The sequence below is a fragment of the Schistocerca cancellata genome, chromosome 2, assembly GCF_023864275.1.
Source record: "Schistocerca cancellata isolate TAMUIC-IGC-003103 chromosome 2, iqSchCanc2.1, whole genome shotgun sequence".
Taxonomy (NCBI): domain Eukaryota; kingdom Metazoa; phylum Arthropoda; class Insecta; order Orthoptera; family Acrididae; genus Schistocerca; species Schistocerca cancellata.
The window spans coordinates 1,031,662,815-1,031,951,172 of record NC_064627.1 but is presented as its reverse complement, the minus strand read 5'-3'; the positions used below and the strand labels follow the sequence as shown (position 1 = coordinate 1,031,951,172).

Here is a 288,358-nt window from a genome sequence, read left to right as displayed (position 1 = left end):
TGCCGATACAATAGCTCCGTACTCAGCAATCATACACAACAGCTCGCTCGTCTAAAGATACGCAAAAAAATGGCTCTGAGCACTATGGGTCTTAACATCTGTGGTCATCAGTCCCCTAGAAGTTAGAACTATTTAAACCTAACTAACCTAAGGACATCACACACATCCATGCCCGAGGCAGGATTCGAACCTGCGACCGTAGCGGTCACGCGGTTCCGGACTGAAGCGCCTAGAACCCCACGGCCACACCGGCCGGCAAAGATACGCACGTAAGACTGGAAAGTTGCTCAAGTCACACCAATAACCGAAAAAGGAAATAGGAGTAAACCACTCACAAGGGGAGGCCACGACGTTTGGAACGCGGATTCACTGCAAACTTCTGAGTACTCCACGAGGACAACAAAATGTGTAAGCAGTAGCGCGTACTTCTCAAGTGTTATTGAGAAAATCGCAAGATAATTTCGGTCGTCGAATATATATGTGTCTGTGTATGTTTGCGTGGCCAATTTAACCATGAAGGGGCTGCAGCCGAGTACTGCCGGCACGGTAGCTCAGCGTGTTCGGTCAGAGGGTTAGCTACCACCCTCTGTAATAAAAAAAACTGAGCTAATGGATCAATAATGAACTTCAACGGGCGTCAGGGGACACGTCCGCCCCGAACAATTGCAACGACCAATAACGAACAAATTGAGACTACAAAAAAAAAAATGCGTGTTCGGTCAGTGCACTAGCTACCCTTTATAATATAAAAAACTGAGCGAACGGATCTTCGACAAACTGAATGGGTGTCATTGGACGTCCACCATGAACAAATTCAATGAACAACAAGAAAAACAATATTTTTTTCTTTTTTAAAAAAAGTGTTTGGCGTTCAAGCTGCTGGATCGCTGGATCGAGTTGTGTTCTTTTTTTTTTCTACACAGTCATTTTCTTTATTATTTATATTAAAACTGATATAATGGGGAAAGTACGTGTGATCGGATGAAATTTTATTAAATTTACAATGCTATTTGGCAGTCTACTAATTTTTATTGTCACCAATAATGTAATATTCATAACTATCGACTGGTGAACGACCAAATGCAAAAAGTCATACTGAATATGTATGCTTGTCCGTGATTTGAGAAATCCCTTATACCTGGAAGCAGCCCGAAACGACTTTTTACCTTCAAGTTTTGACCGGCACCGACGGCTTTCGAAAGATGCACAATTAATCGTCGCTTTCGACATTACGAGTACAAGTTGCAGGATGGTATTTTTCGTAAAAACATGGAAAACATCCGTAAGGTCTTTTGACGTTTTCTGTGGTAAAACAAACCATGTTAACATTTTCACAAACCTCTCTTTGAGATGATAGTTTGGAAGCAAACCATGCATAACGCAGTATTTCCTTAAAAATGGGCGCTGATAATTGGTTATGCAGCATCGAATGTATTTTAATAGCGTCTTAGAAAAAACAAACCATTTTGTTCTATATTGTTCGCTGAATTTGTTCAGGGCGGACTGCAGTCGCTTCATGGTAAAAATGGCCACGCACAGTTATATACACTCCTGGAAATGGAAAAAAGAACACATTGACACCGGTGTCAGACCCACCATACTTGCTCCGGACACTGCGAGAGGGCTGTACAAGCAATGATCACACGCACGGCACAGCGGACACAGCAGGAACCGCGGTGTTGGCCGTCGAATGGCGCTAGCTGCGCAGCATTTGTGCACCGCCGCCGTCAGTGTCAGCCAGTTTGCCGTGGCATACGGAGCTCCATCACAGTCTTTAGCACTGGTAGCATGCCGCGACAGCGTGGACGTGAACCGTATGTGCAGTTGACGGACTTTGAGCGAGGGCGTATAGTGGGCATGCGGGAGGCCGGGTGGACGTACCGCCGAATTGCTCAACACGTGGGGCGTGAGGTCTCCACAGAACATCGATGTTGTCGCCAGTGGTCGGCGGAAGGTGCACGTGCCCGTCGACCTCGGACCGGACCGCAGCGACGCACGGATGCACGCCAAGACCGTAGGATCCTACGCAGTGCCGTAGGGGACCGCACCGCCACTTCCCAGCAAATTAGGGACACTGTTGCTCCTGGGGTATCGGCGAGGACCATTCGCAACCGTCTCCATGAAGCTGGGCTACGGTCCCGCACACCGTTAGGCCGTCTTCCGCTCACGCCCCAACATCGTGCAGCCCGCCTCCAGTGGTGTCGCGACAGGCGTGAATGGACGGACGAATGGAGACGTGTCGTCTTCAGCGATGAGAGTCGCTTCTGCCTTGGTGCCAATGATGGTCGTATGCGTGTTTGGCGCCGTGCAGGTGACCGCCACAATCAGGACTGCATACGACCGAGGCACACAGGGCCAACACCCGGCATCATGGTGTGGGGAGCGATCTCCTACACTGGCCGTACACCACTGGTGATCGTCGAGGGGACACTGAATAGTGCACGGTACATCCAAACCGTCATCGAACCCATCGTTCTACCATTCCTAGACCGGCAAGGGAACTTGCTGTTCCAACAGGACAATGCACGTCCGCATGTATCCCGTGCCACCCAACGTGGTCTAGAAGGTGTAAGTCAACTACCCTGGCCAGCAAGATCTCCGGATCTGTCCCCCATTGAGCATGTCTGGGACTGGATGAAGCGTCGTCTCACGCGGTCTGCACGTCCAGCACGAACGCTGGTCCAACTGAGGCGCCAGGTAGAAATGGCATGGCAAGCCGTTCCACAGGACTACATCCAGCATCTCTACGATCGTCTCCATGGGAGAATAGCAGCCTGCATTGCTGCGAAAGTTGGATATACACTGTACTAGTGCCGACATTGTGCATGCTCTGTTGCCTGTGTCTAGGTGCCTGTGGTTCTGTCAGTGTGATCATGTGATGTATCTGACCCCAGGAATGTGTCAATAAAGTTTCCCCTTCCTGGGACAATGAATTCACGGTGTTCTTATTTCAATTTCCAGGAGTGTATTTGACGACCGAAATTATCTTGCGATTTTCTCAGTAACGCTTGAGAAGTACGCGCTACTGCTTACACATTTTGTTGTCCTCATGGAGTACTACGAGTGTACGAAGTTTGCAGTGAATCTGCGTTCCAAACGTCGTGGCCTCCCCTTGTCTGTCACAGACCCACGTCACTAACGTCGATTTGCAATAGGATGTTGGAAATTGTATTGTGTTCGATCTTTATGAATTAGCTGAAAGAAAACGATTTATTGACAAATAGCCAAAACGGATTCGGAAAATACCGTTCCTGTGAACCACAACTAGCTGTCTATTTTCACGAAGTAATGAGTGCTATCGACAGGGGATGTCAGATTCATTCCATATTCTTAGATTTCCAGAAGGCTTTTGACACCGTTCCTCGCTAGCAACTTCTAACCAAATTGCGTGTTATGCAGTACCGTCTCAGTTGTGCGACTGGATGCGTGATTTCCTGACAGAAAGGTCTCAGTTTGTTGTAGCCGACGGCAAGTGTTGAATTAAAGAGGAGCAACATCTTTTTTTTCTCCGAAGGGAATGTTATATACACTCTGCTGTTCCTGATCTACAAAAACGATTTAGGACACAATCTGAGTAGCCCTTCTAGATTGTTTGCAAATGATGCCGTCAAATACCGTCTTATAAAGTCATCAAATGACGAAAACAACTCGTAAAACGATTTAGACAATATATATGCATGGTGCGAAAAGTGGCAATTGACTTTAGTGTGAAGTCATCCACATGAGTACCGTTAGGATTCCTCTAAATTTAGGGTACACGATATACCACAAAAATGTAAAGGTCGTGAATTCATATAAATATTTAGGCATTACAACTACGAATAACTTAAACTGGACAAGTAAACACAAGACCCATACCTGAGTCACGTGTTTGCTTACATCTGGCATAAGGGGGTAGACGTTTGTAGAACCTCTGCTCCTGATACCGGGAAAGTGGTTTGCAGTGCTGTTGTCTTAATACTATTTGATCAAGTCTCATTCATGTTACAACGTTGATCTTCTGTTAGGAGCGTCTTTCAAATGGCACAGAAAAAAGTACCGGGTGGTTATAATTAAAATTTCCCTATTTACACTTTATAACATGGAAACTAATGAAGAGTAACCAAACTTCCTAACATTAATGTCCAGATTATGGGGGCCTGATTTCCATGTGACACAGCGCCACCGTCAATTTCCAACTATGGCCACTAGGTGGCGTGATCAGTCATCGTGATTCATAGTCTCACACACCTGACCAATCGTAGCGCAACTTGCTGACGTGTCAACATGAGCTTGGACAAAAGGAGCAGGGAAGTATTGGCGAAAGGCGTCACCCTCGACCGTCGCCTCTCCTTGACTCCCCATCTCCAGACAATTCAAGCCAAGGCACGTTCCTGACTCCGTCTCCTCAAGCTCCTTTCCGGCCGCACATGGGGTCTGGACCCTTCCACAATCCTCCACACCTATCAATCCCTCATCCGCCCTATCCTTTGTTACGCCCATCCAGCCTGGATCTCCGCCCCCCCTCCCTTTTATAAATCCCTCCAAATCCTTGAACGCCATGCTCTCCGCCTTGCCTATCGCATCCGTCTCCCCTCCCCCACGCGGATCCTGTATGATCTCATCCCCTTCCCCCACCTCCTCCTTTTCCTTGAAAGGATATGGATCCTGTACACCTCCCGTAAACTTGATCCTCCTCACCCGCTCGTATCCCCGATCCTCTCCAAACCCCGCCCGCTGCCGCACCTGTATTCCCACGTCCCACCCGGTCTCCGTCTCTCCACCCTCCTTACCCTCTCCCAAGGTGGCTTCCACCAGCTCCCCCTCCCTGATGATGTCCTCGTCCCCTCCATCTACCCCTCCTATCAACTTTGACCCTGCCCCACCCCCCACTTCCGGTGTCCTTTCCTTTCGGCACCCTCCCTCCCTTCTCTTCTCTTCCCTTCTCTTTCCTTTTCCCCCATCCCCTCCCTCCACCCCTCTTCCCCCGGGCTTCCCCTCCCCCTTCCTCCCTCCCCCTATCTCCCCTGCCCGTGGCATCCCTGCTCTCCCCTCTCGCTCTCCCACTCCCCTTCCTCCTCCTCCTCTCTTGGCAGGTCCCCGGACTCGCACACGCATAGTGAACATTCGCGCGCCGGAGATCATCGCCTTCTGTGTCTCGTGTGTGTGACATCGTTTAGTGTTTTTGGTGTCCGCCGTCCCGTTACTACGTTCACTTGTGCCGTCGGATTCATCAGTGTTCTGTGCGCCGTGTCAACGTGTTTTCAGTGTTGTTATCGTCACGTGTGAACGACTCCGTGTTTTTTGTGTCTCTGTGACCTCTCTCTTTTGCCCGGCACTATGTTAATTATCATTCTCCGTTCTTATACTATTGTAACCACTATGGCTGAAGATCGGCGTAGTGTGCCGCTGCCAGCCTACCTGATTTGTACAGGTATTAAAATAACAATAAAGTAAAAAAAACACCAATAGAGCTGCAGCTGCACTTGGAGAATATCGCCGGCTGACAGGATTACGAAAGAGTTCGCTCTCTCCATCTGCTGTGTGGAGCATGATGAACGAATCAAGTGGAGAACTGGGCGTCGCTCCGGGAAGAGGCCGACGAGCGGTTGCACCACAGGTGGTTGATGAAATCGCTGTTGCTATGACAGACAACACTGCGCGCAATTCCCGATCGTCATGCAGCGTGCTTGCTAGGACACGACTGTTGAACATCCCGTGGTCCACAGTACGGAAGATGCTTCGAACCATTCTTAAATGACATCCGTACAAGGTCTATATCGTACAGCAGCTTGCACCGCTAGACACACAACGACATGTTGACTTCGCTCTCAACTTTCTCGCAAGGATTGAAGGGCGGGCCTGGACATTATATGGAGAGACGAAGCTCTCCATATATTGAGATTCTTGAGATCTTCACCTCCAGTCACTACTCATGAGGTTCCTCTGTATGGGGAACGTATCACCGTATGGTGTGGCTTCACAGAATTGCCTAGTGTGGGGAACTTCACCTTCAGTCACTGCACACGAAGTTCCTCTGTATGGTGGACGTATCACCGTATGGTGTGACTTCACGGCTACGTTCATCATTGGCCCATTATTTTTTTTTTTTAATGTTGGCGCTCAAGGACCAAAAACGTGCAGCGTGACTGGCCAGCTTTACTGCGGTATGCTCCCTCAGCGTGTCATGCCCGCCCTACAAGAGAGAGACGCATTGAGCTCAACAGTTTTCATGCAAGATGGGGCCCCACCGCACATCGCTCGTCAAGTTCACCTGCTACTCTGAAACACATTTGGAAATGATCGAATTATCAGCCGATCGTTTCCAAATGTTTGGCCGGCGCAATCACCTGACCTCACTACCTGCGATTTCTGGTTATGGGGCTACCTGAAGGACACGGTTTACCAGTGGAATATTCACACATGTGCTGATCTGAAGCGCAACATATCAAGAGAGGTAGCTAGCGTACTTCGTTTTGCTGTGCAGAATGCAATTCTGTGCTTTCAGACTCTTCTGGACAATGATGGGCGCCCCTTTCGTAGCAGTAATGGTACCGGTATGTAATGGTATGATGTACCGTAGCAGCAAATTACCAGTGTTTGAGTTGAATTTATTCTGCATTATTTCTCTTCCCCATGTCCTTGACATTAATGCTACCATGTTTGGCACTCGTACGGCAATTAGTTTCCGTGTTATAACGTGTTAAATAGGGAAAGTTTAATTATAAACACCCGGGATATATACTTATGCTCATAAATTAACGATAATGCTGATAGATGGTGAAACAACGCTCTGGTGGGCGGTTTGCGGGTTTAAATCACCTCGGGGTATGACCATGCATTGCATTTGACCTGCGGTCGTCGCACGGTGGCGCTGGCAGCAGTCCACATACGCAGAGCTGTGTTGGTGCATGTCAGAGAACAGTGCAGCGTGTAAGTGTGCAGACGTTTTCAGACGTGCTAATGGTGACTGTGTGTTGAAAATGGCTCAGAGAATACATTTTGATCACTTTATGAGGGGTAGAATGCTAGGGTGACTGGAGACTGGTCAAACACAGTAGGTCATAGCATGGGCTCTCTGTCTGCCACAAAGTGTGATTTCAAGACTATGGCAACAATTTCAGCTCACAGGAAACGTGTCCAGGCGCTACAGTACGGGACGTCCACAGTGTACGATACCACAAGAAGACCGATATCTCTCCATCAGTGCCCGCAGGCGTCCACGGAGTACTGCAGGTAGTCTTGCTCGGGACTATACCGCAGCCACTGGAACAGTTGTCTACAGACACACAGTCTACAGACGACTGAAGACCTGCAAGATGCATTCCACTAACCCCTGGTCACAGGAGGGTCCGTAAAGCCTGGTGTCAAGAACACAGTACATGCTCATTGGAACAGTGGTCCCGGGTTATGTTCACGGACGAGTCCAGTTATACTCTGAACAATGATTTTTGCCGGGTTTTCATCTGGCGTGAACCAGGAACCAGATACCAACCTCTTAATGTTCCTGAAAGGGACCTGTATGGAGGTCGTGGTTGACGGTGTGGGGTGGGATTATGATTGGTGCATGTAAACCCCTGCATGTCTTTGACAGAGGAACTGTAACAGGTCAGGTGTATCGGGATGTCATTTTGCACCAGTATCCGCCTTTTCAGGGGTGCAGTGGGTCCCACCTTCCTCCTGATGGATGATAACGCACGGCTCCACCGAGCTGCCATCGTGGAGGAGTACCTTGAAACAGAAGATATCAGGCGAATGGAGTGGGCTGCCTGTTCTCCAGACCTAAACCCGATCGAGCACGTCTGGGATGCTCTCGGTCGACGTATCGCTGCACGTCTTCAAACCCCTACGACACTTCGGGAGCTCCGACAGGCACTGGTGCAAGAGTGGGAGGCTATACCCCAGCAGCTGCTCGACCACCTGATCTAGAGTATGCCAACCCGTTGTGTGGCCTGTGTACGTTTGCATGGTAATCATATCCCATATTGATGTCGGGGTACATGTGCAGGAAACAGTGGCGTTTTGTAGCACATTTGTTTCAGGGCGGTTTTCTCAACTTATCACCAATACCGTGGAGTTACAGGTCTGTGTCGTGTGTGTTCCCTATGTGCCTATGCTATTAGCGCCAGTTTTGTGTAGTGCCACGTTGTGTGGCACCACATTCTGCAATTATCCTTAATTTATGAGCATGAGTGTAGTTCCATTAAAGGAAAAAAGAAGGTGGAATTCGGCGACTACAAACGATACACGTCACTTACGAACTTGATGAAATCAGCCACATTGTCCGCTTTAACTTGATGAAATCGCACCTCGTTATATTTATTCATTATGGAATATTTGGGGTGACCTGTCTTACCTGCCTCGCCCTGCATATGTTATCGAATACGCTGTTTTACTGTCCAAGCAGCAAACCTCATTTACTCCTTTTAGTACCTCATTTTCTAGTCTAATTCTCTCAGCGCCAGCTCATTCACTTCGACTTCTACTCCACTATCGTAGTAGTTTCGTCACCCTGAACTTTAATTCCCCTTTCCAAATTAATTTAATTTAATTTGATTTAAAAGCAATATTAGTAAACTTTTTATGGCATCTTCAATGGAGAGCTGTAGGAAAAATTAAAAAATAAATAGAAACAAGGACAGTAGACATGAGTCATGACGAGACCGTTTTCGGTCGCTTACTGTTCATGTTTCACGACGACCCATCCCAACCTGAGTACAGCGTGACCATAAATGTTTATTTATTTAATTATTTTTTCCACGTTTCAGATAAAGGGTTTCATAAAACTTAAAACTTAAATCAGTGTTTTAAGTTCGTAGGCTTCTAAAGCCGGTGTAATTTTGAATAAAATAATTTTGGCTACCCGGCCGCGTCTTTGTAACTACTTAATTGCCGACGTTTCGACCGACTTGTTGCGGTCCTGCCGTGAAGAAGACGGGATCAGCCCTGGAAAGCAACACAGGAATTTGGTCTGAACGTCGGCAATTTAAATATTTTAGTACTTACAACGACCTGGCCCAATAGCCAAAATTATTTTATGTGAAATCAGTATGCAATAAAATAGGTTCAAGTCTACGTAAGTTTAACCTTTATGAAAATTGTGCTTATGATTAATTTATGAATAAATGTTTCTAAAATTGTATTAATTATTGCTATATACATCCATTAATAACAGGCATTCAGTTTCAACATGAACCTCAGTTCACTGAAATCCAAATATAAGGGTCACAGCAGAAAAATTGTCGCGTTCGAAAAATAACGCAAACTTTACCGAACTTTAACTCGAAAACTAGTATACATTTAAGAGATAATTTTATGGAATTTGTTTTCTTTTTCAATAATTGACACATGTAAGAATTATTAACGATTTCAAAGAAAGATCCTGTCAGTTTTCTCATTTTTCGTCCGATTTGAAATGGAATAGCCCATACTTGAAAGAGTGCTTCAGAATGGGCTGTGACCTAGAAAAGTCACAAAAAATCACAAAATATCAAGCGAAGCTGTTGGTCTTCTAGTCACAAAACAAAGGACTTGTGAAATTGTAATTGGTTTCATGACGCATCATTTCCAGTAGACCAAATGGACGCGAAAGCGACGCGCTTCATACAAGCTAGAACAAAAGATTATTTGTATGCATAGCCACCTGGCGATCGGCACGGGAACCAGTTGAAGTATATCGGCATCTCTTTACGCCTGCGACCGGATGCAATATTCCCATAAATTTCAGGAATTGAAATACTGCGACGCGCTCGCGTATTGTACAAGAGCTAAGCGCCAACTCACCCGAATACCCTCCTGAACATCCGGTAAATGAAAGGGGCGCTCCGTGTTATACACGAGACTGCAATAAAGTGGAGCACGGAACATTTCATACTCGCATCCTCTCCCACGCCCTGCCGTAAAATGAGCCAAGGCATATTGCTCCCTGGCGAGGAGTTACAACGCGCCGTTACCGAATAACGAATAGCACGCGGGGAAAAAATTCTGGACGTAGCCAAGAGCGCACTGGAGCGCACACACTCGACAGCCATTTCGCCGAACACATGTCTGTCTTCTAGCGGGCAGCCGTCCCGGGACGTCAATTATTGTCCGTCAACGTCAGTCATGCCAAACAGTCCAGCAGGTGATGGATGTTCGCACTGGTGAGACGGGTATTCACGGTTGTTCGATAGGACTGCCAAATAAGGGAGGCTACAGTCGTTAGTACCGCCGGGCGCCATTGTGAGGCGCTGCAGTCGTGTCAGGGGCCGTGGCTAGCGTTCTGCTGAATGTATTCCGAATCCCGCTTCTGCGGGCATACATCTTTATGTTGTGAAGATGTTAGTATTCGCATAACGGGGCCACTTGAGTCGAGCAGTTGTTTCTCCGAAACTTTTCGGCCTCGGTCAAAAGCTTTTATTCCTTTACTCACGCCGCAGCATCAGTGCTTCTTGAGTTCGACGACCGTACTTTTTGCGTCTTGGTCCAGTACTTTTCCGCACCTCCCGGTCGCTGTGTTATTACACAATCGTGCAACGTTTTGAAACGTCAGAAATTTAAAAAAATACTTGCCAAACAGGTTCGCGTTATATAGGGTGATTCAAAAAGAATACTACAACTTTAGGAATTTAAAACTCTGCAACGACAAAAGGCAGAGCTAAGCACTATCTGTCGGCGAATTAAGGGAGCTATAAAGTTTCATTTAGTTGTACATTTGTTCGCTTGAGGCGCTGTTGACTAGGCGTCAGCGTCAGTTGATGCTAAGATGGCGACCGCTCAACAGAAAGCTTTTAGTGTTATTGAGTACGGCAGAAGTGAATCGACGACAGTTGTTCAGCGTGCATTTCGAACGAAGTATGGTGTTAAACCTCCTGATAGGTGGTGTATTAAACGTTGGTATAAACAGTTAACAGAGAATGGGTGTTTGTGCAAAGGGAAAAGTTCCGGACGGCCGAGAACAAGTGATGAAAATGTAGCACGCATCCAGCAAGCATTTGTTCGCAGCCCAGGAAAATCGACTCGCAGAGCTAGCAGAGAGCTGCAAATTCCACAATCAACTGTATGGAGAGTCCTACGAAAAAGGTTAGTTATGAAACCTTATCGTCTGAAATTGGTTCAAGCACTGTCTGCAGCTGATAAAATTAAAAGAATCGATTTCTGTGATTTTATCCTTGCTCAAATGGAAGCAGATGAATCTTTCGTTTGAAAGATTGTGTTTAGTGATGAAGCAACTTTCCACACTAATGGGAAATCAACCGTCACAATGTCTGTATATGAGGCACTGAGAATCCGCGGGAAACAACTCAGTATGAATGTGACTCGCCTAAGGTGAACGTTTTCTGTGCCATTTCAGCCAATAAAGTTTTTGGTCCCTTTTTCTTCGAAGGTGCTACTGTAACTGGACTACAGTATCTGGAGATGTTAGAGAATTGGCTGTTCCCTCAGCTCAAACAAGAAGCACAACAATTCATATTTCAGCAGGATGGAGCGCCACCACATTGGCACTTATCTGTCCGTAACTACATGAACGTCAACTACCCGAGGCGATGGATCGGCCGCCAGGCAGCCCGTGACAGAGCACTTCATCACTGGCCTCCAAGAAGCCCTGATCTTACCCCCTGCGATTTTTTCTTATGGGGGTATGTTAAGGATATGGTGTTTCGGCCACCTCTCCCAGCCACCATTGATGATTTGAAACGAGAAATAACAGCAGCTATCCAAACTGTTACGCCTGATATGCTACAGAGAGTGTGGAACAAGTTGGAGTATCGGGTTGATATTGCTCGAGTGTCTGGAGGGGGCCATATTGAACATCTCTGAACTTGTTTTTGAGTGAAAAAAACCTTTTTAAATACTCTTTGTAATGATGTATAACAGAAGGTTATATTATGTTTCTTTCTTTAAATACAAATTTTTAAAGTTGTGGTACCCTTTCTTAATCACCCTGTATAATCACAAAACCTGTTGCCTAATGTCGAGCTAAAATCGAAATTAAATATGTTTTGAAATACAGAATGGTGTCATGTGAAGTTTATGCTGCTTTTTAGATAACTAGCTGCACCCGGCAGTGCTTTGCTGTGACTGTTTTTAAATGGAAGAGAAAGAAAGGAGAATACATATGGGAATTGGATACAATTCTTAATCTTCTTCTCTGCCCTGTCTCTGTCCATCTTCCGCATGCTTTGACCATCTCCCTCATTCCATCATCATTCATGAAATTGGCTACATTGGACTGTGTCTAGCTTGGGAATGTGTACGTGCACTGATGACCGTGCAGCTGAGTCCCCGAAAAAACCAAACACCATCATCATCATCATCATCATCATCATTGACCATCTACTCCTCCTCCTTCCACCTCTCTCTGTCACCTCCTCCACCTCCCTCCTTCCCTCACCTCTCCCTCCATCTCCTCCTGCCCCACCTCTGTTCCCCTCTCTCAGTCCATCACCTCTTCCCCCATTCCTCTGTCCATCTTCTTCTCCCCCTTCTTTCTCCATCTCCTCCTGCCCCCTCCCTCTTGTCTATTTCCTGTTGTCTATGTCCATTTCCTCCCTTCACTGTCCATCCCCTCTCCCCCCCTCTCTGATCTTGAGCCTTGTTTATTATTATTGCGCCGGCCGGTGTGGCCGTGCGGTTCTAAGCGCTTCAGTTTGGAACCACGTAACCGCTACGGTCGCAGGTTCGAATCCTGCCTCGGGCATGAATGTGTGTGCTGTCCTTAGGTTAGTTGGGTTTAAATAGTTCTAAGTTCTAGGGGACTGATGACCTCAGTAGTTAAGTCCCATAGTGCTCAGAGCCATTTGAACCATTATTATTGCAAATTCAGATTCTGCAGTAGTATTCGAATCACAAATAATAAACTTTCATGTTTACTAAAAAAGTTTCGCTATTGTTTTATTATAAGTATACTTATATATTGAAAAGTCTATAGTCTATATGTGTCTAAAGGATTACAATAACGTGTAAAAATTTGAAGTAAATCGAGATCATACAGTTTGAGATTTTTGGTAACAATGTTTTCCCTTTATAAAGCGTGCGTCAAAAAAATGTATACACACTTTGAAGCGTCATAGAAAATTTATTTCCCGTTCTACAATGTTAAATTTCTGGAAATGGAAAGCTTAAAGTCCAATTGGAAAAATAAATGTACTTTGCAAATGTGATTAATGTTCAAACTGGTGGCCTTCAGCATCAATACATTTCTGAGTACGAGTCACCACTGATTCCATACATGGTACCAAAGTGTCCAATGACATTACTGCGCACACCGCCTGAATCTCATTCCAAAGTGTGTCCAGGTTAGGTGGTTTACTTTTGTACACCTCATCTTTTACTGTTCCCCATAAGAAGAAATCCAGCGGCGTGAGGTCTGGAGAGCGTGCAGGAAACTCGATTGGTCCCCTGCGTCCTATTCACTGGCCTGGCACATTGTGATCCAGGTATGCTCGTACGTCCCTATGATAGTGCGGCGAGGCGCCATCTTGTTGGAAATAAAACTCATCATTACCGTATAATGCACGAATGGCAGGGAATATGGAGTCAGCAAGCATTGTTAGGTACGTTTCTCCAGTAACAGTACCTTCAAAGCGGAAATGTCCAATGAGTCCCCTTGCAGACAAACCACACCACACATTTACACGAGGCAAATTCACAGCCTTTTCAACTGTAATGTGAGGATTATCTTCCGCCCAGTACGCACAATTTTGCCTATTGATAGTTCCATTGAGTTTGAATTGGACTTCATCCGACCAAATTATGCTACCCATAAATCCCGGTTCACATCTCACCATCTCCTTAACCCATTCACAAAATTCTAACCATCGATCTGGATCGTCGTCACTTAGCTGTTGCACCAGCCTTGGAATGTACACACGAAACTTGCCTTTCTTCAGAATTCGTAGCACACTACTAGCACTTACATTACTCTCACGTGCCGCTTGCCTTGAGGATTTTTGAGGCGAACGCTGAAACAGATCCAAGACCGCAGTTGTGGAATCATCAATTGTAGCTGTACGAGGTCGCCCTGATCGACCTTTATGCACATCACACACTGTTCCATGAATTTCGAATTTGTCTCGTAGACGTGTAATTGTTAACCTGGAAGGTGGTTCTGTACCATATTCTCCATTGTATTCGAACCGCAGCTACATTCTCAAACTTCCAGTACTACTTAATTATTTGCTTCAAAGCTCAAACGCACGTCCGCCATGTTGCAGTTACTTCCTTGCCACTGCTGCCACCTGTTGAAGAAACATAACATTACTTTCCAACAGATATTTAACTTTGTAAAACGGGAAATAAATTGTCTATGACAGTTCAAAGTGTGTATACATTTTTTGACACACCCTGTATATTACATAAATATATTTATATCTTATATTTACAACAAATATACACATTATATTAAAGAATTAATTACCTAAAACACGTCCGTATTAGAATTCAAAATTGTGTCAAAATTTCAAAACAGTCGGTAAGAACTTTCGGATATTAACAATTTTGAACAAACGTTTACATTTTTACAACGCTTCCCGTTGTACTACACATATACCAGGTGGCATACCAGTACGTATATAAAAACACGTGACTACTGGAATGCAATGTTTTGTCAAATTTCAAAGCAATCTGTCAAGAACTTCCGGACATTTGAGATTTTGAAGAAATGAACGTCCATTTTTGTACATATGAGGACACTGTAAATGTTCCTAATCACAAATCTCCGAAAGTTTTTGACCGAATGTTTGAAATTTTGACGCAACGCTCCTGTGGAACGCAATCCAAGAACAGTTCTTCGTGGAATGTATTCCACAAACCCGTGGTAGATTTGCGGAGTTATGTGGCACCAGATGTCTGCGCATGGATCACGAAATTCCTATAAATTACGGACCGGTGTTTAGTGGACGTGGATCTGTCGCCCAGTAGCGTCTCGGGCGTGTTCCATCTGGTTCAGAACTGATGAATTTGGTTCCCAAGACATCTACATGAGCTCACTATCAATCTTCTCAAAACAGTGTAGTTCGGTTCCGACCTTGTGGCGTGGATAGTTATCCTGGTGGAGGATGCCATAGCCGTCAGATAAGACATCAAGCATGAAGTTTTAAAGGAATTTAGCACAGATTTCACAGCGAGACGCTTTTAATAGTTCCTACAATGAATCTGTCTCGAAATCTGGAAGAAAATCCAAAGACATTCTGGTCGTGTGTAAAGTACATCGGTAGCAAGATACAACCAGTCATGCACGACGGTGATGGGAACGTTACAGATGACAGCGCCACTAACGCGCAGTTACTAAATACTATTTTCCGAAATTCCTTTACTAAAGAAGACGAAGGAAATATTCCAGAACTCGAATCGAGGAATGTAAGACATGACTAACTTAGAAGTAGATATCCTCTGCTGTAGCGAACTAACTCAAATCACTTACTAAAAGCACGTCTTCCAGCTCAGGCTGAGTTTCAGTTAGGTGGCTTTAAGAGTATGCTGGTGTAATAGCTCCATACTTATCAATTATATACAACCGCCAGCTAGGCGAAATGTCCATATGTAAAGATTGGAAAGTGGCACAGATCACACTAATGCTCAATAACGGAAATAGGAGTAAATAGCTGAACTAGAGGCACATATCACTGACGACGATTTGTAACAGGATTTTGGAACGTATAGGCCTCGTGTGTTCGACCGTTATCAATTAGCTCGAAGACAACGAGGTGTTAACAGATAGCGCAGTACAACTAGCTCTTTATTCTCATGAAATAATGGGTTCTATCGACAGTGGATCTCAAATTGAGTCCATGTTTCTAGATTTCCAGAAGGCTTTTGATACCGTTCCTTCCTATCAAATTGCGTGTCTATAGAGAATTGTCCCAGTTACGTTACTTGATTCGCAATTTACTGTCATGAAGGTGATACTTCGTTGTAACTGACTGAGAGTCATCGAGATAAACAGAATTTACTTCTTACGTTCCACAAGGACGTGTTATAAAGCCTTTATTGTTGGTAATATATAAAAATTTGGGAGGCAATCTGAGAAGCTATCTTAGATTGTTTGCAGATGATGCTGTCCTTTGCCGTGTAGTAAAGTCATGAGAGGATCAAAACAAATTACAAAATAATTTGGGAAAGGTATCTGCATGGTCCTAAAATTGGCAATTGAGGCTGCATAACGAAAAGTGTAAGGGCATCCACATGTGTACCAAAATGAATCCGTCAGATTTCGCTTACATGATAAATAACACAATCCTAAAGGTTGTCAATTTAACTGAATACCTGGGGATGACAATAATTGCGCAGTGGCTAGCACACAGGACTCGCATTCGGGAGGACGACGGTTCAATCTCGCGTCCGGCCATCCTGAATTAGGTCTTCCATGATTTCCCTAAATCGCTTCAGGCAAATGCCGGGATGGTTCCTTTGGAAGGGCACGGCAGACTTCCCTCCCCGTCCTTCCCTAATCCGATGACCGATGACCTCGTTGTCTGGTCTCCTCCCCCAAACAACCCAACCCAACCCATAACAATAACGAACAATTTAAACTGGAACGATCACATATATAAGCTTCTGGGAAGTCGAACCAAAGACTGCGTTTCACTCCAGAATATGCCACAAAACCACGCTTGTCCGTTCTCTGCTAGAGTACGCCCATTCCTGTGCGGTATGGAATTCATACCACATAGGACTGACGGATGACATCGAAAAATTTCAGAGAAGGGCAGTTTGTTTTGTCATATGGAGAAATAGGGCAGAGAATGTCACGGATATGATAATGCTAGATCGGGTGGCAATAATTAAAACAAAGTCGAACTTCGTTGCGTGAAGGCGTTTTCTCCAGCTGTCAGTTTCCCACATTCTCACCCGAAAGCGAAAATATGTTGTTGCTATTCACCTGCGCAGGGAGAACTGATCACAGTAATAAGAGAAATCAGAACTCACACGAGTGCTGTTCGAAAGTGGAAGGGTAGAGAAATACTGTGAAAGTGGTTGCTCGAATCCTCTGTCAGGCACTTAAACTGCAGAGTAGTGACGGGAAAGCATCATCCACACAATTCCGAAGACGGCAAGAGCTGACAAGTGCGAGAATTATCGCACAATCAGCTTAACAGCTCATGCATCGAAGCTGCTTACAAGAATAATATACAGAAGAATGGAAAAGAAAATTGAGAATGCGCTAGGTGACGAACAGTTTGGCTTTAGGAAAAGTAAAGGGACGAGAGAGGCAATTCTGACGTTACGGCTAATAATGGAAGCAAGGCTAAAGAAAAATCAAGACACTTTCATAGGATTTGTCGACCTGGAAAAAGCGTTCGACAATATAAAATGGTGCAAGCTGTTCGAGATTCTGAAAAAAGTAGGGGTAAGCTATAGGCAGAGACGGGTCATATACAATATGTACAACAACCAAGAGGGAATAATAAGAGTGGACGATCAAGAACGACGTGCTCGCACTAAGAAGGGTGTAAGACAAGGCTGTAGCCTTTCGCCCCTACTCTTCAATCTGTACATCGAGGAAACAATGATGGAAATAAAAGAAAGGTTCAGGAGTGGAATCAAAATACAAGGTGAAAGGATATCAATGATACGTTTCGCTGATGACATCGCTATCCTGAGTGAAAGTGAAGAAGAATTAAATGATCCGCTGCACGGAATGAACAGTCTAATGAGTACACAGTATGGTTTGAGAGTAAATCGGAGAAAGACGAAGGTAATGAGAAGTAGTAGAAATGAGAACAGCGAGAAACGTAACATCAGGATTGATGGTCACGAAGTCAATGAAGTTAAGGAATTCTGCTACCTAGGCAGTAAAATAACCAATGACGGACGGAGCAAGGAGGACATCAAAAGCAGACTCGCTATGGCAAAAAAGGCATTTCTGGCCAAGAGAAGTCTACTAATATCAAATACCGGCCTTAATTTGAGGAAGAAATTTCTGAGGATGTACGTCTGGAGTACAGCATTGTATGGTAGTGAAACATGGACTGTGGGAAAACCGGAACAGAAGAGAATCGAAGCATTTGAGATGTGGTGCTATAGACGAATGTTGAAAATTAGGTGGACTGATAAGGTAAGGAATGAGGAGGTTCTACGCAGAATCGGAGAGAAAGAAATATGTGGAAAACACTGATAAAGAGAAGGGACAGGATGATAGGACATCTGTTAAGACATGAGGGAATGACTTCCATGGTAGTAGAGGGAGCTGTAGAGGGCAAAAACTGTAGAGGAAGACAGAGATTGGAATACGTCAAGCAAATAATTGAGGACGTAGGTTGCAAGTGCTACTGTGAGATGAAGAGGTTAGCACAGGAAAGGAATTCGTGGCGGGCCACATCAAACCAGTCAGTAGACTGATAACCAAAAAAAAGTGACGTAGATGTAGAAGGGTTGCAACAATCACATAGTCCACAGCCGTCATGATGCCTTCCATTACTAAAAGTCCCATGAAAGACAAGGTGAATGTCGCTCGCAGCATAACACAGCCTTCACCGACCTTCGCCCGCGTCGCGGTTCGTGTTTCGAGCAAACCGTTCGCCTGGATAAAGGGCTTATCCGGGCACAACTGTCAATCTGGTGTAACAAGAAACGTAATTTACCCGATCTGGTGTCAAGGTGCTACCGATGCACGGCCAAATCTCGATGGTAGTCCTTACTGCAATCGTAATTGACGATATCGTATGGCGACAGGTATGCTCCATGCTCAACAATGTGCAGTCAGTGGTGTGCTCCGAAACACTTGTTCTATGTCGCCAGGTTTTATAAAGCGGGCGAGCCTCCGACGTCCACGTTCTGTAATGAGGAGTAGACGACCTACGTCTTGTTTCTCATTCGTGGTTTCACAGCCTTTCAGATATTTTTCATAGATGCTCGCGACAGTAGCTCCTCAACAGCCAACTGGCTTCGCGGTTTCCGAGAAGCTAGTTTCCAAGCACCACACATAACAGTCTGCTGTACGTCAAAGTCGCTTATGTAAGGACATTTGCAGCGTATATCGACGGTATAATGATTCTCTATTCGTCTCTGCTCCATTATACACATTCCTTAACGCGCCACATTCCCAGAGAACTACCATTGTAGCGGTAGGCGCTGGTCATAATACTCTAATTTTTGGCTCATCGACGTACACTCCAAGGCAAAAGACGCAACACGACGAAATTATCCGATTAGGGGGAAATCGGTAGATCAGACGTACATGTAAAGACAAACAAATGACTACAATTTCAAAAAAACTGATGATTCATTCATGAGAAAGAGAAGTCAGTAAAGCGTTGGTCCACCTCTGTCCCTTATGCAAGCAGTTATTCGGCTTGGCATTGATTCGTAGAGTTGTTGGATATCCCCCTATAGAGCCAAATTCTGTCGAATTTCCGCGCTGGATCGCCAAAAGCCCGAGCTGGATGGAGCATCCTCCCCATAAAGTTCCAAATGCTCTCAATTGGAGAGAGATCTGGTGACCTTGCTTGCCAAGAGAGGGATTAGCAAGGACGAAATAAGCAGCAGAAACACTCCTCGTGTGTGGGCGGGCAGTATCTTGCTGAAATGTCCACCCAGGATGTCTTGCTATGATGGGCAACAAAACAGGGCGTAGAATATCGACGATGTACCGCTGTGCTGTAAGGGTGCCGCTGACGACAACAAAAGGGGTCTTGCTATGAAAAGAAATGGCAACTGAGACCATCACTCCTGGATGTCAGGCCATATGGCAGGCGTCAGTCAGGGTGACACCCCACGGTTATCCGGGGCGTCTCGAGACACGTCTTCGGCCTGGAATCTCAATGTCTTCAGTGAAGAGTCCCGATTAACTGAAGGCATGTCTGGAGACACCCCGGGCACCGATGGGTCGTCAACCAGACTTTCGCCTGCCATATGGCCCGACATTCAGGAGTGATGGTCTCGGTTACCATTTCTTTTCATATCAAGACCACTTTTGTTGTCATCAGCGGCACTCTTACAGCACAGAGGTATGGCAATGATCTCTTCGCACTGTTTTGTTACTCTCTAGATCAAGCCATCTTGGGCTTACATTTCAGCAAGACAATGCCCACCTACCTGGCGAGTGTTTCTACTGTGGGGCTTCGTACTAGCCAAACCTTACCTTGGTCAACAAGGTCGGCATATCTCCAGTGGCGGATTTAAAATTTTTGAGCCGTGTGTGTGGCCCGCGTTGGTGCCGTTGGAAGGTTGGCATTGTGTAAACGGATAGCAGCATCTCGTTTTCTTCTTCCGTTTACTGCCGCCACTACGTTTGCTAGCGTTGTCTGTCTGTAAGTGGTAGCAGCAGCGTTTATCGGTATCTAGTACCCTTACTATCTTTGGAAGGACGTGAAGTGTTTTCTGGGTCTGGTGTGTTGGTAGTTCAGTTGGGGGAGAGCAGCAGAGAGGTCCGGCAGCGCGGGAACACGCAGGGACCGCTGGCAGCACGCAGGCATTGCCAGATCGAGGGGCTGCAGTTTAGAGATGGGGAATCCGCTCTTGAACTGATTCATAGAGTTGAATCTTTCAAAGGAGTGAACAATCAGTGATTCAGAAAAAAAGAACGGTAGCTCCAAACGTTTCCCACGGCAGAGAGAGAGAGAGAGAGAGAGAGAGAGACGGAGCATATCAGCAGCGCCTCTGCTGGTCACAGCACAGTGCACGCCACACAACACAGCCAGCGCCGGCCTCTGCCCTGCTTCTACCTTGGCTGCCTGCATTGTGCAGTGCCTCATTGGATTTTGTGTTTCACATATGGCATGCCGTCTCTGTGCGTCGTCTGCCGTGTGCAGTGTCTGGCGCAGCTTAACTTCGCATCGCACTCTGTTGGCGATCGTTTCAGTCGCACGTCCTGCCCTCTGGGCAGTTGATGCGAGCAACAGGACAGAGAGCCACCTAGCGGATAACATAGGAACTACTTGCAACAACCTGCTCGCAAGGGAACAGACGATTTGTCTCGGAGCGGGTGAGTGGTGGCCGTTCACCGCTCCCCCCACCCTCGGAACTCGCCCGCTCAACGCTCACCCCACCGTTCTCGACTCTAGCCAGAGCGTTGAGCAAAGCAACTCAGGTGTCACTCTGGTCTCTGCGGTCTTAGCTCACGCAGTAATACAGCTCGCCACTCGACCTGCTCGACTCAGTGCTTCTGCATCGGAGTTCGTCTCTACTGGATATTGTTCTTCGTAGTAATACCGCTATGTATATTACATTATTATGTTATGTATACATCATTTGTTTTTATTTTATTTTTATTTGTTTAAACTGATCAGATTAGGTTCCTGACGACTCCTCTTACTATAGGATTTTTATTATGGACACTCGAATTTACGCTTTAATTATGAGCGAACCGATAAACGTATCGCAAAATGTGATACACCAATATTTTCCTTGTTTTATTCTGCGTAAAGCTATATGCAGCACTTTCGTTTTACAGTCAAATTTATATTTTTTTTTTTTGTTATTCTGGTACGGATTTTGCGGTTTTAGGCGTCTTCGGAAGGAAACGTTCACTTTAAAAATATATGGCTTGCGATGTATTTGTATGAGGTTAATGAAATTTTAATACATTATAGCCAAATATATTGTTAATGTAAATCTCAAGTTACAACATTTTCCGATCACCCAAAAAACCACGATAGTGCAAAATAAATCAATAATCAAAAACTTTGTCATATCGTGGAAATTTCAATAAACAATACAAAATTCTTACTCATTATCTGTGTTACTTCAAAATAGGATCAAATAAGATCAAAATACAGGTATAGTACTGGAATAAATCAAGTTTAAAGGGCAATGTGCCTTCCATTTATTTTCTATTGTAAATGAGTGGTGAGTCATGAAAAAGAGCTAATTCATTTCAGGGAGTGAACAGTTCTGATCCGATCTCTGAAAAGAACAGTTTTGCCCATCTCTACAGCAGTTGCGAGGGCCACAACCTCGTTGTCCACTGGACCCAGCATGTTGAGTTGAGTGAACATTAATCCAGTAGTGAAACCTCCACTATTTTGTGATCACGCCATTTCTTCAAGCGTTGCGGCTTGCAGGGTCGCTGTGAGACAGACAGCACCAAGTGGAGCGTGTCGAGTTGGCAGAATATATTAGCTGTCTTCTAAGGTCTGTTATTAGTTTTTGAATTTTGTGTCATTAGTTGCTGAAGTGCAACCAGCAGTTACCGCCTAGTGGCTGCTAACGCCCCAGTTACCTGCCCTGGAGGTTAGCGTATTTTTGCGGCAGTGTACTTTTCCTCATCTTGCCGATGCTGCCTGGCATTACGTGTAGTTCGACAGCCTCCTTGATTGCGGTGTGCATTGTGGTTTCTTTTGTCTACCTTGGTTGTAGTGGTTCCTTCTGCCTTTCGATGTTTTAAACACCGGGTTCTGAAGATGCAGTGCTGTATGTCACTTAGCCCTCGCTTGACGTATTCCATCATTGTGCTGGTTATCACACGTTAGGTGGAGTTGATAAGAGGATTGATCGGCGTTTAAACTGTCCCTAGCTTGAGTTGCCATCCTGTTAGGTGAGCATAACTCTTGGCTGCCTGTCTCACTACTTACGCAGATGTAGGGACTTTTCTCAGGTCGATCCTTGGAGCACTGTCTGTGGATCACTCCCTTTTTTATTTGGTCTGATGGTGTCAATTGCTTAAAAATAATATTTTGTTAGAATTATTCCTATTGCTTGTGGCCTTCAGCTGACAAATAATTTGAACTCTTCTTAATAAGGCCTTCAGCCGTCACTGTAGCTTGTGTCATAGACAATTTTTTTTAAAATGATTGTTTTAAAAAATGATTTTACTATTTTCAACTTGTAATTGTCTTCCTCATTTGTAATTTAGGCCTTCAGCCGCTAATTGTTCTGAAGTATTGCTTGTGGCCTTCAGCCGACAAATAATTTTGAATTCTTTCGTAATGAGGCCTTCAGCCGTCAATGTAGCTTGTCTTACAGTCAATTTTTTTTAAATGATTGTTTTAAAAAAATCATTTCCTTAAATAAAGTGTACGTGTTTACTGTGCAACCAATGATAACTGATTAGGCCCCGTCGACACCTTTTCCTGCCTCCCCTAAGTCCCACATCTCAAAAAACATATTTTAAACAATAACTACTACCCGATAACTTCAGAATTGCCGTTTTGGGTGGGAGCGCTATGAGCTGTTTGCGTACTCTGCTATTCGTTGTGCTGAAGGACGCGTCAGCCGTCTAGTCGCGCTCAATCAAAATGTAATATGGTTGCTGAACTGTACTTGGTGTATGGCAGTGGATAAAACTGCATTTTGTTAACACAATCTTCTGTCGAAAGACAACAGAAACGGAAACAAGGAAAATAACTTTTCTTTTATGGCCTAAAAATTCAGCAGAGCGTGTAGGAGACAACGGATTTTTGTTATACATTCACTTCTAATATTTTCTTTTACACGAAACCAATGAAACAGAAAATAAAAAGTTGTGTCACGGTCTAAAAATTGAAGCGAACGTGTCATACATTTGAAATTAATACGTACTTTTACAGAGATGCGTTCAGAATTAAAATTAAACTGTCGTTTTACGATCTAATAACTTGAATGTGTAGCAGATAAAAAACACGTTCGGTGTTAATACGTGAATGTATAGGAAAGTGTAAGAAATGAAGATGAAATAGAGATTTTGGTGCATGAACTAATAACTAAATATCGAAGAACAAACACAGAACTGGATTTACTGTCACATAATTTTACAGAGTAGTGTGGAAAAATCTAATTTGTTTTACAATCTAATAGTTAACCTGTAAAGCATTAGGGTCCGTGTAGCTAGATGCTGCATAATAAGTGTACACGATACCTCTAATCGATATAAGGGCTGAACAGTTTTGTGCTGCAGCTACTTCTCTCACCATAGCTCTTTCTAACGGTCTTAGCAAAGCTTTTACGTATTAACTGACAGAACTGAACTACGTTATTTATTAACGCTTTTTCATCTGAGCGTACTCTCCAACAACGTGTATTTCCGCGATAACTACATGTGGTGTCACCGCCAGACACCACACTTGCTAGATGGTAGGCTTTAAATCGGCCGCGGTCCGTTAGTATACGTCGGACCCGCGTGTCGCCACTATCAGTGATTGCAGACCGAGCGCCGCCACACGGCAGGTCTAGAGAGACTTCCTAGCACTCGCCGAGTGGTACAACCGACTTTGCTAGCGATGGTTCACTGACAAAATACGCTCTCATTTGCCGAGACGATAGTTAGCATAGCCTTCAGCTACGTCATTTGCTACGACCTAGCAAGGCGTCATTACCAGTTACTATTGATGCTGTAAAAATTGTACCATCAAGAGCGATGTTCACCATTTATGGATTAAAGTTAAGTATTCCAGTAGCAACGTACGTTTTTTGCTAAAGTCTAATTTCCTTGACCTGTTCCAGACCTCACGCCAGTCTGCGTGAGCTAAAGCGCGTGCCTTTCGGCTTCCTCTAATATACCGGGTTGGCTCTCTTGCCAACCCACAACACTACACATTTCAGCAGACGCCAAGAATACGCATCAGTTGTAGTACGAGTATACTACAGTATGTGTATGACTTGACTGTACAGAGCCTTCGGTCACGTCTGCACGTAGACTAGGTTCAGTACCGCGTCCTGCCATAGCAATTGTAAAATAAACGTCCGCAGCTCGTGGTCGTGCGGTAGCCTTCTCGCTTCCTGCGCCCGGGTTCTCGGGTTCGATTCCCGGCGGGGTCAGGGATTTTCTCTGCCTCGTGATGACTGGGTGTTGTGTGATGTCCCTAGGTTAGTAAGGTTTAAGTAGTTCTAAGTTCTAGGGGACTTATGACCATAGATGTTAAGTCCCATAGTGCTCAGAGCCATTTGAACCTTTTTTTTTTTGTAAAATATACAGGTAATACGTAGTTTGTAAATCCAATGCATGTGCTCTAAGTTATAATAAAATCACATTATAATCTTAAATTTCTAAAACTAATATGAATAAATAAACTCACCAGTCAGCAAAGTTTGCGTCTGGCTCTGACAGCTGAAAACTCGTTGTTCATATCTTCATAGTTCAGACGGTTATCAGTTAGGAGAGCGGCTCCGATGTGAAGAATGGACAAGGCGTTCAATCTCTCCTCAGACAACGTAGGTACGATTTCAGTCAAAGAGCCGAAAATAAGCATTCTGCTAAACTTTTTGTAAGTACCATACATAAAAATATTCTAAGACCAATGTCAACATTCGGAAACACGGGCTGTAACCTCTCTTTTTGAAAAAGGCACTCCTATTTTTCGTATAGACTTATATACGCTTCCTTTCTTGCTGACCAACGTGTTTCTGATAAACTTATTACAGGTTTTGTTCCCCGATTTCATAAAAGAAAGAAGTTTATCCCAAAGCTGTGTAGAAGAAGAGAAAAAATTATAATGGTTTTGCACTACACAGAAAAATGAACGTGCTTCCCGACAAAAGCTTGCAGCACTAGTGCCGACTACATTCAAAGAATGAGCTGCACAAGGCACATAATGTGCTTTCGGATGTCGTTCTTTAATGCGTGTCTGCAAACCGGGCTAGGTTACTGACATATTGCTTGCTTTGTCGTATGACTGGCCTCTACAGTTAGTAATATCAGTGGAATTTGTAGACATGACTTTTAGTACGGCATCAGCTAAGTTTTCGAACGGGTTTGGTAAAAACAGAGGGAAACGTTCAATAGGTTCCTCATTCTCATTCACATATATTAATACACTACTGGCCATTAAAATTGCTACACCACGAAGATGACGTGCTACAGACACGAAATTTAACCGACAGGATATGCAAATGATTAGCTTTTCACAGCATTCACACAAGGTTGGCGCCGGCGGCGACACCTACAAGGTGCTGATATGAGGAAAGTTTCCAACCAGATGTTCAAATGTGTATGAAATCTTATGGGACTTAACTACTGAGCCCATCAGTCCCTAGGCTTACAAACTACTTAACCTAAATTATCCTAAGGACAAACACACACACACCCATGCCCGAGGGAGGACTCGAACCTCCGCCGGGACCAGCCGCACAGCCCATGACTTCAGCGCCATAGACCGCTTGGCTAATCCCGCGCAGCAGAGTTTCCAACCGATTTCTCATTCAGAAACAACAGTTGACCGGCGTTGCCTGATTTAACGTTGTTGTGATGCCTCGTGTAAGGAGGAGAAATGCGTACCATCACGTTTCCGACTTTGATAAAGGTCGGATTGTAGCCTATCGCCGGCCGCGGTGGCCGTGCGGTTCTGGCGCTGCAGTCCGGAACCGCGGGACTGCTACGGTCGCAGGTTCGAATCCTGCCTCGGGCATGGGTGTGTGTGATGTCCTTAGGTTAGTTAGATTTAAGTAGTTCTAAGTTCTAGGGGACTTATGACCTAAGATGTTGAGTCCCATAGTGCTCAGAGCCATTTGAACCATTTGTAGCCTATCGCGATTGCGGATTATCGTATCGCGACATTACTGCTCGCGTTGGTCGAGATCCAATGACTGTTAGCAGAATTTGGAATCGGTGGGTTCAAGAGGGTAATACGGAACGCCGTGCTGGATCCCAACGGCCTCGTATCACTAGCAGTCGCGATGACAGTCATCTTATCCGCATGGCTGTAACGGATCGTGCAGCCATGTCTCGATCCCTGAGTCAACAGATAGGGATGTTTGCAACACAACAACCATCTGCATGAACAGTTCGACGACGTTTGCAGCAGCATCGTCTATCAGCTGCTGTTACCCTTGACACTGCATCACAGACACGAGGGCCTGTGATGGGGTCACTCAACGACGAACCTGGGTGCACGAATAACAAAACGTCCTTTTTTCGATGAATCCAGGTTCTGTTTACAGCATTATGATGGTCGTATCCGTGTTTGGCGACATCGCGGTGAACGCACTTTGGAAGCGTGTATTCGTCATCGCCATACTGGCGTACCACCCGGCATGATGGCATGGGGTGCCATTGGTTACGCGTCTCGGTCAGATCTTGTTCGCATTGACGGCACTTTGAACAGTGGTCGTTACAGTTCCCATTTCCTACGACCCTTGGCTCTACCCTTCATTCGATCTCTGCGAAACCCTACATTTCAGCAGGATAATGCATGTTGCAGGTTCTGTACGGGCCTTTCTGGATACACAAAATGTTCGACTGCTGCCCTGGCCGGCACATTCTCCAAATCTCTCACCAATTGAAAACGTCTGGTCAATGGTGTCCGAGCAACTGGCTCGTCACAATACGCCAGTCACTACTCTTGATGAACTGTGGTACAGCGTTGAAGCTGCATGGGCAGCTGTACCTGTACACGCCATCCAACCTCTGTTTGACTCAATGCCCAGGCGTATCAAGGTCGTTATTACGGCCAGAGGTGGTTGTTCTGGGTACTGATTTCTCAGGATCTATGCACCCAAATTGCGTGAAAATGTAATCACATGTCAGTTCTAGTAAAATATATTTGTCAATGAATTTCCGTTTATCATCTGCATGTCTTCTTGGTTTAGCAATTTTAATGGCCAGTAGTGTATGAAATATATGGTCAGTTTTATTTCACTTATGCTAATTCTTTTTATTCGTTCAGAAAGAAGCTCTATTATTTCATCGTAGATTGTTGAAGAAAGATAACTCGTATGTCCCTGCCCTGGATTTCCATATCGTTCAATGTTCTCTGCGAGAAAAGGATCAAACTCGGCCAGAAGTTTAAGAGACATCATAAATTGACCATTATGTAATGAATGGAATCTTTCAACGTGTCCACGTGGGGGAAGTCCACGACTTTTTAGCTTCTTTACTGCAAACACCCTTTTCAACACTCTGCGCCAGTACATTTTTTCTGTCTCAACTTATGACTCGAAATGGTTATCTATTGTACCAAGTGATATTTTTCTTGTTAAGAGTGATAAGTCAGAATTTTTGTGTTCAAGTGAATTTTCGTGATGAGATGAACTATTTTTCCAATCTGCAGTACCATTAATAGCAATCGCGGCCTTACCTTCGAACAATTTACATGGTGCACAAAAAACAACATCGGTGCTACAGGATTATACTAGAAAATCAGGCTGTATTTCTTCACTTTATCCGATTTAGCTTTTGACAATGTTGACTGGAATACACTCTTCCAAATTCTGAAGGTGGCAGGGATAAAATACAGGGAACGAAGGGCTATTTACAATTTGTGCAGAAAGCAGATGGCAGTTATAAGAGTCGAGGAGCACGAAAGGGAAGCAGTGGTTGGGAAGGGAGTGAGACAGGGTTGTAGCCTCTCCCCGATGTTATTCAATCTGTATATTGAGCAAGCAGTAAAGAAAAAAAAATTCGGAGTAGGTATTAAAATCCATGGAGAAGAAATAAAAACTTTGAGGTTCGCCGATGACATTGGAATTCTATCAGAGACAGCAAAGGACTTGGAAGAGCAGTTGAACGGAATGGATAGTGTCTTGAAGGGAGGATATAAAATGAACATCAACAAAAGCAAAACGAGGATAATGGAATGTAGTCGAATAAAGTCGGGTGATGCTGAGGGAATTAGATTAGGAAATGAGACACTTAAAGTAGTAAAGGAGTTTTGCTATTTGGGGAGCAAAATAACTGATGACGGTCGAAGTAGAGAGGATATCAAATGTAGACTGGCAATGGCAAGGAAAGTGTTTCTGAAGAAGAGAAATTTGTTAACATCGAGTATAGATTTAAGTGACAGGAAGTCGTTTCTGAAAGTATTTGTATGGAGTGTAGCCATGTATGGAAGTGAAACATGGACGATAAATAGTTTGGACAAGAATAGAATAGAAGCTTTCGAAATGTGGTGCTACAGAAGAATGCTGAAGATTAGATGGGTAGATCACATAACTAATGAGGAAGTATTGAATAGGATTGGGGAGAAGAGAAGTTTGTGGCACAACTTGACCAGAAGAAGGGATCGGTTGGTAGGACATGTTCTGAGGCATCAAGGGATCACCAATTTAGTATTGGAGGGCAGCGTGGAGGGTAAAAATCGTAGGGGGAGACCAAGAGATGAATACACTAAGCAGCTTTAGAAGGATGTAGGTTGCAGTAGGTACTGGGAGATGAAGAAGCTTGCACAGGATAGAGTAGCTTGGAGAGCTGCATCAAACCAGTCTCAGGACTGAAGACCACAACTACTTAGCTTTGTACACATGCGGCATTTTCATGCTGACAACTCTCACGATCTCAACTGTGTGATGCAACAAACAGAACTGTGAACTACGCCATAAATTAATAAGTTAACATACAGACATCTTAGGATTGTGTTTCATAGAAATTTTAAATGGGAACATAAGCATTAACAAGACTAGTCTACTGTATAAAATTCAGAAAGGGTCGCTGATAAACAACATTCGTGGTACAAAACAAGGTTGTCAGCTGGTTTCCATTGCTAAAGAAGAAGAGTGTGTGTTTCGTCGGAATTTCACTAGGCAAAATTGTGTTCACATTTCTTATGCATAAACTTCCTTTTTACTCTGAAATTAATATTAAAATTTAACTATTATGAAAGATTGATTTTTCAATTATTGGTAAAGTTTTAGAAGAATTAAGTGACCTTGGAATCATATCCACAACAGATAATCGATCGATTATATTGACCAAAACAGATTTTCTAAAAATTTTACGATCTGTTAGAGCAAAAGGAAATACATACAAAAAATTTTATTGCTGCAGCTCAGTATCCACACTCTAGAGAAAAACCAATGCATTACTTTTATTGGTTTCAGAAATATTTAACTTTAAAGTGCAACATCGGTCGATTTCACCAATCTTTGGAGTCTGAGAATACTTCGTCTGCCGCATATGTGTTTCACATCAGGTGGAATAATTTTGATGTTGTTGGGTCTCCCTTGAATCCTAACATTTCTGATGGAACTTCGTCTACTGCAGAGTCCGTTTTACCACTTAGGTCATTCAGTGTTGTTTGAGATTCGTGTCGCTATATCATATCTCGCATCTACATTTAATTCCGCTTCTGTTTCTATAATATTGTTGTCAGCTTTGCTTCCCTTATGCAGACCCTCTATATTTCCTTCGCACCTTCCAACTTTTCCTTCTGTTGAATTAGTGGGTAAGTTCGTAGCGTTTTTCCATAAGTTTGAAAAACACAACAGATACATGTAAAAGAGACTTTAGTAGTCAATAATATACTCTTCTTCACTATTTACGACGGACTGCCAACACTGGGGTAGCTTTAGATTCCGCGAATATAGAAATCACGTGGTTTTAAGGCGAAGAACTAAAAATGGTTCGAATGGCTCTGAGCACTATGGGACTTAACTGTTGAGGTCATCAGTCCCCTAGAACTTAGAACTACTTAAACCTAACTAACCTAAAGACATCACACAAATCCATGCCCGAGGCAGAATTCGAACCTGCGACCGCAGAGGTCGCGTGGTTACAGGCTGTAGCGCCTAGAACCGCTCGGCCACGTCGGGCCGGCGCGAAGAACTCCTCGAGCCACGTTCGGAGCGCATTTTCATCCGAAAAGGAAGTTCCTTGTTGTCCGATAGAGAGCGGAAAAAGTGAGAATGCGAGTGCGCAAGATCAGGCGAATTAGGTGGGTGCGGAATGACTTCCCAACCCAGATAGTGTATAGTGGTTTTACTCAGTCTAGGAGAAAGCGGGCGGGCGTTATCGTGTAGTATATAAATTCATACCGGGTTCGATTCCCGGCGGGGTCAGGGATTTTCTCTGCCTCGTGATGACTGGGTTTTGTGTGATGTCCTTATGTTAGTTAGGTTTAAGTAGTTCTAAGTTCTAGGGGACTGATAACCATAGATGTTAAGTCACATAGTGCTCAAAGCCATTTGAACCATTTGTTTTTCAAGGTCGTTGTTGTTGACTTACATAAGCGAGACGTGTAAGTTGTTGACAGTAAACGTCAGCAGTGATGGTTACACCTCGGAGAAGCAATTCTTAGCATACTAGAGCGTCGCTGTTTCATTAGATGCATATCATTATGTTTTAAGGATGCACACAGATCTTTATACGGGGAGTTACTGCTTTGTTTGCGCTCAACCATTTGTTTCTTTTCCGTATGTTAGCATTTCTCGCCACCACTAACGATAAAGGATAGAAACTTTCGATGTTGTTCATAAGCCAATTGAAGGCAAGCACATACGTCCTCCCGCAAATTTTTTTTTATTTTGGTGTAGACTCGTAGAACTTGCGGTTCCTGTACCTCCGGTTTTTGAATCTTCCCCACTGCATACAAATGTCGCACGATGGTGGAATGATCACAGCTAATAACTTTTGCCAGTTCTCGAGTACACTGACGTACATCACGGTGCATTAGTGCGTTTAAATGATCTTCATCAAACCCAGAACGCCGGCTGGTGTGGCCGAGCGGTTCTAGGCGCTACACAAAAATGGTTCAAATGGCTCTGAGCACTATGGGACTTAACATCTGAGGTCATTAGTCCCCTAGAACTTAGAACTACTTAAACCTAACTAACCTAAGGTGTGGCCGGCTCTAGGCGCTACAGTCTGGAACCGAGCGAGCGCTACGGTCGCAGGTTCGAATCTGCCTCGGGCATGGATGTGTGTGATGTCTTTAGGTTAGTTAGGTTTAAGTAGTTCTAAGTTCTACGGGACTGATTACCTTAGAAGTTAAGTCCCATAGTGCTCAGAGCCATTTGAGCCAAACCCCGAACGTCCTTCTGAGCGTGGAGAGTCAGTAATGTCAAAACAGTGCTCCTCAAAACGAGAAAAACATTTTCTTGCCGTGTTATGTCATGTGGTATTATCTTCATACACCGCGTAAATTTTTATGGCTGCCTCCGTTGTCTGCTGAACTCAAACAGAAGAATATGAGGGAAATGTTCTAATTTTTTTCTATTTGGCACTATTTTCTAGCTCCACTCACTATCCCCAAATGACAAAATGACTGTATGTAAATTCAGATAGCAACAGTGCTTTACAAATAAAAAATGATAATCGCTAAGTAAACCATAGCAGTCGGAATACCAATATGCAAAACAAAAACGGTAGGACTTTGCACCAGTCTAATAAAATGAGATAATTGTGCCTGTCGCTGAAAACAAACTGTGAAAATGTGATGAACTTGAGGTAGGCGAGGAGCAGACTGCTTGGTCGGGTCCCACGCCGCCGTACCGCGACAGCTGGCAGACGGCAGGGTAAGCGCCTTTGGCAGCCCTGCTCGGCTGGGTCAGAGCGGGGATTACGCACCCCGTGCCAGCCAACTGTCGCAATCTGCTGCTGGGTCGGGGCCCGTCTTGTGGATGGGAAAAACCGACCGGTTAGAAGCGATGCCTGTATTTTAGTTCTGATGACCGGTATAGCCAGCCGATGTGGCCGAGCGGTTCTAGGCGCTTCATTCAGGAACCGCGCTCCTGCTACGGTCGCAGGTCCGAATCCTGCCTCGGGCATGGATGTGTGTGATGTCCTTACGTTATAATAAAATATAAAATAATAAGAACCAAAATCAACCAATAAAGGAAAATATAAAGTATTAGAAAAATCATAAACCCTAAATAAAACTAATAATAAAGGTAAGGTACGTTGTCCAAGACGCGACGCACACTAGCGACTGCGACGGGTCGCTACGTGACGTCAGAAGTTGCTTGCTGGCGCATGTGCAGTTCGAGTTTGGGATGCGACGCGCGACTGTTGCGGCAGCTGCCGCAGCACTGCACCAGTGAGAAGTATTGCGACGGAAGTTGCACGACACAAAGACGTACGGCTGCCAGAAAGATGTCGAGCCAGTCAAGGAAAACTGAAATGAGCCACTCATAGGATGTGATTCTCTGTGAGCTGGTCTCGCAACATCCTTGCCTTTACGATTTGGAGAACCCTAAATATAGAGACACTATGTTCAGAGACAGAATTTGGGAAGAAATTGGCGCACAGTTGAAACTGGCAGGTGAGTGAAATATATAATATTTTCCCATTTATGCAAATTTTTCAGGCCTGTTATGAAAATCAGTATAATCCATGCAGATGTAGAATTAGAATGATGAAAATGAACTTGAAGGTCAATTTTCGCATTACCCTTTTTTGTGACGATAAAAATTGAAAACGCAAGTACATTATAAAATGAACAATCTAAAGTACAACGAGAAAGTTACATTTTACAATACCTTCACTTTGAAAGTAAACGGTAGATTGGTGTCTTGATGATACCTTCTAGTTGTGAAAAACCACCACCAGATTGTTGTACAGCTTACTGTAATCAATAGATGCTCGTTTTTGAGGAAGGCGTTTCTCAACAGATTGCGCAAACAGTATGCTGCAATAAGTAGTTTGTCACATTCACTTCAATTCATTGGTGGAAGATGGTGCTCAAAAAACTTGTGCCAAAAGTGCACTACTGTTTTACAAGGCCCTTCTGGTCTGACACAGTTCAGAATTGAAATTCGTCTTTTGTAAATCCTGGAGTCATCTTTTGAGTGCAGCTTGGCAAGATTAAATGTTCATGTCATCCATAACGATGTATGCTGTCAGAATATAAGAATATGGAAGTTCATTTGGATGGAAATAAAGACTCAGTCGGCTATGAAAGTTGCCTTAGCTTGTTCCAAAAGTTTCTGCATGGGAGAAACTGACAAGTATAATTTGGGGAAATTTTGTGAACAAGCACGGACATTATTTCTTCCACATTTCTGCCAGTGTATACTGTAGACGTTCAGAACGAAAATTCTAGAGATGTTTAAGGTGTAACCCTATCTTGTTGTCAAGAACTTGAAACAATGCAATGACGCAAGCGTGCGCTTATTGTTAATAAACTTATCTTTCATTGGAATTTTAGGTGAAATGTGCAAAAACAGATGGAGGAATATTCCGGACTCGTATCAGAGAAATAAACGAGAAAGAAAGCTTGGAACAGGTTCAGATGCCTCAGCAAAACCACGAAAATGGGTTCTGCTTGATCACCTGGGTTTAAGAAACCTACATTTCGTGGCATTTTAAATGAAATTGTCAACAGCATATGGAGAAATATTAGTAACTCATACCGGAGAAATATGACATAAAATGGTTTCATTAGGTCCAAATGTGTCAGCGAAACAAAACAAATGCATTCTCTATCATGTGATGACCACACGATTCTCGTTGCGCGTCGACAGAACTGGCGGCTAGTCGCGACGCTCCCGGAGATATATGAGCCCAAGTCTCGGTAACGGAGTTCGATATCATTCTGATCTCAACTTTAAAAATAATTTCGATACGTTAGCTTCTTTTCATCGGCAACGATGTATGACCTAACGTAAACCATACGTAAAGTAGCCACCGACCACATTTTTCACTGTACACAATTCAAATTTTATGCAGTAGGTTACTTGTAAATTAAGTATCGGGATAACTGTGACGAATATCGGAAAAATAGACACCTGATTATCAAGCTGTGATGTGAAACTGTAAGATACACAAACATCAATTTTTTATGCCTTTTACTTTCCTCACAATTGATAGAGAAGTAATATACAGCGAAAAAAACACGCAAAACCGGAAGAGATACTTTTCAATTTTTTAAAGTAAAAGCAGAATCTGTATCGAAAAACTAACTCTGGGAGCCGATGTAACTTTGTTGCATTAACATACAGTATTTTTTACAGCAAGAAAATCGGAATTCATATTTTTCTTATGTGTTTGAATCCGCCGCCGCCGACCGGAGCTTGAGAAACGGCGACGACTCCAGTCGTATTGCGGCCGTGTCGCCGTCTGCCAGGGTGGGAAAAGAGGAGGGGGCAGCGTCGCAGTCGCAGCCAACTGTCGCGTCTTGCACAACGTTTAACTTTAAGTAGTTCTAAGTCTAGGGGACTGATGACCTCAGATGTTAAGTTCAAAAATGGTTCAAATGGCTCTGAGCACTGTGGGACTTAAAACCTGAGGTCATCAGTCCCCTAGAACTTAGAACTACTGAAACCTAACTAACCTAAGGACGTCACACACATGCTAGCCCGAGGCAGGATTCGAGCCTGCGACTGTAGCAGTCACGCGGTTCCTGGCTGTAGCGCCTAGAACCGCTCGGCCTCCCCGGCCGGCTCAGATGTTAAGTCCCATAGTGCTTAGATCCATTTGAACCATTTGACCGGTATTATTCGGTGGCTTTTTGGTCTCGGTTATAACACGTGTTTTTATTTTAGCTAATAACCTGCTAAAAGAACGAAACATAAATTAGCCATAGCAGCAGTACTAACATTGTTTTTAAAGAACGAACAAATTTCATTTGCTAGATTAGCATTGCTTTGAAATATTGCGTTATTATAGAAAATGGGGAAAAGCGATCAGTGCTATTTTATCAACAATGCCGACAGAAACGAGTAAGAAACACATGGCTTAAGAACTGGTACAGCATTGCTGAGACAATAATGTGCCTCTTGAAACTTATTCTTTGATTATTTTTATCATTTAAATACTGACTTTTCCTTGACGAAGACAACTCAAGCTTCACCTGTTCATTTATTACCCACAATGTACAAGCCCAACGCAATCTGAGTGGTATACAGTGACAACATGACTTCCAATAGTTAACTCAAAAGAATGGTCCTGAATTCCAAGAAATTCTAACAATAATAAAAATTCAAAAAATATGAAATTAAAGAAATATGAAGCTACCTCTAACTCTGTTAATTCCCAAAATCAGTTCAATCACGAACCCCATTTTCTTTTTATAAGTCACTTGCCTCACAGAAAATCTTCATAACACCAACTACACCAATTACAGCAAGCATCAACTACAGCCAGCTAAATAAAAAGATTCTAACTGCTGTAGACTCTAACTAGTAGGAGGCATATGGCTAGCAAAAGCAAGATCTTGTTGAAGTGCAAACAATGTATTCAGAAAATTTTACCCTATTCGTGTGAAATCCAGTTCTAAAAATTATATAGTTGTCAATAATTTCACAACACAAACATTACCAACAACACCCATCCTCATTTTACATTTCCTTGCGTCTCACTTTACAATGTCCTACCAACACAGAGTCTCCACTAAGAAAAAAACATGTCTATAGACTTTTCCATCCACTCCCTAACTGCTAGTCCGTCCAACCACAGAGTCTATTGCGAGGGCGCAGGGCGCTGTCAGCGATATTAACTCAGTCTATAGCCCTGCCAACATACCAACAGGCTTCTTACACTATTGCCATGAGGCACGACGTGTTAGATGGCAGGCTTGTACTTGCAGCGTGCAATACTTGCCCCATACGACCTACGTAGTAATTCGTCACTGTCGTCATCTGACGTAAGTTGTATTACAGTGCATTATAGAGATGGGTCGAACTCGTTCATTCCCGTGAACTACTTCATTCATTTCACTCTTTGCCGTGAAGCGTTCAAATGAAGTAGTTCATTCATGAAGTACGGAAGCCTGGCAAAGTTGCCCAATTCGCCGCTCAGTCGCTGCTACGCTCGCTTCGCCTCGCTCGTACAATAAAGCTTCGTAATACTTCATAATTTTACCAACAGATGGCCGAACTATACAGTAACGTGCACGCAACGTTTTACGCTCTTACAGCGTATGAGTTAAATAGAGCATGGTCGAAGGGGACAAAGGAAAGATAAACAGAGAAGCCTGTCACATATAAAGAAGGTATTACATTTAATCTGGCTCGACATTTTCTCATGAAGCGCCCAAAAAAGTCTTTATCTGCCAAATGAAACATTATTTGTTGTATTCATGGACTGAAAACTAAGGCTACCAACGAAATGCAGTCCAATTTTATGTTCCTTTTAAAATTTAATCCAAAATAGAATGAGTATGTTTACCACTGTCACGAAGCCTATATACCTACCGGTCCGTTAAGTAATTATTCAGAAGTTTTTCTGTAGATTTTATTTTTGTTCAGAATAATAACCCTCCTTCAAAACGTAAACTGTCACCTGTAGTCATTGGTACGATTTCAGGTAAAATCCCTCTTTCAGTGTTATTAACAAACCTTTTATTTTCATGTTGGCTGTGCATGCTCACACAGCCAGCCTCTTCGTTTGTATCTTTAATATTGATTTGGCTGCAAGCGCTCCCAACGGTAGGTTACCCGTAAACGCAAAGTTTAACTCCACAAATAGTCACGGGTAATGATGTCAGCACTGCAGGAAGCAACTGACGCTGCTTTCCCCTCGCCCCTCACCTCCCAAACCATCGTAAACCTATCGTTCCCCACAAACACCGCGCGATTCGTCGACAGGCAGTAGAGGGAGGACTGAAGCGAATGGAGAATGAGCGACGTAGCGCCGATGTAGTGGGAGAGGGAGAGGGGAAGAGAGTGAGTGAACTAGAAAAAAGAGTGGAGTGTGCTATCTGCGAAGAGTTTGAAGTACCAGTTCATTGAAATTGAGTGGTTAGTTCACACTTCACTGGAGTGAAGCGTTCATTTGAACGACTCATTCACGAGCTCCCCATCACTAGTGCATTACAGACCGGCACCATTCCTAGTCTGTACGTCTTTTACGAAGTGCGGTATCAATGAAATACAATGCTCCATTTGCTATAAAAAAAATTAGGAACGGGAGGAGCCATAACAAACTTCGGACATAATATAACAGTTCACAGTTTACAATAAATAGAAAGCTCCCTGTCTCCACACAACATCCCTTCATCTGCTTGTAGCCCCTGAAACCCGGGAAAATTAACACGAAAAATAGTTATTCAGCCTCAGCGTTCACCCTTCAGCACTGACTGTTCGTAATGTCCAAATAGCGGTATGATCCCAGTTATAGTACGATTTTTGAGCAGAAATACTGGTGATTTTTTTGTAGTAGACAACCACTTTTCACTTTTGGAGGATCCAGTGAATGGTGGACAGACAAAATTTTCTTTTATTTGCCTATTTAATATTTTGATTCTGTGTAGCTTGAAACTGAGGGAATCAAAATATTTCAGCGTTTGTTCGACTTCTGCTTTATTACAGAAAATAATAGCAATAAAAAACAGCAAATCTGTTACTTAAGTGACCGGGTAATTTGAGCAGTTTTAACAGTCCAGTTAAACTGACACTGAAACAAAAAAGACGCGATATAACCGAAAACCTGTTGTTTCAGAGATAGCCACCATCCATAGTCCGTTCGCACCCTCTTGTGTGCCGAAGCGTGCTTAACAATGAGCCACACGCAGGAGTGTGCAGTGTTAGTTCAAATTTTAGAGCACTGTTTATTGCAGTATGTTATCTGCAGTGCTTCCCAATAGTGAAAACAATCTATCACTATCAATAACGCGTTAAAAGTAACTGCAACGAGAAGCGTTTCCCAATGCTGCCTCACGCGACATCATTGGCGCTGCACTCATTTGTACAGTGTACGTAGCAGACAACTGGATACCCAAGATATGTACAGCAGTTAGCAGTGGGATAAGGCAGTTCAGGGACGCAATTTTGTTGAATACCACCGACGGGTAATTTACTCGGTTAAACATGACTGTTATTAATTATTGTATAAATCTCTATCAGAATCCTAGTGTGTGCTGCACTTGATCTGTCGGCTACGTTATTTGGGAGAACATGGGAAGTGCGGGGGATAGGAAAAGAGTGACGACTAGGGTATGTTGCAGAAGCAGTGAAATGCGAGACCAGAAATTACAAAATTAAATGCTAAATCAAATGAGATCTTTTCAGAAATTGAGCTCGTAAGAATGAGTATGAATGTTCAACAGTTATCCTACCCCCAGATTCAAACTATCAGTTGTAGAATTTTGTAACACGTATTATGTTCGAGTATAATGACTTTTCTGGAGACTAGAAATCTACTCTGTAGGAATCAGCATCGGTTTCGAAAAAGACGATCGTGTGAAACCCAGCTCGCGATATTCGTCCACGAGACTCAGAGGACCATAGACACGGGTTCCCAGGTAGATGCCGTGTTTCTTGACTTCCGCAAGGCGTTCGATACAGTTCCCCACAGTCGTTTAATGAACAAAGTAAGAGCATAGGGACTATCAGACCAATTGTGTGATTGAATTGAAGAGTTCCTAGATAACAGAACGCAGCATGTCATTCTCAATGGAGAGAAGTCTTCCGAAGTAAGAGTGATTTCAGGTGTACCTCAGGGGAGTGTCGTAGGTTCGTTGCTATTCACAATATACATAAATGACCTTGTCGATGACATCGGAAGTTCACTGAGGCTTCTTGCGGATGATTCTGTAGCATATCGAGAGGTTGTAACAATGGAAAGTTGTACTGAAATGCAGGAGGATCTGCAGCGAATTGACGCATGGTGCAGGGAATGGCAATTGAATCTCAATGTAGACAAGTGTAATGTGCTGCGAATACATAGAAAGAAAGATCCCTTATCATTTAGCTACAATATAGCAGGTCAGCAACTGGAAGCAGTTAATTCCATAAATTATCTGGGAGTACGCATTAGGAGTGATTTAAAATGGAATGATCATATAAAGTTGATCATCGGTAAAACAGATGCTAGACAAAGATTCATTGGCAGAATCCTAAGGAAATGCAATCCGAAAACAAAGGAAGTAGGTTACAGTACACTTGTTCGCCCACTGCTTGAATACTGCTCAGCAGTGTGGGATCCGTACCAGATAGGGTTGATAGAAGAGATAGAGAAGATGCAACGGAGAGCAGCGCGCTTCGTTACAGGATCATTTAGTAATCGCGAAAGCGTTACGGAGATGATAGACAAACTCCAGTGGAAGACTCTGCAGGAGAGACGCTCAGTAGCTCGGTATGGGCTTCTGTTGAAGTTTCGAGAACATACCTTCACCGAGGAGTCAAGCAGTATTCTGCTCCCTCCTACGTATATCTCGCGAAGAGACCATGAGGATAAAATCAGAGAGATTAGAGCCCACACAGAGGCATACCGACAGTCCTTTCCACGAACAATGCGAGGCTGGAATAGAAGGGAGAACCGATAGAGGTACTCAAGGTACCCTCTGCCGCACACCGTCAGGTGGCTTGCGGAGAATGGATGTAGATGTAGATGTAGAAACTGAAAACTACATTCCTGTACTGAAGTCTCTGGAACTCTGACTCAACAATGCATAACTACAAATTGCCGCAATAAAGCACTAAATGTGAAATCAATTACCTTAAATTAAATCCTCTTCTACTACTCGTCAGAATAATCATAATAAAATATTCTTCTCAAAATGCTTGTCTCTTTTCTCATCTGAAATAATCATTAAATCGAAATTCTCCAGCCGCACGGGATAAGCCGAGTGGTCTGAGGCGCTGCAGTCATGGACTGTGCGGCTGGTTCCGGCGGAGGTTCGAGTCCTCCCTCGGGCATGGGTGTGTGTGTTTGTCCTTAGGATAATTTCGGTTAAGTAGTGTGTAAGCTTAGGGACTGATGGCCTTAGCAGTTAAGTCCCATAAGAACACTTGAAATGCTCCACTTCCTCAGAATGTAACTACAAACATACCACTCGGCCTATGCCGTACTAGTACTCATGACACACCATTTAACGACAAACAATGCGCAGTTTTCAAGGCAGAGATCGTCCAAGCAAGCATCCAGGTGGCATAGCATCTCTGAAGACACTGCGCGCTTGTAATTTCAAACAGTACAAAGGCGCTAATGCGTTCATGACTTCCAAATACTGGAGAAAAACCGGTGAAATTATCTACAGCCCCCTATCGCCGTCCCATGGATAGGCTGGCGCCAACAGCACAACGCAGGCGGCTGCATTTCATCTACACTCCTGGAAATTGAAATAAGAACACCGTGAATTCATTGTCCCAGGAAGGGGAAACTTTATTGACACATTCCTGGGGTCAGATACATCACATGATCACACTGACAGAACCACAGGCACATAGACACAGGCAACAGAGCATGCACAATGTCGGCACTAGTACAGTGTATATCCACCTTTCGCAGCAATGCAGGCTGCTATTCTCCCATGGAGACGATCGTAGAGATGCTGGATGTAGTCCTGTGGAACGGCTTGCCATGGCATTTCCACCTGGCGCCTCAGTTGGACCAGCGTTCGTGCTGGACGTGCAGACCGCGTGAGACGACGCTTCATCCAGTCCCAAACATGCTCAATGGGGGACAGATCCGGAGATCTTGCTGGCCAGGGTAGTTGACTTACACCTTCTAGAGCACGTTGGGTGGCACGGGATACATGCGGACGTGCATTGTCCTGTTGGAACAGCAAGTTCCCTTGCCGGTCTAGGAATGGTAGAACGATGGGTTCGATGACGGTTTGGATGTACCGTGCACTATTCAGTGTCCCCTCGACGATCACCAGTGGTGTACGGCCAGTGTAGGAGATCGCTCCCCACACCATGATGCCGGGTGTTGGCCCTGTGTGCCTCGGTCGTATGCAGTCCTGATTGTGGCGCTCACCTGCACGGCGCCAAACACGCATACGACCATCATTGGCACCAAGGCAGAAGCGACTCTCATCGCTGAAGACGACACGTCTCCATTCGTCCCTCCATTCACGCCTGTCGCGACACCACTGGAGGCGGACTGCACGGTGTTGGGGCGTGAGCGGAAGACGGCCTAACGGTGTGCAGGACCGTAGCCCAGCTTCATGGAGACGGTTGCGAATGGTCCTCGCCGATACCCCAGGAGCAACAGTGTCCCTAATTTGCTGGGAAGTGGCGGTGCGGTCCCCTACGGCACTGCGTAGGATCCTACGGTCTTGGCGTGGATCCGTGCGTCACTGCGGTCCGGTCCCAGGTCGACGGGCACGTGCACCTTCCGCCGACCACTGGCGACAACATCGATGTACTGTGGAGACCTCACGCCCCACGTGTTGAGCAATTCGGCGGTACGTCCACCCGGTCTCCCGCATGCCCACTATACGCCCTCGCTCAAAGTCCGTCAACTGCACATACGGTTCACGTCCACGCTGTCGCGGCATGCTACCAGTGTTAAAGACTGCGATGGAGCTCCGTATGCCACGGCAAACTGGCTGACACTGACGGCGGCGGTGCACAAATGCTGCGCAGCTAGCGCCATTCGACGGCCAACACCGCGGTTCCTGGTGTGTCCGCTGTGCCGTGCGTGTGATCATTGCTTGTACAGCCCTCTCGCAGTGTCCGGAGCAAGTATGGTGGGTCTGACACACCGGTGTCAATGTGTTCTTTTTTCCATTTCCAGGTGTGTACATCTACATCATACTCCGCAAGCCTCCTAATGGTACGTGGCGGAGGGTACTTTCGGTACCATTATCTGATACCTCCAACTCGCGAATAGTGCGTGGGAAGAATAATTGTCGGTAAGCCTCTGTACTGGCTACAGTTTCTCGAATTTTCTTCGCGAGGTCAATACGCGAGACGTATGTGGTGGTGGGGGGAAGTAATACGTTGTCTGGCTCCTCCTGAAAAGTGCTGTCCCGAAATTTCAGTGGTAAATCTCTCCGTGATGCACAACGTCTCTCTTGCAATGTCTGCCAGTTGAGTTCGTTTAGCATCTCCGTAACCCTCTCTCGCCAGCTAAACAATCCCGCGACGAAACGCGCCGCTCTTCATTGGATCTTCTCTATCTCCTCTATCAGTCTTACCTGATAGGGTTCCCAGACAGATGAACAATACTCAAGAATCGGACGAGCAAGCGCCTTACAAGCGGTGGTGCCATGGTCGAGAAGTGTGAACTGCCCCAGGTGACCATTGTTGGCGAGTAAGATGGTGACCAGGGGAGAAGGCCCATTCTTCCAGTGTTTTGGACAGGCAAAGAGGGGCTATCCCTGACTTCATGGTGTGGGCGGATATGACTTCAGATCATGGCTGGTAGTGGTTGGGGGGAGATTGGTGGCGCAGTGCTACGTCACGGACAGTCTGCCTCCTCATGTATTACCTAACGTGTGACGGTATTGTGGTGCCATTTTCATCCCGACAATGCTCGTCCACGCATGGTACGTATATCTATGAGCTCTCTGCGTGATGTTGAGGTACTCCCGTGAACAGCAAGATCCCCAGACCTACCCAGGTAGGTGTATGACTAACTCGGAAATGGACATGTCAGTATCCAGTATATCAAGGACCAGTTACAACCCTTCTGGTCCAGCTTCCGCAGGAGACGATTCAATAGATTTATGACACCCTTCTTAATCGAATGCAGACCAGAGTGGGTGCAACACCATACTGATAAGTGATCCCATATTGTCAGGTTTCTTGTAACCTGCACTCTTTTCTGGAATCACTCAAATAAAACACATGCAATCTCAAAACGTGAAGTTTCATTTCATTTACTGCTCCTGTTCTGGTTACTTCACTGTTTTTTTGTTAGGGAGTGCATTATCAACTTTAACGTCATTTCGTGTATGATTCCTAGAATTACGGAACTTTCCAATGCCTTTACCGAACTTCAAACTTCTTTTTATCATCTTCGAGCATCAAACGATTAACGAGCACAAAGCGAGGCCCTAGCATGAATGTCTGTAAAAACCATCTGACGATACATACTAAAAATTTCGAAACCCACAATGATTAAATGCAAATAAATTTTTATACTATAGTTGGTTACTGTTTCCAGGTTATAATTCTTATACAGAAACAATTATGTCTTATTTCATTCTAGCCCACTGAATTTTCCTAGTACGGGTACGTGAAACATATTTGGGTAGAAACGACAGTAAAAATTCACTTGCAGAAGACGAGTAACGGTTATTCGTACACACAAATTAAAAACCACGAAAGTCTGTTTAGCGTTAAGCTTTGGTCATGAGTAGGGAACAGATCTTTATATAAATAAATATTCTTTAGCTTACAGATAAAAATTGTAACTAGGACTGAAATTCCTGAAACAGCACACTCCACCACTCTTTGGTCGTGTATTAAATTCAATTTCACAAAAAAGTACGAATTTTTGTAATATTTTAAATAATTTTGCTAAAAACACATAATTTGTCACTTACATTTGTTATAACTTTTTAAATTTAACAAAAATCTAGTGAATTATCATATCACGAGAGCGCAATTTGAATGAATTTCCTTTGTGAATGCATTGCGTAGTGAGAGACCTCCACCACACGTGCTGCTTCGCTATCTGAAAGGGGAATCCTTCGCTTATGACGCGGACGGCTGACGCAATGTACACAACAGTCTTCATTCATTGCCGTCGTCTTCTTTAAAGCAGAGAATTTATACAGTATGGTATCTTAAGCGAAGTGATTGGCGATATAATGGTGAAAGGAAAGCGTTCGCTCCAGTTTGCAACAATTGTTTGCTGAATTTATTGGCATCTGTACAAGTGATGGAAGAATTATATTCTGTGAAAAATGCGGGAAATCAATAAAAGCAGACCAGCAATATCAAGCCTTGCAGCATTTAGCTGGTAATAAAAGCAGAATGGCCGTGTCTCGTAAAATTTCTGGGCAAGTTCTTTTAGATGAAAGTGTTTCACCTTCACGTACCATAGTTTCAAAAAATTCCGATTATTATGCAGATTTATGCAACACTTTTCTTTCGTGTGATATTCCTTTGTATAACTTGAGAACTCAATCGCTCAGAAATCTTTTTACGAAATACCAAATTTAGAAACACCAGAAGAATCAACAGAAAGAAAACAGTATGCGCCGACATGTTACAAAGAAATGTTAAGAGAAATCAGGCAGAATGCGGAAATCAAAAACATTGCGTAAACACTGAGAAATCACTGGACTCTAGCGGTAGGAAAGTGGGAAATGTAGTGGTAAGTGTGTTAGAAAACGATGAAACAGTTTCTATTAGCATGTAAAGAAATGCCGACATCGAATCATGTAATAATGGTTCGTTTATTCAGTGATTGTCTGGAGTTTTATGGCCGAATTGGGTGAAATTTTATAGTGTTTTACTTTTACTTACGGATGCTGCTCCACATATAAGGAAGGCAGGCAAGACATTTCCGTAAGCTTCCCATAAATGATACACATAACTTATACAGTAAGTGGTATATAAGGAGAATGGGAGCAGATACGTACATTGTATCCTAAAATGAACAAACTTATCTCAAATGAGAAAACGATGTTTGTGAAAGCGTCAACAAGAATTAATTTATTCAGAGTCAAAGATCCAGATCTTGCACTTCCACGCAGATACTCGTTGTGATAAATTGTTGCGAGTATATTACGCAAACAATTTTAAGAATTTAAATCGGCGACTGATGAAGTAAATAAGGATGCCGGTTCTTCAATTGAAATTCTTTAGAACTTACTCAACTACAATACACTAAAAAATGAACAGTCATACATATCAGCCAATTTGAGTTTTCTGTTTCATTCTATCAAAAAATTAGAAACATGACTCTTAACTGAGGTAGTTAAGGAAATCCATGACACTGAGAAAAAATTTTTTTCCTCAAAGGAGCAAAACTGAAAGCTATTAAACAGAAATTTAAAAGTGTATTTGAAAAAATGATGGGTAACATACTATGTGTAAAATTGCCAGGGTTTTGAAAAGGAAAATACACTGGTTAAACTGAAAATGTTTGTGCCATTAACATTCCAAATGTTGAAATGTGTGTGAAATCTTATGGGACTTAACTTCTAAGGTCATCAGTCCCTAAGCTTACACATTACTTAACCTAAATTATCCTAAGGACAAACACACGCACCCATGCCCGAGGGAGGACTCGAACCTCCGCCGGGACCAGTCGTACAGTCCATGACTGCAGCGCCTGAGACCGCTCGGCTAATCCCGAGCGGCATTAACATTCCTTTGGTGAAATATGCAAGACTATCATCATGTGATGTTGAAGGTTCTTCTCCCGGTATGGAGCACTGTTTAGAGGCAACTAACAGCGGTCTGTGACGGAAAACTTCGAGAATGTTTTCGTGGTTCACTGCAACAGCGAGTTGTTTCAGTTCGCAGTTGTGTCAGCATGGTTGTTGAGTGATGATATAAGTTTTTACAGTTTTATAACAGTGAAGCAAAATATTTTTTCGTTTGATGTATGTCCTACATAAAAAGTAAAATACTTTAAAGTTTTTTGGAACATAATCCTTTCCCTAATGATAAGCAATGGTCTATGCCTTGTCCCCATTTTATCTGCAGGTTCCTCCAAATATGTTCATTTCTGGGGGGAGAAACACATACGTTGGTGTTTCTGATGTTGGCCTCAGATATATGAGATACTTGAGAGAAATACTTGGTTCGATTTCAGGCCTTGGTACAAATTTTTACTCGCCGCTTCAGTTTATATACATAAAATCATAGCTGTATGAAAGAAGTATAGTCTCTGAAACTGTGTCATTTTATTTTTATATGTACCTGCACCTGGGTTTCAGGCTGGATCCCCCATTTACGTTCAATGCTGAGGTGCTATTCCAGAACATGTAGAGTCTCTGCAATTTTGTTCGTGTGTAAGAGGGATTTAAAGTAGACTGGGACGGCAGTGAGAATTTTGATGAAGGAGGAACGTGTGCCAAGATAATCGGAGCGGATGTCTGAACCACTGTGGCGAGGTGGCCTAGTGGTTAACCACCTTCCAGGTAAGCAGGAGACCCAGGTTTGATTCCCGGCCTTGGTACAAATTTGCACTTGCCACTTCAGTCTATATACATAAAAACACATTTGCTTGAGACCAGTCACTGAAATGTGTCATTTCATTACATTGAAAGTTCTTACACGGAACTAGTCAACTTCTAGCCCACATTTCGAATTTGCAGCTCTGTGTAACCACTCTGTCGTATCACTATATGTGAACTGGTTCACTTCCGGATGAACAGATTGGTCCTATATGGACGTAGTCTCAAAGAAAACACCCTATCCCCTTTTTGCGATTGTACGAGGGCAGTTCAATAAGTAATGCAACACATTTTTTTTCTCGGCCAATTTTGGTTGAAAAAACCGGAAATTTCTTGTGGAATATTTTCAAACATTCCCGCTTCGTCTCATATAGTTTCATTGACTTCCGACAGGTGGCAGCGCTGTACGCAGCTGTTAAAATGGCGTCTGTAACGGATGTGCGTTGCAAACAACGGGCAGTGATCGAGTTTCTTTTGGCGGAAAACCAGGGCATCTCAGATATTCATAGGCGCTTGCAGAATGTCTACGGTGATCTGGCAGTGGACAAAAGCACGGTGAGTCGTTGGGCAAAGCGTGTGTCATCATCGCCGCAAGGTCAAGCAAGACTGTCTGATCTCCCGCGTGCGGGCCGGCCGTGCACAGCTGTGACTCCTGCAATGGCGGAGCGTGCGAACACACTCGTTCGATGTCCTTCCCCATGGTCAAACGATCAACTCTGAAGTGTATTGTGCTACTCTTCAGAAATTGAAGAAACGACTTCAGCGTGTTCGTAGGCACAAAAATCTGAACGAACTTCTCCTTCTTCATGACAACGCAAGACCTCACACAAGTCTTCGCACCCGAGAGGAGCTCACAAAACTTCAGTGGACTGTTCTTCCTCATGCACCCTACAGCCCCGATCTCGCACCGTCGGATTTCCATATGTTTGGCCCAATGAAGGACGTAATCCGTGGGAGGCACTACGCGGATGATGAAGAAGTTATTGATGCAGTACGGCGTTGGCTCCGACATCGACCAGTGGAATGGTACCGTGCAGGCATACAGGCCCTCATTTCAAGGTGGCGTAAGGCCGTAGCATTGAATGGAGATTACGTTGAAAAATAGTGTTGTGTAGCTAAAAGATTGGGGAATAACCTGGTGTATTTCAATGCTGAATAAAACAACCCCTGTTTCAGAAAAAAAATGTGTTGCATTACTTATTGAACTGCCCTCGTATATACTAAAATACACAGACTTGAAATAAATCGTAACACCAAAAATAATTAATGTAGGGTAATGAAATTTTGGGAATATATTTGCCTAGGTAACATACTTACGTGATTAACTATGCAAAGTCACAAGCGCGAGATAAGCCATTGAAAATGTGAAAAGCTGGTACATTTGCAACCGGTGTAACCGCCAGAATGTTGAATGCAAGCGTGAAAACATGGGTGCATGTGTTGTGCAGGTGCCTGACGGCAGTCTGTGGGATTGAGTTCCATGCATGTTGCACTTGCTCGGTCAATACAGGGTCGGTTAATGCTGGTTGTGGATGCTGCTGGAGTTCTCATCCGATGATGTCCCATATGTGCTCGATTGGAGACGGATCTGGTGATTGAGCAGGGCAAGGTAACATGTCGACATCCTGTAAAGTATGTTGGGTTACAATAGCGGTATTTAGGCGAGCGTTATCCTGTTGGAAAACACCCACAGGGATACTGTTCATCAATGGCAGCACAACAGGTCAAATCACCAGTCTGAAGTACAAATCTGCAGTCATGGACTTGGAATAAACACGAGAGTGCTCCTTCTGGCATACTAAATTGCAGCCCAGATCATAACTCTGGGTGCAGGTCCAGTGTGTCTAGTATGCAGACAGGCTGGCTGCAGTCGCTCTACTGGTCTCCGTCTAACCAACACACGACCATCACTGGCACTGTGGTGCAACCAGCTTTCATAAGAAAATCCTATGGACCTCCACCCTGCCCTCCAATGAGTTCTCGCTTGAAACCAATGAAATCCCAAAAAAATGGTTCAAATGGCTCTGAGCACTATGGGACTTAACATCTATGGTCATCAGTCCCCTAGAACTTAGAACTACTTAAACCTAACTAACCTAAGGACATCACAAACATCCGTGCCCGAGGCAGAATTCGAACCTGCGACCGTAGCGGTCACGCGGTTCCAGACTGAAGCGCCCAGAACCGCACGGCCACACCGGCCGGCCCGAAATCCCAAATGGCGGTGGTTTGGGGTCAGTGGAATGCACGCTATAGGGGCATCTGGATCGGAACTGTCCTTGAAGTAATCGATTTGTAACAGTTCATTGTGTGTGATGACTACTGCTGCTCAGATTGCTGCTGCAGTGCCACGTGGCCGTCCAGAGCCCTGTTACCTTGCGACCGTACATTCCCGTGACCACCGCTGTCAGCAATTACGCACAGTGGCTACATCCTTGCCAAGTCCTCCTGCAATATCCCAGAAAGAACATTCAGCTTCCCGTAGCTCTATTACACGACCTCTTTCAAACTCCGTGAGCTGTTGATAATGGCATCTTCGTCATTTTGAATGCATTCTTTACTATCAACAACTCACTACGCCCAATCTCAAAAGTAACCTGCCGTCACGACCGTTACAGTGGGTATTTAAAGCAAACTTGTCTTGCATCCTCTTAGTGGCGCAACTAGTGCCACCCACCACTCCGCTGCAATAAAATTTATTTCTCATAAGGGCTACACACAAGAAGGCCAAGAACACTAATTTGTGCCAGCCCATTGTTGTGTGTCTCCTAAGGTCTGTTCTTGTTTTGGAGTGAATCATACAAGAGTCGCTCCTACAATATGCATTCAGTAAATTTCATGAAACTGAATTTCTCAGTTGTTTGATATACACTCCTGGAAATGGAAAAAAGAACACATTGACACCAGTGTGTCAGACCCACCATACTTGCTCCGGACACTGCGAGAGGGCTTACAAGCAATGATCACACGCACGGCACAGCGGACACACCAGGAACCGCGGTGTCGGCCGTCGAATGGCGCTAGCTGCGCAGCATTTGTGCACCGCCGCCGTCAGTGTCAGCCAGTTTGCCGTGGCATACGGAGCTCCATCGCAGTCTTTAACACTGGTAGCATGCCGCGACAGCGTGGACGGGAACCGTATGTGCAGTTGACGGACTTTGAGCGAGGGCGTATAGTGGGCATGCGGGAGGCCGGGTGGACGTACCGCCGAATTGCTCAACACGTGGGGCGTGAGGTCTCCACAGTACATCGATGTTGTCGCCAGTGGTCGGCGGAAGGTGCACGTGCCCGTCGACCTGGGACCGGACCGCAGCGACGCACGGATGCACGCCAAGACCGTAGGATCCTACGCAGTGCCGTAGGGGACCGCACCGCCACTTCCCATCAAATTAGGGACACTGTTGCTCCTGGGGTATCGGCGAGGACCATTCGCAACCGTCTCCATGAAGCTGGGCTACGGTCCGGCACACCGTTAGGCCGTCTTCCGCTCACGCCCCAACATCGTGCAGCCCGCCTCCAGTGGTGTCGCGACAGGCGTGAATGGAGGGACGAATGGAGACGTGTCGTCTTCAGCGATGAGAGTCGCTTCTGCCTTGGTGCCAATGATGGTCGTATGCGTGTTTGGCGCCGTGCAGGTGAGCGCCACAATGAGGACTGCATACGACCGAGGCACACAGGGCCAACACCCGGCATCATGGTGTGGGGAGCGATCTCCTACACTGGCCGTACACCACTGGTGATCGTCGAGGGGACACTGAATAGTGCACGGTACATCCAAACCGTCATCGAACCCATCGTTCTACCATTCCTAGACCGGCAAGGGAACTTGCTGTTCCAACAGGACAATGCACGTCCGCATGTATCCCGTGCCACCCAACGTGCTCTAGAAGGTGTAAGTCAACTACCCTGGCCAGCAAGAACTCCGGATCTGTCCCGCATTGAGCATGTTTGGGACTGGATGAAGCGTCGTCTCACGCGGTCTGCACGTCCAGCACGAACGCTGGTCCAACTGAGGCGCCAGGTGGAAATGGCATGGCAAGCCGTTCCACAGGACTACATCCAGCATCTCTACGATCGTCTCCATGGGAGAATAGCAGCCTGCATTGCTGCGAAAGGTGGATATACACTGTACTAGTGCCGACATTGTGCATGCTCTGTTGCCTGTGTCTATGTGCCTGTGGTTCTGTCAGTGTGATCATGTGATGTATCTGACCCCAGGAATGTGTCAATAAAGTTTCCCCTTCCTGGGACAATGAATTCACGGTGTTCTTATTTCAATTTCCAGGAGTGTATATAAGTCATTTACAGTTTATTTATTACAAGCGACACTGAAGTCAAAGACGAAAATGGCATTCACTTATACAAGTTGGTATCCATGATGTATATGTTGTGTGAGAGTAAAGGCTTGCCCGTAACATAAACCATCTGGTCACAGTCCAGATTTTTGGGCTGTCAGAACTAGCGATGCCGTTGTGTACCATTTATTCAAGCAACCCGAGGAGACTCCACAAAAGGGAGACAGGTTGGATATTCTTGGCTTCGTTGGGCTCTTTGCCATACTACAGCAGACAAACGCATGAGCTATCCTCCGTCGCTTAGGAATTTGCGAGCTAGTGATTGCATTTTTGGTTGATTTCCTCCGAGATTAGAATAATCATGACAGTCTTTTATTATTATAAATCTAATGGAAGATGGCAGTGTTCAAATACTGTTCTTAAAATCAAGCACGATGCTGCAGTGGTTAAGAGATTGGCCACATATTCGGGCTTCACATCCCTGGCCAGCTATCCACATTTAACTCTTCCCTGATTTTACTAAATAACTTCAGGTGAATCCAGACATGAATCCTTCAACCATGTAATGTCTGTTTACATTACTGCATCCTATTCCAGTCTGAACTTGTGCTCCTTGATATCCAATAGATGTAATACTTAAATATTCCTCTGTAAGATACTGAATGTGTCATTCTTGTGTATAAATGTTGTTTGTCCAAGTTTCCTGTTGGCTCTTCTATTGTATGAGGACAGAATATTACTGCGCGGGATTACCCGAGCAGTCTGAGGCGCTGCAGTCATGGACTGTGCGGCTGGTCCCGGCGGAGGTTCGAGTCCTCCCTCGGGCATGGGTGTGTGTGTTTGTCCTTAGGATAATTTAGGTTAAGTAGTGTGTAAGCTTAGGGACTGATGACCTTAGCAGTTAAGTCCCATAGATTTCACACACACACAGAATATTACTCCTATTAACACAGGGCATATGAAACTGAAAGCACTGTGTACCGTTGAAACTAATATTGTCCTTGGTACAAACGCTGATTTTATATTCATTTTGCTTGGTCCGAACGCTGACATTGTGCAATGATTTAAGTTCAACTCTAAACTGTGGCTTTTTCATGTCTCAACAGGAAAAAAAGACTGCATTGTTCACCATACCGAAATTAATTCGTTAAAGAAGAGAACAGGGGGAGACTACAGACCAGTAACAGACAGCTAAAATAAAAGCAGATATATTCTCATGAATACATTGAAATGAGAGGCAGTCTCAGTACAAATAGGTTGCTGTGGATCAAGCCACAATTACATGGGAACATCCAAAATACGAACGAAGATAACGATAACTACGCCGATCCCTAAAGAGAATTTTGTTGCAGCTTAACAAAGGCGAACTCCAGGATTCGCATCACAATTTATTGTAAAGAGCCATGAGTGGAAACATGTTGCGACCACATGGACAGGGTCAGCACGGCGAAGACTAATGAAGTTACAGTGATAAAACCAGTAGGCTGATCTCTCGCAGTCCAAACCAACTATTTACTCTTTAAATAAGGTCAGCTTCACTATGTGCATTATGACCCCTAGCTATGTCAGGCAAGCCACCCCCCCCTGCACCATCACCATTCGACGACCCACCTGATTGCCCCCACCCCCCCCCCAATTGATCCCCCTCACTGTGAGGCAGCAAACGCCTTGGCTGTACCCGACCACCACCCATCAGCACCAACGAGAACACCCGCTCCCCCCAACACCGCCCCGCCACCGTGGCGAGACCCCCGGGCACCCCAACCCAGTTGGAAAGCCCCAAGCCCCCCAGCCATCACACTAGATGCCCCTCTGTATGGCGAGACCCCTGGGCACCCTGACCCAGTTGGAAAGCCCCAAGCCACCTGGCCATCACATCAGATGCCCCTCTGCCCATCCGGGCTGCGGTGACTGGACATCCCGCTCCGATACCCCACTCCCGGGGGACGCCGCACCAGATGGTCCTGTGGATGAGGAAATGGCTTCTTCTCAAGAGATCTCATGAAGCCCTCTGAAGAAAGAGAAGCTACCCCCATTGGAGGCATATATCACTAATTATACAAAACTGAACACTGAGCTCCAGGGGCTCATTTTCGGCGAATTGCGAGCTGTTTACCGAAAAGATCATGTGACATACCTGCTGGACAGTAGAGACAACTATCTTACCATTCTCGACTTTGTCAAATCAAAGGTGATGCCATACTTTACCCACCAGATGTCAGGTAATAGATGAACCAAAATCGTCATCAAGGACTTTCCAACAGAGGTTATGGAAGAGGAAGTCAAGGAGGAACTGATTCGGCTCCATTTCGAAGACCCTTTCGTCCACCAGATTAGCAAGAGGGGTCCTGAGACCTGGGCGTTGATCCCCCACCCTACCCACATCGTCTCCCTTTCCCAGAGGGAGGACTTGGAGTGAAGTTACCAAAATCCGGTACCTTCTGTACATGAGGGTCCGGATTGAATGATACAAGGGCCACAACGGACCAGTCATCTGTCACAAATGCCAACATCTACGACATACTGGGAATTACTGCTCCCTGTCATTGCAGTGCATTAATTGTGCCGGCCCACATTCAGTGGATAACTGCATGCTCCCTGCTTCAGAGAAACCTACCTGCACCACGTGCTTGGGCATGACCCATGATCCCCACCACATGGCCGGCCGGGGTGGCCGAGCGGTTCTAGGCATTGCAGTCTGGAACCACGCGACCTCTACAGTCGCAGGTTCAAATCCTGCCTCGGGCGTGGGTGTGTGTCATGTCCTTAGGTTAGTTAGGTTTAAGTAGTTCTAAGTTCTAGGGGACTGATGACCAGAGGGCACTGAAGTCTTCCCAAACTCCCAAAAAGAAACCAACCAAATTTCCTGTTTTGTGGGGCCAGCCTGGTGCACCACCCTCAGCAGCTGCTCTGGTACCAGCCACTCAGGCACCAGACAGTCCTGTGGCTCCTGTGCACCCTTATGCCCAGTCTCCCATGACATCCTTTGCTGCTGCAGTCCGGTCTCCTCCTCATTGTCCATCTTCCATGATGGCTTCCACTGCTCACCAACTACAGGAGCCAGCTGCAGCCTCCTCCAGTCCATCTGTGGCCAGATCCTGGCCCTCTTTCTCTACCCTCACTCTGCCTACTACTACACCCGCCCCTGCTCACTGCAGGGGCAAGGAGCCCACCTCAGACCCTCCCCCAGTGGTAGAGACTGATGCATCCTTTCAGGAGGACATATGCGAAATCCTCCAGGTCATCTCCTTCTTCATGAAACCCCACATCTGGGCTGTTCTTCATGACACTTTACACAAAATCCATCAGTCGGAGGATGGGCTCCCTAAGATCATGGCTCTAGTGGAAAGGCTTAGCCAAATCTTGTTGTAAAGGCGAATCGACCACCACACCACCACCAGTCCCCTTGGGATCTTGTCAACTGCATTTTTAATGCTAATGGCATAAAACGGATGTAGACAGAGTTCAATGCCTTCCTCCATGACCATCGTGCAGATCTTTTACTGGTCACAGAAACACACGTCAAACTAGCAGACGATTTCCGCCTTTGCAGCATGGTGTGTTACTGCTCTGACATCCTCAACCGCCATGGTGGAAGCACAGCAGTGTTCCTCAGCAAAGCTCTTGTCCATACCCAAGAGACTCTCCATCCAATGGAACACATAGAGGCCACAGCTGTTACTGTCTCCACAAGCCTTGGTGCCATTACCTTAGCAGCAGCATATTTGAGCCCAAACAAGCCACTGCTGAAAGTGGGCCACTGCACATTGACATCCCTCAACAGGTTCCCTATTGGGGCAGATCTCAATGCCAAGTACCCTGCTTGGCATTCTCAGGTCTCTAACCCCAAAGACCAGCTCGTCCTTCACCTGGAGGATACTTTAGCGTCATTGGTCTATGGTCCCCACAAATCAACTTATATCCCTGTCCACAGCCAGACATTCTGGATGTAGCCATCTTCAAAAACATTACTGCTCAGTTTTCACTGGTCTTTCTCCATGTACTGGCCTCCGTCCATGACCCAATACTCCTAGACCTCACTGATTCTGCCCTTTCATTTGATATTCGTTCCACTGTGATCCTCAGCAATTGGGACGAGTTTGCTAGGGTACTTAATAACACCACTCGACACTACCTCGACTTGACAACATCAGGCAATATAGTCCGTGCCATGGATTACCTTCCCACCAAAATACAGAAAGCAGTGAAACTCTCCATCTCCACTGTCCCTCAGGCTTTAGCCCCCATGGTGGATTTGCCTCCCCTGTTACGGGAGCTGAAAGTGCAAAAGAACTGCTACTACTGGTGGTGGAAGCAGGTTCGTGATCCTCAGGACAAACGCCAAATGAGACGCCCCCCAGCGCGAATTCTGCCACCGGCTCACCAAATGGAGGTCTGAACAATGGGAGAACAGGATGTCTGCTGTCCTACTCCATCACAAGTATGGCTGGGCTGTCATTTGCGCCCTGTGGTGTTCTATGCTGGCGACTGCCCATCCTATTCTCATGCCAGTGGGCTTGTCATATGATACCCTCCAAATTGTGGAAATGCTGGCAGATGCATTTGAGGCCCAAAACCGCGCCCTTGTTCATGACCTGTCTCCGGACGAACTACAGGACGAATACGAAGTTCTGACAGCTGTTGCCGCTTTTTGCAACCACCCAGCCCAGTCTGTCCCCCCTCCTTACGTCCATGGCTGAAATTCAGTTTATCCTAAGACGAAAACATGGCCGGTCGGCCCCTGGATTGGACGGAATTTTAAATGAACATCTTTGTCACCTTCCCCGCACGCCCCTCATCTTGTTCACCAAGATTTTAAGCTGTTGTCTCACGTCTGGACTTTTCCCCCCTCAGTGGAAACAAGCCAAGCTGATTGCGATCTCCAAGGAACCTCCGGTCACCACCATCAACAAGCCTATCAGCCTCCTAAATGCTATGGCCAAGGTACCTGAATCTGTGATCCTCCACCGACTTTCCCAACCTCTCGCGGCGGCTGGGACGATCCGACCTGAAGATTTTGGATTCACTTCGCACCTCTCCGCCGAACTTCAGGTCCTACGGATCGCTGAACACGTCAGCAAAGGCTCCAACACCGCCAAGTGGACAGCTGCCGTTTTTCTGGACTTCAGAATGCCTACGACAAGATCTGGCAAAAGAACCTAGCACACAAGATGCTGAGGCAGATCCCTATACCGAATGTTTATGCCAAGATCACGGATGACTTCCTCCGCAGTGGGACTTTCCTAGTGGCTCAACGAGGAATGCATTCTGGCATTCACCAATTTTCCGCGGGCACTCCACAAGGATAGGTGTTGTCTCCCATTCTTTTTAATAACTATGTGAATAATATGCCAGTCATCATCGAGTTCCACCTGGCACAGCATTATATACCGCTGCCCATATTACTAACTCCGTCGTCGCCCGCCTCCAGCGGCAGGTGGACGCTACCATCACCTGGTGCCAGACAAAATAGCTCTCAATGCTGCCAAAACTACGGCAGTCTATTTCACCAAACGGCGCCCAGTCCTCCGCCGCAATATTTCGATTGCAGGCATGCAGGTACCCTGGTCCCTGACAACCACCTATCTCGGGGTCCGGATGGACCACAAGTTGCTCTTGCACTGTCATCCGAAGTATGTCGCCAACAAGGGACAAAAGCTGACGAGGGCTTTGTACCCCTCTTCCGCAGTAGGGAACTTAACCTGCATACCAAGCTCTGCATCTACGGAACAGTTGTCCTGCCTGCCCTGAAGCATGGCTCCTCTGCATGGGCCACGATTAGTGTCACCAGGATGCGGACGTTGCAGCGCCTGCAGAATAAGGTTCTCAGGTGGAGCCTGCACGTCCCGCCACTCAACGAGAATTGTGACTCTCCACGAGGAAGCGGATATCGTCTCCCTCAAGACGACCATATGCAACAACACACGGCGTGTCTATGAGAAAGTGGATGCCTTGTGGGACACTGTCCATGGGTTACGCCACATTGGGATCACATTTCCACGCCGCTGGCATCGATGTCCGGTTCCTCTAACCATCCTAGAGGAATCGGATTCCGACCATGGCCAACGATAGGGCTGGCACACCCACCACAGGTGCATTCTTTGGCGGGACAAGCCTCCAATTCTATGTCCACTACTTTCTCACCCTACCTGCCCATGTCGGGCTAAGTTTTTCTGCCTGGCTGATGTAGTACTGTCACCGTTGGAGGGTGGTACGAGACTCCAAGTCCTACCGCCACACCTTCAAAGTGTATTGAAATGACGCAGCGTCACTGCCCTGTGGATTAATTTACTGCCTCACCAACACAGCTATACTGCAAAAGACCGACGATGCTGTATGGTAACAAAAGTGCATTGTACCACGAATGCCGGCCGGAGTGGCCGAGCGGTTAAAGGCGCTACAGTCTGGAACCGCACGACCGCTACGGTCGCAGGTTCGAATCCTGCCTCGGGCATGGATGTGTGTGATGTCCTTAGGTTAGTTAGGTTTAAGTAGTTCTAAGTTCTAGGGGACTTATGACCACAGCAGTTGAGTCCCATAGTGCTCAGAGCCATTTGAACCATTTGAACCACGAATGACTTCATAACTACGAAGCCTAATGTTACGTGGTTGCTTCCATGGCGGTAGAAATAGACACATGCAGCGCATACTGCAGCGCGGTTCGAGGTCGCGGAACAAAAACCTGCAATGCACTGTCATGACTCAGAGCGAGAGGATAACTCTCGGCTCTGTGAAGGATGATTTGGGACTTAGGAAACCCGGGGTGTATAAAATCCCATGTCAATGTGGGAAAGCTTACGTTGGCCGTTCTATTCGCACAGTGAATGACAGGTGTGTGGAACATCGCCGTCACACGAGGCTACAACAGCCGGAAAAATCGGCCGTAGCAGAACACTGCCTAAATGAGGGACACAAAATGAAATTTGAGGAAACTGTTGTAATTGCCAACATTTCCGGTTTTTGGAATAGTGTGTATAAAGAGGCGATTGAAATTAGGTTAGCTGATAATTTAATCAACGGGGACAATGGGTTTCCTCTTAGCAAAACGTGGAATCCTGTATTATCTCGCATCAAAACTGAACGTTCTTCGATGCGGCCTTGATTGCGATATATCGTTGCCAGCAGTGTTTCACTAAGGGCGGCGCCACCTCCCTGTTTTGGAAGCCAGAAACCGTGATGGGCGGCGCATGCGCCGTGTACTGAACGGTGGCGTATATAGGACGTCGAATTGCAATCTTGCGTCAGTTCTCAGCGGGACTCATCAGCAGAAGCAGCATTTCCTGAAGATGGCGAACAGTTGGATCGCCGAAATATCGAGTCAAGTTGATTTTAGGATCCGGCAGCAAACCCGAAGAGACTTTCAAAACTCTCACCAGCCCTACCTCCTCCGACAGCAAAAGATCACTGGCGCCAACATGAGCGAGGGCGGAAATGCCGACGGTCTCTCAGACCTTCGGCTGAGGGGAAGCTCGGCCCTCCCACACACAGGCTGGCGTCACTGGGGAGGCTCCGGGCGTACGGCCCATGTCCCTCCGCGCAACCATCTCCCTCGCGTGGATTTTTGAAGCCAACGGGCCCTGCATCCTATGTATCTCCATGCTATTTTGAAGAATTTATGAAGTAACTGATTGGTGAACTCAGACATTTCACGATCCGCACCACTTGATAGTCCTGTACTCAAGCAAACTATCTGTGGTTACAGATTGCATGAGAAAATTACTTATATCCAGAAATAAGCGAATTAAATTCACCATATTTTTAATAATGGGGCGTGCAGCCCCATATCTACTACCATTCAATTCATAATTGTGTAAGCAACCCGAATCTGAGTTTGGAACAGCAATTTTAATTTCATTTTACCCCTCACTTTCCACAAGTAGTAGACTGGATCGCTATGGAGACTTCCACACGTGCTCCAAACGTCTCTTTAAAGTCTCTGTGTTACAATGTGTCTCTACATTATTACTGGGTCCTCAAGGCAAGGCAAACATGCATGAATGTCACAATCGAATACTAAGTTCTCAGTGCACGACATTTACTTAGGTAGCATATCATTTAGAGCACTTCAAAACAGAGTGAAATTCTTCCAGTCCATCTGTGGCATGACTCAGCAAATCAGTGTTTAATAGTATTAGTTGGAAACAGTCTTGGTTGCAATTTTAGTTTTTTTTATTTATCAACTACGCGTTTCACGTTATTTAGCCATCTTCAGGCAGATCTTAATTTTCTATTTCTTAGGACGATCCATTAGACAGTGCAGCTAAAGGGCATCGTCGAGTACATCAGGCCAACATCGCCTTCGTTAGGCTCAGTAAATACTTTCTAGATGGACGTGACTGATTCCAAGACCTGCATGACGCGTTCACGTTCACAGGAGCCAAATTAAGGTCAGCGTGAACATGCCTAAATAAGGTGAAGCGCGTAGTTGATAAATAAAAAAAAACTAAAATTGCAACAAAGACTGTTTTCAACTAATACTGTCAAAAAGGGCGATAACTCTGAACCTAAAAGACAACGGATTGAAAGGATAGTATTCGTCAGCGCAATCGTCTCCTATCTAATCAAGATTGAGCAACCTACAAGTTTGCATTTCACCCTGCGTTAAGAATACTCCCACCAGCCTTACCGCGGAGTAATCTCGGGTACACTGCGCAGTAATTTAGCAAATGCTTCCAAGATAACGCAACCCTTCGCCTAGGGTTCAACACGACAAGAAACTGAAAGAATCTCACTTTCTTCACATCAGATCGACACCAGACAAACACAGTGTTCCTTCCAGAATCGAGCACCACTGGAGCAACAGCAGAGTAGAACAGAACGGAATGGCAGAAGCCGGTTCAGTTAAGGAGACCTCGAGGTTCCTCAACCGCCAATGCTTGCCATGAGCTAAAAGAAAACCGGCTTTCCAAAGATGCGAAAGTGTCTCAGTGGACATGCAAAGAGGTTACTCAAAAATTGCATTAACACCAATCGATCAATCTAAGCTCAGTAGAGACACGAAAAGTATTGAAAAGATAACTGCCTTGACTTGCTAAAAGCAAAAAGCACTGCTCAAAAAGCTTGGAATACTATCGTAAAATGTAGTCTACGATACTAAGCGTGTCATTGACCTAGGCACTTCATGCGTTGTCCAGTTAGAGCCCATATACTATCGTAAAATGTAGTCTACGATACTAAGCGTGTCATTGACCTAGGCACTTCATGCGTTGTCCAGTTAGAGTCCATATACTGGACAGTGTTCACTATTGGCATACTATGTGGCCGTTCCCCAGTCATGTAAGCACACGGCGAGCAGTCCATATCAACAACAGCTTTATTCAGATTGTGTTCAGCATTGCAGTGACATACAACACTTCGATAGAGTCAGGATAGTGGCTTTACTTTCAACGGGTCATACGCAGCTAGATGCTGCTGATCGGTTACATATCACTCTAACTGATGTGTCTGAGGTGCGGAGAAAGAACAGAGAGATGGGAAATGTGAATGACATAACCCTCAGTGGTTGTCCCCATATGACGACACCAATGGAGGGTCGTTCCCTCCAACTGTAGGCTCGCGGGCGCCCAACATCAACTGTCAGAAATATTGGAAATGTCTTCTCCCAGGCAACAGGAATTTGTATCTCAGACCAGATAGGACGTAGAAGATTGCGTCAGGGTGGTCTCCATTCTAGAAGACCAGTGGGATGTTTTGCATTGAACCGACGAAACCCACGCAATCGAAGGACCTGGTCTCTTGCACATCAGCATTGAACCATTGCAGAATGGAGTGGGTCTGAGCACTATGGGACTTAACTTCTAAGGTCATCAGTCCCCTAGAACTTAGAACTACTTAAACCTAACTAACCTAAGGACACCACACACATCCATGCCCGAGGCAGGATTCGAACCTGCGACCGTAGCGGCCGCGCGGTTCCAGACTGTAGCGCCTTTAACCGCATGGCCACCGCGGCCGGCGCAGAATGGAGTAATTTCGTGTTTGCTGACGAGACCAGGATTGGTTTGCTACAGGACACTGTAAGTATCGCGGGCTGGAGAAGCGCTAGACGACACCAGGAACGCCGATAGCTTCAGAAAGTCCTTCCGTTCGCTGTTGGAAGTGTAATGTTGCGGGCGGCAGTAATGATGGGACGGCGAACCCGTGAAATTCCCATATACGGCAGTTTGACTGGTCCCCGATACCTCCAAGAGGTCCCACAAACGATTGTAAGACCCTAAATACGTGAAGTCGGTGACAACTTTATCCTAGTCAATGATAATGCAAGACGGCACTGTACTCTGGCAGTGCCTCGGTACCTCCAAAAATACAACACCACCCGAATTCATTGGCCAGCACAATCCCCAGACATGAATGCAACTGAGCATGCATGGGACCTTTTAAAGGTGGTTATTTCTCAGCGTCTGAATCCACCTGACGATCTACAGGATCTCACTGAAGCTGAAGCTGAGGAGTAGTTTCTCATACCCGAAGATAAACTTGATGGTTTCATCCAGAGAATGCCTCACAGGGTGGAAGAACTCACCCGTGTGCGGGGAGGACATACGACTACAGACTGATAATGAGATAAAGATTTTCGGTGTATTGGTTTTTAAGATGTACACTTAGGAGAGAGACAGTTTTGTTTTGTAATGATTTTTTTCTAGCTAACCAAAATCGTTCATGTTTTCAGAGGGAATTTTGTTAAATTGTTAAGGTATTGTACAAACCTCAATGGCTGTACCATATGAAGTCATTGTAGTAAACTCTGTGATAGTCCAAATTTTTGTTAAAGTGTGTATAATGGCATACGGTATATAAATAAATAAAATGGGTAATAACGAAACTGGTGAAGGAACAGGCACCTGTTGTGAAGCCTATCAAGTAAGCATCAACAGAAAAAACAGAATATGTCATTCTTGTTAATGTTACTGATTGGTTCTGTGCAAATGGGGTAGGTTATAACTTTGAGAAGACACTGATCACTTAGGCAAGGAAACAGCCACTGCACAAAAGAAACTAACTTGTGGGGCTCAAACACATACTTCTTGTGCAGATGGAAATATTATGCTCCGCTTCATAGTAAATCTTACTCATTTAAAAATTTGTACCAAGATATATCTGAGTTTCAGAGTAGCAAAGATATTCACAATTACAGTACTAGAAGCACAAATGATTTGCATTATCCTTTAATGAGTCTAACTTTGGTACAGAAAGGGGAGAAATACGCCTCTACAGATCTCTTCGACACTTTACTACTGGAAATAAAATGTCTGAAACACAGCAGAAGAGTTTTCAAATGCAGACTAAATATGCTTCTCCCTAACAATTTCTTTTACACGACAGAGGAATTCTTGAATAGAAATATTTCACATTTTTTACACAAAATACCTGTAAATGGCCAGGATGTAGCCATATACATATTTTTTGTCTTATATTATTTCTGCTGACACGTTTTATTATGACGTTTAACGTCAATATGATCTATGGAACGAGTAACTAACTGGTTTAATACATAGTCTATGAAATAGCAGATGGCTTGCTTAGTGGAAAGAGTCTTCTGGATCATTTATTGTAACTGCGTCAGATTCTCATATTTGCCGATATGCTCAACCATACTTAATGTACATTACACTTGAGAAGAAAGGTCGGTACATAAAAATACCTGTCCCAATACTGCGCGCCGGCCGGAGTGGCCGTGCGGTTATAGGCGCTACAGTCTGGAACCGCGTGACCGCTACGGTCGCAGGTTCGAATCCTGCCTCGGACATGGATGTGTGTGATGTCCTTAGGTTAGTTAGGTTTAAGTAGTTCCAAGTTCTAGGGGACTGATGACCACAGTAGTTAAGTCCCATAATGCTCAGAGCCATTTGACCCCAATACTGCGCTGAAAAGGAGTCCATCAATGACATACTTACAGGGTGACAATTATTGAACTGTATGAAATAAAATCGTCGTAACTTCCGAACGGTTTGCGTTAGGACATTCAAACTGCACGGCTGACCGCAGAGCATGATGTGAATTAGTACGCGCATTATGGTTTGGTTTAGCGACGAAGCCAACTTACATTTGGATGGCGCATTTGGGGGACTCAGAGACCGCATTTCACGATCGAGAAGTCTCTTCGCCCTCAACTGGTGACTGTGTGGTGTGCAATGTCCAGTTCAGAAATAATCGATACTATATTCCTTGATGACTACCGAACGGTAAGTGAAGGTTTTGGAAGGTGATTTCATCCCCATTATCCAAAATTACCTTGATTTCGACAAGACGTTTGTAACTAATTTAAGTCTTTTTTTCATATAGTTCAATAATTGTCACCCTATTTTCGTAAACGATGCACTGTGAAAATTTGCCATTATATATTGGCGCTTAAGTGTAATTCTTAAATCAGAACGTTTGTATAAACGTACATGAGGGGAAAATGGGCCCTATACGTACCCTATGTGGGACGCCATGATCAGATACGAAAACGAAACCATCACGAGGTTAGCAGAGCACTCTGGGACACTGTATTGTCTTGGATGAAGAACTGCAAGTTGGTTCACCTTCCTAAAGATAAAGAAGAAACCTCCGAGCCATTAACAACAAGGGCAAAAGTCAGTCTTGGATGCTCTTTGTGTGTATTCTTTCTGCTTCGCATCCGGAATAAGCCGACAACGAAATTCGTGGCCGCAGAGAATGGGGCCATCATCCGAGGCCATCTGATGCATCAGTAAAGGAAGCTAGTTCACCGCACGTCCGCCAGGTGGCAGCGACATCGCCTTGACGACGATAAGCGCCACGGTGATAAACATTCGGACATTTGTCTGCACGCACAGCGGAGGGCAACGAAACCACTCGGGATCTTATCCGGTAGGCAGATACAAACACCTGGAGCGCCGGACAGACAACACAGTATAAAGCCGTAGGGCGGAAGATGGCTGGTGGTGACGGCACGATACCAAATTTGCGTATCACACTCAGCCGACTGACATTCATTTCATACGCCTTGTAAGTTGACTGCTCTGTTTAGCAACTGAACTACATGTAGGAACATTGAGCCTTGATTTAGTGAAACTAAAATTCACGACCCAACTAAATACCTTTTGTAATGCTACCTGACTTCGTTACTGAAAAAGAAAATTGAATGAGTAGCTCACACTTACGTAAATTGCGTAGCTTAATGAAATACACGCATAGTAGGAGTAGTTGAGTAACAGTGAATATGAAGACTGCTCGTAAGATTCTACTAAGTGCAACAGTGACCAACTTATTGTCGATCATTGTGCAGCGGGGATCGATTCCTCTCTCCGTAACTGCAATAGCCAAATATGAAAAGTGATTAACTGTTGGAAGTACGTCTCAGAATCGTTAGAATAATATGCAGTTCGATAGATTTGAAAATGCATGACCTATAAAATAATAATGGACGCATCGACGCAACATTGCCTGTAATTCAGTTTCTGGATCAAGAACACACACTCTTTACAGCCACATCTGTTCTTCATTCAGAGATAGTTAAGAGCTGCCTTCACAGCTGGAATTACACGCAAAGAACGGGGTATTTATCAAAAAAAAAAAATACGGGAAAACCATTGAGAACTGAACAACTTCGTGAGCTTTGTGAAGTTCAACGTGTAGGCAGACAAAGGTTCAAATGGCTCTGAGCACTGTGGGACTTAACATCTGAGGTCATCAGTCCCCTACAACTTAGAACTACTTAAACCTAACTAACCTAAGGACATAACACACATCCATGCCCGAGGCTGGATTCGAACCTGTGACCGTAGCGGGACCGCGGTTCCAGACTGAAGAGCCTAGAACCGCTCGGTCACAACGGCCGGCCGACAAAGGTTGCAACACCCATGAACACGAAATGATAGCAGACAAAGCGCACCTCAAAACTATGAGTAAATATTTAGTAAATGAGTTAGGAAAATGGAAATGGGGAACAGAATAAGCAATTACGTCGTATAATTGTTTCCAAAATCGAGTTAGCATCCGACACAAGCCCCTTGGCCTTTGAAATACACATGAAAATGAAATGAGAGAACGGTCAATTACAGAAACTCAAATATGTATGAGCACCTCCCAGTAAAACGTAATATAAGCTGAAGTAACGGGGAGAATGTGACGTGAGTTTTCTGCAGAACGTTTCCGACTGACTCTCCTGCGAACAGCTGCAAGCTCAACGAATTCATAGAGACACGGAAATATTCTGACATTTTGCGGATGAATACACGGTCGTCTTTGCAATTCATAGCAAGTTTACCACACGAAATGAGAGAAAATTATCTAGAATAAAGAAAGTAGAGATACACAATGAGGGAGAGGGAAGGAGTAAGTTCTTTTTTACTTTGGGGTTGGGAAGCGGTATAACTGAAGGAAAGCGAAGAAATGCTGGGCAATGAGCGACAAAGCATGGATGGATGTAGTGTACGGGAGAGAACAGAGTAACCGTATAAAGGCAACTTAACGTCTTTAAACGTGCAGTAACAAAATCGGCTGTGTTTTCATATCTGTATTGGTACTAAATAATTACACGTTTCTTCTGAAAAATCTGCTGTAATTACTGTACAAAGATTAAGAAGCCACATTCCATACCACAAAGTGTAGTACCGCATTCCATATCGCTCAGAATAATATAAGGAAATAAAAAATAGACCTAGAAGCAAACGCTTGTATTTGTTTTCTTCTAATGTAAACTATTCCCACTGCGCTAACCTTTTATTTTAGAGATCTGCCTCCCGTTCAGCCCTTCTCTGTGCTCACAAATATTCGGCCCTTCTCAGCCTGACTTCTTCTCCTGAATAGTAAACTAAAAGGTTAAGTTCTTCGTACCTACAATTTAAAATAAAAAAACTACTTTCTTTATTAAATGATCTAAAATCTTTCAGACAAACAAGATTGTGCTCTTCTGGGAAATTTTTAACTTCTGTCGAAATTAGAATTTTCTTGAGACACCAAAATATTTAGAAAAACAGAACTTTTCTTAACAAATTAATTAAAAGAAATTTCCATTTCTTGGCAACTCTCTTAACTAAAAAACACAAGCTAAAAGTTCTCACTTCCTTATGTTTACTTGAAGTAAAGAAGCTTTGAACCAACGTTTTGTATTTTGGGTTATTTTGAAGATTATGGTATTCTTCCATTACGCTGTTTTTTTTCCACCGTGTACAAACCGTAGGGATTGATCCACGAGAGGATACAGAAGAAAAAAAGGTCTAATGAACTTTTGTCCGGAAATCCATATTTTCCATTCCAGAGACAATTTACTCAATCATACTTTGTTAAAGAGACTGCGGTCTAATACGCTCTGTGCAGTGCAGCCACAGTTACAGTATGCGTGGTCTCCTCCTAAAGAGTAGCACTGTTCCTCATACGTCAAGCCCTAGCGCCCTCTCCTACCATAGCAACTGGTAATATTGTGTTCGATTCACTTCTCGTGCTGACTCAGTTTGTAGAGGATGTGATACAGCGTTTTACTGAATGGTTCCGTATTCGAATCGAGAGCTTGCCGACATGGCATTTATTTATGTAAAGGCAAATGGCAACGGGTAGCGGGCAGCACGATTGTATCAGGAGACCCATCCCCGCCGGCAACAACCACAGTATTCAATGTGATTACGTAGGCTTTCCCGGCGTAATAAGTCTTGAAAGTCTCTTCGGGTTTGCTGCCGGATCCTAAAATCGACTTGACTCGATATTTCGGCGATCCAACTGTTCGCCATCTTCAGGAAATGCTGCTTCTGCTGATGAGTCCCGCTGAGAACTGACGCAAGATTGCTATTCGACGTCCTATATAGGCCACCGTTCAGTACACGGCGCATGCGCCGCCCATCACGGTTTCTGCCTTACAAAACAGGGAGGTGGCGCCGCCCTTAGTGAAACACTGCTGGCAGCGATATATCGTAGTGGCGTCCTTAGGACTTTGGTACGGAGAGCATATGCCATTTCCGACGCAGACAGCTTAACCCAAGAACTTGAGCATTTGATGACTGTTTTTAAGGAAAATGGATACACCGAGAAACAGATTCGTCGGGCTATGGAATTTGGACCATCTCCGGAGGCGTACGAAGAGGAACATAGGTCTGTGGCCTTTCTTCCTTATGCTGGAGGCTTATCGTTTAAGATTGGACGAATTTTAAGGAATTTTAACATTAAGAGTGTCTTCCGTCCACCTTCTAAGATTAGGGTTCTTCTCGGCTTTGTGAAGGATGATTTGGGACTTAGGAAACCCGGAGTGTACAAAATCCCGTGTCAATGTGGGAAAGCTTACGTTGGCCGTTCTATTCGCACAGTGCATGACAGGTGTGTGGAACATCGCCGTCACACGAGGCTACAACAGCCGGAAAAATCGGCCGTAGCAGAACACTGCCTAAATGAGGGGCACAAAATGGAATTTGAGGAAACTGTTGTGATTGCCAACATTTCCGGTTTTTGGAATAGTGTCTATAAAGAGGCGATTGAAATTAGGTTGACTGATAATTTAATCAACAGAGACAATGGGTTTCCTCTTAGCAAAACGTGGAATCCCGTATTATCTCGCATCAAAACTGAACGTTCTTCGGTGCGGCATGGATTGCGATATATCGCTGCCAGCAGTGTTTCACTAAGGGCGGCGCCACCTCCCTGTTTTGTAAGGCAGAAACCGTGATGGGCGGCGCATGCGCCGTGTACTGAACGGTGGCCTATATAGGACGTCGAATAGCAATCTTGCGTCAGTTCTCAGCGGGACTCATCAGCAGAAGCAGCATTTCCTGAAGATGGCGAACAGTTGGATCGCCGAAATATCGAGTCAAGTTGATTTTAGGATCCGGCAGCAAACCCGAAGAGACTTTCAACACAGTATTCAATGTTTGCTACAGTGTTTCGCCGTTTGTCTGAGACAGGGTCGTTTCAGAAAGCAGGAAATCATGAAAGGCGTATCCGAAATGTTCGGACACCAGACTTGCAGGAACATGTGATTAACACTGCGGAAGGCGACCGTCGTGTCAGTACCAGGCAGTTGGTCTGCCTGTACAGGATAAACCAGACGACCGTGTGGAACATTCTCCAGGACAATTGTTACTCCCCTTATCACTTACAGCGTGTGCAGGGCTTACTAGCGACAGAATTTCCACATCGGGAGCAGTTTCTTCACTGGTTTCTTCAACAGGCAACCGCGATTCCGGGATTTGTGTCATCCGTCCTATTCACAGATGAGGCCACCTTTACGTGGAGTGGTATCTTCTTCAGCTTTCATAACAGTCATCTGTGGGATAGTACGCATAACCCCCATGGCATGGTGACAGGGAATCGTCAGCATCGGTGCAGCTGAAACGTGTGGGCGACCGTATTTTGTGACCAGTCTTCCTTCCACGTCGCCTAACAGGCCGGAATTATCGGCGTTTCTTGCGAGTGACTTAGCCTCACCTGCTGGAAGAAGTGCCATAGATGATTTGAAGGGTTATGTGGCTGCTACATGATGCTGCTGCAGTCCACTTCGCCGTTAACGTCCGGATGCATCTCAATCGCGTCTTCCCTGGTCGATGAATCAGACTAGGGAGTCCAGCTGCATGGCCTGTTCGTTCACCGGATCTCAACCAGTGCGATTTCTGGCTGAGAGGCCATCTCAGAAGTATCGTGTATGCACAGCCCATTCTAGAAGCGGAGAGGGTGGAGTCGCGTATTCAGGCTGCCTTTGACACTGTTCAGTTGCAGCCTGGCTGATGTGAACGTGTGACACAGAACATGCCACGGGGCGTAGACGCATGCTTCGAGGCACAAGGATGCCATTTTCAACACATACTGAAACTGTGGCTGCATGGTACAGCACGTATTAGACTGCTGTCTCTGTATGATTGAATAAAGGTTTCTAGCACGGAAACCATGCGTTTCCGGACCTAAGTGCATTAGACCTTATTTGTTGCATATCCTCTCATATAGGGTGATTTTTTTTCCATCGTGTACAAACTCTAGGGACTGATTGATGAGAGGATACGGAACAAAAAGCGTCTAATGAACATATGTATATCCCTCGACTTTGTAGACAGTGGAAAAAAATCACCATATATATATATATATATATATATATATATATATATACTCCTGGAAATGGAAAAAAGAACACATTGACACCGGTGTGTCAGACCCACCATACTTGCTCCGGACACTGCGAGAGGGCTGTACAAGCAATGATCACACGCACGGCACAGCGGACACACCAGGAACCGCGGTGTTGGCCGTCGAATGGCGCTAGCTGCGCAGCATTTGTGCACCGCCGCCGTCAGTGTCAGCCAGTTTGCCGTGGCATACGGAGCTCCATCGCAGTCTTTAACACTGGTAGCATGCCGCGACAGCGTGGACGTGAACCGTATGTGCAGTTGACGGACTTTGAGCGAGGGCGTATAGTGGGCATGCGGGAGGCCGGGTGGACGTACCGCCGAATTGCTCAACACGTGGGGCGTGAGGTCTCCACAGTACATCGATGTTGTCGCCAGTGGTCGGCGGAAGGTGCACGTGCCCGTCGACCTGGGACCGGACCGCAGCGACGCACGGATGCACGCCAAGACCGTAGGATCCTACGCAGTACCGTAGGGGACCGCACCGCCACTTCCCAGCAAATTAGGGACACTGTTGCTCCTGGGGTATCGGCGAGGACCATTCGCAACCGTCTCCATGAAGCTGGGCTACGGTCCCGCACACCGTTAGGCCGTCTTCCGCTCACGCCCCAACATCGTGCAGCCCGCCTCCAGTGGTGTCGCGACTGGCGTGAATGAAGGGATGAATGGAGACGTGTCGTCTTCAGCGATGAGAGTCGCTTCTGCCTTAGTGCCAATGATGGTCGTATGCGTGTTTGGCGCCGTGCAGGTGAGCGCCACAATCAGGAGTGCATACGACCGAGGCACACAGGGCCAACACCCGGCATCATGGTGTGGGGAGCGATCTCCTACACTGGCCGTACACCACTGGTGATCGTCGAGGGGACACTGAATAGTGCATGGTACATCCAAACCGTCATCGAACCCATCGTTCTACCATTCCTAGACCGGCAAGGGAACTTGCTGTTCCAACAGGACAATGCACGTCCGCATGTATCCCGTGCCACCCAACGTGCTCTAGAAGGTGTAAGTCAACTACCCTGGCCAGCAAGATCTCCGGATCTGTCCCCCATTGAGCATGTTTGGGACTGGATGAAGCGTCGCCTCACGCGGTCTGCACGTCCAGCACGAACGTTGGTCCAACTGAGGCGCCAGGTGGAAATGGCATGGCAAGCCGTTCCACAGGACTACATCCAGCATCTCTACGATCGTCTCCATGGGAGAATAGCAGCCTGCATTGCTGCGAAAGGTGGATATACACTGTACTAGTGCCGACATTGTGCATGCTCTGTTGCCTGTGTCTATGTGCCTGTGGTTCTGTCAGTGTGATCATGTGATGTATCTGACCCCAGGAATGTGTCAATAAAGTTTCCCCTTCCTGGGACAATGAATTCACGGTGTTCTTATTTCAATTTCCAGGAGTGTATATATGGTGACTTAATATATATATATATATATATATATATATATATATATATATATATATATATATATATATATAGGGTGAGTCACCTAATATTACCGCTGGATATATTTCGTAAACCACATCAAATACTGACGAATCGATTCCACAGACCGAACGTGAGGAGAGGGGCTAGTGTAATTGGTTAATACAAACCATAAAAAAATGCACGGAAGTATGTTTTTTAACACAAACCTACGTTTTTTTAAATGGAACCCCTTTAGTTTTGTAAGCACATCTGAACATATAAACAAATACGTAATCAGTGCCGTTTGTTGCATTGTAAAATGTTAATTCACGCTTGAGTACCACTCCTCCGCTGTTCGATCGTGTGTATCGGTGAGCACCGAATTACGTAGGGATCCAAAGGGAGCGGTGATGGACCTTAGGTACAGAAGAGACTGGAACAGCACATTACGTCCACATGCTAACACCTTTTTATTGGTCTTTTTCACTGACGCACATGTACATTACCATGAGGGGTGAGGTACACGTACACACGTGGTTTCCGTTTTCAGTTACGGAGTGGAATAGAGTGTGTCCTGACATGTCAGGCCAATAGATGCTCAATGTGGTGGCCACCATTTGCTGCACACAATTGTAATCTATGGCGTAATGAATGTCGTACACGCCGCAGTACATCTGGTGTAATGTCGCCGCACGCTGCCACAATACGTTGTTTCATATCCCCTGGGGTTGTAGGCACATCACGGTACACATTCTCCTTCAACGTACCCCATAGAAAGAAGTCCAGAGGTGTAAGATCAGGAGAACGGGCTGGCCAATTTATGCGTCCTCCACGTCCTATGAAACGCCCGTCGAACATCCTGTCAAGGGTCAGCCTAGTGTTATTTGCGGAATGTGCAGGTGCACCATCATGCTGATACCACATACGTCGACGCGTTTCCAGTGGGACATTTTCGAGCAACGTTGGCAGATCATTCTGTAGAAACGCGATGTATGTTGCAGCTGTTTGGGTCCCTGCAATGAAGTGAGGACCAATGAGGTGGTCGCCAATGATTCCGCACCATACATTTACAGTCCACGGTCGCTGTCGCTCTACCTGTCTGAGCCAGCGAGGATTGTCCACGGACCAGTAATGTATATTCCGTAGATTCACTGTCCCGTGGTTTGTGAAACCCGTTTCATGGGTAAACAGGTAGAACTGCAACGCATTCTCTGTTAATGCCCATTGACAGAATTGCACTCGATGATTAAAGTCATCACCATGTAATTGCTGATGTAGCGACACATGAAACGGGTGAAAGCGGTGACGATGCAGTATGCGCATGACACTACTTTGACTCAGTCCACCGGCACTCGCAACTGAACGTCGGAGGTTTCAAGCGTCAACTTTAGGTTACAATATCTCCGGATGTAATTAACATTTTACAATGCAACAAACGGCACTGATTACGTATTTGTTTATATGTTCAGATGTGCTAAGAAAACTAACGTGGTTCCATTTGAAAAAACGTAGGTTAGTGTTAAAAAACATACACTCCTGGAAATGGAAAAAAGAACACATTGACACCGGTGTGTCAGACTCACCATACTTGCTCCGGACACTGCGAGAGGGCTGTACAAGCAATGATCACACGCACGGCACAGCGGACACACCAGGAACCGCGGTGTTGGCCGTCGAATGGCGCTAGCTGCGCAGCATTTGTGCACCGCCGCCGTCAGTGTCAGCCAGTTTGCCGTGGCATACGGAGCTCCATCGCAGTCTTTAACACTGGTAGCATGCCGCGACAGTGTGGACGTGAACCGTATGTGCAGTTGACGGACTTTGAGCGAGGGCGTATAGTGGGCATGCGGGAGGCCGGGTGGACGTACCGCCGAATTGCTCAACACGTGGGGCGTGAGGTCTCCACAGTACATCGATGTTGTCGCCAGTGGTCGGCGGAAGGTGCACGTGCCCGTCGACCTGGGACCGGACCGCAGCGACGCACGGATGCACGCCAAGACCGTAGGATCCTACACAGTGCCGTAGGGGACCGCACCGCCACTTCCCAGCAAATTAGGGACACTGTTGCTCCTGGGGTATCGGCGAGGACCATTCGCAACCGTCTCCATGAAGCTGGGCTACGGTCCCGCACACCGTTAGGCAGTCTTCCGCTCACGCCCCAACATCGTGCAGCCCGCCTCCAGTGGTGTCGCGACAGGCGTGAATGGAGGGACGAATGGAGACGTGTCGTCTTCAGCGATGAGAGTCGCTTCTGCCTTGGTGCCAATGATGGTCGTATGCGTGTTTGGCGCCGTGCAGGTGAGCGTCACAATCAGGACTGCATACGACCGAGGAACACAGGGCCAACACCCGGCATCATGGTGTGGGGAGCGATCTCCTACACTGGCCGTACACCACTGGTGATCGTCGAGGGGACACTGAATAGTGCACGGTACATCCAAACCGTCATCGAACCCATCGTTCTACCATTCCTAGACCGGCAAGGGAACTTGCTGTTCCAACAGGACAATGCACGTCCGCATGTATCCCGTGCCACCCAACGTGCTCTAGAAGGTGTAAGTCAACTACCCTGGCCAGCAAGATCTCCGGATCTGTCCCCCATTGAGCATGTTTGGGACTGGATGAAGCGTCGTCTCACGCGGTCTGCACGTCCAGCACGAACGTTGGTCCAACTGAGGCGCCAGGTGGAAATGGCATGGCAAGCCGTTCCACAGGACTACATCCAGCATCTCTACGATCGTCTCCATGGGAGAATAGCAGCCTGCATTGCTGCGAAAGGTGGATATACATTGCACTAGTGCCGACATTGTGCATGCTCTGTTGCCTGTGTCTATGTGCCTGTGGTTCTGTCAGTGTGATCATGTGATGTATCTGACCCCAGGAACGTGTCAATAAAGTTTCCCCTTCCTGGGACAATGAATTCACGGTGTTCTTATTTCAATTTCCAGGAGTGTACTTCCGTGCATTTTTGTATGGTTTGTATTAAACAATTACACTAGCCCCTCTCCTCACGTTCGGTCTGTGGAATCGGTTCGTCAGTATTTGATGTGGTTTACGAAATATATCCAGCGGTCACCCTATATATATATATATATATATATATATATATATATATATATATATATATATATATATGTGTGTGTGTGTGTGTGTGTGTGTGTGTGTGTGTGTGTATCGTCATTACAATGTATACGAACTCACTGAAAATCAAAGCACAGCGACTGTTCTTTGTTTTAGGAAAATAATTACAGTCTGGATGAAGTAGACTACATTGAGGTACACTACATCTTTAAATGCTATAGCAGTCTCCGTTCCCGTAGTAATCTTGAGATTTTTTCTCTAGTCCATTTCGATATTTGGATTTGGTCACTGCGGATTAGAGTGTGTGCCAGAGTGTCAACAATAAGACAATGATTGCAGTACAGATTCTGCTTCAGTTTCATCTTGTGCAGTTCTTCACACATGAAGACCTCTTTTACAATGCCATACCATGAGGCCACTATTTTTAACGGCGCGGCCGATATCGACTGGAGCCGTCCCGCTCGTGGTGGCTAAACTGATGAACAAATGTTTCTGTGATTGTCTTTTGTGTTGACAACAGTATTTTACAAGTAGGGTGTATGTAGGATGTTCCATCTAACTTTGCGGCCTCATATATTATCTAAATGAAACAAAATCAGAAAAATGAGATTGGCAGGTGATGCACCTGTATCAGAGGCCGTCACAGTGGCCATAAATGCACACTCGTTACAAGTAAACAAACATTACTTACAACACAACGTTCCTTTTTTTTAAATGACACATGTATGATTTTTCTACAGAAATGAAAGCTGTAGGTACAATTAGTGATGGCAGACTCGGTTTCACTGCTCTAAACCCTATACCTTCTGGAATAATGAGACTTCAAATAAAGGAAACAGTGCCACAGGTTCTGGCGTAATGCTGCAATGCCGTAGTGTGGGTTGCCTCCATTGAACTAAAGCCTGTTGTAGACAACCCTACGTCGACGAATTACGATAGAAAGTGTAGCGCCGTTGCCATTCTTTGAACTCCACGTGTTTCTGAAGGTATGAGGTTTAGAACAGTGAAAAAAAGTCTACCGTCACTAATTGTGCCTCTAGTTCTCATTTCTGCAGAATAAACATACATGAACCAGTGGGAAAACGTAACTTCTTGTTGAAAGTGGTGTCTTTTGCATTCAGGGATTCTACTTCTCCGTCCATTGTGTGAGCCCCTGACACGGGTGCATACCTGACCAGTTGCCATTTTCACATTTGTTTCGTTTCGGATTATGATGTGGTAGAGTTTGTTTCCCACCGTGTGTATCGTAGTACGTTGTTGGTGGGCTCTTCAGTCCGGAACCGCGCTGCTGCTACGGTCGCAGGTTCGAATCCTGCCTCGGACATGGACATGTGTGATGTCCTTAGGATAGTTAGGTTTAACTAGTTCTAAGTTTTAGTGTACTGGTGATAGATGTTAAGTCCCATAGTGCTCAAAACCGTTTTGAACACCTGCCTAAGCTCGTGTAGGACCCCCGCGAGCACACAGAAGTGCCGCAGCCACAACACGACATGATGCCATGGACTCAACTGTCTGAAGTAATGCTGGAGGGAACTGACACCACGAATCCTGCAGGGCTGTCCATAAATCCGTAAGAGTAGGAGGGGGGAGATGTCTTCTGAACAGCACTTTCCAAGGCATCTCAGAAATGCTCAATAATGTTCATGTCTAGGGAGTCTGGTGACCAGCGGAACAAGAGTGTTCCTGGAGCCACTCTGTAGCAAATCTGGACGTGTGGTGCGTCGCATTGTCCTGCTGGAATTGCTGAAGTCCGTCGGAATGCACAATGGACGTGAATGGATGCAGGTGATTACACAGGATGCTTACGTACGTGTCACTTGTCAGATTCGTACGTAGACGTATCAGGGGTCACACACCACTCCAATTGCACACGCCCCACACCACTACAGAGCCTCCACCAGCTTGAACAGTTCCCTGCTGACATGCGGGGTCCACGGATTTGTGAGGTTGTCGCCATACCCGTACACGTCCATCCGCTTGATACAATGTGAACGGGACTCGTCCGACCAGGGAATATGTTTCGAGTCATCAACAGTCCACTGTCGGTGTTGACGGGCCCTGGCGAGGCGTAAAGCTTTGTGCCGTGCAGTCTTTAAAGAGTATACGAGTGGGCCTTCGGCTCCGAAAGCCCATGTTGATGATGCTTCGTTGAATGATTCGGACGCCGACACTTGTTGATGACCCAGCATTGAGATCTGCAGCAGTTTTCGGAAGGGTTACATTTCTGCATGTTGAACGATTCTCTTCAGTCGTTATTGGTCCCGTTCTTGATGATGATGATGTTTGGTTGGTGGGGCGCTCAACTGCGTGGTTATCAGCGCCCGTACAATTTCCCAACCTTTGCTCAGTCCAATTTCGCCACTTTCCTGGATGATGATGAAATGATGAGGACAACACACACACCCAGTCATCTCGAGGCAGGTGAAAATCCCTGACCCCGCCGGGAATCGAACCCGAGACCCCGTGCTCGGGAAGCGAGAACGCTACCGCGAGACCACGAGCGGCGGACAGGTCCCGTTCTTGCAAGACCTTTTTCCGGCCTCAGCCTTATCGGAGATTTGATATTTTACCGGATTCCTGATACTCGTGGTAGACTCGTGAAATGGTTGTACGGGAAAATCCTCACTTCATCACTACCTCGGAGATGCTGTGTCACATCGTTCGTGCGCCAACTACAATACCACATTCAAACTCACTTAAATCTTCATAACCTGCCATTGTAGCAGCAGTAAGCGATCTAACAACTGCGCCAGACACTTGTAGTCTTATATAGACGTTGCCGACCGCAGCGCCGTATTCTGCCTGTTTACATATCTCTCTATTTGAATACGCACGCTTTATATATTTACTGAAACTTCTTTATTTAAATGAGTGTGGCTGTACGTAAATTGCTGAATGACTGAGACCCACAATATCCTAGCGCACCGCAATCTGACTGCTCAAAAAAAGGATAACCTGACTTCAAATAATTATTTCAAAATAATGGCCCTAACTAAAAAGAAATCTAACAATAACCTACACATTTCATTGAGCTATTACCTCACAAAAATCTTCATTACGCGAACTACTGCAATACAGCGAGCGTAACTACTGCCAGCTAAATAAAAGATTCTAACTACTAATAGGCATGTGGTTAGCAAAGGAAAGACTTTGTTGCGAACCAAATAATGTATTTTTTACCTTAATAATGTGACATCCAGTTCAAACACGAATATAAATCGTCATTGACATCTAGTACAAAGGTGTGTATAATCATGAATAATATTCAGTCTTCAAGTCGAACATGTACAGATCTTTAGCCTACGCTAACACTTCAGACCTCTAGCCTCCATCAATGCTAACTTCTCACATCTAACATCCATCGCTGCTGGCTGTTCACCTCCAACTGCCCAACACTACCTCCATCACTGCTGGCGACTAACTTCCAACTGCCCAACAGTACTGGCGATTAACTTCCAACAACGAGTCCGACCAGCCACAGAGTCTCTTACAAAGAAAGCGCAGTCAGAGATCCAATGCAAAGCGCTACACTGCGTTGCCAACACAGAAGCAGCCCACTTACAATACATACAGGGTGGTCCTTTGATCGTGACCGGGCCAAATATCTCACGAAATAAGCGTCAAACGAAAAAACTACAAAGAACGAAACTTCTCTAGTTTGAAGGGGGAAACCAGATGGCGCTGTGGTTAGCCCGCTAGATGGCGCTGCCATAGGCCAAACGAATGTCAAGTGCCTTTTTTTAAAATAGGAACCCTCATTTTTATTACATGTTAGTGTAGTACGTAAAGAAATATGAATGTTATAGTTGGACCACTTTTTTCCCTTTGTGATAGATGGCGCTGTAATAGTCACAGGCATATGGCCCACAATTTTAGACGAACAGTTGGTAACAGGTAGGTTTTTTAAATTAATATACAGAACGTAGGTAGGTTTGAACATTTTATTTCAGTTGTTCCAATGTGATACATGTACCTTTGTGAACTTATTTCTGAGAACGCATGCTGTTACAGCGTGATTACCTATAAATACCACATTAATTCAATAAATGCTCAAAATGATGTCCGTCAACCTCAATGCATTTGGCAGTACGTGTAACGACATTCCTCTCAACAGCGAGTAGTTCGCCTTCCGTAATGTTCGCACATGCATTGACAATCCGCTTACGCATGTTGTCAGGCGTTGTCGGTGGATCACGATAGCGAATATCTTTCAACTTTCCCCACAAAAAGAAATACGGGGACGTCAGATCCGGTGAACGTGCGGGCCATGGTATGGTGCTTCGACGACCAATTCACCTGTCATGAAATATGCTATTCAATACCGCTTCAACCGCACGCGAGCTATGTGCCGGACATCCATCATGTTGGAAGTACAGCGTCATTCTGTCATGAGCGAAACATCTTGTAGTAACATCGGTAGAACATTATGTAGGAAATCAGCACACATTGCACTATTTAGGTTGCCATCGATAAAATGTGGGCCAATTATCCTTCCTCCCATAATTCCGCACCATACATCAACCCTCCAAGGTCGCTGATGTTCCACTTGTTGCAGCCATCGTGGATTTTCCGTTGCCCAATAGTGCATATTATGCCGGTATACGTTACCGCTGTTGGTGAATGACGCTTCGTCGCTAAATAGAACCCGTGCAAAAAATCTGTCATCGTCCCGTAATTTGTATTGCGCCCAGTGGCAGAACTGTACACGACGTTCAAAGTCGTCGCCATGCAATTCCTGGTGCATAGCAATATGGTACGGGTGCAATCGATGTTGATGTAGCATTCTCAACACAGTTGTTTTCAAGATTCCCGATTCTCACGGAATTTGTCTGCTACTGATGTGCGGATTAGCCGCGACAGCAGACAGCAGCTAAAACACCTACTTGGGCATCATCATTTGTTGCAGGTCGTGGTTGACGTTTCACATGTGGCTGAACACTTCCTGTTTCCTTAAATAACTGAACTATCCGGCGAACGGTCCGGACACTTGGATGATGTCGTCCAGGATACTGAGCAGCATACATAGCACACGCCCGTTGGGCATGTTGATCACAATAGCCATATATCAACACGATATCGACCTTTTCCGCAATTGGTAAACGGTCTATTTTAACACTAATCAAATACCGTCCGCACTTGCGGAATATTACGTGATACCACGTACTTATACGTTTCTGACTATTACAGCACCATCTATCACAAAGCGAAAAAACTGGTCCAACTAAAACATGGAGGTTCCTATTTTAAAAAACGCCGTTGATATCCGTTTGACCTATGGCAGCGCCATCTAGCGGGCCAACCATAGCGTCATCTGGTTTCCCCCTTCAAGCTAGACGAGTTTCGTTCTTTGTAGTTTTTTCGTTTTATGCTTATTTCGTGAGATATTTGGCCCGGTCACTATCAATGGACCACCCTGTATATATTCTTTGAAGTCATCGTGTCAGCTATAGTAGCGGAGGTTTGGACCCTACAGACGTCCACCATCAACGTACTACGATAATACAGGGTGGGAACCAATACGCTACAACGAAAATCTTGTTCCCTGTATCCTTGGGGACTGGTAGCACATACTGAAAGTTGCATATCAAATTGCACTTTCATTTTTACCGGCAGCTTTTGATTTTCTTAATACCACAAAATAGTCTTTGCAAATATTCAGCAAATAAATCTAGCGATCAGCTTTCATTAGACCAGAAAATTATTCGGGTTGTCTCTTTCTGGCACTGCGGAAGCGAGTTTTCATCTTCGGCATGCTGCTAGGCCTTCACCTAATCAGGACACTGACGGTTGGCTGCACCTAGAGTTCATCTGTATTTCAATACAGTACACTGTGTTCCAGAAATGGAAGCGAAGCAGGCTGGAGACGGTGACTGCTCTGTTGGGGTTTTGGTGTGCTTCATTGTAGTTTTCTTGTCGTAGGTGCTGTTCAGATAAATTCAGCCATGTAACACAAATATTTGCATAGTCATCTAGTAATCATTCTGCGTCAGAACTTGTACTGAACCGTAACATAATTGGTATGTGCGTAGTATCAAATACTTAGATATCTCTCATTATTCATGAGCTGGAAGCTGGTTACGGAATCGAGATGTATTTATTCCACCTCACGAGATTTACGTCATCCAGAAACTTTTGGTCCCTAGAGACACAGTAATATACTATGGAAAATTCACCAACCATGTAGCAGCCGTAGAGGAACTGCTCCATCAGTTGTTACAAACGATGTAAAATGAAATTGGGCTGCCTCATGTGTCAAACCCTTCAGGGATCCAAAACAAGCTTTTCTTCAGACAACATGCGTTATGGCATGTCCCTTCCAAGATATTAATTGTAGCAGCTGATGCATCAGTGTACAGCTTGAGCATGGTACTGTCTCACAAAGTTAATGGCATGATGTGTCCTACTGCATTGATTTCCAAAACTTTAACAGCAGCCCAACACAACTACAGCCACATAAAGAAACAGACTGTAGCCATTGTGTTTGGTCTAATAAAATTTCAAGTCTACATGTAGGACGAAAATCCTTCTGTTGCCTAATGATAAACCTCTCTTACTACTTTTGTTCAGAGCTGAAGCAAACGTTCCGACCATGATGGCACGTCGCCTTCAGTGGTGGGCATTATTTTAGTCTTGCTGCTCCTTCGGCATCAGGTACCATTTCACATCTCGACTCACCAGTGCTGACATGCTCTCCTGACTGCCGCTGGGACAGGACTCAGAATTTGATCAGGATCGGAGGTCTATTTCTGCATTACTACAGAGGAGCCATTCACGTGTGGACCCAGTCAATCGAAGTGTAACGTCTCTTGAACCAAGGTTGGCCAGTGCAAACACCTGAACCACCCTGAAAACCAAGCATTTTGGTGCAGGGGCAAAGGGTTATTCACCCTTAAAGGCGTCGTCTACTGCACAGCGACAATGGCAGCACCTGCTCTGTGGCCCAACACGTCCTTCAACATGGCATATTGTCACTCCTTCACAACAGATATCGGGGTACCGTCCTGCCAAATTGGTTTTCTTGAAACATGTAGGGATGACAACGACATTGACAACGTCGTGGCATCCGGCCACTTTTTATGCTTTTCCCAGGTTATGGTTGTTGACACAGGCTCTGGATACCCCTGTGCCTAAAGTTTATCTTCGACATTATCAGCTTTGCCGATTCAGGCCCTGGCATGCTTTTTTTCTGTGGAAGGGTTCCTGGAAACCATAGTCACCGACAATGGACCACAGGTGACGTGTTCTGAATTTCCACTTTTTGTTCCTCCTATGGTATCACCTTAGTGAAAACAGCACCTTTCCATCCAGCGTCCTACGGACTAGCAGAGAGATTTGTCAGCATTGTCAGGTCACAATTGGAAAAACTCCACTACCACGATTTAGTCGAAGCCTTACCCTTTTTCTTTCATCATATTTGCTTTGTACGAAGAGCTGCACACCTGGTTACCATCATGGTTCTGTAGACAACCACAACATTTTTCCATGAAGACACTAACCATCTTCTCACAAAGTGGAATAGATGTATTAGCACTTATGACGATTACTTTTGAGATAATAAACGGTTTACTTAAGTTTTCTTCTTCTGTAAGATTTTTTTATTGTCCATTATAGAACTAAAAGTGCACAGACTCTCTTTAACCTTGTCAAAATATCAAGAAAAACAAATTAATCGTATTTTCTGAAATTCCATATTACAAGCACTGCACCTCATGAACTCTGTTCCGTAGTCCAGCTGCTGCTTGTCTCAGACACGTGCTATGGGAAATCGCAGAATGTTGCATGTAGTTCATTACATGTTGTAGGATGGGCGGCACAGATGTGACGGGGTTACAATGTGTTTCGTTCACAACACGGCGATCCTCCTTCGTGGTGGTCAGACTTAACCAGTCAGAGCTTTGACGATAAGTATGGTTGCCTTCACTTTCCCATGCGGTCCAACATTGGACCACCGTCACATCTGAACGTCCCACAGATCTGTATGTTGAACGATTCGACCAGCCAGCCAACTGGAGACCCAAAATGAGGCCCCTTTCAAACACTGTCGAGTGCTGATGATGCTGTCTCAAATGTGTACGCGGCATCTCAGTGTGTCTCACAGCCGCACTCAACACCAGAAGCTGTTCACCCTCCTCATGTACGTTACCAGGCCTGACAAGCGACAAAACTAAACACGAATAACATTCATGACTCAGGTAGCCGTTGAAGCTCTCGCAGGCAATTCCAGCACTATATACATAGGGGGCAGTGATGCGCACATGTACAAAGCTACATTCACATCCCACTTTCCACTTCGTCACATGGGTGCTTCACTCTATCAGGCAGTGTATTTAAACCCAAAATTATCTACGTCATCACTTATCAAGCAAAGGCGTTTAAATAATATCATTGTAGGCTGGAGACCACATTCAAAAATAATATATTAAAATTTTTGATGCTTCCCCAAGCGCAGTTTTATTTATTTGTGTATAAAATTACTGTTTACAGTTATCTGATTGAATTTTTGCTTGAAAGAGGAAGTACGTATTTCGTTAAAATTTAAACTATCGAAGTAATTTTGTGATTTAGTTCCATTATTCTTTAAACGTATTGCCTTGTATTGCTCAACTACAGTTCAGTGTGGCCTACGTGCCGACTACGAACGTTGCCTTAGTAGATGGTGTTTGTTACCCTAAACTGATTACAGTCTGTCCCCTAAGCACTCACTGCCTGTGGTCCATAAAGATAGTGGAAGATGGCGGCTGACTATCAACGAACACAATTGGTCCAGGCCACAAGCTCTCTCTCTTGCACTGGTAAACGACTAGTTAGAACCTTTATTCTTCCTAGCTCCTTTCTGGATTTGGTCTAAAAGGGTAATCTGACATTTTAAAAGTGATCCTCCTTTGGTCCTGCTATCACTGCATGGTGCAATTGTAAAGCATCCAGGTGTGGTGTTTATGCCACACTTTAACTTACTTTTTACCATTTTTTATCATACAGTATGTAAAGGCTCACGTGGCTGCAATCCAAAAAGCAATTAAAATCTGTACCCTCCAGATACCACAAAGCAACACATGATCATGGAGCGTGAAAACGATGGTTGAGTAGGAGCCTCGTGCGGCGGTACGAAAGGTAAGGAGAAGAGGTAATATAGGTGTAAGAAATGAGTTTAGACATGAAAGGGGGCTGTTATGGACCTCCTATGAAAAAAAAAAAATTAACTGAGCCGGGTACTGGATATGACAGTCTGTGTTCCAATCAGCACCCCTTCCCCACAACCCCACATTACATCTACCTTCGATTACCCTCTCCCCTCGTTACAACGGAGAACATTTAACTGTCTCCATTTGCACTGAAATTACAGGACATGCCAATGGACTAGTCGTGTCCTGCCGCTTCGAAATAGAACACTGAAATTCTGTTACACTTCACTAACCTGATATCTTGTGTAGATGTTGTCCCAGCGCTGCTGTAGTGCTCAGGTTGCAATTTCGTCGTTCTTGAAGTGAGGCTGTAGAATAACTGCTGAGGTGGCTAAATCTCTCGATTCTATTAAATGATCTAATACGTTCCAAATGGGGGATGCCAGTTGCTGTTGTATAGACAACACGCGAAGCAGATAAAGCCATAAATTGCTAATATGGCGTTTTTCATGTGTTCTATTACAAAATAACGCGTTTCACAGTTCATTTTAATAATAATCACAATGCTATTAGATTAAGTCCTCTAGAAGACATGTTTACAAAATTTATACACTGTTACTCTTTTCTCTTCTGCTTTGCACGCAGAGTCGCGTTATTTGAATACAATATTAAGTGGCGCGCATCCCAGATCTTATTTGTGCGGCCTGTAACGCGAACGGTACCGTTCAAGGCCTCGCTCCAGACTAACATACAGCCCCAATCACTCTGCTTCGTAGCGCAATTTTGGCTTGAGCCGAAGGTGCATGAAGCGCTTCGTTTGAATGTCGTTATTGTAATTTTAATGAAAACTGTTATGAAAATATCTGATTTAGTGAATTAAAGCTTGGTATTAAGAGCGTACTCAGCATGACAGACAATAAAATCTGAACTATATTATACCAAATATAAATAAATCTGTGTGACTAATTTGGAGCTCTGGCCCCTGTGTTGGTAGCCAATCAGATTATCCTCCTACTAGACCGGCCCCACTTCTGACGGAATAGGTACTCACTGTACCGTCTGTTATCTTCCTCTCACCCCATCTCTTATGTCAAGTCTCATCTCCTGTAATCACAGCCAAACTACACTCCTGGAAATTGAAATAAGAACACCGTGAATTCATTGTCCCAGGAAGGGGAAACTTTGTTGACACATTCCTGGGGTCAGATACACCACATGATCACACTGACAGAACCACAGGCACATAGACACAGGCAACAGAGCATGCACAATGTCGGCACTAGTACAGTGTATATCCACCTTTCGCAGCAATGCAGGCTGCTATTCTCCCATGGAGACGATCGTAGAGATGCTGGATGTAGTCCTGTGGAACGGCTTGCCATGCCATTTCCACCTGGCGCCTCAGTTGGACCAGCGTTCGTGCTGGACGTGCAGACCGCGTGAGACGACGCTTCATCCAGTCTCAAACATGCTCAATGGGGGACAGATCCGAAGATCTTGCTGGCCAGGGTAGTTGACTTACACCTTCTAGAGCACGTTGGGTGGCACGGGATACATGCGGACGTGCATTGTCCTGTTGGAACAGCAAGTTCCCTTGCCGGTCTAGGAATGGTAGAACGATGGTTTCGATGACGGTTTGGATGTACCGTGCACTATTCAGTGTCCCCTCGACGATCACCAGTGGTGTACGGCCAGTGTAGGAGATCGCTCCCCACACCATGATGCCGGGTGTTGGCCCTGTGTGCCTCGGTCGTATGCAGTCCTGATTGTGGCGCTCACCTGCACGGCGCCAAACACGCATACGACCATCATTGGCAGAAGCGACTCTCATCGCTGAAGACGACACGTCTCCATTCGTCCCTCCATTCACGCCTGTCGCGACACCACTGGAGGCGGGCTGCACGATGTTGGGGCGTGAGCGGAAGACGGCCTAACGGTGTGCGGGACCGTAGCCCAGCTTCATGGAGACGGTTGCGAATGGTCCTCGCCGATACCCCAGGAGCAACAGTGTCCATAATTTGCTGGGAAGTGGCGGTGCGGTCCCCTACGGCACTGCGTAGGATCCTACGGTCTTGGCGTGCATCCGTGCGTCGCTGCGGTCCGGTCCCAGGTCGACGGGCACGTGCACCTTCCGCCGACCACTGGCGACAACATCGATGTACTGTGGAGACCTCACGCCCCACGTGTTGAGCAATTCGGCGGTACGTCCACCCGGCCTCCCGCATGCCCACTATACACCCTCGCTCAAAGTCCGTCAACTGCACATACGGTTCACGTCCACGCTGTCGTGGCATGCTACCAGTGTTAAAGACTGCGATGGAGCTCCGTATGCCACGGCAAACTGGCTGACACTGACGGCGGCGGTGCACAAATGCTGCGCAGCTAGCGCCATTCGACGGCCAACACCGCGGTTCCTGGTGTGTCCGCTGTGCCGTGCGTGTGATCATTGCTTGTACAGCCCTCTCGCAGTGTCCGGAGCAAGTATGGTGGGTCTGACACACCGGTGTCAATGTGTTCTTTTTTCCATTTCCAGGAGTGTATGAAATGAATCCTGCGAAAGAATCTTATGGCTCCAAAGCCAGGAATACCGCACTTGTCGTACTGGGCCGTGTAGGGAAAGCGGTAATTGACACGCAACACTAGCCGGCAGGCACCTAACTCTGGTAATTAATGTCTTCTACTTAAATTTTTTTACCTGCGTCCAACTATACTGACGACTGTATCAGTATACAGACAGACGCCTTTCTAACTATAATTTCAATAACTCTAAATTCACGCTCAGAGGTTAATTAAAGATTTCATATAATGTTATTGTAATGTTATTTATCATAGGTTGACTGAACCAACCAATCACGAATGCGCCCTTAGCGGGAAGGCGTGAACCAGTCAGAAAAGCTCATAAGGCAATTGGTAACCAGCTTTCATGCAGACAGTGTGTGTGCTTAGCAAGTGTAGTGTCATGTACTCAAACGTGAACTAAGGATTGAGAAAGTATCATGATGATCTCTACATTGGCAAAAGATTCCGGGTTAGTCCCCCATTCGGATCTCAGGAAGGGGAGATGACCATGAGAAAAAGACTGAGCAACCAACGGAAGGATAACGTTCTACGAATGGGGGTGTGGAATGTCAGAAGTTTGAACGTGTTAGGGAAGCTAAAAAATCTGATAAAGGAAGCGCTAAGGTTCAGACTAGAGATAGTGGGGGCCAGTGATGTGAAATGGAACGAAGACAAGGATTTCTGGTTGAACGAGTATAAGGTAGTTTCAAAAGCTGCGGAAAATGGTGTAACGGGAGTAGAATTAGCTGTTGGAAGGTAGGGCATAGAATGAGTTATTGTGAACAGTTCAGCGATAGGGCTGTTTTCATCAGACTCCACAGCAGACCACCACCGAAAACAATAGCTGGAAGTTGATGGTTGGATAAACAACATCGTTGTGAAAGATAGTCTGTAAAAGCCAGTTCACAGATATTCGCCGCTGGTGAATCGTGTATGCGATTGGAGTTAACCCCCTCATCGTCAGGTAAGGTCTGACGATGGCGCGCTGGAGTACCGAAACTGCTACCATGTAATAAATAACATCGTAAGCACGGATGTAGCTGTTCCATTTTAGCACAATAGTCCAGGAATCCATGCTGACGTAGCAAGCTGAGGATGAAGAGATAGAGAAAGTATATGAAGATACTGAACGAGTAATCCAGTACGTAAAGGGAGATGAAAATCTAATGGTCATGGATTGGAATGTGGTTGTAGGGGAGGGACTAGAAGGAGTGGTTACGGGACGATATGGGCTTAGTGTTAGGGACGAGACAGAAGAAAGATTAATTGAGTTCTGCAATAAATTTTTCCTAGTAAGAGCGAATACTCTACTGTAGCAGCACAAGAGAAAGACGTATACTTAGAAACGGCTGGTATATACGGGAAGATTTCATTTACATTACATCATGGTCTGGGAGAGGTTTCGAAAGCAGATACTGGGCTCTAAGGCGTACCCAGCAGCAGATATAGACCCAGATCACAATTCACCAATGACGAAGAACAGGCAGAAGTTAAAGAGACTAATCAGAAAGAATCAGTGCTCAAACAAGTCGGATACAGATGCACTAAGGAATGAAGAGGTACGCCTCGAAGTTCTCTCAGGCTAAAGACACTGCGATAATGAATTGCTCAGTTGGCAGTACAGTTGAACAGGTATTGACGTATTTAAAGTGTTGGAAAGAAAACCGTAGGTGCAAGGAAGGCAACTGCGTAGAAACCACAGATAACAGATGAAATACTGCAACTGATCGACAAAAGAAGGAAGTACAAAAATGTTCAGGGAAATTCAGAAATACAAGTCGCTGAGGAATGAAATAAATAGGAAGTGCAGGGAAGCTAAGAAGAAATGTCTGCATGAAAAATGTGAAGAAATCGAATTCAGCATGTAGATAAGTCAAAACAACCTTCGGTGATATTACAAGCAAGGGCGATAAAATTAAGATTTCACTGGTTATTCCACTGATAAATGCAGAGAAGAGAGAGTGTAGCTGGAAAAAGTACACCGAAGCATCTACGAGGGGAAAGACTTGTCTTATATGATAGAAGAAGAAACAGGAGTCGACAGGGAAGAGCCGACCGGGGTGGCCGAGCGGTTCTAGGCGCTACTTTCTGGAACCGCGTGGCCGCTACGGTCGCAGGTTCGAATCCTGCCTCGGGCATGGATGTGTGTGCTGTCCTTGGGTTAGTTAGGTTTAAGTAGTTCTAAGTTCTAGGGGACTGATGACCTCAGAAGTTAAGTCCCATAGTGCTCAGAGCCATTTGAACCGTTTGAATCGACAGGGAAGAGACAGGGGATCCACTACGGGAATCAGAATTGAATAGAGCTTTGGAAGATTTAATATCATATAAGGCAGAAAGGATAGATAACATTCCATCAGAATTTTCCAAATCATTGGGGGAAGTGGCAACAAAACAACTATTCACATAGGCTTGTAGAATGTATGAGTCTGGCGATATACCATCGGACATCTCCACACAGTTCCGAAGACTGCAAGAGCTGACAAGTGCGAGAATTATCGCACAATCAGCTTAACCGCCCATGCATCAAGGATGCTATAAGAATAATATATAGAAGACTGGAAAAGAAAACTGAGGCTGTGTTAGTTGATGATCAGTTTGGGTTTAGGAAAGGTAAGGGCATCAGAGAGGCAGCTCAGACGTTGTGGATGATAATGGAAGTAAGACTAAAGAAAAATCAAGACATATATATAGAATTGATTGAAATGGAAAAAGCGTTCGACAGTGTAAGGTGGTGCAATATGTTCGAAATCCTGAGAAAAATAGAGATAAGCTATAGGTAAAGGCGTGTAATACACAACGTGTACAAGAACCAAGACGGAACAATAAGAGTGGAAGACCAAGAACGAATTTCTCGGATTAAAAGGGTGTGAGACATGGTTGTAGTCTTTCGTCCCTGCTGTTCAGTCTACACTCCTGGAAATGGAAAAAAGAACACATTGACACCGGTGTGTCAGACCCACCATACTTGCTCCGGACACTGCGAGAGGGCTGTACAAGCAATGATCACACGCACGGCACAGCGGACACACCAGGAACCGCGGGGTTGGCCGTCGAATGGCGCTAGCTGCGCAGCATTTGCGCACCGCCGCCGTCAGTGTCAGCCAGTTTGCCGTGGCATACGGAGCTCCATCGCAGTTTTTAACACTGGTAGCATGCCGCGACAGCGTGGACGTGAACCGTATGTGCAGTTGACGGACTTTGAGCGAGGGCGTATAGTGGGCATGCGGGAGGCCGGGTGGACGTACGGCCGAATTGCTCAACACGTGGGGCGTGAGGTCTCCACAGTACATCGATGTTGTCGCCAGTGGTCGGCGGAAGGTGCACGTGCCCGTCGACCTGGGACCGGACCGCAGCGACGCACGGATGCACGCCAAGACCGTAGGATTCTACGCAGTGCCGTAGGGGACCGCACCGCCACTTCCCAGCAAATTAGGGACACTGTTGCTCCTGGGGTATCGGCGAGGACCATTCGCAACCGTCTCCATGAAGCTGGGCTACGGTCCCGCACACCGTTAGGCCGTCTTCCGCTCACGCCCCAACATCGTGCAGCCCGCCTCCAGTGGTGTCGCGACAGGCGTGAATGGAGGGACGAATGGAGACGTGTCGTCTTCAGCGATAAGAGTCGCTTCTGCCTTGGTGCCAATGATGGTCGTATGCGTGTTTGGCGCCGTGCAGGTGAGCGCCACAATCAGGACTGCATACGACCGAGGCACACAGGGCCAACACCCGGCATCATGGTGTGGGGAGCGATCTCCTACACTGGCCGTACACCACTGGTGATCGTCGAGGGGACACTGAATAGTGCACGGTACATCCAAACCGTCATCGAACCCATCGTTCTACCATTCCTAGACCGGCAAGGGAACTTGCTGTTCCAACAGGACAATGCACGTCCGCATGTATCCCGTGCCACCCAACGTGCTCTAGAAGGTGTAAGTCAACTACCCTGGCCAGCAAGATCTCCGGATCTGTCCCCCATTGAGCATGTTTGGGACTGGATGAAGCGTCGTCTCACGCGGTCTGCACGTCCAGCACGAACGCTGGTCCAACTGAGGCGCCAGGTGGAAATGGCATGGCAAGCCGTTCCACAGGACTACATCCAGCATCTCTACGATCGTCTCCATGGGAGAATAGCAGCCTGCATTGCTGCGAAAGGTGGATATGCACTGTACTAGTGCCGACATTGTGCATGCTCTGTTGCCTGTGTCTATGTGCCTGTGGTTCTGTCAGTGTGATCATGTGATGTATCTGACCCCAGGAATGTGTCAATAAAGTTTCCCCTTCCTGGGACAATGAATTCACGGTGTTCTTATTTCAATTTCCAGGAGTGTATATAGAATTTATTGACCTGGAAAAAGCGTTCGACAGTGTAAGGTGGTGCAATATGTTCGAAATCCTGAGAAAAATAGAGATAAGCTATAGGTAAAGGCGTGTAATACACAACGTGTACAAGAACCAAGACGGAACAATAAGAGTGGAAGACCAAGAACGAATTTCTCGGACTAAAAGGGTGTGAGACATGGTTGTAGTCTTTCGTCCCTGCTGTTCAGTCTATATACCGAAGTAATAATGATGGAAATAAAAGAAAGTTTCAAGAGTGGGATTAAAATTCAGGGTGACAGCATGTCAGTGATAAGATTGCTGGCGGTATTGCTATCCTCTTTGAAAGTGAAGGAGAGTTACAGGATGTGTTGAATGGAATGAACAATCTGAGTACAGAATATGAACTGAGAGTAAATTGAAGAAAGACAAGAGTAATGAAGAAGTAGAAGAAGTGAAAACAGCGAGAAGCTTTACTTCAAAATTGGGGATCACAAAGTAGACGAAGTTAAGGACTCCTGATACCTAGGCTGAAGAATATCCTGTGACGGATGGAGCAAGAAGCACATAAAAAGCAGACCAGCACTGACGAAAATTGGATTCCTGGCCAAGAGAAGTCTACTAGTTTCAAACATACCGTAGCTCTTCACTTGAGGAAGAAATTTCTAAGAATATTGTGAGATGTGTTGCTACAGAAGAATGTTGAAAATTAGGTGGATGGATAAGGTAAAGAATGAGGAGGTTCTCCACAAAATCGACGATGAAAAGAATATGTGGAAAACACTGACAAGGAGAAGGGACAGGATGACAAGACATCCATGGTACTAGAGGAGGCTGTGGAGGAAGACAGAGATTGGAATACATCCAGCAAATAATTGAGAACATGGGGTGCATTTGCTACTCTGGGACGAGAAGACTGGCACAGAAGAGGAATTTGTGACGGGCCGTATCAAACCAGAAGATCCACATGTAACAATTCGCAAAGAGCAACTTGCACTGTTGGCGCACCCGACTTCGTAATATTTCACGGCACGTTCATTCCATATCTCATCCTATTATCCTCTACCTGGTTAAAGGTAAGGAGGTACGTGGTAAAAACGCCACACTGGATGCACAAACTGGAACCTGCGCTAGAAATAAACATCCTTATCGTCCATGAAAAGTTTATTTTGTCATTTTAACGCACTGTAAAGATATATTCTCACAGCTTATCGGTTCTGGCCAGGCGCAGTACGCACGTGCACATAGCTACCTGAGGATGAGCTAATAATTTCCAGTGAGAGGGGCCAAAAGAAACAATATTTATGTTTCATGTTGTACATTTGGCGGTTCTCCTTCCACTGACGGTCTTCATTCTGTTTCACTGCTGTATCTTCGGTCAGCAATAAATATTGTAACCATTTTTATTCAATATATGAAGCATACAGGCAACCGACTGCATAATTTTGTTGTAAAAACCTTGACCAAATGAAACTTCCTAAAAGATTAAAACTGTGTGCCGGACCGAGACTCGAACTTGGGACCTTCGCCTTTCGCGGGCAAGTGCTCTACCGACTGAGCTACCCAAGCACGACTCACGCCCCGTTCTCACAGCTTTACTTCTGCCAGTACCTCGTCTCCTACCTTCCAAACTTTACAGAAGCTCTCCTGCGAACCTTGCAGAACAAGCACTCCTGCAAGAAAAGATATTGCGGAGACATGGCTTAGCCACAGCCTGGGGGATGTTTCTAGAATGAAATTTCCACTCTACAGCGGAGTATGCATTGATATGAAACTTCCTGGCAGATTAAAACTGTGTGCTGGACCGAGACTCGAACTCGGGACCTTTGCCTTGACCAGATTTCAGTACCACTGAAGAGTATCTTCTCCAGAAGGAAAGTCACGTAAATTACATGACGTTAAAATTGTAAACATATGTGGTATCTAAGAAGTGCAAGTCATATACTATAAAAAACTGAATAAAGTCCTCCACAGATCCAGTGAAAATTGTTACACACGTTCAGCTCTTTTAAAAAGTTTTTTTTTTTCAACAAACTTATGCAATCGGTTGGCTGTATACTTTATATACTGAAAATTTATTTAAGGTTGCTGCTGTCTGCCATGTTTAAAATTGTATTATTACCATACTAATTAAATGGTTACAGATGTGTAATCTAAAAAGCGAGAGGAACCGATGCTCTTTCATCCAGAGAGTACAAAAGAGTGGAATACATTATTTTACAATTTTGTTTATGCAGCACACAGACTGTAAAATTCCGGATGTGGACTACAGTTCAAAGTAGCAATTACTCGGTCTATGTGGTGAAACCACAAAATATATAAAGGAAATTTACAATACCACGTATATTTTGCCTTTTTATTCCTCGTAATACCGCTTAGAGCTATTTAACGATAAAAATATCCAAACTACCGGAATACAGTTGTCACCAGATGTATTGCTGCTGCTGCTGCTGCTGCTGTTGTCCTCAGTCCAAAGATTACCTTCTGCAGTTCTCCACAGAAGTCAGTCGAGTGCTGTTGGCCCCCCTCTACAATTTTTACACCCCACACTTCCCTTCCTTATCAAATTAATTATCCTTTGTACCTTACATTGTGCCATATCAAGAGATAATTTCTTTTTTCTGTACTCCTTGCTCAACGTACATACTGAATAACAGCGGGGATAGGTTCCAACCCTGTCTCAGTCCTCCTCAATTACTGGCTTCGACTCTCCTAACTGTAGTTTGGTTCCCATTGCTGTTTCACTCGTTCCTACATTTCTCCGAAACCCAAATGAATCTTTCTCCAAGTCGGCTTCTACCAGATTCTATTCCGAAGATAATTCGTGTTAGTAACTCGCATTCTGAAACAGATTAAAATATTCATATCATCCACCGCTAGTCTTGTTTGTAAATGCTATTATCACTTTCCTCTTGAACTCCGAGGGTGTTTAGCCCGTCTCATGTAACTTACTTTTGTAGACTTAGATCCACCAATGGAAGGTATCATTTCGGGACACTGGGCAATAAGTTTCCTCCAGCGAACTCGGTCACCTGCAGCTCCCTCCCTGTTCATGTCCGTGCGCTGAAGATCCTCTGCAAAAGTTCATTTCCAGTAGTTCTTCCTCTCCTTCTGTGCCCATCCATTAGTTTCCAGAAGAGTGTTGAATTGGGGATTCTTCACATTTCATATATATAACATATCCTCCAAGCTTCAGACTTCTTTCAGTAACGATTTTGTGCAGGCTGCGTAGAAGACTTCTTTCCAGCACTCAACACTTGCAAAGTGTTCCCCGTAGCTGATCTTGACAATGCGCCTCAAGCACCTCTCGCGGAAAATGATAAGGTTTCGTTCTAATTTTACTGAATTTTCCAGGTCTCACACTCGTATATGGCCATCTTTAGCATGATAGAAGAGTAAAGCCGAAGCTGTATGGACATACTTACAGAGTCTAATTGCCATATGACTGATGCAAATTAAGTAAGAGTAATGGTTAGTTCTCACAAGGATCGTAGTACTCCACGTTACGTACCTTGTTTCGATTTGGGCCTTCAGTGTGCTGTCAGATTCTGTTTGCAGCATCACACGTCCCATCTTATTTATTTACCTCCTCTTATCTTTCCTGCCTTCCATCTTTTAGCATTCCTTCGTTGCTTTATATTAGCTTCCGACCTGATCTCTTTATATTCATACAGTTGCTTTCTTGTAGCCAAACATTTCTTTAATTTTTCCACTGGTCCTTTCTGCTTCGCCATTTTGTGCTTACTGTCGCTCATTTCTAGACGTTTTTGACCACTTTTGCATGCTTCCTTTGCTGTAGTTTGGTATTTCCTTCTTTCATAAACTAAAGGGTCTTGACTTATTGAATACATCATTTTCGTATTTTCTTCTTTCTTCATCAATTAAATTCAATGCCTCAAATGCTATTCAAGGACTCCTCATGGGCTCTGTCTTTTGTCCTAGTTGTTACTCTCCTGCCTTCACTGTATCGTCTCTGAAACCTAGCGCTTCATCTTTTATTGTATTTCTCTCAGTTTCTTCATTCAGTCGTTGTCTATAGTTCTCCTTGGAACCCGCGGCAACATCTGGCTGTTTCGATTCATATAGGTCGCATCTTTTTAAAATCCCTACAATTATGCAATTTCTGTACTCTTAATTTGCATTTCATAATTAATAAGTTACGGTCAGAGTCGCTGTTTGCTTCCGGAAATGTTTTGCAGTTAGATATCGTCAGATACACAAATACATTTAGATTTAACTAAACAAACACTGTTTTTTGCCTTGATTCAAAAATTTTATTACTGTTGATGTACAACCTAGGTTTCGAGTTATAAGCCCATTTTCAAGTACGTTACTGATTTCCAAAGATGATAATGCACAGATAAACATGATGATAACTGAAAGATAGACATCTCAACTTCTTAATGCATCGATCCATGGTTTAATGTTACTTATAAGTAACATTTTGAAGGCGAAGAGTTTCTATGCTTGTTTAATGCAAAAGACAAACCATCAGCCATCACAAAAAGTGTGGTTTATAAACCCACATGCCGAGAGTGTCAGTCTTGCTACATTGGACTGATGGGGAGGTCAATCTGCACCAGGCTTAAAGAACATCATAGAAGTTGGAGATTGAAGAAACCTGTTTCAGCCTTTGCACAACGTTGTCTTAACAAAAGCCGCAAATACATTGTAGATATGTAAGTCTTAGCTGTTCGGTTTGAGGCGCCACGTCACGGATTGCGGGGCCCCTCCTGCCGGAGGTCCGAGTCCTCCCTCGGGCGTGGGTGTGTGTGTTGTTCTTAGCATAAGTTAGTTTAAGTAGTGTGTAAGTCTAGGGACTGATGACTAGAGATGGGCAAAGCCGTTCATCCTTGGAAACTAATTCACTGGTGATCGTTCTATTTTGGGAACCGTTCATTTTCACTCGTTCGCCGTTCATTATGCTTGGTATATGGTTCTTATGAAAAACTGAAAATTGGTAGACTAGGTGACTGCAGATGGAAGGCGCCAAGAGGGGGCACTTGCCTCTCTCCTGGAGTACAGAGGTTTTATTCATAACAGAATTCTCACACACTTGTGATTTTCGTTATTCTACAAAACATCTCGTTTAGCCAACTGCAGCGTTATGTGTCTGATCGCAGAGAAATAATATAAGGAGGCGCACGAAAAATCAGCCCGCGTACAGACTGCTCGCCAGTTACGCACGATTTGTTGACCGCTACGAGCAGAATAGATAAACATGTAACAATTAGGCAGTGAAGAAATAGCAAATAAGCTAACGCAAACATCTTCGAAACAATAGATGACGCTTGGCAAGCGACAATGAGCAGTCTAGTACTCGGGGCCGATTTTTCGTGCGCCACCCTGTACCACGGAAATAATATTGTAGGAGTTATCATATTCTCTTTACAAAATGTGACACCATACTCTCGATTACGAAGCGCGGGCTTCATTCGGTTGTAAGTCGGTATTTTACCTTGGATCAAAAAAGGGCGGAAAATGGCCACTCGTGTGTGCAGTGCCGACGTCCTTTGCATGTGTAATAACAAAAAATCTTGCCTTTTTACAAGTAGTTCTCCTGCTGTTTATCGAAATAGTGAAGTAAGCTGATATGCCTTTTTGTTTCCTGAAAAGATGTATGTATATGTAATTTACGTTATTATAAAATAAATTTTAATTACCGGTCGTGGACACTCAATAGAATTCGAAAAGAACCAGAAGCTCTGAGTTCAAAAAAGGCTTGAAACAGATGCAGAATGGGTGTGCGAAGCGAAAGAAACGAACATCAACTCGATACTGAACTATGTGCAGTCGGCAATGGAACTGCGAAGAGCGGCCACGCGAAGAAGAACGATTACGGCCGAGCGAGTCCGAGACCGAGACAGATGGGAACGGGACCGAGGCTGGAACGAGACCGGCTGACGTGCCGCTGCGGGAACGAGACCGACCGCATCCCGTTCCCGGGATCCATAAGTAGAAAGCCGCGACCCAAGTGAACTATTAAAGACCGTTCCTTAGAATTCATTCCTCGCTCGTTCCGTTCATCTTGGTGAACCGTTCCTTTGGACCCGTTAGTTCGCGAACGACCCATCTCTACTAATGACCTCAGCAGTTTGGTCCCTTAGGAATTGACACACATTTTTGCAAGTCTTATCCACAGAGGAAAGGGGACTAAACAAGATATAAATTTTAAAAATTAAAAAAACACGTGTTTACATCCCCACACCTATAATTAAACGAGCAAACCCAACTCAATTATTCACCTCTTTTAGATGATATCACAACTCCAGCATAGAAGTACAACTTCGGGCCTCAGTCCATTAGTAGATGAAAAGTTCTTGGCTGATGCACATCTTTACTCCCAGGTATGTTTAGTCATGTTAGTGTAACTGCTGAATTGTGTAATTCCATACGTAGTATGTTAAAAAATGGTCATTGAAGTAAGTTTACATTAAGTCGTGGATCGATACATTACGAAGTTGAGATGACAATCTTTGCCTTATCATCATGTTTATGTCTGAGTTATCATCTTTGGGAATCATTAATGTTCTTGAAAATGGGCTTATAACGCGAAACCTAGGTTTTACAGTAACAATAGTAAAATTTGTGAAACTAAGCAAAAAACAGTGTTTGTTTTGTTAATTTGCGATTTTTCACCAAGAACCCACAGCTGATTCAATTAAAATGATATCTAGATTTCATGGAGGATAAAGTTCCATCTGCTATAGCAGCAACAGTGCCAGACATACGATTTATTTTGTTTTTGGGAAAGATATCGTCGTTAATTACAAAGCACAGAACAGTCATAAGTAGACAACAGTTAGGTAAACATCACAGTCGGGGAAGGCGCTGGCCTCAGGCCTCCAGAGGTCACCGCGGCGTCACGACAGCACGACGGTGCGCCCGTCCAGGCCTTGCACAATGGGGCTGAACCTCGCCATGTAGTCCAGCATCACGTCCACGTCGACGCGGCCTGTGGGCATCAACACACACGCGTCAGGGTTCCGTCCAAGATCTGTTACTTTTCAAGACTGACGTGCAGTTAAAAACAGCAGGTGATTAAAAAAGAATCCATTAGCAGATGACTAAAGTATCTACGTGAAAGACGTGAAATACAGGACGATACTGAATTCACTGAACTCTGAAACTTATGTTTCGATTTGTTTTTGAGAGTGAACGTAAAAGCTAATCCGAAAGTGAACCTGAATCAGTAGATACAGTTGCTTAACACTAACTGTTTGAGACAAAAATTCAAGTGCGAGAACGAATAGATAAATTTAACTGCACGAATCTTCAGAAAATCATAACCTGTCTGAACCTTATTGTAATCACAAAATCTGACTATGAACTTTGATAAAAGAAAACTGTATAATGATATAATAAGTAACAAGTTGCATATAAGAAATTTAATTTCTTGACCATTTTCGGGCACTTTGAGCCTTTCTTCAGAAGGCTGTACAGGAAAATACACCACAATAAGCAGGAGTCAGATAAGAATATTAAAATTAAGGGCAAAGAGTTTAAAAATATTTTTAAAAATTAAAGACAGAAAATAGTAGACTTACCCCTATCGCTTCATTTGCGAGTATCAATAATAAAGTGCGTACAGCACAATGAGCACTGAAAGATCTGAGTCGAAACAAGGCCCTGGGAGTAGACAACATTCCATTAGAACTACTGACGGCCTTGGGAGAGCCAGTCCTGACAAAACTCTACCATCTGTTGAGCAACATGTATGAGACAGGCGAAATACCCTCAGAGTTCAAGAAGAATATAATAATTCCAATCCCAAAGAAAGCAGGTGTTGACAGATGTGAAAATTACCGAACTGTCAGTTTAATAAGTGACGGCTGCAAAATACTGACACGAATTCTTTACACACCAATGGAAAAACTAGTAGAAGCCGACCTAGGGGAAGATCAGTTTGGATTCCGTAGAAATATTGGAACACGTGAGGCAATACTGACCCTACGACTTATCTTAGAAGCTAGATTAAGGAAAGGCAAACCTACGTTTCTAGCATTTGTAGACTTAGAGAAAGCTATTGATAATGTTGACTGGAATACTCTCTTTCAAATTCTGAAGGTGGCAGGGTTAAAATACAGGGAGCGAAAGGCTATTTACAATTTGTATAGAAACCAAATGGCAGTTTTAAGAGTTGAGGGGCATGAAAGGGAAGCAGTGGTTGGGAAAGGAGTGAGACAGGATTGTAGCCTCTCCCCGATGTTATTCAATCTGTATATTGAGCAAGCAGTGAAGAAAATAAAAGAAAAATTCGGAGTAGGTATTAAAATCCATGGAGAAGAAATAAAAACTTTGAGGTTCGCCGATGACATTGTAATTCTGTCAGAGACAGCAAAGGACTTGGAAGTTCAGCTGAACGGAGTGGATAGTGTCTTGAAAGGAGGATATAAGATGAACATCAACAAAAGCAAAACGAGGATAATGGAATGTAGTCGAATTAAGTCGGGTGATGCTGAGGGAATTAGATTAGGAAATGAGACACTTAAAGTAGTAAAGGAGTTTTGCTATTTGGGGAGCAAAATAACTGAGGATGGTCGAAGTAGAGAGGATATAAAATGTAGACTGTCAATGGGAAGGAAAGCGTTTCTGAAGAGGAGAAATGTGTTAACATCGAGTATAGGAAGTCATTTCTGAAAGTATTTGTATGGAGTGTAGCCATGTATGGAAGTGAAACATAGACGGTAAATAGTTTGGACAAGAAGAGAATAGAAGCTTTCGAAATGTGGTGCTACAGAAGAATGCTGAAGATTAGATGGGTAGATCACATAACTAATGAGGAAGTACTGAATAGGATTGGGAAGAAGAGAAGTTTGTGGCACAACTTGACCAGAAGAAGGGATCGGTTGGTAGGACATGTTCTGAGGCATCAAGGGATCACCAATTTAGTATTGGAGGGCAGCGTGGAGGCTAAAAATCGTAGAGGGAGACCAAGAGATGAATACACCAAGCAGATTCAGAAGGATGTAGGTTGTAGTAGGTACTGGGAGATGAAGAAGCTTGCACAGGATAGAGTAGCATGGAGAGCTGCATCAAACCAGTCTCAGGACTGATGACCACAACAACAACAACAACAGCACAATGCCAATGTCCCAAAAATAAATACGCAGGAGTAATAAGTAATACAACATCGAGTCAGTTAATACAATAAGAGCTCTTAGATGTCTACTTGTAGTTCAATGTCTTCATAAAACTAATACAAAGAAGAGAAACAAGAAGTGGAGACATCACCCCAGAACATGAGCCAATCAACCAGTGGCATGCATATCTTGAAGTTGGTTTCAGAGTGCGGGTGAAAGTATATAAAACAACAAAACAGAAAACCTGATGATAAATCAGATAAGTTAATATCGACGACAAGTGGCGCTATGGATGGGAATTATGGGAACTAATTTCCGTACGGCTGTAGTGAGGTCAGTAGCATACTTTTACGGAACCGGTCAACGAAAACAAAGTGCTAAGCGCATCATGGGACTGGAACAGGTGACTGGAGCAAGTGGAGAGACCATTCACAATTTTAAGTACCGGAAAGTGATGTACAGAGAACGAAGCGTGGGCACAAATATATGATAATGAAATAACTAGCACAGAAATATATGAAGATGGCAAATACGTTTCATGAAAGGATTGTACCTAGCGGCTTTAATATGAGTTGTGTGGTATTGTACGTTTTAGAATACGTCCGCGAATTGGTGTAGTGATCTCAATAGCGTGGCAGCAGGAAATACGCGAACTGGATAAAGGAGCGAAAAGCAATCATTGGAGTACATGGAAAAGCAATTCCCAGTCAGTACCTAAACGAAGACTCAAAATTAACTATAGGAGAAAGCAGACGTAGGCACAGTTGTATACTTTCGATACAGTGAATAACTAGCTCAGAAACGTGTACAAAGTCCTAAAAACGTCCACCTGCAACGGCGAGAGTTTCTACTGCTTGTCTCCGTGTTTTCCAAACTATACCTTGACCGGCAAAGTCGCCAGATCTCTATGCAGTTGAGAGCATTTGGAGCACTATGGGCAGGGCTTCCCAAACAGCTCCAGATTTTGACGACCTGACGCGCCAGTTGGACAGAATTTGGCATGATATCCCTCAGGACAATATCCAGCAACTTTGTCAATGAATCCAGGTCGAATAACTTCTTGCTTAAGGGCCAGAGGTGGACCAAAGCGTCACTGACTTGCTTACTTTGTGAAGATCATTCACTTGAATAAATCACACAATTTTGTTGAAATTGTAATCATTTGATTGCCTGTACATGTACGTCATATCTGCTGATTTATGCCTCATTCGGGTAATTCCTTCGTGTTGTGTCGTTTTTTGTCTAAAAGTGTATTAAAAACTGATTTGCATTTAAATAAACTTTTTACATGATTTAGTAGAACAATTAAAATACAATCATTAATGGTGACATTAATGATGTTACGGTGTAATGGCGATGCTGGAAGTACAGGGTAGCGCAGGGGAACGGGAAATTTTTACGTTACATTTGGCAGCACTGTAGCACCGGCAGATGTTCGAAACTTTGCACAATTGATGTGAACGCATTGCCATTTAGTAATCATGGAGAACTGGACTGGTGCGGAACGTGCAGTAGCTGTGAGAGCGTTTTACAAAAATGGTGATGGTGCGACTGCCGCGCAGAGAACATTTCGACAGCATTACCAGCTTGGACGTCATGGACGTGTCCCATCTGCGCATGCGATTACAACGTGGGTGCGTAATTTTGAAGAAACAGGATCTGCCTTGAAAAAGAAACCTCCAGGTGGTATTCCAACGGTACGTACCCCAGAGAACATTGCAGCTGCTAGAGCTGCAATCGAGAGAAGTCCTCGCCGCTCCGTTCGACAGCATGCATCTTCGCTAGGGATTAAGCGACGAAGCTTACAAAGAATACTGCACGAATTAGACTCCCATCCCCATAAGTTGCAGATTGTGCAACACTTACATGAACGAGAGCTAGCGTCACGTATGGAGTTTAGTAGCCAGATATTGGCTAAAATCAACGAGGACGCGAATTTCCTTGGTAACTTATGGATTTCAGACGAAGCCCATTTCCACCTGAACGGATCCGTGAATAAACAGAATTTTCGTTATTGGGCACAGGACAATCCTTGTGAGTTTCACCAGCGACCACTACATTGCGCCAAGGTCACGATATGGTGTGCTGTATCATGTCATGGTGTTATCGGCCCTTATTTTTTTCAGCGTGAGGATGGTAGTGCAGTGACAGTAACATCTGCTCGATATGTTGAAATGCTTCAAACATTCTTTACACCGAGACTGTACGAGCTTAATCTTAACGTCGAAAACATGTGGTTTCAGCAGGACGGAGCCACGTCACACACTGCTCAACAATCGATGGCAGCAGTTCGTCAATTGTTTGGAAGACGCATTATTTCACGTAACGGTGACATTGCATGGCCTGCGAGATCCCCTGATCTTAGTGTGTGCGACTTCTTCGTGTGGGGATATCTTAAAGGCAAGGTGTGCCGTACACGTCCTGCAACAATCCATGAACTGAAGGAGAACATTGAAAACGAAATCACTGCCATTCCCCAAGATTTGCTACACCGCGCATTCCAGAGTTTTCATAACAGGCTGTTAGGGTGTGAACGCCGAATGGGAGCACATCTTTCCGATGTCATCTTTAAAAAGTAAAGAGACACTTTAGGACATTTTGATTGTAAAGACTTACTGAATAATGGCATACTGAATACATTCACTTTCATTAACAAATTACTAGTTTTATGAATTTATTCATGGAAATGACGTTATTTCGAAATTTCCCGTTTCCCTGCGCCACCCTGTACATGAAAATTATCATGGTCGTGAAGTAGGTCCAATCATATGTATGGCTGTGGTGGTCTGTGGAACGGTAGGTAACGACTAAAAGTTGATGAGGCGAAGGAGGAGGGGTGGAGGAAAGTGGGAGGTGTGAGGTGGAACGTTGTGACTAAGGTTCGAAGGATGGGTATACCTCGGGAAAGATTTCATCACTGGGAGTTGCCTTTAATTCAGACGGGAGAGGAAGGATTAAGAATGAAGGTGCATGGAACGTGGATGTAGTGGCGCATCAGGGAACCAGGTTTCGTGATTAGGCTGTGGGATACTGCATACCGGGACTGGGTTTTGTGATTAACGTATTTGAATTTAAGATGCTCGACGAAGAGAAGAAGATGCGGGAAGCGGATGAGTTAGTATAACATGCAAACGGGAGAAGGTAGCTAAATTTGGCACGCGAGGTGGGGTGCATGTCTTCCCAAGGGTCCAAGGGATTTTTAGAATTTAAGGGACGCAGAGATCCAGGCAACGTTGGCATAAAATCGTGTGTGGCGGATGAGGGATTTATAGGTGAGAAATATGTGGAATACGGATGTATTGGCGCATCAGGGTACCTGGTTTGATGACTGAGCTGTGGGATATTGTATACCAGCTCTGAGTTTTGTGATTAATGTATTTTATCCGAAGGTGCTCGAAGAAGAGAAGAAAAAGTGGCTCTGAGCACTATGGGACTTAACTTCTAAGGTCATCAGTCCCCTAGAACTTAGAACTACTTAAACCTAACTAACCTAAAGACATCACACACATCCATGCCCAAGGCAGGATTCTAACCTGCGACCGTAGCGGTCCCGCGGTTCCAGACTGTAGCGCCTAGAACCCCTCGGCCACTCCGGCCGGCGAAGAAGAGAAGAAGATGAGAGAAGTGGATGAGTTAGTGTGGTGTCACCGCCAGACACCATACTTGCTAAGTGGTAGCCTTTAAATCGGCCGCAGTCCGTTAGTATACGTCGGACCCGCGTGTCACCACTATCAGTGACTGCAGACCGAGCGCCGCCACACGGCAGGTCTAGAGAGACTTCCTAGCACTCGCCCCAGTTGTACAACCGACTTTTCTAGCGATGGTTCACTGTCTACATACGCTCTCATTTGCAGAGACGACAGTTTAGCACAGCCTCCAGCTACGTCATTTTCTACGACCTAGCAAGGCGCCATATTCAGTTACTATAATTACTATCTTCGAAAATGTATTCTGAACAGATAATACTGTGAGTCATGTACCGTCAAGAGCGACGTTCATCGTTAATGGATTAAAGTTAAGTATCAAACTAATTACGTCCGCTTTCTGAATTCTCATTCCTTGTCATGTTCCAGACCTCACGTCAGTATAGTTCTTCCCACCTCACGCCAGCCTGCGTGGGCTAAAACGCGTGCATTTCGGCCTCCTGCTAACACAATAAGCGAGTTGGAGAGGGTAGGCAGATGGGGAGGGCGAGGCAGAGTACATGTCTTTCCGAGAGTCCAAGGGATTTTGTAGAATTTAGGAGAGGTGGAGATGCAGGCAATGTGGCCAGAAATTAAGGAGGGGTGGACGAGTGATTTATGGGTGAGGATAATAACAGAAGGATGTAGAAAACATGTGTGTCCTAAAAGTAGTTTTATGCTGTTTCAGGTTTTGTGCTGGATGGGAAAGCGGTGTGCATTCCAAGTCAGTTTCCTGTAGAGAGTCAGTTTAAGTGAGGGATGGATTGCTTGTAGCTGGAGAGATGGAAGTCTGGACAACAGATGTAATCACAACTTTTGATTGAAATAGAGGATGGGCAGCTCAAACCATCTACTTGAACTTTCCGCATTTAATGTCCAGCTGGTTAATATGAAGCTGGGAAACACAGTTGGGACCTATCGGATGTAGCGTAGAGGATTAGTTCAGTGTTTGCCACCAGCACAGATATTTGAGGGCGCCTACGGAGAACAGAGCGCAGTACAGTGAGAGAGATGGCAGAGAATGACCTGTGGTGCGGCTGCGCGCCTCGTCCCGGAGCATGTAGAAGGCGTCGCCGCCCTCGGCCAGGAAGGAGTTGACGGCCACGGGGTACCAGGCGTCGTCCTTCAGCGGTTCGTAGCGCGGGACGTTGCAGGCAGCGCACAACACAGACACTCTCGTCACGCGCTGCCCCACCGGCTGCCGAACGTCGATCTCCACGCGCATACCTGCCGGCAGTGGAAACCCCATACGGCGTCAGTGCAGCGGACGTCCCGTACGCCTGCGACATCGGCATCCCGCATGCCAGAACAGAGATGCGGGATGCCTTCATCACAGCGAGTGAAGATGTTTACGGTACGACCGAGGCTGGTGTCTGTAATGGTACTTGAATTACGTAACCATTACGGCACCTCATCTCAACCTCTCCATACCAGCAATATTCTACTGTGTTTCCGTGAAGTAGTTAACATATTTCTGAGACAACTTTCAGATTTGATTTCATTAATGTAGAGGTACTTTGATACATCGATATGTGTATATTGCAATGATATTATTCTTATGTGAATCCTCTCTTTTTGTCACTATGATCTTTGACGTATTTGTAACTCTGATTTTTGGGCGCGCAAGCGGTTATTAGAGAGTCAAGTCTTGGTCGTCATGTTGCAAAGACACAAATTGTAGTCAGTTTATAAAATGTGAACTTTAACAGTGAGGAAGATATTTTCAAGTATGTTTTATAATGTGATGTTTGGTGTGTTACATGATACTGCAACAAAAGTAATAAAAAAGAATTGTAACTTAAATTCGGAGTGCTGATTACTTTTTTACATCACCATTGTGCTAACTTTCAAAGGTTTAATCTTCAAGAATGGTTTGTGAAACACATCTATAAAACTTTTGAATATCGCAGAATAACACCTAGGCCTCTTTGCATCCGAGCTTGGAATCATCACTACCTAGATTTTCGACGATATAGCCATGAATTCACAACGAGACTAGCGTGGGAAACACGAAAAGATGAGTGCCTAGTTTATGCATTATTTCATGAAATGCCTTTATTAACTGTGCTCTAATGACACCTGCCACATAATATAACTTTGTTGTTGCCCGAAAATGCAGTATTTAGCAGCGTGAGCAACACCACAATCATAATTAATTTTTGACCTTTGTTGTGGTAGGGTTGTAAGATGCCGGAGACAAAAACACAGCCGCCAGGACCCGCTACCCGAGCGCGCCGGATGGACAGCAGCGGAATATTTTCCTACGCCACTCACGTGATCGAAAATCGGCAAGATGCATCTGCCAACCGGCCTCATAAGCCGACGCTCCACCGGCCAGGAGACAATTCGACACGCCGCCCAGACATGTAGAGATCTGCCATCCTCGCCGCAACATCCACGCGTCGCCTCCGCTGGCAGTCCCGAAGCGCCAGGAGTCGTAGCTTCAGACCGTGACTCAAGAGTGTATTGTAGCGGTGGTCTAACCTCCCTGGACAGCTTTGTGTTAATGCTATGCCGACTGCTCTCTGGTAGTTTAGTTTCCGTCTTTGACTTTTGAGGAAAACTTATGTTGTTATTTTTCTGTTACAAGATCCGAAGTGGAAACCATACTCTGTTTCTTGCCTAAATTGTGTTTAGCTTCACCTACTTCGTCGACATCAGCAATGTTCTTGTTTATTGGTTTTCCCCAATAAAACAGATTGAGGAATATCGTTCGCATTTTGTCCCTGCTACCGCAGATACAGCAGTCAGTCACTTTCCTGATAAATACCTGGAAGTAGTGCGACGTATTACAGAATCTATACTAATAATATACACTGACAGGAAAGAAAATTATAATGCCAAAAAGTAATTAATGTAGGGTAATGAAATTTCTGGAATACATTTGTCTAGGTAAGAAATTTAAGTGATTAACCCCGCAAGATCACAGATTAATATAAGAGCGAGATAAGACACTGCAAATATGAAATGCTGGTACATTACTAAGCAGTGCAACCACCAGAATGTTGAATGAAAGTACGAAAACGTGGATGCATGGCATTGTACAGGTGTCTCATGTCAGTTTGTTGGATGGAGTTCCATGCACTTGGTCGGTCAATACAGGGATGGTTAATTGCTAAAATGAAATTTTCAGCCGGCCGGAGTGGCCAGCCGTTCTAGGCGCTACAAAAAAATGGTTCAGATGGTTCTGAGCACTATGGGACTTAACTTCTGAGGTCATCAGTCCCCTAGAACTTAGAACTACTTAAACCTAACTAACCTAAAGACATCACACACATCCATGCCCGAGGCAGGATTCGAACCTGCGACCGTAGCAGTCGCGCGGTTCCGGACTGAGCGCCTAGAACCGCTAGACCACCGCGGCCGGCAAAATGTAATCACATGTCAGTTCTAGTATAATATATTTGTCCGATGAATACCCGTTTATCATCTGCTTTTCTTCTTGGTGTAGCAATTTTAATGACCAGTAGTGTACATAGACAAGTTGAATTGAAACGTGTTATTGTTCAGTTCATATTGGGGTCTGTTCAGCCAAAGATTAGCATTCGAGTTTAAGTCGGATAACAGTTCATGTGGACATAGTTTAGGCAATACGTAGACTTTTTGTAGATTGGGAGGTAAATTTTCGCTGCATTTCATACGGAATCACATAGTGGGGAACATAACACTCACTGTACCTGCAAAAGTATGTATTTATACGACAAGCAGTTCATAAGTGACGGCGGCTTAAGCATTCAGACGCGTGAAAAACTAGATTTTCTTAAAACTGAGCGCTATCATGGAGCAATAAAAGTGAAATGGCTGCAGCGCCGCTCACCGGAGTAGTGCAGGAGGTATCTGAAGTAGAGCGGGCCCTGCCTCTTGCTCTTCCACGTGTTCGTGTCGTTTACGGAGAACTCCAGTGCCTTGCGCAGCGTCGCCCCTGTGATCTCGATTATGTCTATCGTGTTCTCGAACGGCAACACCGTGATCAAATCGCTGTAAGTTATGGCTGCAATAAAGAAATACTCATATCAGTACATTAATATTAATAAGAACATGCTCTTCAGAAATATACAGGGTTATTACAAATGATTGAAGCAATTTCACAGCTCTACAATAACTTTATTATTTGAGATATTTTCACAATGCTTTGCACACACATACAAAAACTCAAAAAGTTTTCTTAGGCATTCACAAATGTTCGATATGTGCCCCTTTACTGATTCGGCAGACATCAAGCTGATAATCAAGTTCCTCCCACACTCGGCGCAGCACGTCCCCATCAATGAGTTCGACAGCGTCGTTGATGCGAGCTCGCAGTTCTGGCACGTTTCTTGGTAGAGGAGGTTTAAACACTGAATCTTTCACATAACCCCACAGAAAGAAATCGCACGGGGTTAAGTCGGGAGAGCGTGGAGGCCATGACATGAATTGCTGATCACGATCTCCACCACGACCGATCCATCGGTTTTCCAATCTCCTGTTTAAGAAATGCTGAACATCATGACGGAAGTGCGGTGGAGCACCATCCTGTTGAAAGATGAAGTCGGCGCTGTCGGTCTCCAGTTGTGGCATGAGCCAATTTTCCAGCATGTCCAGATACACGTGTCCTGTAACGTTTTTTTCGCAGAAGAAAAAGGGGCCGTAAACTTTAAACCGTGAGATTTCACAAAACACGTTAACTTTTGGTGAATTGCGAATTTGCTGCACGAATGCGTGAGGATTCTCTACCGCCCAGATTCGCACATTGTGTCTGTTCACTTCACCATTAAGAAAAAATGTTGCTTCATCACTGAAAACAAGTTTCGCACTGAACGCATCCTCTTCCATGAGCTGTTGCAACCGCGCCGAAAATTCAAAGCGTTTGACTTTGTCATCGGGTGTCAGGGCTTGTAGCAATTGTAAACGGTAAGGCTTCTGCTTTAGCCTTTTCCGTAAGATTTTCCAAACCGTCGGCTGTGGTACGTTTAGCTCCCTGCTTGCTTTATTCGCCGACTTCCGCGGGCTACGCGTGAAACTTGCCCGCACGCGTTCAACCGTTTCTTCGCACACTGCAGGCCGACCCGTTGATTTCCCCTTACAGAGGCATCCAGAAGCTTTAAATGCGCATACCATCGCCGAATGGAGTTAGCAGTTGGTGGATCTTTGTTGAACTTCGTCCTGAACTGTCGTTGCACTGTTATGACTGACTGATGTGAGTGCATTTCAAGCACGACATACGCTTTCTCGGCTCCTGTCGCCAGTTTGTCTCACTGTCCTCTCGAGCGCTCTGGCGGCAGAAACTTGAACTGCAGCTTCAGCCGAACAAAACTTTATGAGTTTTTCTACGTATCTGTAGTGTGTCGTGACCATATGTCAATGAATGGAGCTACAGTGAATTTATGAAATCGCTTCAATCATTTGTAATAGCCCTGTAATATATCATGCACAAAAATTTGTATTTAAGATTTTTGTTAGGACAGCACTTCTGATCTTTTGCGTGCTCTCTAGCTCTGTATATATTTCGTGAGCAATGCACCATATTTTATGGAAATGGTCGGTTTCGGGCGAATTATACCTTGGCCAGTCCTAAAAGCAGAATAAAGAAAATATATATACAAAGGTAGGGGTGTAAATGTGGAAGCGTGTGGGTAATGTGGAAACGTCTAGTATCTGGCCTCCAGACTGCTGCACTCTAGTGGGGCAGCCATAAATTGTTGCAATAGTTCCTATTTGTCACGGTAGAGGGTTAGCAGTCACTTGAGCAACAGACGCCGTGACAGTGATGCAATTTACGTTCGCGCATTTTTTTAACCTTTTTCGAGGTGAGTTTTGGTATTACATTTATCTACCGGGACATATTTTGTAGTTATCTTTCTTTACGTCTGATAGCTTATAAAGGGAGGTGCATAGAAGGTTTTAGCAATCCTTTGTCAACTTTAAGTGGATAGTTGCTTCAAGTAATCCACCGAAATTTAAAATGGCCATTGTGTAGGTAATGTGGAAGCATACATACGATGGCATTGTGGAAACGTTTCCACAATACCAACGTCAAATACATTACTACTAATATCTTTTGCGTCTGTTTCTAGATGCCACGAAAGCTAACTGATCGGAAACCAAGAGCGATTGTGAAGAAGTGGGATGCTGAAAACATGATTAAGGCTATAACAGCCTTAAGGGAAAAGCTGATGGGGTTAAGAAGAGCAGTAAAAGCTTTCAGTTTACCTCAGACGACACTTCAAAGGTTTGTGCATAGTGATATGTCAACTGAAGAAAGTGTTTCTTTGAGACTTGTACGTAAGCCTGTACTACCTGATGCTATTGAGAAACAGTTGGTACAGTATCTCATTGAAATGGATAGTCGCTTCTATGGCCTTACCAGATTAGATTTCAAGAGAATGGCATATCGGCTAGCGGAAAGAAATAATATTAATCATCCTTTTACTTCAAATGCTGCAGGTAGAACTTCGTTTGACTTTTTCTTTGACGACACAGAAATAAACTCACAATCCACAAACCTGTTCTAGAGAGCAAACGGGTTCAACAAAGAAGCTGTAGACAAGTTTTTTGACATTTTGGAAGCTGAGTACAGTAATCAATCCTATAATGCTGATCATGTGTACAATGTGGACGAGACTGGGCTTTCTGTCGTCCAGAGCAGAATACCACATGTAATTGGACTGAAAGGTAAACGTCAAGTAGGTGCTCTCACATCAGTAGAGCGAGGATCCCTGGTGACTGTCATATGCTGTATAAGTGCTGACGGTACTTTCATGCCACCAGAGATGATCTTCCCTAGGAAGAACTGGGCTGATACTCTACTGAAAGGAGCACCACCTGGAACAATTGTTAAATCCAACCCTTCAGGCTGGATTCAAACCGAGCTCTTATCCGAGTGGTTTGACCCTTTTCATTTCTAAGGCACATCCCTCAAAAGAATCTCCTGTGTTGGTATTTCTTGATGGGCATAACAGTCATGCCATAAACCTTCAAGTTATAGAATGTGCAAGGGAGAACTATGTTACAATCGTGAGCATTCCGCCTCACACCTCTCATAAAACTCAGCCACTTGATAAGAACTTTATGATCACTCTAAAAACCTATTACGCTGAGTATGTTCGCCAATGGTTGCGGCACAGCAGCCAGCCCTTAGGAACTTATGACATATGAGTTGTTTGGGAAAGCCTACCTAAAGTGCCAGAGTGGCTCTACTGCTGCAAAAGGATTTTTGGAGACTGGAATTTTCCCATGTGACAGGACTGTTTTTGCAGAAATCGACTTTATAGCTTCCACATCGGCTTTAGATGAGGCCAGAAATCTGAGAGGAACTTATGAGAATCCAGCATCTCCAGGTGGAAGTAATGACCTCAGACAAGAAGACACTCAGAAAGCATTCAGACCTGTGACAACTGGCAGCCCAAGTGAAGATGGCCAAAGAGAAAGCAGAAGGTCAACATCGTTGTCAGAAACCTCATCAAACACGTGAGTGTCTCCACAAGATATCATGCCAATCCCTCCTCTAAAGAGGAAGGTTTCCAACAGAGGTCTTAAGCCAGATTAATCAACTGTTGCCTTATAAAACACGCCTTGGAGACTCCTTACTGAAGGATAAACAGAAGCTTCCTAAGGCACCGGCCAAAAGCAAGAAAAAACGTGAAGCTCCTACTAGAAAACCATACAAAAAACGGTTTAATTTTTCTGAGGATTCAGATGAAGAGCCCAATGCACCAACTGTCTTTTCAGGCGAGTCAGATTTGAATCTCCAGTTGGGGAAGAAAAACCTACTGAAGAAGATGCCATTTGTATTTTTTGTGGAGGCGCATTTTCCAAAGATGTTCGGGGAGAATTATGGAGTCACTCTTTGTGTGCCGGAAATGGACATATTTATATATGATATTTTTGCAAGTGAACTTCGCTTATGAAGCATTTTTCTATTACAGTTACGTTTAAAAATATTTTTGTGTAATTTAAATTTAATATAAAATAAAATAGTTTCTAACATTTTTATTTGTTTTCGTTTGAAGTAGTCAGTTCCCACAATTTTAAGGCGTTTCCCCATTACCCGCACTTCTTGAAAAATTAATGAGCAGTGCAAGCAGAAAATGTTTTTTTTTAAATTTTTAACATATTTAGTTTTTGTGTTTCGTAATACTACAATCACTGCTAAAACATTATGAATTAGCTTTGGCTAATTTTTGAAGCTGAAAGAGAAGTAAACATTTCTTTTATACAGCAAAAACAAACTGCGTTTCCACATTTCTACCCCTACCTCTATGAATTTATAACAATAATTGTACGTATGTATGTTTGTATGAACGTCTCAAATTTCCACCTAACTTGCTAAATATATCACTTAGTATGTGGAAAGAAGCACTGTGGGGATAAAAGTTGTCTACTCTCCTCAGAGGTAGGGGTGAAAAAGGTTGACACATAGCTCAGAAACATCTAGAGCAGTTTCAAGTAAATTTTGTGAATAATCACTCATTATGTGTCTTATTTGTTGCGGGTGGTTATAACAAACGTGCAGCTTCTCACGGGGTTCTAACGGTGGCTGTAATTATTGTACGTAGCGAAACTTGTCACATGTGCTAATGTGTTAATGAGGAACCGATTTACGCAGGAAAACAAATTAACAGGTGCAAATCTGGCGCTGTACACTTTTAGTATGACGGTATGAGATCCACACTGTGACTTGACAAGCTACAACGCGAGTGGACAGAATGGTTATCGAGAAGAATGACAGTGCGCTGTTGGTGAAACTTTTTTGTGAGAACGTGAGCAGTTCAGTGCTGTATTGAGAGAGTATCTCCAACTGAAAGGTCTGAGGAGACGTCCGATGTCATTAAAAGGTTTAAAGAAAATGGTAATGGAATTTCAAAACACGGGTGAGCTTGGTGTGGCACCTGGAAGAGGAAGGCGTCCTGTTCCGATGGAAGTTATTGACGAGGCTGTTGTTGCTGTAACTGACCACGCAGCACGTGCCCCGGCTAACGCTAGTGCTCGTTCTACATCCTGTGGTCAACAGTACGGAAAGTTTTGTGGTCTGTTTTAGACTAGTATCCGTACAAGATCCAGACGATGCATTAACTGAAACCCGTAGCAACGTTCTGAATTTGCTCCTCTGCTTCTGGGACGTATCGAAATTGATGACGCTCGGCCGTGTAATATTCTATGGAGTGACGAGGCAGAACTTACACTCCAGGGTATACACAGAACTGCCGAATTTGGGATGCTCTTAAACCACGTCTTGTGCACGAAGAGACACTGCACTCGCCGTATGAGGCTGTGTGGTGTGAATTCACAAGCACGTTTTCTCCTGGTCCGTTCTTCGTTCAAGAGAATACACAGAGTGGGCCTGCCAGGTGTACCTTGAGTCTGCACGTTATTGGGGTCTCCTTGTACAGCATGTGCTTTGGAAGAGCGCAAATGCGTGGAAACCACCGTTTTCATACAAGATGGTCCAACATCTCATATCGCTCGCCCTGTGAAATATCTACTTAATATGACCTTCCACGAACGTATTATCTCCAGAGGTTTTCCAGGCGCATGCCCTGCAAGATCACCTAATCTGAATCCATGTGACTTTCAGCTCTGGTATTATCTAAAAGAACGCGGTTTCCAAGAACACATGCGGTCTCCAACTGACCTGAAAGCCGTTGATTATACAGGCACACATTGCTCAGATTCCACCGGAAATGCTGCGAGAACTATTGATAATGTCGTTTTACGGATGCAGCACATCATTGACATCACCAGTGTTCATCTTGAGCGAATTGCGTAAGCATCACTTAATAATGAAATCAACATTATACCTTTCTCACTTGTTTGACGTCTCCTGCCCAAGTTCCGTTGCTAATCGATTATATAGGAAAACATTTCAATACCTGTGTAAGCATAGCGCCAGGCCGGCCGGAGTGGCCGAGAGGTTCTAGGCGCTACAGTCTGGAACCGTGCGACCGCTACGGTCGCAGGTTCGAATCCTGCCTCGGGCATGGATGTGTGTGATGTCCTTAGGTTAGTTAGGTTTAAGTAGTTCTAAGTTCTAGGGGACTGATGACCTCAGAAATTAAGTCCCATAGTGTTCAGAGCCATCTGAACCATAGCACCTGGTGAAAAAAATTGGAAGTAATTTTCTTCCAGCGTAAATCGGTTCTGTATTAACGTTCGTCGCCATACGATAATTATAGCCCACACTGCACCTCTGAGTCTACCTGCATTTTAATTATAAACACCCAGTATAATTTTTGTTTAAAATATTATGGTGTAATGTACACTATCCAACTCTTCAGTTAGGGATGGTATGAGAACCGGTCACATGTAATAAATATTTGATAAAGACCAATATTAGTACCGAATCCATCGTTTTCGGGGTCGTTAGCCATATTGGTGACAGAACCAAACCGATGTCTGCCCGACTTGGCACATGTACACTTGCTTTCTGGAAAAAATGCTGAGACAGAGACCCCTAACACTCCTCTGAGGGTCGAGAGATGACAAAAACATAGCTCAAAAACTCCTGATGCAGTTTGTACCAAACTTGCTATACACATGCGACTCATTTTTCGTCTAAAAATACTATGAGAGTAAGATGTCCCTACTACGAGTTGTGGTTGGGGCGGAGATGTGGATGGGCATTCGAAAACGACCGAATTTCTTTCCTGTATGTAGCCGACTTGTAATGCTTCAAAACTACGAAGCCCAATCTGTCTTTTCTTTGTCTTGTGCAGTTGCATCAACCAAATCGTGAGAATGATCAATGTACACCATGCAATGAAAAGTATCCAGACACCCCCAAAAACATATGTTTTTCGTATTAGGTGCATTGTGCTACCAGCTACTGCCAGGTACTCCGTATCAGAGACCTCAGTAGTCATTAGACATCGTGAAAGGGCAGAATGGGGCGCTCCGCGGAACTCACGGACTTTGAACGTTGTTAGGTGATTGGGTGTCACTTGTGTCATAAGTGTCTACGCGAGATTTCCGCACTCTTAAACATCCCTAGGTACATTGTTTCCGATATGATAGTGAAGTGGAAACGAGAAGGGACACTTACAGCACAAAAGCGTACAGGCCCACCTCGTCTGGTGGCTGACAGAGACCGCCGACGGTTGAAGACGGTCGTAACGTGTAACAGGTAGACATCTATCCAGCCCATCACACAGAAATTCCGAACTGTTTCAAGATCCACTGCAGGTACTATGTCATTTAGGCTGGAGGTGAGAAAACTTGGATTTCATGGTCGAGCGGCTGCTCATAAGCCACAGATCACGCCTGTAAATGCCAAACAACGCCTCGCTTGGTCTAAGGGGCGTAAGCAATGGACGATTGAACAGTGGAAAAACGTTGTGTGAGGTGAGCAATCACGGTACACAGTTTGGTGATCCGATGGCAGGATGTGGGTATGGCGAATGCCACGGTGTGGTCGGGGGGGGGGGGGGGGGGGAGCGGGGGTAGAGCCAACAGTAAAATTCTGAGGCGGTGGTGTTATGCTGTGGTCGTGGTTTTCGTGCAGGGGACTTGCACTCCTTGTTGTTTTGCGTGGCACTATCACAGCACAAGCCTACATTGATATTTTAAGCACCTTCTTGCTTCGCATTGTTGAAAAGCAATTCAGTAATGGACTGGCCTGCACAGACTCCTCACCTAAATTCTATAGAACACCTTTGTGATGTTTTGGAAAGCCGACTTCGGGCCAGGCCACACCGACCGACATCGATACCTCTCCTCAGTGCAGCACTCCGTGGAGAATGGGCTGCGATTCCCCAAGAAACCTTCCAGCACCTGACTGAACGAATGCCTGCGAGAGTGGAAGATCACAGGGTAATGTCTTCAAAGCCAACACCATATTGAATTCCAGCATTACCGATGGAGGGCGCCACGAACCTGTACGTCATTTTGAGCCAGCTGCCCGGATACTTTTGATCACAAGGTGTATGCGAAATATAGACCTATGTATGAGTAAAATACACTTACGGAAAAAATCATATCAAAAAATAATTCAAGTAGAGTAATGAAATTTTCTCAGATGGAACCCCAGTTCTCAGCAAAGAAGGGAAAGCAGAAAGGTGGAAGGAGTATATAGAGGGTCTATACATGGGCAATGTTCTTGACGACAATATTATGGAAATGGAAGAGGAGGTAGATGAAGATGAAATGGGAGCTGTGATACTGCGTGAAGAGTTTGACAGAGCACTGAAAGACCTGAGACGAAACAAGGCCCAAGGAGTAGACAACATTCCATTGGAACTACTGACGGCTTTGGGAGAGCCAGTCCTGACAAAACTCTACCATCTGGTGAGCAACATGTATGAAACAGGCGAAATACTCACAGACTTCAAGAAGAATATAATAATCCCAATCCCAAAGAAAGCAGGTGTTGACAGATGTGAAAATTACCAAACTATCAGTTTAATAAGTCACAGCTGCAAAATACTAACGCGAATTCTTTACAGACGAATGGAAAAACTAGTAGAGGCCGACCTCGGGGAAGATCAGTTTGGATTCCGTAGAAATGTTGGAACACGTGAGGCAATACTGACCCTACGACTTATCTTAGAAGCAAGATTAAGGAAGGGCAAACCTGCGTTTCTAGCATTTGTAGACTTAGAGAAAGCTTTTGACAATGTTGACTGGAATACTCTCTTTCAAATTCTGAAGGTGGCAGGTATAAAATACAGGGAGCGAAAGGCTATTTACAATTTGTACAGAAACCAGATGGCAGTTATAAGAGTCGATGGGCATGAAAGGGAAGCAGTGGTTGGGAAGGGAGTGAGACAGGGTTGTAGCCTCTCCCTGATGCTATTCAATCTGTATATTGACCAAGCAGTAAAGGAAACAAAAGAAAAATTCGGAGTAGGTATTAAAATCCATGGAGAAGAAATAAAAACTTTGAGGTTTGCCGATGACATTGTAATTCTGTCAGAGACAGCAAATGACTTGGAAGACAGTTGAACGGAATGGATAGTGTCTTCAAGGGAGGATATAAGATGAACATCAACAAAAGCAAAACGAGGATAATGGAATGTAGTCGAATTAAATCGGGTGATGCTGAGGGAATTAGATTAGGAAATGCGACACTTAAAGTAGTACACGAATTTTGCTATTTGGGGAGCAAAATAACTGATGATGGTCGAAGTAGAGAGGATATAAAATGTAGACTGGCAATGGCAAGGAAAGCGTTTCTAAAGAAGAGAAATTTGCTAACATCGAGTATTGATTTAAGTGTCAGGAAGTCGTTTCTGAAAGTATTTGTATGGAGTGTAGCCATGTATGGAAGTGAAACATGGACAATAAATAGTTTAGACAAGAAGAGAATAGAAGCTTTCGAAATGTGGTGCTACAGAAGAATGCTGAAGATTAGATGGGTAGATCACATAACTAATGAGGAGGTATTGAATAAAATTGGGGAGAAGAGGTGTTTGTGGCACAACTTGACTAGAAGAAGGGATCGGTTGGTAGGACATGTTCTGAGGCATCAAGGGATCACCAATTTGGTACTGGAGGGCAGCGTGGGAGGTAAAAATGTAGAGGGAGGCCAAGAGACGAATACACCAAGCAGATTCAGAAGGAGGCTGCAGTAGGTACTGGGAGATGAAGAAGCTTGCACAGGATAGAGTAGCATGGAGAGCTGCATCAAACCAGTCTCAGGACTGAAGACCACAACAACAACAACAACAACAATGAAATTTTGAGAATACGTTTGTCTATTAACATATGTAAGTGATTAATATTGCAAGATCACAGGGTAATATAAGCGACCGATAAGGCATTGCAAATGTGAAATGCTGATACGTTAATAACCGCCAGAATGTTGAACGAGGGCATGCAAATGTGCATGCATTGTGTTGTACAGATGCCAGATGTCAGTCTGTGGCCTGGAGCTTCATGCCTGTTGCACTACGTCGGTCGATACAAGGAAGTTTAATGCTGTTTGTGGATGACGCTGGAGTTGTCGTTTGATGATGTCCCACGTGTGCTCGATTGGAGACTGATATGGTGATCAAGCAGGCTAAAGAAACATGTCCTCACTTTGTAGCATATTGGATTACACCAGTGGTATGTGGACGTGTTTTATCCAGTTAGAAAACATCCTCTGGAATGCTGTTCACGAATGGCTGCAGAACAGGTCGAATCACCAGGCTGACGTACAGTTTTGTAGTCAGGGTGCTTGGGATAACCACGAGAGTGCTCCTGCTGTCACAAGAAATCGCACTCCAGTTGTAGGTCTAGTGTGTCTTGGCCGCAAGAGATTCGGTACAGCTCTAACAAAAACATGGCCTTCAGTGGCAGCGAGGAAGAATAATGTTTCATCAGAAAACACAACAGATCTCGACCCTGGCGTGCAATGAGCTCTCGGTTGACCACCACTGAACTCGCAAATGGCGGTGGTTTGGTGTCGGTGGCTCGGAGCTGTCCTTGAAGTAGCTTGTTGATCAGATTGCTACCGAACACGATGGTCTTCCCTCTCGATAGTGGCACGTGGCCGTCCGGAGACCGGTCTTCTTGTGACCGTACATTCTCGTGACCACCGCTGCCAGCAATCATGTAGCTGTAGTGGTTACATTCGTGACAAGTCTTTCTGCAATATCGCACATGGGACAGCCTACACTTCACAACCTCGCTCAGACACAGTGTGGTGTTGATAACGGTGTCTTCGTCTCGTTAAAGGAATTCTTGACTAACATCAACTCACCACGTCCAGTCTCAGAGGTAACTAACGCTCACGACCGTTACAGCGTGTATTTCAAGCACACCTGATTTACATCCTCGTAGTGGCCCTACTAGCGCCACTCTCACGCGACTGTCCTGAAATATGGATAGACCTCATCTTCCACATATAGAAACACGCCTACCAGCCTTCGTTTATGTCGCACAACCCCTTCTTGGTGTTGCGATTTTTTTTCCATCAGGGTATAATTACGTGACGTATGCATTCATGGTGGAGGCGTGAGTAAATGCTAGTACGATCCAGAATGAATTTTCACTCTGCAGTGGAGTGTGCGCTGGTTTGGAACTTTCCGCCAGATTGAAACTGTGTGCCGGACTTTGACTCGAACATTGGACATTCCCAATCGCGTGCAAGTACTCTACCGACTGAAGTATCCAAGCACGGCTCACGACGTACCTTCGCAGCTTTATTCCGCCTTTACTCCATTCCCCCACCTTCAGATCTTCACAGTAATTCTCCTGCATTCATTGAGGGACTAGTAGTCTCGAAGAAAGAGGTTTGGAAGGTACAAGACGTACTGACGGAAATAACGCTCTGCAGTCGCTTTATGAGGTGTGCTTGGATAGCTCAGTCGGTAGAGTACAAGTCCGCGAAAGGCAAAGGTGCCAGTTTTGATCTGCCGTGATTAATTATCATTGATGTACGTGATTTAAAACGATACTTAGGAGAAATAAGTTACTAGTTTAGGCCGAATTATTTCACGCATTTCTCTCGAAGGCCAACCGTGTTTCTTTCAGCATCTCTCTAATCTATAGCCCTATGCTTTGTTTTACGCTTATTATGCAGTAGTGCCTGGTTTTTAGAAGAGTCCCTCCCATCATGAACTGTTCTAATGGGTTCATAACTATCCAGTGTGTGGTGAAGTGTTCTTTTAAACTTGATCCACAGTTCCTCTACATACTCCTCTTCTGAACTAGAAGTTTCAAGTTCCTCAACGAGATATACCACTACTGCCTTTTTATGTTTACTGACCATATAAATGTTTCTACTTGATTCTGTCGCCCTTTGGACTTGGATAATCATTTTTTCTACAATTGCGTCATAGTAACTTATACCTTACTTCCATGTGGACATGCTTAAAGAGGTCAAGCGTACCTCTAACCATTAGATCGAAAATATTTCTATCACGAGTCGGTTCCCGAACTATCTGTTTGAAGTAGTTTACAAAGAAGCATTTAGTAGCGTATCACAAGATGTCTTGTGACGTCCACTTCTTACAAAGCTGTAATTTTCTGTGGTGTGCGTACTGTAAGACCTTCGGTACACACACCATCAGATTAGTTGACTTGTCGCTCTAACGAAGTAGGCGAGTGTCAGCAATATGTCTCGTGGTCTTATCGTGGCGTGTTTATCTTCTGCCGTTAGGTCAGACGATAGAAATGCCACTTGCACGCTTAGAGTAGCAGATTGACGGTCACCAACTTTAAACAGAACTTGATTAATTTTCACGCACATTTATTAAAATAATAAAAATCATAGATATTACGTACTTGATTCTGGATGCTTTTTACAATTGATAATCTGAAGTTCCTTTGGTCTTGGTACGTTAATCTTATTCTCACATATCTCTGATACTTGACAAAGTGTCTGTTCATTTATCTTCATGGCTATGTACAGGAATATGGTAATCTTATTAGGCACAGACTGAAACTTGATTATAGACTTGTACAGACTAATGCAGACTGGAACGGACTAACTCATCGGAGGTCTGTACACTCGTTATAATACCTCACGCGTTCAGGTATCACTGCACGAGTGTGATCCGCGAGGAGAAAAGGTTCTACGTTAGCTGCAATCTCATTGGCTGCGTTACATATTAATACGCGGATCGGCGGAAGCAGAATTTGGTCCGTCTCTAAGACAGCGCCATCTCGTAGTGCGGAGACGGACGAGCGCTGCGCCTGCGCTGTTGTGCTTAGCGGGGCGCGCTCTAGTGGGAAAGTTGTGTACGCGCTGACTACGCGGAACTATGTACACAACATTTTCCCAATTGATTGTTGGATGATTTAAGTCTTCACCGTTAAGTACTGTACGACTGGGGAGCTTATGTACAAGTGAACTGAAGTTTTCGGTTATATCAGGCTTCAGTTACAATTTCATTCTCACCCCTGGTACTCAGTCTTGCCCAAACCATGTCGCATGCAGTTTCAATTCCTGTCTCGGTGGATTTGAGTTTCTTGAGATCAGCCTATCCTTTCCCTGTACTCTTAAACTTTCTCCAAAAATCTCGCTGCTATCAACTTCAGGTTTTAACCAGCTTCCTGTTCCTGGTGTTATATGAGTTTCACTGCTTTTCACGAACGCTTCAATCTCTGCAACTTCGTTGCACGTGCTTCGGCAGTTTACTGCTAGGTTTTAATACTCTATGTTTGGCAATTCTTTGGATCTTAGAATAATACTTCCAGATCTCCTCCAGCTACCATTATCTGAACCGGAGAGCCACCTAATCTACGAAACCCTTGTGTGCTCCCCACACATAGTCAGCTACCTGGATAGCAACCTATGGTGTATAGTGCATACCTCATCCATTAAGGCGGACCCTACAATTCTCATCTCGATGGTGAAAGTCCAGAAAGTCACAGCCTCACTTGTCACAGAACCCTCGATGTCTCTGGTTCAGTCCTTCCACTCAACTCAGAGCCAGGGGGGCACGATCAGTTCTGGGGTCAATGCTGGAAACTGTTAGCTTCGTTGAAGCTCCGTCGCTGGAATGATCCAAGTATGACCTCTGATCCCAGATGACGCCATTTTTGTTCCACTGTGCGCCGCAATCTCCAGTTGGTTGCACCACTTTCCCTCAACGCCTGCCAGAATAGCTTCTTCACCTTGTTGAACGGTGGCAGGGGGGACGCATACACACCGAATATACCTGGTATTCTTTCCTGTCCCTCAAAGTCCTTGCCCTAGGGGTGTCATTATTCGCCATAAGCTTAAACTTCTAGCGATTAATAGACCCCCCTTCCATTTTGCGTTCCTTCTCTTGACGTAGGACACAGCAGCTTTTCTTTCAGATGAAGCAAGTCCCACTAGCCCAGTTTCACTTTGAATGGAAGACAGCACATCGAACTTGTCGGTTAGGGGGATAGGTATAACACGTCGATTCTTCCCTAATCCGTGCCTCCCACGTGCTGTTGTGCATCACTGTTAATGCACAACTACCACTGTCGGATAAACAAACCTCAGAACAGAGCAGTACTGATTGCAAGTTTGAGGGCGACGTGTAAAATAGACAGTACTATTGTCAACAGCATGAACCAAATACATGGGAAATTTAGATATTTAGGAGGGATAGTCCAACGCAGTAGGCAAGAATAGGAGGAAGTAATCAATAGTAGGGTATCAAAATTAGGCAAAAACTTTTACAATGAAAGGATAATCAGTTTTGGACTTAAGCTAAGGCAGAAGTCCTCAGAGGAAAAAGTGTTTGATGCACTGGAAACTTCGGCTCTGGATGTAAAGGGGTCAATGCACCGGTCTGGCAAACAATGCAAGGTGCTGCTGACCAGTGGTCACATTTTCTGAATGGCCGACGATCGGGAATCTAAAACCGTCCGTAATTACGTAGCTCCATAATGGATTACACAAACTTGTTTCCTGGAAAACAAAATCTGTGGCGGTAATAATTTCATGCCAAGCTGAAAACTTTTCAATAGGCACAGTACGACCTAACGTTGATTTCGTTGTGATAGTCATTGAAATTAATCAAATTTAGGTGTTATGATTTTTGTGATGAGAACGTAAGGTTTGTTGGTGACCGCTCACAGCAATTTCCCAAACCAATACGGACGAAATCTGGGTTCCTAACACTGTATGATGCCATAGCTTTAGCGGATTATTCATCGCGTATTAGTAGTAGGGGCAATTTGTAATTACCATATTTCTTTGTTGGCTGAAGTCACGCCAAAAATAAGAAAATAAATAAAGCGATGCTAGTGACCAAGTTCTGTGTTGAGATACCGCAGTGCTTGAAAAGTTTCAAGAATATTGTAAAATGCCTTACTTTAGACCAAGGTTTGCTACAGGAAACACGTGCGCCGCTTTGACTTAGACGTATCCCCATTATACGACTGAGACAAAGAGGAGGATTTCAACCACATCTTCTTTGTCCTAATGATCAGATACTGTTCTACGAGTCAAGTGCTACAACACCTGGCCAACACTGGGTACTCTTCCGGCTACTCCGACAACTGTGGCGTTATATCTAAAAGACTTTAGAATAAGACGCCTTTCATATTAATCTTCAGGTTAAGTGATGAAAAGTGGGTTGGCAAAGGGTAACTTACTTTGTGTGAACTCGTCCAAACACCTAAAAGTCAAACAACCTACAGATGTCAACCGCGTCAGGTAAACTTGAGTGCAGTCAGTGAACACCTGACGGAAAGAGGATCTTGCATAAAATTTCCTTGAGGTTTTTTTTTCTTTTTACAAGCAGATGTGTAAAATTTTGTATGCTCCATTTGCAATAGAAACGGAAACTGTCGCCCGTAAATCTCAAGTGTTCAAATCCAATCTGGAACGATCTCACGCGAGGTACTTACGAGTCTCCTGCAGTCAAGTAAATAAAAACGTAGTACATAACAAAAGGCCTTTACTTACTTCCGTTGTTGGTCTCCTCAATAGACGCCCGGATACCTCCAGAGTTGGTGATGGCTATGGGAGCCTCCGTCCATCGCTGCGAATCGGAGCTGCTCTGCAGCACTGCCATCTGAAGGGAACAAAAACCAGTCATCAAGACTGCCTGCGTCACATTAGGTCACAGCGGCATCCACTTTACCTCTCTTGGCGTATTGTACTAATTAACCACTAATTTGAGAGATCACGCTGAATGAAGTATTAACAGATGTCTGTACCATTTGAACAAATTACAATACTGACGAAACAGGAAATTAATTTGGGACACCTTTCCTCCTTTGGTTCCCTCCTCAATCTTGTTGAACGTGCATTGTTTTTCACTTAGAGCTATAATCATAAAAAATCCGTACAGGTAGTAGGAGGGTTCGCATTCCTGGGGTTCCGTACACACTTAATTATTTGTATAGATAGTTCTTCTACAGGTTTTGATGAGTAAGTGTACGGGTGTCAAAATATGTGGAATAAATAACCTTCTCTTTTGACTGCATTGTTAGAACCTTAAATTCTTTGCAAAACCAAGGGACCGTAGATTTTCGTATTTGACATATATTTCGATTTGATACCTCTACCCATTTTTAAGAAGAAGGGGTCTTAACAGGCAGACAGACGAGTGAACGACAAAATGATTCTTTAATGGTTCATTTTTACTAATTAAAGTAAAGAGCACTAAAAAAAAGTAATAATCCTGGAAATAAGAGACAGTTAATACAAAAGTAAAATGGTGTTGCGTTGTTATGGCAACAGCGCAAACCACTAACATATGCAAATACTCGAACTCAGATTCGTCTACATTTTGTGTAAACAACTGATAACTGGAGACGAAAGAAACAGGTTTCCAGATGTGGTATTTCAGAAAGGTGCTCAAAATAAACGGACTGATAAGAAATGACAAAGTCCTGCACAGGATCGGTGAGGAAAGGAATTTGTGGTAAACGCAAAGTAGAAGACGAAAGAGAATGATAGTATATGACGACAGAGTAACGTTGATGGTATTACAGGACGAAAATAGTAGCAGAAGTGAGAGATTGGTATATAAACAATAAGTGACTGACGACGATGGGTGTGTTATTCTGAGCTGAAAGGATTAGCACAGGAGAGTAAGTGGGTGGCGCAGTAGTGAGCGAAAAGGCCGGCTTCGTCTAATTATGTCTAAATATCACATACCGGGCCAATTGGAACAGAAGGTTTTCGCTGTTTATACTTTGTGGCAACAATTCAATATCCCAAACGTTAATCCAAAAGCGACATAACACGTCTAAGACACGTGTTATGTTTCTGTAACTAGCCCTACACAGTTCCATTGCATTTGTTAGCCAACTGTTTGATTCACATCTATTTTCAGATTTTAAGGTGATTAGTCAAAACTAGTGCATTCAGGTTTCACTGTCATAAGCAACTTTGGTTACAAAGCAAAACGCAAGGAGTAATAATAACGCATTCCAGTGCTTACCTGCTGAGAAACGTCGAGTCACGTAGACCCAGAGACTGGAAAGACGCTAAACGATAGTTAAAGTGTGAGTTAACCTTTGTGCAGGGCATGCAGACGTACAGTGCTTTTATGTCTCTAGATGCCATGTAAATATAGATTGGAAACACTGTTGTTAAGTCCTATAGTGCTCAGAGCCATTTTTTTTTAGTTATTTGTCGTCAAAACAATGCGGCCCAAGACGAATTCCTCTAGGGCTGTTACGCCTGTGCCAACCTTTTCATCTCAAAGTAGCACTTGGAACCTACGTGTTCAATTATCTGCAAAATATATTCCAATCTCCGTCTTTAACTACAATTTTTACCCCTCTAGCGCTGTGGAAATTATTCCCTGATGTCTTAACAGATATCGTCCTGCCCATTCTTCTGGTCAGTGTTTTCCATATAATCCTTTCCTCGACGATTGTGCGGAGAAACTCCTCATTCCTTATCAGGCCACCTAATATTCATCATTTTTTCTGTAGCACCACATTTCAAAGGGTTCGATTCTCTTCTGTTTCGGTTTTCCCACCGTCCATGTCTCTCTGCCATAGAATGCAGTGTTCGAAACGAACATTGTCAGATATTCCTCCCTCAAACTGAGACCTATGTTTGATACTAGATGGCGAGGAGAGCCATTTTTGTCTTTTTTGCTTTTGATGTTCTTATTGCTCCGTCCGCCATTGGTTATTTTGCTGCCTTAACTTCGTCTACTTTGTGATCCCCAATGCTCATGTTAAGTTTCTCCCTGTTCTCGTTTCTGCTCCTTATCATTACTTTCGTCTTTCGTCGACTTACTGCCAATCAACATTGTGTACTAATTAGACTGTTCATTCCATTCAAAACATCCTGTAATTCTTCTTCACGTCCGATGAGGACAGTAATCTAATAAATGAATCTATCGTCGATATCCTTTCACAAGAAATTTTAATCCCACGCTTCTTTCTTATATTTCCGTCATTCCTTCTTCGATGAGCAGATTGGACACTAGAAGCGAAAGATTTCATCCCTTTTTAATGCGGGCACTTCGTCTTCCACCCTTATTGTCCCCTTTTGGTTCTTGTACATACTGTATTACCCGTCTTTCCCTATAGCTTACCCTGTTTTGTCTCAGGATTTCGAACATCTTGTACCATTTCCGGGTCGACGAACCTTATGACCTTGTCCTGATTTTTCTTAGTGTTGTTTCCATTACCAACCACAAAGTCTCAACTGTCTCTCTGGTACTTTTGCCTTACCTACAGCCAAACTGATCGTCATCTAACAGATCCTCAGCTTTCTTTTCCATATTTCTATATGCATGAGATGTTGAGCTGATTGTGCGATTATCCTCGCACTTGTCGGCTCTTGCAAAATTCAGAACTGTGTGGATGATATATTTCCGAAAGTCTGGTGGTACCTCGTCAGTCTCATACATTCTAACAGCAACACGAATAGTCATTTTGTTGTCACTTCCCTCCAATGATTTTAGAAATTCCGGTGGAATATTATCTGTCCCTACTGCATTATTTGATCTTAAGTCCTCGAAAGCTCTTTTAAATTCTGATTCTAATACTGGATCACCAATCTCTTCCCTACCATCTCATTAGGTGTGTCCTCCTCTTCATAGAGGCCTTCAATGTACTCTCCGCCTAAGCGCTCTTACTCTGCATTTAACGTAGAATTTCCGTTGCCCTCTTAATGTTACCACACTTGTTTTTAAGTTCACCGAAGGTTATTTTGATTTTCCTATACTCTGACTCAGTACCTCAGACAATCATATCTTTTTCGATTTCTTCACATTTTTCGTGCAACTATTTCGTCTTAGCTTCTCTGGTCTTCCTATTTATCTCGTTCCTAAGCGACTTACATGTCTGCATTCATGAACATTTTTGTACTTTCTTCTTTTGTCGATCAGCTGATTTTTTTCTGCTCTTATCCATTGTTTCTACCCATTTACCTTCCCTATTCGTAAGTTTTTCAGTCGAATTTTCCCACCGACAGATATACGCTGAGGTGACAAAAGTCAATGGATAGCAACATGTACAAACACAGACAATGGGAATACCGCGTACGTAGGTGTAAAAGGACAGCACATTGGCGGAGTTGTAACTTGTTCAAAAAATGGTTCAAATGGCTCTGAGCACTATGGGACTTAACATCTATGGTCATCAGTCCCCTAGAACTTAGAACTACTGAAACCTAACTAACCTAAGGACATCACACACATCCATGCCCGAGGCAGGATTCGAACCTTGTCACTTGTTCTCAGGTGATTCATATGGAAAGGTGTCCGACATGATTATGGTCGCACGACGGGAATTAAGGCTGAACGTGGAGTGGTAGATGGAGCTAAGCGCATGGGATATTTCATTTCAGGAATTCCACGATCTCCTGTGTCAAGAGTGTGCCGAGAACACCACGTGTCAGACATTACCTCTCACAACAGTTAACAGTCTTCAGTTAACGACCGACTTTGCAGCGAACTGTCAATGCTAATAGACAATCAATACTGCGTGAAATAACCGCAGAAACCAATGTGGGACGTACAACGAACTTACCTGTATGACAGTGCGGCGAAATGTGGCGTTAAGGGGTTATGGAGCTATTGCAACAGACGACCGACGCTAGTGCCTTTGCTAACGGCACGGTGTCGCCTGCAACGCCTCTCCTGAGCTCGTAACCATATCGGTTTCACCCTAATTGCTGGGAATACGTGGCCTGGACAGATGGATTCCGATTACAGTTGGTAAGAGCCGATAGTATGATTCGAGTGTGCGCAGACCCCACGAAGCCGTGGTTCCAAGCTATCAAAAAGGCACCGTGCGAGCTGGTGATGGCTCCGTAATGGTGTGGGCTGTGTTTACATGAAATATACTGGGTCCTCTGGTCCAACTGACCGATCATTGACTGGAAATGGTTACGTTCGGCTACTTGGAGACTGTTTGCAGCCTTTCGCGGACTTAGTGTTCCCAAATAACGATGGAATTTTTATGGACTACAATGCGCCATGTCACCTGGCTACGATTGTTCGCGATTGGCTTGAAGAACATTCTGGATAATTCTCAGAGTATGCTGATAAAAGAGCTCCATATTTAGCAATTATATACAACCACTCGCTCACAGAAAGATCCGTACCTAAAGACTGGAAAATTGCTCAAGTCACACCAGTACCCAAAAAGAGAAGAAGGAGTAATCCCCTGAATTACAGGCCTATACCACTAACGTCGATTTGCAGTAGGGTTTTAGAATATATACTGTATTCGAACATTATGAAGTACCTCGAAGAAAACGATTTATTGACAAATAGTCAGCACGGATTCAGAAAATATCGTTCTTGTGAAACACAACTAGCTTTTTATACTCATGAAATAATAAGTGCTATCGACAGGGGATGTCAAATTGATTCCATATTTTTAGATTTCCAGAATTTTCGACACCGTTCCTCACAAGCGTCTTCTAACCAAACTGCTTGCCTACGGAGTATCGCCTCAGTTGTGCGACTGGATTCGTTATTTCCTGTCAGAAAGGTCACAGTTCGTAGTAATAGACGGAAAGTCGTCGAGTAAAACAGAAGTAATATCCGGCGTTCCACAAGGAAGTGTTATAGGCCCTCTATTGTTCCTGATCTATATTAACGATATAGGAGACAATCTGAGTAGCCCTATTAGATTGTTTGCAGGAGATGCTGTCATTTACCGTCTTGTAAAGTCATCAGATGATCAAAACGACTTGCAAAATGATTTACATAAGATGTCTGTATGGTGCGAAAAGTGGAAATTTACCCTGAATCAAGAAAAGTGTGAAGTTATCCACATGAGTACTAAAAGAAATCAGCTAAATTTTGATTACGCGATAAGTCTCACAAATCTTAGGGCTGTAAATTCAACTAAATACTTAGGGATTACAAGTACAAATAACCTAAATTGGAACGATCACATATATAATATTGTGGTTAGAGCAAATCAAAGACTGCGATTCATTGGCAGAACCATTAGAAGGTGCAACAGGTCTACTAAAGAGACTGCTTACACCACGTTTGTCCGCTCTATTCTGTAGTACTGTTGTGCGGTGTGGGATCCGCATCAGGTGGGACTGACGGATGACATCAAAAAAGTACAAAGAAGAGCAGCTCGTTTTGTATTATCGCGAAACAGGGGAGATAGTGTCACAGACATGATATGTGAATTGGAGTGGCAATCATTAAGACAAAGGCGATTTTTGTTGCGACGGGATCTTCTCATGAAATCTCAATCACCAGTTTTCTCCTCCGATTGCGAAAACATTCCGTTGGCACCCACCTACATAGGGAGAAATGATGATCACGATAAAATAAATCAGGGCCCGCACAGAAAAACTTAAGTGCTTATTTTCCCGCGTGCCTTTCGAGAGTGGAACGGTAGAGAGACAGCATGAAGGTGGTTCACTGAACCGTCCGCCAGGCACTTTATTGTGAATAGCAGAGTAATCACGTAGATGTAGATGCAGATGAATTTTTATAGATGACAATGAGCCATGTCACCTGGCTACGAACGTTCGCGGTTGGCTTGAAGAACATTCTGGATAATTCGAGCGAACTATTTGGCCACCCAGATCTCCCGACATGAATCCAATCGAACATTTAAGAGACAGAATTGAGAGGTCTGGTCTTGCACAAAATCCTGCAGTGACAACAATTTCGCAATTATGGACGGCTGTAGAGGCAACATAGCTCAATATTTCTACAAGTGACTTCCAACGACCTATTGAGTCTATGCCACGTCGACTTGCTGCACTACGCCGAACAAAAGGAAGTCCGACACAATATTAGGAGATATACCACGACTTATGTCACCTCAGTGTATACCAAGTACCACCAAGTACCACATTGTACTTACCAACGCAACTTCCTTCTGACAACGTGCTTTAGTCGAAATGAAATCAAGCTGTGTGTGTGGGGGGGGGGGGGGGACGCAACTTTCCTTTTCAGTGTTGTGCTTATGTAATAAATTATTGCAATATGGAGACCTGTTTTGACTTATCAGTATTTTCGTGGCACATAGCAGAAGAGAGCTCTGGAATGGACTGTAGCCATCTAAATTCACCGTGTGTTACTGATAAAATCCACAAGCTGTATTTCTGTCATCCGCCAATAGCGCTCAGAGTTTTACTTTTTATCGACACCAAGCACAAAGTGTGCACACCAATCCTTCCGACTCTGCTGCAGCCATACCTCGTCCAGCATCGCCCCAGTGATGAAGTTGCCCATGTTGCACTCCCCTTGCTTGCACGCACTGTTCGACGTGTCGAGAAGGACTTTGGTCTCGCCCACCTTGCGGGTCTCCAGTTCCTCCAGGCCTGCTTGCCATGGGGCCAGTGCTGCAAGAATCTCTGGGTCTGCAAAAGAAGGAAGGAGTTGAAGCAGCATCGGGACCACACATGCAAGTTATATATTTGTATCGGGAATAATACATCCGTAACTTCCTTTCACGTGAACTCTGTCTGCTACAACCGGTGGAGGAGTGAACTATAGTTTACTGTAAAATATACACATCCACTACTGTGAAGCGACAAATGAAAATTTGAGGAGGGAGGCGTGCTAGGGTAGTCCTTCCAGATGTGCCAGGGTGGCATAGTGGTTGGAGCATCTGCCTAGTGAGCAGGAGACACGGGTTCGAATCCCAGCCTTAGTACAAATTTTCATGTGTCGATTTAGTTTGCATACACAGATCATAGATATTTGAGACTTGAGAAGGTCTTTGGAACCGTATAGTATCATTTGATAGACATCTACATTGTGCGCTCGGCTAGAGTACCTATGACTAATACGGGATAGACATCCGGACTTACTGCTTTTGAGAATTGCAGCACACGAAACGAATGCTCTGAATCGTTCCAAAATCGGAAAATGTGTAGAACAGTGGAGCCATAATAATTGATTAAGATTGTAGAGAGATATTGTGCACGTAGACCCAACGGCTTCCAGACTAGACGGGTCTATCACGGCACGCTCTCTCGGTGAAGAGCCGTTGAAGGAACTGGAAACGTGCACGTTAAGTGCCGGTATGCCTTATCGACGGCAGAGAGCACAATGGCAGAATCTGAGCGATTCGAAAGGAATGGAATCACTGGTATTCAGGAAACGAGCTTGTCACTGTGGCTCGTATGGGACGCTCTCCTGCGACAATGGTACGGGTGTGGAACCCGTGGACAGAGGAGAGTCGAATACAGCGGCGATGAGCGGGTAATGAACTACACTGTGTGATCACAGGATGGGATGACTGCCGACTTGTCCACATGGTAGTAACCGACAGAAGAACTTTGTCCATACTGTTCTCTCGACTTTGGAGCACTGGAACGGGTGCAGACATGTCTGCATCCAACGTTCAGAGCCATGCTGAGGAATGGGCTTGTGGTACGCATGCCGTTTTTTCGTCTTCCACTGACCACAACACCAGCAATGCCTCGGACTGCAGTGGGCACGTCAGAGCCGTCACTGGCATCCTGAATGACAAAATGTCTTGTTTCCACACGAGTCTCGCTTCAGCTTGTTCTACGGTGATGGCCACGTAAGTGGTGAAGGCAATCGGGCAGACCAAATTATTGAACCGCACAGCAGACAAATGCCAATGGTGATGGTTTGGGTCGTCATTCGCTACAACTTGCGACATTGTCTCCTAGTGATTCAGCACAACCTGAGCAGCAATCACTACACCACGGAGGTTTTAGATGATGATGATGATGATTGGTTTGTGGGGCGCTCAACTGCGCGGTCATCAGCGCTTGTACAAAGTCCCAGTTTTTTCACAGTCCAATTTTTTTCACAGTGAATGATGAGGATGATGATGAAGTGATGAGAACAACACAACCACCCAGTCCCCTGGCGGAGGTTTTAAAAACAGAGACGCTTACCCTCCTGCAGGTAGCTCCTTACGCCATATTTAAGAAGAACAATGTCCGGCCACATGTGGAGAGGAATGTGCGAACCGTCTACGAAGAACGACGGGTACCACCGCTTTTCTGGTCTGCCCGTTTGCCTGGCATGTCATCCATCAAAAATGTCTGGGATATGGTCGGTGGGCAACGTCTGTTCTGGACCTCCTGTAACCGTTCTCAATGCTTTGTGGACGCGCCTGCAAATCCTACGTCAGGGTGTCCTGCAGGAACTCTTGCTGAAGAATATGGCGGCTTCACGCCGCACCGAATTCTCACAGCCAAAGTGCATATTGTTGTTGTTTTTGTTGTGGTCTTCAGTCCTGAGACTGGTTTGATGCAGCTCTTCATGCTACTCTATCCTGTGCAAGCTTCTTCATCTCCCAGTACCTACTGCAACCTACATCCTTCTGAATCTGCTTAGTGTATTCATCTCTTGGTCTCCCCCTACGATTTTTACCCTCCACGCTGCCCTCCAATACTATATTGGTGATCCCTTGATGCCTCAGAACATGTCCTACCAACCGATCCCTTCTTCTGGTCAAGTTGTGCCACATACTTCTGTTTTCCCCAATCCTATTCAATACTTCCTCATTAGTTATGTGATCTACCCATCTAATCTTCAGAATTCTTCTGTAGCACCACATTTCGAAAGCTTCTATTCTCTTCTTGTCCAAACTATTTATCGTCCATGTTTCACTTCCATACAAATACTTTCAGAAATGACTTCCTGACACTTAAATCTATACTCGATGTTAACAAATTTCTCTTCTTCAGAAACGCTTTCCTTGCCATTGCCAGTCTACATTTTATATCCTCTCTACTTCGTCCATCATCAGTTATTTTGCTTCCCAAATAGCAAAACTCCTTTACTACTTTAAGTGTCTCATTTCCTAATCTAATTCCCTCAGCATCACCCGACTTAATTCGACTACATTCCATTATCCTTGTTTTGCTTTTGTTTATGTTCATCTTATATCCTCCTTTCAAGACACTGTCCATTCCATTCAACTGTTCTTCCAAGTCCTTTGCTGTCTCTGACAGAATTACAATGTCATCGGCGAACCTCAAAGTTTTTATTTCTTCTCCATGGATTTTAATACCTACTCCGAATTTTTCTTTTGTTTCCTTTACTGCTTGCTCAATATACAGATTGAATAACATCGGGGAGAGGCTACAACCCTGTCTTACTCCCTTCCCAACCACTGCTTCCCTTTCATGTCCCTCGACTCTTATAACTGCCATCTGGTTTCTGTACAAATTGTAAATAGCCTTTCGCTCCCTGTATTTTACCCCTGCCACCTTTAGAATTTGAAAGAGAGTATTCCAGTCAACATTGTCAAAAGCTTTCTCTAAGTCTTATAAAATTCTGTAATTCATTTCACTTGCTCAGTACATTGTTAAGTCACTAACCTTTGGAATAAATTGCACATTAATCATATGTCTCCGCATCGGTGTTCCAATTTTGTCGAGCAGTTGGTTGATTGATTGATTTGAGGGAAGGGACCAAACAGCGAGGTCATCGGTTCTATCAGGATGGGGAAGGAAGTCGGCCGTGCCCTTTCATACGAACCATTCCGGCATTTGCCTGAAGCGATTTAGGGAAATCACAGAAAACCTAAATCAGGATGGTCGGATGCGGGTTTGAACCGTCGTCCTCCCGAATGCGAGTCCAATGTGCTAACCACTGCGCCTCCTCGCTCGAGTGTACATGTACATTTCCCTCCTAAGAATCATCAGACACGTTTTCCCTGTTTTTTCGACAGATATTCGCAGCTTCGTTTTTGCAATGTGTAACTGTAGTCGGCCAAACAAATATTGCTAGACATCTCTATTATATTTTAACCAATGTCGATGGAAAGCATCGATTTGTTTCCCATTACAAGGAAAATTGTTTTTAATGCGGAAGTTTACGTGTTTGTTCGATAGAGCGGTCCCAAATTAATCTAGTGCGATTTTCGTTTTATCAATATCTATTAGCGAAGAATGACTAGTACTCCAATATCGACAGCATCTCCCTGGCCACGAAGTACCGCTGGTCAGTCGCTGCTACAGTACTGGTTATTCTTCGTATTTTACTGTCCACGTTAATACAGTGCACAAAAGATCAGATCAGCAGTATTTGTTTGGGATAATTCCAGCCACACACTAGCGAAACATCTTAGAAAATGCTCCTGACGACTCTTAAGATAGACATACAGTGAGAGTTTTTCGCTCTCAGGGAATTTTTGTGGGTAATATGTGACGTGTAAACAGTGCCGAAGTCAGCTATCCGACATTGTTAGTGTGTGGAGCAAGATCTCAGATAATAGCGCTCTGAGAGTTTAGGCCTCTCGTGTAGACAGCAACCTTCATTTGACGAGAGGGGGCTCGCTGTAGCTCGCAGACCAGATAAACTATACCGGATTGTCGGGAGAGTTGAGAGTATATAGAGAGTGGTGAGCGGCCATTTTTCGTCCCAGATTTGTGCCTTACCTCACAATTTTCTACACTAGCACATCTCGGTAATTTACTTTGTCGCAGTCATTAAATAAAATTAACCAACAAAACTGCGTGTTTTGAGCCTATTATACGTTGTTATGAGCCCTTATGTGTGACCGTGGCACGTTTCTGAGCGAAGAAATCGCCCACTTTGCCTCCTAAACGAACTGTACGAGCAGTTAGCCTATTTCGAAAGTTCTAGGTCTAAACAATCCTACGCAGCAAATAACATATAAATATGTCACAGACATATTATATAGAATTAACAAACAAAAATTTAAATAAATGGTCAATGAGAGACTCGATCCCACGTTAATCTGAAAATATGAATAAAAGACTAGCACGCTGCCCACGGCGCAGCATCAACACTACAATAACACGCTTTATAAGCATGTAGTAGCACTGTGGAACAGTTGAGACTACTGTCGCGATGGATACGCATGTTGGGTGAATATCAGCGATGTATCTATTATGTGTCGACAGAAGTGCCGACACAGTGTTATTTTGAAGGGGCCGAATAGGCACGCTATAAGCTCACCCAGAATATCGTGAAGTCTGAAACAGGATGCTCAATGAATGCTAATAAGAAAAGTACGTTGCTTTGGGAATACTTAACTTTAATCCATCCTTTTGGTATACATCGTTTATGGTGAATACAAGTAAGACTCTCTCCAGATATGGTTAACTGCGCCTTGCTAGGTCGTAGCTATGGACTTAGCTGAAGGCTAGTCTAACTGTCTCTCGGCAAATGAGAGGAAGGCTTCGTACGTCTAGTCGCTAGCAATGTCGTCCGTACAACTGGGGCGAGTGCTAGTCCGCCTCTCTAGACCTGCAATGTGGTGGCGCTAGGTCTGCAAGTACTGACAGTGGCGACACGCGGGTCCGACATGTACTAATGGACCGCGGCCGATTTAAGCTACCACCTAGCAAGTGTGGTGTCTGGCGGTGACACCACAGTATCGGCAAAAAAAGTAATGAAGAAAGCAACCAGGAAGTGGACACAAGACGAAACTGTGCATTTAATTAGTACGTACACGGAAAGGTCAGAGTTCTGAGACGTACAGTTCAAGAGCGCCCTTACAATAATTTGTAGGGGTGAGGTAGTCAAACCGGTGCTGGGAGGGGGGGGGGGGTATGAACTATTATTATATTTTGGAAGGCGAAAGGCGACTTGTAAGTAGTAGTAATAAAGTTCCACTTCCAACCCCGTTAAAACCTGCATAACATGGACTTTTAAATCATGTTTTGAAAGAAATCACCTCAGTACACTATTTTTCTTCCTTTCCATGAGAGCAACGGGTGGTACGCCCCGCCCCCTGCCCCAAATTGGACCAGGGTATGGGCGCCCTTGGTACAGTTAATTGACTACAGGAACTGAGATAAAAAGCAAAGATTGGCTACAGTTTTTGACGCATCCACAGAAGAAATTTGCCAGAATATCACAGTTCAAGCAGCGGGGCAAAGTAGTTTTATAACTCAGATTAACTAACACACAGAAACAAGTAAAGCTACGTTTGAAACGTAGTCATTTTGGAACATGTAAAGTTGGCATTAAACTTCAAAATGGCTCTGAGCACTATGGGACCTAACATCTATGGTCATCAGTCCCCTAGAACTTAGAACTACTTAAACTGAACTAACCTAAGGACAGCACACAACAACCAGCCATCACGAGGCAGAGAAAATCCCTGACCCCGCCGGGAATCGAACCCCGGAACCCGGGCGCGGGAAGCGAGAACGCTACCGCACGACCACTTGTACTATTATGCGTAACTCCATTAGTGTTAAAGACAGCATGTTTGTGACACTAATATTTCTAGCATGAGCTACGTTTATTCTCTTTAATATCTGATGAACTTCAAGTGATACAGTTGTATTTTGTATGACATATTACTTACTGATTTTATTTTTATTTTCTGTGTTGAAGAACAAACCTTCAGGAATTTACGAATGGTTACTTAAGTCAATACAAGCAAAAATGTTCAAATAAATATACGTCCGTAAATGATCCGTTTGTCAGATACCTGCCCTATGTGGCTTTCGAACGTCTACGGATATCAAGATAAAACTGGTGTAAAGTACTTTATCAGATATTAAAGAGAATAAACGTAGCTCATGCTAGAAATATTAGTGTCACAAACATGCTGTCTTTAACACTAATGGAGTTACGCATAATAGTATCTAGACTGTTAATAATGCTTCCAATTATAAAGAGTATTTCTTCCATCTCCATGGCTGTCTTTCTCCAAAATTTAGATTTTATTGTCGATTTCCCATCACAAGCTGTACAATGAAAATGTTGGATACGCCAGAATCATCCCGTCGTCTAACCCGCGCTCTTATCCAACACTAGCATGGTCGTTTGCGTTTTTTCTTTGCCACTAAAAATTTTAAAAGTGCAGGTCCAGCCCGACGCCTTTCCATCGCAACCTCTCCCTTCGCGTGCAGAACTACGACAGAAAAATCTCGTGGAGACTGATCTCTCGGCTCTCACTGACATCCTGCTGTGTGTGGACGCGTGCCAAACTCTCTGAGAGCAAAAAACTCTCACATGTATCCCAGCGCTTAGGAGGGACACAATATATATGCTGAAGCGCCAAAGAAACTGGTATAGGCATGTGTATTCAAATACAGAGACATGTAACCAGGCAGAATAAGGCGGTGCAGTTGGCAATGCCCATGCAAGACAATAAGTGTGGCGCAGTTGTTAGATCGGTTACTGCTGCTACAATGGCAGGTTTGAAGATGATGTTACAGTCGGCGCACTAGCGATGGAAGAGAGTATTTCCGAGGTCGCGTTGAAATGGGGATTTTCCCGTACGACCGATTCACGAGTGTACCGCGAATATCAGGAGTCCGCTAAAACATCAAATCTTCGACATCTCTGCTGCCGGAAAAAGATCCTACACGAACGGGACCAACAACGACTGAAGAGAATCGTTCAACGTGACAGTAGTGCAACTCTTCCGCAAACTGCTGCAGATTTCAGTGCTGGGCCATCAACAGGTGTCAGCATGCGAACCGTTCGACGAAACATGATCGATATGGGCTTTCGGAGCCGGAGGCCCACTCGTGTACCCTTGATGACTACACGATACAAGGCTTTACGCCTCGCCTAGGCCCGTCAACACCGACATTAACCTGTCGATGACTGGAAACATGCTGCCTGGTCGGACGAGTCTCGTTTCAAATTGTATTGAGCAGATGGACTTGTACAGGTATGGAGACAACCACATGAATCCATGGACCCTGTATGTCAGCGGGGGACTGTTGAAGATGGTGGAGGCTCTGTAATGGCGTGTGTCGTCTGCAGTAGGCCCGATATGGGATCCCTGATACGTCTAGATACGACAGGTGACACGTACGTATCCATTCATGTCCATTGTGCATTCTGAGGGAATTAGAATATTCCAGCAGGGCAATGCGACACCCCACACGTCCAGCATTGCTGCAGATTGGCTCCAGGAACTCTTTTCTCCCGGGTTCGATTCCCGGCGGGGTCAGGGATTTTCTCTGCCTCGTGATGGTTGGGTGTTGTGTGCTGTCCTTAGGTTAGTTAGGTTTAAGTAGTTCTAAGTTCTAGGGGACTGATGACCATAGATGTTAAGTCCCATAGTCCTCAGAGCCATTTGAACCATTTTTGAACTCTTTTCTGAGTTTAAACGCTTCCACTGGCCACCAGACTTATGGAAAAATGTCTGCGGTTGCCTACGGAAACATAATTGTATCCAGGCGTATACATCTTCGTCCGAAGCAAACCGACGCTCCAAAATTACCGGTAATCGCGTGGGGAGGCATGTGTAAAGGCTCCCAGCGTAACTTCTGCAAGCGTAGTCGAAACAACAGGCACGCCAGCACAGGAAAAGTCACACTAAACTTTTCCTCTGACTGCAAGGGCCCGTTGATCATTTACTTCCTGAAACACTGCGCCACAATTAACGCACAGCGATGCGTGGACACTTTGTAAAAACTAACGTCCGCTACCAAGTCTAAATCCTCGGGAACGTCGACGTTCGGCATCATGCTGTTGCGGAATAATGCCCGGCCACTTGTTGCTAAGATTGTTACTTCGCACCACTATTAAAGAGTTTCTGTCTTGGCGCATTAGCGTACTGAGCGTGGGAAACATCACTATCTCATCTGAATCGACATCTCACCAACCCAAATATGTTCATTGTGTTCGTTCTATAACCGAGCCAGTTATTCGATGGTGGCAGTGGAACTATAGCCCAGTATTCCTCTAATACCGGTGCTTTAAGTCCGCCTGCTTAGCTGGGTGGTAACGCTCTCGCCTCCCATCCAAGCGGGTCCAGGTTCGATTTCCGGCCGGGTTGGAGATTTTTTCAGCTCGGAGACTGCGTGTTGTGTAGTCCTCATCATCATTTCATCCTCATCACCGGCGCGCAAGTCGCCCAATGTGGCGTCGACTGAAATAAGACTTGCACTTGGCGGCCAAATTTCCCCGGATTGGGCCTCCCGGCTAACGATGCCATACGCTCATTTCCATTTCAGCGGTGCTTTAAATCTGCCCAACAGGGTTTCGCGACAACCTCGCCTTTCTTCCAAAGATTCCCATTTAAGTTCTGAGACTGTATCTGTTACACTTTCGTATGGAGAAACCGACTTTGACCATGGTAGTGGCGCGCATCTTTCTGAATTCGGATGGATGACGGTTCAAACTGCGTCCTACCATCCTGGTGTAGGTTCTCCACGATTTCCCTAAATGGCTCCACGCAGTTGCCGGGATGGTTCCTTTGAAACGCCACGGCCGCATTCCTTCCCCATCACTGAAATTTTCCGAGCTTGTGATCCGTGTCTAATGACCTGGATGTCGACGGACGTTGATTCCTAATCTTCCTTCCTTTCTTCTTCCAGAATTCGTTCGATGTCTGTTGCCGTGCCTACTTCATAAGAAATCCAAACTCTTGGACAATAGAACTGAAGCACTAGTGGCATTTATATAATTTTCTTTACAAGTCTACCTGAAATCTTCCAGCAAATCTAAGCATTCTATTCACCTTCCATACTACGTAGTTTACATGTTCGTTCAAATGGTTGAAAAGGCTCTGAGCACTATGGGACTTAACATCTGAGGTCATCAGTCCCCTAGAACTTAGAACTTCTTAAACCTAACTAACCTAAGGACAACACGCACATCCATGCCCGAGGCAGGATTCGAGCCTGCAACCGCAGCGGTCGTGCGGTTCCAGACTGAAGCGCCCAGCCGGCCGCGGTGGCCGTGCGGTTCTAGGCGCTCCAGTCCGGAGCCGCGCTGCTGCTACGGTCGCAGGTTCGAATCCTGCCTCGGGCATGGATGTGTGTGATGTCCTTAGGTTAGTTAGGTTTAAGTAGTTCTAAGTTCTAGGGGACTGATGACCACAGCAGTTGAGTCCCATAGTGCTCAGAGCCATTTGAACCATTTTTGAAGCGCCCAGAACCGCTCGGCCACCCCGGCCGGCTCATGTTCGTTCATATTCATATAGTTTGTTAGTATAACCTCTAAATATGTAAGTAATGTGTCCTGCTCCAGACATTCACCACTCATCATGTAATCGGATCTTGTTTGTTACGAGAATTATTTTCAAGTACCTTAGCTGAAAACTCCATATTCCTAGATTTATGGAAAGTATTTGACACAATGCCAGACTCTCACTTATAGTTTTGAAGACTTTTTAACACATTCTTATTATGTCGCTTTCGGTGTGTTTGTATGTTCGGTACAAAATTTGCTATTGATTTTAAACTAACATCCTGATCGGTTAGAGCCTTTACACATTCAACATAGCTCAGGGCTGGATAACAATACAACAGTAACTCTCTTTTGTATTTGCTGTGTGGCGGACGATACTTTGTTTTTCTTTTTGTCTGGTATGTGCAAATTTTGTAACTGATTTCAAATTAACTTCGCGATGAAATACAGACTTTCAGCATGGCGTCGAAGTGAATGAAAAAGCAGTATTAACCCTTTCGTGGTTAATGGAATACATGCATCCCACTAAACTACTATGCAGTTCTATATCTCGTGTCTGTCCTAGTGCTAGCCCCGAGATGCTTTCGAAACTTGGAGAAAAATGTTGTGGACCACGGGTGGATATATAGGAGGCTGTGAGCGATCAGATGGGTCGGCGTTGTTTGTAGGTGGCACAGTACATCTATTTACGAAAATCAGGTTAAATCACCTTCTTCTACATCCCAACGATGTCTAAAGTAACTAACTGTGTTTTCTTATACTTCACATTGTTCTGAAACATTTCTACGCCCATCAGCAATTCTGTTTGTTTTTGCATAATTTGTATGTAGTGGGACGTGTACGCCCCACAATACTTCACGGTATGTAGAAAACATTGGTATACTGTATGTGAAAGTCATCTTCAAACGTTATGTTGAAAATTTGTGAGCGATATTTCATGTTTTTCATTGTTAGGAGAACAAATGTGTTTTGGTATTGATTTCTTACACTTTTTTCCATAATTTCCATCCTGATAAATCATAAGTTCACATGAAAACATGGATCCATTAAGGTTCACCCACTTTCAAAACCGGTCAGCTCAAACTTTTTCGGGAGTGAAAGAGTATAACTTATCACAAAGGAAGACAGTTTTTGAAGTTTAATTTTCAAACATACGCAAAACAAATTTGAACCATGAAAGGGTCAACTCGCTTGTCTGGTGTGTGGCGGAGGGTGCTTGTGTACCACTGCTACTTCTGCCTTTTCCTGTTGCAGTTAGAATGTTTCGCAGTAAAAACGATTGCTGGTAAGCCTCCAACTGCGCTCGAATTTCTCTACTTTTTACCTTCACAATCTTCTCGCGAGATATACGAAAAAGGGAACAAAGTATACTGGCTGATTCAGGATGGAGAGAAACTGAAATAAACCTGAAATTTACCACATGACTGTATTGTCATCTCATCTAAAAATATGAAAATATTCGAAAAATTTCACATGCACAAGAATAAAAAGCAGAAAATAATTGTTTACATTAATTTTCTTGCATAATACGTTTTTAAAACCGATTGAGAAGTGTAAAATAATTTTTCATACCCCTATACTGATTGCTAACTCCATATAGGTAGACCTGAAAATTTGTGCTCGTGAATTGATAACAGCTATGAGCAATACATGGAATGGTACAACTAGGCTAGACAATGTCGGTTGTAGGGAAGGTCGACTCCGGTTCACAGAAATAAGTCTAGCAAAGCTTAGCTCCACTATAATTGAAACCAAGTACATGACACTTGTTGACCCTTCTTGAATACTGGTCGAGTGTTTGGGATCGCACCATGTCATATTGAAAGAAGACATCAAAGCAATTCAGAGGAGTGCCCCTACGTTTGTTTCTGGCAGGTTCGATCTGCAAGCGAGTGAAACAAAAATGCTGCGTGGATTCAAATAGGAATTCCTGGAGGAAAAAAGACGCTATTGAGAAAGTTTACAGAATCGGCATTTTCTACCCCGACTGCAGAACGATTTTACTGCCACCAACTAAGATTTCGCATAAGGACCGCGAAGATAAGAGAAATCGGGTCTCGTACAGACCGTCGTTTTTTCTTCGCTCCACTTGTGAGTGGATCAGGTAAGTGGATGACTAGTAGTAGAACAAGGTACCCTCCGCCACACACCGTGTGATGGCGTGCGGAGTATGTGTGTAGATATAGACTTGCATATGGGCATACAGTTTTCCCTTGGCAGAGTGCTCCAGGATAAATTATCCAGACAAGACAGTTGTACTAAATCTTCTTTCTGTCACTTCTCTTTTGCAGCCATGCAAGACCTTAAGCTCATTGCTAAACTAGCCAAGATGGAGATCTGGTCCTATGATAACAAAGTCCCGTTATTTCGACAGAAATACCACTCCCACCGAAGAACATACTGTCTTAAGCCTAGCGTACGCACTGCTAAATAAGAATGTCTTCACTCGTTTCTTAGCAGTTATGAGACAAACGCAGCATCATTATTTCCTTTCAGTCACGGTTCTAGGCCAACGTAAGACTTGTCTCCAGCTGGCTTAGCGCACTTGTCAGTCCGACCAGCGTGCGCTCAATGCGCTCTCTCTTGGCAATATTCGGAACCCGATACGCCGCAGCTCGTGACAGGTGGTGCTGGCAGCGCTACCTATTGCCTTAAAACGGAACTGCGTAGCCACGTCGCTGGCCGTGGGCGAATCAGTATACACCAATTCAATAACTAGCGGAAAAATGCTGTCGGACTAAAAATACTGCTATGTTCCTGTTTATTTAAAACACTCTGACTGAAAAGTGTCTCATTCTACCTTCCCCAAACGTTGAAATATTATCTCAAAAATTTTGGCAAGCAAATATAATCGCGCTTTTTTAAATATGCAACTCACCTCAAAATCCCACAGGCTCCACTAACTGTAACTCACAATCAGTCGCACCACAGTCCACTCCTTTCTTACTCTGTCATTCAGCCCAACTCATTAGCATTATTTCTTTGTGCCCCTCTGCTATTGTTTCTTTGTCACAACCACAGTCCTCTGCATTCTGTCCTACTACAACGGTCTCCTCTCACTTTCTCTGCCTCTATCTTGCTCTTTCTTACTGCTAATATCTCATTTCTTCCTTCTTACTGCTGCTTCTCTTCTCGCTGTCGCTGCCTCCCTCTTGCTGTCTGTTACTGTTAATATCTCATTCCTTTCTTCCTACTGCCGCTGTCTTTTCCTACTGTCACTTTATTCCTAAACCCCAACCCCCTGACACTATCTCGTTCACTCTTTTTCCAGCACTGTTCTGTCACTGTCATCTATTTCCACTGCTACTGTGTCCCGCTCTTTCTCTCACTCTGGCATTGTCATCTGCGCTCTTTCTATAACACAACCACTGTCTACTATCTTCCTTTATTTATTACATTTCCATCTCTTTGTCACCACTCTCTCTTAGGACTGACAAGTGCGAAATTTTGAAGGTGCTGAAGAAAATAGAATGAGGCAGCTGGTACCCCACTTTTCAGTCAGTCCTTTAAATAAACACGAACATATTCGCTTTCTTTGAGCTGAGATAGGAGTATATGTCCTCTGGCCCCTTCTTTCCTGTGTTGTAGCATGACATCTAACTCAAATGAAAAGGAACGTATTGATCAGTAAAATTTAAATGATTTACTTATGTGAAATTGAAATAAAATGAAATTAATTTTACAGCTCAGACTGATTTTATGTACAAAAAGTTTTGCACATTCTTCAGTACTACAAAGTGAGATTTCCAGATAATGGAGATACTGTACAGCATATTTCCCCGTGCTACGTCACTTTATAATCTGCGTTTTCGCCTCACACCGGATTTTAGGTGCGTATTTTACGCGTGCAAGTAGGGTAACTTTGACTCTCTATATCTCGCAAACGGATAAACATAATATGAAAATTTTCAAGGTTGTTCGAGATCGCAATCTTAGAAGTACAGTGAAAAAAATTAAGCCATTTGCTGTGCACAGCTGTCTCGGAACCCGCGGCTGTGTTTTGGTTCGCTGGTGACTGCGCAACTATAGCAAATAAAAAAGAAAGTGAGGGTTTTTCTGAGGAACCGACCATGAATTAATCGTGCCTCCGTAAGTCTCAACAAGCCCCCCACAGACCATATCAAATGCAAAAAGAACCGACCGATTCGCTCTATTTGCTCAGCTGGAGGAAGTATGTAACATTCCTATTTTGACCCTGTATTTTAGTATAGTGACACTAAGACGATCCTTGTGTTGGGTATACAAATGGTCCCTAGCTCAAGGGCTATCCGAAACATTTAACCCTACCTTTTTATCACCAACAGAAGCCTACGTACGAACACCGTAAAATCCACTTTTACGAGCGGCGTTTTCGTACATATTAGTAAGCTTGCTGTCGCATTCGATACCGATACTGTACCTATTTTCTTTATTAATACAAGCAGCAATCATTAGCTTACAAATTCTGAATTTTAATTACTTGTTTGTGGTAGCGATTGGTGAAACCTTTCCTGTTATGACATGCTACAAGAGTCACATCACTTACTCGAACATTCGTTACAAAGTTGAGCAAATTTCATTCACGTATTCTTGGGATTTTATATCAGTGAATTTTTGTGTATTGTGAAGACACCTCTAACACATTTCTGGTGGAGCTATGTAGCTTTGAAACTCGTCTGCTAACAAATTTCATAAAAATTGCAGCTGCTTTGGTGGATTTCCTTCCTTCCACAATATACTATTATTCAGTGTATTTAAACTGTAGCTAGCTACATTTTTCACTATCATGTTGGATTGTTGTAGTGCTCTTACCAAATTAAAAAAAATATTCAGGCAGTATTTCGGCATAGATCAAACGAAAGTTCAAATCATTTCTATATTAACTAATATTTATGTGTAACCAACCACTGCACCAACTACTGCTTTACCGACTAATGAATCTGTCTGATCATTCGACTTCATGGTGCCTCAAATGCTGACTCCAAAGTCTGCAGTGAGTAACTACCCTTAACTGTTGGTCATTAATCTTCAGGTCTAAGATCAATAAATTTTTGCGTTTTATGAAATGGGCAGCAGTACATTTCCGTACCTGTTCTACATATACGGCTAGCCACCTGACGGTGTGTGGCGGAGGGTACTTTGAGTACTTCTATCTGTTCTCCCTTCTATTCCAGTCTCGTATTGTTCATGGAAAGAAAGATTGTCGGTATGCCTCTGTGTGGGCTCTGATCTCTCTGATTTTATCGTCATGGTCTCTTCGCGAGATATAAGTAGGAGGGAACAATATACTGCTTGACTCCTCGATGAAGGTATGTTCTCGAAACTTCAACAAAAGCCCGTACCGAGCTGCTGAGCGTCTCTCCTGCACGATTGGAGTTTATCTGTCATCTCCGTAATGGTTTCGCGATTGCTAAATGATCCTGTAACGAAGCGCGCTGCTCTCCGTTGGATCTTCTCTATCTCTTCTATCAACCCTATCTGGTACGGATCCCACACCGGTGAGCAGTATTCAAGAAGTGGGCGAACAAGTGTACTGTAATCTACTTCCTTTGTTTTCGGACTGCATTTCCTTAGGATTCTTCCAATGAGTCTCAGTCTGGCATCTGCTTTACCGACGATCAACTTTATATGATCATTCCATTTTAAATCACTCCTAATGCCTACTCCCAGATAATTTATGGAATTAACTGCTTCCAGTTGCTGACCTGCTATATTGTAGCTAAATGATAAGGATCTTGCTTTCTCTGTATTCGCAGCACATTGCACTTGTCTACATTGAGATTCAATTGCCATTCCCTGCACCATGCGTCAATTTGTTACAGATCCTCCTGCATTTCAGTACAACTTTCCATTGTTACATCCTCTCGATATACTACAGCATCATCCGCAAAAAGCCTCAGTGAACTTCCGATGTTATCCACAAGGTCATTTATGTATATTGTGAATAGCAACTGTTTACGACACTCCCCTGCGGCACACCTGAAATCACTCTTACTTCGGAAGACTTCTCTCCATTGAGAATGACATGCTGCGCTCTGTTATCTAGGGCTGGGTGTTGTGTGCTGTCCTTAGGTTAGTTAGGTTTAAGTAGTTCTAAGTTCTAGGGGACTGATGACCGTAGCAGTTAAGTCCCATAGTGCTCAGAGCCATTTGAACCATTTTTTTTTTTTTGTTATCTAGGAACTCTTCAATCCAATCACACAATTGGTCTGATAGTTCATATGCTCTTACTTTGTTCATTAAACGACTATGGGGAACTGTACCGAACGCCTTGCGGAAGTCAAGAAACACGGCATCTACCTGGCTACCTGGGAAACCGTGTCTATGGCCCAGTGAGTCTCGTGGACGAATAGCGCGAGCTGGGTTTCACACGATCGTCTTTTTCGAAACCCATGCTGATTCCCACAGAGTAGATTTAAAGTCTCCAGAAAAGTCTTATACTCGAACATAATACGTGTTCCAAAATTCTACAACTGATCGACGTTAGAGATATAGGTCTATAGTTCTGCACATCTGTTCGACGTCCCTTCTTGAAAACGGGGATGACCTGTGCCCTTTTCCAATCCTTTGGAACGCTACGCTCTTCTAGAGACCTACGGTACACCGCTGAAAGAAGGGGGGCAAGTTCCTTCGCGTACTCTGTGTAAAATCGAACTGGTATCCCACCAGGTCCAGCGGCCTTTCCTCTTTTGAGCGATTTTAATTGTTTTTCTATCCCTCCGTCATCTATTTCGATATCTACAATTTTGTCATCTGTGCGACAATCTAGAGAAGGAACTACAGTGCAGTCTTCCTCTGTGAAACAGCTTTGGAAAAAGACATTTAGTATTTCGGTCTTTAGTCTGTCATCCTCTGTTTCAGTACCATTTTGGTCACAGAGTGTCTGGACATTTTGTTTTGATCCACCTACCGCTTTGACATCAGACCAAAATTTCTTAGGATTTCCTGCCAAGTCAGTACAAAGAACTTTACTTTCGAATTCATTGAACGCCTCTCGCATAGCCCTCCTCACACTACACTTCTCTTCGCGTAATTTTTGTTTGTCTGCAAGGCTTTGGCTATGTTTATGTTTGCTGTGAAGTTCCCTTTGCCTCCGCAGCAGTTTTCTAACTCGGTTTGTTATAAGTCTATCTGGCTGACGGCTAATGTTATCGTTACAAGGGACGTGAACGCAAGCGTGGATGCTTGGCAGACAATATTTATGACATCATAGAATACAATTTCATGTTACGATGCATTTCCCACTATGATCAAAAGAATGGACCGCTTTGGATTTTAGAAACACGCTTTTTTTTTACAAGCTGAACCGAACCGACGTCGTATTAGAAGACGACAATCAGAAGCTGGTTTTTAGGGTTCCGTGCCTAAATATGAAAAGCGGAACCCTTATAAAATAGCTTTGCTGTGCATCTGTCAGTCTGTCTGTCTGCCTCTCTGTCCTACTGTCAATAATTCTTTTTCTCAGGACCGGGTAGACGTATCAAGCTCAAATTTACGTCACATATTAAGGTCATTGGCCCCTGGGCAGTGTAAAACATTTAAGCTTCTAAGTCGGTGCGATGAAAAGATTTGGCCATTTATGTCACATATTTTCAAACTCGCAAACTCACTTCCCTTTGAGCTTGAATCATGCAATGTGGTGAGAAGCAAGGTTTCGCAGCACAAACAACGTACGCCGGCCGGAGTGGCCGAGCGGTTAAAGGCGCTACAGTCTGGAACCGCACGACCTCTACGGTCGCAGGTTCGAATCCTGCCTCGGGCATGGATGTGTGTGATGTCCTTAGGTTAGTTAGGTTTAAGTAGTTCTAAGTTCTAGGGGACTTATGACCACAGCAGTTGAGCCCCATAGTGCTCAGAGCCATTTGAACCACTCCACAAACAACGTGAAATATCTGAAACTTGTTAAATTGTAATTGTTTCACATAAGAAATATCTTTCTGCCATTTGAATACACACTGCATTCGTCATTTGTCAAAGGCATAACACACGAACATTACTGCATGCTAACATAAAATGTAAGCTGTAGTCATGTTTTACTAAGTAAATAATTTTTTTTACTAAATCTTCTCTCTCTGCCAATACGCGGTGAGCAGTAATAAAATCGACAAGCAGCAAGTATGGACTCCTGACTGGAAATGAGAAAGAGAAAAAGTCCTACGAGCATGTGTCCGGAAATGCATCGTTGCCACAGTTGATGGTACTGGTGCTGCAGGCTGTGTGACTGACGCAGAGTACTGTAAGCAGCAGAGTGGTCCGGTGTTCGTGTCGGGAACAAGGCGAAAAGGCTTTCGTGTTCGGCCAAGCGGATGGAAACGTTCGAGAGGCAGCACGACTGTAACAAAACAAGTACCCTCACAGACACCAACCACATTACACAACATTTCAAGCCCTTTTTGGGTGTTTGTGTGATAACGGGTCCTTTCAGACAGGCGAACGTGCTGGGAGTCGGTGGACGGGCCGTACACCAGATTTGGGCGACCGGGTTCTGCAGGATATTCGGACGAACCTAGCACAGGCTCCAGGCAAGTGGCCCGCCAACATGGTGTAAGCCAAAGTACTTTCATGTGTATCCTGCGTGATAGGTATGTGTGAACGCATGCATTGCATCCCATGGAGGCCACTTTGAACATCTGTTGTCACGTGGACGCTATGCAGCTCGGTAATGTGTTGTCGTCCACCCACACCGTCCATTTCCGGACACATGTTCATACCACATTTTTTTCTTCATTCTCAGCCAGGAATCCGTCCCTGAAATTTGTCGGTTTTATTAATGTTCACCCCGTATAAACTGAAGCCCCCTGCTCGCTTCTTTTTGTCCACGTTAGTCTGAGGAACTACCACAGAGATTCTGAATCGTCTTTGAATTCCTGAGACCAGTATCTTGCCAGTATCGACATCGATAACATGCAAAAATCGTTGAAATTCTAGATTCTGGGATGCATGAACTATATAGTGGTTCATGGTTGGAGACATAACATCCTTGTTACAGGTAGTCTGCGAAAACCAGGCCGGCCGGTGTGGCCGTGCGGTTCTAGGCGCTGCAGTCTGGAACCGCGTGACCGCTACGGTCGCAGGTTCGAATCCTGCCTCGGGCATGGATGCGTGTAATGTCCCTAGGTTAGTTAGGTTTAAGTAGTTCTAAGTCCTAGGGGACTGATGACCTCAGTGGTTAAGTCCCATAGTGCTCAGAGCCATTTGAACCATTTGCGAAAATCAGTTCATAGAAGTTGGCCACTGAAGAATCTTGTATACGACTGGAGTTAAACCCCTCAGTGCCAGGTAAGGCCTGAAGATGAAGCACTGAAGCACCGAAACTGGTAGACATACAATAAATAACATCGTAAGGACGGCTATAGGTGCTCCATTTTTTACGCAAGTCAACGGCCGAAGTCACTCAAACCTTCAATCTGAAGGATGGATATAAGAAACTAATATACTTCGTACGGAATCCTCAAGTGTTCGAGTGCTACTCGAACTTGGACAACTTTGTATTAGAAGTTGGAGCCTATGAAAATATGCTGTTTCAAGGCATCGACGGAATGAAGCTTTCATTAAAAATTCCAGTCAATTTTTGTATGGGTTATAACAAAAAAACGTCAGAAACGTGTAAAGATGGCCCAGAGCACTCTGTGTGCGAAGTAACGGACAGGAATATAAACTCTTTCCCCACTTCTACTGCCGTTGTTAAAGAGGCTTACCGACAATCATTCTTAGGCCAAGAAAATTAGAGTACTGCCTTCCAATAATTAGTGGAGTCGTGGAAACTGTTTTAATTACTCAAGTAGGTCTTTGGTATTAATAATCAGAGTTTGCTCAATCTTTGAGTGGAGTTTCAGATGTGATCAAAAGAAAACCGCCTAAATATAGTTTTTATTTATTTATTTATTTGTTTTGAGTCCTCGGAGACTAAGCGTTTAATCTAAAAATTTATGGCTAACAGATATTCAGAGCATTAAATTCTGCATCGATTGAGTGCTAAAGCTTTGCTATTTGATTAAATTTTCCTATAGCAAGGCAACGTCAGAGAATATAAGCGTGCTTCTTCAAATACAGATTTATGTGAATAGGCAGAATATGGCATTGCGGTCGGCAATGCCTATATAAGACATGTGTCTGTAGTAATTGTTAGATCGGTTACTGATGCTACAATGGCAGTTTACCAAGATTTAAGTTAGTTTGAATGTGGTGTTCTAGTCGGCGTACGAGCGATAGGACACAGCATCTCCGAGGTAGCGATGAAGTGTGGATTTTCCCGTACGACCATTTTAATATCAGAAATCCGGTAAAACATCAAACTCCGACATCGCTGCGGCCAGAAAAAGATCCTGCAACAACTGGTTCAACGACGACTGAAGAGAATCGTCCAACGTCACAGAAGTTCAACGCTTGCCCAAACTGCTGCAGATTTCAGTGCTTTGCCACCAACAAGTGTCAGCGTGCGAACCATTCAACGAAATATCATTAATATGGGATTTCGCTCCCGAAGACTCACTCGTGTACCATAGATGACTGTACGACACAAAGTTTTACGTCTCATTTGGGCCCGTCAACACCGACACTGGACTGTTGATGACTGAAAACGTTTTGCCTGGTCGGACGAGTCTCGTTTCAAATTGTATAGAGCGGATGGACGTGTGCGCCTATGAAGACAACCTAATGAATCCATGGACCCTGCATATCACCTGAGGACTATTCAGTCTGGTGAAGGCGCTGTGATTGTGTGGGTTGTGTGCAGTAGAAGTGATGTGGGACCCCTCATAGTCTAGATACGACTCTCACAGGTGACACGTAAGCATCCTGTCTGATCACCTGCGTCCATTCATGTCCATTGTGCATTCCGACGGACTTGGGCAATTCCAGCAGGACAATGCGACACCCCACATATCACTCCAACTGCACTAGCTCCACACCATTACAGAGCCTCCACCAGCTTGAACAATCCCCTGCTGATATGCAGGGTCCATTGATTCATGAGGTTGTTTCCATACCTTTACACGTCCATCCACTTGATACATTTTGAAATGAGACTCGTTCGACCGGCCGGCCGCGGTGGTCTAGCGGTTCTGGCGCTGCAGTCCGAAACCGCAGGACTGCTACGGTCGCAGGTTCGAATCCTGCCTCGGGCATGGGTGTGTGTGATGTCCTTAGGTTAGTTAGGTTTAAGTAGTTCTAAGTTCTAGGGGACTTATGACCTAAGATGTTGAGTCCCATAGTGCTCAGAGCCATTTGAACCAACTCGTTCGACCAGGCAACATGTTTCCAGTCATCAAGAATCCTGTGTCAGTGTTTGACGAGGTCAGGCGAGGCGTAAAGCTTTGTGTTGTGCAGTCATCAAGGGTACACAGCTCCTGAAACCTGGTTGGTAGGTTCTCAGAGAGTGCACAGGATAAGGTTATGATTGTGGATGGGGCTGTAAACAGTTACTGTGAATTGCACAATCAAACACACAACTTTATTTTCCTGCATACCACTTGTTTACACATTGCTTAAAAGATCACAATTAAACAATATGCATGAAGGCCTAGTTAAAGAAAACTTGAGATGCCTTCTGGGCTTAAGGCCCAAAACCACACCAAAAACAAGAACGGCTGAAGCCTGGCTTAGAAATCAAGATCAATAAAAATAGAGGGTAAAAATTATTTTTTTCTAAGAAAAACAGGCAATTGAAAACAATTAGTGGCTGAAGGCCTACACTAGACGTCTGAAGGACAACAATAATTAAAACACATTAATAAGCAACTACTCCAACCAATAAATTTCTTTCTAAACTTACAACAGAATGGCCAAAAGCCTAATTAAAGAAATATTAACTTATTGCACGGCTGAAGGCCACAAACAAATTTGAAACAATGGCTGAACAAGTCAGACAAACAATTCAAAATAAACCCCTTCCTTCTTATTAAAAAAATTTCCTTTAAAGAATACACATAGCTGAAGGCCTTATTAAAAGGGGTTCACATAAATCCTCGGCTGAAGGCCACACAAAACACATCGAAGAACTAAAGGCTTAGGGCCTGGATTACAAACAATTTCAGATAGAACCAAGTTTAAGAAAAAAAAATTTTCTTTTTTTTTAAATAAAATCAATCTTCAGTATTTTAATTTAACATGGCTGAAGGCCTTTATGTAAAATTTAAAAAGAACTGAATTAATACACAGGTGAAGGCCTTCTACAATACTTCAAAAACTAAAATAAAAATCACAATCTAAAACAAACAAAGCAAGTGGTGTTCAGAACTGTCCCAAGGGTCAGCCTGAGAAGGCAGCTCAAACGTAAGGTGAGGTGAGACAGGCAGTCAAGAGCTGAAGTTAAATAATCAGATGGAAACCCAAACTAGGGACGGCCCAAGGACTGAACAACAGTTTAACCAATTCCCTTCCATCTGGCCAATGGCACAACAACGAAAAATACCAGCCGAGGACGAGAATATGAACAGCGCTATGACTTCAGAAATTGGAGTCTAAAAACAGCCAACGTAACAATAACCGCTCTAAGCGAAATATTAACCAAACACCTTAAAAGGCTGTCGAACTACATGCTGTGCTGGACAGCATCAACATGATGAGGAGAGGCACACTGCCGGAAAACTATGCTAACGACCAGGACAGGTAAATGGGGCGTTAACGGCCACAGTGCAAAAAATACCACTGTAGCACTTCACTGGTAAGTAACAGACAATTTAATAATTAATCACAATACAGGAAGACGGCTGCAAGATTTCGCCAACTACAACACATCATATGTTGCTGTTAGCCCGAACAACCCAGGGAGCAACAATGTGCAAATGAATGAAGAGATGTCACAATAGCTGAGGTTTCATAACAGGTTAACTGATCACTCAGCTTCAGTGTCCAGGTTCGGTGGGCAACGAAGTCTGTCACTCTCACAGCTAGTGCCTCACGACCCGACAGCGCGTGCACACCGCCAGCGGTCCCGGCCTGGCCTCACACCGCGGAGACTTGCTCGCTGCTCCATCCCAACCGACTAACTAGCGGAGAACCCAGAAATGGTCGGCGACCAAACACACGTCGTCCGATGAGACGACCAACCGAACTGTACACCAAGGTCGTCCCCACTCAAGTCATGTGTGTCGGCAACGGTCGGGCGAGTCATGGCTGTCCGGACCTCACTGCTGCTCCATCCCGACTCAACTCCCGACACACGACGACTCGGAAATACTAGCGGTCGCTCCAAAGATAGTACGACAGTGCTCTTATCGATAAGCGCTGCTGCTGCCACTCATGGGCAGGCAAGCCAGCAACTTAGTGACGATAGTAAATCGAATAAGAAACGGGACGGCAGTACCGCAAAGAAAATATGTCAAGCAATAAACGGCACGAACACGAGCCGCGCGCGGCGCATCTCTGAAAGCCAATATCGATGATGTTTCGTTGAATGGTTCGCAAGCTGACACTTGCTGATGGCCCAGTACTTAAATCTGCAGCAATTCATGGAGAGGTTGCACTTTGGGTGACGTTGAACGATTCTCTTCAGTCGTTGTTGGTCCCCTTCTTGCAGGATCTTTTGCCGGCCGCAGCGACGTCGGAGATTTGATGTTTTACCGGATTCTTACATTCACGTTATCCTCGTGAAATGGCCATATGGGAACATCGCCCACTTCATCGTTAACTCGGAGATGCTGTGTTCAATCGCTGGTGTGCCGACTGTAACACCACGTTCAAACTCACTTAAATCTTGATAACTTGCCATTGTAGCAGCAGTAACCGATCTACCAATTGCTCCACAGTTGTCTTGCGTAGGCGTTGCCGACCGCACCGCCGTATTCTGCCTGGTTACATATCACTGTATTTGAATACGCATGTCACTACCAGTTCCTTTGGCGCCTCATTGTACATGACCATATTATTGTTGCATAGAATATAATGGAATTTACTCCCAAATATACTTACTTGAAATTTAAAGGAGCTTACACCATTTCAGTATAAGCTTTATAGAATTATTTCAGTCGATTTCTCTCAACTATAGCACTTTTCAGTTGTGTCACTGTGCTTGCCGGGTGCGATATGAGCATTCTACCAACCGCCTGGGGGAAGCACGGCGAGCGTAGTGCATGCGACACGGCTTTCTGTGTACAGGAGACGGTCGGTGTGGTGTCACCGCCAGACACCACACTTGCTAGGTTGTTGTTGTTGTGGTCTTCAGTCCTGAGACTGGTTTGATGCAGCTCTCCATGCTACTCTATCCTGTGCAAGCTTCTTCATCTCCCAGTACCTACTGCAACCTACATCCTTCTGAATCTGCTTAGTGTATTCATCTCTTGGTCTCCCCCTACGATTTTTACCCTCCACGCTGCCCTCCAATATTAAATTGGTGATCCCTTGATGCCTCAGAACATGTCCTACCAACCGACCCCTTCTTCTGGTCAAGTTGTGCCACAAACTTTTTCTTCTCCCCAATTCTATTCAATACTTCCTCATTAGTTATGTGATCTACCCATCTAATCTTCAGCATTCTTCTGTAGCACCACCTTTCGAAAGCTTCTATTCTCTTCTTGTCCAAACTATTTACCGTCCATGTTTCACTTCCATACATGGCTACACTCCATACAAATACTTTCAGAAATGACTTCCTGACACTTAAATCTATACTCGATGTTAACAAATTTCTCTTCTTCAGAAACGCTTTCCTTGCCATTGCCACTCTACATTTTATATCCTCTCTACTTCGACCATCATGAGTTATTTTGCTCCCCAAATAGCAAAACTCCTTTACTACTTTAAGTGTCTCATTTCCTAATCTAATTCCTTCAGCATCACCCGACTTAATTCGACTACATTCCATTATCCTCGTTTTGCTTTTGTTGATGTTCATCTTATATCCTCCTTTCAAGACACTGTCCATTCCGTTCAACTGCTCTTCCAGGTCCTTTGCTGTCTCTGACAGAATTACAATGTCATCGGCAAACCTCAAGGTTTTTATTTCTTCTCCATGGATTTTAATACCTACTCCGAATTTTTCTTTTGTTTCCTTTACTGCTTGCTCAATATACAGATTGAATAACATCGGGGAGAGGCTACAACCCTGTCTCACTCTCTTCCCAACCACTGCTTCCCTTTCATGTCCCTCGACTCATATAACTGCCATCTGGTTTCTGAACAAATTGTAAATAGCCTTTCGCTCCCTGTATTTTACCCCTGCCACCTTCAGAATTTGAAAGAGAGTATTCCAGTCAACATTGTCAAAAGCTTTCTCTAAGTCCACAAATGCTAGAAACGTAGGTTTGCCTTTCCTTAATCTTTCTTCTAAGATAAGTCGTAAGGTCAGTATTGCCTCACGTGTTCCAACATTTCTACGGAATCCAAACTGATCTTCCCCAAGGTCGGCTTCTACCAGTTTTTCCATTCGTCTGTAAAGAATTCGCGTTAGTATTTTGCAGCTGTGGCTTATTAAACTGATTGTTCGGTAATTTTCACATCTGTCAACACCTGCTTTCTTTGGGATTGGAATTATTATATTCTTCTTGAAGTCTGAGGGTATTTCGCCTGTTTCATACATCTTGCTCACCAGATGGTAGAGTTTTGTCAGGACTGGCTCTCCCAAGGCCGTCAGTAGTTCCAATGGAATGTTGACTACTCCGGGGGCCTTGTTTCGACTCAGGTCTTTCAGTGCTCTGTCAAACTCTTCACGCAGTATCGTATCTCCCATTTCATCTTCATCTACATCCTCTTCCATTTCCATAATATTGTCCTCAAGTACATCGCCCTTGTATAGACCCTCTATATACTCCTTCCATCTTTCTGCTTTCCCTTCTTTGCTTAGAACTGGGTTTCCATCTGAGCTGTTGATGTTCATACAAGTGGTTCTCTTATCTCCAAAGGTCTCTTTAATTTTCCTGTAGGCAGTATCTGTCTTACCCCTAGTGAGATAAGCCTCGACATCCTTACATTTGTCCTCTAGCCATCCCTGCTTAGCCATTATGCACTTCCTGTCGATCTCATTTTTGAGACGTTTGTATTCCTTTTTGCCTGCTTCATTTACTGCATTTTTATATTTTCACCTTTCATCAATTAAATTCAATATTTCTTCTGTTACCCAAGGATTTCTAAGAGCCCTGGTCTTTTTAACTACTTGATCCTCTGCTGCCTTCACTACTTCATCCCTCACAGCTACCCATTCTTCTTCTACTGTATTTCTTTCCCCCATTCCTGTCAATTGTTCCCTTATGCTCTCCCTAAAACTCTGTACAACCTCTGGTTCTTTCAGTTTATCCAGGTCCCATCTCCTTAAATTCCCACCTTTTTGCAGTTTCTTCAGATTTAATCTACCGAGCGCCGCCACACGGCAGGTCTAGACAGACTTCCTAGCACTCGACCCAGTTGTACAACCGACTTTGCTAGCGATGGTTCACTGACAAAATACGCTCTCATTTGCCGAGACGATAGTTAGCATAGCCTTCAGCTACGTCATTTGCTACGACCTAGCAGGGCGTCATTACCAGTTACTATTGATACTGAATCATGTACCGTCAAGAGCGACGTTCACCATTAATGGTTTAAAGTTAAGTATTCCAACAGCTACGTCCGTTTTTTTTTTTCTAAATTCTAATTTCCTTGTCCTGTTCCATACCTCACGCCAGCCTGCGTGAGCTAAAACGCGTGCCTTTCGGCTTCCTCTAGTAACCCGGTGTTGGCTCTCCTGCCAATCCACAACAGTCGGGACTCTGCCTTTCCACGAGAGAGATAAAAACAAAACATACAGGATGCCTTCTGGTGACTGCTATATATCGATTGTGGGAATCATAATTCATAAAAGAACAAACAAATCCTTAGATACAGATGTGATATTAAAATGAGAAACAACAGTACACATTTCCCCAAAACAATGACAAAAATGGATACAAAGATTAGCAAAACAATTACGCACAGTGCACGCATGCATGCATGCATGCATGTCTGACCTGTACGGAAATATACATAATGGATGTACGAGTACAGGTCGTAGACGCACGGTTGACGACATATGGAAGTCTGGGTCTGGCCGTGAGTTGTGCACGGATTACCGAGTGGTAAGGCGACCGCTCGCGATAAGTGTGAAATCCGGGTTCGAGTCCCGGTCCGGCACAGATTTTCATTGTCGTCATTCCATCCAACAGCTGACTGTTGTCCTTATTCGCCATTGCGAATTCGATTAATGTAAATGTCATATCTGTCAATGCGGCTTCGTGTAAGCACTTTCATCCGTGTCCTTGTTATTGTACACAGTTGTTTGTTTTTATCCATTTTTGCATGTGTGTTGAGTAATTTTGTACTGCTTTTTACACTTCAGTATCATTTCTGTATGTAAGGATTTGTCTACGCATGTCAACACCGTGATCCTACAATCGGTATATCGCATTAGACAGAGGCCAAGTGTTATGTTTACGTATTTGCCCGGACTGTTTAATGTGAACTCAAAAGGGATTTCTGGGAGGAAATAAATTCTTTTCGTGGGACCCTATTGAGAAAATTTGCAGAACCAGCATTTCCGGCTGCCTGAAGAACGATTTTGCTGTCACCAATGTACATTTCGCGCAAGGGGTGCGAAGACAAGAGATAGCAGAGCCCGTACGGAGGCATAAAGACAGTCGTTTTTCTCTCGTTCCATTACTGTCTGGAACAGTAAAAAACAATGAGCAGTAGTGAGACAAAGTACCCTCCGCCACGCACCGTATGCTGGCTTTCGGAATATGTATGAGGATGAAGCTGCAGAAAAATGTAGAGGAAGGCAGAGTTTGGAATACATCCAACAAGTAACTGAGGACGTAGGGTGCAGACGCAATTGTGAGATGACGAGGTAACGGCAGGAGAAGATTTTGTGGCGGGCCGCATCAAGCCAGTCAGAAGACTGCTCACTCAAAAAAGCAAAAGGTTAACAAAAGAGAGGGACATTCTCAGGAAACAAATAACCGCAAAACGAGGATGATGGCCCACCAACAAATCAGACTTCGTTCATAAATTCACGACAGATTATACCATCTCTAGTAATTCAGTAACATTCCGGGTTGTAGGCCTATGACAATACTTTGGTGTCAACTAGAACTTCATACAGACCTTGAAAAACCCGGGTATGTGATAGAAGAATAACAGATCTGTGTAATTGTAACTCAAGATAAACATCTGTATATGCAGATATAAATGCGATTGTTAGGTCTTGTTGCATTTTAATTTTATGTTTGCAAAGAAATGTATGTGACGCATACCGAGTTGTATTATCATCGTTGACCAGTTTCTTTACTGAATCTAACGCCAAACAAATTCAAACGTCTGATTACTCTACAAACGAACTAATGTGCTAAATATGTGTCTTATAATAATTTTGTAGGTATATTCCGTGGCTTGTGTGGATACATAGATTTAGTAGTAAAGTGGTTATAAATTAAAACGTCATGCTTCATGCTGAAGATTTACGGCATAGACAGCGAAAATGCAGTAAGTGACAAACTTTTTCCTTCCATTATTTTAGTGGAGGTGCCAGAGAAAAAAAATTCGGAAAGATCGGAAATTGTGTGTGAAGTTTGTCAGAAGTAGTAAATGGATTAATACAGTCTGGGTAATTCGTGCGCTCCAAGTAAAGTTGCGCCAAGACAAATACACAGCTTCTAGCTTCAATATTTGTCAAATGACTAACGTAAGATTTAACCTCTTAATGAGTCGGTTATGGTATCATCTTAAATTTTTTTAAATTCAATCTATAATCATGTGAAATACTGAAAATGAAGTTTTTATTGCCTCTGGAAGCCATTAGAGAGGCAACCTGCGACTGGAAGCTAAGGACCTACTGCCCAGGTGACAGCTTTAGCCATTTAGAAACATGAATCCATAAGATTCTACAGATAATATTTTAAGTTAACTGCCAGACGTGTAATATTACAATGTAATGGAACATCTATACATATGAAGAAATGTGTGTGTGTGTTCAAATGTGTGTGAATTTCTAAGGGACTAAACTCCTTAGGTCATCGGTCGCTAGACTTACAAACTACTTAAACTAACTTAAATCAAGAACAACACGCACAGCCGTGCCCGAGGGAGGACTCGAACCTCCGACGGGATGTGTGTGTGTGTGTGTGTGTGTGTGTGTGTGTGTGTGTGTTTGTAGTTTCTACAAATCTACAGTTTTATTCCGATCTTGATGAAATTTTACACAATTTATTTTCAAGAGAAGAGGAAGGTCACTGTCTACATAAGATTTCGCTCTATTTTTCGAAATATAATAAGGGAAAGGTTGTTCCGGAAAATCTTTAAAAGTTCTTGGTAGATTTACTTCAAATTTCTACATTGAGATGAAACAATAAACAAAATTAATAGAAATTAAATGCCTAACAAACGAAATATATCGTAGCAAACGGCCTGTAATTCCTGTCGCGAGAATAAATTACAGCGACAATACCCGTCCTGGATGTAGTAGCATCAGATGTCACTAGATCGTGGGACGAGCAAAGAGTTCGCGAATTTGACAGAAACATGATTGGAAAATCTTATTTATTGATTAGGTGTCGTTTTTACATATGATATATAGACTAGAAAATATTTTTACATCTTGTTTCACAGTTATTTTTATTATTTATTTATTATTAGGATATAGTTCCAAAAAACGTCACTAGATAGCGGGCCGATCAAAATATCGAGCAGAACCTGAGATTTCTCGAACTGTGGCGTTAACTGTTCGAACAGTTCGGGTCTTGCTCAAACACAGACCCATTTGAAACAGTGAACACTGAGCTGAAAAAATTGAAGACGAATGCTCCAAAAAACAAATGAGATGCTTATCGCAAACGTAATAACAAATGGCCCAAATAATCATCTTTACATACAGTAAAGACGTATTCATTCGTCGCGTACTGTTAACACCTACTGATTCAGAAATGCCCTTTGATTTAGTTCGATTCCAGTTTCCCTTGGGGCTTGTATTCGCGGTGAATATCAATAAGGCACAGGGTCAATCACTTTGCGTAGCAAGTGTCGGGCGCCACGCGGGGTAGCTATGTGGTCTAGGGCGCCTTGCCACGGTTCACGCGGCTCTCCCCGTCGGAGGTTCGAGTCCTCCCTCGTGTGTGTGTGTGTGTGTGTGTGTGTGTGTGATGACCTCGGCAGTTTGATCCCATAATAACTTACCACCACCAGCACCAACTGTCGGGCACTGCAGCTAATGATAAATAAATAAATAAGATCCAAACTCGTCGTTTCTTATCGACACATTGTCTGTGTGGCTGGTTAGAACTTATCGAGTGCGGCAATCTATAGCGCCTCATGTGGCGTTCCGCTTTGCATTGCCCTGTTCGAACTGCCCAGTGAAGCAGGCGGCAGAGCGGCAACCCACACGCGTGACGAAATGTGGCCTCCGGCTGAAGCTGCGCCTCTACTCACCTTCCTCGACGGCTTCGTCCAGCAGCACAGGGTTCCCGGTCGCGTTGAGCAGCTCGCCGTTGCTGTCGAACGTGGCCACCAGGTTTCCCAGATACTTGGTGTAGGCCATAGCCTGCACGATGGCCACCTTGTGGCCGCTCTCCTGAGTCACCATCACCGGGTACACGTCCTCGGCGGTGTCATTGTCCGGAGGAGTCCCTGACGTCATACAAGTATCCTTTTCATGAAGTTTATCCATTAGAAAAATATCATATTACCGCCTTGGTGATAAAGTAGTTTATTTACACAAGATATTTCGGTTGTATGATCATCATCATGTTCACAAAAGTATTCACAGCATCGTGATTACAGTTTTAACATGAATGTGTACACTTCGTAGTGTATTTTATTACGATAATTTATATTACGATACGATAGTGGTTCCCAACCTTTCTTAGACCATTAACCGTGAGTGCAATCAGACATTACTTAGCATCCCCGCCCTCCCTCACATTATCAACAACTTTAGCACCTAAGTACCTGTACAATGAAAGACTTTTCTTGGAACACTTTTATTTTTAAAATGGTAAAAGATAAATGATGTTTAGTTTGTGTGTGTGTGTGTGTGTGTGTGTGTGTGTGTGTGTGTGTGTTAGAATGAATGAAGAAGGAATTCTTTGTGCATTGCAAGTGCTACCCTCAACTCCACCTCAGAGAAGAAAGCTAACTATCTACAGTAAGGGTAGACACTTGTTACAAAACGTGCTTCTCCTGAATTACTCTCTCGATTGCGGCACCCGCTTGATCTGCGCACTGCAACCGCATTTAAAACACAGATGTGTGCACTATACTTTCCTTTTGTGAATCACTTCATTGCTGTACTCCTTACTTCTTAAATGGTAGAAACTGGATGACTTCAGCTTTGTGTCTAACCACTCTAACAGTAATAATAACAAAAATAAAATGGTGTACAGCACTATACTAGCCCTTTTGTACTTAATACTGTGTCGAGCCACCAATTAATTCATTTATCTGTTTCGAAGCGAGTAATGAACCAATTTCTGGACTACCACAGGGACTATCTACAACCTGTAGAAGACATTTTCTTGAGGTATTAATAGCATTTGTTACGTATATGACTCCCTTCTATCATCAGCGATCTGCGGGACAAAGCACAACATATGTGTGTAATGGAGGACTATGTGAGGAACCTGTAACCTCCACCGCATTAATGGTGCTAACTGAGAAAAAGTAATTATTGATAACTTATATAATCAGTGTTAGAGTCTTACAAAAGTGTGACAAAAGCAATGACCTTTTGTAAATAATTTAGTTTCGTGACTGAAACAGAATCGAATAGTTTCGTTTTTCTCTCTCCCCTCGGGGGGGAAATACCCCCTGGTTGGTAATCACTGTCATACGATGAGAGCGTATTGCTCACGGTTTTATCACCTGACAATAACGATTTCATATTTCGCCTAAGATGATTCTGTTAATACTTTTAGGAATCTGATGATGGTCAGACGATTGAAACTGGTTGTATAAGTGAAATATTATACCAGCAGCGCAAGGCGGTAATGTGACATTTTTCAGATACATAAGAGCTGTGCGGTACCGCCTCCTAATATCTATTCTTATCCATTAGCTTAAGGGTATTATCACCTAGAGTGATAGCAACTCCCTCCACCCCACCGCTCCGCCTGTTGAAACCTTGGCTGGTGGCAGATTGATGTGAAGCTTAGCCCGAAGTATAGCTTTGCCTAGAAAGTAATCATCTGGTTGAGAGATGACGAAGCCAGTGAATGTGAATGAGAAATACAGGTTGACGTAACAGATCTGCAGCGGAGCATGTCTATTTTCGCGCCACATACAACGCACTTTTCGTTATAAAACCTAAAACTGGGAGGTAGATTTAATAAACAAGTCCCCGATAGGTATTTTGACGCATAACATCTACATAAATTACGAAAACTGCATAAGCAATCCACTATGTAAATTTTAAAGAATTTCTTGACTATTTATTAAATGAAACACACTTAAAAAAATTTTATCGTTTATTTTGCCCCCTCAGTTGCACATTATTCTACAGATCAGTTTGGATAAAATTTTGAAATCTCTGATCTAGAAACATGGTTAAAAAACATCTATAGACTTTACATTTTTTTCAATAAGTAAAAAAGTAATTATGTAATTACAACACCAAAAACGTTGATAAGTCAGATCGTTTCATTTGTTACAATAGGCCTAATTAAGCAAATAGCCTTCGTCAGGGTAACTGTAAGTGAATGGTACATAATTTTGGTACAATAGTTCTAATATTATAGGCAGATATTAATTAGAAAACATTATTATGAAACTTGTTAGATATGTCATATATGTTTGACATCCATACGTTATCGTGGTTCTGTCTCTGCTTTTTGTTTGAATTACACTGTATTATACTGAGGTGACAAGTCATAGGATAGGGATATGCCCATAGACTGGAAAGTTGCACAGGTCACACCAATATTCAAGAAAGGTAGTAGGAGTAATCCACTAAATTACAAGCCCATATCGTTAATGTCGATATGCAGCAGGATTTTAGAACATATATTGTTTTCGAACATTATGAATTACCTCGAAGGAAACGGTCTATTGACACACAGTCAACATGGGTTTAGAAAACATCGTTCCTGTGAAACACAACTAGCTCTTTATTCACATGAAGTGCTGAGTACTATTGACAAGGGATTTCAGACCGATTCCGTATTCCTGGATTTTCGGAAGGCTTTTGACACTGTACCACACAAGCGGTTCAAATGGTTCAAATGGCTCTGAGCACTATGGGACTTAACATCTACGGTCATCAGTCCCCTAGAACTTAGAAATCCTTAAACCTAACTAACCTACGGACATCACACAACACCCAGTCCACACAAGCGGCTCGTAGTGAAATTGCTTATGGAATATCGTCTCAGTTATTTGACTGGATTTGCGATTTCCTGTCAAAGAGGTCACAGTTCGTAGTAATTGACGGAAAGTCATCGAGTAAAACAGAAGTGATTTCAGGCGTTCCCCAAGGTAGTGTTATAGGCCCTTTGCTTTTCCTTATCTGTACAAACGATTTAGGAGATAATCTGAGCAGCCGTCTTCGGTTGTTTGCAGATGACGCTGTCGTTTATCGACTAATGAAGTCATCAGTAGATCAAAACAAAATGCAAAACGATTTAGAAAACAATATCTGAATGTTGCGAAAAGTGGCAGTTGACCCTAAATAACGAAAAGTGTGAGGTCATCCAAATGAGTGCTAAAAGGATCTCGTAAAACTTCGGTTACACGATAAATCAGTCTAATCTAAAAGCCGTAAATTCAACTAAATACCTCGGTATTACAATTACGAACAACTTAAATTCGAAAGAACACATAGAAAATGTTGTGGGGAAGGCTAACCAAAGACTGCGTTTTATTGGTAGGACACTTAGAAAATGTAACAGACCTACTAAGGAGACTGCTTACGCTACGCTTATCTGTCCTCTTTTAGAATACAGCTTGCTGCGCGTTGTGGGATCCTTCCCAGATAGGACTGACGGAGAACATCGAAAAAGTTCAAATAAAGACAGCACGTTTTGTACTATCGCGAAATATGGGAGAGAGTGTCACAAAAATAATACAGTATTTGGGCGGGAAACCATTAAAAGAAAGGCGTTTTTTGTTGCGACGGAATCTTCCCACGAAATTCCAATCACCAACTTTCTCCTGCGAATGCGAAAACATTTTGTTGACACCAACTTACATAGGAAGGAACGATCAGCACGATAAAATAATGGAAATCAGAGCTCGTACGGAAAGATATAGGTGTTCATTCCTTTCGCGCACTATGCGAGATTGGGATAATAGAGGATTGTGAAGGTGGTTCGATGAACCCTCTGCCAGGCATTTAAATGTGATTTGCAGAGTATCCATGTAGATGTAGATGTAGATGTAGCACAACATAATCTCCAGCGCATCTCCTGGGCTTCGGTTGGACCTTGCACGACTGAAAAACCATGGCCTAGTCAGGTGACTCCAGATTTCAGTTGGTAAGAGCTAATGACAGCGTTCGAGTGTGGCGCAGACTGCACGAAGAGATGGATCCAAGTAGTCAAGAAGGCTCTGTGCAAGCTGTTGGTGACTCCATAATTGTGTAGGCTGTGTTCACATGGAATGGACAGGGTCCTCTGGTCCAAGTGAACCGATCATTGACTGCAAATGTTAATGTTCGGTCACATGTCGACTACTTGCAGCCAAACAAGAACTGTTATGAATGACAATGCGCAATGTCACCAGGCCACAAGAAGAATATTCTGGACTATTAGAGCGGATGATCTGACCTCTCAGATAGTCTGACACGAATCCCATCGAACATTTATGGGACATAACCGAGAGCTCATTTCGTACACAGAATCCTTCACCGGCAACAATTTCACAATTATGGACGGCTATAGACGTAACACTACTAAACTTTTTCTGCAGGGAACCTCCAATGACTTGTTGAGTCCATACCACGTCGAGTTGCTGCGCTAGGCCGGGCAAAGGAAATCCGACACGATATTAGGAGGTAGCCCATGTCTTTTGTCACCCCACTGTATATTCCTTCATAGGTAGGCCCCTGTGTAAGTACGAGGGTCACTCCAAAAGAAATGCACACTATTTTTGAAAAAATACAGTTTTCATTCTTCATGTGTAAAAGTTTTACAGTGTGTAGATACATCATTCCCGCTTGTTTTCAAACTTAGTTCAACCTGTTGAAGTGAGTGGCGCCGTCACAGCATGTCTTCAAGATGGCTGCTACAAAAAAATGTTCAAATGTGTGTGAAATCTTATGGGACTTAACTGCTAAGATCATCAGTCCCTAAGATTACACGCTACTTAACCTAAATTATCCAGACACACAGACCAATGCCCGAGGAAGGATCCGAACCTCCGCCGGGATCAGCCGCACAGTCCATGACTGCAGCGCCTCAGACCGCTCGGCTAATCCCGCGCGGCTTGGCTGCTACACTTGACGTTCGTCAGATGCTATCATAGAATTCCTGTGTTGTGAAAACGAGACAGTGGGAAACATCCACAAGAGGTTGAAAAAGGTGTATGGAGATGCTGCTGTCGATCGCAGTACAGTTAGTCAGTGGGCAAGCAGGTCACGTGATGAAAGCGGCCACGGCATTACTGAGGATTGTCCTCGCAGCGGCAGGCCTCGTACCGCACACACTCCAGACAATGTGCAGAGAGTTAACGAATTGGTGACTGCTGACAGGCGCATCACAGTGAACGAATTGTCACGATACGTTGGGATAGGGGAAGGAAGTGTTTGCAGAATGTTGAAAGTGTTGGCGTTAAAAAAGGTTTGTGCCAGGTGGGTTCCCAGGATGTTGACAGCGGCTCCCAAAGAAACAAGAAAAACGGTATGCAGCGATCTTTTGGATCAGCACGAGAATGGTGGAGAAGAATTTCTTGGAAGAATTGTGACAGGTAATCTAACATGGCTCCATCATTTTTCACCAGAGACGAAGAGGCAATCAATGGAGTGGCATCATGCAAATTGACCCAAGAAAAAAAAAGTTCAAAACCACACGTTCTGCTGGAAGAGTTATGGCTACGGTGTTCTTCGAATCCGAAGGAATCTTGCTTGTGGACATCATGCCAAGTCGAACCACCATAAACTCTGATGCATAAGTGACGACACTGAAGAAAATTCAAGCTCGACTGAGTCGTGTTCCACCACATCGGCAAAAGCAGGATGTTTTGCTGTTTCACGACAATGCACGGCCACATGTTAGTCAAAAAACCATGGAAGCGATCACAAAACTCCGATGGACAACACTGAAACACCCACCTTACAGTCTTGACCTGGCTCCATGTGACTATCATTTCTTTGGGAAACTGACTCTCTTCGTGGAACAAGGTTTGAAGATGATGATTCCCTTGTGCACGCGGCCAAACAGTGGCTGCAACAGGTTGGTCCAGAATTTTACCGTGCGGGTATACAGGTGCTGGTTCCAAGATGGCGTAAGGCTGTTGAGAGGGATGGAAATTATGTGGCGAAATGAAAATATTGTGCCTAAAGGATGTACCTACACACTGTAAAACTTTCAAGCATGTAGAATAAAAGATGGATTAAAAAAAAGTGTGTTTCTTTTGGAGTGACCCTCGTATTTGTAATTGTATAATCGAAAAATGTCAATATGTTTGTGAAAGGTGTTACATGCAAACTGCGTAACATGTATCGTTCATTTTTAAAAACAATGTTATTTCTGTAAGAACGCTGTGGCGGCTAGCACGCAGTGCCGCTTGCGGCCAGTCACCTGTGTAGAGTAGCGTGTGGGAGTGTCCGCCCACGATGATGTCCACGTCTGCGACCTTGGCGGCCACCTGGCGATCCACGTCGAGTCCACTGTGGGACAGACCGATGATGATATCGACGCCGTCTTCCTTCAGTCGCTTGGCTTCCTCCGCCAGGCTTTCCGCTTCATCCAGAAAGATCAGCTTTTCCGTGCTGGCAATGTCCTGTGGGTGAGGAGAACTTCATAATATGACAGTAATCTACAATACTAAACGGCGAAATGGTCACCTGGCATCAGAGGTTGCTTATCTAACGGCTACAAGGCAACAATAATTTGACTTTCACTACTTCACGTAATTATTGACCGAATTAAAAAATTGAAAACTTTGCCATAATCCACTCCTAAGAGGTATTACTCTTACGTTAAAGGTTTAACACAACTGGCCAAGTGCAGTATTAAAGCGAGAAACTGTGTATGTATCAGGAGACAACACTATTCGTGGCACGCAAATCACGCAGAACATATTCATCCGGTGTTTTATAATGAGAACACTTAACAACTTCCAATAAACTTTAAACACCATTTCGAACCTTGCTCTTTCTTACAGTCACACAAATTAGTGAAAGGAGAACAGTTTATCCCTTACTAAATGTGTAAGTAGACTGTATAGGTTTTTTTATTGGTAACACCACATAGCGCTCTGTATGAAAATCACTGGCTGTGCTGTGTGCAGTCTGTGGCTGGTTTGCATTGTTGTTGGCTATTGTAGTGTTGGGCAGCTGGATGTTAACAGCGCGTAGCGTTGCGCAGTTGGAGGTGAGCCGCCAGCAGTGGTGGATGTGGGGAGAGAAATGGCGGAGTTTTGAAATTTGTAAGACTGGATGGCATGAACTGCTATATATATTATGGTTATTAAGGTAAATACATTGTTTGTTCTCTATTAAAATCTTTCATTTGCTAACTATGCCTATCAGTACTTAGTGCCTTCCGTAGTTTGAATCTTTTATTTAGCTGGCAGTAGTGGCGCTCGCTGTATTGCAGTAGTTCGAGTAACCAAGATTTTTGTGAGGTAAGTGATTTGTGAAAGGTATAGGTTAATGTTAGTCAGGGCCATTCTTTTGTAGGAATTTTTGAAAGTCAGATTGCGTTGCGCTAAAAATATTGTGTGTGACTTTAGTGAATGTTTGAGTACGTTCAGTTTTGCTCAGCTGTTTGAAAAGCAAATAGTGTAAGAGGTTTATCAGCACAGTAATTCAGAAATTGTTCTAAGGGGACGTTTCAAATGTTCATTTTCATGCGGTAAACCTTCACCGTCAAGCATGACGTTTTAATATATTATTTGGTTATCAATAACCAAATTGGGTACCCAATTTGCACACCGTATCCACATATGACACTGAAGCTGAAACTTATCATTTTACACAACATAATTTTAGAGAAAAATCTAAATTTTCAGCAAAATATAAACGTTTATGAATATCGGTTGTATAAATGTATACATAAATTAAAAACTCTCTTGGGATTTCTCCTACGACACTACTGTATTAGGCCTAAGATTTCCGAGTTCAAAAAAATAAAGTTGACTGTAATTATAATTGATATTACAATTTGTACAGAAATCTGGGATACCCTACTACTGATGCATGTGGCAAAGAATTTATATAACTTATCGTTTGTAACGGAATTGCTGTTACTATTTCCCGTTATTTCATCCTCCCGAACATCGATAGCCAGTGTATGGGTGATAATCCGAAACCAACACAGAGTTTTACGTCTTCAACCATAAAGGATTATATGCTTAACACCAAATATTTAACACATTACTTCATTTGTAAAGTTTTATAGGAGGGAGATCGATTCTTTAAAGAATCGGCGTTGGGCGTGGCGGCGATGGGGTAGGTTTAGTGCTAGTCATCTAATATGTGCATACATATCGATGAGATGTAGTCATTCCCTGATGTCTTACCAGATGTCCTATCGTCCTGCCCCTTCTCCTTGTCAGTGTTTTCCACATATTCCTTACCTCTCCGACTCTGCGCAGATTCTCGTTGTTCCTTACCTTGTCAATCCACCTAATTTTCAGCATTCGTCTGTAGCACCACATCTCAAATGCTTCGATTCTCTTCTGTTTCTATTTTCGCACAGTCCATGTCTGACTACCATACAAAGCTGTGCTCCATTCTTCTGTATATTATTCTTGTCAGCGACTTGGATGCATGAGCTGTTAAGCTGACTGTGCGATAATTCTCGCACTTGTCAGCTCTTGCCGTCTTCGGAATTGTGTGGATGATGTTTTCCGAAAGTCAGATGGCATATCGCCAGACTCATACATTCTACGCACCAAAGTGAATACTCGTTTCATTGCCACTACCCCCAATGATAATAGAAATTCTGATGGAATGTTATCTATCCGTTCTACCTTATTTGATTTTAAGTCCTCCAAAAATCTCTTAAATTCTGATTCTAATACTTGATCCTCTACCTCTTCTAAATCGACTCGTTTCTTCTTCTATCACATCAGACAAATCTTCTCCCTCATAGAGGCCTTCAATATACTCTTTCCACCCTTCCGCTCTCTCCTGTGCGTTTAGCAGTGGAATTCCCTTTGCATTCTTAATGTTACTACTCTTGCTTTTAATTTCATCGGAGGTCGTTTTGACTTTCCTATATGCTATATGCAGTCTATCCGTCAATCATTTCTTTTTCTATTTCTTCACGTTTTTCGTGCAGCCATTTCGTCTCAGCTTCCCTACATTTCCTATTTATTTCATTCTTTGGCGACCTGTATTTCTGTACATCTGAATTTCCCTGAGAATTTTTCTACTTCCTTCTTTCATCGATCAGCTGAAATATTTTTTTGTGTTGCGCATGATTAACTTGTTTGTATCTATATTTTTCACTCCAACTTCTGTGACTGCCCTTTTGAGTGAGGTATTCCTCACTGCTGTATTTACAGCCTTAGAGAATTTCAAGCGCGTCTCGTCATCCCTTAGTAGTTCCGTATCCCACTTCTTTGCATATTGATTCTGGATGACTAATCTCTTAAACTTCAACCTACTCTTCATCACTAGTAAATTGTGATCTGAGTCTATATCTTATCCTGGGTAAGCCTTACAGTCCAGTATCAGATTTCGGAAACTCTGCCTGACCATGATGTAGTCTAACTGAAATCTTCCCGTATCACCCGATCATTTTCAAGTGTACGTCGTTCTCTTGTGATTCTTGAACAAAATATTCGGTATTACTATTTGAAATTTATTCCAGAACTCAGTTAATCTCTCGATGAGAATTAGCTATTCTATTTGTTTGTATTAAGACGGTAGAAATTGACTAACGCTTAGAAGATGTAGCATCTTTAACTATGTCGTACGATGGATTTAGTCTCACGATCCTTTCCTTCATGGCTCACAGAAAGTTCTTTTGAAGGAATAGGTCTGTCAAATAACTGCGCTACGTTAATAGCTTTACTTTATAATGTTAGAGATTTCATAATTACAGATTCCTTCTTCAGATGTTACCTGTTGGATCAGTGAACATCCACATCAATTATGACCTTAAACACACTGTTACTTTGGTTTGTGCTCTCTAATCACTTGAAGATTCACCACGTTGCGACAGACTTATTCTATGGTGTTTGTTAGTTTGTGTGTTTTTTCTTCTTCTCCTTTAATTAATTTTGCCTATGTCACATAAAATTTGTAATTTTGTATCTATGTAAGTATTGTACATTGTATTTTCCGTTGTATGAGTGTTGTGCACAGGGAGTAGTGTCCGCCAGGCACACTAGCAGGTCGTTAAAACACGAAATGAAAAGTAAGGGCACCAACAAACTTACACAGGGCATGCCAGAACTTACTTCTACCACAAGTCGAAGACTCTTCATTCTAGCTAAGATGCTGCGTCCTAACTACTGAGAAAGTCGCAGTCCAGTCACAAATTTCGTATGATACGCCATTCGATTATAATTCCACTAACAAAAGTTGGTGTGGAACAGAGTAAATTTTATCAGAAATCTAGAAATATTGCAAAGGGTTCAAATGGCTCTAAGCACTATGAGGTCATCAGTCCCCTAGACTTAGAACTACTTAAACCTAACTAACGTAAGGATATCACAGGATTCGAACCTGCGACCGTAGCAGCAGCGCGGTTCCGGACTGAAGCGCCTAGAACCGCTCGGCCACAGCGGCCGGCAAGAAATATTTGCATCTACCGGATTGTCCATAAGTTTTAGGATGTCATGAGAGAAAATCGTGAGTTGCGTTTCACGTCACCCTATCTTTCCTGTTCCACATTCATACAAATCGAGCGAAAAGTGTTGCTTCTGAGCCCCCGTACGACCCCGTCCCCATTTTGCTGTCCGGAACCACGCGGCTGCTACTGTCGCAGGTTCGAATCCTGCCTGTGGCATGGATGTGTGTGATGTCCGTAAGTTAGTTAGGTTTAAGTAGTTCTAAGTCCAGGGAACTGATGAACTCAGATGTCCCACAGTGCTTGAGCCATTTGAACCATTTTGAAACCATATTGCTCTTGTGTCCTTAGACGTAATGAAATTTGGGGGGGGGGGGGGGGGGGAAGCAGAATCGTTTTGCAATCTGTCGTAAATTGTAGACGGTCCAGTCACATTAATATGTTCTACGTCAGCGTGCAATAATCACTCACAGACGGCAGGAGGTAGCACTAGCAGTGGAGTATATGTGAAGCAAGCTGGAAGGGGTTGGTGGAGGGGGGGGGGGACAGTGGAGTCGTTGTCGTGATGCGGAAACGGAGCGATTTATGTGAATTCCAAAAGGGCTGATCATTGGCTTTCGGGCCAAGGGTGGAAGCATTTCCGAAACGGCTAAGTTTGTAAACAGTTCGCGTGACGCCGTGATCAAAGTATCCGCGCATGACAGAATGTCGCTGTCGAAAACCGGCACCGAGGCAACTGCAGTTCATCAAGGGGCAAAGGTGACAGGGGTGACCGATTGCTACGGAGATGTGTGCGGGCGAATAGACAGGCAACTGTTGAGCAGCCCAGACGAACCAAGGGGCTACCAGCAGTGTCTCCTCAATGACCGTTCAGCGGACTTTGCTGTGTTGGGGCCTCCAATGTAAGAGCCTCCGCAGCAGGCGCCTGGTTCGTGAAACCTGGCTGCCTGGAGTTCATCGGCGACGAAATCTGGAATTTCCACACTAATGCGTCAACTGGACGACCACTGAGTAGCTACAGCTGGCCTTTTCGAGTGAATCACGTTTTTTGCCCCATCTTTTAGATGGCATTTGGCGTTTACGACACTGCAACAGTCTTCAGATGGATGCAGGCCGGAAGAGAGAGCGTTACCTTTTGGGGGATTGCTTTCTTGGCATTCCCTGGGTGATCACGAGACTCTGGATGGCAGAATGGACCAACACAAGTTGACATTTATACACTACTGGCCATTAAAATTGCTACATCACGAAGATGACGTGCTACAGACGCGAAATTTAACCGACATTAAGAGGATGCTGTGTTATGCAAATGATTAGCTTTTCAGAGCATTCACACAAGGTTGGCGCCGGTGGCGACACCCACAACGTGCTGACCTGAGGAAAGTTTCCAACCGATTACTCATACAGAAACAGCAGTTGACCGATGTTGCCTGGTGAAACGTTGTTGTGATGCCTCGTGTGAGGAGGAGAAATGCGTACCATCACGTTTCCGTCTTTGACAAAGGTCGGACTGTAGCCTATCGCGATTGCGATTTATCCTATCGCGACACTGCTGCTCGCGTTGGTCGAGATCCAGTGACTGTTAACAGAATATGGAATCGGTGGGTTCAGGGGGGTAATACACAACGCCGTGCTGGATCCCAACGGCCTCGTATCACTAGCAGTCGAGATGACAGGCATCTTATCCGCATGGCTGTAACGGATCGTGCAGCCAAGTCTCGATCCCTGAGTCAACAGATGGGGACGTTTGCAAGACAACAACCATCTGCACGAACATTTCGACGACGTTTGCAGCAGCATGGACTATCAGCTCGGAGACCATGGCTGCGGTTACCCTTGACGCTGCATCACAGACAGGAGCGCCTGCAATGGTGTACTCAACAACGAACCTAGGTCCACGAATGGCAAAACGCCATTTTTTTATGAATCCAGGTTCTGTTTACAGCATCATGATTGTCGCATCCGTGTTTGGCGACATCGCGGTGAACGCACATTGGAAGCGTGTATTCGCCATCGCCATACTGGCGTATCAACCGGCGTGATGGTCTGGGGTGCCATTGGTTACACGTCTCGGTCACCTCTTGTTCGCAATGACGGCACTTTGAACAGTGGACGTTATATTTCAGATGCGTTACGACCTGTGGCTCTACACTTCATTCGATCCCTGCGAAACCCTACATTTCAGTAGGATAATGCTCGACCGCATGTTGCAGGTCCTGTACGGGTCCTCCTGGATACAGAAAATGTTCGACTGCTGCCCTGGCCAGCACATTCTCCAGATCTCTCACAAATTGAAAACGTCTGGTGAATGGTGGCCGAGCAACTGGCTCGTCACAATACGCCAGTGACTACTCTTGATGAACTGTGGTATCGTGTTGAAGCTGCATGGGCAGCTGTACCTGTACACGCCAACCAAGCTCTGTTTGACTCAGGCGTATCAAGGCCGCTATTACGGCTAGAGGTGGTTGTTCTGGGTACTGATGTCTCAGGATCTGTGCACCCAAATTGCGTGAAAATGTAATCACATGTCAGTTCTAGTATAACATATTTGCCCAATGAATACCCGTTTATCATCTGCATTTCTTCTTGGTGCAGCAGTTTTAATGGCCAGTAGTGTACTTTAGGATCGTGTCAACCTCTGCATTTTGTTTTTCCTCAGCATGATGCCAACTACCAGCAGGACAATGCAACGTGTCAAGCAGCTCGCAGTTTACGTGCGTGGTTCAAAGAGCTCCAGGATGAGTTTACCTTATTCCCCTGATCACAGACCCCCCCCCTGGGATTAAATCCAGTTGAGAATCTGGGGGACCGCTACCATCAGGCTATAACAGCCATGGATCATCTGCGGTGAAACTTAGTACCGTCCATAATCTCACTGTGTTTCTTCCTGCACGTCCGCGCTGCAAAAGTGGCTACTCAGCCTTCTGACAGCGGTTAAACTAATGTGACTGGACCGCGTAGCTCTGTACTTCCCTCGGAGGAGTCTTTTCGTATCCCTCATAAGACCACCGGTAACAATTAAACACCACGCCTCTGAATGGCTTCAATGTATTACTTTAATTCGAGCTGAGCAGGTCCCAAGTAATCGATCAGTGTTCAAGAACTCTGCAGTTTCCCAAAACTCTCCATACAAACCATAGTATTGCATTCGCCTAACCTCACGTGCTCATTGCAGATAGTATCATTTCACAACCTTGAGCCCTCATATTTAATCCACGTGACAGTAAAGTAGCATACCATTAATACTGTTCTGGAACAGTTCATGAATGTTTCTCCTGTCAGTCTGCATTAACTTATATTTATCCAGTTGCAAAGAAAGGTAACATTTATCGCACCAGACAGAAAATCCGTCCAAGTCATCCTGGTGCCCCCTAATATCACTCAAAGACGTCCCAAATGGTGATCCCCCTATCCGCCAGGTAGTTTACGTTTCTTTTCTCTACAAAAGCAGAGGTCGTATAACACTATCATGTGAAACTCACAACGTTGCTTTTGTCATTGATGGACACTCGCCATCCAGGACAAAGTACTGGGTTCCATTACTTAAAAAGTCTTGGAGCCACACTCATATTTGTGAATCGTTTCAGCATTCTCGGATCTTTGTTAATAATCTACAGTGCGACAGAACGTCGAATCTTTTCAACCAAATTTGAAATCTACAACCTGCTTGTTAGCCTGCATCCGTGGGAATGAGGATTTTCTGTGAGAAAAGATTAGGTTGCCCCTCATCCACAACAAAAAACACAGCATTGCACTGTACAAGCTCTGACCAGTCATGCATATCTGATAGTTTATAACAAGTGAGAAAAGACCTCAACCACGTGTGCACTTCCTACCCATAACGTTCATTTCCTGTGGGCTGTAAGGTAACGAGATGACAACATTTTGCAAGTAAACTGCAATCTCGGGTTGTTCTTTGAGCGGACACATTAGGCTGTGGCACCTGGCACGGGGAAGACGTCTGTAAGTCCAGAGAAAGCTGCACCCCTTGACAACACAATACTACTTGCCTCCTCTTATACAGCAATGTCTGACTCATAACATCTAATGGTCAAGTCCGCATTAGATACGGCAGTACATGTATCGTAACTGACGCCATGTGGAGGAAACGTGATCTCTTTTGTTATAATAAATAAATGAACACCGTCTGGCTGCACCATTGACATGCAAATTACAACTGCGATGAGGTGCTTTTTTCCTCTGAGTTGCAACAAAACGGACTCCAATCTGCCCGCCACCACCGCTCCACTGATTTGTCTCTCACATCGTCACAGGGAAAACAGTGATAAATGTTTCCAAAACTTTACTGACCAAGGAAAGAAAATGTCATCTTCGAATCACAGTTACAGTGTCCCACAGGTATGAAGACTTGACAGTGTGGTGATTACACATTTTGATAAAGTAACACAATTAGGATCTTCATAGACAATTATGGAATATATAATTTTTTCATACAATATGACAAACAATATGACAGCCTACAACCACTTAAAAACTCTCTTTGTGCATTTAATAGTGTTCATATGTAGATTGATTTTAATAGAACCAGGAACAGTTAGGTATCTACAGACACTATTATGATATTTCATCAAGAATATTGTACATTCCGTGAAGTTTCGGGATTGCAGCCGCATCATGTTGACTTCTTGCCACAACATTTCGGCTAGGAACCGTCCAGCAATCTTCAGGTGAGTTTCCGCCACTGTGACGGACACTCGCCTGAAGACGGGTGGACGGTTGCCAGCCGAAAATATTGTGGCAAGTAGTCAACATGATCCGACTGCAATCTAGAAACCTCATGGAATATTCAGTACGCCGGGAAACTTGAAGAATCACAAGAATACTGTACATTCAAAAAATATACCAACAACTGAGTTATTTAATGTTTGTGCTTTTGTTATCAATTAAGATGTTAACGTGTTATCTCATCACTTACTATTTAGCAGAACACTCTTCCAATATTTAATATAACGATTGTGCAATTATTACAGCTTGTTGTTGTGGTCTTCAGTCCTGAGACTGGGTTGATGCAGCTCTACATTCTACTCTATCCTGTGCAAGCTTCTTCATCTCCCAGTACCTACTGCAGCCTACGTCCTTCTGAATCTGCTTATTGTATTAATCTCTTGATCTCCCTCTACGACTTTTACCCTCCACGCTGCCCTCCAGTACTAAATTGGTGATCCCTTGATGCCTCAGAACATGTCCTACCAACCGATCCCGTCTAGTCAATTTGTGCCACAAACTCCTCCCCAATTCTATTCAATACCTCCTCATTAGTTATGTGATCTACCCATCTACTCTTCAGCATTCTTCTGTAGCACCACATTTCGAAAGCTTCTATTCTCTTCTTGTCTATTTATCGTCCATGTTTCACTTCCATACATGGCTACACACCGTACAAATACTTTCAGAAACGACTTCTGACACTTAAATCAATACTCGATGTTTCTTTTGTTTCCTCTACTGCTTGCTCAACATGCAGATTGAATAGCATCGGGGAGAGGCTACAACCCTGTCTCACTCCCTTCCCAACCACTGCTTCCCTTTCATTTCCCTCGACTCATAACTGCCATCTGCTTTCTGTACAAATTGTAAATAGCCTTTCGCTCTCTATATTTTACCCCTGCCACCTTCAGAATTTGGAAGAGAGTATTCCATTCAACATTGTCAAAAGCTTTCTCTAAGTCTACAAATGCTAGGAACGTAGGTTTGCCTTTCCTTAGTCTATTTTCTAAGGTAAGTCGTAGGGTCAGTATTGCCTCACGTGTTCCAACATTTCTACGGAATCCAAACTGATCTTCCCCGAGGTCGGCTTCTACCAGTTTTTCCATTCGTCTGTAAAGAATTCGCGTTAGTATTTTGCAGCTGTGACTTATTAAACTGATAGTTCGGTAATTTTCACATCTGTCAACACCTGCTTTCCTTGGAATTGGAATTATTATATTCTTCTTGAAGTCTGAGGGAATATCGCCTGTCACATACATCTTGCTCACCAGATGGTAGAGTTTTGTCAGGACTGCCTCTCCCAAGGATGTCAGTAGTTCTAATGGGATGTTGTCTACTCCCGGTGCCTTGTTTCGACTTAGGTCTTTCAGTGCTCCGTCAAACTCTTCACGCAGTATCATATCTCCCATTTCATCTTCATCTACATCCTCTTCCATTTCCATAATATTGTCCTCAAGAACATCGCCCCTTTATAGACCCTTTATATACTCCTTCCACCTTTCTGCTTTCCCTTCTTTGCTTAGAACTGGGTTCCAATCTGAGCTCTTGATGTTCATGCAAGTCGTTCTCTTTTCTCCAAAAGTCTCTTTAATTTTCTGTAGGCGGTATCTATCTTACCCCTAGTGAGATAAGCCTCTACATCCTTACATTTGTCCTCTAGCCATCCCTGCTTAGCCATTTTGCACTTCCTGTCGATCTCATTTTTGAGACGTTTGTATTCCTTTTTGCCTGCTTCATTTACTGCATTTTTGTATTTTCTTCTTTCATCAATTAAATTCAGTATCTCTTCCGTTATCCAAGGACTTATACTAGCCCTCGTCTTTTTACCTACTAGATCCTCTGCTGCCTTCACTATTTCATCCCTCAAAGCTACCCATTCTTCTTCTACTGTATTTGTTTCCCCCATTCCTGTCAATTGTTCCCTTATGCTCTTCCTGAAACTCTGTACAACCTCTGGTTCTTTCAGTTTATCCAGGTCCCATCTCCTTAAATTCCCACCTTTTTGCAGTTTCTTCAGTTTTAATCTATAGTTCATAACCAATAGATTGTGGTCAGAGTCCACATCTGCCCCTGGAAATGTCTTACAATTTAAAACCTGGTTCCTAAATCTGTCTTACCATTATATAATCTATCCGATACCTTTTAGTATCTCCACGGTTCTTCCATGTATACAACCTTCTTTCATGATTCTCGAACCAAGTGTTAGCTATGATTAATTTATGCTCTGTGCAAAATTCTACCAGACGGCTTCCTCTTTCATTTCTTAGCCCCAATCCATATTCACCTACTACGTTTCCTTCTCTTCCTTTTCCTACTGTCGAATTCCAGTCACCCACGACTATTAAATTTTCGTCTCCTTTCACTACCTGAATAATTTCTTTTATCTCATCATACATTTCATCAATTTCTTCATAATCTGCAGAGCTAGTTGGCATATAAACTTGTGCTACTGTAGTAGGCGTGGGCTTCGTGTCTGTCTTGGCCACATTAATGCGTTCACTATGCTGTTTGTAGCAGCTTACCCGCAATCCTATTTTTTTTATTCATTATTAAACCTACTCCTGCGTTATCCCTGTTTGATTTTGTATTTATAACCCTGTATTCACCTGAGCAAAAGTCTTGTTCCTCCTGCCACGGAACTTCACTAATTCCCACTATATCTAACTTTAACCTATCCATTTCCCTTTTTAAGTTTTCTAACCTACCTGCCCGATTAAGGGATCTGACATTCCACGTTCCGATTATAGCTTATGAGATTGAAATCGCTCTTAAATTGAGGCCCAGATCTAGCATTACCAGCTCACTGTCCGTGCTAGAACAACATGCACACTTGATATCCACCCTAGATGGCTAATGTCAAAAATACCATCATGTAACAGAATACGACCAGTGTCGCCATCATCATAATGTTAAGAAACATTTTTACCAAAAATCCTTAAGACCATTTTTGCTTAGGATTTTTAAGAATTGTTATAAAATGTATAAAAATTACAAATGGTATAAAAAGTTTTTTATGTATGAACTATGTTTTTTTAGTGTTGGACACGATTTTACAGAGAGTTTTTTATAACTGCGGAATACTGACTTGGTTTATATATTATGATAATAGTTTAGGCGTATGTAATTTTATGGGATAGTAGCCTTAGTGTAATGTACCACGACTCTGCGATCTGTTATATATCACTAAGAATGTTTATGCTCGGATCTATTAGTTGTAAAGTAGTGAAGAATGTCAGCACTTGTAATCGGTGCAACATCATGTGTGTGTGCATAGCCGTTATTTTAAAATCTGACTTGCCGACATATAGCTCTCGACATCACACGGATATACATTGCATAGCACCAGATATTGTACTGAAGGAGAAGACTGTGCAGTGTTGTAAACATAGGTACGTTGTTATTCGATGCATTACAAATCTTGGATAGAATTATGTGTGCTGTTACGTTACTTGCTGTATCCTGCCTTTTTCATTCCCATCTTTTGCAGATCCGAAGATGGCAACAGAGAAATGCCAAAACCGGTTATCTATATGAATAAGCGATTTCAGCGATCATGGCAGTTACTTTTGTTGTGGCGTAGCAAGACAGCCACGCGACTCGGAAGTAGCCGAAAGGCACGCGTACACACACACCGACTGGCGTGAAGTCTGGAACAGGATAAGTTATAAATACACTAAAGAAAAGTGTGCAGCTCCTCGGATACTTAACTTTATTCCATCACTGTGGTACATCTCTATTGACGATACAAGTGAGACTATCTCCAGATACGGTTAATTACAATCACTGTAAGGCAAATGGCGCCTTGCTAAGTCGTAGTCATGGACTTAGCTGAAGGCTATTCTAACTGTCTCTCGGCAGATGAGAGAAGGCTTCGTACGTGTAGTCGCTAGCAAAGTCGTCGTACAACTGGGGCGAGTGCTAGTCCGTCTTTCTAGACCTGCCATGTGGTGGCGCTAGGTCTGCAAGTACTGACAGTGGCGACACGCGGGTCCGACATGTACTAATGGACCGCGGCCGATTTAAAGCTACCACCTAGCAAGTGTGGTGTCTGGCGGTGACACCACAACTTTACCACTTCCATTCAAGTGGGACTGAGTACACTCACGGTTATTTACTAGTAAATGGTGTGCGTCCACTCACCGGCGTGCTCCTGAGCATGTAGCCGACGATTCCGATGCGCCGGCCGCCCCTCTCGATCACCACGGACTTGTTGAACTTGCCGGTGAGGCGCGGCTCCTGCGATAAGTCCAGGTTGGCCACCACCATCGGGAAGTTGATGTTGTCCAGGAAGGGCACCAGACCGGCGATCTTGTCGTCGAACTCGTGGTTGCCCAGCGTCTGTGGGAAGTGGGAAGCGTCTCAGCGGGGAAACAACTACGGCGAGCACGACAGTCCAGTGACATACTTAGAGCGCTGCAGCAAAACAAGACGATGGCAGCAGCTCCTACGTACATCGTAATGGGGTAACAATTGATCAGCTTATTCTCAGAAGGGAAGGCCAAGATTTTGTGGTCACGGATTTACTTAAAACTTTGTACGTGTTTAATAGTCCACTGGGAGAAAACAATGTGCAAATAGTAAGGCTTACTACGTAAGTGATTTTGACAAACCCATCACAGAAGTTTTACGGTTTAATGACGTAGCGGTGCGTTGCGACCCTGAGCACGACCTGGCACCGGTCATGAGGTTAGCGTTCAAGCTCCATACTCTACACTAGTCACATTATTTTGTACATATTACATCTGGAAGGTAATATGATGAAAATACACGTGTATTTGCATGAAATTTTATTGACATTTTCCAATGTTATTTGGTCCTTTATTAATTTGATCAGTTTGGATTCCGTAGAAACGTTGGAACACGTGAGGCAATACTGACCCTACGACTTATCTTAGAAGAAAGATTAAGGAAAGGCAAACCTACGTTTCTAGCATTTGTAGACTTAGAGAAAGCTTTTGACAATGTTGACTGGAATACTCTCTTTCAAATTCTGAAGGTGGCAGGGGTAAAATACAGGGAACGAAAGGCTATTTACAATTTGTATAGAAACCAGATGGCAATTATAAGAGTCGAGGGACATGAAAGGGAAGCAGTGGTTGGGAAGGGAGTGAGACAGGGTTGTAGCCTCTCCCCGATGTTCTACAATCTGTATATTGAGCAAGCAGTAAAGGAAACAAAAGAAAAATTCGGAGTAGGTATTAAAATCTATGGAGAAGAAATAAAAACTTTGAGGTTCGTCGATGACATTGTAATTCTGTCAGAGACAGCAAAGGACTTAAAAGAGCAGTTGTACGGAATGGATAGTGTCTTCAAGGGAGGATATAAGATGAACATCAACAAAAGCAAAACGAGGATAATGGACTGTAGTCGAATTAAGTCGGGTGATGCTGAGGGAATTAGATTAGGAAATGAGACACTTAAAGTAGTAAAGGAGTTTTGCTATTTGGGGAGATAAATAACTGATGATGGTCAAAGTAGAGAGGATATAAAATGTAGACTGGCAATGGAAAGGAAAGCGTTTCTGAAGAAGAGAAATTTGTTAACATCGAGTATAGATTTAAGTGTAAGGAAGTCGTTTCTGAAAGTATTTGTATGGAGCGTAGTCATGTATGGAAGTGAAACATGGACGGTAAATAGTTTGGACAAGAAGAGAATAGAAGCTTTCGAAATGTGGTGCTACAGAAGAATGCTGAAGATTAGATGGGTAGATCACATAACTAATGAGGAGGTATTGAATAGAATTGGGGAGGAGTTTGTGGCACAAATTGACTAGACGGGATCGGTTGGTAGGACATGTTCTGAGGCATCAAGGGATCACTAATTTAGTATTGGAGGGAAGCGTAGAGGGTAAAAGTCGTAGAGGGAGACCAAGAGATGAATACACTAAGCAGATTCAGAAGGATGTAGGTTGCAGTAGGTACTGGGAGATGAAGAAGCTTGCACAGGATAGAGTAGCATGGAGAGCTGCATAAAACCAGTCTCAGGACTGAAGACCACAACAACAACAAATATGTGCCGACTTCTTTTCTATAGACAAGTAAAATCTTTATCAAGCGCCTTCAGACTTGCTCATATTTGACTAGCAACGAACGCGAAATTGCTTCCCGTGAAGGGATTATTAAAATACAGTCAATCGTACATCGCCAATTTTCGGAACCGATATTTACGAAAGTGTCATGTTGCACTCAAATTATCGGAAGAAAGAGAAGAAATAGAATTTTTTTCAAAACTTCAGCGAACTTTGTTTTTCCTTAGAAACTCTGAAGACTTCCTGTGCATGCGGGAAAACTGCATTCATTCGATGCAGCAAATGCCGTTTCAATTTACGTTTTTCGTGTCTGTATGATAAGAATCTTAACGCAACTTGTAGAGTCGAAATCACATCCGACAATTAATCCTACGTTATCTTCATATTCTGGCGTCGTGTTATTCTTTGTATTACTGAATAAAGTTATTTACACCTTTATTTGTCGATGTTTGACTTGACCTTTCCAAGCATGTCCCTCGTCCTTGACATCTGTGTCTGCAAATCGAAGCGTCCAGGTGGAAAGCAATTATCGTAAATCGCTAAAGGCATTCATTTTAAGGAAAGTTTTACGGTTTTTGTCGTTTACTTGTCCCTAGTTACAAATATATTATTTTTGTGATAGTAAAAATTAGCAATAACAAGCAAATAAAATTGGAAATTTAATAAACGTTCGTTCAGCTACACTTGTCTTTTGATCATATTACCTTTCAAAAAATGAGTAGTGTTGAGTGTGGAGCTTGAACGCTAACTGCACGACCGCTGCCATCTCGTGCTTAGGATTGCAACATACCGGTGCATCACTGATAGGTAAAAATTCTCTTGCGATTTTCTCAAAATCGCCTAAGTAATACGCCTCACTACTTCCACATTATGTTTTCCTAACCAACTACTAAAAGTGTACAGAGTTTGATGTAAATCTGTGATCCGAACGTCGTGGTCCCCTTTTCGCCGCGCGTGGTAGCCGCGAGGTCTAGGGCGTCCTGTCACGGTTCGCGCGGCTTCTCCCCTGCCGGCTGCTGTGACCGAGCAGTTCTAGGCGCTTCAGTCCGGAACCCCGCTGCTGCTACGGTCGCAGGTTCGAATCCTGCCTCGGACATGGATGTGTGTTATGTCCTTAGGTTAGTGAGGTTTATGTAGTTCTAAGGCTAGGGGACTGATGACCTCAGTCCCACAGTGCTCACAGCCATTTGAACCATTTGAGCTACTCCCGTCGGTGTCCTCCCTCTTGTGTGTGTGTGTGTGTGTGTGTGTTGTTAGTTTAAGTTAGATTAAGTAGTCTGTAAGTAGTGACCTCAGCAGTTTGATCCCATAAGATCTTGCCACAAATTTCCAATTTTTTTTCCCTCCCTTTGTCAGTTGTAGACAGACAGCCCAAAACAGTTCTGTGTATGATTCTCTATGGTGAATGGAACCTGTATTTGGTCAAATTACGTAATTCCTGGAACTAAATTACGGAGCAAGACTGAGTGTGAAAGTTAAATGAAAAGACGGTGTGGCATCACTGGCCGGGGGACCCCATCTGCGGTTGTTTGGCGGCCTGGTGCATGCCTTTTTGGGGCCGCTTCACTTGCTTATCGGTGCTGATGAAATGGCGGTGAGGACTATACAACACCCAGGCCTTGAGCAGATAAAAACCTCTGACCCAGGGGTTGAATCGAACCTATGCTCCCCCGTCCCTCGCCTGGGAGTCAGCTATTCTGACCATTCAGCTCGGAGGTTGACGAGTGAGCAGACGAGAGTATGGTGTAGCGGGGATGCGACGTATCACCAGCCACGTCTACTACAGGCAAGAGGGTTATGAGTGTGCAAAACGCTTAAGAATTGCACTGCAAGACTCTGCACTATGTTGCACAGTTTTCACCGCCACATTTGGCCATAGCCTAAGAGATATAGAGCCCGCGACAACTGAGAGGTAGCATGAGGCCCACGAGAAAGGCAGCCCGCCGCACATAAATCACTGCACGTGACATTAAGGTCCTACAATTGACAGCAGCGGTCTCCGACGGAAGCGAGCTACTGTTTCAGGTAAGTTTAATAATTTTTGCCTGCGCTTTTAAATTCGCGAAAGCTGTCGATAGCAAACGACAAAGTTCAGACCTTTACTGAGTACCTTGTCAGTTATATACCGGTTGCCCTTGGGATCTGCACGAAGCCTAGCGTTCGCGAAGTGCGGCGGACAAGACGGTTTGTGTGACGTCGCAATTTCGTTGCACGGTCCATATTTCTCGTGGGTCCTGCCCGCTGCCAGCCACGCCAGAACGAGTCCTACGACAAATTCTGCTGTTATCTTGGAACCACCCGATATTCACGGTGTCCCCCGCTCCCCCCCCCCCCCAAAAAAGAAAAAAACTTTAGGGACAGATTCCTTATAACAAAACAAGTAAAAAATGTCCAGTAAACAAGGGTCTAAAATCCAAACATTAAGAGCTATGAGCACTTGTTCAATGGGAGAGATGTTTCACGCGAACACGAACAAGTGCTCGTAGTTCTTATTGTATGGATTTTAGCCCCCATGTCTACTAGAAATTTTTTTCTTGTTTTGGTCAATACTTCCTCCTCCCAAAGTATGGAAACCAAATACAGGGTGATTCAAAAAGAATACCACAACTTTAGGAATTTAAAACTCTGCAACGACAAAAGGCAGAGCTAAGCACTATCTGTCGGCGAATTAAGGGAGCTATAAAGTTTCATTTAGTTGTACATTTGTTCGCTTGAGGCGCTGTTGACTAGGCGTCAGCGTCAGTTGATGCTAAGATGGCGACCGCTCAACAGAAAGCTTTTTGTGTTATTGAGTACGACAGAAGTGAACCGTCACAATGTCTGTATATGGGGCACTGAGAATCCGCGGGAAACAACTCAGTATGAACGTGACTCGCCTAAGGTGAACATTTTCTGTGCCATTTCAGTCAATAAAGTTTTTGGCCCTTTTTCTTCGAAGGTGCTACTGTAACTGGACTACAGTATCTGGAGATGTTAGAGAATTGGCTGTTCCCTCAGCTCGAACAAGAAGCACAACAATTCATATTTCAGCAGGATGGAGCGCCACCACATTGGCACTTATCTGTCCGAAACTACCTGAACGTCAACTACCCGAGGCGATGGATCGGCCGCCAGGCAGCCCGTGACAGAGCACTTCATCACTGGCCTCTAAGAATCCCTGATCTTACCCCCTGCGATTTTTTCTTATGGGGGTATGTTAAGGATATGGTGTTTCGGCCACCTCTCCCAGCCACCATTGATGATTTGAAACGAGAAATAACAGCAGCTATCCAAACTGTTACGCCTGATATGCTACAGAGAGTGTGGAACGAGTTGGAGTATCGGGTTGATATTGCTGGAGTGTCTGGAGGGGGCCATATTGAACATCTCTGAACTTATTTTTGAGTGAAAAAAACCTTTTTAAATACTCTTTGTAATGATGTATAACAGAAGGTTATATTATGTTTCTTTCATTAAATACACATTTTTAAAGTTGTGGTACTCTTTTTGATTCACCATGTACTTTGCAGAAGAGGCTCTGAGCACTATGGGACTTAACATCTGAGGTCATCAGTCCCCTAAAACTTAGAAGTACTTGAACCTAACTAACCTAAGGACATCACACACATCCATGCCCGAGGCAGGATTCGAACCTGCGACCGTAGCGGTCGCGAGGTTCCGGACTGAAGCGCCTAGAACCGCTTGGCCACACCGGCCGGCGCAGAAGAAGAGATCTGCTTTTTAGTATCGTAGGTGACCAAGTGCTAATACCTCTTAAGGTATGCATGTTACGGCCCATGTTAACGAGACTTTTTTACTTATTTCTATATAAGGAACCTGTCGCTCAGGTTTGTCGGTGTTGTTTGAGACACACTGTACGTATAGTTACCTCCTCCATGCTTCCAGCAAACGCGTTAACATTTGTGCGAGAATCATCGTAAGGGGTTTGAGATTTGCAACAGTTGAATTTGTTCCTACATTTGAGTGTCTTCTCATATCAGAGAACAGACCACAAACTAATGTAAACACCAATTTCACACGTGTCACAGTTAGAAAATACTGACTGTACTACAAATCAGATTTGTGTTGTTTGGGAATATCTGTGTAAAACACACGAAATTGCGTTCTGTATAAACGCCTGATGAACAATTTCTGTTTGGTATTTAAGGTTCGTTCGTGTCCATGTAAGTAAACCAGAAGCCACGCAGAATAGTTTAAATGTACAGTTCTACATAGAAGGTTATGTATCGTATTGTTTATTAAAATTCATAACTAGGTGCTATAAATGCAAAGCACTTGGTGCCAGTGGTGGTGAGACTTCTGCAAGTGGGAAATCCTCAACACTATCTCGTATTTACTCAATCTGTGCAGGTCTGCTTGAAGCAACAATCTGATTAAATATTTCCAATTGTCGTTGAAGAACAGCAGTTGTTTCAATAACTTTTGACTCCGAAAGCTCGTTCCTAAACAATGGTCAGAGAGAAATGGTCATTTTCTGAAAGCGACTGTTCCCTATATTTGCTTTCCCGAGGCATTAAAGTTTCATAAATCGTATTTCATAAATCGTACCACTTTAAGCTTTTTTATGGTTTTTCTGAAATCTAATATATATTATTTAAATGTGCAGACCATTCTCTTAGACACATATGCCAAAATCTTCTAAAATATCATACAATTTAAAAGTTATAACACAATAGGCGGAGAGATGTGAAGTGGTAAAATTTACAAGCAGGTCTTCTAATCTGTACCACCAAAATTTTTCTTAACTTTAGCAAGAAAAACAGACATTTAGTATGACGAATTTTTTAAATTTTTACGAAATTAGCAAACAAATTTGAGTCCTCGCTACATGTTCAATATGTAAAATATGACTCCTTTTTTCAAAATTACCTGTTTTTTCAGGCTTGCAGCTATCACAATATATATTCTTTCGCACACCGCGTATGGAGCCACACATACATTTTCCATTCGAGGAATTTAATCATTTCTTCCTCCGGTCAACTTCGCTAATCTTACATAACCAGTTTGAAACGTACTGCCACTTTTGTTCTTTCAGTTTTAGTTTTGTTAGGCCTACTTTTGTTTCCCTCGGATTCTTTGTCAAAAGTGAAACCTCTTGTAAGGACGATCGTCGTCGAACATGAAATAGGCTTACAGAAACTGAATACTTCTCGCACATATCTTATTTGCAAATGAGACTGTGACAGAATGTCATACCTGGACCTGCTCCTAAATTCGTTGTTTCTTCACCTTCACGAAGATTCCAATGATTTCCTTTTTATGCCTCACTTTTACCTTGAGGTGCGGCGTTACCATAACATCACACAACTTTGGCCGGGAAGAGGTGAGAAAAAGATCTTGTTCATCGTTTTGGGCCTCCCACGTCACAAGATCCCACAACTTGCAACTTCCTTGTGTGTAAAAGACAGAGTCTTTGTCCCAACAATGGCAGCTATTCTTCAAGAGCTGACATATCGAATTGTTGAAGCTGTCGATTTAACACATATAACAGGATTTACATGCCTGATGATATGTACATCATAAATATCGCTTCAAACCTCACTGGTTAATTAATGAGTGAGTAGAATAAGTAATTGCACTGTATTGTATTAATTTTGAATTGAGTCAAAATTATACAACTTAGAGTTGGCCATGTGTTAATTTACGTACAAAGCTGTATATTTACCTACTAAAATGTACTTTAAACAACGTCAGTGACTATATGGACTTTTATATTTACGGATGCAGCGAATATTATCGAGAGGTTTGTTACTGTTTATGTTTATGAGCAGGCAACTTCATTATATACTAAGATAAACAGGTACTGCAAAGATGTAACAACCAGCAAAGAAAGTAAATTGTTACTAACCTTTCCTATCCTACCGGACACTGAGTCCAAAGGCCAGAATTTCTTTGATCAAGACAATTTGTCACTTAGCCAACTGTCATTCACTCAAGATGGTGCACTCAATAATGAAACAAAGCAGTAGGCTCTGCCAGAAATATCGACTATTAGACAATGTGTCTAATAGTATATTTTAATCCGACAGTATGCCATTTTAGGTAATTTACAACACTTGTAAGTAAACATTACACATACGGATTGTTCGACGGTTATATCACTTGTTATATATTTCACTGTTATTGTCTAACCTGCTTTCAGAAAACACTTGATAATGGCACTTTGAAGCCGAAATCATGACTGTGTAAGTGTAAATGTAACACTGTAAATAAGCAACAGTCTAATGGCGGTACTGACTTTAAAGAAATATGTTAGGACTGCGGCCCCGCATTATGAAAAAATTATTACAAGAATTACGTTTGTAATTGTCGTCCGCTGCTGACGTAACCGATAATGTTCGCACAGGCGACTGGCTTTTAACAACCTGTTGGCTGTTCGGATGTTTTTTCTTTCCTGCTTTTCCAATCGATTGAAACAACCAAACGAACTAGTCTCTGCGGCCGAATCAGCTACATGAATGTTCTTCACTCACTCTCCCCGTTTGAGTGTTTCCACTAAATATGAGACAACCAACGTAGGCATGTCTCTGACGATTGCGTCAGTTGTAAGAATGTTCTCACTCAGCCTCCGGGTTTGAGTGGTTTCACTTACGTTCTAGTTCTGCTTTTACGGTTACACATGAACCTTGACTACGATTCCCATCTCTTTTTTTATGGAAAAATGTATTTTATTGCAAGGAGAGGTAAATAACAGGTGCATTTCTAAAAATGAAGTATTTTCTAAATAATTTACACATTTACTTTAATACGAATTTTTCATACCTCCGACATCAAATAACAACTTTTGGTTGGCTTTAAGAGTTGCCACGTTGTAAATTTATGTTTAAATAAATGAATAATTACTTTTTCAATTTGAATTTATTGAAAAACTGTCATTCTCTTCCCGCTAGTTTACATCTATCACTAAAAATTCTCTTTCTGTAAATGCTGAGGTGACGTCTGCCGAAAGCACGTGGCATACATTTCTCCTTCGTTTTCGTGACTTAATCACTTGCATTTTGAGCATATCCTGCCACTTTGCAAGCCGGAGTGGCCAAGCGGTTCTAGGCGCTTCAGTCTGGAACCGCGCGACCGCTACGGTCGCAGGTTCGAATCCTGTCTCGGGCATGGCTGTGTGTAATGTCCTTAGATTAGTTAGGTTTAAGTAGTTCTAAGTTCTAGGGGGCTGATGACCTCAGAAGTTAAGTCCCATAGTACTCAGAGCCATTTGAACCATTTGAACCTGCCAGTTTGTAGGAAGCATTTCTTCGCGAAAAATATTGTCATTCGTTAATTTTCTTTGAGTTTTTAAAATTAATATAGCTTCAGAAAATGAATCCTCCTTGCATTATTTTGATGCCCATTTCTTATCCAGTCATATTTCTTCCTTTCCCTTGACACTGTCCGTTTCATCATCTTGATTTATACTCAAACTTAATTTTTAAGATAAAGCTCTACCAATAAAACCGGAAGAAAACTGTACAGAAAACTACTTATTATCACTAAATAAAAACCAAATACCGGGACAATAATAGCAGTGAATACAAGCGATAACAGAGTACAGTAAACAATATTGATTCGACAACAGTCCGCAGCTCGTGGTCGTGCGGTAGCGTTCTCGCTTCCCACGCCCGGGTTCCCAGGTTCGATTCCCGGAGGGGTCAGGGATTTTCTCTGCCTCGTGATGACTGGCTGTTGTGTGATGTCCTTAGGTTAGTTAGGTTTAAGTAGTTCTAAGTTCTAGGGGAGTGATGACCATAGATGTTAAGTCCCATAGTGCTCAGAGCCATTTGAACCTTTGATTCGACAACACCAAAACTATCGATTCGGTCTCGTAAACTGACAGACGTCCGGGAGAGCGGTGTGCTGACCAATTGCCCCTCCATATCCGCATCCAGTGACACCTGTAGGTTGAGGATGACACGGCGGCCGGCCGGTATCGTTAGGCCTTCATGGCGTGTTCGGGTGGAAAGAGAGATAGATAGATAGATAGAGAGAGGGGGGGGGGGCGGGGAGAGATATTTTGCTTCGTTAAAAATGTGGCTCGAATTGTTGACGTTCCGAATGATTGTAACATTTAAATAGCAGTTTCAGTCAATATTCTCACAAAATATCAGTTATTTTTATGTAATTAAAGCTTAAAAATCATTAAATTTCAAAATTTGGTTACGTTGAAACGTCCCCTTAGAACATGACTGTGCTTAAACTGACACACAATATTTTTTAGCGCAACGCAATCTGACTTTCAGAAATCCCTACAAAGGAATGGCCCTAACTAACATTAACCTGTACCTTTCACAAATCACTTACCTCACCAAAAATCTTCGTTACTCGAACTACTGCAATACAGCGAGCGCCACTACTGCCAGCTAAATAAAAGATTCAACCTACGGAAGGCACTAACTACTGATAGGGATAGTTAGCAAATGAAAGATATTAATAGAGAACAAACAATGTATTTACCTTAATAGTCATAATATATATATAGCAGTTCATGACAAATTACAAAACTCCGCCATCTCTCTCCCCACATCCACCACTGCTGGCGGCTCACCTCCAACTGCGCAACGCTACGCGCTGTTCACATCCAGCTGCCGCTGCCCAACACTACAATGGCAGACAACAATGCAAACTAGCCACAGACTGCACACAGCACAGCCAGTGATTTTCATATAGAGCGCTACGTAACGTTGCCAATAAGAAAACACAAACAGCCTACTTACAACGTGATCGAAAACGCTCTGTTGCTGTATCAAGCTGTGATGATATCGCAAAATAGGAGAAGCTATGTGAGTGTCACTAATGTTTTTCCGTACTCTTTCTGCAGACAGTTATTTGGTGACAGAAACCTGTTTACAACTTTTAAGCATCAATGGAAAGGAATTTTGTCAAGGCTGATGGTGGAAACCTTTCGAAAGTTGATGCTTTTATGGTCTCTCCGTTCTTCAAAAGTAATCTATATTTCTACGTTCCGGAAACAAGAAACGTGAAAAATGTGTTACATGGTGACTGGGACGGAAGCACTGTAACACGGCAAGAAGTGTCAGAATTCGCTTAAAACTGAGGTAATCTGAAAATGGAATATTTTTTCGGACCATGCTGGAAAGGTTTTCCGTGGCAGCTTGTGAAAGACTGCACAGTGCCAACTTTTTCATTTAGAACATAAAGCTGATAGTTAATTGCTGTGACTGTTGACAAAGGTACTACTGTTCTCTAGCTCCTTTTTCTCACTTTTCAAATTTTCTGACGCCATAATAAAACTCGTGGGGAACTGTGGAGAATCATCGTATTTCCCTTCAACAGCTTTACACACTAAAATTTTTCTGTTCCTCCAGGTCATTAATTTAAACCACCGGAAGTTTACGTCTATAAATTATGCAGCTGATGCAGCAGGATCTTAAGTGTCTGTTGTTCCACTGAATACTTAACTGCTGTTGATACACTATGCTTAAACAGGACCAACTTTCATTGTATCGAAATGCCCTGTTCTTATTACATTTCCTCATAGGTTCCAAGCAATGTTCAATTTATCTATTTGTAAGAATCATACAACTTTGCAACAGGCTCAGTGGAAACAGTTGGAAGTGGCAAATTACGACTCGCTCGGGAAGAATATCAAATGGTTCAAATGTCTACATCTACATCTACATCTACGTCCATACTCCGCAAGCCACCTGACGGTGTGTGGCGGAGGGTACCTTCAGTACCTCTATCGGTTCTCCCTTCTATTCCAGTCTCGTATTGTTCGTGGAAAGAAGGATTGTCGGTATGCCTCTGTGTGGGCTCTAATCTCTCTGATTTTATCCTCATGGTCTCTTCGCGAGATATACGTAGGAGGGAGCAATATACTGCTTGACTCTTCGGTGAAGGTATGTTCTCGAAACTTCAATAAAAGCCCGTACCGAGCTACTGAGCGTCTCTCCTGCAGAGTCTTCCACTGGAGTTTATCTATCATCTCCGTAACGCTTTCGCGATTACTAAATGATCCTGTAACGAAGCGCGCTGCTCTCCGTTGGATCTTCTCTATCTCTTCTATCAACCCTATCTGGTACGGATCCCACACTGCTGAGCAGTATTCAAGCAGTGGGCGAACAAGCGTACTGTAACCTACTTCCTTTGTTTTCGGATTGCATTTCCTTAGGATTCTTCCAATGAATCTCAGTCTGGCATCTGCTTTACCGACGATCAACATTATATGATCATTCCATTTTAAATCACTCCTAATGCGTACTCCCAGATAATTTATGGTATTAACTGCTTCCAGTTGCTGACCTGCTATTTTGTAGCTAAATGATAAAGGATCTATCTTTCTGTATATTCGCAGCACATTACACTTGTCTACATTGAGATTCAATTGCCATTCCCTGCACCATGCGTCAATTCGCTGCAGATCCTCCTGCATTTCAGTACAATTTTCCATTGTTACAACCTCTCGGTACACCACAGCATCATCTGCAAAAAGCCTCAGTGAACTTCCGATGTCTCTAAGCACTATGGGACTTATCATCTGAGGCCATCAGTCCCCTAGGCCTAGACCTACTTAAATCTAACTAACCTAAGGACATCACACGCATCCATGCCCGAGGCAGAATTCGAACCTGCGACCGCAGCAGCAGCGCGGTTCCAGACTGAAACGCCTAGAACCGCTCGGCCACAGCGGCCGCCTGGGAAGAATAACATGGTCAGAGATTGTTAAATGGTTTCTCAGATTCTTCAGAATAAGACTACACGGTTACTTAACACCATCCTTCTTGTGATTAATCTCGAACTGAGCAAGTGTGAAATGAAGCTAATAAATGAAAATAGATAATATTAAAATGAATTTAATGCTCTTACATAACTGTATTACGAATAAAGTAAAATTAAAAAGACAATCGTATTAAACAAAGAAAACAGGAATGATCAGGTGTAAAATTAAGCTAATAAGTGAAAGTAGATAATAATTACGCCACAAGCGCCAACGTGTTCAAATGGAGTGTCTATGTACATCAAAATGACCGCTGTCTCATTTCGAGCTCTACGAGCAAGTTGCAGTCAAAATTTAACCATTTTCTCATTCTTTGGAACACTTAAAAACAATTCTTGAAGAGCTTATAGATGTATTTCTAGTATGTGACACTTCACACAATTTGACACCCACTTTTCGAAACGTAAATTCCGAAACAAGACATCACTGCGAATGACTTTACGAAAGTAGTAGAAGAGTGCTAGCCGGTGACGTCACAGGCATCACATGATTCAAGTGGAGAGTTCTAGAGGGCTTTCATATTCTTTGAATTTCATTTCTGTTTTTTTAATTCTGAAATTCATGAGGAAAACAAGTAGGTTATGGGTACAAAATGACAAACTTAACAATTTAAGAGAATTCCAGAAAAGAGTCAATACCCTAATGAACGTTCACGAGTCCGGCGAATCCAACTGCTGCGGCCTACGTTCCAAAGCGATGCGAACTTGTTTACATTTTATGGTGTTTGCTGCGCACTGGCTTAACTGTGAAACTGAAGTACCGTTGTATGACTCTGAGCTGTACTTCTTCACACGTGTGAAATGCTACACTCGCTACTTTTCACAGGCTGCGAAATGTGTCACTGGTTTCGTGTGCATTGGTGCGGTCTGTAGGTACGTAGCCAGTTACGTAATTTTCTGCACAAAATATTACCTTCCACACAAATAAATGGCTGAGCAAGGTTTTAAGGGTTCGATGGAAATGATTTCTAGTATGTAGAGATCATCACCCTGTTCCAGTAAAATAGAATGTGAACTGTCGTTAAATTTGGCAATGTACCTTTCTCTTCAGCTAACCCGAAAGGAACTTCTACGCTCGACTTTTTAGCCCCAACTATGGTTACCATTCATTCATCACAAAAAAGGACGACAGTGCATATAAAAAATACGACGTATTTTATCTATAAAAACATGCGGTTTACGACTTAAAAGTGACTTTCTGTGGTTATTTTAAAACTAAATATGTAGTATCTTGGCAGTTTATTCATAACTACAGTCAGTTATCTCTTTATTGTCTTTTTTACTTTTACGCGACGAATATTTGGAGGATGAAGAACTCTCTCTTAATAGTTTTTCTGTTCCCCACCAATTATTCATAAAAGCTCAGGCACTTCAAGTGTTTGAAACTCTACTGGATGTACGCAACTCCTTTTAGGCTCACTGATTTAAATCCGTTCCTGTCTTTGGACCACTGTCCGTTTACAAGAGTAAGGACACGTTCCGTGTTAGCATTATGCATCGGTATAGAAAAAGAAGTCTATAATTTTCAACAGTTCAGATTAACAAACAATACATGACTGACTGAAATATGCACACCACACTTCAGTTGCTAGTTGATTTTGTTTCCTTTGATAGTCTTTCAAAAATTTTATAAAATTTCAAAACTGTTCACAGCATAACATTTGTTTGCCCGTTGAGATATGTGGTACTGTTTTCAACATACTCCCAAATAGGAATTCTTGAGAGCAGCATCCTCTTGAATGGCCCGAACTGTTGATCTTGGGCCAACCACTTCTGTAGATATTCGACAGCAGAACTACACACAACTGTCATCTCTTTTTGCCAAAGCTGTCACTCGCCTGTGAGTGACCTTCTTCCCTTTTATGTTTAAGTGTTGCCTTTATTTTTAAGAGCATATAATTATGTTTGTACCTTCCCTCGAGAGTTTATACAGTAGGTTCTAAAATAGAAATAGATTCAGTTACACAATTTGATTCTTTCTCCCAGTTCAGTATGTTACCGCTGAAAACTGACATCAATGAGTGAACAAATAACAACCTAGCTTCACTTAGTTCATCCAGAAAAAATGTTTTAAATACCACAGGAACAGCATTGTGAAGAAAAATGTAAGATTCTTCATCTTTTAAATGATTTGTGTTTGCCCATAAGCACATCATTAAACACTGACTTTCTTTTCAGCAAGTTGTATTTAGGTTCGTAACTTAATTTGAAGCAAAAGGTACACCACTATCTCCAATAAAAACACAACTTTAACCTCAACCTCTGAGGCTAGCAGAAGCAACACCAAAGAACATATTGCGGAAGACAGAACATACTGGTTCAATACTGGATAGATAACTTTCTAATAATGACATCAACGACGTAAAAATAAACTTACCAAAGCAAAGACACATTTCTTGTCAAAAGTATTACAGTTGATTAAATAGCGCGACAACTGATTTCCTATGTTCGAAACTTGCAATTTTCCCTCTGAGTCCAAAAAAGAGGACTTTTGTAGATTTTTGAGAAATCCGCCCCGACACATTTTCTTTCCTCAGAAGGACGATGTGTCCGGGAAAGAGAGGACGTATGGTAACTCTACCCCTAAGTCGTTAAATTCTGGCTACGCAATAAACCACACAAATTTAAAAGATGTTGTTTCAGCTAAATGTCTAGAGGCTACTATTATGAACAACTTAAGCTGTAACGATTACATAGAAAATGTTGTGGAGAAAACGCACACACTTAAGACGGTGTAACCAGTCTCCGAGACTACGGACACTACGCTTGCCCAACCTCGCAGTACGGGATCCTTATCAGATAGGAATCATGGAGGACATCGAAAAACTTCGGAGAATGGCAGCTCTTTTTGTATTATCGTGAAATAGGGAAGGGAGTGTCAAGGATATAATACGAAATAGTAGTAGTCAGATCTTTCCACAAAATTTCAGTCACCATCTTCCGCAGTTCCAATACTCATCACAGCACTAAGTCCAAAAGTCAAACTTTCTTCATTTCCTTTTTAACCATCACTTACTGCATCTGAGCACTGTATCAGATGGAAACACAACAGTAGCGGTAGATTTAGAACTACTAACCAAAAAACACAAAAAAAACTGACTCAATGAGGAGAGATGATTCCAGCTTGACTTAGACGGACACAGGATCACTTTTGGCACAAGTCACTTCATAAAAGAAATATTTACTGTACTGAGAGATTTCGATTGTGAAATATGTACTGTACATCGATACAGATTCCGACACATTACCGTAAGTACGAAACTTTGTATACGTCGCATTGAATAAAATATGAGTAAATAGACCTTCTGAACAGAGAGAAGAAGTATTATGCTACACGAAGCTTTCCAATAGAAAACTAAGTACGTCAGTCAATATCTCACGCTCGGCGTAACTTCCTGGAACAATTCCCGTTCGTACGACATTTTGATACTTTTCCATAGTTCTCCTGACAGTCACCACACTCTTATAACCCAAAATCGATTTATTAATTTTTAAGTATATTTACATTTGAGAGAATGGTCACATCTTCACAGCACCTGGCACGCCGAGGTAGTGACACACTGCAGAGAGAGGTACCTACGATAGAATTTAAATAAACAGTTTGTGTAGCTCTCATCTGATATTGTCGTTCGATGTTTAAAGTTGTAGACTCTTAGGCCATTCTGAAATGTAACTTTTTGTACCAGTCTAGAGGATGCTCGGCTTCAATTTCTTAAATAATATGAACACTGGTCGATTTTCTGTTGTTGAATAGTTGTATTCTTAGTCATTTCACTTCACAACACAAATTAACATCACCCACCATGCTAACACAACACACACTTAACTTGTAATCCATACTCGCACTCCCAACTCATACTGAACTAGAACAAAGATTTACCTGTAACAACATGTAGCAAAGGAAACACTATCGGATATGGATCTATTCATGCAAAATCATCTTTGAAACATACATTACAAAAATAAAGTACAAATAATTGTTTATCACTGGTTATCTTTTTAAAAAGTCCACAATCATCAATGTAATTATATGAAGTGTTTATATATGTTGACATTTATACATTTTCGTATTGATTTGTGGTAGTGGATCTTTGAGTTTTGAGTCTTTAACTCGGGAATCAGTCATTTCATATGATCCAAGATGGGTTCGTACATTTTTCTCACCATAAGCAGATTTATGACATACTGGATCATAATTCAGCTGCGTTCATTTGTTTCACACGACAAAAACGTAGGTAAAAAATCCACTTCAGATTCACAAGTCCCTTCTACTACTCCTGTACCCACTAACCTTTTCTTACGTTTTCGTGCTTGTATATCGTAATATCAATCCACACTTCACGTACGTCCATCTTTCAGGCGAGTCATAAACACACCTATATTTTCACCACCCATAATCACGAGTTCCGCCTTCCACTCCGCTCGACAATGTTCAAATGGTTCAAATGGCTCTGAGCACTATGGGACTCAACATCTTAGGTCATAAGTCCCCTAGAACTTAGAACTACTTAAACCTAACTAACCTAAGGACACCACACACACCCATGCCCGAGGCAGGATTCGAACCTGCGACTGCAGCAGTCCCGCGGTTCCGGAGCTCGACAATGTGCTTATTGTATCAACAATAAGATGAGTTTCAGCAATTTACAAAAGCTTAAAAGAAAATATTTTAGATATTAAGTCTCAAAGTTATTATAGCTGTTTTTAAACCTACATGCATTAAAAAGCAAATCTTAAAAATAAATAAATAAAAGGATTACGAAAGATATTTTTCCGTCTACCAACAGATGCTGAGAAATTACTTGTAACCAGCTTGAGATTACCAAGTTGCTGCTGCCTGTAACAACTGGTGAGAGAATGCACTCTTCGGATTAGTTTGCCCCCAGTCATTTAGAGCCCTATATTACGGCAAAAAAACAGAGAAATATTATTTTATGTGAGGTATTGTGCAGTGTGCTGTATCGTCAGTGTGCTGTATAGTCAGAAAATGATCCTCTGCACCTTCTGCCAAACACGTAAGTGTGAGTTGCAGAGCAGCAGTCATGTAGCTTTGTAGACGGGATTCGCCTCGACTGCTGACAACACGTTGGACAGCTGACGCACGCTGTTGCGGCACTCTAATCGCTGACTTCCCTGACAGAACCGTAGCGTCTCTAGGGTCTTGTCAAATGTCCTTCCAGTGGATTACAAACTTCACGTTTTTGTACCTTGCGTTGAGACTATAGACTAAAACTAACGTTGCTTTGTCATACTGATGCTCGCTGTTCCAATCGAAAGTATGTAGGCAATATGTAGTGTGAATAATACGGACTGAAGGTTCGTCGTTATTGATGTTTATTTATAGCTTTGACGATAACTTGGGGCATTACGCCAATATTCAGAGGCGTTACGAAAATTGTTCGCACTGCACGAGAAGCACACTAACCTGTTTTTTTTTTTCTTTCTTTCTTTATCGCTGTATTCCTTCACTTATATGAGGGAAGAAGACTATGGTTATGTTTGTGACATATTACGCAGCTTTAGTCGAAGATGTTATTTCAAAAATAACCTTCGTTCGATACATTAGAATGCTAATCTCCGGTTTTCGTTCAAATGGCTCTGAGCACTATGGGACTTAACATCAGAGGTCATCAGTCCCCTAGAACTTAGAACTACTTAAACCTAACTAACCTAAGGACATCACACACATCCATGCCCGAGGCAGGACTCGAACCTGCGACCGTAGCAGTCGCGCGGTTTGTAACGCCGGAAATGCATATCCTCCTATTTCCATTTATTGTACTATAAATTTGTTTTCCTTATTTTTGTTACCTGAATATATAACATTTCTGTGTCTTTACATATTGTAATTGTTTTACTATTTGTATATATATATTTATGCATTTATGTCGATGTATAATTGGTTTGTTTCGTAAATATTATTTGTATTTTTACGCTGGGTCTTGCCTAGGGAAAACTGCTATCGAACGATTACATCGATAGGTCGTGTGAAGAATCAAAGTGTGTAGGATCTTTGGTAGTGTTAACTCTGTCGCGTGGAGCGCGGCCTGAGCAGAGAGGGAGTCTGGCGGGAGTAGCGAGTGGAGCAGGTGTGTTGTGTGAAGCTCCCGCGAGTTGCCGCGCTTTCGGGGTTCGGCAGCATGTAATTGCTCTCGACTTGCTATGGTAGTTTCTGACACGGTGTCGCGGACGGGAAGCATTAGCTGGCGCACATCAAGAGCCCGTTTCGCCTGGTGACCGTGTCGAGAAGAAGGCGCGCCAACATCCAGCTTCTGGAACAGCGACGGCCGACAATGAGTGACTGTCGCCACCTCCTCGATCGACGGCTTCAAACCTCCAATCAACCAACAAGGAAGACTGGTAGCACGTAAAGTTTTAGAACTGTATGGCAGACCTCAGCTTTTCAAACTGTCCAAATCACAAAATTACAGCAATGTAGCATGAACCTTTGTTGCTCATTGTCCCAATTGCATTACCAAGCAGGGTCCCTTCCTTTCCCGGAATCAACCCGAGTGTCGTTGAAATTCAGACGCCAGCATTAAAGTAACATCATTTCACTGCTTTAATTTCAAAGTTCAGTTAAGGTATTCATAGCTGGCTACAATACTTAGATTACACAAGCACAAATTAAGAGTGCGAGTTTTGTTACCATATTTTAGCTTGCCTGTGACTGCAGCTCAGCTTGGTATGTGCTAAATTTTACTATTGTTAATTGTTCAGAATCATTTAATTCAAGTTCAAAGTTAAATCTCTTATTTCTAAATTGCGTAGATTCAAGTAGCTTATGAAATGATTGTTGAGGTAGTCCAAGACTAACCGTATTTTACTGAATTTCGATGTGCTTCAGAAAGAAAGCTCACTATTAACTTCAGTCACTAAATTAACTTTCGATTTTCCAGTTTTATTAATTCTTTTGCTAAATTAAGTCAGAGTGTAGCGAAATTTATTACTTCTGACAAACTTTGTTTTCACACTACACGTGTGAACCTTCAGTTGCCACGCCTCTAGTGCTAATTATATGTGTAATAATCTTTCTTTTTCAGTTACTATAGTAATTGTCCTTAGGACTGGCGACCGTAATTTCCCCCAAATCTCAAATACCTAATTACCGCTAGTTAATTGTTAACGTAACGGCCGGACATTTACTTTCTTTATTAACTTTACCCCTTTTCCAAAATTAATTTCCACCAGTTTCATTAGCACTTTTCCTTTCATTTAGATGTAACCCTTTCCTCCCTCTTTACCGACAGATTAACTTCGGTGACGACTGCTTTTTCCCAAATTTCCATTAGGTACACGCGGTTTAATTTTTCACTGTCATTAAGGTCGATAAGTGAGGGGGATGTTACAGGTTCCGGAATGAAGCGCCTAGAACCACTCGGCCACCGCGGCTGGCAATTTCCGGTTTCTTCAGGTCCTACATTGATCAGATAGAATGTTATGGCCACCTACGTAATAGCCGGTATGTCCATCATTGCCATGGATAACAGTGGCGACGCACAATCACGTTAATTCTCGGAACGCCACGTTCAATCATATCCCAGATGTGTTCTATCAGGTTCAGATCTGGCGAGTTGGAGGGTATCAACACATCAATTGGAAATCACCACTGTGTTCCTCGAACTACTCCATCAAGCTCCTTGCATTGTGATATGGCGCATTATCTTGCTCAAAAATGCTACTGCCGAAGGGGAAACACGATCATCATGAAGGGGTGTACGTGTTCTAAAACTAGTGTACGGTACTTCTTGGCAGTCACGGTGCCATCTACGAGCTCCACTGGACCAATGGGTGCTCAGGTGCATGTTCACCAGAACATAATGGAGCCGCATACAGGCTGTCTCCATCCCGCAGTACAGGTGTCAAGGAGCTGTTCCCCTGGAAAGCGACGGATTCGCTCCCCACGATCGGCATGAAGATACCGGGATTCATCAGACAATGCAACGCTCTGCTACTGCGACAACATCCAGTGCCAATGGTCCCGTGCCCATTTCAGTTGTAGTTGCCGACGTCGTGATGCTAATATTGGCACATGCGTGGGTCGTCGCCTTTGTAGGCCCTTCGTTAGGAGTGTTCGGTGCTCTCTTTGCTCCAAACATACTTGTATTCTGCCCGGCACTAATGTCTGATGTTGGTTCGTTCCACCACAGCTCTCATCCTGTTCCGTTTTACCAGAAATCTGTAATGAGGGATAGCCGCCCAAACCCACGACTTTGGAAGTGGTTTCACACTGTTTTTGCCACGTGTTGAAGACACTCACCACAGCACTCCTCGAACACCCGACAAATAGTGCAGTTAGGGGTATGCTCGTGCCGAGCCACCGGGCCATCACAATCTGCCATCTGTCAAACTCCCTACATCACTTCAAGCAGGTGACGGAATGGTTCCTTTGAAAGGCACGGCAGACTTCTTTTCCCCTCCTTCCCATGTCCGATGGGACAGATGACCTCGCTGTTTGGCCATCTACATCTACATCTACATTTATACTCCGCAAGCCACCCAACGGTGTGTGGCGGAGGGCACTTTACGTGCCACTGTCATTACCTCCCTTTCCTGTTCCAGTCGCGTATGGTTCGCGGGAAGAACGACTGTCTGAAAGCCTCTGTGCGCGCTCTAATCTCTCTAATTTTACATTCGTGATCTCCTCGGGGGTATAAGTAGGGGGAAGCAATATATTCGATACCTCATCCAGAAACGCACCCTCTCGAAACCTGGCGAGCAAGCTACACCGCGATGCAGAGCGCCTCTCTTGCAGAGTCTGCCACTTGAGTTTGTTAAACATCTCCGTAACGCTATCACGGTTACCAAATAACCCTGTGACGAAACGCGCCGCTCTTCTTTGAATCTTCTCTATCTCCTCCGTCAGCCCGATCTGGTACGGATCCCACACTGATGAGCAATACTCAAGTATAGGTCGAACGAGTGTCTTGTAAGCCACCTCCTTTGTTGATGGACTACATTTTCTAAGGACTCTCCCAATGAATCTCAACCTGGTACCCGCCTTACCAACAATTAATTTTATATGATCATTCCACTTCAAATCGTTCCGCACGCATACTCCCAGATATTTTACAGAAAAAAATGGTTCAAATGGCTCTGAGCACTATGGGACTTAACATCTTAGGTCATCAGTCCCCTAGAACTTAGAACTACTTAAACCTAACTAACCTAAGGACATCACACAACACCCAGCCATCACGAGGCAGAGAAAATCCCTGACCCCGCCGGGAATCGAACCCGGGAACCCGGGCGTGGGAAGCGAGAACGCTACCGCACGACCACGAGATGCGGGCTATTTTACAGAAGTAACTGCTACCAGTGTTTGTTCCGCTATCATATAATCATACAATAAAGGATCCTTCTTTCTATGTATTCGCAATACATTACATTTGTCTATGTTAAGGGTCAGTTGCCACTCCCTGCACCAAGTGCCTATCCGCTGCAGATCTTCCTGCATTTCGCTACAATTTTCTAATGCTGCAACTTCTCTGTATACTACAGCATCATCCGCGAAAAGCCGCATGGAACTTCCGACACTATCTACTAGGTCATTTATATATATTGTGAAAAGCAATGGTCCCATAACACTCCCCTGTGGCACACCAGAGGTTACTTTAACGTCTGTAGACGTCTCTCCGTTGATAACAACATGCTGTGTTCTGTTTGCTAAAAACTCTTCAATCCAGCCACACAGCTGGTCTGATATTCCGTAGGCTCTTACTTTGTTTATCAGGCGACAGTGCGGAACTGTATCGAACGCCTTCCGGAAGTCAAGAAAAATAGCATCTACCTGGGAGCTTGTATCTAATATTTTCTGGGTCTCATGAACAAATAAAGCGAGTTGGGTCTCAGACGATCGCTGTTTCCGGAATCCATGTTGATTCCTACATCGTAGATTCTGAGTTTCCAAAAACGACATGATATTCGAGCAAAAAACATGTTCTAAAATTCTACAACAGATCGACGTCAGAGATATAGGTCTATAGTTTTGCGCATCTGCTCGACGACCCTTCTTGAAGACTGGGACTACCTGTGCTCTTTTCCAATCATTTGGAACCTTCCGTTCCTCTAGAGACTTCCGGTACACGGCTGTTAGAAGGGGGGCAAGTTCTTTCGCGTACTCTGTGTAGAATCGAATTGGTATCCCGTCAGGTCCAGTGGACTTTCCTCTGTTGAGTGAATCCAGTTGCTTTTCTATTCCTTGGACACTTATTTCGATGTCAGCCATTTTTTAGTTTGTGCGAGGATTTAGAGAAGGAACTGCAGTGCGGTCTTCCTCTGTGAAACAGCTTTGGAAAAAGGTGTTTAGTATTTCAGCTTTACGCTTGTCATCCTCTGTTTCTCCTCCGTATTAACCAACCACTGATACTACATGCACCACGTGTGTGTCTGACTAGCAGTCATTCTTCGCCAGGTGACACTGCTATCGCGTGGAGGGTCTTATATCGATAGTAGGTCCGTTGTCATAATGCTGTGGCTGATCAGTGTATAACAATAGGATGTTTCTCTTCGTTATCGTTTCTTCCTGCTTCAAACGCTTAAAAGTGCCGAAACGCGTTAAAAAGTCCCACACTTGCACGGGGAAGACGTCTAGTCGTCGTCACTGATTTCTCCCAGATTTATGGTATATGCAGTGCTTAGTCAGAAATGAATGTGACAGAAGTGAAAACTTCATTTGGCCAAGCACTCAGGAAAAAATAGCACTTTAGGCGCGAGTGTGTCTGAACACAGAGTGCGTCGAACACTGCTAACGAAGGGCCTCCACAGCCGACGACCGATGCATGTGTCAATGTTAACACCACGACATCGGAAACTACAACTGAAACGGGCACGTGGCCATCTGCACTGGAAGTTGTCGCAGTGGCAGAGCGTTACACGGTCTAATCAATTGCGATACCTCCTTCACCATGCCAAGTGAATACAGGGTTATTACAAATGATTGAAGCGGTTTCACAGCTCTACAATAACTTTATTATTTGAGATATTTTCAAAATGCTTTGCACACACATACAAAAACTCAAAAAGTTTTTTTAGGCATCACAAATGTTCGATATGTGCCCCTTTAGTGATTCGGCAGACATCAAGAGGCGTGCCACAAGGCTCAGTGCTTGGACCTTTTCTCTTCCTGGTATACATGAATGACTTGCCTACTTTCATGCTTCACAAGTCAATAATATATGCTGACGACACAACCCTGATTACCTCAGATAACAAATTGGAGGAAGTGAAGAAACAAACAAAAGCAATGCTTGAAAAGTCTGCCATATGGCTCCCACACTCGGCGCAGCATGTCCCCATCAATGAGTTCGAAAGCATCGTTGATGCGAGTTCGCAGTTTTGGCACGTTTCTTGGTAGAGGAGGTTTAAACACTGAATCTTTCACATAACCCCACGGAAAGAAATCGCATGGGGTTAAGCCGGGAGAGCGTGGAGGCCATGACATGAATTGCTGATCGTGATCTCCACCACGACCGATCCATCGGTTTTCCAATCTCCTGTTTCAGAAATGCCGAACATCATGATGGAAGTGCGGTGGAGCACCATCCTGTTGAAAGATGAAGTCGGCGCTGTCGGTCTCCAGTTCTGGCATGAGCCAATTTTCCGCGGGCTACGCGTGAAACTTGCCCGCACGCGTTCAACCGTTTCTTCGCTCACTGCAGGCCGACCCGTTGATTTCCCCTTACAGAGGCATCCAGAAGCTTTAAACTGCGCATACCATCGCCGAATGGAGTTAGCAGTTGGTGGATCTTTGTTGAACTCCGTCCTGAAGTGTCGTTGCACTGTTATGACTGACTGATGTGAGTGCATTTCAAGCACGACATACGCTTTGTCGGCTCCTGTCGCCATTTTGTCTCACTGCGCTCTCGAGCGCTCTGACGGCAGAAACCTGAAGTGCGGCTTCAGCCGAACAAAACTTTATGGGTTTTCTACGTATCTGTAGTGTGTCGTGACCATATGTCAATGAATGGAGCTACAGTGAATTTATGAAATCGCTTCAATCATTTGTAATAGCCCTGTAGCTTCTTGTCACCTATACTGTGGGACAGATAAAAGCCGGCAGCGGCTCCATTATGCGAGGTATGAGTCATTTATATCAGCGTATGTTCCATGCAGCGAGTATCGCAGTGGAAAGAGTAGATATCGGTAGGACGTAGCATATGAGTCCCTATGTGGAAACTGCCTGTATTTTTGTTTCTTATTTTTACTTTACTTAAACTTCAAATAAACCGAAACAATGCTCCATGTATTATATTTATTAACATTCACAAATACTCATTAATTTTCATAAACAGGATGAAAAGAAAGGCAATAGAGAATTTGGAATTGCAAATAAATTTCCAAAAAAGGATTATACTTACCATGTGCGCCGGCCGGACTGGCCGATCGGTTCTAGGCGCTACAGTCTGGAACCGCGAGACCGCTACGGTCGCAGGTTCGAATCCTGCCTCGGGCATGGATGTTTGTGATGTCCTTCGGTTAGTTAGGTTTAATTAGTTCTGAGTTCTAGGGGACTGATGACCTCAGAAGTTGAGTCCCATAGTGCTCGGAGCCATTTGAACCACTTTTTTGTCTCTTTCCTCTATGTCCAATTTTTCCCCCTTTGTTGTCATATCCCCCTCGCTCCATATGGGTGGGGGTGGGCTGTCAGCGGCACAACATTCCTCTCTTCAGCCAACCGAATTAAAAAAAATATAGAATGAGAATAAAAATTTGGAGCTGTCGTTCTATTTTAAATTGAAAAGCAAAGACAGACAATTAAAAGAAACGAAAATATATACATTTTAGAAACACATAGCACAAAGGTGAAATCTTCTCATAAAAAACACTGACATACTGCATTTTCACTTAAAATATGAAGGACATGCACTGGCAGAGAAGTATTGCAAGAGGATAAAATACGTTCCATAGGTTTGAGGGGTATGTGTAAAGAGATAGGGGCTGTTAGGTAGGGAAAGAACGAAGATGATGGACATGAGGTGAGACGAATAAGAGCAATACAGCCAATGGGAAAGTAATGTGGTGTGCGGGGAGAGTAGTGGTTATAAGGGGAAAGGGATAGGGATAGGTGGAGAGCGAAAAGGAGAGGAGAGCGCTGATGTGGAGTGGGATATGTGAGGAAGAGTTAAACTTGGTAGGAGGGATAAATACCAGGGTGGATCTCATTGTCTAGGAGAGGGAGTTGGTTAAAGGTGCGTTGAGGTAGGACATGAAGCGTTTGTAAGTGTAGGGACGGAGAGATGTGTTGTGAAGGCGCGGAAGCATTCCAGGGTTCATAATCAGAGGGGCGACAGTGAGGTTATTCGAATCTAGTACGCGGATATCTGCGCAAGACCTGTATAGCCATAAATTTGAAAGAAATCTGTGAGGACGAGTGGGCTTGTCAACTAACGTCAGACATACAAGGACTCCTGCAAGCTCACAACTACGCTCCCTGATAAAAAAAAAAGTGGCACACCCAAAATACATGGTCGACTGTCAGAAAAGTAATTTCGTACATGTACACACCATCAGAGAATATGTGAATGATCAGAGTTGCAATTCTGTGTGATACGTTGCATGGGGGCTTAGTTAAATAAAAAAAATGCAAATATTTTTTTGTAGCTGTATGTCCGATTACGCAAGTCTCGTAAACGGCTGGCCCTGACTAGTTTTAGTACGCAATCTGACTGCATAGAATAACAACAAACAATGAAAGAAAATTTTCGTTAACACAGTTAATTAATCAGGTCGCCAGCAACTATAAAATCTACGAAGCCAACATAGCACAAGTGTAGCTGTTCTGTGTGTGGAAGTATGACTCAACGTACACATCTGGCACGGTTCTTCTTCAACAAGACAAGAAATTTTAAATACCATTTATACTGACGTGATAAAAGAAAATTAGAAATACTATAATTGTGCAAGAAAACCAAAATTACACTCTAATACAAGAACACACGCCAGATGCTTGTTGACTGAACCTGTAATGACACATTATTCAGGTCACTGAAATAATGAGAGAGAAGAATAAAAGTAGTTTGTTACCTTAATTTATATTGACGAAATGCACTCTGATCATTACAATGTCTCCATTAGAATAACATCTGCTATCTCTCCCATCACATAGCTGCATAAAACATGGAACAAACACTCACTACTACCCCATCTCACTCCAACTTCAGCTACAAGCAGTGTTCACCACAACTTCTCGGCAAGAACTGCCTGCCGCTACGTCTCAATAAGCACTGCCAGTGGAGGCGGCGGAACAATACTCTCTGGCGCGATTTCTGGCGCTGTGGCTCAGTGTAGCCACCTTTCAACGTATGTAGAACAGCCACTGGAGTGCACTAGTGTTGTTCGTGTTTAGCGCGGTACCAGGCCTTAAAGGATGTGTAAGGGGTGTGAATAATGTCAGATGTTCAGTGACCATTGTGGAGGAGATGCATAATCGTCTGAGACAGCGTTATTATCATATGGCAGAGTTTGAAAGAGGCCACACTGTCGGTCTCCATTTTGCCAGCTGGTCGTATAGTTCAGCATTCAGATTTGAGGGGCATTCTGATGCGACAGTGGCCCGATGTTGGACTGCGTCGTTAAGGGTCCGTTCAACAACGTCTGACCACAACGAAGCAAGTTCGCCGTATTGTGCATCAGGCATATCGTGACCGCTGCACATCTACGCCTATCCACTAAGCAGAAGTAATAAGTTCCCCAAAACATTGTGTGTCACCTCGCACCTTATGTCAAAGGCTAGCAGCAGTCGGTCCGATGCCTATGCTGCCGGTAGCACCTCAACATAATCGGCTTCTTTCGGAGTGGTGCAGTGGCTGGGAATCATTGACTGATGCTGAATGGCATCGCATTGTACGAGTGTTAAGCGATGAGTCGCGGTTCTGCATTGCCCCGTGTAACCATAGTCAGCGAGTATGTCGGCAATTTGCAGAGAGATGTTTCGGAAATAGACAGTGCGTCGTGGGGTGCCGATCAATCGGATGAAGCTTCAGATCACAGCTGGTAGTGATTGAGGCCACTCTGACGGCACAATGGTACGTCATGGGCATCGCGCGTTCTCATTGGTCACCTCTCGTGTGACAGTATCGTTGTGACGTTTTTCAACAGGACAATACTCGTCTATGGATGGCTAGTATCGCTGTGAACTGTCTGCGTGATGCTGAATTACTCCTATAGCCAGTGGGATCCCTAGATCTGCGCCGGCCGTTGTGGACGAGTGGTTCTAGGCGCTTCAGTCTGGATCCGCGCGACCGCTAGGTCTCAGGTTCGAATCCTGTCTCGGCCATGGATGTGTGTGATGTCCTTAGGTTAGTTAGGTTTAAGTAGTTCTAAGTTGCAGGGGACTGATGACCTCAGATGATAAGTCCCATAGAGCTCAGAGCCTTTTGAACCATTTGAACTTAGATCTGTTCCCACTTCAGCACACACTGGTGTCCAAAATTAAAGCAACAAACGTAAATTTTTCATGGTGCGTTTATTTCGCCACAGATCGGTATAAACAGGTGACAGTAAAGTAGAAACAAGGGCAACATGCATAAAGATAGACGAAAAATTCTTCGTTTCTTTTCAACTAAGCGGATTTGCGCACACATTCAAGACAACCGTTCAATATGCTCGGTATGGGATGTGACCATCTCTGTTAGCAATATACGCCTGAAGACGACGGGGCATGTTGTGAATAATGTCATCAATCTCATGTTGAGGAAATAACGCTCATTCTTGATGCAGAGCTGATCGCAAGTCTTCGAGAGTGGTTGGTGGATGCTGATGTGATGCAAACGATCTCCCTAGTGCATCCCAGATATCGTCTATGGTATTCAAATCGGGAGAACGAGGAGGCCACGCCATGCATGCAATACCTTCCGTTTCTAAGAAAACATCAACCGCGCTCTATGAGGTCGAGCTTTATCGTCCATCAGTACGAAGTCTGGATCCACACCACCTCGCACCAACCGCACATGGTGTCCGAAGATCTCTTCACGATGCCTGACAGCAGTTAAGCCTTGCCGATTCACCTGTACAGTTTTATGAAGAAGTGTCCGAGTGGTAAACATGATACCTACCCACACCATTAGAGATCCTCCTTTCCACAATGTTTGGGTCCCGAAATCGTGTTCCAGGTGCGAATCCGTCGGGAATCACTCTCCAAACCGAATCGGGATTCATCTGTGAAGACGTGTTAGAGGTACACATACAGCAGCTCTCCAACAATAAAGGCCACTCTTCCGAAGCCTTCGGTACAGTGTTTCCTTCGATACAACACGTCCAGTGGAAGTTGCGAGGTCAGATTCCAGTTGCTGCGCAGCGCTAAGGCGGTACCGTCGTGCCCTTAACAGCCAAATAACGGTCCTCTCTTTCTAATATCACACGTGGTCGGCCCTGCCCTAGTCTTCGAGATAAAGTTTCGCTCCGTACAAACTGTCTCCACGCCCGAGAAACAACAGAACGATTTACATCAAGCCATCGGACCACATCAGTTTGCGACTGTCCTGCTTCCATTCCTCCTATTGCCCTCCACCGCAGAGAGTCTGGTAGACATCTTCTCTGGCCATATTGTACCCTCTGGCTGAGTACACAGCCACTGTGGGTGTGGACCTACACGGCAAACACAACCCCGTTTGATATGCGCCCTGACGTCGTCGCTGGCGCCGTTGTCCGTTGACCGGAATGCCAGCTGCCTTGCAGAACGCGATCGTAGGGACATCTGTTGACAATTTGTATCATTATATCGTGAATTAGACACAGGACGGGGAAATGGCAGTTTATTGCTTTAATTTTGGGCACCAGTGTATGTGAAGAAAGTAAGGACGTGAACTCCTTCGCAGTACCCAGGATATCAAGGACCAGTAACAACAGCTGAGCTGCAGGTAGCCCCCAGAGAGAATCCAACGGCTTTGAGACACCATTGCCAACTGAATAAGTGTATCTATCCAGAGGGGCAACGTCATACTGTGAAATGGGCTCATACTGCAAAGTACCTTATAAATCTGACTCGATTTTGTACTCACTGAAATAACACCACATACCCTCAACCCGTAAAGTTCCATTTTGTTTCCTCCTCCACTTCTTGGTGCTTCACGTTTTTTTGTCATGCAGTGTGTTTTACAATACGGATTATGATAAATAATGGGTCAGGCAGATTTATCTAATTCAATGCGTTTTTGTGCTTATTGTCAGAAGAGTCATGACTGATGGACGAATCATAGAAAAATTTCTTGTGTTATCTGTCTTTCGACTGTTCCGACAATACTGTGAAATTTCTTTTCGTATATAATCCTTTTTATCTTTGACTGCTTACTACAACACAACCGCTATACGATATCAGCAGGAGGCCTATTGGAATCAAAAATCTGCTACCCCAAAGACATTTTCGTCCATAATAAGGACGCGCTTCCATCACGGTATATTCTCGTCAACTCCACAAGATATTTGTGAGAGAATCACAACTTGTTCACTCACTATCAGAAATTGATTTAAATCGTGAAATTGATTAAAATTATTCTCATGCGTAAGGTATCACGATTAGGAAGTCATTATGCATAACAGACTAAGCAAGACAGCTGTTTACACATTTACTAAGAATCTTTAAACATAAAACATGACCATTCGGATTATTCTGTGACTTACAAAAGACATGTTATTGTGTTAATCATAATATTCTATTACAAAAGTTAATTTTTGGTGGAATAAACAACACAGCACATGCCCAGTTCAGTTCTTATTTAAGAAACAGAATGCAGTAAAGTTCTTGCCACTCCTTGGAGTTTCTGGTACAGCAACTGTGGATAGTATTTGGAAAAAAACAAACAGTCTTGATTCCAACCAAGACCGTTTTTCTTTCGAAAGAATGCAATAAGTTCCGTAGGCTATTAGAATAACGCGAGCACAAAGAGAGATGTCACATCATTCGCACGGGGAGAAATTTCAGTGTCAGTCCTACAGAGTTCGATCACTGATCCACCACTGTTCTTGCATTACGTTAAGGATTCCCATTTTAATTGAATCAGGAGGCAGAATTAGCCTTATCTGCAGATGAAAGAAACATCAACAGAGAAAAAAGAAAATTGTTTTTTCGTGAAAGTTAGTGAGTCGTTTCTACAAATGGACTAACTTTGAAATTTTAAAAAAGCAGTCTCATGCAGCTTTTTGTATTGACTAAAATACTCGACCTCCTGTTAACCTAGTATACTAGACAATAAACAAGATGGAAATTTCTAAGTCTTAAGTGTTCATATAGTTGAAAACTTAAACCGGAAAATCCTTATAGCAGACCTGTCAAAGCGTTTAACTTCGGCTACCTTTTCCCTAATAATAATTGCCAACTTGGTGGGTATAGAAGTCGAGGAGTTAACATATTTTCCACATTTTCATTCACTGATGTCTTACGATATAATATTCTGGAATAACTCCCCACTTAGGCAAAAGTATACTTTGCACAAAAGAAAATAATGCGTATTATGTGTGAGGTTCACAAAAGTACATCTTGCAGGCGTCCCTTTAAGCAGCTTGGTATATTAACCACAGCCTCACAGTACATTCACTTAGTTATGAGAATTGTTATCCACACTCTGAGCCTGAGAGTAACAGAGATATTCGCAGGTACAACATTAGAAAGGAAAATGACCTGCATTACCCTTTGATGAATCTAGTTTTGGCACAGAGAGAAGTGGAATATGCAGCTACAAAACTCTTTGATAATCTACCCGTGGATATACAAGTCTGACACACAGCAGAAGTATTTTCAAACGTAGGTAAAACATGCTTCTCCTTGTCTACTCTCTTTACATGGTAGAGGACCTCTGGAATAGAAGTAAAGGGCCTGTTTATAGAAAAAAAACTGTAAATGGCCAGGATGTGTTATTTTATCGTGAATGTGCCCTATGAAGCACATAACTATTTAGCCAAGTGTCACCAATTGCCCACTGTTTTGCCACTATCCTAGCATCAGAAAATACAATTTGGGATTGTAACTTCACATGTAACTGCGTTTATTTCCGAGCAGAATTACTGTACTATGAGCTCTGTAGTACGTCCTCGCACTTTTTTTTTCGTCATTAGATGCACTATTTACGTCATTCGGTGCTGCCTGCATGATGTGTACTACGTACGCCAAACGCGATTTTAAAAAAAATACAATGATTCGAAAGATTACATACACTACGTATATCCAGAAATATCTCTCTCTCTCTCTCTCTCTCTCTCTCTCTACTTGTATATCTATATATTCTTTGAAATCCCTCCCCTCCCACTCAAATAAGGTTTTTTGAAAAGCATATGGGAATTTTCATGATCTTCTTCTCCCTATTAAAATTCGTGCAGCATTTGTAATAACCTCGTCATCGACGGTCGACGGTACATTAAATCGGTTATCCTTTGCATTCCAAACTGGAGACCCGCAACTTAAGTCTTTCGGAATGCTCCTTCGCCTCTTGTCTATACAGGGTGTTACAAAAAGGTGCGGCCAAACTTTCAGGAAACATTCCTCACACACAAAGAAAGAAAATATGTTATGCGGACATGTGTCCGGAAAAGCTTAATTTCCATGTTAGAGCTCATTTTAGTTTCGTCAGTATGTACTGTACTTCCTCGATTCACCGCCAGCTGGCCGAATTGAAGGAAGGTAATGTTGACTTCGGTGCTTGTGTGACATGCGACTCATTGCTCTACAGTACTAGCATCAAGCACATCAGTACGTAGCATCAACATGTTATTGTTCGTCACGAACGTGGTTTTGCAGTCAGTGCAATGTTTACAAATGCGGAGTTGGCAGATGCCCATTTGATGAACGGATTAGCACGGGGCAATAGCCGTGGCACGGTACGTTTGTATCGAGACAGATTTCCAGAACGAAGGTGTCCCGACAGGAAGACGCTCGAAGCAATTGATCGGCGTCTTAGGGAGCACGGAACATTCCAGCCTATGACTTGCGACTGGGGAAGACCTAGAACGACGAGGACACCTGCAATGGACGAGGCAATTCTTCGTGCAGTTGACGATAACCCTAATGTCAGCGTCAGAGAAACTGCTGCTGTACAAGGTAACGTTGACCACGTCACTGTATGGAGAGAGCTACCGGAGAACCAGTTGTTTCCGTACCATGTACAGCTTGTGCAGACACTATCAGCAGCTGATTGGCCTCCACGGGTACATTTCTGCGAATGGTTCATCCAACAATGTGTCAATCCTCATTTCAGTGCAAATGTTCTCTTTACGGATGAGGCTTCATTCCAACGTGATCAAATTGTAAATTTTCACAATCAACATGTGTGGGCTGACGAGAATCCGCACGCAGTTGTGCAATCACGTCATCAACACAGATTTTCTGTGAACGTTTGGGCAGGCATTGTTGGTAATGTATTGATTGGGCCCCATGTTATTCCACCTACGCTCAATGGAGCACGTTATCTTGCTTTCATACGGGATACTCTACCTGTGCTGCTAGAACATGTGTCTTTACAAGTACGACACAACATGTGGTTCATGCACGATGAAGCTCCTGCACATTTCAGTCGAAGTGTTCGTACGCTTCTCAACAACAGCTTCGGTGACCGATGGATTGGTAGAGGTGGACCAATTCCATGGCCTCCACGCTCTCCTGGCCTCAACCCTCTTGACTTTCACTTATGGGGGCATTTGAAAGCTCTTGTCTACGGAACCCCGGTACCAAATGCAGAGACTCTTCGTGCTCGTATTGTGGACGGCTGTGATACAATACGCCACTCTCCAGGGCTGCATCAGCGCATCAGGGATTCCATGCGACGGAGGGTGGATGCATGTATCCTCGCTAACGCAGGACATTTTGAACATTTCCTGTAACAAAGTGTTTGAAGTCACGCTGGTACGTTCTGTTGGTGTGTGTTTCCATTCCATAATTAATGTGATTTGAAGAGAAGTAATAAAATGAGCTCTAACATGGAAAGTCAGCGTTTCCGGACACATGTCCACATAACATATCTTCTTTCTTTGTGTGTGAGGAATGTTTCCTGAAGGTTTGGCCGTACCTCTTTGTAACGCTCAGCTACACAGTTCTTTCGCATGAAGTGGGTATACATCTACGCGACACATCACTAACGGAAAATCCACTCATGTACTACGATATAATGTGTCACGTATACCAGAAATAGTCGGACCTTTTGTATGTACGTACCGATGGCTCCAAATTAAAAGAGGAAGAGAATTGGGGACGTACCTTTCTCTGCCCAAACTTCTTTTTTTTTCTCCGGAAGCAGAAGCTGTATTGGAGGCCTTAAAATATGTCAACTTCCTTCACGATTCCAAGGTCCCCATTATATCCGAGTGTACGTCGGGTTTACCATCACTGAGACAGATGAAGTCGAACTGAGAAACCGACAAACTTGTCTTGACAATCATTTGGCATTGTGAAATCCAAAGTCATACGATAGCATTCCTGTGGATTAAACCTCACTGCGCCAATCGTCTGGTCACAAAGAATGCTCTTCAGTTATGGCAAGAGGACAGGAACGTGTCTCAGTTCTTCAGGGGAAGACATCAAGCCTGCCTCCCTGTTTCCACGTAGGTCCTGGTTTCCCGATGTTTGCCTACTTAAGTGGCTCATATTCATTGTCTGCTGTATGAGATTTGACCAAGCATGATTTCTGATGCACCTTCACCGCATTGGAGTTACTTCCTTCCGTGATAGCTCTAACACTGCAAAAGGTGGCATGAGTCTCATCCTTCCTGCATGCACGACATGGGACAGACACAGTCGAGCGTTTCTGGAACAGTAACGTCTCGTGAAAATAGAATTTCCAACGAGTGCCGACATTTTACTTTTTTCAGTAATCCGCGCATACGTAAGAACTTTTTAACGTTTTACAAGCTGCCAAGACATTTCTGTGGTAATAACGCAGCACTGGGAGCTACGTTAAGTGCCGTTAGTGTTATTATGTATTTTATATGTGTAGTTATTTCAGTTTAGCCGCTGTAAATTTATACTTCCATTGTTCCTATTCTTTTCGTTTCATTTCATAAACTTATGATGCCAGAACAAATAACTCTGTTAAACTACTGTGTAAAATTTTACACGGCGTGTGGAACACCGTTGTTAACCGTGTGCATCTATCTTTATTTATGTTTGTGTCTCAACACCATTGGTCTTCTCCTTTAAACTAGCAAAACCTATTAAGAAATATCTCACATGCGATCAATCGACGCCCGGCTACTAAAGCCCTTTTTTAAACTTGTACCTCTATGCTCTCCCATTATACACTCCTGGAAATGGAAAAAAGAACACATTGACACCGGTGTGTCAGACCCACCATACTTGCTCCGGACACTGCGAGAGGGCTGTACAAGCAATGATCACACGCACGGCACAGCGGACACACCAGGAACCGCGGTGTTGGCCGTCGAATGGCGCTAGCTGCGCAGCATTTGTGCACCGCCGCCGTCAGTGTCAGCCAGTTTGCCGTGGCATACGGAGCTCCGTCGCAGTCTTTAACACCGGTAGCATGCCGCGACAGCGTGGACGTGAACCGTATGTGCAGTTGACGGACTTTGAGCGAGGGCGTATAGTGGGCATGCGGGAGGCCGGGTGGACGTACCGCCGAATTGCTCAACACGTGGGGCGTGAGGTCTCCACAGTACATCGATGTTGTCGCCAGTGGTCGGCGGAAGGTGCACGTGCCCGTCGACCTGGGACCGGACCGCAGCGACGCACGGATGCACGCCAAGACCGTAGGATCCTACGCAGTGCCGTAGGGGACCGCACCGCCACTTCCCAGCAAATTAGGGACACTGTTGCTCCTGGGGTATCGGCGAGGACCATTCGCAACCGTCTCCATGAAGCTGGGCTACGGTCCCGCACACCGTTACGCCGTCTTCCGCTCACGCCCCAACATCGTGCAGCCCGCCTCCAGTGGTGTCGCGACAGGCGTGAATGGAGGGACGAATGGAGACGTGTCGTCTTCAGCGATGAGAGTCGCTTCTCCCTTGGTGCCAATGATGGTCGTATGCGTGTTTGGCGCCGTGCAGGTGAGCGCCACAATCAGGACTGCATACGACCGAGGCACACAGGGCCAACACCCAGCATCATGGTGTGGGGAGCGATCTCCTACACTGGCCGTACACCACTGGTGATCGTCGAGGGGACACTTAATAGTGCACGGTACATCCAAACCGTCATCGAACCCATCGTTCTACCATTCCTAGACCGGCAAGGGAACTTGCTGTTCCAACAGGACAATGCACGTCCGCATGTATCCCGTGCCACCCAACGTGCTCTAGAAGGTGTAAGTCAACTACCCTGGCCAGCAAGATCTCCGGATCTGTCCCCCATTGAGCATGTTTGGGACTGGATGAAGCGTCGTCTCACGCGGTCTGCACGTCCAGCACGAACGCTGGTCCAACTGAGGCGCCAGGTGGAAATGGCATGGCAAGCCGTTCCACAGGACTACATCCAGCATCTGTACGATCGTCTCCATGGGAGAATAGCAGCCTGCATTGCTGCGAAAGGTGGATATACACTGTACTAGTGCCGACATTGTGCATGCTATGTGCCTGTGGTTCTGTCAGTGTGATCATGTGATGTAACTGACCCCAGGAATGTGTCAATAAAGTTTCCCCTCTCTGGGACAATGAATTCACGGTGTTCTTATTTCAATTCCCAGGAGTGTATCATAAATTTTGTGCTTTGCACTATATGTCAATTATTTACCTTTTAGATGGCTAAATGGCCACTAGCTGCAGGGGGTCAAATAAAGATGAAGAGGAAAAACAGATGTCGATGCTACTCCGTGGTCTTATCAGCACTTGCGTGCGTCACGTAAATAGGTCCACTTGTTGAGCTTGTCTAAGTTTCAAACTGTAGTCTGTGTCTTTGCAGTTCCTGATGATGTCTACAGCTTTAGGAGGAAATACGTTTGGCACTTACAAGGTAGTGGACAAATATATGGAAACACGATGAATACAACACAGGAAAATCATTGGCATTCGGAGCAGCTTTCAGTCATCTCGGAGTAAATAAATACGCGCACTGGGTAACCAAACTGGTTCAAATGGCTGTAAGCACTATGGGTCTCAACATTTGAGGTCATCAGTCCCCTAGACTTAGAACTACTTAAACCTAAGGACATCACACACATCCATGCCCGAGGCAGAATTCGAACCTGCGACCATATCAGCCGCGTGGTTCCGGACTGAAGCGCCTAGAACCGCTCGACCACTCGGCCGGCAATGGGTAACCTTCAAGGGAATCTTATGCCATTCTTCCTGCGAAATACTGGCAAGTTCAGACAGCGATTATGGAGGTAGAATAACTCTCAAAAGTAGATCACAAAGTCATAATAATATTGAGGTCTGGTGACTGCAGTAGCCATGGGATATGCGACAGTTCACCCTAATGCTCACAACACCAGTCCTGGAGGATTCGAGATATGTCAACAGCGTCCCTCTCGCCTTGGAACAAAGAATCATAATTGGGGAAAGAATTTTGTAACATGGGACGGACCTGATCAGCCAAAATGGTCAGACAGTCCTTGGCAGTGTTGTGACCATCCATAGTACCCATAGCGCCCATGGAATACCACGCTACGGTTGCCCAAATCATCACCGAAATCCCGCCATGTTTTACTCTTGGGACGTAAACTCGGCCAGAAGTTGGAACCAATAAGAAAGAAAACTGATTCTATCAAATGACTTACTTCCGTTGCTTCACAGTTCAGGTGTTATGGCTTCGGCAACACGTTTTCCTGTTGCAAGAATTTGCATCACTTATGAGTTTTTTTGCAATTCCAACTCGACCTGCAGTTCCCTGCTTGTGGAGCTGCCTTCATGCTGTTTTGGTGCTGACAAGATTTGGGAGTGCGACATTCAATTCTGCAGTGGCTTTTGCACCTGTCGTCCTCTTATTTTTCTACGCAGTCCGTCTCAGTGACCGTCTGTCACGGTCATTCAACACACACTTTCTTTCGCGTTGTGACTGAGCGGATGAATGTTTCTCCGCTTTCCGTGTAAGCGCTATAAACCATCGACGCGGTGCCTCCTGAAACCCCAAACACTTCGGCTATCTTGCTTACGGCGGCACCCACCATATGAGCAGCAGAAACTTGCCAGCGTTCGAATTCATCGACATAACGCATTCACACCTATACAGAACATCCTTCTGATAACGACTGACAATTGCATCATACTGAGGACATTGCGCAGATGCCGTTCGTAGCGAAACACAACAGCGCAACCTGCAGGCATGGCTAGCATCCGCATGTATGTTCCAGCACGCATTTCTCACGGTGTTTACACATTTTTGTCCGATCCCTGCGAATGTGCCATTGATCACGGGTTAGCCCCTTATAAGACAGGATTAACGGAGTACAAAAAATGGTTCAAATGGCTCTGAGCACTATGGGACTTAACATCTGAGGTCATCAGTCCCCTAGAACTTAGAACTACTTAAACCTAACTAACCTAAGGGCATGACACACATCCATGCCCGAGGCAGGATTCGAACCTGCGACCGTAGCGGTCGCGCGGTTCCAGAATGAAGCGCCTAGAACCGCTCAGCCACACCGACCGTCAACGGAGTACATCTAGAAGTTTCAAAGAAGGGCAGAACGGTCTGTATTATCGAGAAATAGGGGAGAGAGTGTCACGGACATGATACAGGGTTTGGTGTGCGAATCATTGAAACTAACGCGTTTTTCGCTGCGGCGGGATATTCTCGAGAAATTTCAATCACCTCCTCCGAATGCGAAAATATTTCGTTGAGCCGACCTACGCAGAGAGAAACGGCCATCATAATAAAATAAGGGAAACCAGAGCTGTCACGGAATGACATAGGTCTTCTCTTTTTTCGCGCGCTGTTCGATAGTGGAATAGTAGAGAGGTGAAGGTCTGTCTGGCACTTAACTGTGATTTGCAAAGTCGCCATGTAGATGGTAGATATAGATGTAGATGAATTCACCAAGGAGTTAATCCTCCTTCCACCCTTCCAAGAAGTTCTGATCCATTTTCTAGTAGTGTTGACACGGTCGACCGGAAAGGTGTACGAAGCAGACTGTAATGGATGACGTGATAGTCCACAACTAACACGAAAGTTAAGCGTGTCTCAATGGTGGCGTCCAGAGACGATAAGAAGCGACTCAGATGCGCAGATGTTTTCTGCTCGCGGCTGCCTTTCCGGTGACAGCAGTTGGCAGTTCGCCCACAGAGTGATACAGAACTCCGATGACTAAGGACGCAGACGGCAGTTGTCTAATCGCACGTCCGATCAGGCAGTTCCTCTCCGCAGCGTGGCTAGAGAAACCGTTCGAAAACTAAAGGTGGTACTAGATGTTTCAAATCCTCAAATTTATTTGCTATAGGGAAGGGCAATATCTACAAAAGCAAGAGAGAACGACAAGAATGAAAAACCAAGGAAGAACTGCACAAATTAAAAGGGGCATCAGGCCAAAATTCAGTTCTTCTCCCCTATTGTTCAACCCATACGTCGAAGAGGGAAATGAAAGAAAGTTTCAAGAGTGAGACTCGCAAAAGTAAATAGAAAGTCCTACGACACTGATTTGATTTGATTTTAATTTGGGAGACGAAACAATAGTGACAAACAATAGTGACCTTAGCCCCTTCTCACCGGCATCGAAACAGAATTTATTGTGCGGTTTCTCTCCGTGACATTTTAGTAAAGCCAACCACTACCGTTGAAGAGTAACAGTAGTCACTTCACCGGGTCTTCGTTATACACAATCTCTTCAGGAATTGGCGACCTACATATTTTGTGTTTTTTGCAGTCCAGTGCTTCGCGCTGAAAGATTAAATGTAGTGCGGTTTCACCCCCCACGCCACACAGTCTGCACTTATGGGCTTATTCCTCTATACCCATCGTATGCAGATGTTTCCTAAAGTTCCATGGGCAGTCATTAAACCTACCATGAGTTTAGTATGCCTCCTGTTCAAGCCCACGACGATAGAACTTCTCTTAAAATATGGTTTCGGCATTGTTAGTTTTTTTAAGGATTATTGTCCAGTATTCCATTGCTGCCTGCTAATCCATCTAGATCGTTACGATTGGACCATCTTCCGGACCAACAAATGGAGTCGTCGTCCCTGCCCTGTCCAGACTACCAGTTTGTTCATTAACACTGATTCCTGAGGGACCCACAGCAGGTTTACTCTTTGCTTTCCCCTAGACTCATAAGGAATTAGTGGTATTCTGCAACAATCTTTGATCTCGTCGTAGGGGCTGATGGAGGTTTCAGAGCTATTTCACGTTCTAAATGAATGTAGATACTACGATCGTTGTAGCAGTTATCTGGAGTCGAACTTCCTGGCAGATTAAAACCTTGTGGCGGACAGGAGCTCGAACCTAAGACGCTTGTCTTTCGCAGACAAATGCTCTACCAATTGAGATAGCCAAGCACAACTCACGACCCGTCCTCACAGCTTTACTTCCGTCAGTACCTCATCGCATACCTTCCAAAATTCGCAGAATTTCTCCTGCGAAACTCGCAGGACTAGCACTCCTGGAAGAAAGGATGTTGCGGTGACATAGTCTAGCCATAGCCTGGGGGATTCATTCCAGAATGAATTCTGGGAACCTATGTAGATTCTGTCCGCCTGATACCGTAGCCAGTTTCCAAAAAGAGCTCGGGGGCTGTACCCACTACACCCCGACTCCAGCACATTCGCCTGTTGTCGACCCATCAGTGAACCATGCTATGTTTCCTGAACGGTCTCGTGGTTCATTCTTCCACTGTTCCCTACTTCCAATTGTTACACTGGAACGCTTGCTGAAGGAGCTGGAAGCTATTGTATAACCAGCTGGCGTTTCGCCTATTATTCCTGTATTTGCCACATTAATTATATTAGTGCGGGATGGTGGTTATCCTAAAGATTTCCTGTTTTTAACCTACCGCTGTCTCCAGTGTAACCTATGACATTGATAACTCGGTGGCCTGAAGCGTAGCCTCAGCCGCTTAATCGTACGGGGTTTCCTTCCTTAGTGCAATGTGAATGCTACCCTTGCGTTGTGAGAAAATTGTCTCTGAAGTGTGTGTTGACCGTGAGTGACTGTAACTAATGTGTGTGCAGTGACATGGTATGATGATGAGAGAAGAAAATGGTGAAACCTATTGCCGGCATACTTCCTAGTCCTTTGGAACAGCACCAAGGAGGCCGCCAGGTTAACGTCACATGTCACAGTGTAGCACGTTCTCACTTCATGAGGCAATGTGAAAAGGTTTGGAATTTAATCTGCAGTGTCTGGTTACTAGAGATTTTACGACACAACACGACCTCCCTTTGAGAGCTAACTACTGGCTCTGAAAATTTCATTCATCCTCCTGGATTAAAACCAGCTGCTTCGGCATCGAATGCCATCGCACAGGGTTACGTTAAGCCTGGTCTACGGAAGTTTCACAGCCCTACATGACCTCAATGAAGTTTCACAGTCACAAAAGCCAGATGGGCTCGAGCTTTGTGTACATGCAAGACGGCCGACAAGCGTGTGCTTGCAGACGCATGTCAGTCTTATCGCTCAAACTTAACTCTGCTGCCAGTCTACTCTCGGTGACGCGTGCAGTGGCGAAAGAAAATGGTAGACCTGCGACAACAGATTCATGAATTATTCACAGAATTCATAGAACTGTACTAAAATCTAAGGATTACAGCAACCGAGACGAGAAGAACCAGGCATACACCACTTTCGTTAAGAAGCACAAGGAAGTGGATCGTGAAGCAACAAAAGAGTTGGTCACCAAAAAGATCAACTCATTTATAGCAAACAGAGAGCGAAAACAAAAACGTCTCAGAGATCTGGAGGTGGAATTTAATTTACTTTCCTTCTTGCATGTCGAAGATCACGGTCAGACATAGAAGATTCTGAAAGGGAGTTAAGTAATACAAAACACTTTTAATTCTCGTGGCCAACAACCATTATCTATTGTGTCCCTCATACAAAATGAGCCAATTCAGGATCCTTGTACGGCCTGCCAGTCGCTAAAACCTTAACGTTGCAACTCTCGTAGCGGTTGGTAGCAATCTCATGATACTATTTTTCAATTTCGTGTGTGTTAAGCCTTAACAGTATACAGAACGTTTCTATGTTGTTGAAAATTAAGTGGGCTGATGAGAGAATGTTTCCACAAGGTGAGGTTCAACAGCCTTTAAGAATAATATAAAATGCATTTTAACCATCAACTGTTTATTCCTCCCATTAGTCACCTACCGGTTTCGTTTATTAACCATCAACCAGGAGGCAAGATACATGAGATTAATTAGAAAGCATCCCATATTTCTTTGATCCTGAACAATATAGAAATTATCCAGTGAAATTGTACAACTTTCTGACATAATTTATCTTAGAATACTGGCAGTCATATCTCAAGTCAAATAGACAGACGTCACAAGAAAAACAAGACGAACAATTACTGGAAGAATCTTAGTCAAGTTACATCAAAGATATCGTCTTGTTTTTCCTGTGATGTCTGTCTATTGATAAGTTTTATCAAAGATATATCTTTCATATATATCAAAGATATATCTTTGATACAACTTGACTGTTGAGAGGTTATTCCAGTAATTGTTCGTCCCGTTTTTCCTATCATATATGTCTAATTGACATGAGATATGACCGTCAGTATTCTAAGACAAACAATGTCAGGTAATTGTACAATTAAAATGCATAATTTTGATACTGTTCAGCTTCGAAGGAATATTGGATGCTTTTAACTAATCTGCTGTATCCTACACCCTCAATCATGGTTAATAACCGAAATCGTTAGACGACTAGTGGGACGAATAAACAGGCGAAGGTTAAAATTCGTTTTATAAAATACTATAAGGGAATGAATGAGGAGGTTTCTGCAGAGTAGACGAAGAGAATGCTGTATGAGAAAAAGTAATAAATAGAACAGAGAAACGATAACACATGAGTTAAAACATAATTTCCATGGCGACTAGAGAGAACTGTAGGTGAAAATTGTAGGTCAAGATACATTCAAATATACACTCCTGGAAATGGAAAAAAGAACACATTGATACCGGTGTGTCAGACCCACCATACTTGCTCCGGACACTGCGAGAGGGCTGTACAAGCAATGATCACACGCACGGCACAGCGGACACACCAGGAACCGCGGTGTTGGCCGTCGAATGGCGCTAGCTGCGCAGCATTTGTGCACCGCCGCCGCCAGTGTCAGCCAGTTTGCCGTGGCATACGGAGCTCCGTCGCAGTCTTTAACACTGGTAGCATGCCGCGACAGCGTGGACGTGAACCGTATGTGCAGTTGACGGACTTTGAGCGAGGGCGTATAGTGGGCATGCGGGAGGCCGGGTGGACGTACCGCCGAATTGCTCAACACGTGGGGCGTGAGGTCTCCACAGTACATCGATGTTGTCGCCAGTGATCGGCGGAAGGTGCACGTGCCCGTCGACCTGGGACCGGACCGCAGCGACGCACGGATGCACGCCAAGACCGTAGGATCCTACGCAGTGCCGTAGGGGACCGCACCGCCACTTCCCAGCAAATTAGGGACACTGTTGGTCCTGGGGTATCGGCGAGGACCATTCGCAACCGTCTCCATGAAGCTGGGCTACGGTCCCGCACACCGTTAGGCCGTCTTCCGCTCACGCCCCAACATCGTGCAGCCCGCCTCCAGTGGTGTCGCGACAGGCGTGAATGGAGGGACGAATGGAGACGTGTCGTCTTCAGCGATGAGAGTCGCTTCTGCCTTGGTGCCAATGATGGTCGTATGCGTGTTTGGCGCCGTGCAGGTGAGCGCCACAATCAGGACTGCATACGACCGAGGCACACAGGGCCAACACCCGGCATCATGGTGTGGGGAGCGATCTCCTACACTGGCCGTACACCACTGGTGATCGTCGAGGGGACACTGAATAGTGCACGGTACATCCAAACCGTCATCGAACCCATCGTTCTACCATTCCTAGACCGGCAAGGGAACTTGCTGTTCCAACAGGACAATGCACGTCCGCATGTATCCCGTGCCACCCAACGTGCTCTAGAAGGTGTAAGTCAACTACCCTGGCCAGCAAGATCTCCGGATCTGTCCCCCATTGAGCATGTTTGGGACTGGATGAAGCGTCGTCTCACGCGGTCTGCACGTCCAGCACGAACGCTGGTCCAACTGAGGCGCCAAGTGGAAATGGCATGGCAAGCCGTTCCACAGGACTACATCCAGCATCCTTACGATCGTCTCCAAGGGAGAATAGCAGCCTGCATTGCTGCAAAAGGTGGATATACACTGTACTAGTGCCGACATTGTGCATGCTCTGTTGCCTGTGTCTATGTGCCTGTGGTTCTGTCAGTGTGATCATGTGATGTATCTGACCCCAGGAATGTGTCAATAAAATTTCCCCTTCCTGGGACAATGAATTCACGGTGTTCGTATTTCAATTTCCAGGAGTGTACATAACAAAAAATTGGGATATTGGGCTTAGGTGCTAGTCTAAGATGAATAGCGGATATTAGCCAATGTGAGTAATATTTTAGATTTGCCACTATTATTAACTGCAAATATTCATTTCAGCCAACACAGAATAAATGCCGGCCGTGGTGGCCAAGCGGTTAAAGGCGCTACAGTCTGGAACCGCGCGGCCGCTACGGTCGCAGGTTCGAATCCTGCCTCGGGCATGGATGTGTGTGATGTCCTTAGGTTTAAGTAGTTCTAAGTTCTAGGGGACTGATGACCTTAGAAATTAAGTCCCATAGTGCTCAGAGCCATTTGAACCATTTGAACAGAATAAATATTAGTTGTGAGGGGTTCCAAAAATATTGTGGAAGTTTCTGACAATATAGAGAGAAACGTAGAATTAATGGAGTAAGTGCTCAAGACCAGTCAAGTCGACGTCCGTGCAATAAGCGTTTAGGGACGAAGAGGCTGGCGCACGCTTGGAGGGAAAGACGCGCGTGCCAAAACTAATTGAAACAGTGGTCTCCGTAATAAGAAAAGGAAAGAAACAGGATATTCAATGACGTTCCACACAGACACACTGGTGAGAACTGCTGCGGATCAGCCACACTGGTGAAACAAAATGTTTTGACGACTGCCTACAGCGACAATATCGCCTGCTGCTTTGCGGACAAGTGAAGTGGTAAGGTAAAGTATAGAGGGCGAATCAGGAGGAAAGCTACATGCTTTGAAGGATGACAGTAATAGTAATTCTCAGCAAAAACTTCGTATGGACATAAGACCTATTTCAAATGTTTTCCGAGAAAGAAAACATTTATTATCACTCTTCTACGTTTGTCTTGAATAACTCGAAATCGTGCCGCACTACAAAACTGTACTACATTAAATTTCCTGCAAAGATGGTCTAGAAGTAAACTACGTCGAACGGACTTCGGCAGGCCCAACGGTACCGAGCGACTACCCTCTCATCCTCAGCCGGCAGGCGTCACTAGATGTGGATATGGATGGGCATGTGGTCAGCATTCCGCTCTCCCGTCCGTTGTGTTTTCGTGACCGGAGCCACTACATCTCAGTCAAATACCTCCTAAGTTAGCCTCACAAGGGCGGAGTGCACCCCGCTTGCCAACAGCGCTTGATAGATCGGACGGTCACCTACCCTTAAGCCGTCGGCACACGGACCGTGCATCCGAACGTTGAGCGTTGAGCGTGCCGAGTTTCTGACGTCATAGCGTGGAATAGCACGTTCGGGAGTCTTTCCGAACGTGCAGGGCAATATCTAGCAGGTCAAATATTCTGAGCGCGCGGCTGAGCGTTGACCAATGAGATGACACAACGGCACCTACGTCACACGCACGCCATCTCCCTTCAGCACAGAGTTGTGATGCGCCATATTGGCATTCATTTCAAGCCTATAAGTAGATATGCCGTTTATGAGCATCAGGAAATTGAGAATTACTCGAAAACCCGTTGTTAACTGTGTGTTTCGTTGCAAAAAACATAACGAGAAACATCTTATTCGTGGCAAAAGTATTATTGTAACTTGCGCGTTATGAGAGTATGCCATTTGAATGCAACGACAGAAGCAGGATCCAACGTTGTCAGTGTAGCGTAGTGAGTAGCATTACCAACTTCTACCTAGTTGCAAGAAATAACTTTGGTTCGCGTCTCGCGCAGTCTAATTTTTTCCCCCCTTTCGTGTAATAGGTTCTGATGCATTATTATTAGTTTAATATAAGTTTATACTATAGTATTTGATGTGATGTAAATATAAGTGCACCTTCTTTTGAGGAGTGAGTTTGTTCGATTGGCTTAATGTACAGGACAGCTTGCGCTACTTGTATAAAGATATTTTGCTCCTTTCTCTTTTACGTCTTGTAATTCACATGTTATAAAAATTCTGCTCCTGGGCACGAACAGTGATCAAGTAAGAATGACCTTAGGGTTTTGCTAAAATGTGGGAATGCTGAAATAATGCTTATCTTATGTGGAGAACTATTGCAAATTTGTATCACACTGTTTGTAACAGAAATTTTAAAAGTCTGTGTTCTTACTTATTAGACATGGTACTTTCCTTTTCGTCTTATAACATTTACATGGATATTGAAGTTTTTATTTGTGTATATTACATATAGAACACGGCGACTGGCCTATGGGTAATGGAGGAAATGTGCGTTTTGATAGAGTTAATGCGGGAATTTTACGCGCACCCGTTTAAGTAAATAGTGCGATTTACGAGCTAGAAACATACCGCAACTGCCGCTGGAGTGCGTTGTGATCGCGTATAGCACGTTGGGGCCCACGTACCGTATGCACAAGTCGCATCGTTCCTGAGCGTTCAGCAGCACGTTGAACTTGGCACGCTCAACGTTGACTGACGTTCGACAGCACGGTCCGTGTGCCGACGGATTTAGTGCTGCCCGCCCAGCTAGCCGCGCGGTCTAACGCGCTGCTTCCCGAACGGGAAGGCGTGCCGGTCCCCGGCACGAATCCGTCCGGCGGATTAGTGTCGAGGTCCGGTGTACCAGCCAGCCTCTGGATGGTTTTTAAGGCGGTTTTCCATCTACCTCGGCGAATGCGGGCTGGTTCCCCCTTATTCCACCTCATTTACACTATGTCGGCAATTGCTACACAAACACTGTCTCCACGTACGCGAACACCATAATTACTCTACCACGCAAAGATTTGGTGTTACACCCGTCTGGTATGAGATGTTCCCGCGGGGCCGAACCGCACAATAACCCTGGGTTCGGTGTGGGGCGGCGGTGGGGTGGGTGGACTGCTGTGGTCTGATGTGGGGTTGTGAACCACTGAGCGCTACGGCGGGACGAAACCTCTCCGTCGTTTCCAGGTCCCCGCTTTAATACACACACACACACACACACGCTTAGTCCTTTCCAGAACCGACAGCACTTCACTTAGGTGATCTGACGGGAACTGGTGTTACCACGACCGCAAGGTCGTTGGCACAAAAATATCTTACTCTCGAAGTTGAAGTTTGTACGCTCGTTGGCACAACGTTTTATGGACGACATAGTGTAAGTTGTAGCTCCCTACTTGCTTGTCGTATTGACTTACCAGGACTCCCCTGGAAGGACGTACGAATTAATTCAACAGTAGCCTCTGGAAAGGCGTGCTTGGCTTGGTGGCCCTACATCGAAAGGAAACCCAAGTTTCCCGAAGCCGCTTGTCCCATTTATCGAATGTTGCGGAAGTTGGAACGTCGTCATTCCATACTCACGCAACAGACTTTAGCTCCTCGAGGAAAAGCCCATATAACACCTTCTGCTGTGGAGTCAACATGGCTACTGACGAGCTTTTACGTAAACAAAGCAGTCAGGCGCATGTGTACGCGATACTAAGTGCCGCAAGGAAATACGAAATACATTTTGAATTACCATATGAGCCGTGTATCGACTCGTGCTACACCTTGTGTTTAGATTGCATTGGTTTTCCTTTTCTTCCCCTGACTTGTTTGTTTGATAAGTTGTCTGTCATTAAGTGGCTGCTTGATTGTCTTTTCCCTCGGCTATCGATATCTGCGTGTTTGCTTCCAGGAAACTGCTATGCAGGAAGTGAGGTCTTTGACCGGTTGTAATCTCATGTGGTGGCGCGGAAGTAGGGGGATTGCGCGCGGAGGTGGTGGTGTACGCGGGAAGGTAGTGTGGCTCTCCAGCGCGAAGCAGGCGTGGTCGGTTGTACCGAGTCACTACGTGATGTACGTCGGGCGTGTGTAACGAGCGAGTCGAGTTGACAGAAGAGCTCCCCGCGTGTTGGGTGTACACAGAATCGCCCCACGAGTAGTTGCTGTTCTTTTCAACTTGATGGGACGTTGACAAGCTTCTTTAAATCCTCCATGTCAACACTGGAGTTTAAAAGGAGACACCTAACATGAAGGAGCGGTCACTACCCGTCAACATTGCAGAGAAGACGTGAACTTCGGTGACAGAGCGTGCAGCCGCGTGACCGTGGCGTGTTGGGTACGCTGGCGACGCGTGCGCGGTCGCATGTGTGGATCCTTGCCATCGGAGGTCGTGTGCTGCCTGTTCGAGCATAATTGCAAGTTAAGTTCGTGGAAGGTTTAATCATTAAGTAATCATTTTGTGTAAATAGCATCTCTTCTGCCTTGTGGCCTCCGGCGACTGGGTTTCCTGTCCCTGGCACCGGTGTAATTGAAGACAGTGATCTTTCCTCCTCCTCTCGTTACTGTCCGATGGGAGGTGTAGTTTTGGGCAGTTTAATTGTTTCGCAATTCTGTCGTGGGTTATGAGTAAATTCATGCTTCTTGTTGGTTGATCATGTGGTCGCTCATTCAGGACTGTGTGGTGTAATGTTTCCTTGGACGAGGTTAGCTCTAATTCTGTCAGTAAGTTAAGCCATCTTATAACAAGTTTTCGCTGGCTAAAAGTCGGTGCAGTGACCAGCCTGAGAGTGGCAATTGTGTTTACGGGCGTATTTAAATTGGTCAGTATTCTGTCTAGCCTGAGCATCCTGAGTAGGTGAGTTGTGGCCACCTTACACGGGTCTGTCATATCTGTTATGTTCTAATGATATTCCAGGACACTTTTGTTTAAATTTTTTTTTAAATTCCTCCAAGTTTGTAAATTCCTTTTATTGCTGAGATCTGTTTAATTTTTTTAATGGCGGTGTTGGTAGCTTCACTACCTCACCGTACCTTATTAACAGAGTTCTGTATTTACTTTAGTAGCCTGTTACTAATGTTCTTTAAATTTATTTAAATTGTTGTATTTCTATAAATTACTTTGATTGGCGTTAGCAGCTTGTTTTAAAAGGTAGTTTATTTCCGTACTGCTCGCTTCTGTGTTTTTAAAAAAAATTTGTATTGCTATAAATTACTTGACTGCCGTTAGCGGCGTGTTTTGAAAGGTTGTTTATTGCCGTACTGCTAGCTTCTATGCTTTTTCTTTTTAATTTTTTTTAAATTGTTGTATTGCTATAAATTACTTGATTGCAGTTAGCGGCGTATTTAAAAGGCTGTTTATTGCCGTGCTGCAAGTTTCTGTAAGATATGAATAAAAAATTTGTGAAAATCTCAACTCGACAGTAAACTACTAGAAATTTGGCCCCGTTTCCCAACTTGTGGTGTGGCTTGTAGTAACCGTAACCACTGTGTGTGTCACCATAGGTGTAGAAACAAAGGTTATTAAATTATCGCAGGTTATTAAATTTTGTATTACCATACGTTTACCCTGGGCAGCCTGTATTATTGACGAGGTGGGAAAAAACTAATCAATGTGTCAATGCACATAACTATCGAAAGGGTGAGAAATTGAAGGGAAGAGGTTGTGGGTGATGTGAGGGTGACGTGGGTGTAAGAGGTAAGCGATAGAGATCCAGTACTGTAGTACCAGGAATGTCATTTGTCATTCACAGATGAGAACACGCACGCAACGCATTAACATCGTTATCTGTGGAAATTTATGGTGCAACAAGCCGCTGGGCGACTGGAATAAGGCCGGTCATATTTGGTGGTCGCTTGAGTGGCACGGATTATACTGGTTTTCAGACTGCGGGAAGTACTGGAAACGGAGACAAGGTCGTCCACGAGTAATTACAGCCGGAGACAGCCATTATCTGCTGATAAGAGCCCGTCGGCGGAATGAAACCCAAATGCCGCCAGCTGTGGAGATAGCAACGCGACACGCGATGACAGCCCTGTCGCCTTCGCACAGGTCGTTCGTATGTGGGCGCCTCATCAATCAAAATCGATGTGAAAGAGATTGTAGCATGTAGTCGTGCCGTCCACGATGTGACAGAGACCACTTAAAGAGAGCCGGAACGATCCATCTCCTCCACGTTAATTTTAGCAAATAGAAGGAGCATTTTTTTCTAAAACCATTAAACATATTGCTCTGAAATTTGGACTACATGTTCGGTGAATATTTCTCTACAAAGTTATGATGCCATGTTAAGAAATATTTATTGGTTTTTGTTTTACAATTTTTTTAAACAGTAGCCTATTTTTTTCTCTAAAATTTTGTACCTTTTCTTCTATAACTCTTGAATCATCATCATCATCATCATCATCATTTGATTATGCCTTTCAGCGTTCAGTCTGGAGCATAGACCCCCTTATAAAATTCCTCCATGATCCCTTATTCAGTGCTAATATTGGTGCCTCTTCTGATGTTAAGCCTACTACTTCAAAATCACTCTTAACCGAATCCAGGAACCTTCTCCTTGGTCTGCCCCGAGTCCTCCTACCCTCTACTGCTGAACCCATGAGTCTCTTGGGTAACCTTCCTTCTCCCATGCGTGTAACATGACCCCACCATCTAAGCCTGTTCGCCCTGACTGCTACATCTATAGAGTTCATTTCCAGTTTTTCTTTGATTTCCTCATTGTGGAGACCCTCCTGCCATTGTTTCCTTCTACTAGTACCTGCTACCATCCTAGCTACTTTCATATCCGTAACCTCAACCTTATTGATAAGGTCACCTGAATCCACCCAGCTTTCGCTCCCATACAACAAAGTTGGTCGAAAGATTGAACGGTGCACAGATAACTTAGTCTTGGTACTGACTTCCTTCTTGCAGAAGAGAGTAGATCGCAGCTGAGCACTCACTGCATTAGCTTTGCTACACCTCGCTTCCAGTTCTTTCACTATGTTGCCATTCTGTGAGAATATCCATCCTAAGTACTTGAAACCGTCCACCTGTTCTAACTTTGTTCCTCCTATATGGCACTCAATCCGTTTATGTCTGTTTCCCACTGACATTACTTTCGTTTTGGAGATGCTGATCTTCATACCATAGTCCTTACATTTCTGATCTAGCTCTGCAATATTACTTTGCAAACTTTCAATCGAATCTGCCATCACAACTAAGTCATCCGCATATGCGAGACTGCTTATTTTGTGTTCACCTATCTTAATCTCACCCAGCCAGTCTATTGTTTTCAACATATGATCCATAAATAATATGAACAACAGTGGAGACAGGTTGCAGCCTTATCTTACCCCTGAAACTACTCTGAACCATGAACTCAATTTACCGTCAACTCTAATGCTGCCTGACTATCCATGGAAAGACCTTTAATTGCTTGCAAAAGTTTGCCTCCTATTCCATAATCTCGTAGAACAGACAATATCTTCCTCCTAGGAATCCGGTCATATGCCTTTTCTAGATCTATAAAGCATAGATACAATTCCCTGTTCCACTCATAACACTTCTGCATTATTTGCCGTAAGCTAAAGATCTGGTCCTGACAACCTCTAAGAGGCCTAAACCCACACTGATTTTCATCCAGTTGGTCCTCAACTAATACTCGCACTTTCCTTTCAACAATACCTGAGAAGATTTTACCCACAACGTTGATTAAAGAGATACCTCCGTAGTTGTTACAATATTTTCTGTTTCAATGTTTAAAGATTGGTGTGATTACTGCTTTTGTCCAGTCTGATGGAACCTGTCCCGACTCCCACGACATTTCAGTTATCCTGTGTAGCCGTTTAAGACCTGACATTCCACTGTATTTGATGAGTTCCGACTTAATTTCATCCACCCCAGCTGCTTTATTGCACTGCAATCTATTGACCATTTTCTCCACTTCCTCAAATGTGATCCTATTTCCGTCATCATTCCTATCCCATTGTACATCGAAATCTGAAACATTACTGATCATATTTTTCACCTACATTGAGCAACTCTTCAAAATATTCCCTCCATCTGCCCAAGGCATCAACACGATTCACCAGTAGTTTTCCTGATCTGCCCAAAATACTTGTCATTTCCTTCTTACCTCCCGTTCAAAGACTGCTAATTACACTCCAGAATGGTTTTCCAGCAGCTTGACCCAAAGTCTCCAACCTGTTTCCAAAGTCTTCCCAAGATTTCTTCTTGGATGCTGCAATTATCTGTTTGGCTTTGTTTCTTTCTTCAACATAACTTTCTCTGTTTACCTGAGTTCTAGTATACAGCCATTTTTGATACGCCTTCTTTTTCCTTTACAGGTTGCCTTGACTGTGTCATTCCACCAAGCTGTTCCAAGACATTCTTTAGCCACTTCTAGTACTGTGTCCCTGTACCTTGTCCATTCCTTTTCCAATGACTGTAATTGACTACATTCAACTAACTGGTACCTTTCTGAGATCACTGTTATGTACTTGTACCTGATTTCCTTATCCTGAAGTTTCTCCACTCTTATCCTCCTACATATGGACCTGACCTCCTGCACTTTCGGCCTCACAATACCAATTTCAGTGCAGGTTAAATAATGTTCAGTGTCATCAAAGAATCCCCTGAATACACGTGTGTCCCTCACAGCCTTCCTGAATTCCTGATCTGTTATTATATACTCAATGACAGATCTGGTTCCCCTGCCTTCCCAAGTATACTGATAAAATGTTCTTATGTTTAAAAAAGGAGTATGTGATTACTAAGCCCATAATGGCACAGAAATCCAAGAGTTGTTTCCTGTTCCTGTTGGCCTCCATATCCTCTCCAAATTTACCCATAACCTTTTAATACCCTTCTGTTCGATTTCCAATCCTGGCATTAAAATCACCCGTGAGCAGAACACTGTCCTTGTCCTTTACTCTAAAAACTACAGCACTGAGTGCCTCATAAAAACTATCTGTCCCTTCACAATGCGAATATACCGACACAATCTTAATTTTCTTGCTAGACATTGTCAAATCTATCCACATCAGTCGTTCGTTTACATATCTTATTGCAACTACGCTGGGTTCCATTTCTTTCCTGATGTAAAGCCCTACACCCCATTGTGCTACTCCTGCTTTGACTCGTGACAGGTAGACCTTGTATTCTCCCACTTCCTCTTCTTTTTCACCCCTTACCCGAATGTCACTAACAGCTAAAACGTCCAGCCCCATCTTACTTGCAGCCTCTGCCAGCTCTACCTTCTTCCCAGAGTAGCCCTCATTAATATTAATAGCTCCCCATCTCATTACCATTTGTTTGCCAAGTCGTATCTTAGGAGTCCCTGGTTTGTCAGTTAGAGGTGGGACTCCGTCACCTCCAAAGGTCCGAGGCATTTTGCTCTGATTGTTGCCAGCATCATATTTAAAGTACCAGGGAAGCAGGTTGCTAGCCTTACTTGCCCCGAGTCCCATTGGGTTTTACCCCTAACGGCTGAGGGAATAACCGGTGGATTTGGTAGTCTTTGCCGTATGGGCACAAAGGTGACCACGACTCAGAATATGTCAGAGCTGCCCAGCCTTATTCCAAAGTAACTGGTATCACGACTGTCGGGACCACTTACTTGGCCACTCATACGTTGCCCGTGGTTCATGAAGTAGGACATGACAACAGGAACCCACACCATGAACCACAACTCTTGAATTATACAATATTTTTTACAATTTGTTATAAAAATGAAGGAAAAGAAGTAAACAATATTGTGTATAAATTTCATTGATATACTGTTAGCTGTTTTTGAGATAATGTTACTCAAAGTTGAAAATTTTAAAGTTACGGGAAATGGTTTCCAAAGTTTTTTAATACATTCCTGCCCCATATGATGGATTATCAGCATCCTCTTCTTTTTCCAGTGTTAGTTACCTATTCACTGGTCTTTTCTTCCCTTTTGCTGCATGTTGTGGGCTTTTGTCTCTTCTTCCTGCACCTGTTAGTCTTTCTTCATCAATTAGGCGCATTGTGAAAATGGTGTGTCCTGGATGGAAACCTAAACGTTTCAGCACATCACATTTGATAATGTTTCCTTCATTGTATGTTGCCACTGCATCATACACTCCAAAACGCAATGTTTTTATCTGTGCAAACACTCTTTTGGGAATCCTAATCCAAATTAAGTTATTTACATTTTCATTTGGATTTTGTGTTTTCCCATGTAAACACTTTTCCAATAAACTTGTCTGTGATAAATCTCAGAATATGGGCTTAATTACATCAATTACAGCATTTGGCAAACTGTTTTTATGGGCATATTCCTTTCCTGATTGGTACACACCATGTGGGGCGCAGTGCATGTTGTGGGTGCTCATTTGTTGATGCATTATAAAAAATTATGCCTATACTGCTCGCCTCATAGCAGCGCAACCTCTGTGTGAGATCCCCGTTGCTTTATCTAGATATATACGAGATCAAAGAAATACTCTGGTAGCGGAGCGACAACTCGCGGTTAAGCTTCTCTGGGCTCAACAATGAATAATTTTGCCAGCGCGGCAGTCGTTAAAGTGAAGTGTACAGAGGTGTTGAGGCGCGAGCACTGTGTCCGAGGAACCATTCTTAAGAAAGAAATGTAGTGTACTGAATTTTACGGTTGCGTGTTGGAAGATCACTGAGCAGTAACTCGCAAGCAGGGAATACTGTCGAAGATTGAAGGATTAATGAACGTTGACCTTTAATTCGAGTTACGTGGCGCGATTTTGTTACTAAAATTCAGTAGCATATTTTGACAAAGGATGTACACTGAGGCGACAAAAGCCATGCGATAGCAATATGCACATACACTATGTGATCAAAAGTATCCGGACACCTTGTTGAAAATGACATACAGGTTCGTGGCGCCCTCCATCGGTAATGCTGGAATTCAGTATGGTGTTGGCCCACCCTTAACCTTGATGACAGTTCCCACTCTCGCAGCCATACTTTCAGTCAGGTGCTGGAAGGTTTCTTGGGGAATGGCAGCCCATTCTTCACAGAATGCTGCACTGAGGAGAGGTGTCGATGTCGGTCGGTGAGGCCTGGCATAAAGTCGACGTTCCAAAACATCCCAGAGGTGTTATATAGGATTCAGGTCAGGACTCAGTGCAGGCCAGTCCATTACAGGAATATTACTGTCGTGTACCCACGCCGCTACAGGCCGTGCATTATGAACAGGTGGATGATCATGTTGAAAGATGCAATCGCCATCCCCGAATTTCTCTTCAACAATGGGAAGCAAGAAGGTGCTTAAAAATCACTGCAGGCCTTTGCTGTGATAGTGCCACGCAAAACAACAAGGGGTGCAAGCCCCCTCCATGAAAACCACGACACACCATAGCGCCACCGCCTTCGAATTTTACTTTTGGCACTACACACGCTGGCAAATGAAGTTCACTGAGCATTCGTCATACCCACACCCTGCCATTGGGTATGTGTACCGTGATTCGTCACTCAGCACAATGTTTCTCCACTGTTCAGTCGTCCAATGTTTACGCTCCTTACACCAAACGAGGCGTCGTTTGGCATTTACCGGCGTGACGTGTGACTTCTGAGCACGCGCTCGACCATGAAATCCACGTTTTCTCACCTTCCACCTAACTGTCATAGTACTTGCAGTGGGTCCTGATGCAGTTTGGAATTCCTGTGTGATGGTCTGGATAGATGTCTGCCTATTACACATTACGATCCTCTTGCACTGTAGGCGGTTTCTGTCAGTCAACAGACGAGGTCGGCCTATACGCTTTTGTGCTGTACGTGTCCCTTCACGTGTCAACTTCACTATCACATCGGAAACAGTGGACCTAGGGATGTTTAGGAGCGTGAAAATCTCGCGTTCAGACGTATGACACAAGTGACACTCAATCACCTGACGACGTTCGAAGTCCGTGAGTTCCGCGGAGCGCCCCATTCTGCTCTCTCACGATGTCTAATGGCTACTGTGGTCGCTGAAATGGATTACGTGACAGTAGGTGGCAGCACAATGCACCAAATATGAAGAACGTATGTTTTTGGGGGTGTCCGGATACTTTTGATCACATAATCTGTCGGTAGTATTGCCTACGTCGGGTATATTAGGGCACTGGATTGGCGGAGCTGTCATTTGTACTGAGGTGATTCATATGGAAAGGTTTCCGACGTGATTATTGCCGCACGACGGGAATTAACAGACCTAAAATGCGGAATGATAGCTGGAGTTAAACGCATGGGACATTCCGTTTCGGAAATTGTTAGGGAATTCAGTATTCCGAGTGCCACAGCGTCAAAAGTGTGCCGAGAATAACAAATGTCGGGCATTACCTCCCACCATGGACAACGCAATGGCCAATGGCTTTCACTTGACTGAGAGCAACGGCGTCAGCGTAGAGGTGACACTGCTAACAGAGAAGCAACACTGCATCAGATAAACGCTGAAACGACGAACGTATCTCATAGGACAGAGCGACGAAATTTGGCGTTAATGGGCTTTGAAGCAGACGACCGAAGCGAGTGCCTTTGGTAATAGCGTGGCATCGCCAGCAGCGCCTCTCCTGGGCTCCTGATCACTTCGGTTGAATCCTAGACTACTGGATAACCGTGGCTGGGTCAGACGAGTCCCGATTTCAGTTGGTAAGAGCTGACGTTATGATTCGAGGGTGGCACGGACCCCACGAAGCCTTATATCAAAGTTGTCATCAATGCACTGTACAAGCTGATGGTGGCTCCATAATGGTGTGGGCTGTGCTTACTTGCAATGGATGGGGGTCTTCTGGTCCAACCAAACCTATCATTAACTGGAAATTGTGATGTTCCCCTAGTTGGAGACTATTTGCAGCCATTCATGGGCTTCATTTCCAAACAACTGCGTCATGTCACTGGGCCACAGTAGGGTTGTTGTTGTTGTGGTCTACAGTCCTGAGACTGGTTTGATGCAGCTCTCCAAGCTATCCTATCCTGTGCAAGTTTCTTCATCTCCCAGTACCTACTGCAACCTACATCCTTCTGAATCTGCTTAGTGTATTCATCTCTTGGTCTCCCTCTACGATTTTTACCCTCCACGCTGCTCTCCAAAGCTAAATTCGTGATCCCTTGATGCCTCAGAACATGTCCTACCAACCGGTCTCTTCTTCTCGTCAAGTTGTGCCACAGACTCCTCTTCTCCCCAATTCTATTCAATACCTCCTCATTAGTTATGTGATCTACCCATCTAATCTTCAGCATTCTTCTGTAGCACCACATTTCGAAAGCTTCTATTCTCTTCCTGTCCAAACTATTTATCGTCCATGTTTCACTTCCATACATGGCTACACTCCACACAAATACTTTCAGAAACTACTTCCTGACACTTAAATCTATATTCGATGTTAACAAATTTCTCTTCTTCAGAAACGCTTTCCTTGCCATTGCCAGTCTACATTTCATATCTTCTCTACTTCGACCATCATCAGTTACTTTGCTCCCAAATAGCAAAACTCCTTTACTACTTTAAGTGTCTCATTTCCTAATCTAATTCCCTCAGCATCACCCGACTTAATTCGACTACATTCCATTATCCTCGTTTTGCTTTTGTTTATGTACATCTTATATCCTCCTTTCAAGACACTGTCCATTCCGTTCAACTGCTCTTCCAAGTCCTTTGCTGTCTCTGACAGAATTACAATGTCATCGGCGAACCTCAAAGTTTTTATTTCTTCTCCATGGATTTTAATACCTACTCCGAATTTTTCTTTTGTTTCCTTTACTGCGTGCTCAATATACAGATTGAATAACATCGGGGAGAGGCTACAACCCTGTCTCACTCCCTTCCCAACCACTGCTTCCCTTTCATGTCCCTCGACTCTTATAACTGCCATCTGGTTTCTGTACAATTTGTAAATAGCCTTTCCCTCATTGTATCCCTGTATTTTACCCCTGCCACCTTTAGAATTTGAAAGAGATTATTCCAGTCAACATTGTCAAAAGCTTTCTCTAAGTCTACAAATGCTAGAAACGTAGGTTTGCCTTTCCTTAATCTTTCTTCTAAGATAAGTCGTAGGGTCAGTATTGCCTCACGTGTTCCAATATTTCTACGGAATCCAAACTGATCTTCCCCGAGATCGGCTTCTACCAGTTTTTCGATTCGTCTGTAAAGAATTCGTGTTAGTATTTTGCAGCTGTGACTTATTAAACTGATTGTTCGGTAATTTTCACATCTGTCAACACCTCCTTTCTTTGGGATTGGAATTATTATATTCTTCTTGAAGTCTGAGGGTACTTCGCCTGTCTCATACATCTTGCTCACCAGATGGTAGAGTTTTGTCAGGACTGGCTCTCCCGAGGCCGTCAGTAGTTCCAATGGAATGTTGTATACTCCCGTGGCCTTGTTTCGACTCAGGTCTTTCAGTGCTCTGTCAAACTCTTCACGCAGTATCGTATCTCCCATTTCCTCTTCATCTACATTCTCTTCCATTTCTATAATATTGTCCTCAAGTACATCTCCCTTGTATAGACCCTCTATATACTCCTTCCATCTTTCTGCTTTCCCTTCTTTGGTTAGAACTGGATTTCCATCTGAGCTCTTGATATTCATACAAGTGTTTCTCTTTTCTCCAAAGGTCTCTTTAATTTTCCTGCAGGCAGTATCTATCTTACCCCTAGTGAGATAAGCCTCTACATCCTTACATTTGTCCTCTAGCCATCCCTGCTTAGCCATTTTGCACTTCCTGTCGATCTCATTTTTGATACGCTTGTATTCCTTTTTACCTGCTTCATTTACTGCATTTTTGTATTTTCTTCTTTCATCAATTAAATTCAGTATCTCTTCCGTTATCCAAGGACTTATACTAGCCCTCGTCTTTTTACCTACTTGATCCTCTGCTGCCTTCACTATTTCATCCCTCAGAGCTACCCATTCTTCTTCTACTGTACTTCTTTCCCCATTCCTGACAATTGTTCCCTTATTCTCTCCCTGAAACTCTGTACAGCCTCTGGTTTTTTCAGTTTATCCAGGTCCCATCTCCTTAAATTCCCACCTTTTTGCAGTTTCTTTAATTTTAATCTGCAGTTCATAACCAATAGATTGTGGTCAGAGTCCACATCTGCCCCTGGAAATGTCTTACAATTTAAAACCTGGTTCCTAAATCTCTGTCTTACCATTATATAATCTATCTGATACCTTTTAGTATCTCCGGGATTCTTCCATGTATACAACCTTCTTTTATGATTCTTGAACCTATAATTAAGTTACGCTCTGTGCAAAATTCTACCAGACGGTTTGCTCTTTCATTTCTTACCCCCAATCCATATTCAACTACTATGTTTCCTTCTCTCCCTCTTTCCTACACTCGAATTCCAGTCACCCATGACTATTAAATTTTCGTCTCCCTTCACTATCTGAACAATTTTTTTTATCTCATCATACATTTCATCAATTTCTTCAACATCTGCAGAGATAGTTGGCAATATAAATTTGTACTACTGTAGTAGGCGTGGGCTTCGTGTCTATCTTGGCCACAATAATGCGTTCACTATGCTGTTTGTAGTAGCTTACCCGCACTCCTATTTTTTTATTCATCATTAAACCTACTCCTGCATTACCCCTATTTGATTTTGTATTTATAACCCTGTATTCACCTGACCAAAAGTCTTGTTCCTCCTGCCTCCGAACTTCACTAATTCCCACTATATCTAACTTTAACCTATCCATTTCCCTTTTTAAATTTTCTAACGTACCTGCTTGATTAAGGGATCTGACATTCCACGCTCCGATCCGTAGAACGCCAGTTTTCTTTCTCCTGATAACAACGTCCTCTCGAGTAGTCCCCGACCGGAGATCCGAATGGGGGACTATTTTACCTCCGGAATATTTTACCCAAGAGGACGCCATCATCATTTAACCATACAGTAAAGCTGCATGCCCTCGGTAAAAATTACGGCTGTAGTTTCCCATTGCTTTCAGCCGTTCGCAGTACCAGCACAGCAAGGTCGTTTTGGTTATTGTTACAAGGCCATATCAGTCAATCATCCAGACTGTTGCCCCTGCAACTACTGAAAAGGCTGCTGCCCCTCTTCAGGAACCACACGTTTGTCTGGCCCCTCAACAGATACCCCTCCGTTGTGGTTGCACCTACGGTACGGCCATCTGTATCACTGAGGCACGCAAGCCTCCCCTCCAACGGCAAGGTCCACGGTTCATGGGGGGGGGGGGGGGGGGGGGTATTTGATGGTTTTCTGGAAATCGTCAGAGGGTCGAGTCCTCCCTCGGGCATGGGTGTGTGTGTTTGTCCTTAGGATAATTCAGGTTAAGTAGTGTGTAAGCTTAGGGACTGATGACCTTAGCAGTTAAGTCCCATAAGATACCACACACATTTGACATTTTTTTGGAAATCGTCTTAAATGCTTAATTATGTCATTTTACGCTCATAACATGCATTTTTCCTTCTTAAATTTTATTATTCTTTTATAAAAACAGAAATGAAATTCAAACAATTTGAATAGCCGCTAAAACTCTCCATTCGAGTCATTTGATGCCTGTGACGTCACTGGCAAGCTCGCTGCTTCTACTGTAGCAAATTTAATTCAAATGATGTCCTGTTTTCGAATTTACGTTTCCGGAAATTGATTAAAATGGGCGTGTAGCAGCACACTGTACAAATACCTCCATAAAAACTCTTGGCTGGCCGGAGTGGCCGAACGGTTCTAGGCGCTACGGTCGCAGGTTCGAATCCTGCCTCAGGCATGGATGTGTGTGATGTCCTTAGGTTAGTTAGGTTTAAGTAGTTCTATGTTATAGGGGACTGATGATCTCAGATGTTAAGTCCCATAGTGCCCAGAGCTCAAAAACTCTTGAAAATATTGTTTTTGAGTCCTTCAGAGAATGAAAAGGTGCATTAAATTTGGTTGCACTGTACTGGCTATCTGCCACCATGTTGATTCCCAAGTTCCCTTACATAATTAAAACTGTCTTTCACTCTGAAGTTGAAATTAATTTATCTCCGAGATATGCATTCCCACTGTTACAAAGAAAGCTACATTAAACTCTTAGTAAACATTATCGTCATAGCCGTTTCTTTTCCACATTATTGGTAGCTCGGTTGATAGAATGGTGGACTGTCGAGTACTGAAACATTATTTCCTTAGATCTCTGGTTAGAATCTAGCCTGCAACAATGTTTTAACTTATTTATTAAACAAATCGACAGTACTTTCATACGAAAACCAAATGACAGTTGCAAAACTTCACCGCACCGATTAGAAACAGAATGTTATTGTGTTTTCCTAGGTGTTACATTTGAAATAGCTACTCACACACGTATGTTCAAAAAGGTATTTTCTAGTTAATGTGAGCATACACTTTTTACTTTATTAGAAACAATGTTTTTTATCTTCATGCTGTCCAGCCAGATTCCTTATTTTTCAAGCTTTTGAATTTTCATCATCTTACAGAAGATGAAGTTAAGTTTGCTTCAGACACTGGCGTTAGTTTACATTCCAAACAGCACAGCCAATACGTTTGTGTTACCTGCATGTTGTACATGCTATATATCTCTCCGCATACAAAACCTCATTGTCCCACACCTCATTGTACTGCGGAAGTATGGTGATATCTTCAATACTAGCAATGTTTTCCATAATAAGTAATTGTAAACAAAGAAGATGCATTTACCCTCAGCTGTCCATGTCTCAGACTAAGATTAATGGGAAGCTATATACAATACATCCTACAATCGAAAAAACTGTTGCAATGTGTCCTCCCTAACGTTATTTTAATGTTTCGTGTGGATCTTTTAAAATTTTATGACACTTTCAGGATTCGAACCTGCGTCCTCCTCATCGGTAGTAGATGTTCTATCCGTTGCACCACAGAACCCGTGCTTCTAAGCATCGGTCTGCTGAGTGTCTTGTACAGCGGAAATCACCACAACGATTTTCCAAGAATTGGGTTTTGGATCATATTTCATGACTCATAGTCGACAATCTAGATACACTCCTGGAAATGGAAAAAAGAACACATTGACACCGGTGTGTCAGACCCACCATACTTGCTCCGGACACTGCGAGAGGGATGTACAAGCAATGATCACACGCACGGCACAGCGGACACACCAGGAACCGCGGTGTTGGCCGTCGAATGGCGCTAGCTGCGCAGCATTTGTGCACCGCCGCCGTCAGTGTCAGCCAGTTTGCCGTGGCATACGGAGCTCCATCGCAGTCTTTAACACTGGTAGCATGCCGCGACAGCGTGGACGTGAACCGTATGTGCAGTTGACGGACTTTGAGCGAGGGCGTATAGTGGGCATGCGGGAGGCCGGGTGGACGTACCGCCGAATTGCTCAACACGTGGGGCGTGAGGTCTCCACAGTACATCGATGTTGTCGCCAGTGGTCGGCGGAAGGTGCACGTGCCCGTCGACCTGGGACCGGACCGCAGCGACGCACGGATGCACGCCAAGACCGTAGGATCCTACGCAGTGCCGTAGGGGACCGCACCGCCACTTCCCAGCAAATTAGGGACACTGTTGCTCCTGGGGTATCGTCGAGGACCATTCGCAACCGTCTCCATGAAGCTGGGCTACGGTACCGCACACCGTTAGGCCGTCTTCCGCTCACGCCCCAACATCGTGCAGCCCGCCTCCAGTGGTGTCGCGACAGGCGTGAATGGAGGGACGAATGGAGACGTGTCGTCTTCAGCGATGAGAGTCGCTTCTGCCTTGGTGCCAATGATGGTCGTATGCGTGTTGGGCGCCGTGCAGGTGAGCGCCACAATCAGGACTGCATACGACTGAGGCACACAGGGCCAACACCCGGCATCATGGTGTGGGGAGCGATCTTCTACACTGGCCGTACACCACTGGTGATCGTCGAGGGGACACTGAATAGTGCACGGTACATCCAAACTGTCATCGGACCCATCGTTCTACCATTCCTAGACCGGCAAGGGAACTTGCTGTTCCAACAGGACAATGCACGTCCACATGTACCCCGTGCCACCCAACGTGCTCTAGAAGGTGTAAGTCAACTACCCTGGCCAGCAAGATCTCCGGATCTGTCCCCCATTGAGCATGTTTGGGACTGGATGAAGCGTCGTCTCACGCGGTCTGCACGTCCAGCACGAACGCTGGTCCAACTGAGGCGCCAGGTGGAAATGGCATGGCAAGCCGTTCCACAGGACTACATCCAGCATCTCTACGATCGTCTCCATGGGAGAATAGCAGCCTGCATTGCTGCGAAAGGTGGATATACACTGTACTAGTGCCGACATTGTGCATGCTCTGTTGCCTGTGTCTATGTGCCTGTGGTTCTGTCAGTGTGATCATGTGATGTTTCTGACCCCAGGAATGTGTCAATAAAGTTTCCCCTTCCTGGGACAATGAATTCACGGTGTTCTTATTTCAATTTCCAGGAGTGTATAAGAGCCATTTGCAAAAGTTCCACAATTCCTTCGTTTTGAGCGGGTTTAACAATGTTGCACGGAGCAGGGAAAAGAATGTCCGTCCGTGTACATGCCGCCACTCTAAATGCGTAGAGCATAAACACACCAATTTTCGTAAGGTTTCGTTTCTATTGCTACTTAGAAGTTGTAAATGTGTTTTACACCACTAAATAGCAAAATTTCTTGCAGAAAAAATACTTAAAAGCCTAGTAACTACCGCTAACACTGCTGTAACACTCCTCCTTAACAATAGTGTGTGAAGTAGCCAGAGCGTCAGCCAATAGCACAGCGTTTTCGATCACGTGACCAAATCTTGATATTTAATGAATTCTAAGCTTTAATTAGATAGTGATACAGTGAAATAAGTGATAGTTCGTAAGAATATTGTCCGTAAATGTGTTCTGAATCTTATAATCACTCAGAGTAACAACAATTCCAAACATGTTTTTGACATAGGAAAAAAGCCTATTGTTCGCGAATGGTTTGAAGAACATTATAGAAAATTCGAACGAATGATTTGACTACCATGATAGCCCGACGTGAACCATATCGAACATTTATGCAACATAATCGAGAGGTTAGTTCGTCCGCAGCATCCAACACCGGGAACACTTTCGCATTTTGTATGGCTGTAGAGGTAACATGGCTCAATATTTCTGCATGGGACTTGAAAGTACTTGTTGAGACCATGCCACGTCCAGTTGCCTCATTATGCTAAGCAAAAGGGAGTCCAACATAATATAAGGAGGTATCCCAAGACTTTGACACCGGAGTAAAATAAACTAATAACGACGTATCAATCCATTGTGCTTAATGAACTGTGCCCAATTGATTATCAATTAACAATAATGATGAAACAGCCTGTTTTCGATAAGAAGAGGAGTAACTGAAGAGAAACGTCACTACTGCTATCGCACAAGCACTATACGGCAAACGAGAGCAAAGGATAGCACTAGAAACAAAACCCATCCCACTGGTTTTTTTGTGTCTGGTGGTACTCCTAAATGTTCGCTATAGTCTTTGTGCATAATGGTGGAACAACTGACTAGTTTCAACAATAGACTGGCCAGGCGACAGTTTTCTTTTTCAGCCGATTTTATCAGCCGAATGAAACTAGTCTGTACGGCCAAGTTAGCAACATCAACGTTTTCACTCAGTCGCCGTGTAACACCGATAATGCAGATAAAATACCTTCTGTACCATCCACAATTTTCGCCGTTTAATATTCGTTGCTAACTTGCACTGTACTTTTGATTCTGAAGCTACAGCCTGTGTTACAGAAGCTATGTTTAATATGTAATCGATGTACTAGTGTGTTTATTTTTAACTGTAAATAATTGATTGTAATTATAATAAAAATATTGTAAATTGCTGGATAATACCCAAGGGAACTTTATTGAAATGTATCGATTGCAACGACAAAGTGGTAGTAACTGTGCCGTCGTTTATCTTTGGGTATGGAGAGTCTCTGTCGCGTTGCGAGCAGAGAGGAGGCAGAGCAGCTTGAGTCATGAAAGAGTACGGAAGTGTTTGTTGCGCGCTCCTGCTGACGCGGTGTGCAGCTATGATCGCGCCAATGTAGACGCGCCTGATTTGTTAACCCGTTAGGAGTGGACATGCAGAGAAAGCTGCAATTCCAACTGTTGCCTGTCCCATAATTATGTGGCTCTGGAGACGACGCGGGGTATTCGAACAGCAGCAGCAGCAACAACGGCAGCTCAGTACTGTCTTCGGCTACATTCTCTGTCGTCTGCACAGCTACGACATCGTAACACCATCAAATGGCAGATGTCATAATGTAGAGGCTTTACGCAGTTGGTCTCTTTCACAAACTTTGAATAACTTGAATAATAATTTGCAATAGTTAAAACTTTTAGGGTACCTGTGTTGTCATTGTCCTCAGGGTCACTTTCCCTTTCCATGCAATCAGTATCGAAAGAACACGAAAACTGATTAAATATTTACTGCCAGTTTTGTGTGTTTGCTAGTGACCGGTTTCAGCCTAAATTTTCTGCCTGAATAACAGTTCATTCTTCAATTGCATGACAGAGGCTACTTAAACTAAAGCAAAATTCACTGGCAAAACTAATAATACAGTACAAATTAAGAGTGCGCAAATTCATTTATTCTGTATTTACCTTAGCGAGTGACTTCTGCTGGCTTGGTATGTATTTTATTGCGGTTATTTTAAAAGTAAAACCAATTGCTCATTTTCTTAAAGTAAATTCAGCTCAATCTTTCAATAATCAAAAGTTAATTGCTCACCTTTTTCAAAATTTTGTGTTACGTTACACTGAGGTTACTGAAAGTATTTTTTTTTTTTTTTACAAAACAGAATTTAAGTTAAGCCTGTCATTCATTTAACCAATAACTCCATTTCAGTTTACTTCCAAAATTTAGTATTTCAGAATCAGTAACTACAAACTCAGTGCTTTGTGATTAATTTATTTTCTTTTGAACCGTTTGGCTGTTGAAAAGCGTGACAACCTTCTGTTCCCATGCCAGTGATTATTTGCTTACATTTCTTTGCCATTACGTTCTCAGGATTCTGAAGATTGATTGCCCTAGCGGGCTGGCGACCGTTAATTATCCTTTTTTAGCTAATCAGTGTTTTCTACGTGTTATCAGTGATTCTGTAGTAAATATTACGTGGAACACTTTTTCCCTCCTGTGCGGTTCGTGATTGATTGCACTATACTCCACCCATTTCAAAATTATCATTAGTATTTAGCTTAAGCTTATAATCGATTTTTCCTTCAGTAGAGTCTGCTGTACACTTTCCTCCAACTAACCCGCGTTATTTTCCTTCGGTCATGATGGTCTTACTGAAAAATTTCACTAGGCATATGTGATCATGGTCAGTTTTATCGCAATCCAGTAGGCCGCTTAGGAAGGAAGAGGTTTCAACCGTGTTTGAGTGGTTTCATTTCATGTGAGGCAACAGTCTTACATACAAATCTCTGATAGTTAACGACAATTATTTGAATAAAAGTTTTAAAATAACAGTCTAGGATCAATTTAAGCTGTTAAAATTTAAAATTTATTAATCATATGACGGTTTACGATCATGGTACGATCGTCAGGCCGTTAAAAATCTGTGAGAAGAGTAATACAAAGGTTAACTAATTTAAAGTCGGTTGAAGAGAGTGGCAAGGAGCATATAACCAACCAGCGTTCATACCATGCCATGGTTTATACATCCATTCTCACACTTATGGATATTTCACAGTATATACTCTGTCCATCGCCAGGAAACAATACATAGATTCCTTTCCAGCTTCCTAAGAACCGTTGACGTCTTGGTGATTTTTATTATTGCCACTTCTTACATACTTGTAAAATGTCAAACGCTCATGTATACTTCATTATACATGATTAGACTGACAGAGGAACATGAACCCTGAACTTTTTGCTTATAACGTTACAACTTACATTTAGCTTACGCAACTCGACTTTCGTTTTACGACAAACAGGTATCACGTACTTTGACGTACAATTTAAGCTTAACGTCTGTTATTACTAATGGTATACTGTCATAAATGAAGGCGACGCATATTCCTGTATATTTTAACTTGCGTCTGGCCATAAATGATTCTGCAATATCGTCGATCGACAACAGTCTGTATCGACTGAGGTTTCCTCTCTTGCCAGCCACCTTTGGACTAAGTGTCGCTGTTGCAGCCTCCTACAAAAGGGCAGGCCACGCTGAAATACCGTAGGTTACGGGATATTACTTGCTTCCGTTTCTCTATAGAAAATAAAATTTCTTTTCGTTGCATAATTTATGTATCGTCTCACATTTTTATTTTTTACTATTACATCTATGACAAACTGACGGAAAAAAGTCGCAATACCAAGAAGGAGTTGCGCAACTTTGTACACGAAAGTTGGTAGGCGTGTTTCTACATCTGAAAGATGTATGAGAGGGGCTTTAGGAGCGCAACTTTGAGGATGCAAGTCAGGTTTACTTTAAACACACGCTGTAACGGTCGTGAGCATTAGCCGCCTTTGAAATTGGACGTGATCAGTTCATGCCTCTAAGGCGACGTAGACGTCATTTTCAATACCTCACAAAGTATACACGATGCCGTGTAATAGGGCTACGAGAAGCTGGATATTGCTTCTGAGATACTGCAGAAAGACTGGGCAGGAATGTAGCCACTGTACATGACTGCCGCCAGCGGTGGTCACTACAATGCACGCCCGCAAGAAGACCGCACTGCGGACGGCCAAGTGGCATTGCCGACATGGAAGACTACCGCCTTCAGCGAGTGACTCTGCCGCATCGTAGTGCATCTGCCGCAGCAATTTGTGCAGCATTTGGCACCACAGTGACACAACGAACTGTTACAAATTGGTTCCGTCAAGGGCAGCTGCGAGACAGACTCCCTGCGACCCCAAACCGCGCCCATTTGCGACTTCAGTGGTGTCAAGCGAGAGCTCACTGGCCAGCAGGGTGGAGGTCTGTTGCGTTTTCTGATGAAAGCTGATTCTGCCACGGTGCCAGTGCTGGCCGTGTGTTGGTTACGGGGAAGCCATTTGAGGGCCTGCAAGCAACCTGTCTGCTTGCTGGACACACTGCAGTCACACCTGGACTTATGGTCTGCGGTGTGATTTCGTATGAAAGCAGCAGCACTCTCGTGGTTACCCACATACCCTGACTGCAAGTTTGTACGACAGTCTGGTGATTCGACCTGTCGCGCTGCCATTCATGAACAGCATTCCAAGGGGTGTTTTCCAAAAGGATAACGCTCGCCCACATGCCACTGTTGTAACCAAACACGCTCTACAGATGCCGACAGATTGTCTTGGCCTGGTCGATCACCAGATCTGTCTCCAATGGAACAGATATGGAACATCGCCGGACAAACAGCATTACCCGTCCTGTACTCAACGACTTAGTGGAACAGGCAAGGAACTCAATCCCGCAAACTGACATCCGGGACCTGTACAACACAATGCATGCACATTTTCGTGCTTGCATTCAACATTCTGCCGGTTACATCGGTCATGAATGTACCAGCATTTCACATCTGCAATGGCTTTTCTTGGACTTACGTCAACCTGCGACCTTGTAATGTTAAGGGGCTCCGGAACGCCCTATACTTGCAATGTTAAAATAACGCTTATAAATTACATCTTTCCTCACAAAGTATTTGAGGTAGGGAGCTGAACTTTTTACAGATTATTTATTGGAATATGGGCTACAACTTAACAGAGGGATTTTACAAAATTTTAGTTCAGCTATTAAAGATGATTTTTTTCAAATGTAATGAAAATTCACAACATTTTTTTGCAATTTTTTATTTATATATTCAAAAATATACAGTTTTTTGGAAAAAGGCTGTGTTAAATTATGCAGAAGGTACTGTGTAACATTTACTGAAAGTTTGAAACAAATATGTTTGGAAGATCCTTAGAAAACATGTAATTAGTATGAGAAAATAAAAGTTTTGGGAATCGAGCGACAAAGATTGAATTAACTTTTTAGTGCATTCCAGGTCCATAGGATGGATTATCTTCATCCTCTGCAAACTCCTCCTCCAGCTTCCTCTTGTTCCTCCTCCTGTTTACTCTTGCTTGTATTTCTAGACTCTTTACAGCCCTGTCTGCAGCCCGAAGGCGTTCCTTGTCTAAAGCAAGCATCGCTCGTACCATGTTAGAACTTATCTTCATTCCCATATTTCTAAATACCTTGCACCTTACAATGTTGCCATCATTGAAAGTCGCAACAGCAACTTTACTTTTACTCATTATTATACTTCAACAAAACAGAGACTCAAGAAACAGAATTAATTACGAATATTTTCGAGATAACGACAGAGTAAATAAACATGAAACAATCGACAATCACACCAGCGATATATATTGAACCATCACAGGTTAGCCACAACACATACTTTATCTCACATCACTAAAATGTACCTGATGAACACGGACGTTAATAATAATACCATTTGACAGCAGTTTAACAGCGCCACAGTGGGTCACGTCCATGTAGAACACATTTCAAAAAAAATTTAAAAATAGTTGTAGTCTTCGGAATTGAATAAATTATATATCTATTAAAAGGTAATAGTCTGCAGATTCAGAAAACGCAAAAAAGTAAAAATTGAACTTTTCATGATTTTGAGCCTTTCCGGAGCCCCTTAATCACTTAAATATGTTACCTAGACTAACGTATTCCCGAAATCTCTTTACTCTTTATTAACTATATTTTTGGTGTTGCAATTTTTTTCCGTCAGTTCAATTACACTTTACTGCAATCTTATTAAGCAATTATGTCAACTCTGTAACCATTGCCGTTAAATTAGGTAATGCTTTAGACACTGGACGGAACCTCCGTTAGTTAAACGCAGTGCAGCTTGCGTTGGTTTGCAGAGTGTATCGGTGCTATACAGCGGGTTCCTCCTTGTCACTCTCTCCAGCCGTCACCATGGGTAGATGATGATGATGTTTAGTTTGTGGGGCGCTCAACTGCGCGGTCATCAGTGCCCGTACAAAGTTCCAATTTTTACACAGTCCAATTTTTTCACAATCTAATCTAGCCACTGTCACGAATGATGATGATGATGATGATGGTGATCCAATGATGAGGAGAACACAAACACCATTTGACTAGGGTTCGAGTCTTATTACCGTCGCACGCCCAATTTTTTTACCGTTCACTTGTTCGATTTTAGGAAAACAAACTAGGGACATCTTTGGCGATACCATTTCTGGCGGGCCGCTTGAAATGGCGCGCGCAACTGCCTGATTGGCTAACTACAGTACTAATTAACTCAGAAACGGCGCAACGCATCGAATATTTTTTTCTTAACAATTATTTCTCAGCGCAGCCTACCCCGCAATACTCTTACAAACAGTTCAAATTGTTTCTGACTACCGTGTATATGGCTAGGGTTGCCACCATTTGTAGAGACAGATAATGAATCTTATTTCAAAGAGAGGCGAATAAAAGTTGTATTTGCAGAAACGAAGTATTTTCAAAATTTATGTATTTTCTTACTTAAATGCGAAGTTTTGGTATTTCTGACAATAAATATGAATTTTTACCTCGTTTTAAGAGGTTAACAACTGGTGCTACATTACAAATTTATGTTTAAATACACGAAAAAATTTTTAATTTAAATTCGTTGAAGCTCTATCTCTCTCTTCTCGCTGCTTTGCACCGCCACAGATAATTCTCATCCGGTAAATGCTGAGGTCACGTCATCTCTCATGTTACAGAGGTTAGTCATCACCTGGGTTTCCACAGGTTTTATTGAATCGGCAACTGTCGTTTAGACAACATTGCAACGACCTTAGCGCTTTATGTGGTGATAACATGGGTCTCGTTTTTTGGTTTAACGGTTTCACATTGCAACGGTTTATTATTAATGATTTATAACACAGGAATCTTGGTAACGCATGATGTTCTCAATCTGAAATGGATGTTCTTTCTATCTGTTTTTCCCCTATGCTTAGTTCATGCCAGTGTGTTGAGCATTCTTTCACATAACATGGTTCTATGCCGTAACCACGGTAGATGGCTTGTGCAAAACGTTCTGCCTTTCATTTGGGATTGATCCGCTTGAAACAGAGGTACTTGGTTTCCGAAATACAGTCGTAGACTAATATACGACAGACCGGAAGTTTTATATTTTTGATCATTTTGTTAATTGTTAATTAAAAAGGTGTACTTTACATTAGTGTTAGCCTGTGTGCAATGCTTTCATGTGTACTATGCATTTTAGACACCACTCTATGAGGAATACATAATTGTGGTTTGTGACCATCGTAATTCTCGCAAGCAATTCCGTACAATAAACGTGAAACGACACACGTTTTTACTGATCTTCAACATGTACAGGAATTTATCTTTACACATTTTTATTATTTGATTCGTAACGTTATTTTTCTAGGCTGCACTGCAACCGTGCAGTTACTATTCATCAGTTAATATAGATGCCGTTAATTTTTTGCAGCTTGCTAGTTTTTTCAACAAGTCATGGGTGACGTAGGTTAACGTTGCTTTAACCTACTTATTTCCTTAGCTTGCCGGCCGGAGTAGCCGAGCGGTTCTAGGCGCTACAGTCTGGAACCGCGCGACCGCTATGGTCGCAGGTTTGATTCGGGCATGGATGTGTGTGATGTCCTTAGGTTATTTAGGTTTAAGTAGTTCTAAGTTCTAGGGGACTGATGACCTCAGAAGTTAAGTCCGATAGTGCACAGAGCCATTTGAACCATTTGAACCTTAGCTTCATTCTTCGACATGTAACCACGATAGCTGCAACTCTACATTAGTTGGCATTGTGGCGAGAGTTGTTCCCTCTTTACATTGTTTTCTTGTTACATGACGAGTGTTCGTTTTCACGCGACTACTAGATTTATTAGTTGACATGGATGTTTGTTCAGATTTCACACCTGAACCTCTAATGCCTTGACAATAACCGATACAGTGTTTTGTTATATTCCTTGACATCTACATTCTCAACTAACCACCTAATCACCGAGGTACTAACTGACATATTATACCTTATATGATGGTTTTTCTGTGGTAGGTCTTAGTATCCTTTCTCTCCCCTTGCTTAACAGCTGCATGACATATAGAGGGACGCGCCTTTGGTTTTGTGATATTAATGAGTGTCTTTCTAATATACTGCTTATGTATCGCAGTACTTTCCTTTAGACTTACTTCATAGCTTATGGTTTGATATATCACCTAACCACACGCCTGCTTACCAGCGGGCTTACCACTTTCGTGATAACGTTGGTTTTGGCTTTTCCACATATTTCAATACTTGCCGCTTAGTGGGAATTCGTTACTGTATATTACATTAGATTCATAGTTTGGTTGATTACAAATGTTTTAATAAATACGTTGCATCTCATGAGTTTGTGATCAACATCATAGTACACATACAGGGTGTTTCAAAAATGACCGGTATATTTGAAATGGCAATAAAAACTACACGAGCAGCGATAGAAATACACCGTTTGTTGCAATATGCTTGGGACAACAGTACATTTTCAGGCGGACAAACTTTCGAAATTACAGTAGTTACAATTTTCAACAACAGATGGCGCTGCAAGTGATGTGAAAGATATAGAAGACAACGCAGTCTGTGGATGCGCCATTCTGTACGTCGTCTTTCTGCTGTAAGCGTGTGCTGTTCACAACGTGCAAGTGTGCTGTGGACAACATGGTTTATTCCTTAGAACAGAGGATTTTTCTGGTGTTGGAATTCCACCGCCTAGAACACAGTGTTGTTGCAACAAGACGAAGTTTTCAACGGAGGTTTAATGTAACCAAAGGACCAAAAAGCGATACAATAAAGGATCTGTTTGAAAAATTTCAATGGACTGGGAACGTGAGGGATGAACGTGCTGGAATGGTAGGGCGACCGCATACGGCAACCACAGAGGGCAACGCGCAGCTAGTGCAGCAGGTGATCCAACAGCGGCCTCGGGTTTGCGTTCGCTGTGTTGCAGCTGCGGTCCAAATGACGCCAACGTCCACGTATCGTCTCATGCGCCAGAGTTTACACCTCTATCCATACAAAATTCAAACGCGGCAAACCCTCAGCGCCGCTACCATTGCTGCACGAGAGACATTCGCTGACGATATAGTGCACAGGATTGATGACGGCGATATGCATGTGGGCAGCATTTGGTTTACTGACGAAGCTTATTTTTACCTGGACGGCTTCGTCAATAAACAGAACTGGCGCATATGGGGAACCGAAAAGCCCCATGTTGCAGTCCCATCGTCCCTGCATCCTCAAAAAGTACTGGTCTGGGCCGCCATTTCTTCCAAAGGAATCATTGGCCCATTTTTCAGATCCGAAACGATTACTGCATCACGCTATCTGGACATTCTTCGTGAATTTGTGGCAGTACAAACTGCCTTAGACGACACTGCAAACACCTAGTGGTTTATGGAAGATGGTGCCCGGCCACATCGCACGGCCGACGTGTTTAATTTCCTGAATGAATATTTCGATGATCGTGAGATTGCTTTGGGCTATCCGAAACATACAGGAGGCGGCGTGGATTGGCCTCCCTATTCGCCAGACATGAACCCCTGTGACTTCTTTCTGTGGGGACACTTGAAAGACCAGGTGTACCGCCAGAATCCAGAAACAATTGAACAGCTGAAGCAGTACATCTCATCTGCGTGTGAAGCCATTCCGCCAGACACGTTGTCAAAGGTTTCGGGGTAATTTCATTCAGAGACTAACCATATTATTGCTACGCATGGTGGATTAGTGGAAAATATCGTACTATAGAGTTTCCCAGACCGCAGCGCCATCTGTTGTTGACAATTGTAACTACTGTAATTTCGAAAGTTTGTCTGCCTGAAAATGTACTGTTGTCCCAAGCATATTGCAACAAACGGTGTATTTCTATCGCTGCTCGTTTAGTTTGTATTGCCGTTTCAAATACACCGGTCATTTTTTAAACACCCTGTAGTTATGGGGTTGACCTCCAGTAAGTGGTTACAGCATGTAATCAACTGTTTTACCTTCAGTCTGTACTCATCGGTATATGATTATATTATTTTACTCCAGTTGTTTCACGGGCATTGCATTAGCATGATAATGTGATTATCTATACATAGCATGAAATACTGACTTCCGTTTAGTAGGCTCCTTTTTAACCATTATTTGGCGTATACACTTTGCTCACAAGTTTAAGTTAACCCAGTGTGCAGCTGTTCTCTTATTTTATTCCTTAATTTATCTGTAACTTTGTCACTTCCTGTACTGTTTGGTATTGTTATGTTATTACATACTACCACTGTATATAAGACTTCCGCCCCCTTTTTTGGTTATGTATTTCATACTGGTACCATTGTTGAATGTACATAGGGCCTGAAGATGGCGTAGTAAATCGCCGAAACTGGTAGCCAAATAAAACAAATTTGGAAATTAGACGGCTGAAAGGGGTTCTGACATCCTGTAGCGAACAAGATGTAAAGATGGACATAAAGAGAGATCTTTGTTTTAACGACTACCACCCCAGGTCGCTTATCATATCGGTGGCAGTCTCTTCCCTATATTGCGATAATACAACTCGAGCTGCCTTTCTTTGGACTTTTTTCGATGTCCTCCGCCAGTGCTATCTGGTAAGGATCTCGGGTAGATGTAAGATACGATATTACAGCTCTTATCTTTCCTGGGGAACCAAACGCATGAACAAGCAGATAAAGTTGATTTTACGTTTTTTTTGTAGAATGGCCTTGTAACTTTTTTCTCAACCAGCGAAAATCCACAACTTTAAATGCTGTGCGTGCAACTAGCTGTTTACTGAGATAGTCTGCCTCTGCTCTAAGACGGTCTTATTCTGGTAAAACTCGTGCCATTACGCCATCCTGTTTGTCACAGTGCTACTGGCTGCAAGATACTTCTAAAGCTGACAGCACACAGAGATAGACTTCCCACGTGTCGGGGAAAATTACTGTTCCCCAACCGTCAATTAGCGATATTTGGCGAGATGCCAAGCTCGCTGCGTAGTACAGAGCAATACCTAAGAATCACGCTCGTCTTCACGTCTCTCTCTCTCTCTCTCTCTCTAATATCTCTCTCTCTCTCTCTCTCTCTCTCACACACAGACATCAACGCTTATATTTTTCTCCTGCCACTATTAATGTGCAGCATATGTATACGGCAATAAACCGATGCATTATGTTAGGGGCCACGAGTTAATAGATAGCAACGAAAGCGAAGAAGTTGTGACCTGAATAAATATTCTTGCTTGTTCTGAGAAAATTAGCTAATGTTGTCCTCAATCCAAATGTTCGAGTGAGCACCGCAGCGCTTTAAGCGTAATGATCCTATTTGATGTAGTATGCCCTTGCGTTTCCCCGACCGTTGAAATGGTTTCCGCAGCCAGTTATAGGAGGACCTACAATTTATAGTGGGTTCTAGAACCAGAGGCTAATGAAACAATAAGTTATATAAGAAAAGACCCCTGGGAGTGACTAAGGATAGAAATCCGATTTTTTTGTTGCTTAGGGCACAATTACACATTTCGGTAGCAAGGCACTTACGTACTCAATAGCGACATAACTTAAGAAGCCGAACTCGGAGAGGATCAGTTTAGGTTCCGGAGAAATGTAGGAACAAGGGAGACCATATCACTCACAACTGATAAAAATATGTCATGTGACTAGGGCCTCCCGTCGGGTAGACCGTTCGCCGGGTGCAAGTCTTTCGATTTGACGTTCGGCGACTTGCGCGTCGATGAGAATGAAATGATGATGATTAGGACAACACAACACCCAGTCCCTGAGCGGAGAAAATCTCCGACGCAGCCGGGAATCAAACCCGGGCCCTTAGGATTGACATTCTGTAGCGCTGACCACTCTGCTACCGGGGGCGGACACTTACAACTGATATAGGTTAAAGACATGCGAACCTAGATTTGCAGACACTTGTACAATCTCTGAACTGCGTCAGAGCAGGCCTCGGAAGACCCGAACGTCACTGACCGACCGCCGTGTCAACCTCAACCTATAGGCGTCACTGGACGCGGATATTGAGGGGAGTGTGGTCAGTACACCACATTCCTGGCCGTTGTCAGTTTCCGTGACCGGAGCGGCTCTTTATCAGTAAAGTAGCTCCTCAATTAGCATCACAATGGCTGAGTGCACCCCGCTCGCCAGCAGCACTAGGCAGACCGGCTGGTCACCCATCCATGTACTAGCCAAACCCGACAGCGCTTAACTTCGGAGATCTGAGGGGAACCGGTGTTACCACTGCAGAAAGGCCTACAGTACACTCAGGTTTCTATAACTTGTACAAAATTTAGACTGGCAATGACAAGAAAAGCGTTTCCCGAAGAAGAGAAATTTGTTAACATTTAACATAAATTTAAATGTTAGGAAGTCTTTTCTAAAGGTAACTGTATGGAGTATAGCCTTGTATGGAAGTGAAACATACACGATAACAGTTTAGACAAGAGAAGAGTAAAAGCTTTTAAAACGTGATGCTGCAGAAGAACGCTGAAGATTAGATAGGTAGATCGCTTAACGAATCAAGGGGTATTAAACAGAAAAGGGAAGGAAAGAAATTTGTGGCACAACGTGATTAGAAGATGGAGTCTGAGACATCAAGGGATCACTAGTTTCGTCTGGAGGGAAGAATGGGGCGTAAATCTGTAAAGGGAGACATGGATGTACGTTGCACGAATTATATAGAAATGAAGAAGCTTGTTCAGAATACACTAACATAGAGAACTGTATCGAAAGAGTCTTCCGGCTGAAGACCACAACTACAACACAGTCGCAAACAGTTATGGACAATTTGTATTGGCACAAAAAAAAAACCTCAGATGACTCCCTATAGCTGCAACACAGTCAGCTACAATCAATGTAGATTATATAGGTGTCGGATTTTATCTTGTTCCACCTCATGTAGCAGCCTGTGATATTTTTTGAAAAAAGAAAAAAAACTGGTAGACGAAAGCGATCACAGTGTACTGATGAAATCAGAGAAGTGTCTGGATAGTGGTCATTTATCAACCTCAGCTATAAATTACGCCTTCCAATAAACAACCATCATGAGATTCAAGATGAAATAAGTAGTAAATAAAGAATATATAGTCAAATTTCGTCTGTGCTCTGGAAACCATTGTGAAATGTTTGACAGAGGGTATTTCCTATTGTACAAGTTATAAAGGCCTTTTCCAGATCCATTCGCGTATGGAGCGCGGGAACAATAATTGTTTGGATACCTCCGTGCTTTATGTAATTAATTTAATCTTGTCCTCATGATTTCTATGGGAGTGATACGTTGGAGGTTGTAGTATATTGCTAGAGTCATCATCTAAAGCTGGTTCTTGAAACTTTGAAAATAGCCTGCAACTAGTATTCAAACGTTTGCCAGTTCATTTTCGTCAGCATTTCTGCAACACTCTCCCATGTATCAAACACATCTGTGACCATTCGTGCTGCCCTTCTCTATTTCATATGTTCAATATTCCTCGTTAGTCCTATTTTTTTATGGGTTCTACACATTTAATCAATATTCTAGAGTGGATTTCACGGGTGATTTGCAAGAAATCTCTTTTTTAAACTGATTGCTTTTCCCCAGTATTCTACCAATAAACTGAAGTCTGACACCCGCTTTACTCACGACTGATCCTATGTGATTGTTCTGTTTCATATTTCCACAAAGTGTTAGACCTAGGTATTGGAACGAGTTAACAGATTGCACATGTGACTCATTAAAATCACACGATACTACATTTTTTGTGAAGTGCACAATTTTACATTTTAGGACATTTAAACCAAGCTGCCTATCTTTGTGTCACACTGAAATCTTATCAAGATCTGACTGAATATTTGTGCAGCTTCTTACTTCTTTACAACTAATTGTGTGCCCCGTGAAAAGCCTAAGTTTACTAGAGGGGCGATCAATAAGTAATGCAACACATTTTTTTCTGAAAGTAGGTCGGTTTTATTAAGGAACCCAATACACTACATCATTCTCCACTCTTTTGGCTACAAAACCCTATTTTTCACATAATCTCCGTTCAGTGCGACGGCCTTACGCCATCCTACTGGGAGGGGCTTTATGCCAACAGGGTATCACTCCACTGGTCGGCTTTGGAGCCAACGTCTTGCTGCATCAATAATCTCTCCATCATCCAGATTCTGCTTTCCCAGAGTGCATCCGCCATTGGGCTAAACGGATAGAAGTCGGAAGTTGCAAGATCTGGGCTGTAGGTTGGATGAGGAAGAACAGTCCAATGAAGTTCTGTGTCAGCACTACCAACAGGGACATCTAGCTGTGCAGAGACGTGTTTGACTCTGAATCCATCGATCACCTCGAATAAGAGTGTCCGCACGTTCCGGCAATGCAGGAGTCACAGCTGTGTGCGGTCGGCCGGCGCATGGGAAATCGGACAGATTTGCGCAACCTTGTTGCGATGATGACACACCTCGCCCAACGATTCAGTGAGCTTTTGTTCATTTCCAAGTCTGAGTAGACATTCTGCAAGCGCCTATGAGTTTCTGCGATGCTCTAGTTTTCTGCCAAAACAAACTCAATGACAACTCTCTGCCTGGAATGACCACCGTCACAGACGCCATTTTGAAGGTTATGTACAGCGTCGCCACCTGTCTGAACTTCATGAAGCTTTAGGGGCTAAAGCGGGAATATTCCATGATGTCACACAACAAATTCCGCATTTCTCAACCGAAACTGGCCGACAAAAAAAGTATTGCATTATTTGTTGAACGTCCCTCCTACTAGCATTGCCCCGTGGGTCATTAATGTACACTACTGGCCATTAAAATTGCTACACCAAGAAGAAATGCAGATGATAAACGGGTATTCATTGGACAGATATATTATACTAGAACTGACATGTGATTACATTTTCACGCAATTTGGGTGCATAGATCCTGAGGAATCAGTACCCAGAACAACCACTGTGGCCGTAATAAAGGCCTTGATACACCTGGGCGTTGAGTCAAACAGAGCTTGGACGGCGTGTACAATTACAGCTGCCCATGCAGCTTCAACACGATACCACAGTTCATCAACAGTAGTGACTGGCGTATTGTGACGAGCCAGTTGCTCGGCCACCATTGACCGGACGTTTTCAATTGGTGAGAGATCTGGAGAATGTGCTGGCCAGCGCAGCAGTCGAACATTTTCTGTATCCAGAAAGGCCCGTACAGGACCTGCAGCATGCGGTAGTGCATTATCCTGCTGAAATGTGGGGTTGCGCAGGGATCGAATGAAGGGTAGAGCCACGGGTCGTAACACATCTGAAATGAAACGTCGACTGTTCAAAGTGCCGTCAATGCGAACAAGGGGTGACCGAGACGTGTAACCAATGCCACCCCGTACCATCAGGCCGGGTGATACGCCACTGTGGAGATGACGAATACACGCTTCCAATGTGCGTTCACCGGGATGTCGCCAAACACGGATGTGACCATAAATGATGCTGTAAACAGAACCTGAATTCGTCCGAAAAAATGACGTTTTGCCATTCGCGCACCCAGGTTCGTCGTTCAGTACACCATCGCCGGCGCTCCTGTCTGTGATGCAGCGTCTCCGAGCTGATAGTACATGCCGCTGGAAACGTCGTCGAACTGTTCGTGCAGGTGGTTGTTGTCTTGCAAACGTCCCCATCTGTTGACTCAGGGATCGAGACGTGGGTACACGATCCTTTACAGCCATGCGGATAAGATGCCTGTCATCTCGACTGCTAGTGATAAGAGGGCGTTGGAATCCAGAACGGCGTTCCGTATTACCCTCCTGAACGAGACGTGGGTACACGATCCTTTACAGCCATGCGGATAAGATGCCTGTCATCTCGACTGCTAGCGATAAGAGGGCGTTGGAATCCAGAACGGCGTTCCGTATTACCCTCCTGAACCCACAGATTCCATATTCTGCTAACAGTCATTGGATCTCGGCCAACGCGAGCAGCAATATCGCGATACGATAAACCGCAATCGTGACAGGCTACAATCCGACCCTTACCAAAGTCGGAAACGTGATGGTACGCATTTCTCCTCCTTACACGAGGCATCAAAACAACGTTTCAGCAGGAAACGCCGGTCAACTGCTGTGTGTGTATGAGAAATCGGTTGGAAACTTTCCTCATGTCAGCACGTTGTAGGTGTCGCCACCGGCGCCATCCTCGTGTGAATGCTCTGAAAAGCTAATAATTTGTGTATCACAGCATCTTCTTCCTGTCGTTTAAATTTCGCGTCTGTAGCACGTCACCCTCGTGGCGTAGCAATTTTAATGGCCAGTAGTGTACAACAGGAACAGCAAGGCTGCAACACACTTCCTGCAGGCACAGCCGAAGTTCTTTGTACATCTGTCGATGACGTTCCATCCAAGATAACATGCTGCGTCTTTCCTACCAGAAAATCCCCAACCCAGTCACATATTTTTGATAACGTTAGTCTGTCGAAACATGCGCGTTACAACTGGTGTGAAAAATGCGAGAGTGAATAAATATGCTGCAAGACAGGGTAGTTACATCCTAGCCTTCAGTACCATCCTGAAACGTACTCTACTTCTCAAATTAAAACGCTTATCCCATAGTTCTTTTCTTCGCCGGTCTTCTGACTCGGGTGCAGCAAGCCACCACTTTCTTCCATCTCAGAGTAGCACTTGCGCACAACAGCCTGTATTATTGGTTGGATATTTCCCAGTCTCTGTCTTCCCCTACAGCTTTGCCCTATACGACTCCCCCTAACGCTACGGAAGGTATTCTCTAATGTCCTATCATCCTGCCCATCCTCTTATCGTTTTTCCGCATGTGCCGTGATTCACTTATTCCCAAGAGAACTCTTGTTTTATCAGTCCACTACTTCTCAGTACCTCGTGTAACATGACATGTCAAACGCTTCGATTCTTCGCTCTTCCGGCTTTGCCACAAATCATGGTTCACTTTCATACAATGCTGTGCTCTAAACGTTTATTATCAGAAGAATTTTCCTCGAATTGATGCCTAGTAGGTTTCTTGCTCATTCTTGCTGCGTCCAGCATGCGATATTTTGCTTCCAAGTTTGCTGAATTCGTTCACCTCGTTACTAATTTTACGACTACTCATTTTTGGTCTTTCTTTGATTTACGGTCGATTCATGTTCTGTGCTAAAGATGATCCTGTTTTAGTAATTCCTTCATTCGTTCATTTTTCATCACTTTCATTGAGAACAACAATGTCATCAGCGAAACTTACCACTAACCTCCATTTATCGTGAACTGTAATCCGACTGGTAAAAACCTGTGGTGAGGGTGGCCGAGAAGGGGTGGAGGAGAGGGGTGGAATACGTAGGGGAAGACTGCATCTCTGCGCATGCCCACTTCATTCGGAGTTCTCTGTTGGTCTCCATCTGATATTTCCCATGACACTATAATTCTGTCAGAGATTCGTTCAACGGAATAATTGATTTGACTGAAATAGTTTATTATGCAGCATATGCAAACGCTTACGTCCGCGAATCAGTATGGTTTTAGAAGGCATCGCTCGTGCAGAACTCAGTTTGCCCTTTACTCACATGATAGAAAGCGAACTACGGACGAAGGACAACAGTCAGATTCTATATTTTTAGATTTCCGGAAATCATTTGACTCTGTGTCTCACTGCAGGTCGTTAAGGAAGGTACGAGCATATGGAATAAGTTCACAGATATGTGAGTGGTTCGAAGACTTCTTAAGTAATAAAACCCAGTATGTTGTCCTCGACGCCGACTGTTCATCAGAGGCAAGGGTGTCGTCAGTAGAGCCCCAGGGGACTGTAAAGGACCGCAGTTGTTCTCTATATACACAATTAATTTCCCTGACAGGGTGGGCAGAAACCCGCGGTTGTTTGCTGATGATGCCGCAGTGTACGGTAAGGTGTCGAAGTTGAGTTACTGTTGGGAGAACAAGACGACTTAGACAAAATTTCCAGTTGGTGTGATGAATGGCAGCTAGCCCTAAATGTGGAAAATGAAGGTTAATGCGGATGAGTGAGAAAATCAAAAATGTAATGTTTCGATACATTTTTACTAGTGTTCTGCTTGACGCAGTCAAGTCGTTTAAATATCTGGGTCTAACGTTTCAAAGCGATCTGAGGTGAAACGAGCGGGTGAGGCTTCAGTTTATTGGCAGAATTTTAGGAAAGAGTAATTTACTTGTGAAGGAGACCGCATGTAGGGTGCTGGTGCGATCTATTCTTGAGTACTGCTCGAGAGTTTAGGATCCGTACCATGTCGGATGGAAGGAAGACATCGAAGGGAAGCAAATCAGAGCCGGGCTGCTGGATTTGTTACCGAAAGGTTGTAACAAGACATAAGTTTTACGGAGATACTTCAGGAACTCAAACGGAAATCCTTGGATAGAAGGCGACGTTTATTCGAGAAACACTGTTGAGAAAATTTAGAGAACCGGCTGACTGCCGAACGATGCACTGCTGCCAACATACATTGCGAGTAAGGACCACGAAGATAAGATTGGAGGAATTAGTGCTCATACAGAGGCATATAGACAGTCGTTTTTCCCTCGCTCTATTTGCCAGTGGATCAGGAACAGGGTACCCTCCGCCACGCGTCTTACGGTGGCTTGAGCAGTATCTATGTAGATGTAGATCACCTATATTACTACATGAACACAATGACTTCAATTCCCAATTAAGGTCTCATTGGCAAAAACAATGAAAAACGCTCAAGGTCAGCGAGAGGTGGGAAGAGGATATGGGCAGAGAGGTGGGGAAAGGAAACGGAGGGGGGGAACAGGAGATGGACAGAAAGGGGAGGGTAAAAGGTGACGGACAGAAAATGGGAGAGGTGGAGGAGGAGGAGATGACGGGAGAGGAGGAGATGGACAGAGAAAGGCGGGAGAAGGAGATTAGGATGTGTCTGGCAGTTGCGAACCATTGCCGGGTTCGCTAGTCGTCTGTATTACTAAACGGCTAACCAGAGGCATCCCACCTGGCATCATTTGCAGTTTTCCTATGTAACGGCTTTCAGGCGCAACAAAAATTCGATTTTCAAAATTTCGTTAAGTTACTGATCGAATCCAAAACTTTAAAACGCTTTTTATAATCTACTCATTAATCGTGTGTTAAACGTTTAAGACTGTAAGAGAAGTATTACGGTTAGTAACTGCGTGTATGCCTTGAGAAAGCGTAACTCAGGGTGCCGAAGCTATCCAGACTATATTCATGCAGCATTTGAAAATTAGAGCACTCAGCGAGTTCCGACAAACTTAACACCTAATTTCAAATCTTTATGAAATGTTTTTCTCGCTGACACCCCTCCACAAAATAATAAAAGTTTATCGCTTACAGCAGTTTCGCTCTTCATACCGTAACACTTCAGCATCAGCCATGGCGTTTTAATTCAGTATTTATTTACTGCTAACTCTTTCCGCAAAGCATTTTGCAGACAGTATTCAGGTACATTAGCGTGCTTGTTTGTAAGCTGAACTTAACGTCTACGTAAATTTCTTATCAGTTAATAAGATCTCGTTTTACAGTTAATGCTCATCGGGATTCTATCTACTTAGTACCTTGTTGTCTCACAAATTACGGTTTAACATTGTAGGTAATTTCCCAGTACAGAACATAAAGACAGCCAATGGGAGTCTTGGTCGGTACATATCCGGTCGGTACATATATCAGTACCAACGTAGCGTCCGCGGCTAGCCGACCGCTTTCCAAGACGTGGTGCCGGCGCTGTTCCTCAGCTAAGTAACGTGGCTTGACATAGTATCACGGTACTTTAGCTTTTTATGTTTGACCGTGCCTTATTCTGGCCTGTATTAGTTTATTTTATGCTTCTGAAGAAGGCTAGATTATTTTAGCTGAATCCTGGGTAAAGACCAGTAACATTTCGCAACTGAGGCGGATTTTTGTCATATTAGCTCTCAGTATTGTGAATTCATGTCGTGTGAGGTCAAGTATAGACGGTTTGACAATATTCTCCTTTCAGAAGTAAATAAAGCTTGATGAAACAGCCGCACGGCGTTAGTATGCGCTGTTTTTTTCAATTCTCCTTTGTGCATAATACTTGAGACTGAGTTTCTCAAGTAATGCAGTCTTTTAGCACAAAACGATACCACTTCAGGATGATTAATGGACGCTGCTCTATTACACTGGTTACTTTATTAATTTGGAAATATACTAAAGGTTAGTGAATTACATAGCACTTTGGAAAAACGCTTCCATTTCGAAAAATGTGTCATATAGACCCATCAGCAATGCCTAGTAACAGTTCTGCGACGTGTATGCCGGTTTCACCGAACATTAAAAAAAAGTTTAACGTTAATTACCTGAACATATTTTTGCCATTCAGATATAATTGCTTCACAGGTTTCCATACAATTTTACTAATTGTGTTTGGTGTTATTACTGAACTACACTTCATGCATTTGGATGAACTGTCGATAGAAATTTAGAAGTTACTATTAATCTCTCGTCGACAGCAACTGATCCCTCATTAACCTTTCTTTCCTTCTTTTGTGTATTGACATTAACAATTTGTCGTGCAATGAAGGACTGATCTGAAAATAGTTTACGAAATCTGTCGGAAACGTGAGTCCTGATTTCAGTCAGTAAATTAACATACGCCATTTTCCGACCACTTTTCTCGTTTCCATTGTTTTCTGTTGTTACAGCTACTACAAAACCGCAACACACGCTTCCTTCTGGGTGTTAGACATCTTAACCTTGTACAATCGTCCGGCCAACTGATAATATTGACAACTCATGGTGTGTGAGTTGCTTCAATATATTCAAGATTTGAAAAACTAGTATCGTCAATAAATATTGAACATGCACAGCTCCTTTATATTCTTTATAGTAGTTACTGAACTTCCAGTTATTAGTGTTAGTAGTGTAATCGAATTGTAGCGAATTTCTTCGTCTATTTATGCTCAAAATGTTATATTCATTTACTTTCAGGATCCGCTTACAAACTTTGTACCAATCATCGATCATCCACAGGTTGCCTTAAGATGAATGTGAACCATTGTAGTATATTACATGATAAACTATGGTGTAGAGTAACTAAATAAATGAAATAAAGTGATTATTTCGTTGAACATTCTTGAATGGAAGAGACAGTAGAGGCTAATTGTACTGCTACACGAAATATGCTACATCAGAAAATGCAAGGTGCTTGAGAAATTTTTGCTGTAGATGTAAAACGAGGGGCACTGCTGACCGCGCAGTTGAGTGCCCCACAAACTAAACATCATCATCTTGTACAACGAGAATCGAACCCCAGATATCCAGGTGACAGTGCGTATGCACCTGTCACATGCATTTCACACACAGAAATATATTTTGCACACGTTTAACATATTTAACACATATTTGTACACGTATTTCATGCGCATCTAGAACGAATTTCCCGCTGCAGTTTCATCTGAATTCTTAGAAAAGTTGTAATCCTGCCAGTGACTGATTGTCGTTTCGAGTAAAAGGAGCTTCGCTGGCAACTAGCTGATTCCCCACTGCTTTGCACCACGTGCGTTTAGCCAGGACGTTTTGTATGGTGTAGTGGTCTCCTGTCCTTCGTTTCTTACATATTCCGACCTCTCCACCGTATTCTGCGTATCAAGACGTTTCATTCGAGCCCTAACCCAATAGGCTAGAGTCAATTTTACATCTTTCCATTTAATCGATATGCAAATTTACTAAATAAATCGCAAGTGCGCACTGAGATTAAAAAGTCAAGGCTGGCGTACACAAACATTCAAGACACAATGGCCACAGGAGTTTTTGTTCAGTGGAGGCAACCAGCCAGCTGGAATGTCTGTAGGAGGGTGAGTTAGCACGCAGCTGCACCAGCTGGCTCACTGCCCAGGGACAATAACAGTTTTTGACAGAGAAAAGGGATAATGGCCTGCGTGTTCACCTTAAAAGCAAAACCCACGATCTTGTTTGGGAGAGCCCCAGCATACGCATTTTTTGGTGGACCTAGTGTGCAGTTTCAGAGTTTTCACAGGTGGACAGTAAAAGCCTAATGCAGATGCTATATATTTCCAGACTGGTAGGCTTAAACGGAGCGCCATTCTCCAGTTTGTAAAAGTAACGCTGACTGGCGGACCATTTCTGACGCAACGAGCCGGAGGAGTGAGGGAAAGACAGCGAATGATGTACCGTTTCGCTTTTTGCGTGGAGAGGGGTAGTTCCGGTGACGCTCTTGAAGCGGGAACATGCAGCAGGAGCGAGTGCGCTCGTGCGTGTACGCAGAGAGTGAGGAACAAAGTCTCTAATCAGTACTGCACTGAAAGAGCACCTGTGTTGCTAGCGAATCGGAGTGATACTCTATATTGAGTAGCTCGCGATTAAGCGTTTGTTCACTGTGTTGGCCGCGACACTTAACGTGCAGTGTGAGCACAGACAGAGTATTAGTTAGCGCCTGCGAGCAAACACTGAGTGGCATCGTGGTGGACTGGTTATCTGACCGGTGTACCACGCCAATAGACCAGGGGCAGATAGGAGTCCTTGACTTCATCAAGGCGTAGTGAGAGTTCGATTGGCGAAGGTCAATCCAGATAGAAAGAGATACTTCTGTTTTTTTCAGCGGCGAACGACGCAGGCAGCAGTCGTTGCAGCTCACGGTATTGTACGCTACAGCATAGGCGAGCCCCATCTTTCCTCAATTAGAAATAACATACTTCATTCACGTCACTCCATTACACTTCTTAGGTGACAGCCTCGACCGTACTTAGAAAAATTCAGTCGGATAATTATTCAAGTTGAGTAGGCGCGGCTCTCAGCCATTCTGCCGGGTAAATAACATTCTTAAAGAAAAGGAATAAAAGATATTTCCCACACTTTGTATATAAATTTCATTAACAGGATTACTATCCATAAGAGGTAACCCCCTGTTCCGAAAAGAACCTGGAAATTTGTGTATGCCGGCCGGACAGGCCGAGCTGTTAAAGGCGCTACAGTCTGGAACCGCACGACCGCTACGGTCGCAGGTTCGAATCCTGCCTCAGGCATGGATGTGTGTGATGTCCTTATGTTAGTTAGGTTTAAGTAGTTCTAAGTTCTAGGGGACTTATGACCACAGCAGTTGAGTCCCATAGTGCTCAGAGCCATTTGAACCATTTGAAATTTGTGTATCAGTTTATAAACAAAAGTTTCACTTGATTTTCTCAGATTTTGCAATAAATAATATTTTCCGTTCGCGTAATGTTTTTCTTACACTAACTAGCAATACTCCAGTACCCAAGTATCACACTAGTTACGTAAGAACAGCGGACGACTCCAGAAGATATTTACTGCTGATAGTTCTTCAGGCATTTCTTTTTGGTACGTTAGGAGCGTCTGTCTGACTTCTGTAGTAGTGTGGGATGGAAATTGCTTCTTGCAGGAGCCAAAGGGTACTTGTCAGAGCAATCCGTTGCGCAACTGGTCAACATAACACCCACATACTGACAGTTTCTGTGGTATTGGGTCCAGTGGTATGGTCTTTGGCCCCGAAACATACTGGCGAAATTATTGGCTCGCTGCACAACTCATTTTCACGATGTGGTTGGTGCACTGGACAACGCAAATATTAGACAGATTGCGTTTCAAGTATGCTACAGCCAAATGAAAACGAGACAGATGAAAAAAGAAGTAATCGCCATAACTGGTAATACTTTTATCTCACTGTGGAACGAGACGGACAGTGCCTTCATGGAAAAATGTTTGCAGTTGCAAACCATTCCCAGGAGTGCACCTCTTCGTCCAAAGCAAACTGACGACTACGAACGTTGTTCTTCACGGTCCCAAAGATATGCAAATCGCAGATACGAAAATCGCGTGGGGAAAGACCGGGACTGTGCAGCGGAGTGTGACAGTTTCCCAGCGAAACTTCTGCAGCGTAGTCGAAACAACCTTGGGCCGTTCTCATCATATAGAGCCCGACCTCTCCCCATGCACAGTGCATATTTTTGGAGCCCTGAAGAAAGACATTTGTGGCCGTCGATTTGCTTCGGAGAAAGAGGTGGGGCACAATCATGGTTCCACAGCCAACCGCCAACATTAGTCTATGAAGGCGGTAACCATCTCGTCACACAGTAGGATAAGTGCATTAGCAGTTATGGGGATTACTTTCGAAGTAACAGTTTACTTACGTTTTCTCCATCTGTCCCGTTTTCATTTGACAGCCCTTTATGTTTTTTAATGTATTGCGAATCAGCTGCTTACAAGAAAGGAATAGCAACCGGCCGCTTTCAGATGATCCTACAATCATCCCTTGCAGTAATAGGAGTATCTTACTCCCATAATATTTTTATGCAAATAATGAGTCATATGCACACCAAATTTGGTTGAAATACACTCCTGGAAATGGAAAAAAGAACACATTGACACCGGTGTGTCAGACCCACCATACTTGCTCCGGACACTGCGAGAGGGCTGTACAAGCAATGATCACACGCACGGCACAGCGGACACACCAGGAACCGCGGTGTTGGCCGTCGAATGGCGCTAGCTGCGCAGCATTTGTGCACCGCCGCCGTCAGTGTCAGCCAGTTTGCCGTGGCATACGGAGCTCCATCGCAGTCTTTAACACTGGTAGCATGCCGCGACAGCGTGGACGTGAACCGTATGTGCAGTTGACGGACTTTGAGCGAGGGCGTATAGTGGGCATGCGGGAGGCCGGGTGGACGTACCGCCGAATTGCTCAACACGTGGGGCGTGAGGTCTCCACAGTACATCGATGTTGTCGTTAGTGGTCGGCGGAAGGTGCACGTGCCCGTCGACCTGGGACCGGACCGCAGCGACGCACGGATGCACGCCAAGACCGTAGGATCCTACGAAGTGCCGTAGGGGACCGCACCGCCACTTCCCAGCAAATTAGGGACACTGTTGCTCCTGGGGTATCGGCGAGGACCATTCGCAACCGTCTCCATGAAGCTGGGCTACGGTCCCGCACACCGTTAGGCCGTCTTCCGCTCACGCCCCAACATCGTGCATCCCGCCTCCAGTGGTGTCGCGACAGGCGTGAATGGAGGGACGAATGGAGACGTGTCGTCTTCAGCGATGAGAGTCGCTTCTGCCTTGGTGCCAATGATGGTCGTATGCGTGTTTGGCGCCGTGCAGGTGAGTGCCACAATCAGGACTGCATACGACCGAGGCACACAGGGCCAACACCCGGCATCATGGTGTGGGGAGCGATCTCCTACACTGGCCGTACACCACTGGTGATCGTCGAGGGGACACTGAATAGTGCACGGTACATCCAAACCGTCATCGAACTCATCGTTCTACCATTCCTAGATCGACAAGGGAACTTGCTGTTCCAACAGGACAATGCACGTCCGCATGTATTCCGTGCCACCCAACGTGCTCTAGAAGGTGTAAGTCAACTACCCTGGCCAGCAAGATCTCCGGATCTGTCCCCCATTGAGCATGTTTGGGACTGGATGAAGCGTCGTCCCACGCGGTCTGCACGTCCAGCACGAACGCTGGTCCAACTGAGGCGCCAGGTGGAAATGGCATGGCAAGCCGTTCCACAGGACTACATCCAGCATCTCTACGATCGTCTCCATGGGAGAATAGCAGCCTGCATTGCTGCGAAAGGTGGATATACACTGTACTAGTGCCGACATTGTGCATGCTCTGTTGCCTGTGTCTATGTGCCTGTGGTTCTGTCAGTGTGATCATGTGATGTATCTGACCCCAGGAATGTGTCAATAAAGTTTCCCCTTCCTGGGACAATGAATTCACGGTGTTCTTATTTCAATTTCCAGAAGTGTAGCTCCAGGCGTCCCTGATGTATGCTTTTGCCTCAGTTCTTTTCACTCCAAACCGTCAGCCATAGGAATGGTCTTACCGTCACAGTATATTTTTCCAGTTATCAAGTGAAACCTCTGCTAATTTTTGTAAAAATTTCTTCAGGCATTACAGAGACATGCTGAAATGTTCCCTTTCACCTGTTACAAAGGAGTCTAGCGACCGCGAAAACTACGGATTTCATTCTAATGTCGGAAGTCATCAAATATTTTTGCATGTCACGTCCTCTCACTCTCATCCCCAGCCCTAAGGAAGGTGGTATCTAACCCCAATTTTTTTTCGTACAAATAACTGTACAAAGAACAGAAACATCTGAAGCAATATATATATATATATATATATATATATATATATATATATATATATATATGTGTGTGTGTGTGTGTGTGTGTGTGTGTGTGTGTGTGTGTGTGTGTGTGTGTGTGTGTGTGTGTGTCTTGAAAGGAGGATACAAAAGCAAAACGAGGATAATGGAATGTAGTCGAAGTAAGACGGGTGATGATGAGGGAGTTAGATTAGGAAATGAGACAGTTGAAGTAGTAAAGGAGTTTTGCTATTTGTGGAGCAAAATAACTGATAATGGTCGAAGTAGAGAGGATATAAAATGTAGACTGGCAATGGCAAGGAAAGCGTTTCTGAAGAAGATAAATTTGTTAACATCTAGTATAGATTTAAGTGTATTTGTATCTGAAAGTATTTGTATGGAGTATAGCCATGTATGGAAGTGAAACGTGGACGATAAATAGTTTAGACAAAAAGAGAATAGAAGCTTTAGAAATGTGGTGCTACAGAAGAATGCTGAAGGTTAGATGGACAGATCACATAACTAATGAGGAGGTATTGAATAGAATTGGGGAGAAGAAAAATTTGTGGCACAACTTGACTAGAAGTATATATATATTGCTCCAGATGTTTCTGAAAGCTTCTGTGTCACCCTTTTCACCCCCACTCTTAAACGGGCTGTAGGTGGTTTTTACCCCTATAGAAACATTCACGGGCAAGCGCATGACAGCTTATCAAAGTTCCGGTTTAATGGTATGGGAAAACACAGGAGATGATGAAATAACAAATGTTCATCCTCATACTGTATGATTCCGTGATTATGTTACAAATTTTCAGGGATGATAGAGAAGACTAAATGTACGAATTTAAGTTAAAGGACTCTCGTCAGGAAGCTACCGAGTCGCAAGTTATAAGCAAAAATCGTTCTGGTACCTCTTATAGTGTAATACTTGCACCGCTGCTGTTGCAAAAAAAAGAAAAAGACACGGTAAAGTAGGTGGATCAAATCAAAGGAAAAAAAAATTTACTAAACGTGGGCTCTAAAAATTGTACCTTACGAACTATGAGCGCTTGTTCATCTTTGATGCTGTGAAACACATCTTCTCTACTGCATCTTCTTTTTTATTTATGTTAGGGATTGAAAATCTACCTAAGGTCGAGCATAAACTCTTCCTTGTTTGGAAAATAATCTAGCCATCTTCATATCGTAAAACATTCTTTATTAGTGTTGGTGCCACTACAGCTTCACTCATCGTTAAGACCTTTCTTAAAATAATATAAAAAATACATGACATAATTAAAAACAGCTTGGCCAGTGCAACTGACCGATGGTCATGAAACAAAGGGGCTATGCGGTTGGTTTTCAATCCGTAACATAAATAAAAAAAAAGAACTTGAAGCAGAAGAGATGTGTTTCAGAGTATTGGGGATGAACAAGTGCACATCGTTCTTGAGGTATGCATTTTAGAGCCCAAGTTTAATGGACATTTTTCTTGTTTGGTCCATACCATCACCTGTGAAAGTTGCCTACCGCTCAGTTGTGGCAGCAACGGTACAGGTATACGTACTCCACAGTCAGAGGTATCAGAATGATTTTCACCTATAAAAATCGATCGTTCCCGGGCAAGAGTCCCTTACCTCAAACTAACACATTTATCACTCTCCGTAATCCCTGAAATTATGTAACATTATCACAGGATCACCATGCATGCAGGACGTTCGGAAATTCCCGTTACAAACTCCTAAGACTTGTAGAGGGGGATGAATGCATAATATTTTGAATAAGAACCCACGTTCGGAAGCGTACCATTTACGTTCTACGAGGTTTCATTTCTGATGTTTAACTAACCCACTTCTGCTCGAGGAATTGAATTAGACTTGACGCATTACAATTGTTAAGTAACAATACGAAATGAAACAAGGAAACATCCAGTTATCAATTAAGAACATTTGTTTCTATTGAAGCTGAGACATCACATGTTTACATTACTAAAGAACGAAAAATAAACCAGCGCACTTTATGTACAGAACAGTACTGATGCACTGTGACCGCGGCTCGATGTGGCGACCACCAGCGTTGTTACAGACATTGTACCAACGAAGCATGTTCTGGTACACACTGTCCATCCCACTTAATGTCAGCCCCGGTAGCTGAGTGGCTACCGCGACAGAATGTCAATCCTAAGGGCCCTGGTTCGATTCCCGGCTGGGTCGGAGATTTTTCTCCGCTCAGGGACTGGGTGTTGTGTTGTTCTAATCATCATCATTTCATCCCCATCGACGCGCAAGTCTCTGAAGTGGCGTCAAATCGAAAGACTTGCACCCGGCGAGGGAGGCCCTAGTCACACGACATTTACATTTATCCCACTTGTTGTCTCTTCATTTTCCAGTGCAGCTGCCAGCAGATCTTCCTCTGTCTCACAGCAAGGCAGACGTTAAGTGACATCAGGTGACCGCTCAACGTAGTACACGTCATCTTGTCTGCCCAATTGCATACCAGGATAAGCAACTTCTCACTTTTCCTCAGCAGATGTGGAGGCGTTACAGATCTGAACTGAAACCGTCGTAGAACGGAAGCGGTACGTTTTTAGGTGGGGTTCCTATTCAAAATATTATGTAATCACTCATCCCTGCAAGTCCTAGAAATTTGTAACTGGAATTTCCGAACACCCTGTTTAGAAGATCTCTGAGATTTGGCTGTAGTTACTACCGACAGGTTTTGTGAAACCAAGTGCTAGCCTTAGCCAGGTGACAGAAAACTTAGGTCAGCTATGTAGGGACTTTGAGATGTAATATCAGGTAATTATAGTTGGGTGAGCAGGAAGCAGCCCGGCTATGAATCCAAGGTATAGTATTAGGAGTGACCTGGATAAAATAGGAGCTGAAACTGGGCACACAAATGTGGGGTTTGTGAAGGTCTTTCAGCGCCATGATCGGCCCCTACTCCTGTGAGATACGTTAACACTGAGCTGAATGGGATGTTCCAGTCACTGGCAAAATCTCACGTAAGTGTTATTCCAGTTGATGCTATCGGTAGGTTGGGATACGTTAGACGCGTCCAGCACCTAAATAGGAAGAGGAAAGATAAGTTAGGTTCACTATCAGCAGATACTGTAAGGGTGGCGCAGTCACACAAGGTATGATCCCTGTGGTTAATGGACCAGGCAGACTGGTTTTTTAGGGTAAAGCCAAATTCCAAACAGATGAAAATCAAGAAAAATATAATAGTAGAAACTATGTACAGTAAATAAGGATAAAGCTAAGGATAGTATCAAATTACTTCATCAAAATATCAGGGGAATAAAAAAATGAAGTAGATGGACTGGTAGTGTATTTAAATGACCTCAAAAATAAGAATGAGATTTATATACTTTGTCTGTCTGAACACCATAAAAAATGAAGTAGATGGACTGGTAGTGTATTTAAATGATCTCAAAAATAAGAATGAGATTTATATACTTTGTCTGTCTGAACACCATGTAACTGGGGATGAAAACTGTCAGTATAAATGGGTATAACTTAGCATCTTACACTTGCAGATCTAGCATGGATAAAGGAGGAGTTGCCATTTACATAAAACAACGATATAAATAAAAAACTGTAGAAGTAAGCAAATTTGTGTCGATCAGCAATTTGAAGCCTGTGCATGTGAACTACAGCTAGATAATGTAGTGTTGATATCAGCGACAGTGTATAGGTCCTCATTAGGAGAGGGGGAGCTATTCATAAAAAAGTTTGACTCCCTATTAAGCTGTCTGTCAGACAGAAACAAGATGTTATTAACGGTGGTGATCACAATGTAAACTTTCTAAGCAATTCTGATTGGAAAAGTCAACTAGATTAACGACATATAACTTAGAATTAGTGATAGATTTCCCTACATATATAGCTCAAGTCTACAGCAATCTAATAGATAACGTATTTGTACAGAGAGAGGATGTAGAACTAACACATGCTTTTCCTGTGATAAATGGATTATCAGACCGTGATGGAAAATTGGTTAACTTACAAAACCTAGCAGGTTGTACAGTTCAGGAACAATTAAGTAAAAATGTGCTGTTGCTCAACCCAGTATCTATAGAGTATTTCAGAGTAAGTTTAAGAAATGTTAATTGGGGAGATGTATAAAATGAACCAAATGCTAAGGATAAGTGCAACATATTTATGTTAAATTTATATCCCTTTTTGAACATTGTTAGCCAAAAAATTGCTAAATGTAACACCAAACAGTTTTTAAAGAAGCTTGGATTACTGCAGGTATTAAAGGGTCTTCAGAAAGAAAAATAATATTGTATGAGGCAGCAAGAATTAGCAAAGGCCGAGAAGTGATTTTACACTATAAAAATTATTGTAACATACTAAGAAAAGTTGTCAGAAAATCAAGAAATATGTATATTAACTATGAAATTAACAGCTTGGGAAATAAAATCAAATAAATATGGAATGTTGTTAGACGGGAGACAGGAAAAGTAACGACTGGGGTAGGTAGAATTATTATTAAGTAGAATGAGACCATCTTAACCAACAACATACAAGTAGCTAATGTATTTAACAATAATTCAAAAGAAAAAGCCAAGCATGGAAGAGTCAGTTTTGAGATATCCTAGTCAGGTTAATTTTCACCTAACAACCCCGTGTGAAATAGGGAAAATCATTAAATTTTTGAAAAATAAATGTTCTGTTGGAGTAGATGACATCTCTAACAAGGTATTAAAACAATGTGGAGCAGTTACAACTTATGTTCTGAGTCACACATGTAATGCATCACTAATTCAAGGCATTTTCCTAGAGAGGTTAAAATATGCTTCCATCAAGACTCTCTACAAAAAAGGGGACATTATAGATGTCAATAATTACAGGCCAGTATTCTTGTTTACAGAAATTTCAAAAATAGTCGAGAAAGTAATGTACTCAAGTGCGGTTAGCCATCTCCACAATAATTGGATACTTAGTAAATCACTGTTTGGATTTCAAAAATGCTGTTCCAATGAGAAAGCAATATACAATTTCACTACCCACACAATAGTAAAACGTCACCAATAAGAATTTTCTGTGACTTATCCAAGGGATTTGATTGTGTGAACCATGACATTATGTTAGAGAAATTACAATCTATAGTATAAATTGATCAACATATGAGTGGTTTAAGTCATATTTACAGAACAGGAAGCAAAATCTATCTTTATATGGTTTAATTGATTTAAGGAAGTTTACCACTTCGTCTAACAAGAGTGAAATTACATGAAGTGTTCCACAGGATTCGATCACGGATCCCCTTCTTTTCTTGATATATGTGACTGACCTCCATTCTTATCTGACATAAGAATCTGAACTGACACTGTTTCCTGATGATACAAACATCATTATCAATCCAGTGAAGGAAACTCCAACAGGAAATGATACAAAAAATGTCTTTTGAAAAGTTATTGATTGGTTTTCTGCGATTGGGCTTGCTTTAAACTTTGAAAAAACACAGTACATCCTGTTTGCTGCTGCAAGGAGAATAGTTCCTTCAATAAGTATAACACATCAATAGGGTAGAGCATACTAAGTTTTTGGGTGTACATATAGATGAGAATCTTAATTGGAAAATTCATATTTTATATCTCCTAAAGCGACTACGTCCATCAACTTTTGCAATCAGAATAATTGCCAATTTTGAGGATATAGGAATTTATAAACTAACATACTTTGCATACTTTCACTCTCTGCCTTATTATGGAGTAATATTTTGGGGTAACTCAACACTCGGGCAAAAAGTATTCACTACTCAAAAGAAAGTGTTTAGAATAATGTGTGGGGCTCATAGTCGCACATCTTGTAGGCATCTGTTAAAAAGGTTAGGAATTCAACAGTCTCGTAGTGCATATACTCAGGTAATGAAATTTGTTCTCAGCAACATGGACCAGATTAAAAACAACAGTGAGATTCATGATTATAAAACCAGAAGAAAGAGAGACTTACACTGTCCTCTACTGGCAAAATGTGCTACTGTAAAACTTTTCGATAAATTACCACATGAAGTAAAATGTCTGACAGACAGCAGTAATAGTTTCAAAAATAAATTGAAATCATATCCCCTTGACAACTCTTTCCATACCACAGATAAACTCATGAATAGGAATAAATAAATCTATAGGTATAGTACACTACTGGCCATTAAAATTGCTACACCAAGAAGAAACACAGATGATAAACATGTATTAATTGGACAAATATATTATACTAGAACTTACATGTGATTACATTTTCACGGAATTTGGGTGCATAGATCCTGAGAAATCAGTACCCAGAACAACCACCTCCGGCCGTAATAACGGCCTTGATACGCCTCGGCATTGAGTCAAACAGAGCTTGGATGGCGTGCAGAGGTACAGCTGCCCATGCAGCTTCAAAGCGATACCACAGTTCATAAACAGTAGTGACTGGCGTATTGTGACGAGCCAGTTGCTCGGCCATCATTGACCACACGTTTCCAATTGGTGGGAGATTTGGAGAATGTGCTGGCCAGTGCAGCAGTCGAACATTTTCTGTATCCAGAAGGGCCCGTACAGGACCCGCAAGATGCGGTCGTGCATTATCCTGTTGAAATGTAGGGTTTAACAGGGATCGAATGAAGGTAGAGCCACGGGTCGTAACACATCTGAAGTGAAACGTCCACTGTTCAACGTGCCGTCAGTGCGAACAAGAGGTGACTGAGACGTGTAACCAATTGCACCCCATACCATCACGCTGGGTGATACGCTAGTATGGCGATGACGAAAACACGCTTCCAATGTGCGTTGACAGCGATGTCGTCGAACACGGATGCTGTATAGAGAACGTGGATTCATCCGAAAAAACGACGTTTTGCCATTCGTGCACCCAGGTTCGTCATTGTAGGCGCTCCTGTGTGTGATGCAGCGTCAAGGGTAACCGGAGGCATGGTCTCCGAGCTGATAGTCCGTGCTGCTGCAAACGTCGTCGAACTGTTCGTGCAGATGGTTGTTGTCTTGCAAACGTCCCCATCTGTTGACTCAGGGATCGAGATGTGGCTGCACGATCCGTTACAGCCATGCAGATAAGATGCCTGTCATCTCGACTGCTAGTGATACGAGGCCGTTGGGATCCAGCACGGAGTTCCGTATTACCCTCCTGAACCCACCGATTCCATATTCTGCTAACAGTCATTGGATCTCGACCAACGCGAGCAGCAATGTCGCGATACGATAAACCGCAATAGCAATGGGCTGCAATACGACCTTTATCAAAGTCGGAAACGTGATGGTACGCATTTCTCCTCCTTAAACGAGGCATCACAACGACGTTTCACCAGGCAATGACGGTCAACTGTTGTTTGTGTATGAGAAATCGGTTGGAAACTTTCCTCACGTCAGCACATTGTAGGTGTCGCAACCGGCGCCAGCTTTGTGTGAATGCTCTGAAAAGCTAATCATTTGCATATCGCAGCATCTTCTTCCTGTCGTTTAAATTTCGCGTCTGTAGCACGTCATCTTCGTGGTGTAGTAACTGTAACGGCCAGTAGTGCATATTCATTTTGTACCATTTAAGGGAATGGGGTAGGTCGAAAAGAATTTAACCTTTTTTTTAAAAGAAACAAAACCCTCGATTCATGTGTGCGTTTGTTATGCAGTTGACACGTTCCGCATCATAACGCTTACCTCGAGACTGATGAATGGAGGAACTCGTAACTAACTAACAGGAGAACTCACCGCCGCGTCCCAGGGCAGCATGTTGAGGATGGCGGCGGTGACGTTCCACTTGTAGAGCGAGTACCAGACGGTGCCCTGAAAGTTGTCGCCGGCGTTGAGGAACAGGTAGTTGTCGCCGGCAGCGTCGATCAGCTGGCGCGCCTCGGTGGCCACGCGCGCGATGCCCCCGAAGCAGGCGGCACTGGGCGAGCAGGAGCCGCCGCCACTGTTGATGGGCTCGAAGCGCGCGTGGAAGTCGTTGAGGTGCACGATGTGCAGCTCGAAGTCGCCGCCGTCGGCGGCCTCTGCCGTCGCCTGCAGCAGCAGCAGCGACAGCGCGACCACAGGCAGCGAGCAGCGGCTGCGAGGCATGGCGTCGCGTGACTGAGCCGCCGAGTGAGAGGGGGCAGCAGAGGCGAGCGGCAAGTCACGTGGGGTCGGCGGTCCCCGCCACTGCCGCGACCGCGTGCTGCGCTACGCTCGCTGGGGGTCCCTCGGTCGGCTACCTGCTCGCTGCTCGCCTGCTGACTTGCTGTGCCATTCGCGACGTCTTCTCTCCTCACCGCGCAGCGCAGCCTGCACCGTTGCAATAGTCACTACCACAGCATTGTGTTCTTTTTTTTGTGTAGTGTGGACTGAAGAGATCATCCTTGATGACTTATTCTTCTAGGATGGGATGTAAGGATAAAAGGAAAACACTTTATTTATTACGCATTCAGTTAGGCTTGGGCACGCAATGGGTCCTTTAGCCTGCTGTCTTTGGTGATGTCTATCTCCTGTGGAGGGTGAAATGTGTCAAGGCTGTTATGTGTGACTGCTTCCTCGTGTTATGACAGATTGCCTATGGGGGGTGAAACGTTATTGACTTCGGTACGCGATACTTGTGCCATCTTGCAGGGTTTACCGTTCCTACCGATTGTAATTGTCGAACTTTGTCCCTAAGGGCATCGATCTTGTCAAAAACTCGTAGAGCCTTGTCATGGACCTTCTCTTGTATAGTGGTCTCGTGGAGTGCGGTGCGGATGTCGACGTTTCTTGTCCACCATGGAGCTCCTATGATCCATCGATAGCAAATGTTTTGCAGCGCTTGGAGTTTGTTGGAGTTGGAGACGCACGTAGTTCCCCACGAGGTGGAGCCATACAACATTGTGGGTTCCACCGTTGCCTTATACAATTGGAGTTTAGTCTTAGGGTTGAGATCCTTACTCTTCAGGAACGGAATCAACGACCTGGCCATCTTCTGGGCTGCCGTCTTCTTGTCGTCAATATGCTGCGTAAAGAGTAATTTTTTGTCAAGGTAGACACCGAGATACTTCACTCCCGGTGACCATTGGATAAATTGGTCAGCTATTTGGAGTCTGTCGTTCAGAACTGGTTTCCAGTCTGTGTTCACAGTGGCACCGAGAACGATCGCCAGACGCCGTCGACGGAGGTCGCCCGACAATATAGGCCGACAGCTTGCTCACAGTGCGCCCGATCTGCTCGTCCGCTTCTGGCAGGATCAAGGAAAATTGGAGCGAAATGCAGGAAGATCTGCAGCGGATAGGCACTTGGTGCAGGGACTGGCAACTGACCCTTAAGCCGTCGGCACACGAACCGTGCATCCGAACGTTGAGCGTTGAGCGTGCCGAGTTTCTGACGTCATAGCGTGAAATAGCACGTTCGCGAGTCTTTCCGAACGTGCAGAGCAATATCTGACATGTCAGATATTCTGAGCGTGCGTCTGAGCGTTGACCAATGAGATGGCACAACGCTACCTACGTGACACGCACGCCGACTCCCTTCAGTACAGAGTTGTGAGGCGCCATGTCGGCATTCATTTCAAGCCTATATGTATATATGCCATTTCTGAGCACCAGCAAATAGAGAATCACTGAAAAACCCGTTGTTAACTGTTTGATTCGTTCCAATAAAATAATGAGAAACATCACATTCGTGGGAAAAGAATTATTGTAACTTTCTTATTATGAGAGTAGGCTATTTGAAGCCAGCGACCCAGTGAAGATCCACCCAAAACGCATTGTTCTTGGTACAGTTTGCTATAATTAAATTTCAATTAGTAATATATCTACGATTAAGGTTTTCTGTAGGACCTAACACACTATGATTAAAGGCGCACAGTGTGTTAATGGGATAGCGTAGTGACTAGCGTCATTGCCAGCTGTAGAGATGTTTAATGGTGCGATGGTTCGGATTTTGCCACTTCCAACTTTTTATCCTAACATTCGCGTTTTTATTAAGTTCTCATACTTTACTATTAGTTTAATATAAGTATATACTATAATATTTGATGTTATGTAAACATAAGTTAACCTTTTTATGGGGGATGATTGGCTTAATCTACAGGACAGCTTGCGCTATTTCTATAAAGATATTTTGCTCCTTTTTCTTTTAGGTTTCGTAATTCACACGTTGCAAAGATTCTGCTACTAGGTAGGAACACTGATCAAGTAAGACTGACCTTGGGGTTTTACTAAAATCTGGGAATGGTGAAATAATGCGGAGAAGTATTCCAAGTTTGTACCGCACTGTTTGTAATGGAACTTTTATAAGCCTGTGTCCTTATTGACTGGACATAGTACTTTCCTTTTCGTCGACGGTGGAGGAAATGTGCGTTATAATAGAGGTAGTGTGGGAATTTTACGCTCGCCCGTTGAGTAAAGAATGTGCTTTACGAACTAGAAACATCCCTCACCTGCCGCTGGAGTGCGTTGCGTCCGGTCCGCGTATACCACGTTGGGGGCCCACGTACCGTATGCACAAGTCGCATCGTTCCTGAGCGTTCAGCAGCGCGTTGAACTTGGCACGCTCAACGTTAACGTTCGACAGCGCGGTCCGTGTGCCGGCGGCTTTAACATAGACAAATGTAATATATTGCGAATACATAGAAAGAAGGATCATTTATTGTATGATTATACGACAGCGGAACAAACACTGGTAGTAGTTACTTCTGTAAAATATCTGGGAGTGTGCGTGCGGAACGATTTGAAGTGGAATGATCATATAAAATTAATTGCTGGTAAGGCGGGTGGGAGAGTCCTTAGAAAATGTAGTCCATCAACAAAGGAGGTGGCTTACAAAACACTCGTTCGATCTATACTTGAGTATTGCTCATCAGTGTGGGATCCGTACTAGGTCGGGTTGACAGACGAGGTAGAGAAGATCCAAAGAAGAGCGGCGCGTTTCGTCACAGGGTTATTTGGTAAGTGTGATAGCGTTACGGAGATGTTTAGCAAACTCAAGTGGCAGACTCTGCAAGAGAGGCGCTCTGCATCGCGGTGTAGCTTGCTGCCCAGGTTTCGAGAGGGTGCGTTTCTGGATGAGATATCGAATATATTGCTTCCCCCTACTTATACCTCCCGAGGATATCACGAATGTAAAATTAGAGAGATTAGAGCGCGCACTGAGGCTTTCCGGCAGTCGTTGTTCCCGCGAACCATACGCGACTGCAACAGGAAAGGGAGGTAATTACAGTGGCACGTAAACCGCCACAGACCGTTGGATGGCTTGCGGAGTATATATGTAGATGTAGATGTAGAAGGAGGTTATGACGTCGTCACACGGACCGTGCTGTCGAACCTGAACGTTGAGCGTGCCGAGTTCAGTATGCTGCTAAACGCTCAGAAACGATGCGAATTGTGCATACGGTACGTGGACCACAACGTAGTATGAGCGATCGCAACGCGTTCCTGGTGCAGTTGTCGGCTGTATCTTTCGTTTACGAAGTGGACTGGCGTAAAATTCCTGTATGCGCATATCAAAACGTGAGAAACACTTGAAGATAACTGTTGACAATCGGGAACTGGAAAATGTGAATCAATTCAAGTACCTGGGAAGTTTTATCACAAAGGATGCCCTCTGCACCAACGAAATTGGAGCAAGAATCGCCATGGCCAAAGCTGCTTTCAACAAGAAGAGGGCTCTGCTGACCAGCAAGTTGAGTTTGGCATTGAGGAAAAAACTGATAAAGTGCTACATTTGGAGCGTTGCACTGTACGGAGCAGAGACATGGACCATGACAAAGAAGAAGAAAAAAATACTTAGAGCGCTTTGAAATGTGGTGCTGGAGGAGAATGGAAAAGATCAAGTGGACAGATCGCATAAAAAGTGACGATGTACTGCGAAGAGTAGAAGAGAAAAGAAGTATTCTGCGTACAATTCTTCAGAGAAAGGCCAACTGGATTGGACATGTACTTAGACACGAGGGACTCGTGTATGATGTCATCGAAGGGAAACTCAGAGGAAACGCAGGACGAGGAAGAAGAAGAATTAAACATCTGGACGACATGAAAGATGGAAGGAGATACAACAGACTCAAGGAAGAAGCTGAAGACAGGGAACAGTGGACTCAGAAATTCTCCGTACGAACAGGGACCTGCCACTAGGCAGAATACTACATAATCATAATAATTAGCTCTATTAAATCGTACTTTCCTTCCTTATCCAGGTCAGTTTCTTCTTTCTGCAGTATATTTAAATAAAAACTTCAGTAACCGAGATGTGTGTAAATTCCTCAGGGACCAAACTGCTGAAGTCATCGGTACCTAGACTTACACACTACGTAAACTAACTTATGCTAAGAACAACACCTACACACCCATGCCCGGGGAAGGACTCGAACCACCGGCAGGAGGGTCAGTAACCGAGAAAATATTATATGGCAAAAAAGGAAAGTACCGTGTCCAGTCAATAAGGACATAGGCTTATAAAAGTTCCATTACTAATAGTGCGATACAAACTCACAATAGTTCCCCACATAGGATAAAAATTATTTCATCATTCTCACTTTTTAGTAATACGCTAAGGTCATTCTTGCTTGATCACTGTACCTAGTTAGTAGCAGAATTTCTGCAACATTGGAATTACAAAATTTAAGAGAAAAAATGGGCAAAACATCTTAATGCAACTAGTGCAAGGTGTCAGGCATGCTGAGGCAATCGAACGAACTCACTCCTCAAAAACAGCGCTCTTACACTTACATAACATCGAATATTATAGTATATATTTATACTAACTTACTATCTTTTGGTTAAAAAATAGATTTTTAATTGCATTTTTAGATCCATAATAGTGTTTAGAATCCACCCCTGAAATGGTTTTCCCGAATACGGAACGGGAATGTTTGTTATTCGCGGTTGAACAAAAAAATGCACCTGCCTGAAATCGGCCTTTTCCACGCGCCAGTTTTTTTCGCGAATTTCGACTTTGTAGCCGCGAAAAATTATTCTATGTGCTTGCCCATGACTAAAACTGATAAAGTGACCAAGAAGTTTACGACGTACTACAGCTTGGCAATCCGACGGCATTCCAATTCGGTGGAACAGATGAAGAAGGTAATTTGGGCAACGTATTTCCACAGGTGTTGGACGCATGACCACCCACAACACCAAAATTGTCCGGCTGGGGAAACAAGTTGGTGCAAGTGGCGCATTGTAGACGCTACCGGACATCTGGATGAATATCAACACGATCAGCCGCTCTCCAAAGAAGTTCAAAAAGTGATTCATCCGATCTACGAGGCCCTTTCGGAGGACGAGTCACTGTACCGGTGCTTGGGAGGAAACATACAAAAGTCAAATGAAAATTTGGACGCGTGCGTTTGGAAGTTAGCCCCCAAGCATTTGCATTCTGGTGCGAAGACTGTGGATATTGCGACTTTGCTGGCAGTGAGCAGCTTCGACGAAGGGTATTTAGCAATTCTGAAAAACATGACAACGATGGACGTCACCATGGGACTCTATTCGACGCAGTTCGCGAAGCATTCGGACGACCACCGGATTCAAGCGGCCGACAACCGCTTGTCACCGGCCGTACGAGCGGCTCTGGAGCAGCGCAGGATGGCCCAGATCGAGCAGAACGCCCTCTATGAGGAAGAGGAAAGACTAGTTTATGGACCCGGAATAGCAGATTGAACGTACGTTGCACAATATTACGATTATATGTAGCCAGAACTTCAAATGTGTTTTTCTCGAAATGACTTTTTTTAACGCGCGGTATGGTAACTTCAAATCTACTGAAGCGATTGGCATGATTCTTTGTTTCCGACGACGCTAACTTAATTTTGTAGGAGTTGTACCACTTTTATTCCTATCCATCAACTATAAATATTCTCATTTGGCCGACGAAGTCGAAAAATCGATGAAAAAAGCCCTATTTTTTTCAAATGGCCGCCTTTTTGTTTCCTATGATCCAAATAATTTAAGCGAGGTACAACTCCTAAAGAATCTTATATGCTTCGCTAACGTCAACTCAGTTTTGATTTCAGACGAGCCGGCTGACATGTGACATACTGCGCGTGGAGGTCTACATCGAAATTTTGTTTCGTTCCGACGGCAGTTTCGCCTTTGCCCTTCGACATTTCCGGTCGAAAAGTCTCCAGTTTGTAGAGGAAATATCAATAAACATTTTGACCAAATTTGACAGTGATATCTATAACACATCCCGAGAAAAAATTTCTCAAAGAACATGCTTTTTTTCGGGCCAAAGATAGTACACCACCCCTTAATAAGAAAGTCTCAGAACCTATTAAAAACATGAAGTTAGAAAAAAATTGGATGAAGTGGGACACAAACGACCAAGAGATCAGCCGGCCGGAGTGGCCGAGCGGTTAAAGGCGCTACAGTCTGGAACCGCACGACCGGGTACGGTCGCAGGTTCGAATCCTGCCTCAGGCATGGATGTGTGTGATGTCCTTAGGTTAGTTAGGTTTAAGTAGTTCTAAGTTCTAGGGGACTTATGACCACAGCAGTTGAGTCCCATAGTGCTCAGAGCCATTTGAACCATTTGAACCAAGAGATCATACAGTTCGTCACGAATCTGTGACGCTATTCATTGTGCTAAAGTGACAATGGATGTTGGATGACCGTACCTAGCATATTACTATCCTAAAGGGTTCAGTTATAGCTACGCGTATGTTACTAACTGAAATTTAATTATAACAAATTGCACCAAGAACGATTCGTTTTTAATCGATCGTCGACAGGCTGTTGCCTTCAAATGGAGTACTGTCACAACACGATAATAACTACTGATGAAAAGCCTTGGAGAAGCTCGGACAGTAACTGTAACACCCAGACTGAAAAACGCATCAAAATCTACATTTGCAACGCATACAAGTCTCAACAGACACGGAGTAAAAAGCATTAGAGACCACATCCGATACTGCATCGTGCTGAGAAATGTAGTCTTATGAATCTACTCGAAGAGATATAAATTTATGTACACAAAAGGAAAACAACACTTTTACACTCGAAAGTGACCGTAAATTGAAAACGCATCAAAATCTACAGATGCAATGCACAAAACTCTCAATAGATATGGAGCAAAAAGCATTAAAGACCACATACGATGTAGCATCGTGCTGAGCAATATAGTCTTATGAATCTACTCGAAGAGAGAGATATTTGTACGTAAAAGGGAAACTTCACATCATTTTCTTAACCAATGGACTGAGTAGGCCAATGCAGCCTTTCTACAAAATTTCTTTCGTTTACTTTCCAATTTGAAACATAAATAAACACAACTTCCTTTGAAAGTAACAACATGCAGACAGTTACGAAGATGAAACTCCACACTAAAATACAACAGCCTGTTCAGTCACACAATAATACAGTGGTCACATTAATTTAAACTTTCAACTGCCAGCATATGTTAATATAAATTCCACTGTCGCGGTATTTATTTATGAACACTTATTTCGCTCCATTATTGGTTTCCTCTATATGCCACAATATTTACATTTCTATTGTTTAAGTAATATTTTGTAACAAATTTATTTCTACATTTGTTTACTTTATTTGTAATTCATTTCCACTGAATGCAAATTGCATGTAACTGAAAGTATATACTCGCATATTTTCTATTATGATATCATTGTACCTGTTGTAATATTTCTAAGAGAGAAATTCTTTGCACTGTTGTATTTGTGATACCGCCAACATTGTACACATTTTTCCGATTAGCAAAAACTTCTTGTTTTGTGTGTGTGTTTGTGTGTGCGTGTGTGTGTGTGTGATGCTTCAAACTAAGTGAATAGACATGCACCAAGTGATTGCTTCATATACTATTCAGTATTTTGCGAACACAAACAAACACACTGTAACATAGTAAAGCGAGATTTTCGACGCAAGTAAAGTACAGCTACAACAGCTCAACCTTAAAGCTTTATTTACATTGTGTTTAGTCATTATCAGGGATAGAAACGTTTAAATAGGTCATTTCCAGCGTCGTTTTTACTGTAAGCCATTACCACCCTAAGGTGCTTCCCTCACAAGGGGTAATAAGAACCCGAAAACTTTAAACGCGAATATTTTAAGTTAGGCTTTACTGCGGCTGCTATTGATATCGTATGAAACAAGAAGTTAACTGCTAGCAGTCACTTCGGAGGTTTAAAGTACTATAATCAGGCGGATTCACACGTGTTATTACGACATGTGTGTGTTGTGTTACGACTTTGGGGTAATCTGTGGCACTGTCGAGTGGAGAAACAATAACACTATTCCAAAACATGGTTTCGTGGGGTTTTTGACTAAAAACTAAACAATTGTCTAAATCTGAAAATAAAAAAACTAAAACCGAATACCTCAAGTTCTCACAGGCTCCTTTCTCTGTCGTAGAACATTACATATATAATGCCATACTTCTGGAAACTACTAAGCGCAAAGAACATAATAGAAAAACAGAAACATTATCACGAGTGCAAAGATTGTACAATAAAACACTATTATTTCAGAATAAGTTTTAAAGGGTTTTGGAGATCTTCGGTCGAATTTTTTACTACAAGCGTTAGAATAAGTATTTAAAGTGATATAAAAGTTTATATTGTTTAAATTTCATAGTCGTTATATGATAAAGTGACATTTTTCAAACCTTAAGTACAATAATCATGTTGCAACAGTGGTAAAATTACACATAAATTACAGTTTTGGCTGAGATTCAGAGAAGGAGGATGAAAGAATTGCGAGAGAGGGAGCAACTTACGGATAAGCTAGAGATGTGGGTTTGTTAAACGTGCATCGGTTATGTGTTACGACTGCTTAAATGCTGAAGTAGCACATTGATGCCAATTTAAAAATATGCAGATAGATATACTCTTAATAAAATTAACAGGTGTATGTAATATCGGGCTGACACAGCTACAAATTATTGGTTTTATTTCGGAGGATCTACTGAGTTTTGTGAGTTAGGCAAGTTATTGTTCATTTGGAAAATATCATAGGAAACATGTAAATAATTAAATTTTAAAAAAATGGTTCAAATTACTCTGAGCACTATGGGACTTAACGTCTGAGGTCATCAGTGCCCTAGAACTTAGAACTACTTAAACCTAACTAACCTCAGGACATCACACACATCTATGCCCGAGGCAGGATTCGAACCTGCGACCGTAGCGGTCGAGTGGTTCCAGACTGAAGCGCCTAGAACAGCTCGGCCACAGTGGTCGGCCAATTAAATTAATTCAAGAAAAATATGAAGAGGAGGACGTAGGCAGAGAGAAATTAACTAAATAAATTCATGGAAAATATGAAAAGGAGGCAGAGGAAGAAAAAGGGAGAGATATTTAGGTACAGAAGGTAAAAGGAGTGATTGGAGGAGAGCGAAGGTTTTCAAAGCAGGGAGATTTTAACATACAACTGTTACTTGTTACGAGTAACGGATGGAGTGATACACTGCCGGAAAAAAAAGTACACCCTTTGAGATATTTCCATTTCACTGAACATTTATTGTTTCAACAATACACACGGAATGCAAGAAATGATTGCATTTACATATCAATAGCGCAAGCAGTTCTGAGGTATCAACACATGGTGAAACACCCATATTAGTACGTGGTGTGACCTCCTTGTACAGCAGTGCAGGCGATCGTACAGATGGCGAATACTGTCCTGGGACACGATACGCCACGCCTGCTCTACCTGTTCACGTAGTTCTGTAAGAGTTGGTTGACTAGTCGCACGAGTCACTTCTCGTACCATCATAATCCTACACGTGCTAGATTGAAGACAAGTCCGGAGATCGTGCTGGTCAGCGAAGTTGCTGTACGTCTTTGCAGAGCACGTTGAATTTCACGGGCCCGTGTGTGTGGGCGAACATTATCGTGTCGGAACTGTACATCACCGTCCTGTTGTAAGAACGGCGAAGAACGGGTCTAACAACATTCTGCACGTAACGAGCGCTGGTTAGCGTCCCCTCCAGAAACACCAAAGCTGAACGGGAGTTGTAGCCTATAGCACTCCAGACCTTAAGGGGCTCCGGAAAGGCTCAAAATCATGAAAAGTCCAATTTTTACTTTTTTGCGTATTCTGAACCTGCAGACTATTACCTTTTAATAGATATATAATTTATTCAATTCCGAAGACTACAACTATTTTAAAAAAATTTTTGAAATGTGTTCTACATGGGCGTGACCCACTGTGGCGCTGTTAAACTGCTGTCAAATGGTGTTATTATTAACGTCCGTGTTCATCAGGTACATTTTAGTGATGTGAGATAAAGTATGTGTTGTGGCTAACCTATTTTCAGAGACTTAGCAGCACCTGAACTGTTGAAAAAGTGTATTCACGGAAAAACTCAAAACCCCAATGAAAGTGTAAATAGTGTTATATGGTCGAGAATCCCCAAGACTGTTTTTGTTGGAATAGAAACACTTCACTTTGGTGTGTATGATGCTGTTGCGACTTTCAATGATGGCAACATTGTAAGGTACAAGGTATTTAGAAATATGGGAATGAAGATAGGTTCTAACATGGTACGAGCGATGCTTGCTTTAGACAAGGAACGCCTTCGGGCTGCAGACAGGGCTGTAAAGAGTCTAGAAATACAAGCGAGAGTAAACAGGAGGAGGAACGAGAGGAAGCTAGAGGAGGAGTTTGCAGAGGATGAAGATAATCCATCCTATGGACCTGGAATGCACTAAAAAGTTAATCCAATCTTTGTCGCTCGATTCCCAAAACTTTTATTTTCTCATACTAATTACATGTTTTCTAAGGATCTTCCAAACATATTTGTTTCAAACTTTCAGTAAATGTTACACAGTACCTTCTGCATAATTTAACTCAGCCTTTTTCGAAAAAAACTTTATATTTTTGAATATATAAATAAAAAATTGCAAAAAAATGTTGTGAATTTTCATTACAATTGAAAAAAATCATCTTTAATAACTGAACTAAAATTTTGTAAAATCCCTGTTTTAAGTTGTAGCCCATATTCCAATAAATAGTCTGTAAAAAGTTCAACTTCCTACCTCAAATACTTTGTGAGGAAAGATGTAATTTATAAGCGTTATTTTAACATTGCAAGTATATGGCGTTGCGGAGCCCCTTAAGGCCTGGGGTGGAGCCAGCGTGTCTTGGGCGAATGCTCTATGGGATAGCACTCGTGAAGTTTACATCGTACACGTGAACGACCATTACTTGTGTACAACAGAATCGATTAAGACAAAGGCACGCCATTCCGTCTTCCAAGAAATCTTCTGACGGCACCAGGCGAGCCGTGCACGTCGATGCTGTGGCGTGAGTCGATGGTTGGCTAGAGGTGTGCGTGCCCATTGCCCCAGTGCTAATAACCGGTTCGTAATAGATCGTGTTGACACGGCTGGAGTCACAAGTCCTCTTACCTGCGCTGTGGTAGCTGTATGATCTTCCACTGCCGCCCTTACAATAAGGCGATCCTGGCTGGCGTCTGTGCTGCGTGGATGTCCAGAACGTCGTCTACGTACGCGAGAATGTTCACGTGACCACTGATTCCAGGATCGTTGCACAACTGACACAGCACGACCAACTTGTGTACCGGTTCTCCGAAAGGACCTTCCAGGTACTCGGAAGGCCACAATTTTGTCCCTTTCAATCTCGCTGAGTTATTTGTAGGAAGCAGAAGAGTGTCTCCATGGCATTGAGTGCCTGCTTGCTTGACACGTTTGCGCCACACTGAACCTGCTGGCTATGAACATCACCTATTAGAAGGTAGATCTGATGGCACCCTAGTAGCTATGCCACTACGCTATCTGTTGGCGTACTACGCTGAAACCTTTATTAGTACATCTACTATACTCCAGCTGACATCTACATCTACATCTACATTTATACTCCGCAAGCCAACCAACGGTGTGTGGCGGAGGGCACTTTACGTGCCACTGTCATTACCTCCCTTTCCTGTTCCAGTCGCGTATGGTTCGCGGGAAGAACGACTGTCTGAAAGCCTCCGTGCGCGCTCTTATCTCTCTAATTTTACATTCGTGATCTCCTCGGGAGGTATAAGTAAGGGGAAGCAATATATTCGATACCTCATCCAGAAACGCACCCTCTCGAAACCTGGACAGCAAGCTACACCGCGATGCAGAGCGCCTCTCTTGCAGAGTCTGCCACTTGAGTTTGTTAAACATCTCCGTAACGCTATCACGGTTACCAAATAACCCTGTGACGAAACGCGCCGCTCTTCTTTGGATCTTCTCTATCTCCTCCGTCAACCCGATCTGGTACGGATCCCACACTGATGAGCAATACTCAAGTATAGGTCGAACGAGTGTTTTGTAAGCCACCTCCTTTGTTGATCGACTACATTTTCTAAGGACTCTCCCAATGAATCTCAACCTGGTACCCGCCATACCAACAATTAATTTTATATGATCATTCCACTTCAAATCGTTCTGCACGCATACTCCCAGATATTTTACAGAAGTAACTGCTACCAGTGTTTGTTCCGCTATCATATAATCATACAATAAAGGATACTTCTTTCTATGTATTCGCAATACATTACATTTGTCTATGTTAAGGGTCAGTTGCCACTCCCTGTACCAAGTGCCTATCCGCTGCAGATCTTCCTGCATTTCGCTACAATTTTCTAATGCTGCAACTTCTCTGTATACTACAGCATCATCCGCGAAAAGCCGCATGGAACGTCCGACACTATCTACTAGGTCATTTATATATATATTGTGAAAAGCATTGGTCCCATAACACTCCCCTGTGGCACGCCAGAGATTACTTTAACGTCTGTAGACGTCTCTCCGTTGATAACAACATGCTGTGTTCTGTTTGCTAAAAACTCTTCAATCCAGCCACACAGCTGGTCTGATATTCCGTAGGCTCTTACTTTGTTTATCAGGCGACAGTGCGGAACTGCATCGAACGCCTTCACCAGATCAAAATCGATGTCGTCTTTTCGGGAGTATTAATTTTTTTCCTGTCAGTGTACATTGATTATGCTTCAAAATATGCAGATAGATATTAGTATGCGCTGTTATCTGAGATACTCTTAAGGTTACACGGAGTAGAAGCTGTTAGTGCGATGGTGTATTTGTAAATGAGATCATTCCATTGTCATTGGAGAAACATTGTGGTACCATAACTAATATTTACAATAAATAATTAGTTATGTTACCATGATATTTCCCAAATGAAGAATGGAATGGCCTCATTTCCAAATATACCATCATACCAACACTTGTACCCCCTCTCAACTTGGAGTAGGCCTATATCAAATGACGGCACACAGTGCAGATCTGTATATTTTTAAAGCATAACCAGTGTATTACTCTAACCTTTTCATACTTATAACACGTAACAGATGTAATCTTAACACCTTCCTGCTCTAAAAAACTTTGCTGTCCTCCAATCACTCCTTTCATTATTTGTACCTGAATCTCTCTCTTCCACCATCTCTCTCTATCTCTCTCTCTTCTCTCTCTCTCAATCTCTCTCTCTCTTTCTCCCTCTGTCTCCATCCTCCCTTTCACATTTTCCATGAATTAATTTAGATATTAGCATGTTTCCTTTGGTATTTTCCAAATGAAAAATAACTTGCCTAACTCAAAAACTCAACAGAGTTACGGAGATAAAGCCAACAAATTGTACCCTGATGTGCATATATCTGTATATACTATTAAGAGTGTATCTATTTGCATATCTTAGAATCAATGTGTTACTTCATT

At 43.8% G+C, this 288,358-nt stretch overlaps 1 protein-coding gene across 1 annotated transcript; it reads right to left on the bottom strand.

Annotated features, from left to right (window-relative positions):
- Positions 1 to 95,821: 95,821 nt before the first annotated feature.
- Positions 95,822 to 274,800, bottom strand: LOC126163005 (apyrase-like). The gene is made up of 9 exons (XM_049919864.1): positions 274,450 to 274,800; positions 177,193 to 177,390; positions 164,158 to 164,359; positions 157,859 to 158,056; positions 127,862 to 128,025; positions 121,171 to 121,279; positions 105,700 to 105,873; positions 102,909 to 103,109; positions 95,822 to 96,071 (listed from the first exon to the last, which is right to left on the bottom strand). Exons 1-9 carry the CDS (start codon positions 274,798 to 274,800, stop codon positions 95,980 to 95,982), a joined length of 1,689 nt encoding a protein of 562 aa, XP_049775821.1. The 3' UTR covers positions 95,822 to 95,979.
- Positions 274,801 to 288,358: the final 13,558 nt, after the last annotated feature.

What these genes read in the sequence shown, in the direction of transcription:
- LOC126163005 (XM_049919864.1), bottom strand. Translation starts at nt 274,800, where the DNA reads ATGCCTCGCAGCCGCTGCTCGCTGCCTGTGGTCGCGCTGTCGCTGCTG. An exon ending in TGCTGCCCTGGGACGCGGCG is followed by an intron (nt 177,391 to 274,449) that starts GTGAGTTCTCCT and finishes CACTTCCCACAG; the next exon opens with ACGCTGGGCAACCACGAGTT. An exon ending in CCACACGCTACTCTACACAG is followed by an intron (nt 158,057 to 164,157) that starts GTGACTGGCCGC and finishes GTATGACGTCAG; the next exon opens with GGACTCCTCCGGACAATGAC.